The sequence below is a fragment of the Oculina patagonica genome, chromosome 7 (assembly GCF_052425735.1).
Source record: "Oculina patagonica isolate OP01 chromosome 7, crgOcupat, whole genome shotgun sequence".
NCBI classification, from domain to species: Eukaryota; Metazoa; Cnidaria; class Anthozoa; order Scleractinia; family Oculinidae; genus Oculina; species Oculina patagonica.
This window is the reverse complement of record NC_135764.1, coordinates 32,054,350-32,314,509: the sequence shown is the minus strand read 5'-3', so window position 1 is coordinate 32,314,509 and position 260,160 is coordinate 32,054,350. Positions and strand designations below refer to the sequence as shown.

The window sequence follows — 260,160 nt, the reverse complement described above, 5'->3', positions numbered from 1 at the left end:
AGGAACAGTTGATGGGAAGGAGTTTAAAGCGCCGATTGATATCATGGCGATAAGCTGATCTGACAGAGCTGATTATTTCCTGAGTTTGTTTTGATTTGGGCCATTCTACCCGGATCGGATTGTAGGTCAAATGTCTCTTTTTCCGAAAATGCGCACCGCCAAATCCCGCTATCGAGGAAAAGGAAATCTGTTCCAATGTAAAGATCTCGTGGTTCCGGTTTCAACGCCCCACCTGGAAGTTAAGAGTCCTTGAGGAAATCCCGTGCGTGGAATATGAAAGGCGAAGGCGCGCACGCTACAACATTGACAACATCAACATTGCGCAAAATTTGCTCAGTAGAAGTGGGCCACATTGCGTCCCCATAGCAAGTAAATTCTGATGATTTGACAATCTACGTTCTTGCTACCAAAATAAACGACGACGGGAGCCGGGTCAAGCAGCTTTGCGGAAGTTTTGCTTTTGAACGAAAAATAAAACTTGAAAAAATAAACAGATCGTGGTGTTTGGGTTTGTAGAGATTGGATAACTAGAGGACAGGAAATAGCTATTGAATTCTTTTTTCAAAAAAGCGTAAACTAATCATAATAAATTTAAAAAAAGTTTAAGAATGGGTACCTGTATATAGCCTCTCTGGTCGAAAATGGGGCCAAGGGAAAGCGAGAAGAAAAAGGAGGGGGAGGGGTGGGAGGCCACGCTCGTCTTTCCGCTCTATGTCCCACAAGGGAGCTTTTTCACAGGCTAGAATGGGACTGACTGGGGATGATCATCGAGGATTTGGGAATAACAAAGTTGAAATTATAGGCTGAACTTTTCCAGATACGCTATCAGTGACCCGGCTCTGATCAAAGTTGCCATTTTGTGGAAAATCTGAGCGGATTGTTTGGAAAAATGACGACGGTGTTATCCGGGTCAAGCAGCTTTTTATAACTTTTGCTCTTGAAGGGAAAAAAAAACTTGAAAAAATAAACAGATGGTTGTGTTTGGGTTTATTATAGAGATTGGATAACTAGAAGGCAGGAAATAACTTTAGGGTTAAAAAAAAGCAAACATTTTATAAGAAATCTAATAAGTATTAGTAGAAACTCAGCTGTGTTCTATTGGAAATCCGCGAATCTGATTGGTTCTCCCAATGTTTTCTATTCGCCGATAGAAAACAGTCGCGCGGGCGTAGCTCTAGGTTGGTTCTCATATGATCGCCCCGATCGTCTCTGTCGCTTCTAAAGGCTTGCGTCGGGGCGTCTGGCTCGGCGTCTGCGACGATCGGGGCGATCGCGATCGCTTCGTCGCCCTGTCTTCCGGCGATCGGTCGCGCTGCGGCGATCGCGAACGATTATTGGCTACTGCCACAGAGGAAGACGATCGAAGCGATCCAAACTGTCCCATGGTGCATCAGTATTACCCAGAACTCGTCTCCGTTTGGCCTCCCTTTTCTTCTTCCCGTAAAACAGCAATAACGAGAGATGGAGGCACGATTTTGCTTTTGCATCAAGGCTGCCATAAGCGATATCGGAGTTTTGAAAAAACACACGTGCGTCGATCGGAATAAAATCGAACATTCTATGCGGGAATAAGAAAGATCATGAATTAATCTTGATTGATTAACCCTATTTTGCATATACCAGACGATCGGGGCGATCATAACCCCGATCGCTCCATCGCTTCGATCGCCTCAGAATTTGCAAACGACAGAAGCGAAGAGACGATCGGGGCGATCATATGAGAACCAGCCTTTAAGCGGTAAATTTTCTTGATTTTTGTCTTCAAAGTGCACAATATTGTAGGTTTTGGACTGCAATTCTTTAGAGTTTCTACTAAAACAATTAGACTACTCGCCCTCGTTTTCTATGAGCGATAGTCAACTCGGCTACGCCTCGTTGACTATTTGCTCATAGAAAACTCGGGCTCGTAGACTAATTGTTAATTAGAATGGGTTTGGCCGGGGAAGATTGAGATGGTTTAGGAACAACGTAATTGAAAAATTTAGGCTCAATTTTTCAAGATGCGCTTATCGTATAGTTGTAGTCGCGGCGAGGTAAATATTACCCACTAGCCACCGACTCCGAGATAAATAGTTGTTTAAGTATATACTAAAACAGTGAGATAATATGGCCCAAAAGGATGAGTTTTGACTAGTTTAAACCTGTCAACGATTACAATTTTCTCGCGCGCGTTGCTCGGAAGTGAATAACAAACGATATTGGAGTTTGAGTAGCCAATCAGCGCGCACCAAAAACGCTATCCACTGTTTTAGTATATATTAATAGTAGTATAAACATCAAAAAGAAGTAAAACGAATATGTATTTAAAGTGGTATATTTCACTGAACTGTTTAGACAGTTGGAGATACCAATATAAATACCTAATCAGGCCTTAAAAAAGACTTCGATTCTACAGCATTACTTGGACTATAACAATTTAAGAAATTTGGATTGATTCGCAGTTGAAAATTCTTCGCAGAAATTTGATTGACTGTCTCCTTATATGGAGTGCTGTCGTCACTCATGGAGTGACACGTTTAGGGTCACGTGGGAACATGGAGCTCTTCCTGACATTATGAAGATCCAGATACAGCATGACCACTCGCTCAAGACCTGGGAGGGGAGAGAGAGGATTAGGGTTAATGGAAGATCGAATCAAAATATACGCTGGTATTTGTGCGACGTAAAATAGAACTTTAAAAGTTAGTGAAGTACAAAGTGCGCTACTACAGAGCGACTTTAACCAGTCATAGTGAGCGTAAGAGCGTTTCTAGCAGAATGAACTTATCATAGAGGGCATAAGATCGTTTGTATCACAATGGACCAAGCATAGAAAGTGTGATATCTTTTGAAGCCCGTTGGACCGATCGTACAGTTACCTTATAGTTACTTATGTTCGCGGTACTTAATTTTCGCGATTTTTGTAAATTAAATCGCGAAATTAAAGACCCGTGAAAATTTTTATTTAACGGTTTTTATCGTATTTTTTGTATGTTTTTCTTGACGTATTTTTGGCAAAATCGCGAAAATTAAGTCCCGCGAAATATGCCCTTTCCATTTTCGCGAAATTAAAGTAACAATAAGGTGGTTCAGATCATATGGGGCTAATTGGGCCAATCAAAACGAGTAAAAGATCGTTTGCAGTCCAATGGATCAAATTAGCTTAGAATCAAAGGGGAATTTGTTTGTTTCAGCAGCTTTACCTATTCCTCCGCCACCATGGGGAGGTGCACCGTAGCGAAATGAGTCAATGTACGCCTTGATCTTGTCCAGTTCTAAACGAAGAAAGGAAAATATGATTTTAAATACACACACTTGAAGGTACTGCCCAAATACTTTCACTTGACTTTCACGACCTAGGGTTCAATCTTATTGACACTTTCCATTTGTCAGAACTGGCTTCGGGCAGACCTGTATATTCGAAAACTGAACTCCATTGTTAGTCAGAAATGTCCTGTCAATATTCAGTCAACATACATAATATTATACATTGTTAAGGTGATTTCGTGTGGAAAATCTCCTGGAAAAGGCCCATTTCATCATTCAAAACCACTGGACCGGCCGGCCAGTTCTGACAAATGGAAAGCGCCCTTAGAACCACATTGACTACAGGTTCGACTTTAGAAATAAAAGAATCAAACCTTACCTATTTCATGGAGCTTGGCCCTCTCAGTGAGCAGGTCAGGGTCGTGTACTCGCTGAGCTCCACTGAGCACTTCCTCTCCTCGCATGAACATGTCATAAGAATTGCTCCATTCCTAATAAGCATAGAATAAATAAACAAATTATCAGTATTATTTTTTTATACTTCTTTGCCACAGAATATTTATGCCACTGTCAAAAGCTGCTTCATTTCACTTAAGGACGTTCGCGCGAAAATTTTCTAGTCGATAGATTTTTTTAAAATTTTTACAGCAGTCAGAATAATAAGTTACTTAGTGCTCGGAAATGCAAAAATAACGTGAGGTGGCTCACCGACTTCGTAATATCAGAGATAAATGCGTGCTGGAAATCTACCCTGATTCTTGTAAATATTGGCGAACGCAATTCAACATGGTAATTACAGGTCATTTATAGTCAAAATATTGAAGATGATGATCAAAAAGAGGCCTGAAATGCATCTTAGTCATATTTTATAGAAGTGGGTCTGTTGCGTAAAAAAATTCTAGTGTTGCCAACTTTTTGTAAGACTTAACCCTGAAAGCGCGTATTTGAAACCGTCGTACAGCAAAACGAAATATGCTCCAAAAGAGAGCATTCGAACGTACGTGGGACTAAAACAATCGAACTTTCATAATCGATAGATTTTTTTCATTTTTGCGCAAAATGTAGATAATCGTCAACAAAAGTGATCCGTTCAAAAAAATCGTGAGGGTCACGGACCATCTAAGACAGTTAATTGCAAGCAAAGTTCACGCGACGACTACCAGCCCTATATGTGCTTAGAAAATTTCTTCAGCGCGCGCTCTCGTGCATGACGTGGCGACATGAATTACGTGCGCAGTAAGGATGCGCATAAACAATTAGCGCGAACGTCCTTAAATACTACCATGTGTACAACGCCGTTTATGTCACCCTTAGTTTTCTCTTAAAACTGTGCACTGCAAACCTGTAGCAACACAACAAGCATCCACGAGCCACCTTGCTCCTCCCCTGAAGCCCCTTACCCCACCAGTTATTCCTGCCCTCTTGCTCCTCAAGTAACTCAAGTCATTCATAGTGCCTTACTTAATCCAGGCGCATTTTAAATGACCATCATAGGTCCGTAATACGTACAGAGAGATAGATGACTAACATCCATTCAAGGAGAGCAGTAACCAAGAAAAATTTCTTAAAGTTTTAATTTCTTGAAGATAAAATGTACTCACTGGATTGTGTGGGTCAGGCATGGTGTAGAATGGTCTGACACAAAGTGGATATTTGTCCAGAATGAAGAAGTCAGTGTCGTATTTTTGCTTGACAAGTTTTCCTAACAACTTTTCATTTGGAGTGCTAAGAACAAAAAAAGGCCAGAAAAAATTACCACAAGCTTAGTGTACAACAGGTAAAAGAAAAACAACAGAAAGAGGCTGTCATAAACAACCGAGGTATGTTTTGCCTTCTACAAAAAGCTGAAATTCAGAGTTATTTTACCTGAGATCTTCGTCGTAATTCATGTCAATACCAGCCTCCCTCAACATGTCAACTCCTTCACGATACTGTAGTACCAAGCTAAGCACAAAAGAATTTTTAACAAAATAAGATTATAAACTTAATTTTGAGGCCCTGCCTCTAACAACTGATTGGACATACACTTAAATCGGTTCCCACCTGCATTTGGTGTTGGTAGAAGTTAAAGAATATCAATGATGTTAGTAAAACAGGCTCAAATGGAGACTTAAATCTTGATTTGTTTAAGTCATACAATTCAGGGGGAAATGCCAGCTGATTTTAAATTTTATTGCCTGACTTCTCCTTGAATTGTACTCCATTTATTTAGTCTTTAGACAGACTGCAGCCATCTACTTTACTTCCCAGATAAATATCATGCAATTTGTAACTATAATATAGATTTTCCTGACTCCCTAACTAGCAAAAAATCATTCAGCAAAAAGTTTCATGTCAAACCTTGGCTCCAGGAACTTGAAGGGTTCACTTGGGTACTGCTTTTGGACTTTTGCAATATCTTCAGCATATCTGCCAGGGCAAAAGTACAGTTTTCAAAAAATCAAAATTATGTCACATTAAATAAATAAATAAATAAATGATATAAAGTTTTTAGGTTTCCGTTCCAGCATTAATTAGTGCCTACATAGTTGGCCTCCTCTTGGTGCCTAAGCGTAAAAACTTTTTGTAACTGACTGTTGTTAAGTCAACAGGAATTTTTCATGTATGAAACAAAACCCTAACCAGGGATAACCTGCGATCAGGCTTTATTTTTCCCGCGGCGGAGGAGTCAACAGAAAAATGAACGCCTGATACAATTACTTGTCGAGTCATCTGTAAGATAGATAAGCCCGTAGATAATATTTTTCTGACGGGTGTTGAGTGGAATGAAGTAGAGAGCGAGTTTTTCTAGCTTTAAGGGCCTGATTACATGAGCCGGGCTGGCTCGGTTGCCGAGACCCCGGGTACCCCGTGCCGGGCCCCGCCGCTCCCGGTTCAGCAGATGACGTGATCTTATCACCTACGGATGTGGTTATTTTTTCCTGCAGCTGGATGGGTACGTTACCTCCTCCTATTTAGGGAGTAGCTTGATTTCCTCTCGGGATTGCTGGCCCGCTGCCGGGCTGGCCCGGTGCGCGTACATGGAAAATTCCCCGGCTAGCCGAGATTCCGGCATCCGCCGGATCTCGGCAGCCGGCGGCCCGTTTCATGTTCGCAGTTATTTTCTTTTGCAGACGTGCCGAGTCTCGGCCCGAGCTGGCCCGGTTAGTAATTAGGCCCTAAGAAAATCTCTCAGGAGTTAAGTTCACAAAACACTTAAAGATGAACAAAGGGAGTGTATTTGACGAATAGTTTGTGAAAGAAAAGATGTTTTGGTGCTGCCTCCGACAGGATTTGGCAAAAGCGTGATCTATCACCAACGGTGTTGAAGATTATTACAACATCCCACCACCAAAGACGCCAGATGATCGTGCCAGTGACAAAACTACGGCCTTGAAAACAAAATCAGCCTTTACTGAAAACAAAATTTTACAACCCTCCGATCAGCTCGATCAAAAAGGGTAAATCATTTAAACACATTGTATGTTTGTGAGAGTAAAACTATAATTATGAAGGCGCTAATGCGACGTGACCACAAAATACCACATGGGGAGTAAGTGCAGGCTTGTCTTAACTTTTTTTTCACAAAAGTGTAACAGTACCTTCACCACTCAAAACAGCTGCTCTCACAGAGATAGCAATTTTTGTTCAACTTTTTCACACAACTCATCTACGATTGCCAAGAGAAACCTTTGACTACCAAATTTGAATTTGACCACCTTTGCTGCAAGCTCACGCTTGTCCGATGGTATCGCCGACATTCCCATTGACAGATACTTTAATTATGGGGCAGCAGACGACTCGATAAGTAATTGTATCAGGCTTTCCTTTTTTCTCTTTCCCTTCGCCGCAAAAAAAGAAAGCCTGATCGCAGGTTAAACCAGGGAAAGAACCAGGATTTTTTGAAGGGGTGGCCTACACCTAGAGGTTTCTGGTTACTTAATTATGTGTAAAGTTTGAATTTTCCTTCCACCAAAAGGGAAAAGGGCAAATTGGATTTAGGCTGCAGCTAGTCACCCAATCCACCCCCTCCTCTAAATATGTCCCTGCTAACATTACATGTATGATGCTCATCACCATAACTTCTTCATTACCTGTCACGCAATCCTTTGAAGATGTGAACAAATGTTTGACCGATCATGTCAATCACCTAAGACAAAGGAAATTTAACGATAAATTTTCTTGGACAAAATGATGAAATACGAAGACCAATGATATATAAAAGAAAACATGCCGTGTAGGACTGTTTACATCCCTGGTGCAAAAAGGTTTTGTTGGGGTTTACGAAGGAAGGCAGACACCTCTCTTCATTCCATGGAAAACGCAGAAAAGCACACCTGGCTTCTGGCTGATGGTTCTATAATGGAGGCTAACTTCACGCGCACAAGAAAACACTGCATTCACACTGACCTCGTGGTAGTGTTCGTTGAAAGTCATCTCGATATCAAGGCCAATAAATTCTGTCAAGTGCCTATGTGTGTTACTGTCCTCGGCACGGAATACTATTAATAAATAAGAAACACAAGGATAAACAAAACAGCAATCAAGGCAATTTTGGGAAGAATAACCGACACTAACTATAATTTTTTAAGAGTTTTGCCATTTTTTACCTGAGCCAATGGTGAAGACTCTGTCGAAGTCAGCACAAAGCACCATCTGCTTGTAGAGCTGAGGAGACTGCGCAAGATATGCTTTTCCTGCACATTATTAGATAAAAATTATTTAGACAAGACATTACACAGAAATTTGGACACTGTCAGTGCTAGAACATACTTTTCCAAGGCCACAAAGAGACTGAGCACTTAAAATCATTGAATAAACTAGACATTTACCTTATTAGAACTCTTCTTCAAATTTTAAGTTGATGGCTTACCTTTAAAGTACGTAACTTCAAAAACATTTGCACCTCCTTCGCTGGCAGCTAATAAAAAAGGAAAAAGGAAATCAGCACAAAAGTCCTCCCTCCTCGTAAACTGAATCAGTGGTGCCAGGAAACAGTATTATTTTGTAAACATATGATAAACAAATAAACAGGAATCATGTTTATTTTCCATCAAAGGGCTTTGAAACATTGATATAAAATATCCGATTCTCCAACTTGTTACATAACAACACTATTTCTGCCTTAAAAATATTACTGAGTAGCCTGCGTAGCAGGCGCTGTATAGTTTCTAGCGCGCGTAGCCTTCTCGCGATCGCGCACTCTTTTACGCGCGCTAAAAACTACACAGACGCCTGCTACGCAGGCTAATTACTGAGCAGCTATCCAACCTGAAATGATCTTAGGAGTATGAACTTCGTGGAACCCCTGAGATGTGAGGAACTCTCGGAATAGATGGCAGACACCTGCTTGAACGCTGAAAATGGCTTGGTTAGGAATGGTCTGTCAAATGGAATATATTTTTACTGATTATTACAGGACATAACAGATAATATGAAGATTTAGTGTATTGGATGTGGATATTATAAGGTAAAAAGAAAAAGTCTGCATCAAGTCAAGTGGCTCATACTGCCGGAGCTTATCTTGGTTTCTGAAGCATTAAGTGACTAGTAATCCTGACCATTGCCTTTGTGCAGCATTCTTTGGCAAGACCCTCTTACATAGCCATTCTCCACTACAAATTTTGTCCAGACCTTCAAGAAATTTTGCTAATTTTGCACCAACTTAGACAAAAGATGATGTCTGTTTTTTTGGCAAAATATCATTATGTTCAAAATTTTGTTAATTTTTGGCTAAAGACCATGCAGTTGTTGAATTATCTGTTCACAGATCACTTTTGCACAATACTTTATGTGGGCCCTGGCAAATTTCTAGACAATATGACAATAGTCTTTATTCAAGCACTGTCTTTTTCAGGTGCTGAAAATTAAACATCAAGCATTTTAACTTTTAGATAAGATGAATAAGATACTGACCCTAAGGTCGATAATTCTGTTATCCAGCCTTGTGTCCTGGTTTACGTGAGCTTGATCCTAAAAAAAATAGAAAGTCATAGTAATAAAGAAGATAGATAGATAACTTTATTTTACATGGTTAGAACACTGTTAATAAATATTAATAAATCAGTCGACTACATGACATCTGATTTCAATGAATAACATATTAAATTTACCCATACCCTGAGAAGGAAAATCTGAAAGTTTATTTTTAACGTACGATCAAGAAATATCAAATGAGATGGCAAGATAAACCCAACTAAACACCACCTTGTCAGCATACAGCTCATTAAATATTGAGCTAGCTGAAAACAACAGAAGTACTAACCTCGTCAGTTTCAGGGCGTGAGGCATCCTCGATCTGGAGAGGCAGCCTTGGCTCAGCCAGACTCACAACGAAAATCTAAAGCGTCAAACAACAACTACAATGAACTCCCAACGTAATCAGAATTTAAAACCATTGATAAGTAGATTTAGATTTTGAGTACATAATTGCTGATCAGAGGATATAACTGTAGGGTGACAGATGATAGGAATGCGGAGAGTGGAAACCTAGTTTGGTAGCTGGTGATGTTGTAGGTCAAATCGGCTTTCAGGTCAAATCTGTTTCAACCTGACTTAAAAGAAGATGAATTTATTTATTGAGATTCTTTTTAATTTGAAATTGTTTTATTTCATAAGAGTGCTATCTTGAAACAGATCAATCTAGGTTGGAAACAAATTTACCTAACCAGGAAACCAATTTGACCTGCAAAAGTGATAATTGCAGGGTTCTCATGAGAAGGTGGGACCCAGGTACCAGTACCAGGATAGACAAGAGTCAGTACCTGCTTACTCAGTTTTGAACAAAAAGACTTTTGCTTCACAGTGTTCTTTTCTGCCTGTCTTCTCCCCTTTTGGAGCCTTCCTACTTCAAAATTCAATTCAATTCTTTTATTTGCCACTCATCCAGTACAACAGTGTAATATATAATAAATAACATTTAGAGTAGATTTGAACACTCGAAGATAAATTTCATATCTCCGTGCAACCATGTATTATCCTCTATATTAATAAATGGTGACCATATAAATCTGTGTCCACAAAACAGCAATAGTAAAGATAATGAGTTTAAATTTATCTAATAATCAATATTTTGATTAAGCACAAAAGTTTTTAATTTCTTTCTAAAAATCTGCAAAGACCTTATATTCTTTAAAACATCTGGCAAGCTATTCCAAATCATAGGACCTAACTTAAATGAAACTCCTGAACTTGGTTGCTTACAGAAAGAGGAAAGCTACCTAGAGCTCGATTTAACTGTGATACAATTCCTATTTAACTGTGATTAACAATTTCATTACTAGACTCAAGTAATTTTTTCTCATTAAACAAAAATACTGGATATGCACAAACAACGAAAACGAGTGTACAAAGGTCTATGGAAAAGGGCAAGTGTCAACAGATTACACAAGTCTAAGTTATGAGTATAAATCACCTTATCAACAAAGATCTCCACGTCTTCTTGAGAACAACTCTGGACCTTCTGAGCTGCAGATTTCACTTCGCCTTCAACATCGACAATAGATTCCTTATTTATCCTGTGAAAATACATAGAAAACAGGAATCAGCACTATGCAACTAGGCAAAATGAGTAGTGGTTTGTCAGAAGTTACTTGTCATAGGCAATTTTTACTAGAGGCTGACTGGCGATCAGGCCTCCACATCTTATTGTTTTTGTTATCGGTCTATGGACAACTCACTCTTAACGGTCACACTGAAAAAACGGACACCTCTTTAAGATGCACACCTGGTGTTGGTCCCATCTCTGCTGTTTTTCAGTCATTTTACTGTAACTAAACTCCTTATAAGACGGATACTTCTCTAAAACGGACAGTTTGAGCCAGTCCCGAATGTGTCAGTTTTAGAGAGAGTTGACTGTAGTCTGAACCTGAGTTCTGTGTTCTGTGGGAGTTCTGTTGTCCATTTGCAATCATGTCACAGGAATATAGTATGTTGAAATCTTGTACATGTATGTACATGTTACTATGTATTTGACCACAACCAAGTATGGAAAGACGATTTCTGTACAGGATTATGTCAGCAATCTACACCATTGCTACTAAGAAGCTGTTTCATAAATATCTTATTATAGGAAATTAACGATACATGTGTATTAACGCGAATTTCAAAAATTCAGCATTTATTTCATGTACCTTAATTTACGTCATTGTTAATTAAAATCACACTTTTATCCAGCATTGATATTTTAAGACACCTTTATTTCCGTAAAAGTTATGTTTTTACTGACAACTTCTTCTCCGTCAAAGCTACAGGAATAAAGCACGCAGGCAGTGAAAAGCACAAGGATGGGATGTATTCCATCCCTGGACCCTTTCACTGAATATTATTCACCATATGGTCTGTTTAAATATCTTTGTTGTGTATAGTTTATCAGAATTAAACATTGAGTTCTGTTGTTGGACGTTGTTGTTTTGTCTTTTAAATAGCGCAGGTTGCTATAAAAATTACTACGTATCAAATTCGCGTTAATTAACTGCATGCAAGCACATACGACACGAGAATTCGCGTTAATTGAATGCATGTTAACATAAATTTTCGACAATTGGTTTTAATTTTCCTACTGCGTACATGTTTTCATCGACTGTTAAAAAGCTTCGTTATATACCAAACAATAAGGTTAATAAAAGTTTATAATGTGCCTTTGCAATAAAGAGAGCATTTACGACTGTACAAGGTATATAAGATATACCCTGATGGCAAACTTGACCATTCCTTTACTAATGACATCATTGACAGCATAGAAATTCCGTGAACAGTATACTGACGATCGCGCAAAATCATAAAGCACTGCTGGCCTAAAAAAGACAAGAAAATTAAGTCTGCGAAATTATTATTAACAACTTAGGTATTCAAAAAATATAATAATGTTATTTAACTTATTTTACCACACATGTAAGATACCTGTTCCTCTTGTAGTATGAAGTCTTGCCCTAACTAAGACTCTTTTTCCAACTGCTTCAGCTGTTAGGTCTTTCACTTTGGTCCATACCCTTGCTGTGAAGACAGGAAAAAAATGACTTTAGGATGTCTTGTCAAAGTGAGGTTACTTTTAATAAATTTGTAGTACAAGTCATGTTAATTAGTTGGAGGCAGACAAATCTTTATGCATAACCACCTTCAACAGGCAACTATTTCATCTTTTGTGGGAGGCGCGGTGGCCTAATGGTTAGTCCGAGATCAAGCCCCAGCTGGGGTCACTTGTGTTGTGTTCTTGGGCAAGACACTTTACTCTCACAGTGCCTCTCTCCACCCAGGTGTATAAATGGGTACCAGCGACATAATGCTGGGGGGGGACCCTGCGATGGACTAGCATCCCATTCAGGAGGGAGTAGAAATATTTCTAGCCGCTTAATGCTACGGAAACCGGGATAAGCTCCGGCAGTGTGGGCCGCATGGCTCGTGGCTTCCCTTTTATTTCATCTTTCTTTTCTGAAGTTATTCTAAAAAAATATACTCACATGTTTTCTCCTGTGATTGAGCCATAGGAAGGACAGCATAGCGATCTTTTGCATAGTCCTGTTTAGCAACACAAAAACACAAATAAAAAAAAAATTGCTATATTTAGAGAGGAAGCCACATCAGCGCTAGCTGGTTTTCATGCGGGTCCTCTGTCCAGGTCGAATTGGAATTTGGAAATGTTGGTTTTTAAGGAGGGAGGAAAACCGGAGAACCCGGAGAAAAAACCCTCGGAGCAAGGCGAGAACCAACAACAAACTCAACCCACATATGGCACCGGGCCAGAATCGAACCCGGGCCACATTGGTGGGAGGCGAGCGCTCTCACCACTGCACCATCCCTGCTCCCCTAAATGGAGTGACAAATGAAACAAGTTCAAACCTAATCACAAAATATCTCTCAACAACAAAGACTCATAGACTAACATGTGATTATAGTTTTTTTTAACTATATTGTAATGCGCAATTGAAAATTTTTAAATTGATAATTGCGCAATATAAGTAAATTATTTATTATTTATTATAACATTTCCTACCTCAGCATCTTTGGCATCAGCCTCAGCAGCCTGAGAGTAAAGAACAGGGTAGAAATCTATCACAATATAGCCAAGAATATTATATAGAAACAGTAGAACTTTGAATCATACATCCAACTTTCTCTTCAGTTACTGAGCTTCAAAATTCCACACAGATAACATGATGGCATGATATGATTTTGAGGGTGCTATGGTGTTGCACCACACAAGACGCAGGCAGGATCTTGCATGGGTGGGTACGAGTGCCAGATGCATGAGGTTGTCCAACCCTCCAAGTTAAGACCATTTTAGTCGCCATGGCGACTAAAATTTTGGAGCTGGCGACTAAATTTGAACCAAGGTCGCCAGCCTGGCGACTAAAATTGAGAGGAATGATTGAAAGCATCAGCTTAATTTGGTGACTAAAATTTTTTTTACTGGCGACCAAAACTTGAGTAGTTGGTGGCCAAATGGCCACTAAGGAAAAAAGTAAACTTGGAGGGTTGTTGTCAGGGGGTCTGGGGGTATTTTCCCCCAGGGAAATTTTGAAAAATCAAGTTGTTTAAGTCCACATTTCCTGCATTCTGAGAGTCATTTTAACCCTCACTCCCCAATTAGATGGGCCTTTGTGGCCTGTGGGTGGGTGGGTGAGGACGCACCCATCGCACCCCCTGCCTACGGCCTGCCACATACTAACAGTAGAAATATCTTATCTCTTTTTTTTAAGTTTTCACTTGAGCAGCCCCTAAATACTACGATGAATCAGTCACAAGGTGCATCAGCTCCAGATAATTTGAAAGGCCTTTTCATTTACTACCTAAAGAGAGTTTGCCTACCCTTTCCTATACTTTAACTTATGAAATCCCTATCCTTCTATTTACCTCCAGTCTGAAAAAGTATACCTTTTAAGTGGAGCTTCCCGGTATAGGAAGCACCCATCCCCCACCCCACCTTCCCCGGATCTGAAGTACACATCATCAGTAATAATATTTATAAATAGTGAAGAAATTATTCAACATGACACAAGCGTGGGATCTGGGAGGCCATGGGTTCGATTCCCGTCAGGGACTCAGTTTTTTCTTTGTCCCACGCTCGTGTCATGTTAAATAATTTCTTCACTTTTTATCACCGAGCTTGAAATTTTCTATCTTTATTATTTATAATATTTAAAAACTAAAACCAATGAGAGATCGAGAGAGATGTCAGTAAGTTTTCCACATAGCTCCATAGTTTTTTCTTCATTATGTATTGTACAAGTTTGCGAGTCTTGTTCTATTCATGGCTGCTAGTCATGAATAGCAAAAGATTAGTAAGAAAGAAAATGTATGCATGATTAAGTTTGGGGTTATACGGAAATCTTACAGATGTCTGTTTACTCAGGCGATATTCCAATTATCAGAATTATAAGAAGCTATTTAAAAAGTAAATGAACAACGGGTATAGATTTTAATGTGAGTTTCCTCCAGAACAATTCTTCTTCATTTAATATAGTCAATATAGGGAGTCGTACCCAAATGTACATTTAGGTTCCTATAACGGGTCACTAGCAGCAAATTCCTTGATTTTGTTCACTAGCAGCAAATTCCTTGATTTTGATTCCTTGATTTTTGTTACTGTATTTCTAACCTGTTTTGCTTCTCGTTCGGCTTTTTTCTTCTCTTTTTCCTTTTCCTTCTCCATCTTCTTTAGAGCCTTCTTTGACAAAGGCTGGCCATCGGGACTGAAACCAAAACAATGTATATAGTTTAATGTCGGTGTTCATTTAAAAAATACATCTGATGCAACAATTAAACTCACCCTAAAGCGGCCTTTTCGTCGGCGGGCGGCCCTCCGGTTCCATTTTCTGTCGACATCATTAACGGTATTCTTGTGATAAAACGCTTAGAAACCAAACGAGGCCTGCTGCTTCTTATAAGAGTGAATGTTCGTGATGATCTCGCAAGAAAGTGGGTCACCCGCCACGATAGCATGCAAAGAAAGGGCTTTACTTTTCACACGAGGGAAATTTTTAGTCAGGCGTAACTGGCCGGGTCTCGTTCCAGTACTCTTCCAATAGACACGTCGTATAAAATGTACTGAAATGTGCACGCTGTGTGGGCGTGGTTGCATGCGGTTGTCATTTTCGCTGAATCCTGTTTTGCTGAAGCTGTTAAAGAGAAGGTTAACTTGAATAAGATTAAGAAATAAACCTTTTGTGAAAATGGTCCGTCCTTAAAGAAACCAAAGCCGCTTCATGTAACAGCACCTAAAATACCTGTTATGTAAATAGGTATAAGGGTCGTACAATCAAAGCATGCGCCAATGTTGGCATTTTGCAATAATGTATAATAAATGCTATGCTGCACGTGAAAAATTTGCACGTTTGATTATAATTCAAAATTAATGACGCGATTTTATTCATCAATGCGCATCAAGTTAGTTTAAATTTCGCAACCGTCTTTTATACTGATCAGTTTGCTTCCAAAGTTACTGATCGTCCGTCAACTCCAAGAAAATGAATCCGCTTTATAGAATACAGCGAGTTTTGCTTGTAAATTGAGAAAGAACTCCGCTTTCACGAACAAGCTCCTTAAAAGTCATTTACTTTGCCATGAAGCTGACACTTTGCTTGGCAGGTAAGCGAACGTTTCTTTAACGGCGTTATTAATTTACTCATATGGTTCTCAGAATTGTCAGCATATCAGCTACTGAACTGCATCACTCCTAAGTAGTAGCCGACAAACTTTGGTAGATAATTGTCTTTTGTGTTTTTTTTTCTTCACAAGATCTTTGACCAAGTTCAAGTAGTGGAAAAGGACAAGACAAAAAAGGCAATGAAACCTTAATGCCCGCCTTATGGAGGTAAGCTAAGAGGCAAATTTAGACTGACTCTTGTCTTATATAATCACTAAATAGATTAAATTTTACTTTTGACTTTAGCTCAGGACTATCTCTCACCATTTTTACGTGTCTAAACAATAACTCTGTAAAGCTAGTCTCAGAATACATAGTAACTAGTGCTCTTGAGTATTCAAAACGCCAGCCGCAAAATCCGCTCTTTCTAATTACTCGTGCGGTTCTCAGAAACTGAATTGCACCATTCCTAATTGGTAACCGTCATTTTTTGGTAGAAAATAGACATTTCTCATATCTTTCAGAAGATTCTTGGATACAGTGACCAAGTTCAAGAATGTGGCCACAGATGACAGGAAAGGCAATGGAAAATACCCGCCTTATGGAGGTAACTTACGAGTTTCTTGTCTTATGTAATCACGAAATAGATTTCATTTTATTTTAAGACTTAACTGAGGTCTTTATAGTAATTCAAAACGTCAGCAAAAACCCGATCTTCTCTCAGTCAGAGATCAACACTCAAACTGCAATTATTTCATATTTTAAAAAAACTTTTAATTCGATGGAAGACTATCGCTTTACGCCTATAAGTATAGATGAGTTTCGCGCACTTTGTCTTGTATTTTTTCTAGTGGTATTCTACTTATAATGAGAGAATAATTGTGACAAGCCACGGAAAGACCTCGGTTGCGAAATTTAAACTAACTTGACAAAAAGCGTTAATACCACACGTTTTCCTTTGTGATTTACTAATTTAAATGCCGTTTATTTTCTTTACTTCAGAACTTTAAAAAACTAGTTACAGTTTAATAAATGTATCCTGGTACTGCACCACACTTGTAAGATTTACAATCGTAAAGAAACTGAATACTGCAGCTGATGGAACAGAAAACTTGAAAAAGAAACTCCTTGGAGTGGCGTGGCATTCTAAAAAAATCAAGTCTTTCCTGCATCAGATGCAAAAATGATTTATCCTGATACCCATCCCACTGCGTGGATAATTTCTGCTGCTCAGGTAACAACTCGTTTCCCGTAAAAATCCTAGATCAATACCAAAACAACCTGGCAAATCTTTCAGCTTGAAATCGAAGCCGGCTACATGAACGTAATCCCAAGCTGGGTGGTAGGGTTTCGTGCGTTCCACTTAGTGCTTGTCTACTTGCAAGATCTCGAGTACCGGTTGCAGTTAGAGGGGGCGAGCTGAAGTGTTTTTATTAAAATAGTTCATGATTGTATATCCATAAAAAGCCAAAAAAAAAAATCAACACATTTACCCCTCACATGCATAAACTTTACAAAGAAACATTAACTAGACAGGTGTTTGCTTTCAGTAAAAGTTGTAAATCGAGGATGTGTCTTTAAGAATATGTTATTTTAGCAAAACAGCTAGCTTGGATCCACTTATGAATGATCAATCCTCATTGTGTTTTCTTTGATCTTCCAGGTTGGGATATCGGGATAACGGATGGTAACTTACATTTATGTGGGGCAAGAAAGATGTATGTGGAGTGTTCTTCTGGTGAGTCATAAAAAATAAAATTATAGCTAGTTAGTTAGTATTGACCTTTGGATTAAGATCGTTTTTATTTGCGATTCACTCCGTATATGCCTGAGGATGGCTTTAAACTAAAATTTCGGGAAATCCTGACCACTGAAAAAAATAAATAAAATAAAATAAAACAGTTGCTGGGGTGGAATTCGTCCCCACTACCATTTGGGTTGCTGGTCCACTGCTCTACCATCTGAGCTACAGAGCCATGATGGGAACAGAGCGCGAGTGATTCTCAGCTGGTTCACTCATTTATGTGCCTGAAGATTATTCTAAACTAAGATACACTAAATATTCTGTCCACTTAAACAAAACAGGGGCTTAGGTGGGATTCAATCTCACAACTAACTGTGACAGTGCAAACTAGAGAAATTGAATAACTTTGATACTATATAACAAGTACATTTAAGTACAGCGATTATTCAACTCACGCTTGTTGTTGGCTATGAAGCGACCATAGCCGGCCATCTCATATTCAACAGTTTACAGGGTTGTGGAATAATTGTTAAGTATACTAACTTCTTAGTTATATAAATCACATTTGACAGGAAGAAGACCGTGGCTGCCCGCCAGACTATTATGTAGGGTAAAGTATGAATATAAACGGATAAATAGTTTGGCTGAGTTTGCTGTTGGTTGTCTCCTTGCTCTCTAGGGTTTTTTCCTCCAGGCACTCTGGTTTTCCTCCCTTCTGAAAAAACAACATTTTCAAATTCCAATTCGATCTTGATAGAGGAACCGCATGAAAACCAGCTACGGCTGATGTGGCTTCCTCTGAAAATATGCGGCCTTTGTTTCTTCCGTCTGACCTTATGGCACAGAGCCGGTGCCAGAATGTCTGCCATATGCCAGAGACGCTTCCATGCCAGTGCTAACGATTGCAATACACTGAGCGTGTGCCTGTGTCCATTTGGTCAGAGAACGAACTGGCTTTATGTCAGTTGGACTGAAGTACAACATACATACATACACATTTATTCGAAGCATTAAATTATTAATCGAAGTATCAACATTAGAATATGCAATACTAGATAAGGCTAAATGAGATCAGATCGATTTGTTTTCAATTTTGGGATCATTTCGAGAACGAGTTGTACTTTCCAGTGCGAGAGCAAGGTTGGGATTCGAACCCACAACCATCAGTTCACAGGTCCACTGCTCTACCATCTGAGCTACAAAGCCATGATGGGAACAGAGCGCGAGTGATTCCTAGTTGTTTCACTCATTGATGTGCCTGAGGATAATTCTAAACTAAAATACACTGTAGATCCTAACCACTGAAAAAAATCAGTGATTTATGTGGGATTCTAACCCACGACCGTTCGGGTTACAGGTCCACTGCTCTACCATCTGAGCTTTTAATAGAGCCATGATGGGAATAGGGCGTGGGTGAATCCCATTTGATTCACTCATTCATATGCCTGAGGATGATTCTTAACTACACTGTAAATCCTTACCACTGAAAACAGATAAGTGGCTTAGCTGGGATTCAAACCCACGACCTTCGGGTTACATCTAAGCTACAGAGCTACGATGGGATTGAATGTTTTAGTAAAACAATTATTCCTCTCCCGCTTGTTGGGTATGAGATGATTTTAGCCGGCCATCTTATATCCAACATGCGGGCTTGTGGAATAATTGTTAAGTGTACTAACTTGTCATTTATGATTCACATTAGACAGGGAGAAGACCGTGGCCAGTAAAGTATGACTACGTATGGCTATGTACGGAGGACAATGTATGGCTTTGTCAGACCATGGGGGGGGGGGGGGGGTATAGGGCAAAATAAAGATCTAGAAATATATCTAAATAATGGTCATGTATCACTCTGTAAGGTTATGTAGGTCAGTCCATGTATGACAAAGTATGGCTCTGTAGAACCATGTAGGGATATAGGGCAATATGTAATACAACATGTATGGTCATGTATGACTCTGTCAGGTTATGTAGGGCTATGACAATTTATGGCCATGTAACTAGCGTATTAATAATGTTCATGTATAACTCTGTAAGGTCATGTATCACTATGTATGATTATGTAGGTCTATCTATGGCATGAATTATAACTATTCTCGCTTTCTCGTTTGACAATTCGGTAGCGCAAACGCGGGTGTGTACATGCTTTTTTTCTTCTTTTTTTCTTTCTTGTTTTTTTTTATCTTTTTCAGATCTGGTTCAGGAAACTGGTATCCTTTATTTTATTTTATAATTTCGTTTTCTCAGTTTTATTGTTATTCATTATTTTAATAAAGTTTGCTTCCGCTTTTGTTGTTGTTATTGCTGTTTGCTATGAATTGTAATAACTCATATTGACTTTGCGAAGGGATGAAGGCAGGGTATACAAATCTTACATGCATATTACGTGTAGTCAGTCATAGTCAGTCACACGTGTACATCTGCTTATAAAAACGTCCTTTACACTTGCACAAGCCAACTTCCGACGTCTGTCTTACCTACTAGCTCCTAAACCGAGCAGAATGTTTGTTTATTCGATTAAATTTCGACAAAAATGTGAATGATCTGAGAATCCTGCAAACCGAGTCCAGACACATTGTCGTCATTGTCGGCCATTGTCGGACTGGCAATCTTGCAAAGTAATCTTCGGTAAGCTTCGGACATTCGGCAGTGTCTGTACATCGTATACCGAACATCTTCGAACATCCGAATATATCACATCGTCTGTACATTGAATACCGAACATCTTCGAACATCCGAATATATCACATCGTCTGTACATCGTATTCCGAACATATTCGAACATTCAATTACTGTATATCAGAAAAACGTCGGAAACATCTTCGGAATTCCGGTTATCAAAAAATCTCACTCATTGGGCACGACGCCACGACCTCACTCAGGGGATCTTGCTTCGAAAACTTTCAGAAATCGTCATGACATCTTTGGACATTTTCGACAGTTTTTATAAGTCAGAATTGTGGGCTTTTATAATTGATATATAAAGCGCACACCAGTTGTCATTGCGGACCTATTTCAACTAACAAAGCCCGAGTAAAGGCAGACCGACTGTACCCTTCAGGATGATAAACTATTAATTTAAATATTTCGTCAGACATGGCCTGACTTCTTCAGGAAATGAACTACACAGTTCATTATCTGAAGAAGTCAAGCCGTGTCTGGCCGTGTCGTGACTTCTTCAGGGAATGAACTGTGTAGTTCATTCCCGGAAGAATGAAGAATTCACGGCACGGCCTGACATGGCCTGAAAAGGCCTGACTTCTTCGGGGAACGAACTAAAGAGTTCAATTCCCGAAGAATTCAGGTCTTTTCAGGCTGTGCTGTGACTTCTTCGGGGAATGAATTACACAGTTCATCCCTGAAGAAGTCAGGCCAGGCTGAAGAAATATTGGAATTTACAGTTTATCATCCCAACCGTACGGTCAACATTCCTTTATTAGTTGTTGAAAAGCGATGGTCACAGTAAGGGAAAGATCGAAAAAGAGATTGAGACAAAATGATATTTTCTTTAAAAAAACGAATATATTTTCCCTGTATCGGTCTGTATTCAACTGCTCGATCTCTTCTTTTTTGCGGATCAGTTTGCATTTTGTTCTTATTATTTTTTTTCAGGTTTCTCCATGGTTTTTCCTGGATGACTGTCGATATCCACCTGTGGCGCTATTTCTGGATCTAGATGTGTAAGGTATGTTAAAAAAGGCTTCGAAGGGCTACGTTGGATTATGAATGCCTAGTTAATTAATTTGTGATTTTGTGTGCGTTTGCAGCTTGCAGCTTGCAGCCTCAAAAGAAGAGAAGACCCTGGGACCGGAGAAGAGTCTCTTGAGACGACAGTACAAATGGGAGATGTCCAGCAGTTTTACTTTCATATTCAAGATGGCTGACGGAGCGGACGGTGAGTTTATAGACCTTTATAATGTGACTGCTTTTTGAAGATGCTTAGTTTTTAAACCCGCTTTTCTTGAAAATCACCAGGTTGAATTAGTTATCCTTCCATGTAAGCTCCGTTAGGGCTAGACTACAGAATACAGAGCCACTTTTGACATTAGTTTTCTAAACACAATCTAAGTTTTCTCTTCGGGAATTCCGGCAGCTGGTGCCCAACTTAACCTGCCCAGCTATTTGCGCTTTTTTTTTTAAAAAAAAAAAAAAAAAAAACTTTAATCAAGTAAACAAGGCTTACTTGTTGTGCTTTCACGCTACTCCATTGTATAAAGCAAACCCACAGAAGAATAGTATACTTAGGCTTGTTTTATTTTGTAACGTAATGTTAAAATGGTAGAAAATCTGGGAATTTACAGTGGGTTTCCTTCCCTGTGGAACTGGACATCGTGTATTGTTAGACCAAGGGATCCTAGTGGAGTCTCCCCAAAGCCCTTAAACATTTCCTGCAAGTTTGCCCACACGTATGCATTCCACAAAGAAACTTTTAAGCCAGTTGTCGTTGAAAATAGAGATACAGTACTTACTCTAAGTCAAAGTTGAAAATTGAGGTCAGTTGTCTTCAAGAATGTGTTGTCACAGCAAGACAACTTGGATATGCTATAAATGGTTAATAATCTGCTTTGTGTTTTCTTTGATCTTCCAGACCAGACTAGGATACTGGATGTTGACTAACATGGGCCAAGTATTCGAAGAAAGATGAATGTGAAGGGAAATGATATATTAAAGCAGTCTTCTTTTGGGTGAGTCATAATAAAATAAAATAATATTATAGTTACTGCCAGAGTGCCAGTAAAGGCAGCACACATATTCTTGTGGGAATTTGAGAATTTTGGTATGTGTGATTGGATGTCCAGCATAGTCAAGAACCAGTCAATCAGTGACCATTTTCTACAAGTAGCTAGATGTTATCCAATCGGCAGCTTGCTTATGGCGTCTCACATGGTGCTCTTCTGAGTTTTCAAAACAATATTTCTCTCCTCTCGCAAATAAGAAACACCTTTTTACTGAGTTTAAGATGGAGAGAAAAGCACTAAAGAACACTTGACTGCTGAAAAAAGAACAAATAATATTTGCATTTGGAAGCAGATAAAAATTAAACCATGTACCGGCAAATGCAGCCCTGCAAATCAACTCTTAAACTGAATTGTTTTTGTAGACTAAGAAAATTACTGCAGTATGTTAAATATTACCTTTTTTTCTTAGTTGTCCTCCAGTCTACGCAGACAAGGATCAAATGACCTGCTGTTCTTTCAATAGTTCCCTTTCTAAATAGCAGAGGTGATGCCGTGGTGCAAAGATAGAGGACCTTAGAAAAAATGGTATTTATTCATTTCTGTGTTGCTTTTAAATTTATGGAACTTGTTTTCAAGGAGAAGGACCTAGGAGCTTGTTATTGGAAATTTTACCAAACTGTAGTAGAGAAGTGATCACATGATGTGTGATCTAAAAAAAACATTTGGTTACATCAGAGGGTTTCCTTCCTGTATATATTGACCTGTGTTGTTCTAGAGGAGTCTATTGCCAGCTGCTACCTTTCCCTTCCCAAGTGCTTGTTATAAAATACAAATGTAATGCTAAAAAGCCAAAAAACATTTAAAAATAAGGTCAAATTAATTTTGAATTTTATTATTTCCTATTTATTTATTCATTTACTCACTTATTTTATTTTTTCTTCATTTATTTTATTTTATTTTATTTTTGTAAATTTTCACTGGCCCTGTGGGGACGTGGAATAAAATGTATGTATGTGTCTTCAAGAATGTGTTGTTAACTTAGATATGCTATAAATGGTTAATCTTCCTTGTCTTTTCTTTGATCTTTCAGGTTGGGATACTCGTGTAGACTTACATGGGCCAAGTATTCCAAGAAAGATGATTGTGGAGGAAAACGGCACAATAAACTCAGTGTTCTCCTGGGTGAGTCATAATAAAATAAAATTAAATAAAATTAAGTACAGTTATGACCTTTGGATGTTTGTGACTTAACAATTTATTACAAGTGGTATAAATGTGTTGATATCAGAACTTGCCTTTATTGACAGGGTTGCATTTTCTACAATTTAATTGATTATTTATAACCTTTTTTCCTACTTAGGGTCCAGTCTACACAGGCAAGGATCAAACGACTTGCTGTTATGTCAGTAGTCTCCTTGCTAAATAGCAGAGATGATGCTGTGGCGTGAAGATAGAGGACCTAAGAAAAATGGTATTTATTTTAATCTGCCTGCCTTTGTTATTAAAATTGCAAGTGTCACATTTTAGCCAAGTTTAGATTAAGAAAATGGCCAGCAAATTGACCAAAATATAAAGATAACCACTTAAATCAGTGAAGAAACCTTTCAATACACAAGCAAGCAGAGTATTGACCGGTCTATATAAACTCCCATTTCTTGGAAACAAGTTATGATAATTTAGCTTGAAAACTCATTTTGTGATTGCCCAATTTTTTTAGAACTATTGTTTGTATGCTTCAATGTAACTAGTTCACAAACAAAAATGGTGGCCGCCTTTCTCAATTACTGTTTTTCCTAGTGACCCCATTCAAGCAGTTGCACTCAACTGTAAGTCAGTTCATTTACACAGGAAAGGTTCTTCTAGCAGATATCTCCCGGGGGGGGGGGGTACTCAAGATTTCAAGTGACGGGGATGATCGAAAGATTTTTTTTTAGGTTTGAAATTTTTGACTCTTTTATTTTTTTGGGTAGGAAAATTTGGCAAGTATTTTATTAATTTAAGTAGGGATTTTTCTGGGTATTACAAACAATCCAAAGATTCGTGGTAGTACAAACAAGCATGTTTTGTGTCTGATTTTGGGGGGATTAATTTTTTGGTCTAGGGATTTTTTGGGGGCTTTGTTGAAAGCCCTAGGGATTTTTTGTGTCTTGATTTTTGCCCCCATTCGATTATTCCGTCACTTGAAATCCTTAGTACCCCCCCCCCCTCCCTGGGGATATCTCTTGCCTGCTTGCAAATCTTAGTTATTTTTTCGTCTTTCTTTGCAGGCTCTAGAGCTATCTCACGGAATCCCAGTCTAGCACAATCCTTAGAAGAAAGTGAAGCATTTGTTGACTTCTTTGCTGACTCACTAGTACTAAGTGAAACAAAGTGAAACAAATACCGCCACATCCCAACTGTTACACATCAAAAGCAGGGGAGATCAATGACTGAAAGAACATGCATGTAGTCAGTTGGATATGCTGTGTCTACAGTCCAGCCAAGATTCCTGTCTCTACACACAAACATGACTGAGAAGATCAAGTGATCAACAACTGGTTTCTCCTTACATTGTTAATCCAGTGCCCATCAGTCAAGTGACGAGAACAAAGACAATCATCAACTAGAAGATATTGTCTTGATGAACTCCCAAACTCTCATAACTAATACTTAAAAAATGTATGGGAAATAGTAATGAGAATTGATATGATAAGAAAGCATGGCGAAACAGCATCTTGATTAGGAGAGATCTTATTTGCATTTACTTTCAACACACATTTGCACGATATATGTGACTACAAAACCAGTTCCGTCTGTGACCTCTTTAGTTGGTTGCCATAATAGATTTGAATTTGGGATTACCTCATGTAACCTTGCATGAAAGGTAAACCTGATACCAGGTTCCAAATGACAATATTTTAAAATAATAACCAATATAAACATTTTTAACTGTAATAAAATAATATGTAAATACTTTAAGAGAAAGGTGAGCAATAAAACCACATAACAATTCGATGATCGCATGCCATACATTTACATTTGAAAATTTTACAAATGTAAATGTGCACGGTGTGACGCTCATTGAAATCTATGTGGTTTTGTCGCTCTTCTTTATCTTAATGTATTTATTAAATTCTTTAGTTGTTAGAATTAATAAATAATTAGCTATCAATGAATAATTTAAAATTGTAATAAATAATAAATAAAAACAGTTTGGAACTTAATATCTGGTAATTTTTCATATGTGGTTACTAAAAGGTCACCCCAGATGCAACCCTTAAATGGCAACCAACTGGAGAGGTCACAGACTAAATTAGCTCTGCAGTTGCATTTATCATGTGAATGTGTGGTGAAATTAAATGTAAGTACAGCCTTTTTTGATTGAGGTATTTATAAAGCATATTTTTACTACAATGTTTTTATGGCCAATAAATCTGGGATCCTTTATTCAGGAAATGCAGAAATTGTAACAAATGAAGGAAATTCATTAATAAAATGAAATAAAAGAAAATCGTACTTTTTAATCTTTCTAAGTCTTGTATTTGTCTGAATTGTATTTTGTGATTAGTAGCATTGTGTATCAAACCCCCCCCCCCCCCCCGGCCCCGCCCCTCCGTTGGGGGGGGGCGGGGACGGCTGTCGCTTGCATTGTGTAAATACCGGTTTTTTGGCAGAGATGTGGAGTGCAAATGTAGGGGACTGGGGAGGGGCTAAAAATAAGCATGCGTCACTTTAACATGTTAATATTTTTAATAGTTTTTTAAACTTAAAATAAAATAAATCAAATTGCCCCTTGGGTTAACTTGCAACCGTGATAATATTTTTTTAAAATTTCCTTTTAATTTTATAAAACGTAAAAAAATTTGAAGTTTGAAATAAACCCTTGATATTTGCGACGCGATTTGCGTTACAATCCAGGAGGAGGTGGGGAGGGGGGGGGGTACTCCCCCAAAATACCTAAACGGGTATGTTCCGCCTAATAGGGTCTAGAACAGGGTATGATATTTCAAACGCACGAAAGTTTCAATTTATGAACTGCCAAAACGGGGTGCTAAAAAATTGAAATAATCAATGTAAAGAAAATAAATTTCCTTGTGCTGCGTGGCCTTGTAAGTACAAATACGTTCTCCTATGAGTTGTGCCTAATTAGTCAGCGTCGGCCCTCCGGGTCAGGATTTCGGTTACGCTCGCTTGCCCATGACAAATTTGAGTGCGCGCGCCTGGCGCCCCCCAAGATAACCTTTTTCTAGAACGGGGTATCATTTTCAATGAAATTCTTTCTAGGACGGGGTGCTACTTGAAGACACGGACGGCACACAACCATCTTATACATACCTGAGTAGCCACTCCCCCCCCCCCCCCCCCCCCCAATTGCAATAAAATAGGTGAATTATGTGCGAATTTTCCTGTGTGGAATAAAAAAAAACACTTAAAATGATCTGTTTAAAAGATAAACGCGAAGAGAAAATGACATTTTTACTTGCTTTTTTGGTACTTCTGTACATTAGCCCTGTTGTGTTTACTGAATGCCATATCAGCCTTCTTATAACATAATTTTTGTTCTATTCCTGCAAGCCTCAATATAGTGTGATAAGCCGATTTTTATGAGTAAAATCCAAAAACGCCCATCCACCTCGGGCATTTGCAATCTCGTTCCCAGCGTCTCTCATCTTCCCGCCCCCCTGGGAACGAGGTTGGGGCATTTGACTTTTCTTGGAAAAACTGTGGTAAAATTCCCGCTAAGTTGGCAGTTTACGCGGTCAAATAACCCACTGCAACTGGTTAGGACTTCACAGAGCTTCAAATTCTCCACACTTCGGTTTTGCAGGGGGAAGGGGTAGCCTACAACAAAACGTGCACTTTTGTAAAATATTGTTGAAATGAGACAGACTATCGTTTATTTCCTTATTAAAATTCAGTCCTCTTGATGAGCTCTTAACTTTAGTGCCTCATTTTCGATGTTGTTCTTGCAAACAGCTCTATTTATGGGAGGATTGTATTGAACAAGCAACGCTGTGTGGAATTACTAATGATGTAGTGCCGATTTTATGCGTATCGAAATCGTAACGGGCTTATTTGAATGCGTGACGTGGCCGAGTGATTTACCACACCTCGGTTTAACCACTGAAAATGAAGATGTTTTCACAAAGTTTTCAGACTCATTCGTTTGAAGATTATACATGTTCAGCCTTGGCCACAAGATACAATAAATAGGCGTCGGCTCCGAAAAACAGAATGTGTCGTGTGTATCCGTGATATACCTTAGGGTTACTATGTTAGGGCTCGCCGGTTGGGCCTCCTTGTGTCGTGCCGCTGTCCCCCCTCAGTGGCCCTGTTCACTTCACGAGGGCAAGAAGGGGGGAGAGAGGGTCGCCGGCCGTGGGGCTATTCCGCGGGACCCACTTTCTCATTTTATTCACTTTTCTTTCGTGTGATTGTTTGTTCATTTTGTGCTTTGTTCTTCACTGAACATTTTTCCTCTTAGCTAATTGTTTTTTTTTTTTATTTTCCGTCGCTAAATTTATTCGCTATCTTCTCAATCGCTAAAAATAGTAACTGAAGGTATGCAATTCCCATTGCCATATACTTGCAACATTCTGACTATTTGCAGAGTCAAGAACCTCTTCATTATTACTGGGAGGTACAGATTCTTAATGATTTTTATCAAAAGATCTCCAAGTGGTCAACAGATTTTTGAGCCTGAATAGTTCGCCTCGTGTTGTGCTCTTAGTTAGGAGAGACACTTACAAGAAGGAATTTTTAAGCCAAATATATACTAATGACTTCTGTAAACCATGCAAGGACCACTTGAACAAACAGGAGCAAATTGTAGCCGGATATTGGTGTTGATCAGGATCAGCAATGGACTTAATAAACAAACTTTGAAATGCAGGGCCGATCAAACATCGAAAACTGATGTGTTATATATTATATTTAATTTGGCCCAATATTAATGCCCCTGTTGTAGGTTGGTTTTGTCCATCCGCAATATTGGGCCGATTAAATACAAAATATAACCCATCAGGTTTCAGCTGTTTGATCAGCCCTGCAAGTGACTATCTTAAGGCGGGGGTAAATATAAATTTGAGTGGAATTTTAAGAGGTTTAAAGAAGGGGTAGCTAAGGGGTAGAAGAAAGAAAATTATTTTTGGAACACCACCAGTTAATTGGGAGGCGCGGTGGCCTAATGGTTAGAGCGCCGGACTCCGGATCGAGCGGTCCGAGTTCGAGCCCCGGCCGGGGTCACTTGAGTTGTGTTCTTGGGCAAGACACTTTACTCTCATAGTGCCTCTCTCCACCCAGGTGTATAAATGGGTACCGGCGACATAATGCTGGGGGGGGGGGGGGGAACCCTGCAATGGACTAGCATCCCATTCAGGGGGGAGTAGAAATATTCCTAGCCGCTTAATGCTACGGAAACCGGGATAAGCTCCGGCAGTGTGGGCCGCTTAGCCTGCGCCGCAGACGTAACTTAACCCCGGTCAGTAGAATCAGGATTTAGTTTCGTCGGCGGCGCAGGCTAGGGCCGCTTGGCTCCTGGCTTCTCCTTTACCAGTTAATTGACCCCCACGCAAGAGCACCCTCCCCCCCCGGGTTGTCAGGAGACTGTCTGGTGTCCATCAACTATAAATTTTTAACTTCAAATTCTAATTTTAAAATCATATTAAATCTTCAAAATTCCTCATTTCTCTAAATTTTTTCTATCTCCTCCCAAACATCCCCAAAAAACAATAAAAAAATTACAAAACATAGATTCGTGTAATGAGCGGACAGTTTTTTAAATTGCTTAAAAAGCGAACGAGATGAGTTAAACACTGGAAAAACAACCTTCAGGTGCATCCCTAACTAAGTTCGCGTTTTTTATTTACAATTCTGAAATGAAAATGGCCAGAATGTGAAATGCGCGCGTGTTTTTATTCCGCATTCTTATACCGGAATGAACAGAACGCCATTCCATCCATTCTGCTCCTAGGGGCAGAATGAACAGAATTTTGGGAATGAAAATCCAACATAGCCCGCGATTCGAGGGATATGTCTCTTCTCCTTTACGAATAACACTGCCAGAACATTCGGCAAATCCATTACAGTCTCAATACTCTCTTTCTACCCTTTTAAAAGCTACAATGGCAGCCTTTTCGTCGGCCACCATACTTTTACTCGTGCCAGGACCGCGCATATCAACTCGACTACAAACCGAATTACAGTCAACTCTCTCTTAACGGACACCTCTATAAGACGGACACCTCCATAAGACGGACACCTGGTGATGGTCCCTGCCGTTTCTCAGTCATTTTACTGTAACAAAACTCCCTATAAGACGGACACCTCTCTAAGACGGACAACGGACACTTTAAACCCAAAAAAACACACACCTCCAATTATTAACAGACACTTGAGAAGTGTTTTTTATTAGTGAAAATACTTCCAAACATCGTATGGACCTAAAGCAAAGTTACATGTACATATAGACGTGATGCAATTTGCAACAATTATGTACTTTTCATGTTTTAGAAGCAGTGAACTATCGATTGTAGTGAACAAACGAGTCAATTTTCTGATATCATTGTTGTCCCAGTTTGTAGGTTTTGTTAAAGAAAGCGACTTTAAACAGACTCAAAACAGACATGTATTGACTGTGCATAGGATCAGCTTTATTATCTCAGAATAACTGGTGTCATGTTACCTCGACTCTCTACAAGCCGGACACCTCTCTAAGACGGACAGTTGTAGCCGGTCCCGAAGGTGTCCCTCTAAGAGAAAGTTGACTGTATTCCTAACTTTCTGTACCGACTATTCTCATTCCAGAATTGTGGATAAAAAACGCGCCCTAAGTGTAAGCCCGATGGCTTATATTCGGGGGGGGGGGGGGGGGGGGGGTGGGGGGAGGGGTGGATGTTTTTGGAAGGAATTTTGTCTCTGGGATTTTGGATAATGCATGGGGCTTATTTTCAGAATGTTAACAATTTAAAGGTAATGCTTCAAATATGCTAGGATAACCTACGGCGGACCAACATTGCTTCCAGGAGACGTACCACAGCATCTTTTTTCTCCGTCCTTCAGAACCCAGCGTTTTGTGCCCCTGATCGACTTAGATTTGGTCAATACCGGCGAACAGTCCTAAATACTAAGATCAATAGTGATCATTGCTTTCCGTTTTGGAAACTAACTGAAGTACTATTTAGCTGACCTCAAAGCAGATTTGTGTCTACAGACAATGATCGCATGCGACTTTGTGCAGCAAGGGCTTTTTCGGGGATTTAGCTTTATTGCTGAGCGGGAGGTGCCCTGCCACCTTCCGGGATCTTTTATATCAAGTGGACCAAAACATCATCAAGGAACATGGTGTTTAATGGAAACCTTGACTCTCCCGCTTACAGGCAGAACTCAAAGTTATACAAAAAGGACAATTGTCATAAACGAGTTGTAGCCAATAGCGTTTCGACAACTCAGTTTGACTTACGTAAGCTATACAAATATAGAAAATTCTGAGGATATTACTTTTCACGCCCTTAAAACCTGGAGCTCATTACTTATTCGAAGGCTTTGTTCTAAGAGCAGGTGCAAAACACCTATACACTAGCTTTACGATAACAGAATATTGTGTTGTTTCAAAATCTACCTTTTTTACCGAAAAACGTTCCGTAACATTTGTTTTGATATGGACTTTTCAGTGATTTTGTTATCAGCAGGAAATTAATGAGACTGGATTCTTTACTGAAACGAATAAAGTGATCATGATTTAGAAGGGAGTTTCATTTTTTCAATATTTATGAGTGACTCAGTTCATGTGTTAAGTTTACTTGCCCGGCTGACAAAAACGGAGCGCGTTTAATGTTGATTTGGTGTGCTTATCGTTTAACTATTAAACGTTGAATTTTATGCAGTACAATCAATTTTTACACAAGACCTTTTAACCCTGACCAATTGGCTGAATTCCTCAATACACGCGAACGTGCTTGATATAATGTCAACACAAAACAAGGGACAACTTTTTTCCAATGATCACAATGAAACAGTTTGTACAGCCTTGATTACTAGTGTATTCAGTGGTACTACATTAGGAAGTACTTACCAAATTTCTTGTCAATTAACGTCTAAACTGCTCCATACGAGTAAGGCGTTCGTCGCGTTTGGCTTTGAGAGAACGCACGCTACAAAGCTCTCTGAATCTATACTGTATCTATGAAACGTGACTCAATGAAGGCCGTGCATGTTTTTTCTCAGTGTTTAATAAGGCGCAAGATTGAGGTCCTTGTATGCAGACAACGAGGCTACTCATCTTGGCCTATAAACAACAAAATGACAACACGTAGGCTTTTAAGTGCGGAATAATGAAATGGCAGGTCAACTGTCGGATAAAGATGTTTGAAAAATGATTAAATCATTGGAAGCTTTTTAGTTATCGGAAGTTTTACAGGAAAATCGGCGCGTGGAGAAATGATTAAGACAAGCTTGACTTTACAGATTAAATTCGGCTTTTATAAAATGCACGTTAGCTTGCCGGCTTTTATAAAATGCACGTTAGCTTGCCTAGTTTGCTTAAAGTTTGCTAAGTTAAAAAAAAAAACTGAAAAAGATGTCATGTCGCTATGTCAGTTAAGTTATGAAGTTATGTCTGACGTTATGTTGAGTCTTGATCTGTGCATTTCTTCGCCTAGGGCAGTTTTGCCCAAGTGGTTCGTCGTGCGAGAACCAGAAAAGCTCAGCTCAACATCGACTTGATGTAAATACGTTACACAAATTTGAAACGGGACAAGCATAATTTAACATTATATGTCTTTAGAATCATTGGCATTGTCTAGCTTTCCTGATTTCTTTAGCTCGCTATTGTGGCTGGCACCGTCAGTAATGCATTAACACACAATCAGATCTGCTGTTAAGGAATCTTCCATTGTGTTCACTGAATAACCTAATTACCCTTTACAGAAGAAGACTTGATCGCTGGGAGGGATTTATCTGTAGTTTAAGTAATCATCTCTAAAAGCCGTTTGCGTTTGGAACGAAAAGCATTTGAAAACAAAACAAAAACGGTTGTTTCGAAATGTCTTGGCCTGTCTCTGGAGTCCAAATAATTGCGTTACTTCATAAAGACGCAATATTGACGAAAGGATTTAACAAGCAAACTCCAACATGCAAAACTGGTCGAGCTTGCGTCTTTCGTGGGAGTCAATTACGCAAGTCCGACAACACAGAATTGTTAGAGCGTAACATTTTCATTAGTTACTAAAACAAAGTACTGCTTACTCGTTTCTCAAAACTTTTTATTTCGAGAAAAAAAATATATTTGGCTTACTTACTTAACGCTTTATGTCCATTAAACTCAAATACCTTGGTTTTGACACCTAAAAGCCATTGTACTGATTAACAAAAGTTTCAACAATGTTTACCCTGGCTTTGCATATTGATGGTTGTTCCACGCTACAAAAATATATCTTTATTCCTTCGCTTTAGCGTCCTTTCCGAGTCCAACTTACGGATATTTAACCTTGTAATCAGGAAGGGATGATAATTTATACTGTCATTTAAATCTACTATACATCACTTGGAGTGTGAAATATGTTATATACATAATTATATTTATCTAACACTTCAATAGTTTGGGTCTATATTGGAGTGGGAATGCATTTAGTGTGCTCTTCTTTCGCACAGTCGTTCGCTCCCAATTCTGTGACGCGAAATTCGATCGCCAACATTTCGCGGTTACCGATTGTCCAGGTTTAAACCTTCCGTTGGCTAAAGCTTTTGGCAAGTTCTCTTTTTTCTGTCGAGCCGAGAAACAAATCTGCAAATAAACAACAGACATAAACGAAATAAGTATTGAATCATTACACAATTCACACGAGTTAAGTAACTTTTGCGGTTAGTAACGGAAAATCAAGGAAGGAAACTAGATTAGGGCAAAACACCACAAGGCACAAAAGGGAAAGACAAAAGAATAATGATTGTGGAGGCGTATTATTTTTCCTTGTACAGAATTGCTACGTAGAATTTTAACTGCAGTGTCTGGGAGAGTAGCGAACGTATATGGCAACCGTCCGGGATCCGGCGACCGGTGCAAATAGCTGTGGTATCACGCGTTCTTACCTCTTTCTATGCCGGTGTTTAATTTTCTTGCAAATCAATCCTGCCGCGCAAGGGCACTTTTGGTTTAAAGAGTAATCGAGACCACCTTCCGGTACGGTACAGTCTTCACCCTCTTCAAGCAATCGTCTGCAGATTGGCTCCCCGTGAACTTTTACACAGCACAATCCCGAATCACATTTACGGTCCTTCTTGCACCTCGCTCCCTGTGTTCCACGCGGTAGGGCCCTCCTACAAGCTCCGAACACGCACTCCATCCCATCACAGCACATGTTGTTACGTCGGCACTGTGAGTCTATTGGCTTGCAAGCATGACACTGGCCGTTGTGTTTGTGACAGTAGTTCCCTTGACGGCAATGCCTGTCTTTCCTGCAGGGCTGTAGATGGAAATGGCATTGGGAGTTAGAACAAGTTGCATTCCCATTGCGTTATTTTCGAATGCAGCTTGTGACATGCACAGATACCCAGATCAGGGCAGACACCGACTTTAAAACCGCGACACTAATCGTACTTACGTTTTGCAAAGTCGAATTTTCCTTAGTGTTGTTGTCAGAGGTGGTCTGTTTCCCTTCGTCCGTATCGACTGGATTCACGCTGAGAATCCAGCTGTATACCACACTATCCACGACTTCAACAGAAGCCAGGAGAAAAATCACAAGCAAAATATATCTTTTCATGACGATCTATTGGCAATTTACGCACAGCTTTGACAGAACAGAGGCTAAGTAGATCGTAAACGACTAATTAAGCATCTGCCAGTTCATATAAATGACATTTAACACGTGTCATTTACACGGACGACAGTAAAACTTGTCAAGACGCGGCCAATAGTAGGCGGGCAAATTTCAATGGCTGTGTGTTCAATGGGTTCGTGGGCGTGGATAAGTAATTAACGAGGAGGAGAAGAAACGCCTGCTGTGTTTAGTCTTTTATTGACTCGTCTAATTAATCTTCTGTCATGACTCAACAGGCGGGTTAACTCCAAGCAAACTGGCCATGCTTCATCACATACAAGCTTTGTTTCGAATTTGGACGCCAACATTAGAAATGGGAGTAGATCTTTGTCAAAGATTCTCAGGTGTAAATATGTAAATTAAAGTGTCCCCAAATCATGATTTCAAATATTGCATTTTCATGTCTTGTAAGGTATAGCTATTGATAATAACATAAAGTAATGCAGAATGCCACTCAGAAATCTTAACACGTTTTCAATAATGGCAACAGCTCATGTTAAGCTGTACTTATTAACTATTTCTGTTTCGTAAACAGGAACATTTTAAGAGCAAGGCACGTACAGTGTCAATCGAAATTAAAATGTAATACGTTTACCATTCAATTAACGCTTGGTAGATAAATCAATTAGTGCACAGTATGAGGTGTAATTATTGGAACACTTCATGCAGATCCAACATTCACGGTCTTCTATTCGCCAGGAATTCAAGAGATTAATAACATCGATAAATTATGATTTTCGTGCCAGGAGAAATGTGAAGGAACGCTCTGCGTGTGACTTTTGAATTGATTGTTTTCCTAAGTACTTGATAGACATGACATAATATAAAATAAAACAATTTTAATACCCCGTAATGTTACGTCCGTCTGTAACGACTGGCCGTGTCTAGGGTCGTCTGACCGACGCTTTAACGCTACCACAGCCAGCCGAGCTGCAGTTTGGCCTGGAAAACAGATATTACCGATTATCATGGATAAACATGAACCGCAGAATTTCCATCGTGCGTATATATGTTGGTTGGCTGGAGATCAAGGGATTTAGGTGAAGTCGCTTAGCCGTGCAGTTTTAAGAGCCTTAAAATGGACGTCAATCGCTAAGATGGCGTGATATTACGTCCATTATACTGTCATCACTGTTATAAAGCTTACCACGGTGTCAGTAAAGCTCAGAATATACTCTTAGATATTGAAATCTCGACGAAACTGCTTAAAGTTTTAAATTCCTCAGGATTCATATCTTGTAATAATTTTCTCATACTAATTAGATGCTAGTGGAATGACTCGTGAAAGGACCCTCTTGGTCTGATAAAATACGTGCAAGAGAACATGTAAAGTGAGACCAGCGCATTAAGAAATGGCAAAATTAATCCAAACGAAAGCCAAGTACTCAAAACATGCTTAATTTATCACGTACCAACATGAGATGCGATAACAGCAGAGCGTCCCTTCCAAGTATTTTCACGTCATCAATAACAGGATATTGTTTACATTGATTTGTACTTGTCCAGCCACTTAACCCTTGGTGTCAGGCGACGTCACGCCCACTCAATCACTATTCATCATGTTGGTTGTTTTTCTCTGCTGCAGTAGAACCCTGGTAACTCGAACTCGGATAACTCGAGCACCCTGCTAACTCGAACTAACTTCCATTTCCCTTGGATTTCACCCCACTTTTCAGTCATTTTTACACAAACTCGGATAACTCGAAAACTCCGCTAACTCGAAATAAGTTTCGTTTCCCTTGATCAAAATTTGGGTCAAATTTACCTCGATAACTCGAATTCCGGTTCTTGCAACTCACCACGGTTGCCCATTGATTAGAGCAACGAATAGATCACGTATTTGACAGCCATTTTCCACTCCTATCATAAGAATTTATGGTCGTGTTAGAGTTTCTGACGAGACAAGTTTATTTTGCACTGTACTGTATACTGAAGTGCTGAAAAATTAGTAAACTAAATTCAATATTCAATCAACCCCGATAACTCGAAACCCCGCTTACTCGAACGTTTTTTCGTTTCCCTTCAGAGTTCGAGTTACCGGGGTTCTACTGTATTTCAAACGGGCACCGAACCTGTTTGGAATTCTTAACATCAAGGGTGCTTCTGCTGAACTCTTTCGCCGCCCTACCTTCCACGAACCTCGATATTATGCCAGTGCCAAATTTTGCGTTGTTAGAAGTCCTTCTAGAATCCAGTAAGCCGTGACAAGAACGTAAAAAATAATGTGAACGGATATTGCACGTCAATTGCTTCTAAATGATAAAAACAGTTAAGTATCATTTTGTTTATTACTTTGGCAGTTAAAGAAACGGTTAGAATAGAATAGACAGATTTTTCAGTAAGTTACACTCTGACTGAGAGCAAAGATCTACGAAACTGACCGACTAAATATATAACTGAAGTACGGGCGGATCCGATACTCTTGGGAAACTACATTGTTTGGCTTGCAGTGCTTGTACTCTCGTTGAGGTACGCACTTGTTTCGAGTGCACCCACAAGGGGGTCCGTGGGTGTAACACTTTCGATAGGCGTACCTTCGTTATGGCCAAATGCTATATCCTCCACTTGCGGTATACTATCTGCGGCGTTGCTGTGGAGCAACTGAAATCACACAGGTTCAACTCCTAGCAAGGTCAAAGTGTTTTTCTTCGAATGTTGTTATTTCATTGCTGTGATGGTGCGATATAACACCCTAAACGATTTTTGTGCTTCCGTCATGGTCCACGAATTACTGCCGTTTGCTAAAATTAGCAGAACTGTTGTGGTTGCCATTAAGAGCAATTCAGTGTGAACTGTTTTAACCTCGAACAGTACAGCTAAGGGGCGAGGTGATTTGAGTTTATTAGAGATCGTACCAAAGGGGTGTTTGATTTACTGCGCTCTGAACAATTGTCAATGTGAAAGGTTTTGAAGTCTTGAAGCCAGGCACCCACCGTTAGCTAATGACTGTAATGCTGAAGTAAACAAACACATAAATTTGCGAGACACTATTTCATCCACTATAGGAAACGCGTATTAATGATATTTGATAAACAGCAGTAAAAGCTGCCCGTATAGTTCGTTGTTATCAACCAAGGGTGAGGTCCACAAATAGAAATATTGACTGAGTTCTTAAAGTTTGTCCATGTGGACCAAGACGATGTCAAGGACACCTACGACCAAAATAAAACTAGTTCAATATTTCTACCTTTAGACCAAATATACTTGGTCAATAAGATCTTTTTTTTCCTAACACAGCCGTCAAAGCTCTAGAGGTGATTCGAAAAGTGGAGCTCTTCGTTTACGAGAATGAACTCTCATATTAAAGCGACCACACGCTGAAAGAAAAGAGTCTGTTCGCTTACCAGAACTTTTAGCATACAACTTTCTACCTAGCCTGTGTACAGCCGTCCCGCTCCGCTGTACACAGGCTTCTTTCTACCTCAGTCTCAGATTAACACTTTTTTACCATCTTGGACTTGAACTTTTAATTCTGGATCTTTATCGACGAGCATGTAAGGGAATCAATGTTGAAGTAGAGTTTACTTTTATTAAGTGCGGACAAATAGGTCCTAATACGAATCAGTATAATTGAGTGTTCGCTTACAAGAACTTTACAACAAAGGACAAGACCTGCTGAGAAATTTCCAGAAGTGCTCGCGGTCGTTAAGCGAGTCGTTTACAGTGTTTTATAAGCGGGGTTTTGCAATGGCGGTCGTAAGTAGAGCTGGTATCTTACGCGAGTGGTCTCAAGGAGAGCTTTGACTGTATAGAAAAAGGCTGCTTAAATTGGCCAGCGCGGGAGCGAGCCTGACGAAAAAATCTGGACCGCTCGTTAACCAATAAGAATACGCGATTCGTTTCAATGGCGCACGTAGCAGAAAAATATCAAATTTGACTACTGATTGCACCAGAAAATCATATAAAAAGTGTATAATCTACGGTCTTATATTAGTACAAGAAATCACGCTGGATATTGGAATACAAGGGAGGCTTGTAAATCTTACTGTGCTTTTCTGAAATCCCGCGTGGTTTCATAATTGCTAGGCCATGATATATTACCGTTGCTAAATTTGGAAATAGTTGTAACAAAGTCAATTCAGGGTGTTTTATGTATTATGACCTCAAACAGTACAAATAACGGGCAAGGTCAGCTGAGTTTATAGCTCATACCAACTGGGTGTTTGATTTACCGCTTCCGACAATTGTTAAGTGTAAAAAGTTTTGTAGTAGATATACAGCATTAGTATATTCTGGATAGCGTTGTTGGCGCGCTCTGATTGGCTACTCAAACTCCGGAAATCCTTTGCTATTCACCTCCGAGCATCTCGCGCGTGAAAATGTAATCGTTGCTCTTTTCAGAGTTTAATTTATTTGAAAATAGACCGCTTTCCACGTCTATTTATTGCTTGTAAAGATATCGAAAATTAAAAAGCGTGCATCTAACATAAAGAAACATTTAGACTCCTCACCCCTAAAATTTGAACTAAAAACTAAAGCTACTTTTGTCGCTCGATAAAAGTTGTGACATTCACAACACGATATACGAAACTCTTGATTCACTTGTCAATTCAGAAACCTTTGTCGTGAATGCTTGCGCTGAACTTCACGATTTCACAGTTAAAGATAAAAACAAAGGTTTATTCCAACTACAAAAGGTTCTCACGCGAAAGGCTCAAAATCCAGCTAAAAATATATATGTCTGATTTTTTGAAAAAGGGGTCAACGTTATTTTCAGCGCTTGGTGCGAAATCCGTCGAAAACGTTTTTTTCTGGCCAGAAACTATCTCCAAAGTAGACGATATAGAAACTAAAAGAAATGTCATTTTTTTTTCTCGTCTCCTTTGACTTATTAACCCTTTAAGTCCTAGCAACGCATATGTGCGTGGAAAATACCAGCAGTGATTGAAAAAACTCTAGCTTTTACATATCTGGGCACATGATAGTAATGACTGCTTTTTATGGCAAAGTGATAATTTTCATAGCTTTAAAAGCCAACTAACTGACTAAAACTCTTGATTTCTGTTGCATATGGTTGTTTGTTCAGCAGCAAATCTGAAAATGCCCGTTTTCTACGTAACAGGACAACAACAAAAAACACACATCTTTGCCTCCATTTTTTTTAATGAAAAAATAATTCTGACTTCAAAAATATACATTTGCAGCAAACTTCAACCCTATTCCCTTCCGTTCACCAAGGAAATTTCCCATCAATCATTCAGCAGACTCAGCAATTACTATTCGATTAGAGCTATGCTTGCAAACCTGTAATTTCCTCGTTGCTGACCGAAAGGGATGCTTGGGAAAAACAGTCATGGCGATATATTTTTTATAAGTGTCGAGCCACCCAATCCTGCAGGCAAAATGTTGCACCGATTGCATTCTTTGGAAGTCAGAACTCGTCCCAAATGCTTTGGCAGGTCTTGGAATCCACCCACAGAACGGCCAGAGAGACAACTTTACCAATGAACCGCCATCTTTCGATTCGAATATTTCTGGCGTTCCAATCAAGACAAAATCATCTCTCACCTCTGGTTTCTTTCAGATGCTGGCCTCTACCCACCATTCTAGCTTAATGATGCCAGCCTGGGGGCTTCTGCAGTGGAAAATGACTCGAAAAAAACACTTATAAACGAAATATTCGCCAGATTCGAGCCCGTATGCTCGCTCAACAAGAAAGAAACGGTTGAATGCTGACGTCACAATGAAACTTTGAGCCCTCAGTGTTTTGAAACAGCACACATTTTTACTTGAGCTTCTTATATGCAATCACGAAATTCGACAGATTAGTTTAAGCCCACAAAACTGCTTAAAAAATACCAGAACCTTAGGATTCTAAGGGTTAACCCTTTCGCGCTGTTTATCATTTTTTTTTTCTGTTTCAAGGCCTTCTTTTAAGCCTACTTAAGCCCCAAAGCTACATGACCAAAGAGACCGAGGAGACTTTTCTTTGACCTGGTTTTCATAAATTCATGTATATGCAGGGGCGTAGCCAGGATTTTTGTATAGGGGGGTTCCAAAGTGGTGTGAAGGTAAACTGAGCGTCGGAGGCGCTCCTCCTCTAGGGGGGTCCTGGGGCTGCTTCCCCGGGAATTTTGTTTGCGGTCCCCAGAATGGCATCTCCTTGATTCAAGATAAATTTTAGCATTTTTCGCTAGTATTTCTTAGGGGAAGCTCCGTCCAGGTTTCCGGCGTCCTTCCTCCCCGTCCTCACTCCTTCACCGGTAGGCGCCGTGGATGCTTCCGTGCAAATGTCACTGTTGCACTAATGTCAATTTCTGTGTTGTTTCATGAGCAGTCCCTCTCCTCGCTGGTCTGCCCGAGTTGTCTTGTCTGCGCTGTGCTGACGATCGCTCATTCTGCAGGTTTGGCAACCTACACAAGATGCGCAGCAACTTGTGACTTTGGATAAATCGCTGTCACATTCTCCAAGGCCTGAACTGCACTGTTTGCCTGTTGTGTGCAGATTTGAACGGGCAACCAAACGCTGGATCCCACGTACAACGCAGGCTTGTATAACGAATTAATTGTAAAAAAGGTGATACTTTATAGATTTATTTTATTTTCTCAGAATTTCATTTTTCTAATCTGGCGGAATTAAAGGGGGTTTTAATAATATTTTTTCTCTTGAATTAGCTATTGCGATATCCCGAAGGGGGGTTCCAGAACCCCTGGAACCCTCCCTGGCTACGCCACTGTAATATGATAGCGTAGTATGTTACATACTCTAACAGAAAGCCTAGTTTTCAACCCAGAAGCTTTGAAAGTGATTGACAGTAACACGAGAGGCACAATTTAAGCTTTTCCGGTCATATTCGCCGTGATCTATGCCATTATATGTCGGCTTAGTGTCTCGTGTCACTTTTTAGAGTTTATTTAAAAAAGAGATCGCTTTTCATGTCTATTTATTGCTTGCAAAGATATCGAAAATTGAAAAGCGTGTATGTAACATCATGTAATAAACGGCATGCAGTGCATGCAGAGGCGATGACGTTTTCCAAGGGGTCTTAGCTAATTTTCAGGAAAATTAACGTATACTAAATAAAAGTAGCTGACAATTTCTGTGTTGAATGATTGTTCAACAAAAAGTTGCGTTATTTTGTAGTGTGACATTTGATATACGATATTCATACTTCTCGCGAGCGACACGCAAGGTCAAGCGTTTCCATTATTAGTATGTAGAGATGTGATCATGTCTGTTCACTGAATTCAATAAAACTCGCAAATAATATTTCTTCTTTATACTTTGTATCGTCCTTTCTAATTTTCCAGGAGTATTTTGCTTCGTGTTTTGCAGCGATTTCTGAATCTTCGGTTCTTTGATCGGTCGATTGCAAAAATCGAAAATGGACATCCGCCCACTCCTCTGGCATAGGCTTGACTGACGTCATCGCCTAAAAAACAAAATTCAAAGTACACTTCAGCATCTGGCCGTTGAACAGTTATAGGACTCCAATACTTAGCTGTGGAAAAACGCTGTATTGCAGGCTTTGGTTCACTAAGCATACATTCTACTGTATACTTATACTATGACTTCCATGTGCTTTCTTCACGCTATATGAGACATCGCTTTGGGTGTTTATTCGTGAACGCTTAGCCTGTTGTGTGATAATGACATGCGAGTGGTGATGATTTTGTTAATTCTCATAACCTTTTCTCCTGATTTAGTATTGATATTGTAAGGAAAAATTTGATTTTGGTCACTCTTGAGCAGGTCTTAATGTTTTTGTAACGCCAAAGCTACAACGCAGCGGCTGAAGAACGTGTAAATTACAGTCATTTCGGCCGGCCCGCCCTTAGACTCTGGCCTGCTTCCCGTACGAACGACGCAACGCTGCAGCGCTGCGTTAGTTCACTTTTTTGGTTGCACAGCGCTTAAGCGTCGTTAAAGCAATACTTGTGAGTCGCTCAAGCTGCCAACCCAGAATATCATGCACTGCAGAAGCGCTGCAAAATTGTACAAACTAAAAACAGCGGTAAAGCAGTGCTGCAAGACGCTGCGTAAAACCTGCAATGAGTATCAGATGTAAACATTGTCTTCCGGCGATAAAACATTCATAAAGCAACGTTGCACAGCTATGCTTAAAAGCTGCAGCAGCAACACATTGCAAGAAATCATTAAAACTGCTAAAAATATCATTTTAAACACTTATAATCAGTCTTGCGTACTTGGAGGTTGGAAGGTCACGCGTGCAGGTAAAACAGTGTTTATAAAAAAAAGCAAACGGCCCATCGATTGAAATATAAGTTTATTAAGAATAAAATTAATACTCTGAGTCTACATCTCACGATATCGTTATTTTAGAGTGCTCTGTGGAACAAAACTAAAACATTTTCAGCTGCATGTAAACGGTGACCGGCGAGTTCGTGAACAAAACTATGTACTACAATATTGATACTCGAGAATGTACTTACGTTACAGCTTGATCTACCATTCTTGTTGTTTCAATATGCGCTCTAGATAGGTACGCACACCAGTATGTGGCTAAAGAGACTGACTTTAATAAAACAAACATCCGACTATTAACATGTTAATCAAAATTTATAGTTTTCAGCTACATCTTGTAACATCCTTCCCTTTATGAAAGAAAGAGAAACAAAGAGTAGTCTATCTTGTGCTGCGGATCAATACAATGATTCTAAATCACAAGCCGATAAGTAGCTCGCATATAGTCTCATCCATCTCATTGTTCTTGATCAATGGATTTTAAAGCACTAAAAAAATCAAACAACTATCGTGATCATCGCAAATTGTCAGTCCGGTCTATGATGTATCCGATTTATTATTGCAGACATAGTCCTTGAGGTAACTGGGAGGTCTCCTTTCTCGCTGAGGTCTTACAGGCGCTGGTGGTCGCCTCGGGGAAATGCTTGTTGCAGCCGCTGCTGGTACCAATGGGGTAGTACTTTCCTCAACTGTTAGAGGTGGGCTGCTTGTATTGGCTGGTGTCGCTTGTTCTGCTGCTGACCTCTCAGCCTTGGCTATGTCTCTATCGCTTCAGCTGTCCATCTCTCTTTCTCCTGTGTCTTCTGGTGTCCTCTTTTCTCCGGTAACACCTCCTTCAGGTGTCTCCACGTTATCTCTCTGGGCTGTGACACTCCTTCTTCCATCTTTCGCCCACTGCTTCATTCGACAACATCGCCTTTAGCTAGCTCTTGAAGGTCTTTGGCACCACGGTTATATACTTGCCTGCTGTTCTTGTTTCTTTCCATTCCTTTTCCTTTTCTGTCTCCTCTAGGCTGGAGTAACGCTCTTCCGTTGGTAATAGGGTCTTTGTTCCCGATTCATCTCTTTCGCTGGGCTAGATCCATTCCTTCGTCGGCGTATTTCGGTAGTCGCCATGTTGGGTCTCTCCACTCTGGGCTTTGCGTAGTCTCCCTCTTACTCGTTCTACTTACCTCCTCTGTTCGGCTCTGGGGGTATGTTCATCCCTTGTTGGCGACCGGAATACTTCGTCAACTGTCCCATTTCGCTGACTCTCAGGCTCCGTCTTCAGTGGCTCTTCATTTTAACCGGTGCTCCCAGGTGTTGTGCTTGTCGTTCCCAGTATTCTGAAGTATCACTGTGATGGAGTCCTTGTTCATTTCTCCTCCCTCTCTCTCCTTCCTGTTGCTTCCTTTCTCTCCTCTCTTCTCTCTTCTTCATCTTTCTCTCTTCTACCTCCACCATTTACGAGTTCCCTCTTTTTCTGGGTCTTCGTCACTCTCTCGTCTTCTCTCCTCGGTCTCTCCTCGTCCTGTGCGCCTCCTCCCGGCCAACCTTCGATTACGGACGGATGCAGTTCCTCCTTCTCCGTCTCTTTCCTCTCTTCCGTTGATCTGAGGGGAACTGCCTATTCTCTCACTTGCTCCCTCGGGTGTTCTGTATTGGCAGTGCTCGGTGAGTCTGCTTTCTCCCTTTCTCTTTCATCTGGTCGTATTTTTGGGCCTCTTCCCTGGACGTTTGGTGCCCGGGGTTTCTTAGGATTCCTCGGGTTGTGGTCACTGTAGCCGTCACTGTCTTCCATGGTGAACTGGTTGACTTTTCCACGCGTAGCGTGGCTAGCATCTCTTTCTCTTCTGGGCGTATCTTGTCTCTTTCTGTGGGCTCGACTTGCGTACGCCACTGGCTTTTGATTCTGGGCGGGCTGCACCTACCCCTTTTGACTTGCGTCCACTGGATGGCTAGGTCGCTGGACGGGTCATAGTAGCTTAGTACGGGTGCTTCAGTGACCAGCCGCTTTACTTCTTGAAGCGCATCTTCTTGCTCTTCTGTCCAGTTCCACTTTCGTCTTTGCGAGTCAGCCGGCGGATTGGTTCCTCTCCGTTTTGGCGAACTTTCAGGTACAAACCGTTTACCTTACTCCTTCCACTCATAGTCTTGGCATTTCCATTATACCTTGCCTTTTCAGATCATCTTGTCCTTCATTAGGGAACTGCCTGGTACCTCTGTCGACGTACTTCACTTCGGTTGGCTTCCTCGTGACTGGCATCTCTCTCGCCTTGGTCTGTCTCTTCTCCCCTATTGTTCATCATTTCTCCCTTCTCCTGTTTCTTTTCTTCTCCGCCGGTCCAAATGGAACCTGCACCACCGTCGTGTTGCGAGGTAGTTTGTCAATCCAGTCCCAACGTAGTCCACGGTCGATTCCTTTCCAGCTCAGCAGATTCGTCATTGGAAGCTGGTAACGCTCTCTCTTGGGGCTGCATTTACGGTCTGGGGTCTCACACTCTTGTCTCCTGTTTTCTTCGTTCCCTCCACCCATGGAGTGGGCTTTCCACTGGACGACCACTCCTAACTTGGCCTCTCTACTCTTTTTTCTTTACTGTGTCCGTCGGGGTCACCGTTCCGTCACTTCTCTTCCTTCCGGAAACTCTCTCTTCTGTTCGCTCTGTCCTCACCACTCTTTTCCGCTTGGCGCGTACCGACTTGATCCCCATGTCGGTTCCTTCTTTCTCTTTGAGTCTTTTTTCTCGGTTCGTCCCGTGACCCTCGTGTTCCGGGCCGCCCTTCCTTGTTCTCCTCTCTCGGTCGGTCCGGGGGGCGGTTTTTTTTTGTTCTCTCTAGCGTACCCTTTTCTTCCTTTTTTTTCTTACTACTCATTTTCTCTTCCTACTTTTTTCTTTTTCCTTTCTACTCGCGACTATCCCTCTTTTCTTCATTACTGCCTTTTTCTCTTTTTCTTTCTCTGCTAGGTTCAAGAGTTGTGTGATGTGTCATCATCTTTTTTCTTCTTGTTCGTCGTTTTTTCTGTTCCCCCTCCTCCCATCTTGGGCGCTCTAACAACTGAGCTACGGAGCTCTTGTGCTGGCCTCCGCGTCCTCTCTGCTAGGATCAGCTCCGTCTCTCTCGCCTTCCTCCCTTTTTTTTTTTCTTTTTTATTTTTTCCCTCCCCTCCCTCCTTTACCCTCACCCTCACATTCCCTCACCTCCCTCCTCTTCTGTCCCTCATTTTTCTTTGCGTGGGGCGATCTCGGTCGCGCGCTTGGAGGTTTCTTGCATTTGTTTGCGTTTTCTTCCACTCGGCTTTTTCCCCAGGCAGGACATTTTCCTTTTTGGTGAACTCACCCAGGAGAAAGATTTCTGGGTGTGCTTCTCTTTCTTTCCGTTTCCTCGCTTGTAACGGGGAGGACGCGTCTTTTCTTGTTTTTCTCTTTCGGTGCACATCTTCCGGTGCTTTGTCGCCTGAGATGGCTTTCATTTGCGAAGCGGTCGTTTCGTGCTCCTGCAGATATCGATGCACTTATTTAACGTGAGTTTCCTTCCTGTAGGAGTCGTTTTCTTGTTTGGGGGTTAAAGATTCCCAAAGTCCTGTCACGGATAAGGGAGTCACGCAGACATTCGCAGAAGTTGCACGTCGTGCGGCGTGCGGTGTAGCCACATATGTCGATTGTTTCTTCCGGCGATTGGTTCCTACTGTTGAAGACATAGCGCTCGTATGTTTCATTCGTCTCGCCAATCGTGATTCGTCAAATTTCTTGTGGCCTCTCTCTTTGTTGGGCGTTGTCAAACGACATACCATTAAAGATTTTGAGAGCTTCGGGACCTATGCAGTGGAGAAATAGAGCGACTTTATAGGCTTCTGGCTGTTGATGAATATTTGTAATTACAGCGTAATTGCTCCATTGCTGTTTGAAGCTCTTCCAATTGTCAGCTATGTTCTCTTTAACATCCAGATGGCCTGGGGGTGAATTCCTTGTATAGGGAACATCGCTTGTGCGGGACTTGCCGCGGTAGTGGTCGTCGTCGTTAACTGCACAGGCGCTGTTGACGTTGTTGTCGTTGTTGACAAAGTTGACGTTGTTGCGGTTGTTGTGGACGTGGTTTCTTCTGAATCACCCATGCTTGTACCCACTACGCTGCCAAATTTTCGAGTGTATGTTGCCATTTCAAATAAATACCTTCCCAACGGTATTTTGCCTGGACCATTTTGTACTTATATCCGCTCTCATAAGAGAAAATTTTCAATGTTTTCATGTGCAGAAATTTCTGTATCTAACCATACGATACGTGATGGAATTGCCGGAATGAGATCTCAGAGATATGTACTATAACTTGATTGGTTGGTTTTAACAACATGTTTTGTTTCAGTGTTTCATGCTCGTGTTTTACAATTTCAACCGTTGAAGCGGGAACGAAGCTCTGGAAGCAGGCGGATTGTAGAACTTTCTTATTTATATATGCCAGAAGCTTCTGTATATGCACAATCTGGGAAATTATTCTTTGATTTTCCCAGAAAACTGATTTTCACTACAGCCAATTCTACGTAAGCAGTGATTTTGTGCAACAAACCAGTATCGCTCAAAGAAGAAACATGTGTGATTGCAGTTTTGTCGGCTCGGATATTTCAGGATTTTCTCCAATCTGTTGTGAAAATGAAAGGGTTGCAAGACCGTTGGGTTAATATGAAAGGCAATTTCCCAAAGAAAAGAACAAGAAAATGAGGTGAGCCTGCATACTTACAAAAACAGAAACGAATTTGCCTGTTTATTTGGGTATATTTTTTAAAAATTCCGTAGCTTAAAATTTTCTTGCTCAATTTTAATTATCTTCAACTCCACTGACTGCAATAATAAGCAAGTTAAATTTCGAAGTTTCGCCAAATCACATGGATGTTATAGTTTATACTTAACCTTGTATGTCTGATTTCATAATTAAAACTCATGAGCATATAAAAACTTAATTAGCTCATATTTTTGTTTGCGATGACTCTAGATCATAGACTGTGCGATTGCTGGACTTCAAGATAATGAAAATAAAGTTTTGATTTGTTGATTTACTAAGATAGATTGTTGTGTACGTTTCTTTTAGTTAGAAAACTTTGTAGTCTTTCTAGCGCTAGCAAATTTTGCATAGTCATATTAGCGTGATGTATTTTGTATCTCACTGAGTGTATCAGGGAAGCGCCGTGCGCTTCGGTCGTATTTGCAGCCTAAAGTAACGCTGCAAAGCGCTGCTTTACAGCTGCTTTATCGACCCCATGGCTTCGTGTGGGTTATGATCAGCAGCTCTCCTGCAGCTCTCGAGCAGCGCTCACCGTCGCTCCTGCAGCACTCACGCAGTCATTTTTCGAAACTTCTGCAGCGCTACGAAAACAGCGTTCGCGCAACCTACACGCAGCGCTGGTTGCAGCGCTCATGAGTGGCTAAAACAGCGCTGCATAAACGGCTTATGTTTCGTACGGGTTATTGGATGAAATCTACTGCTTAATAGGAAACATTCGATCTTGCTTGACACGTGATTCCGCGCGAACGTACGCAATAAACTATGTAGTAGTGTTTAACTCGCACAAAATCGTTATCAAATCTCACTTTTAAAGAGAGACTTTAACTTCTACACAGAGCTACGCTGTACCATAACTGGTCATAACTTTAAAAATGGTTGGGTATTCAATCGACTAACGATTCCAACGATTCAAACCTTTTGTTCAAACGATATGTGCTATGTGTGCAAGATTAACTTTGACATTCAATCCCGAACCGCCAACCAACCCCACGGCTAATTTAAAAAAAGTTGTCTACACAAAGATAAGAACAATGCTTACAGATCGAACAACTGATATTTACATCGTATACTAGTTACGTTGATATGAAAGCTATATCTGCTATATTCCACGACTGTAATCTCTATAAATACAGTTGTAACAGTAAATATCCTGTTGAAACCTGCACCATTTTCCTACGCGTTGTAAACAGAAATGATTTTCAACTACTTTCCAAAACTCTCAAGATAAAATAATAGATATCAAATGAAAGCACGCTATTCTTTAAATTGGCAAAGTAAAGCTGTTATTCTGATACATCTTACAATTGCACAAATCAAAACTTTACAAGCGACCACAAGACAAGACACTCCAAAGAGATTTAGAGCTTCATGTTAAAAACTGCTTTTCTCGCTCAATTTAAGTTGCGGTATACTAGCGTTATATGCACAACAACGACAACGAAAACTTTACAGGCAGGTCCATCTACTGACATCTTGTTGATTATTAGACACTTCTGCTTTTCAGATCCGTTCTAAAACTCATCAATATAATTTCTCTCTTTCGGTTAGTACATTGTATTATGCGTTTGTAATAACCTGGCGTATTTCATTCTTCTTTTACGCGTTTTCTGCTTGAGTTACAATTAATTTCATTGATTTTCAGTACAATCTTGTCGCAAAGGTTAGAATGTTATTTTAAGAACGTAAAACATGTCTGTATTTTTCTTGATAACTGCTGACTGCAGCTCAAATATATCCAAAATTGAAAAGCGTACAGCTAATTTAAAGAAAAAAAAAATGCGTCACATCTAGAGTTTCATTCATCCACTGAAAAGGCTGTTGTTGTCGTCTATAAAAGTTGTGTTCATTGTAGCGTGGAATTCACAGCAGGATATATAAACCTACATGTAGTGCCTCTTGACTCAGGTCAATCTTCGGGTCAAAAAAATACAAAACAATGTATGTTTTGCGCTTTAGATTGACATTTCTGCTCTTCAATCCTAAGAAAACTCCTCAAATATAATTTCCCTCTTTCGGTCATACATTGAGTTCTACCTTTACCTCAGAGCCGAGTGTAAACGAGGCTTTGCAAATCGAAAGTGTAAATGTTTCTCTCGATGTATCAGAACCGCCTGAAAAAAGAAAGGCAAGAAAGTACGACTCCAGACTGGCAGAGTTCTTTTTTTGAAATGTGGGAAAAAGTATGGAACAGCACAACGCAAGATTTGAACGATCGGCTGAAATGTTCCGTGACGCCCAGAGCGGCAAATGGAACAAACAAACGCCACAGTTGACATTTTTAAAGATTTGGCATCAAAATAATTGTCTTTATCGAATCGTTTATCTTCTGTTATTAAATTGTTGTTATTCATGCCACAAAGGTCACCCCTTTCAATACAAATGTTTTGCAAAAGTCACGTAGCAATCATAGTCTTTTTTAGGAAGCTCGTTTTTTGTTCAACCTTTTTCAACACAATTCTCCAACGAACTTTCAACATGCCAAATGCTCGTTCCACTACAGATCGTAGCGCACCGAACTTTAGGTTTTAAACTTTCTCTGCTCCTGAGTCAGGCGTCCTCTGTCCGGGTAGGGTTTCACTAGCCAGTTCGTTAGCGGATAGGCACTGTTGCCAGCTAAAAGGGGCCTTATTTCTGTTCCATTTTTATTGCCTGTTGGACCACTTAAAATTTGCTCGTTTGCTGCAAGTTCAGAAAAAACGTCATCTCTTTTTAGCGTGCCTGTATTTTTACATAATAAGCCCTTTACAATAAATACTCCTAACCTACTGTTTGATAAACCAGCGCGTTAGTTGCGACCTTTGTAAAGAAACATTATCTGTTCTTTGATATGAAATTCCGGCGGCCTCAGATCACAAAACAAATGGCGGGAAAATTCCGCGGCCTCACAAAGCAAATGTTGACATGGCGGGAAAAATATTGACATGGCGGGAAAATTCGGCGGCCTCAGAAAGCAAACACGCATGGAATGCACCTTTCCCCCTGTAGAATTATCTCGTGTCGTCACGAGACAATAAATGAGTTAAAATCACACTTTTGGGGTTATTTTATCTCACTGTATCAGTATAAACTAAAGGCTGGTTTCCATATGATCGCAGACGTCGCAGATCGCGACGATCGCAGATTGTGGTTTTGCGTCTGCGATCATTGGACCGCTCCCGTTTGCGATCGATCGCCCGTCCGCGTCGCGAGATGGTTCTTCTCCGATCGCGCCGCGTCGGCGATCATTGGCACAATTGGATCGCTTCCCATATTCGCACGTTCCCATCATTCCCTTCTCGTCGTCTCCATTTTTCTCTGACAGGTCTCGCGATCGTTACGATCCCGTTCGTAATCTGCGATTTGCGTCGTCTCGTCCGATGCGATCGTCTGCGATCATTGACCAGCTTAAAAAACTATTCCCCTCAGTGTCGTGGCAAGTGGTAGATATTTAACTCAGTTAATATCCACCCCCACTACGGTGAATAGTTGTTAATTAGCGAACGAGGTGAGAAACAAAACCTTAATTTTGAGACAGTTGCTATTTTTGTTCTGCCTAATTACCCAGCCTAGTAAATTTAAATTCGAGTCACTTTGGTCTTGAGAAAAAGATTAACGCTTTTCTTGCGAGCTTAATAATTGCTTCTCGGTATTCCCTTTAAGACAAATGTGAAGATTTGCGATTCAGAGGGGAAGTATTTAACACTGATTTCTTCCAACTTACCTTATCATAGGAAATTAACGCTTCATGAAATTAACGCGAATTTAATTTAAGTCGCGTTAAATTCTGTTAACGTTAATTTCTGCCTGTTAATAAGTGGAGCCTTAATTTCCATTATTTTAGCCCCAATTTCTTGATACGGTCAAGACGTTCTTGACTCGTAGGAAAAGGCATTATTTCATCAGGGTGGAAATCTGCCGGTATCACTGAAACTGTGAAGAAACGCTCGAGGCGGTCAGATTCCTTCGCTTAACCCCTACGTTTAGGATTATACGCCAAGTGTTGAAATAAATTTGTTCCCGTTGTCTCAACAAGTTTTTTCTTTGTGTTCGTCCCGTTAGTTTCCTTCATTTTGAAATGTTACCTCCTCTTCCGCGTTAATTTCCTTTATTGGGAAGTAATTTTTCCTTCAATTTGCGTTAATTTAAGTCGCGTTAATTTCAAATCGACCAATTAAAACAAGCGTTAATTTCCTATAATAAGGTATTGCGTACGAAACTGTTTAGTTTGGCAAGGGTAAAGTCAGGGCCAGATACTTGTGTAGGGTGGATTGGTTTGCATGCAAACTTGGCTTTACGCGTACTTCTAAAATATATTAAAATGCCTTATCTTTCTATTGAGCATTTAATAATTAATTTATAATGAAATTCCTCTACCAGTGAGTACAAAGTTTCGTTCATACAAATATAAAAAGATCAAAGCTGAAATCTAGAAGATAATCAAGCGGCTACGTTGTGTCCTCTAAGCTGATACCTGAACTTGTTCGCAACATCTACATACATGGATATTTCAGTGAGACAATAAACCTTATCGCTACTTTGGGCAGCCCTTTTATTTCTGTGTTAAAACTGCCCAGTTTTGTGAAAACGGGGATTTATAAAACACATGGAAAATACACTACGAATTTTTAACAATCTAAATCTTGGATACTTCTTATCTACGCATTACAAATCGCTTGCGATTCCAAAAATAATTCTTTATTTGCTAATGAGTTGACCCTTAGGGAGTTGGAATAACATTGCAACACGCACATCGTTTAGACACATGGTCATTCTACAATATTTAATAATAAAGAGTACTTCTTTCGAAAAACGAAACTAAATTTGCAAAAAAGTAAATCGGCGTCCACAACATCTACCAAGCCTTTCTTTGTTTAATAAAATACAGCGGGGAAAAGTCCCTAGTTATTTATACACAGTTCACCAGAAACACACTTCGCCAATTTCAACTTCTAGTTCACCGGCTAAATCATAAGCGGCAAAGTCTACAATAGGAAGGCGGGAGGCCTGGGTGCTAGTTATCACAAATTGGGTGTCGCGTTGTGAACCGTCCTTCACCTGAGGGAGGAAAACAGAAACACCTTATTAGGAGGGAAACGCCTTATTAGGAGAGAGACACCTTATTAGGAGAGAAACACCTTATTAGGAGGGAAACACCTTATTAGGAGGAAAACACGTTATTAGAAGAGAAACACCTTATTAGGAGAGGCGACAAGATAATGTTCAAGACGGATAGAAGGGGAGTCATCTGAGTAATCAGTTCGTCTATAATAAATAAAATCAGAACCACAGCAATTGAGTGTGTGGATGAAACCCTAGTTTGTGACAATTCAAATGAAAGCTGTATTATACTGTACAAGGTGGTTCTTACTTTCAAGTCCGTTGATGAAACCCTGGTATGTGACCATTTAAATGAAAGCCTTTGAGCAGTACTTTCAGGAGTATGTGGTACTGTTTATTACCGTATTTATTCGATTAAGCGCCCAACCTCGAATAAGCGCCCACCTCGAATAAGCGCCCACCCTTAAGGTAGGAAAAGTTAATAAGCGCCCAGCCTCGAATAAGCGCCCACCCCCACCCAAGAAAAAAACTGAAGTCCATAAAAGGAGTATTGATTATTGAAATTGACTATGTACTACTAAGAAGACTTCCCCCATGACCGAGTTTTCTTAGTATTGTACAGACACTTTCAATGAACAATTAAATTTCTGCTTTGGTACATCTTCACGTTTTGTTATTATTTATTGTTTTGTTACAATCTAAACTTAACATTTGCTGAAAATCGTAAAAATTTAATTAGCGCCCAGCCTCGAATAAGCGCCCACTCTCAAGGTCCAAAAATTTAATAAGCGCCCTGGGCGCTTAATCGAATAAATACGGTATGCTGCACAAGGTCCCTTGTGTATGACCAATCAAATAAAAGCTATTGAACAATACTTTCATGTCATGCTGTCTATGTTTAGCAACGGGAGGTTCTAGCAATTCTTTCATGTGGATTTTCAAACCCCCAAATCTTCTACGAATCATTACCTTGCATCCGTCATATGGAACCTTGATCATGGCTTTCTTTGATTTGGATTTGGAGCTAAACTCGTGACCGCTGGCTCCTTCAAATTTCACCGCCTTCTTGAAGCTGTGCGCGCCTTCGTCGTACCAGGCCACCGAGTTTTTACATCTGAAGGTGAACGTTTGTTGGGCGTTGTTACTCAGCAGTTGAAGATAGTTCAGTTGGATCTCGTCAATCTCGTATTCAATCTAAAAACGTGGAAAAATATAACAGAGCAGCCAATAAGTCGAATCTTGATACGAGAACGTTGTATAATTGATTTTATAGCACAACTAAAGTAAAGCGCGCGTTCTGATTGGTTAATTCATGGATAGTAAAAGGACTTTTTACTATCCATGGTTAATTTAGCGTCTACTATTTGCCCATGGGTGCACGCTGACGTATGCTTCAACCTGAGCGCGCGCGCTGATCTGTTGCGACATGACAAAAGAAATTGCCACTACTTCACGAGTTTTCTCGATTTTCCTGTGAATTTAAAAAGCTAAACAAAAGAAAAACCATTTCTCCATAATGCTGAAAGACTTTCAGGTATAATGCAAGTTTGAAATAATTCAAAACTTTGTTTTGTTTGTTTTTTTCTTTTAGGTTTCGTCAGCTTTTACGCGAGCACTACACGCAATTTTTCAATAAGCGCGCGCACTTTTACCTCAAAGAAACTTTAATAAATATCCTAAAAGTTGTGCTATAAAACAAATGGTAAACGTCACAGCGTGCACTATTGAGTTACAGATGCACTTGGGAGGTTTGCTAAGCACTCAAGAAGCTAGAGTCGCCCGAGGCGATACGCATCTTTCGTGCTTAGCAACCTCCCGCGTGCATCTGAAACTCAATAGTGCACGCTGTGACGTTTACCATTTGTTAAATTTTAACTTAGCTACAACCCCAGACAAAAGTGTGGGAGGCGCAGTGGCCTAATGGTTAGCGTGTTGGACCCCAGATCGAGCGGCCTGGGTTCGAGCCCTGGCCGAGGTCATGGTGTTGTATTCTTGGGCAAGAAACTTTACTCTGACAGTGCCTCTCTCCACCCAGGGGTGTAAATGAGTACCGGCACATTGAATGCTGGGGGTTAACCCTGCGATAGACTAGCATCCCACCCTGGGGGAGTAGAAATACCCCTAGTCTGTTCATGCTATAGAAACCGCGATAACCTTCGACCTGATGGGCCACTAGGGTCCAAAGCAGACTTAACCCATTTAACCCCAGACAATAGTGTTGGGGAAGTTAGCAGTTGCGTTCTTCTCCTACCATTTTCAATGTTTAGATGCTAGTAAATTCTAGTAACCAGTTAGAGCAGTTTTCATTTGAGTGTCGTAAAACCAAAACCAAAGTGTCACTCTGGCCAATCACAAAGGACACAGACAATCCAGTGAACCAATCAAAACTCGAAGCAAATACGTGTAGCCGGCGTAAAACGCGGGAAAACGTGTATAAGCGAGTCACGATTGGTTTGGTTTTATTTCTGATTGGATGAGAAAGTGGCGCGAAATTTTTAAACCAATCACTAAGCGTAGTAATGCAAAACCAAAGCAAATGCGAGTTGCTTTCGACATTCAAATGAAAACTGCTCTAAGTGAGGTTTCACATTGATATGGGGAGTGGGGGTCTAAAACAGTTCGAAAATGCTGTTCACCGAGGAAATCGGGTAAATTTTTTACCACCTTCCCAGCTACCTTTTGTCTGGAGTTACATCAAGTGTTTGAATGGAAATAACGTCGTTCACCAAAAAGGTCACATACCTTCAGCTTTCACTCGTAATTATCGTTATTTTTCTTGTAAAAGGTCTTTACTTTCAGTGAAGGGGTGGCTACCATTTGGGGGTCGTTGTTTTTGGAGAATTGCGTTGATTATTTTCGAAAGGAGAGCAACATTCAGTGGTCGATAGATTCGGAGGGGAAAAACTAAAGGTGCACCAAAACTATCGTTTCTTTCGGATATGATAATAATAGGAATTCTACTGTTATGTAAACAGGAGTTTAACGTTAAACTAACCTTGTTTTCATTGTTCAAGTCCTCAGCAAACCAGGCGACCTTCACTCGGGGATCTACCTGTGTTTTGAATGTGTCCTTGGAAACCTAAAACCCAAACAAATTCATCTTCCATTAAAATAAGCAGTTTTTGCAATGTCCTAGGTCTTCTTTTTTTTTAGCTGGTCTTATCTCTCTACAACAGCGGATCTAAGGGAGAGGACAGGAGGCCTTGACCCCACCCCAGCACGCCTACAAAATTCCGCTTGTCTGAAAGCGCTGCGTCTCTGCGTTTTTCTTTAAAGAACTGGTCATAACAAGTGTACTCGACGAGGACCCACCTTGTGTGGGGGGTTATGCAGGACACCACCTGTCTGATTAGCCAAATGGACAAAATTTATTGGCCTTAAAATTCAAGTTAAGACTTTCATATTAAGTGTGTATGAAGCTTGCATTGCTGCAGAAATGGCACAAGGAGGTTTGAATCTTTTCTTAGTTTCTATACAAACAAGACACAATCTCTTAAGGTGGGGAAGGATAGGGGTGGGCACATGAAGAGACCACCTGTCTCTTTGCAGAGTGGTGGGTCCTGTCTGAGTACAATGGTTTTGACCATTTTCCTTACGTGCATTTCCTTCAAGCTGCCCGAGAAAACTTCGCTGTTTTAACACAAAAACTCCAACAAACCTTTGTCAGTTTGGGCCTGATGCAAGTGGCTTTGTTGGTGAAATTGCAGCGTACTCTGACCTGATCATTAGCAGATCCAGCATTAGGATCGATGTTATATTCACCTGTTAAACAAGAAAAACAAATAAGAGGCAATATTATGATCTTGCACGCCAAACGAACGTTGCTTGATCACTAAGTTGGATTTTCCACTTGCTAATAGAATCGAAAGAATGTGCAAAATGTTATTCTCGCAAACCACTGAAGTCTAGGACTGTAGAAAAAAGATCATGTGACATTTACACACTTCCCAACCACCCTCCCACCCTTTGATCAGCTGTCATCGGTCAAGCTTTCTCAGGCTTCACTCGATCTTAATACGCCCCCCATTGTTACTCTCGGCCATATTTTGCTCGAACCTTGGCAAACAGTGTGACGTCACACCTTGAGGTCATGTGGTATTTTGGCGCTCGATTCGAGTGCCATTTTTGAAGGCAAAAAAAAGTACAAGTACATACCACAGGAAAATGTAAATATGTATAACCTCAGAAGTCAACGTCATTTTCAAGCATGTAAGGCTCGAACAAATCGTTTTAAACATAGTTTTTTTTCTTCTATGTCAAATTTTTAATTGCGTTCGACGAAGGAGAACGCTGTCCTAATCCGTTTGTAGTCGAGTTTTTTGGGCTATCTTTGTATGGTCATCAATTTGGCCGCCCCAGAAATTTTTTCAGGGGCGAATGACGTCATCTCCATGCCATGTGCCATGTGCTTTCAATATGGCGTCCCTTTTGGATTCGCACAAACCTGTTTTGCTCGAAACGTGTATCCGAAGTTAAAATAATACCGAAAATGACATGGAAAGCATAACAGAGTTTTATCCAGACAAGTATAGTTTTATTCCGCCACCGAACGTCGTTAAAATAGTGGCCGTTCGTGAAAAATTATATGAGTTTCTTCGCAGATCTTCGCAGCGACGCGACGGGAAATGGTAAGTTTATTTTTGTTTCTCGCAAAAACGCAACAACAGCGATGAAAGGATAACAGGCTCAGAGCTGGCAATCCTTGTACTTTCGAATGTGCTTTCGTGCGTGCTTTCTTCGTTCTTTCCTTCGCATATTTCGAATATTTTTCGCAGTTTTCTCCAACGTAGGCGTGAAGTTGTACCCGCGGGAGTTGTATCAATATTATTCAGAGCATCAGTGGCAAATCTTTCTTGGAAACAGACGCTGCGATTCGCCCCCGGTGATAACACCGAGTTGTGATGTGTCAACTCAGCTGCTTACCTCAACCGATTCAACTTCTCCTTGTGTACAGACTTGTGAGACTCTATAATATACCAATATATTCCCTTCGGCCACTATTAAAGCATTGACAAGCTGAATGCAGACTGTTCGAAGTTGTTGAGCCATTTTATATTTAAACTCTATTGTATTTTATGATTGTAAGGAAACAAAAAGTTGTTACTAATGGACTGGTATCCGAAAATGTTTGGAATGTCTACATTTCAGTTCAGTAGCCTTTTGTTACTGTTAGTATATATTACAAATATTAAACTATACGAACATTTTCCAGGGTAATATACATTGTACTCAGTTTATTTGGATTCATTAAAGACCTTTAGCGACTTCGCTTGGCACAAATATCAGAAGGCTTTAAATTCTTCTCTTATGGTTTAGAAAGATGGGTTGGTACAAGCAGATCAGTTTTCATCAGCTTGGCAATGTCACCTTTTCTGCATGGACTTTTTATTGTAGTTTGCACATGACAAAGAGACCTCAAATATTAAGAAAATATGAAAATATAATATTCTACTTCCCACCCCTTGCCTCCAGCTTTCCCTGCCCCCCTCCCCTATCACCCCACGCTACCGAACGCACTCCCCTAATTGCCAATTACTACTAGTATAGTTATAATAGATTTTAATAGTTGTATTTTTAATATAGTTATAATAGATTTTAATAGTTGTATTTCTAATAATTTATCTCTGTAAATTTTTACGCAATTCAGTTTTTAGACTGTCATGTAAGAATATCAATAAACTATCTATCTATCTATCTATCTATCTATCTACAACTTTCAACGCTTGTAAAATCATCAATTTTTATCGTAGAATTATCAAACTTTGGAATTGTCCATTTCAAATAGTAAACTTTTTAATTATTAAGGAAAAATTTCGCTTCATAGGCACTTTTAGGGGTACGGTAATCTGACGGTCCGACATCACGTGATAACAACATCACAGGGAGTTATTGATATGAGATCAATTCTTACCGTCTTCTAGTCGGTAAGCGGAGTGACACAGCTGTAGATCGCGGCATGTTTTAGCGGGGAAGATTCCTGTGTTGTCACGGCGTTCCAGTCTGTACATCTTCTTACCGAGTTCGGCAAGACGATCAAGAACTTGCATTTCCGGATCCTGAGAAACAAATTACAGATAAGACTCTTTAAAAATCGCAAGGCAGTTTACCCTTTATCGGCAAATTTGCACAAGGTTTTCAACTTTCAAAAACGTTTTATAATACTGTGCCACTTGGATAAGTTGTTTACTCAGTACTGATGCTGATTGTAGTATCACTTATTTTTTGGCCTCTTTTTGCTTTGTCACAACACATAATCTAGTCATTACTTGCGAGGTACAAAATTACATTCAAAACGAGGAAACATCCAGTTGACAGTATACATACCGCGTTTGGAGCTGATCGCCGTTTCTGTGAAGCAGAAGACAAAAGTAAGCAATTTTAACACCGGCACGAATTAAAGTAGACGCTATTGGGTACTTATATACGATAATTATTGGTATCAACCTGCGGGTGTTTTATTCTACCACAGATGCCAATAAGATACGGTCCAATCTTAAATATCATAAGGTTCACACATGGCGCCCGCATAAAGAGCCTGTCCGTGGTAAGCCAATTATTTAAATAGAATGAATAGACCAGTCAGTCAGTCAGTCAGTCAGTCAGTCAGTCAGTCAGTCAGTCGTCAGTCAGGGTTAGTCATTCAAGCCATTTGGTTAGTAAGTCGGTCGGTCCGTCTTTCAGTGGGTCATGCAGGCTGTCAGTCGTTCAGTCAGTCAGAGACGGTTGGTTGGTTGGACGGCTGATTGGTTGGTCAGTCACTTCTTTCAAATTAAAAAAAAAAAGAAAAAAAAAAAAAGAAACATCTCACGGACTTACTCTGTTAAATCCACCTTCAGATTCTTCTATAGGGCCTGGTTCAACTTCGCCCCCTCCTCCACCACCGCCTCCTCCTCCTCCTCCTGGTCCTTTAGGCGCTCCAGGACGATTGACACGCACCATTGATGGAGCTGGGTAGCCATTCAAACCCTGTCAATCATAATACAGCAGCTTAAATTCTGCTTCAATAAAATCTACGTTAAGTAGGCTTTACAAAAGAAAAACAGATCATGAGTTGCGCAAGTGTTTCGCCATTTATCGCCCGTTATATATTTTCCCGTGGTCGCCACTGGTTACATGCTTTTCCCGGCCTTGCACGCTGCCGGGTACATGTTTTCCCGCGTTAGCTATTGGTTGTATGTTCTTCCCGCCCTTGCACGCTGCCGGGTACATGTTTTCCCGCGTTAGCTATTGGTTGTATGTTCTTCCCGCCCTTGCACGCTGCCGGGTACATGTTTTCCCGCGTTAGTTACTGGTTACATGTTTTTCCCGCCATTGCACGCCACTGGGCACATGTTTTCGCGCGTTTACTACTGGTTGCATATTTCCCCGCCCTTGCACGCCACCTGGCACATGTTTTCCGCGCTAGCTCCTTGTTGCACGCTTTTCCCACCCTTGCACGCCGCCAGGTACACGTTTTCCCGCGCTTAACGCCCTTTACACGTTATTCTTCGAGTTTTGGTTGGCGGTCGGGTTGTTACCTCTTGGCGATTCCTATTATAATAAAGCACCTCCCTCTACATGGCTCTTCAATTCAAGCCCACAACAAATGTTGTTATTACTCGTTCTCTGTACTTACCCGTTCGCCAGGAGGTCCGGGTGGTCCCTGTAAAGAGAGAGCAACTTATTGTCAAAAGAGCTTGCGTTATATGGTTACACAAAAGACGACTTAGCTGAGTTTGCATTTGGTGTCATCCAATCAAACTATTCTTTAAATTAATAGGAATGCAAAGTATTATTACATTGTTCCAAGTAACCTAAGCCACAAATTTAGTTAAGTTTTAGCTTTTACCGCGTTTTGTTAAAATTGGCTTGTTCTTTAGCTTGCATTGTTTTATTTACGCTATGTAGTGGATGTATTACTGTTCTACTCAACACGACACTTCTGCAAAACTTCAAAAAAAGTATGCCTAGAATTGACAACATGGTGCTGAAAAGTACTTACTGGTCTGCCTGCTTGTCCCTGAGGAAAGAAAAAGAGACAAGATTAATGAATGAAATCAAATAAAATCTCATTTTACGAGGGGGTAGAATGTAAAAGTTAAAAACCTAATGGCTTAATATAATAACAGTTACAATAACTAAAATCTACAATATCTAATTTAAAAACCCAGAAGATTAATGAAAATTAAAATTTCGAAGAAAAGCTAAATTAAAACTTTAGCGAAATCTAAACTAAGGTACTTATTCGATTTTAAATGATAATTTCGGAAGGCAGTAAAAGCCTACCCCTGATTTGACTTGTTTAAAAACAAATGTTTATGCATACATGTCAGTATTATCAAGAGCTTAACATGAAACACTGTGTGGAAAAAACTGGAGGCCGGAAAGACAATTTGAAGCCTTTTCTCATAAAATTTGTTTTTGTTTAAAGGGACCATGTCACGGATTTCACCAGATTTTTGAACCGCCAAAATTTATATTTGTGTCGCATGAAACCTAAAAATTATGGTGCAATTTTATTAAAAATGGCTATATTAGAGCACTGAATCTGTTAACTAGCATCTTTGGCTGCGGATGCCTCAGATGGAAACGGATTGCAATTTGTAAACGTTAGGCAAACGTTTTCAAATTGCTTCCGCGCGTCTTCAAAAAGCGATATTTTTAGCCATAGCTTGATTTCTATCCGCAAATTAAGGTTATATCTTCCTTTAGATGTTCAAAGATAATGTTTTTATGGATTAGTTGCCTACCACTCATTTCAGAACAGTTTTGACCAAAAAACTGTGAAATCCCCGTGACATAGTCCCTTTAAGTGATGTCCAAATAAAAATCTGAGCTCTAGCGTCACAGCATTCACGTGCAGCAAATTATTAAATATATATTGAAATATCACGAGAAAAACATCGTTTTTCACTATATTTATTTGTACAGAAGAGAGACCTGAGGTTGCTTTATGGAAAAGAAATTCAGTTGTACCCAAGGTCGTTTGAAAAGCCACTGGAACTTCTCTAAGCCTCGTTCCAGAAGAACGACAATGATTTTAATTTAAAACCGTGTTTAAGTTCAAGAAAAAAAAACTTACCGCAAATCCCCGAGGACCCTGTCGAAAAAAACAGTGAAGTTAGAAGACGAAAAGAAAAATTGACATGAAAAATTGAGAAATCATGGGATTTGTCAGTAAAGAATAAATATGTAGAAGAGAAACACAGTGGAATTAACTGAGTAAATACGGTTCTATAGTAGCTCATGTTCGCAGTATTTTTCTCGCATTGCTATGCAAAAACGTTATTATTTCTTTTGGTGTTACGCGGAGCCGGCCTTGTATTTTCTTGGTACTTTGCAAGTGTTCTTTCGTTATTTTCTTCAGCGCACTTGTCACAGTCGAACATGGTTTTGTATTATAGTTCCCACGAGTCTTCTCTAGCCCAGTGGTAGAATGTTCGAGCGATGTGCGGAAAGCCTTGAAGTGATTTGAACATCTTTCTCGACTTTACAATGTCATCTAAAAAGAGCTAATGGAGGGAAAATATCCTTAATCGCCAAAAATCATTCAAAATATCACCTACCGGTCGACCTTTGAGACCTTTTGGGCCTGAAGGACCCTACAAAAAACACAAGCGCTTTCAGTCAACAAACAATGATCAACAAACAACATCCCCTTGCAGTATTAACACATTCTACAGCAGACAGGCATATTTCCTTGAATGGCCAGATTCTCAGATAAACTTATTTATAGACAGAAAATGTTTGTTTTGTCTGGACCATTGTAAACTTTCAGGTGCAAGGTGACACTGAAAATCAGGCGCTCTTGTTTTATTCTTTATAGCTTTTCATTTCACTTGAGTGTCGAAAGTTATTTGCGTTTGCTTTGGTTTTGCATTACTACCCTAGGTGATTGGTTTAAAAAAACTCGCGCCACTTTTTCAACCAATCAGAAGTTAAAGAAAACTAATCACGGGTGTTTCCTGTGCTTCGCGCTAATAAGCTTATTACTGGGGGGATTTGCATCTCAAAAAATGTCAACATTGGATTAATTGATTGAATGATTTGTCTTGCTGTTGTGTTTGCTTTTGAAAGGAAGGTCCAGGAGATTTTTGAATGCAAGTTAAATCATTCAAATATCTTTGAAAAACAGATTTATAGAAAGAAATCTACGCTAAACAACAACAACAACAACAACGACTCACCGGCAAACCTCTGAAACCGTCCGGTCCGACTTCTCCCAGGGGACCTGCGTCACCCTAAATGGAAAAAAAATAATAATAAAGTCAAAACAAAAATCATTGCGTGTGGTATGCACATGCAACATGCAGCTACATGGGCGCGCAAGGCAGGAAGGGAAGGCGAAAGGAAGAAAGGCGTTGTTTCGCTCCTCGTCTTTCTCCTTCCCGTGGTGCCTCGCGCTTCGCTCGCCACCAGTCGCTCGCGCTTCGCATTCGCCTTTGTTCGCCTTTGATTGCAGCGCGAAAAATACGAAGCGCCTGAGGAGGAGGAGGAGGAGGAGGAGGAGGAGGAGGAGGAGGAGGAGGGAGGAGGGGCAGGTTTTGGCATCTTTCTGTTGGTTTTACTATCTTATAAAAGCTCGGGACTCAAAAGGCCGAGTGAACGAGAAAGGCGAACGCTGTCGTTGTCAGACGTTCATGAAAATTTGAGCAGGGTAAAAGTTGACGAAAGCGCACGAGAATCGATCGTAAGCGCATTAGAGTCAAAAGTCAAACGACATCGCGTGTTTTCTCTTGTCGACTTTTGCTCTTGTTTGATCCTTGCTAAACGGTCAGCTATCTCGTTGCGAGAGCTGGCGCGTTTTTGGTCAGCGGTGACCGAACGCTCAACGCCTCTGGGTGATTTTAAAAACCGGAACCAGAAATTCCTGGTTCCGGTTTGATTGTGCGCTTGCGCCGGAGATTGTGGATAAAATGAACAAGCTTTCAACAGCCAATCAGATTTGGCCGTGTTTTTGGCGGGCTTTCAATCTAACCCAGAGGTCTCGATTCTCGGTGCCGACCTAAAGGATCGCGGCCTCTGGGGACGAGATTGTTTTGTCGGCTAAACGTTACTACATGCCAATGGTAGGTCGCGTACAAACGTGTAAGATATATAATACAAACCGCTTCGCCCTGAGGTCCGGCTTCTCCATTGTGGCCTGGTTCACCTGCAGGTCCCTAGAAAGGAAGAACAAAAAGATCATTCTATAAAAAAAGTAAACGAGGTAGCTTGTACGGTCCATTAGAATGATTAAAAGTTGTGCAAAACCAACATAACTTTCGTGATTCGTATGAAAACAGAGTTGCGTTTAACCGAGATGACTAAAAAAGATAGAGTTGCACAGTTCGATCCTAGGTAAAAATACATAAAATAAGAACAAAAAATGAAAAAAAAAAAACGTTCTCTGACTAAATTTGTTCAAAAATACAAACTTTTGAAAGTTTGACCTACAGTCTCCGACGGGTAAAACCATGGAGGACGAAAATCGAAGCTGGCAGTCCTGAAACATTTTTTATCCAGAGCACGTATTTTAAATCTTCATTATGGTTCAACCTGGCTACGGCCCTTCCATATTTTTACGTAAAATAATGCTCACCATTCTGCCCTGGAGACCTTGACGACCAGGCGAGCCGTTGACACCTCGTTGACCCTGAAAAAGAAAGATTAAACGTCGATTAGACGTGACATGGTTGTTGCAACTAACTGACAAAATAAAGCATTAAACCACCGAGTTTTTTTTTTTTTTTTTTTTTTTTTTTTTTTTGGGGGGGGGGGTGGGGAGGGGGTAAAAAGTCTCAACAACTCTTCCTTTAGTTCAAACCATCAATTTATTCTCTAAAAGTGTAAAAAAAAAATTCAGAAAGCTCGTAATCAACTCTTATTGTAAGATTATATTAGAGTAAAATGTGTGGATGAACAAAAGGTATTGAGTAGTACTATTATATTTACTGCCGTTTATTATGCTTTACAAGGTGATTCTAAGTTTTAAGTCTGCGGATAAAACCCTAGTGTGTGACCATTCAAAAGAAAGCTAATGAGCAGTACTTTCATGCGGTATTGTTTAAAATGCTGCACAAGGTGGTTTTAATGTTCACTCCGTGTATAAAACCTAGTGTGTGATTTTTCAAGGGAAGCAATTGAGCAGCACGTTCATGTATGACTGTATGCTGTATAAATTTTTTACTGTGGATGAAATTCTGCTGTTTTTCCTTCTTTTTCTTTTTGAACTTGGGCGCTGTTTTGAGTAATGTGTTTAATGTACCTTCTCTCCCTTCACTCCTTGGGCTCCCCGTACTCCTTTCGAACCTTCAGGTCCCTAAGATAGAAAGCAACAAGTTGTTTAACACCAAACACGGCTGGCAATGGCTTGGAGTTTCTTAGAAGATACCTTATTACAGAAAATTAACGCTTCATGAAATTAACGCGAATTTCAAAAATTCGCGTTAATTTTTGTGAACGTTAATTTCCGCGACTCTAATTTCCATCATTTTGGCCTCAATTTCTCGATACAGTCCAGACATTCTAATCTACTAGGAAAAAGCATTATTTCATCAGGGTGGAAATCTACCGGTATCACTGAAACTGTGAAGAACGCTCTAAGCGGTCAGATTCTTTCGGTTAACCTATACGTTTGGCTAAAGTATTACAATTGTTTCGTCTCGGATTATACGCCAAGTGTTGAAGTAAACTAGTTCCTGTTATCTCTATAAGTGTTTTTCTTTGTGTATGTCGGGTTAATTTCCTTCATTTTGAAATGTTACCTCTCTTTTGCGTTTATTTCCTTTATTGCGAAGTAATTTTTCCTTCGATTCGCGTTAATTTAAGTCGCGTTTAATTCAAATACCTTAATTAACAGAAGCGATAATTTCCTATAATAAGATAAACTGCACAATCAGATCACTTACAGTATTTCCGGGCAATCCACGGTCGCCGTCCGCACCATTTTCTCCTGGAGAGCCCTACAAACAGGAAAAACGCAGTTTAAACAAGGCTGGAATCGATAAAAAAAAATCCACATCCGGCGGAAACAAGTTTATACCTCATTTCCTATTGGTCCGCGGTCTCCCTGTGAGCCTCTCGGCCCAGGTCCTCCTCGCGCTCCCGCTGCACCATCGTTTCCAGGCAAACCAGGAAATCCCTTGGTGCCCTGTGAACGACATAAAAAAGGTATAGTTTAAAATTATTAATGAAAGATATAATTATTCTTCACGGTTCTTACAGACTGTACACATCTTGGTAGATTATTTTCTTCGTCGTCCTCCACAGAACAACAAGATATGACCAATTGTATTTTTTGGAGAACATGAAGCCTTAAGGCTGATAGCCTTACCTTTGATCCTCGATCACCGGGAGTTCCGGGTGTTCCGGGTGTGCCGGGTGTTCCCTACAAAAACAACATAGCAAAATAGTCTAAGGGACCAAATGGCAGTCTCGCAGTCTACATGTCTGTAAAGCATTATAATTTTGACAAGTGAAAAATTTAATTTCTAATTTCGATTGCGAATTAGTCTCACAATTTCTTTCTTCAGATTTTGTTTACACAAATATTAGAACAAAACAACGCCAAAACTTGTTATCTTTCCCACCTTGTTATTACACAATTTTTTTTTGGTTTCCGCCGCTTTACCTTAGGGTTTCGTCCGTAATGTTCCGGCTAACCTTTCACTACTCGTCGTATTCTGTTTTTTGGTAAAGTCGCGACAATTTCTCAAGTTTTACGAAATTTACCTTGCGTTGCGATACGAATAACGTCATTTTCATGGTCTATACTCTCATCGTCAATTACAATACCTCTCGATCAATGAGCGCGCTAGAATTATATAAACTGAACTATACGTGTATTATTTTACAACTTACATCTCGGCCAGGGAATCCAGGTTTGCCGGGCGGTCCGGGTGGTCCTTCGGGTCCCTAAAACAAAACGAGAATAAATTTTCAGCATTTTCAAATGGCTATCACTGAGTTCTGGAATGCGTCGTGGTCTAAAGGTTAGTGCGAGAGGTCCGGGTTCAAAGGCTCGCCGGGGCAATGCGTTGTGTTCTTGGGCAATATACTTTAACCGCGGACCGGTTAGCTCAGTTGGTAGAGCGACGGACTACAGTGCGGGAGGTCTCGGGTTCGAGTCCCAGACCGGACCAACACTCAGGGTCTTAAAATAACTGAAAAGAATATGCTGCCTTTGCAATAACATCTGCAAATGGTTAGATATTCTAGTCTTCTCGGATAAGGACGATAAACCGTAGGCCCCATCTCCTGCATCTTCAGTGTTATGGTCAGAAGGGACGTAAAAGAACCCACACGCTTATCGTAAAGAGTAGGGCATGGAGTTCCCGGTGTTGTGGTCTGGTATTTGCCCGTTGTATTGTGCTTACTGTGAAATGCTCGGAGATATTAGCTGTATAAGCTACTCTTCAAATCCGAGGGTAAACAAAGTGATGATGATGATGACTTTACTCTCGGTGCCTTTCTTCGCCCAGTGTAAATGAGTACCAGTAAATTGTTAGGCGCATCCTGACAAAACGTCGGGGAGTAACCCGCAATGGACTTATTCCATCTAGGGGGGTAGACCTAAAGCGTTTGAAATTGAATTGCAAGCATCTAAGGTGTCCAAAAACAAAACACAATTCGCGTGCCATGTTCTTGATCAGGTTCCTTATTGTGAGATGAACATTCCATCACAGGGGGGTATTCCCAAGAAATCTTCACAAAAAGCTTTGTTCGTCGAAACTTGTCACAAGATTATCAATTGCACTTAACTCCTTGATTTAGAAAAAAATCACATTACAGGTAACAGAACTTCGTGTCGTCCAATTCTGTTTGTAGTCATACTTGTGATTAAACAAATCGGCCTTCAGTTCGTATGATAATAAACAGAATACAACTGTACTCAGTCCTATTTCCATTCTTCTTACCTCTTCTCCAGGGGAACCTCCAACTCCAGCTTCACCGGGCGAACCGTGTTCTCCCTAACAAACACACAGAGTTATGTGAGTAAAGGCCTGGAAAAACAGATGGGATGTAACTTCACTGCGGTCAAACTTCTCAGACACCTTTCTTTCTATTTCGGGGAATTTCATTCATATATAGGGTGTTGGTGAGCAAGGGAAGATAAAATAGTTGTTGAGTGTAAACATATTCTGTTTTTTTCCTATTTCCTCAGGTAAAGGAGTGTTTTTTACTTTTTAAATTTTCCGCATACGAATCAAATTGCTCATGACAAATTGCGCCGACGAGTTCGCATATCACTTTTTTTAAACACCTAGGACTTTTTTAGTAAAGCTCCATACAACTTAGTACCGGTAAAAATTCTCTAGACACCGGTCATGTATTGAACTTTGAGCTATGATGATTAAACCCTTATCTTTGAAGTACTTTTCTTGTTTTTTTTTTTTTTTGCATATTTCTGTCGTTTGACCACAGTCGAGAATGTAACAAACATTTTGCTTACCCTGGGTCCTTTACGGCCGGGTGGGCCTTGGGGACCTGGTCCGCCTGCAAGTCCCTGCAAAAGACATTTCAGCGTTAAGTAAGCCATAAAACAGGAAAACCAGAAAAAATATCCAAGTTAGTAAATTGTACAAAGCATACTGATTGGTTTTAACGTGTGCTGATAGAGCGGTTTTCACTTGAGTGTCGAAAGTAAATTGCGTTTGCTTTGGTTTTGCATTGCTACGCTTAGTGATTGGCTTAAAAATCTCGCGCCACTTTCTCAGCCAATCAGAACTAAAACCAAAACCAATCGTGACTCGCTCGCGCGCGTTATTCCCGCGCAATTCGTGTCGGCTACATGTATTTGCTTCGAGTTTTGATTGGTTCACTGGATTGTCTGTGTCCTTTGTGATTGGCCAGAGTAATTACTATGGTTTTGGTTTTACGACACTCAATTGAAAACTGCTCTATCAACCAATCAGATATTACATAGACTTCTGCGGTGGCCGTGCGCTGGACTCTTGAAAAGTTCGAGTGGCCTAGGTTCAAGCCTTACAGGTGACATCATTGTGTGACCACTCTTACAGGGCCTCTGTCCACGCCAAGTATAAATAGCTACCAGTCAGCTGTTACGACAACCTGAGAGAACGCTGGGGAGTAACCTGCGATGGACTAGCATCCCATCCAGGAGGGAGTAGCATTACTCCTCGTCGCTTCATGCTACAGAGACCGAAATGTAGGTACTGGGGCAAAGGCATTACTGTATGAGAAACGATAATAGGAGAATGTAATTTTTTTTTATTTTTGATGCTGACCTAGGACAATGGGGATTTAAGTTCATTTTACAAGTAAACAGTTGTAATTACATACAGTTTGATTTTTTAAGAGTTCAGTTAAAAGTTTGTTTTGCTCAGCAGTCTCGCACCCCAAGCTTTCATGCGCCTCTAGAAATTACATAATTGTAATGTCTCTCGCTTGTTTCAATCGTGTTTTGAAATGTGGTTAGAGTTGATCAACTTTTTACACAATCAGTGATTCCTGTCCACAATACTTACAGCTTCGCCTAGATCTCCTCTCGGTCCGGGTGGACCCGGGGGGCCTGGGGGACCCTATCAAAAGATAACAACAAAATCATGAACAAATAGTCCCTGAATGAGAGTGAGGCGTAATGTGTTGAGTTGGCCAGTAAGAACTGTATTTATAATTTTATATTTTTGTGTTTGTACTCTTCTCATTTCTGGTTGAGCCTTCTGCTAAAACCTCGCGAAAATTTATGTAGATGCCGTTCTAACTTTTAGTTTTGTGGATGAAAACCTAGTGTGTGACCATTCACAAAAGCTATTGGCAGGACTTTCATGTGGTACTGTTTATTGCGTTGTACAAGGTGGTTCTAACTTTTAAGTCTGTGGATGAAACCCTAGTGTGTGACCATTCAAATGGCTATTGAGCAGTACTTTCATGTGGTACTGTTTATTGCGTTGTACAAGGTGGTTCTAACTTTTAAGTATGTGGATGAAACAGAGTGCGCAACCATTCAAATGAAAGCTTTTGAGCAGTACTTTCATGTGGTACTGTTCAATATGCTGTACAAGGTGGTTCTCACTTAACATCTGTTGATAAAACCCGAGTGTGCGACCACTGAAATGAAACCCATTAAGCAGTTCTTTCATACGGTTTTTCAATTCGCCTGCAGTGGATATTTTGGAATAGTTCTCAATTTCGTAGCGTGTTACATAAACACACTTCATTACAAGGTAGGTTCTCACCCGTTTGCCTGCCTCTCCTGGTTTTCCCCTTTGTCCAGGTCTTCCGTCTTGACCCTGTAAAAATTGGGCATAAAGTTACATTGATATGCCGTACATATACAGAAAATACTCTTCAGGCAAGTTAAACAAGGTAATTTCTCTTCAGTCGTTGCATTTTTGGTGTCATGTAATAATACCAGTCTGTCTTTCGTTATAATCATCTCAAAAAAAAAAAACTGATGAGCGAAAGGCAAAGCATTAGAAACGATAGAAATCTGTGACAAAACTTACAGGCTGACCAGTGAGACCTCGCTTGCCATCACTTCCAGGTTCTCCAGGGTCACCCTACGAAATAAAAACAATTAATAAATAAAAAAATAGATATTCAAATCTTTGAGTCAAAAGGTTCCATTCTTTCGAGTGACATTACCTTTGCTCCGTCCAGTCCTCTCTCTCCGTCTGCCCCGGGAGGTCCAACTGGTCCCTGTAGTGAACATAAAGTAACAAAACATTAAGGGTGCAATACATGCCTAGCAACAACAGAATTGTTACTAAGGATACCAATTTGAACACTTTTTCATCGTATCAATTTGGAACATAACATTCAAAATAGCTAATCTCCAGCAACGCAATATTGCCCTTCACTACGCTCTCCATTCTTAATGTCGGCCATATTTGCTTGAACTTTTGCAAACAAGCTGACTTCATACCTTGATGTCACGTGGTATTTTGGCCACGCGATTGCGCGATTGGGGGGAGGGGGGTACCCTGCAATGAACTAGCAGAATCCAGGGGGAATAGAAATACGACTAGCCCCTTGCTATATCGAAACCGGATAAGCTCCGGCAGTATGGGCCCTTTGCTTCGAGGCTTCCCTTTATATTAAGAATACAGTAAAAACCCGCGTGTAAGAACCTACTTTTTTCAGAGTTTGGCAAAACAGGTTCTTGTATTATGGGGTACTTATTGACAGTTTAGGCTAAGTAGGTTCTTAATTAGGTTCTTAATTTCTACATAGTAGACATTGTTGTTGATTATTAGAAAAAAGTATAAAATCTGGTCTGTTCTTCATTATAAATATTTATTACCGTAATGTACCCATGTTGCCAAAAGTCCAACAACATTAATTGATCAATGATACAGTACTGTACTGATATAAAATGTGTCTTGGTTTTTGATAAAAATAAATTAAATAGTTAAACCCCACATATAAGAACCTGTTGGAATTTGTTTGGCTTAACAGGTTCTTATATTTTGGGGTATTTAAAAAGCAAATTTCTGCCAGAAGGTTCTTAAATCCCTAGGTTCTTACACGCGGGTTTTTACTGTATATAAGAAAAACACTTACAAGAAGACCAATGGGGCCTGGAGCTCCATTTTCACCTGGTGGTCCTGCTGAGCCCTGTTGGAAAACAAATAACAAGAGAACTTTTCAAAAAGCTCCTAGTATCAAAACACTGGTGAACCGTTAGGACGACTTGGCAAAATGCTGAACTTTTATGAGCGATTCTCACCTGATTGTCAAAGTAATTTGCCACTGCTTTGGTTTTGAACTACTACACTTCGTGATTGGTTCAAAAAAAAAACTAGCGCCACTCTCCCAACCAATCAGAAGCAAAAGCAAAAGCAATCGTGATTTGCTGACATATTTTTTTCCCGCGCTTATCATGCTTTGCGTCAGCTACATGTATTTGTTTCAAATTTTGATTGGTTCACTGGATTTTGTGTGTCTTTTGTGATCAGCCACAGTGACTGCTTTAGTTTTGGTTTGATGACACTCAACTGAAAATCGCTTTAGAGCAGTTTTCACTTGAGTGTCGAAAGTAATTCGCATTTGCTTTGGTTTTGCATTACTACGCTTTGTGATTAGTTTAAATAACTCGCGCCACTTTTGCGCCACAATCAATCAGAAAAAACCCAAAACTAATCGAGACTCGATTTCTTTTCTCTAATGTAGGTAAGTTATTACCTTTTTGTAAATTTATTTATTTATTTATTTTCTCTTTTTCATTTTCTTCTTCACCTCCCGCCTCGAATAGCTAGGCTAATTGCGGGAGGTGAAAAATATTGTAAATAATTTGACTGCCTAAATAAAGTTTTGTTGTTTTTTTGTTTGTTTGTTTTACTGGAGCTCGCTCACGTTTTCCTGCCCTTCGTGCCCGCTACATGTATGTGTTCCGAGTTTTGATTAGTTCACTGGATTGTTTGACACTCAATTGAAAATCACTTTAATATAAAAGTCGGGACTAAAGTCATGTTGTACTTACGATAGTTCCAATAACACCAGGGGCTCCCACTGTACCGGGGGGTCCGGGTGGTCCCTGGATAAAAAGAAACAATGAGTGTTAACAACAGTCTGGACAAAACATTTGAGATGCATATAGGGAGCGGGGGCATGCATGAACAGGGCCTATTCGTTTGTCTCAACTCGTTTTGTCCAGTGTTGTAGTTCCATGGACTTTAAAGGCGTCTGAAAAAAGCCTGGTTCTCATATGATCGTCTGACCCTCAAAAATGGCCCAATCCCTAGACTAAACAAGAACGAAAGACACGGGGCGATCATATGAGAACCAGCCTTAAGTACGCACTGCGACAGTACGTCTGGACGTCATGTTTTTAACAACACTAACTCTCGTTAATTTACCTTTACATGAAGTCTTATACAAAATTGCATGTGCGTACCTGGTAAAATTTCACCCAGAATAACTACAGAGGCTAAGTGAAGTGGTCATAACAAGTGTACTCAACGAGGACCCACCTTGTGTAGGGGTAGGGGGTTCTATGCAAGATACCACCTGTCTGATTAGCCAAATGAACAAAATTTATTGGCCTCCCATCTGCCTTTTGGCAGAGTTGTGGGTCCTGTCTGAGTACAATAGTTTTGACCATTTCCCTAATTTAGGTAGCTTTCAACATCTCAAAGTTACAAACAAAATGACTTTCAAGAAAAAAAAAACACAAAAAAAAATGGAAAAACAAAAAATGAACTAAACATGCGACTTACAAGAGGTCCAACGTCTCCCTCCGGTCCAGGGTCACCAATATCTCCAGGAGCTCCCTAAAAACATGTTAAAAATACTACTTGAGAACTTAATAATGGGGCATAAACTGAACACCATACCTGCATCATTAAAAATGGAGACAAAAAAAAAGAAGTACAATTGATTTTTTTTTCTTGCAGCTAATAACAGACCTGTTCGCCTTGGTCTCCCATTGATCCTGGTGGTCCAGGGGGTCCTGTTGCACCCTGGGTAAAAAAGAAGCACATTTGTTATGTAGCCAGAGTTATGTAGCTAAGAAAAATGTACAGTAGGCTAACAGTAAATTGGAAGTAAGGTGGAAAAAATGGCAAAGGGAACATTCTCGTGCATGCTTATTCAAGAAAGCACTTAATTGTGGTGGCAACTATGTGCAATCCAGATTTCTCGAACCAAAAATCGTTTCGCTTCCTTCACTTAAACACTACAACTTTGCCCCGACATTTTCCCGATTTTTCAATTTTCCCGATTTCTTGCACCAATTTTCGCGTTCCTTGAAGAGCAATCGGGATTCAACTGTATTAGAAAAAAAGTTAAAATAAAACGCAATTGGATGACACTTTCACTGTTAACTTACATCTGCTCCATTGTCACCGGCAGGTCCAGGTAATCCAGGGGCGCCGCGTGGGCCCTGAGAAAAACAATTAATTAATTAATTAATTGATTAATCAAAGATCAATGTCACATACATTATCAAGGTTTTAAACTTACCTTCCCAATCATCAACATACCATTCAGTAAAATTAAACAGCCAAAACATCGAATTTATTTTGGACTGGTTAATCTCGGGAAATGTTATTACATATATTCATCTCATATAGCTTTGACACGATAGACAAACTGATGGCGTCTAGCTTTCCGTAAGATTCTTAAGTAAAATACAAATTATTTCTATGTTAATTCAGTTCTCAAATGAAACCGTGCCATTGATAAAGAAAGACAAATGCTGGTAGATACTCACAGCAAGTCCAGAATCGCCGGGGATGCCTGGTGTACCAAAACTACCAGGGGCACCCTACGAGAAAAAAAAACACACACCTCAACACATACACACTTGTAAAGCAAAGTAACAAAGGGTGATTGGTTTGTACAAGGGGAAATTTTTTTAACTTAAAAAAGTTGGATTTTGAAATGTGGTTTGAATATTAAATGCAAAACTTCGCCAAAATCTGAGGAACAAAATTCCATTTTCATTTTCATTGCACTGCATACAATCAAATTAAATTCCAGTAGTAATAATAGGCTTACATATTTGTTTGGTACCTTCTATTTCTGCTTCTTTGACCGCAGAAACGCATACGCAATACGCAGTGCTGTAGCAATATTTGCTACATTTTTATGTGACGAGACGTCTACACCAGCAATTTTTCGTATGTGACAACTTTTTTGTCACAAAAAAACTAACATGCCAGCTTTTCAGCAAAGATAATTTGTCACATAAAAATTGGCCAAATTTCCTCGTCTACATGGGCAAATAAAATTTTTTAAAAATTGTCACATTAAAATTGCTCATCACAGTGTAAACTGGCCTTTATCGTTTGATAACTGTTATTGTACATACCCTTGGTCCGCGTTCACCGGGAGCTCCAGGGGACCCAGGTGTTCCAGCAAATCCCTGTGAAGATCACGTGGTTAAAACACATTACTTTGAACTTTAAGCCATCTCCACAGTAAGTGTTTCCTAGATCGTACAAAGAAACCTTCACAAATGAAAACGTTTCCTGCTCAGCTTCAAAACCTTAGTTTCTATTCCTTGTCACTGCAGTTAGCAGAGGCTGGCATACATGTCTGATTTTCACTTTAGCTACAACTTTTGAGTAGAACAATGTTCGTACCTGAAGAAACTTTACAAAAAGAGCTGAGCAGGAATATTTTTCAACAAATTGCTTATTAATTGTAACGCCAGAAGGTAACTTTGGACACTTAACATAGTTTTCCACTTTTCATTCTTTTTTTTTTTGTTTAAGTTGAAAAACATGCAATGTTTTGAGAAGGGGTAAATTAATATGATCAAATTGTACGCCTCTCAACAAGCTCTCTTGGTATTTTATTTTCATCACTAGCAGTAGAAGAGTCAAGCCATTCAACAATTAAACAGTTATATCTGCACGCAATGTAGGCCTATGGAGCTAAGCAAAATAATGTACCCTACCCTTTTTCCGTCCCTTCCAGGGTCTCCTCTGGGTCCCGTTGGGCCGATATCGCCCTAAAGTGAAGTAAAGAACAAAAAAATGTAAATAACACACATGAAATGAGATTACAAATAGTTATTCAACATATTTCCACTATGCCCAAATAAGGTCAGAGAGTCCTTGCTATTTGTCATCTGTACATAACAGATATCCTGCGATATACGTAGCTTGCCAAGATTCGTCCCACTTCTCGCAAAGCGCTGCACACCACAACTTGTTGAGTAATAAAATAATTATTGTGCTCAATCTTGCGTAAAATCGTCTGATTTTAGCCTACTCAGCCTACAGCCTCGTCAGCTAAGTATCAGGCGATATTATGTACGATTTTGCAGTAGTATTATTATTAAAAATCTGTAAGTAACGTGTCACATTTTGATGCGGTGTGAATAAGATTGCTAGTGAGAGTAGAAATAGTGAGAAAAATGTATGCTTTCAATAACACAGACTTACTCTCTCTCCCTTGGCCCCAGGGTTACCTGGTGGACCCGGCCGTCCGGGGGGACCCTGTAAAACAAAACATGCGACAAGTTAGTTGCACACAAACCCAGAAAATCGAACTCTTAGGCGTGGCTTACTAGGGTCCTTTAACCCTCTTGCTCCAAAGAGTTCCCTATGGCACACAATGCCATTACATGCTTAATGTTTGGTCAATCTGTATGACGTTCTTAATGACTTGTGTTTACTTGTGAGCCACCCGATACACAAGTAGCAACTCTGTTAGGCCATACAATACTTAACATACATTTATTTGAAAAAGGTCCCTAGGCTAATGTGGACCTTTATCACTAAGGCCTGCAAAGGGAAGGAACTCACCGATGCTCCTGCGTTACCCTGTGAGCCTTGAGGTCCTTTCTCGCCACGCTCCCCCTATAACAACAAACACACTGTTAATATTGTAAATAAGATAAGATGCTTGATACTGATAGAAAAAAAACAAACAAATGACTTGTGTTGAACTGCATAACCTTTCAATGACTGTTCTCAAACTCATTAATAATTCAACAAGTTAAAACAAAGAAAATCATAACCGTGAAGGAAGTTTTGATACCCGGTCTTATTTAGCACAGATTTTTACGATTTTATTTCTCCGTTTACTCTGTAGTTCTTGTTATGATTGAGAAGATATATCAAACACTCCAGACAGTGTTTCATCGGCTATCCTTGAAACACCTTGAATTTCGTCAAAAATACTCCGCTGCACGTCGTATATTCAACTCGGTTGTTTCACTAGCCGCATTACCAAGGATTCAAATGTTACACTGTAAGGTTTATTGCCACGTTTCATACAGTAGGTTAATCGAAAGCTGTCAATAGATTACAATTCGTTAGGGGAATAGGGGAATATATAAGAAACGAATAAAAAGTTACAGCTTACCCATTGGTGTCTGTGGAACGGATCCGCGACTAGTGAAAATGATTAAGTTCGTTCTCCCTAATTATCGTTTATTACGTCGCATAATACGTATTTAAGAAAATGTCAGAAATTGCTTTCGTAGGCCGAAACATCGGTGTTTGGATATCCCAATGAAACACTGTCGCTCGTGTTTGTTAAATTACTTCAAAACTTGTGAATATTTAACTCTTTAATTCATAGCTATCCAGGTATCAAATTTGCTTGAATGGAATTTTAAACATACTCATCGAAAACTCTAGGCTACACTTTGCTAAATTTGATTAAGACGTAATCCGCCAGGCTTCTGCGTTACTGTTTCAAAGGTCTTCAAAAGAAATCATTTCTAACAACACTGACCAAATACCGTAGAATTCCGGTTATAAGCCCTGGGTTTATACAACTTCGTAAGAGGTTTTGGGTGGGCTTAAAAGCGGAGGGGCTTATATCCGGGAGGGCTTATAAGCGGAATGAAAAAAACGTTTCAAAACGAGCCACGGGAGTGTTGATGACAATACGTTTTTAAGTTAAAAACACATAATAAAGCAACATTTAGCCCTATTCAGTACTGTCATCTGGTAGAGGGGGGCTTATATCCGGGGGGGCTTATAACCGGATGTATTTTTTTGTTTCCAGGATGATGGGCCTATAACCGGGGGAGCTTATAAGCGGGGGGGCTTATAACCGGAATTCTACGGTATTTCACTGAAGCGCTGAAATGACAATCTTCCAAAACAGCTACACGTGAGATTGTTGTTGGTGTTAACAAGGAAAATTACTTACATCTTTAGCTTTTAAAAAGGGTAGAAAATAATGCAATAGGATTTAAATTATTCTGTTACTCGATTTTGGTCCATCTAAAATTAATATTACTCGATTTCCCGATGCATTCTGGCTTACAAATGTTGTGCTAAGCCCTAAACACACACTATCCTGAATCATAAGCTCACGCTACAGGTTTTAGTCACTTACTGGTGTCCCGTCTACTCCATTTTCTCCAGGTTTTCCTTTTTCGCCTTTTACGCCCTATAAATAACATTGTAAAATTCATTAATAATTCATGAGGGTGCAAACCAATCCCAGCACACTATTCAGATCACACGTACACAACTGTAAACCCCAATACAAATCAAACAATAGAATTAACTTTTGATACAGACTCCTGCTCAGCTAATTCGTATTCATTAACTTTTGATACAGATCTCTACTGATTCACATAACAATACATTGCATTCAATTTATTGTTTTCATTTCACAAGTAGAATAAAATATTCGCGTCCGATCTGTATGGGCAGTTACAATGGCTCGCCTGTTGGCTCGCCATTGTAACCGCTCATACAGATCGGACGCGAATATTTTATCTACTACATGTCATAATAACAGCAGATCTAAGATAATATTTATTGTCTAGGACTGCAATGACAAAATTGAAATAAATAAAGACGAAGAGGTATAATCTTCCATGCTTTTCGGACCCTTGATCAATCCAACATGTCCCTACGGAGTGGGAGACATGGTGGGCTAATGGGAAGTGCATTGAACTCCAGATTGAGCGACCTGGGTTCGAACACTGGCCGGGGTCATTGCATTTTGTTTTTGGCAAGATAACTTTCACAGTTCATCCTCTACCCAGGAGTATAAAGGGTTACAAGCAATCTGTTAGGGAGACCTAAAAAATGCTGGGGGTTAACCTGTGATGGACTAGCATCCCATCCTGGGGGGGATAAGGCCTGCTTACTTGAGCATGACAAAACATTGTCATTTTAACTTACCGCTTCTCCAGAAGGGCCTCGTTCTCCTTGAGGTCCAACAGCACCCTGACCAAAAAAAAAGAGTTAAAATTCTTTTATGGAATGTCAATGTCAACATCCTTAACTATTCAATGAGAGGCACCCAAATTTCCGTGACACCAATTTTGTTGACCCGGAGGGAAACGCTAACCCAGGAATAACCCCTTCCTACCAGAGCCAAACACACAAGCAACCGGCGGCCATAATGAATATTTAATGAGATTCTACATTTGGCTAAATACTGACTCTCAGTCCAAGTGTAAATGAAACCAATTCAAAACATTTAATAAATAATTCTCTGACATTTTTTTTTTTCATTTGTTCTACGGTACTCATACAGCTCAATGGCTCCTTTACAACGATTTCAAGTTCCTCACTCCTTCTCGACGAGGTATCTTTGCACTGTTTCGTTCTATTTTCTGACAGTAATCAACCCCAAGTTAAGAACATTTTAGTCGCCATGGTGACTGAAATTTTGGAGAGAAAAAGCGATTAAATTGGGTCAACTGAAAGTGTGCCAACCTTCAACCCGGAATGATTCAGCATGCGAACAGCTTAGCGATTTGGGCGATATCGTCCCGGTCGTGGTGACTGGGGACGTATTATACGTCTTGGTAGGCAAGGGTTAAAAGATGAGCGAGGTTTTAATTTCGCGTATTAAGAAGGGTTTTCCATACTAATTTTTGTGAACTTTGAGATTGGTCCACGTCAAAACTGGGGGAGAGAAAATATAAACAGAAAGCCTCAAAGAAATGTTAAAAAATTGAAACAAATTTCACGCTAATCCTGGATTAGCTTAATCGTGCTTTGAACAACCGGGCCCCGAAATCCAAGTGTAAAAGAAATTTTTTCCAAAAATTTAATTAAAATTCTCTGAAATTTTTTTTTATTTGTTCTATATCAAATCAATCTTTCACGAGATTTCAAGTTCCTCCACCTTCTTGGGGGTATCTTTCACTTTCAAATTTTCTCTACTCAGTTTTTTATGTTAATTACGTTTTCTGACAGTACGAAAATTATGTCCCGCATATATACCCGTTCCAATTTGCGAAATTAAGATATTTTTTAACAAAAGTAATCAATAAGGTAGAACAAAACTGATTACTAACAGGGTCTCCAGGAATTCCATCTTGTCCTCTCTCTCCAGGTGGACCCTATGGGAAAAAGTGAAAACATTATCATATCTCATTCAATGATTACACTACATTGCAACTGTAAAGTTGAGTAGCTCAAAGTAGTATGAGAGGTACAAATTAAATAAAAAATATTGTTGTCAAGGGTCAAACAAAATCAAGGACGGTTCACTATTTGTAATAAACACATCAACTACGTACTACAGGGCCAACTTGTTCAAAGGTGGATAACACTATCCCTGGAACTAAGTGTTGACAAAACTTTATACTACAGCTATCCATACTGGATACCCGATTTATCTTGATGGAGAGTCTTATCCGCCCTTTTAATCATTTAAGGCCCATCTTTGTAGAGTAGGTAAATATGAGAGGCACTACAGGTCCCATCACAAAAAGTCTCAAAATAACATTTTACGTAAACTTTTAAAAAGTAGAGAAAAACACTAAAAACATGCATCACATTACAATTTAATTCTAAGTGTTTCAAGTCCAAGCTGACAAATCATCTTTTCTACAAGATTAAGGCACTGAGTCCCCCCCCCAAAAAATTTTTATATTCATATTAATTATGTGCATAAATTACCTTCTTTCCGTCTGGGCCTGGGGCCCCAGCAGGACCAGGTTCACCTTGGGCTCCCTGTGCAAAGAAACCAGCTTGTTAGTTTTATCACCATTTGTATTACACCCACAATTCCAAGCTCATGTCCACTAATATAATGTGCTTCTCAATTAAGCATGTGAAGGAATTTGTGAATGACTATTCAAATAAAAGCACTTATTGTACTTTCACATAGTACTGTCTGTATTTTAGTGTTTTGCAAAGAGAAATTTGGCATTTTTTGAACTTCAACTAGAACAGGAAAAGCATCTTACTTACCGATAGACCTGACTGGCCAACTGGGCCAGGGAAACCTCTAAGGCCAGCAGCTCCCTAAGATAACAAAATAAATTGAAACTGAATATCAAAATAAATATATTCCAGCACAATTTATACAAACTGTACTGCTACAGATTTTAGCAAAATTTGGACATGAGAAAATGGCCATCAAATTAGGTGAAATATAAATAACCACTTCAAACAGTGAAGGAACATTTCAGTAACACAGCAAATACAAAAAAAGGTGCAGATGGCCAAAAGTGAAGATTGAAACGGATTGCGATATGCGTTTTTGAAAAACTTTTAGGCTGAATAGTTTTGAACTTATTCTTGTTTGTATGTACTGGTAACTTATTTATAATGCCCGAAAGACACGTTTGTAAATTAAATGAAACTATTGTTTGTCATTTAGATCCATAACATAACAAAACAGACTAAACTTAGCCATCACAAAGACCCTTAAAAAGGCTATATTCACCATTTTCAGAAATGTCAGGAACATAATTTAACAGTTAATTGTTTGCTTTAATTAATGACTTAAAAGCTGCACTGCTTTCTGTCAGCAATGTACTCACATCAGCTCCAGGCTGCCCAGTTTCTCCACGTTCTCCAAAATCACCATGGGCTCCCTGTGGTGCAAATACAAAGAGTTATGCTACGAAAACTCGCAAGAGAAGTTTTATTTGCAGGCAACACAATAACATGTAGCCTGCGAATAGAGCCGCCTCTCGTCACTCCCAGCCGGTTTGACGTTTCCTGAACGCGGAAAGCCAGAGTGCGGAGAGGCAGCTGTATTTGCAGGCTAACTAACAGATGAGTGATGTAGTCCATAATTTAACCCTTTACCCCCTTAAGCAAGTGGCCTTTTTTCGTAAATTAAAAAGTATAAACCAGATGTCTATGTATAAGACACCATTTGAAAGGTGTTGATCAGTTAATTGCATAAAATACTTAAGCAAATAAAAAGAATGTTACAGTTTTAAAAGAAACGAGTTAAAACGTTGAAAAGAAAAATATTCAAAAAGTTGTTTATCTCCGTAAATTTTAGGCATACCCCTAAACTATATCTTATTGTGCAGCTTACAGTGTAGTGGTTAATTTCAGTTATGTTGCATACCACAAATGTATCAGGCAAAAAAGTTATAAAAGTTATAGGGGTGGTCAGTCAAGTCACAAATAGGGCCAGGTACAATTTTATGCTTTCAAATGGCAGATCTTGCCAAGACAATTTTTGTGCCAAAATTTCAAATCAATTGAACAAATATTGACCAAGTGATGACATTATGTGCCATTTGGCACTCTTAGGGGTTAAAGGGTTAAGGGGGAGGGGGGGGGTGCATACGAATTTTGGGTTTGAGCCTTGACCAGGATCACTGTGTTTTGTTCTTGTGCAAGACACTTATCCCCCCTCCACCTTGGTGTTCAACTTTATTGAATGCAAGAGCTGAACATAATTTTTTAAAATAACAGAAACACATCTTGGTGCATAAATGAGTTACCAGCAAAAATTGTTAGGAAATGCTGGCAATGGGCTTCAGTGTAGCATTCTACCCAGGCAGAGTAGCAATTCTCTTCAATTCTCCAAGTCACTTCATGTTACAGAACACAGAGTGAAGTAGTGCCAGCCTGGTAACCCACTGGGGCTTGTAGACAGATTATGTGTACTAACATGATGAACAGTTCATACCTGAGGTCCTTTTGGTCCCATGGCACCAGGCTCCCCTGGCTTACCGGGTGTACCCTACAAAAATAGAGAGGTAAAAAGACATTTTTTTTTTTTTTTTTTTTTAACTTTATTAATAATACACAACAAAACTTACAGAACAGTACTTACGTAGATTTATGGGATAATGCTTACAGTATATATATTATTTACATTACATTCAATAGACTACAATATGTTATTACATCACTTACAAACATTTAATTACAGCAGTTTGACAGAACATTGTCTTTTCCCTAAAAAGACATGAAGACTGGAGTTTAAAACTGGGCATTGGGTCATGTACTTTTTTTGTCTGTGTTATTTAAACCTCCAAATGTACAAATTGGAAACATAGGAAGTAGTGAGTTGCCCAAAGACTTGTCACTCGATACTTATCTCTTTTGTGACTAGTTAATTCAACAGCTTTGTTATACTCAGTAATGCACGTTAATTATCACAAGTCACACCTACAGAAAAACTATAAAGCTGTTGACTTCACGACATGCAGTCATGTTAAAAGGAAAAAAACAAAGGATGCAGAATGTTACATACCGGTATAATAATTTTTTTATTTTCATTGGTGAAAAATGGACCTTTCCTGCATTGCAGCAAACAATGGTCAGGTATTCCCAGCCCTCCCCTCCCATACATACCTGCTCTCCTTTCTTTCCAGATAATCCCATGCCACCGTTGGGTCCTGGAGGTCCCTGTTGACCAAAATGTTACTCATAAGTATTATTCTATCAATGAGCCAAACACTTGGTACACAGAAATTATAATTGTAGCTTGTAAAAGATACGGTAAGGATGCGCTTGCCAGGCTGTGCCAGAAACGCTTCCGCACATGCTCTTCCTGTGTAATGTAGTCTCCGCCTTCTGGAATGCTTTCAAAATTTGGTGGTGTGAAAAAACTAATCAGACTTTCGAACTCAATGAACGTAATATACTATACGGTTGGCAAAACAACACTAAGTACAAAGATCTCCTAAATTACGCTACACTTGTCGCTAAATACTTTATATTCTGCTGCTTTCAAGACGAATCTAATATAAATTTTGACAGCTTTCCCCCTTTCTTCGGCATCAGGATTGATACCCTTAGGCAAATTGCCATAAAAAATAAACAACTTGAAGAATTTAATAAGCAGTGGAAGAATTTCCTTTAACTTTTAAGTATTTACGTTTAGATACCCTTGAATCTCGTTTTCTTTTTTTGTTGTTTTTTCCTTGTTTTTTTTTTCTTTTCCTTTTAGCCGATACATTAATGTATATTTAAAATTACCGCCTTTCAATCGTTTCTTATGTTGTATCTTTTTTTCCTTGTTCTATGTGTATTTAAGTTTATTTTTGCTAACATTGATGTCATTTAAAACCGTTATATACTCTGTTTGTATTATTTTGAGTGTCAATAAAGTATTAATTAAAAAAAAAAATACAGAGATCTCAAACAAAAACCATTTATAGCAATTGCTCCCAATTACATGTTTTTCTTCAGTGGAGTAAGAAGATTGCGTACAATCTACTGTAGGTTTTTTCAGTGTCTTTGGGAATTGGGAGAACCTAATAGAATCAGGAATGGGGAGATACCATGTGTAATGCATCAAATCAGACAAAGTCTCATTGTTAAAAAGAACATTGGTCACTCTGAAAATGGTTAAACGATTTTGGTTTTCATTCCAAAGAATTGAGACTGTCCGTTTTTTGGAAGCTGTTATTGTGGTTTTCAGTAAAATGCTAACTCTGAAATTCAAAATCCAACTAACGATTGCATTTTTCGCTGCCGTCAATCTTAATTTATGGCTAAAGCTAGCGAACCATGAAAAACAGAAATAAACAAAATGGATCATAATCTACCAATCACAATTGAGAGAAGTGACCTTTTGACCCAGGTGAAGTGAGCGTCTGTTTCCCGAGAGGTCCGCCAAAATGATTGACGACAGCAAAAAACGTAAACCGTTGGTTGAGCATTGAATTTCAGAGTTCGCATGTCACTGAAAAGCGCAATAATTCACAACATTGCATGAGCAAAAAACATAATACAAACCGGTGGTCCAACTTTGCCTGGTTCACCATCTTTTCCAGGAGCACCCTTGACAATAAGAATAGGAAAAGAAGAGATGAGTGAGACAACTGGCAACCAAATAACATATAAAGAAACAACAACAAACAAAAAAGAACATGCTTTATGACTCTTGCCTGCTGCTAGTTAACAAAGACACAGCAAAATGTATATTTATATAAGGAATCACCAGCGAATGATGTTTAAAAATGCCATAACAATGCAAAAGAACTGCCATCTAAATCTTCGTAAGCAATTTGAATTTTGTGAAGTTCTCATGGACGATACACCTCATATTACTTTGTATTTAAAGATACTCTTGGTTAACTCATCATTTCTCACTCATTCAGAAATAACGTTTTTCCCTGTAGCAAGTTTATAACTTTTTCATTTTACATCTACAAGTTCTTGAAAAGCTGTACTCTGGAAACTGGTCTGTTTAGAGACGTGACCTCAACCCCTCAGGGCAAGTGAGTAAGCGTCAGTGTTAGCTGTCCTGGTGAAATGGAAATGGATACAAGTAGAAAATTTTTACAAACCTTCTCGCCGTCTCTTCCATCACTTCCTGGATCACCCGGAGCACCTGGGGCTCCCTGTTTACAAATAACAAATGCAAGTTTGAGATCAACAAGTCAAAAGTATCCTAACTTAGGTTTAAGATGTAAAAAGAATCAACAAAACTTTCAGGAGCATTAATGAGCAAATGAAAATTAACCATAGCTCTTTTGCATGCACTGCGGAGTTTTGTTGCAGTATCATAGGCCTGCAATGTGTGCGAAGGGATTGTTTTACATCACAGGCATGCAATCATGCAGAGAGCAGGAAACCTAATTTTGCACACATTGCTGGCTGCAATGGCAGCCATGTGCACTTTCCTTGTAGGCTTGCAATGTGTGCAGAGAGTACTAAGCTGAAGCCCTTTGCACATGTTGCTGGCTTATAATGGTAGCCATTGTAGGCCTGCCATGTGCACAGGGTGTTAGCTTTTCCTTAAAGGTCTGCAATGAGTGCAGAGAGCTACATGTATGGTAGCTTAAGGTCTTTGCACGTATTGCAAGCCTATGACGCTAGCCATTAAGCTGACACAGGACACTCACCCTTGGACCAGACAATCCGTCTTCACCAGCCACACCATCAGGACCCTGTCGAAAATAAAATAAAATTAGAGTTGACTCTAAGGATCGACTTAACAAATCAACCACATTTTCCCATGGTCTATACTCTTATAGAAATGAAGTCATAAAATGATCAAAACTCAAGTGGAACCAAAAACCATTAGGTGAGTGGTTTCACTGCAAAGTATTGGACATTTTGTGGCATCATATCTAAAGAATATTTCTACAGTCTATAAGACTGTAGACCATGGAAAAATGTGGTGGATTTGTGCTATACAATAACATGGAAAGTTTAACAGTGAATTAGATGGGAAATCAGTACAAAATTACATGCAGAAAATTCTTGGCAACTTCTCAAGTTTTCTGAAATCTGTCTAACGTTGTGTTACAGGTGACGCCATTTTCGTGGTCTATACTCTTAGCTTGTCAACCATAACTATCGACCAATGAGCGCGCAAGAATTTTCTCAGTTATTGCGAAAAGGGGTTTCATAGGAGTACAAAGTCGTTCAAAATCCTACCCTTTCTCCCTTTTGTCCATTGGTTCCAGGGTTCCCTGGTTCTCCTACAGCACCCTGCCAAAAACAAGATTTGTGACACAATCGGTTAGAACACAAAACACAACTTTCTTTTATTTTTATCACACAGGATATCTGAAAACATATACTTAAAAACGAAAAAACAAAAACTAAAGAATGAAAGAATATTTCAACAGAGGAGTCAATATTCATTGGAGATCATAAAAACCCACTCATATTTCCAGCAAATTCTATATAATGTTAAATTTCAGAAATTTGAGAGTGGTAGAAATGTTTTACAATTTTTGTATGCGATGCAACAGTATAACGGCATCAAATACAGCACAACTCAAACACAGAGTAAAACATTATGGTATTGAATTTGGAAGGAGGGGTGTTTAATTAATTTCTAAGCATATCATAATGAGGACCAGATTCCATTCCCCTGGAATGTCTGCATATAAGGACTTGCAATTGTGTGTTGTTGAACTAATTAGATTATTTTCATGTTAACATACATCTTGGCCAGGAAGTCCAGCAGACCCAATGGATCCTTGAGGACCACGCTGACCCTAAAGAAATACAAAAACACACAGCATTAAGTAGTAATCAAAGGTAAAAACTTAATGTGGCCCATGTGGCACTTGGATATATAAATAATTATGAAATAAATAGTAGCATCTTCATTAGTGGATAAATGCCATTGTAAAATGCACCACTAGATTTGAATTTCAAATTTTGAAAGGTTCTGTCTCTTGCACACACATGTAAAACTCAATAAAAGTGAAAAATCAGAATTGAAGCAGCATGGCTGACTGGTCCCAAGCTAGACAATGAGACGCATTTCCCGCCTCTTTCTTTGTTTGTTTCTGCCCACAGAAATTGACGCTATGAACCTGTGACTGTCTGTAACAGTGTGAGTACTGCTGCTGAAGCCAAACAAACTGACAGCCATGTTTTGCTCTCTACAGTGAGATAAACATTTAACTGATTTCTTCTACAAAGACATCGTGCTATGACCAGACACTATGTTGCCTACAACGTCTGTATACATTTTATTGTTAGTACTACTAGACAGGCAAACTTTGATCTGAACCATGGCATAGATCTTACATGATTGTAGCCTTTATGACTGTATTAAGTATTATTATTGCATTGCAAACCATGATTCAGCATGTTACATGAATTCCGTTTAATTTTAACAAAACTATACCTGCCAACTTTTTCTGGGTCAAAGGCGTGAGATTTTTATCCTGAGAGTGCCAGGATTTCCGAAAACGATACGACAATGTCGGAAGTTTTCCGAAGACGTCCGAAGTATTCCGAAGACGTTCCGATCATATTCCGACCCAGTGCGTGTACGTGTTTTGCAAACACGACCTCCTTCCCAATGAGATTTCGGTGAAAGTATCGTCATTTACCAGATTTACTCATTTTACATGGAGTTTTCGTTTCTCACATTGGTTGAGTTTACATTTTTGGGGAAGTGTGTCGTTTGTGGTTTTAAAAACTCACATTTTTCGACTAGGCGTGAGAAATTGGTTCGTAAGCGTGAGTTGGCGTGAGATCGAAGTTTTTAACTCGCAGGCGTGAGACTCACGCCCAAGGCGTGAGAGTTGGCAGGTATACAAAACAGCAACATAGTCAAACTTCTTAAAAGCAAAATCATTGATCAGCTTCTCCTCACCGGAGGTCCTTGTTCACCAGGAGCTCCCATCTGGCCTGGTTTGCCTCGCCTTCCCTACAAAAATAAATTTTTTGTTCAAGTTTTTACTTGTAACTAGAGCAGCACTTCAGAAAGTGGAACATCATGTTCATCATACATCAGGTAGTAACGGGATGAATGATTAAAAATTCACCTAATCAGTGGATAGCTAGGGGAGCGGCAAGGATGGCACAGTGGTCAGTGAGTGCATGCTCGCCTCCCACCAATGTGGCCCAGGTTCGATTCTGGCCCCTACTGTATTGTGGGTTGACTATTGTTGTTGGAACTTGTCCTTGCCCTGAGGATTTTTCTCCGGGTTCTCCAGTTTTCCTCCCTTCTTAAGAACCAACATTTCCAAATTCCAATTCGACCTGGATAGAGGACCCACATGAAAACCAGCTAGAGCTGATGTGGCTTCCTCTCTAAATAAAAATATAGTAAATGACACGACTTACTTGTCGTCCCTGCGGGCCTCGTGGGCCTGGTTCACCTATCGGGCCTGGATCTCCCTAAAAAAAATGAACAACCATGATTAGCATCAAGACAACACGACAACACCAAAAAAAAATGTATTTAAAGTGGTCATGCACTTAGCTTCATATCTCAACGAGATAGCTAGTTTACAGGCATGCCACTGAAACAGAGGCAACAAATAATTTATAAATGAACATAACAAGGTTAAAAATCCCAACTGGCAGGAGGCAGACCAGTTGGCTATATACAAAGCATGGTCGAGGATTTGAACTCAGGACAACCGAGAAACAAATCCAGCTAGTGGCAAGGGCAGGCCTCGAACCGGTGACCTCCGGATTACAACACCAGCGCCCTAAACCACTCGGCCACGCTTGCCTTTTTGCCAATTTTGCATGTGTAGAATTTTATTGAATTTTGCATGTTTCTGACCATTTTAGTTCTTTCTGATCTGACCAGTGTTTTTGATTAATTGAATGTTTAAAATAAACATCATCGTGTTTTGGCAAGTCTTTGGGTTTTGCTATCTTTTTGTTCTGACAGGATTTTTTTAATTCTTTGTAAAACTCCTAAATCTGGGCAGTTCCTTCAGGATAACTGCTCTAAACTTACAATACTGAACATAAATGTTTAAACCTAAGGGTCTGATTTCAGTTCTTTGTGAACAATTTGCGACAAGCTCCCAGGCTATACGTACCCTTGAGCCACTCTGACCAGAAAGGCCTGGTGGTCCTGGCGATCCACCTTCTCCCTAGTAAATAAAACACATTTTTATTAGTTTGACAGATTTTATGTAACAATGAAACTACTGACCGAGTAAACCTCTAAGGGAAACAAAGCTTGTTTTGAGAAATTGGGAGTCCGAAAAATTTGGGGTAAAATTGCAGTGTTGAACTTAGTGATTAGAAGCAAATCCTCGGGAAACATCTTTTGGTTTGATTTACGGGGAAGTTCAACAAGTCAAGAGTTCAAGAATGTGGGATTATATTGTAATTTGAAGGAGCAATCTTTTGAATGACTGGTTGCGAGATTAAAAAAAATATTTTCACCCAATTCATTCATCAATCAAATCGATGACTCACTTAAATTGATGACTCACTTAAATCTAAGAGTTGTGCTTGTTTCAAAAATCTCTTAAAAGAATTGGTGACTGTATTTTCTCTCCGAAGATGACTATTACCAAGGGTTACAGTGCTGCATACGGCACGTTGCAATCAAGCTTTGTGACAAACAGAGCCGAAACAATATATGAACAACATGGGAACAAGTAAATGTTACGGATATAAAGTTTTAAGTTCATAAACTGCAACGCCTGAACTCGAATAAACGCTGGTACCTCGATCAAACGCCCCCGGCATTTATTTAAAAATTAGCAGTTTTGACCCGCCATTTAAACGAGGCCGGCGTTTAATCGGGGTCCGGCGTTTAATTGAGAAAACAGGGTATCTCCAACTGCTGACTGGTATATTGATGTACTTTATTTTTCATTTTTTGTGTGCATATCCGTTGTTTTTTTTGTCTCTCTTTTTCATTCCTTGTGTGTGTGTGTGTGAATGGAAATCGTGTCTCATTTTTTATACTTGTAACTTTATTGCAACTTCTTTTCTGCATGGCCCAGCCACTTAGCTCGATTATATTAGCCTTAGCCTTTCTAAGTGGCTGTGCTCCTTTTTTTCACTGTAATTTTTTTCACATTGTATGTATTAATCTTCATTCTAATTTCTAGGCACGAAATAAAGATTGTTGTTGTCATTTCTTTTGACCATTGATTCAAAATGTCTTTGTAAATAGAATGTTGATGTTTGAAGAGATGTCGCAAAACCCAATGCTTTGACGCACCTGTGCACCCGGAGGTCCATGGCCTCCGTCCTCACCAGGCTTGCCCTGAAGTAAAACAAGAACAGTAATTGGATTAAATTTTGCAGTGCAAGAATTAGAAACAAATTAAAAGACATCTTTTTTTTGCTTAAAACAAAAACAGTAATTGGATTAAATTTTGCAGTGCAAGAAACAAATTAAAAGACATCTTTTTTTGCACACTAAGTCTTTCCCCAGTTTAAGGGAAGTCTTGTTATTCACTTCAAAAACTTCTGTACTGATGACATACATGTAAAGTAGCTCTACGGGGTGAATTATGATTTTGCCTACAATTATTACATGCGACACATTATTACATGCGACCCTACCACATCCTTACAACAGATGTATATATTCCTCCAGTACGACCTACAGGCTTGGTTTATAAGATACATATTTAATGACATTGTTTATTATCATACCGGTCGCCCTGGTGGGCCAGGTAATCCTTGAGGTCCCATTGGTCCAGAATCACCCTAAAACAGAGTTAAATATGCAAACTTAAATAACTGAAGAAAACCTTAAATAATTGTCTGCAAGATGGAAAAACACCAAAGTAGTACAAGTAAATCATTAATGACTAACAAAGACTACGTCAAACTAAAGACAGATTACAATTGACAAATTTGAAACTAGTGGCCACTTTTTCAAAATGTGTCATTCATGTTGTTGCTTCTTTAAACCCTCCTTGTAAGTGTTAGGTGAAGTGTGAGTCTGCATTAAGAGCTGGAAGCAAGACTTTCAGGTTGAAGTCCTGGCAAGGATTGATTGCAACCCTCCAAGTTAACTTTTTTCCTTAGTGGCCATTTGGCGACTATCTGTTTACTAGGTGAAGTTGCCAAAAGAAAATCTTGGTCGCCTAAATATAACCATCTGTAAATCTACGCACCAAAAACCATTATGAACAAAATTTTACCGTGAAAATTTTCCCTGGAAAAACTCAATGAAAGTAACAAAAAGAATGAAAAAAAAAAAAACAGTTTATAACAACCCAGAAATTCTTCAAAGTGAATCTTTAATGTACAGGACAGTTTTTCATTTGAATTTTCAGTAATCAGAGTCTGCTCATCAAGCTCTGAAGCAGTCCTCTTGTTGTTGCCAGGATGGCGACTTGTTTTACAAGTTAGTCGCCAGTTCCAAAATTCTAGTCGCCATGACGACTAAACCGGTCGCAACTTGGAGGGCTGGATTGTGTTATGTTCTTGGGCAACACACTTGACTCTGAAAGTGCCTCATAGATGACCCAGATGTTTGTCACATTGTTGCCTCTAGAGCACATACTGATGATATGCTAGATAAGTGGCTTATGGTGTCAACCCTCCAAGCTGCAACCATTTCAGTTACCATGACGACTAGAATTTTGAAACTGGCAACTAAATTGTGAACAAGTCGCCATCCTGGCGAGTACAAGAGGCCTGCTCCGGAGCTTGAGCAGACTATCATCAGTGAAAATCCAAATTTAAAACTGCTCTGTATGTTATTGTTTCACTTTAAAAAACTTCTGGGTTTTATAAACAGATCTTTCTATCTTTTCATTTGTTCATTCGTTCATTTGTTTCATTCATTGAGTTCTTCCAGGGAAATTTTGTTTCATTCACGCTTTTTGGTGGGTAGATTTACAGATAGTAATATTTTGAGATCAAAATTTCCTATTGGCATCTTAACCTAAATAGATAGTCACATAAAAAAAAAATAGATTAAGTCACCAAATGGCCACTAAAGGAAAAAGTTGACTTGGAGGGTTGGGTGGACTAGCATCACAGTCAAATATTTTAGAGCCAGATGATAGCCCATAGCTAGTGAATTTGCCTTGCGGGGTAATAGGTTTAAGGTGGCTTACTGAAGCTTTTCCACAACAAACAACAGCTGTAAGACTGTATCTCAATTTCCTTTTTATTATTATTTCTTATTAAGTTGTTATTAATTTTTACCTGAGCTCCTTTCTGCCCTTCATCGCCATCTTTACCAGGGGCACCCTACAAGAGTTTGACAATTAGTAACAGCTTACAAGATAATATTCCATACATAGCCAGACGTCTTCCATACATAGCCAGACGTCTGCCAGACATTTTCAAAGTTCTAGATGGGTCTACTGTCATATCCGTCCATAGCCAAACCACCTTAAGTTTGAACAATTTTCATGATTAGTACATTCCATTTTTAGCAATGTCAGGCTATTATTAGTGGCTTCTTATTAACACCAACACCTTCATTACATTTTATTTTGCACTGCACTAGCCGACCGGTTAGCTCAGTTGGTAGAGCATCAGACTACCGTGCGAGAGGTCTTGGGTTCGAGTCCCAGACCGGACCAACACTCAGGGTCTTAAAATAACTGAGGAGAATATGCTGCCTTTGCAATGACATGCCATCTGCAAATGGTTAGATATTCATGTCTTCTCAGATAAGGACAATAAACCGAAGGCCCAATCTCTTGCATCTTCAGTGTTATGGTCAGCAGGGGAAATAAAAGAACGCACACGCTTATCGTAAAGAGTAGGGCATGGAGTTCCCGGTGTTGTGGTCTGGTCTTTGCCTATCATGCTGTGTACTGTTCAAATGCTTGGAGATATCCAAGGATAAAAAAACTCTGATGATGATGATGACACTGATCCTTTAAAAGCGCATGGCATTACTTACATCAGCTCCTCTGTCTCCTTGGGGTCCTTGTGCACCTCTCCGTCCTGGCAAGCCCTAGATGAAGAAAAAAGTCAGTCTCTGTTTTTTTAACACCTTGCTTTTAAAACCTATTTTGCTGACCTGTTTTCCACGTTCCCCTTCCAAGCCTGGGTCACCTGTAGCTCCTTTTTCTCCGGCAACACCTGGTGCACCCGCCGTTCCTTGGACACCTTGGGGTCCCTGTGAATGAAGAGTGATTAGTATCAAGCACAATAGAGTCCTATTTTGGAGAGAAATGCAGTTTATGGCAATGAAAACGTGGCGATCAAATTTTCCCGTGCCGGTTGGAGCTATTGTTCTTGCTCTATTGTTTCTAGGTTCTTGTTGACTTGGTCGTTCTTTGTTTTACATCATTATTGAGCCCCACGTGCGTTGAAAATCGTGGTACAATCATTTGAATTTCAGCACTAAAAAAGTTACGCAACATCATAAAATTCTACGTTTTTATAGCTACGCGACGACAGCGACATTTTGGGATAAAAACAGTGCATTTACATTTTTTGTGGAAATAGTTCTGACCCCTATAATCGGTGAATTCAAGGCATTGTTGTCATGATTCCTATATTTTCCATTTCACTGGAAAATATTGCCTGCTCCCACGCTGTCCAAAAACATCGCTACTTGGTCCCAGACCTCGTTTCTATCCCCCCTTAAATGATCCTTAAGAAAGATTAAGGTGTAAAAACTAGTACTTACAGGTGTGCCTGCGGCACCTTCTGGTCCGGAAGGTCCAAGAGGTCCCTGAGGATAAAAACATGTTAATTATAATTGCCACGCGAGCCTGTCTCGGCGGCAGGATATAGAGCCGTGCGTAGTTCAAAGGCTATGCAGAAAAAATCTCAGATCTTTCAGCTCGATTTTCGCGTAATCCGGTTCCGTGAAGTGATATTTTTTTGACCATTTTAGGATGTAGGCGGAAGTTGTCGAAAACACAATTTCTGATGTTTTTAGCCAATCCATTCAGCAGAATCTGTGCAGCATGTGCACACTTTGTTGTAGTTTGGCCAATCAGCGCACTACTAATTTGTTTAGCACGAATTCCCAGACAAGATGCGTGTCGGATAACAAAGAGGTTTCAAATCTGTTCGCTTCAAAATCCAAAATTCCCGAACTAGAGATTGAAATACGAAAGAAACTTGAATTAAACTTTGTTTAGAATTTAATTTCATTTAAGATGAAGGCAAGAAATGCATTACAAAGCTTCAAAATTTCCAAAGCTTCGAAAATTTCGAAGTCATACAAATTTGCATGCGTAATTAAGTTAGGTCTGGCTATGAAAACAACACGGAAACGGATTTGGTGTCGTGGATTTTATCGATCAGAAGGGAGCTATTTAGACTTTTTTTCCTTTCTTGAATTTATAAAATAAATGTCCTAAACTTCATTTTTTTACTGGATTGTCTACCTTTTTTTCTCTCCGACATCCGGGCCTTGAATTTTCCTAAAAGCTGTCTTAACAACAACAGTTTAACGTGACATTTGAGACGTCACGCATTGCGCGTGATGAATTATTCTCGGAACGGTGACCAGTAGTAAAATAAAATAAACTTGTTCCATCTTTGGTCCAAAAACATTCAAGATTTTCAAAGAAAACGCCCAATGTTTATTGATCGGACCAAAATCATAAAGCATACTTTCAGCCAAACATTTACAATTGTCCTCCCTTCTTCTCTCGATCTCCTGTTGTACTCGTTCGCATTTCTACCGATAGGTACCACTAGTTGGATAGGACTGAGTAAGAAACTGACTTACTTGTAAGCCTGTGGCTACCATACAGTTAGACAAACTTACTGGCCTTCCTGTGGCTACAGTAAGACAAACTTACTGGCCTTCCTGTGGCTACAGCAAGAAACAGACTTACTGGTAAACCTAAGGCTCTAGTTACATAGACTTACTGGTCTTCCTGTGGCTACAGTAAAAAAACACAGACTTACTGGTAAGCCTATGGCTACAGTAACCCAGACTTACTGGTCTTCCTGTGGTTACAGTAAGAAACAGACTTACTGGTAAGCCTGTGGCTACAGTAAGAAACAGACTTACAGGTAAGCCTGTGGCTACAGTAAGAAACAGACTTACTGGCAAGCCTGTGGCTACAGTAGCCCAGACGTACTGGTCTGTCTGTGGCTTCAGTAAGAAACAGACTTACTGGTAAGCCTGTGGCTACAGTTCGACAAACTTACTGGTGCCCCTGCAGGCCCATCAGGTCCAGTCTCTCCCTGCTCGCCTGGCGCTCCCTGCAAATAACAAGCCGATACATGTTATGGATTATGGGAGGGGAAGCTTAAGGAGCATGGAGGCTGGGATATTTATAATGGGTTGTAGGTTAAGTGAAATTTTGAGTGATAATTAAGAGCCCTGGGTTCAGTCTTCTAATTACAGATCCAGAGCAATTGATAAAGGAATTGCTGAAGATGGCATTCTTGAAGCAAGTGTTTTTAGTTTGGGGCCTTTGAAAAAATACCACTGCACATGCGCAACTAGTGCCAGCCCAAAACCACGCATTAGAAATTAAAATCCCTAAAACTTGGCAGAAAGAAGGTGGAATGAATTCTGATTTTTTTAACAAGTGAATCAAGATAACTTATTAACCTTCTTTACAATCTGGTACATGCAATTACTGTTAACATGAAAAAAAAAAGAAACACGTCTACTACTAAAAAAGTCTGTAAACATGGGTATTTCTTTATAGAGTGGTTTTCACTTGAGTGTCGAAAGTAAATTGCGTTTGCTTTGGTTTTGAATTACTACGGTTAGTGATTGGCTTAAAAATCTCGCGCCACTTTCTTAGCCAATCAGAAGTAAAACCAAAACCAATCGTGACTAGCTCGCGAACGTTTTCCCGTGCTTCGTGCCAGCTACATGTATTTGCTTCGAGTTTTGATTGGTTCACTGGATTGTCTGTGTCCTTTGTGATTGGCCAGAGTAATTACTTTGGTTTTGGTTTTATGACACTCAATTGAAAACTGCTCTATATCATAACTATTACAATAATGGGAATTTTATAAATTAGAATGCATCACATTAAGCATGTGGACATTCTTGATCTGTTGGCACTGATTTTAATTTTCAAATATGTTATATGTGCCATTTGAGGTTTAGGTCTTTTTTCTGTTCTGGTGATGTGACTTGTCAAATATGTCTGTAATTTGAAACTATTTTTGTGCATGGTCTGGTTTATGAACAAATTGGTAGTTAAGATGGACCACCCTTAACCTAGCACCTATAAATTGTGATATCATACAGTTATGTAATACATACATCAGTGCCGTTTCTTCCTGGGGTTCCCGGAAAACCATCAGAGCCCTGCAAAAAATAAATAAATTGATTAATTAATTAGTTATTAATTCAATTACAATGACCATGAAAATGGTACTCAAACGATGATATTGAAATTGCTCTGTAAATTAAAAGCAACACTAAAATTATTGCAATTCCAGTTTTACACATTTCTAAATATTATACACAATGACATTTTCTGTCAAGCTTGAAACTTGTTATTCTCCTCCTCTCAGATCGTCAGACCTGACCCCTCTTCATCAGAGGCAGTCGAGCATTTTAAAATGTTGGGGGAAGGGGGGGCTCATTGTACTCCAAGCCAAAAGCATACCTTCCCCCACTGGGGGTGGGGTGCATAACTAAGCAGTTAAAACGACCCTGTGTCTTGGTGCTTTTTAGGGAAATCTTGAGTCAATGCCACAAGCAAAGTCAAATACAATTTCTCATATTGCAGACCCCTCCTATAGTAGTGTTTTCGGAAAGGCAGTTTTGTTGAAAGTCATACACCACTGATCCTGATAAAACAATTTATGCAAAGGTCACAAGACTGAATATCTATTTAAGTTATGTTTGCGATAATTTCGGCACTGAAATAGGAGAGGGGTGGGCTAAGCACCCCCAGATTTTTGTCTAGGGCCCGTGGGCTATAGCACCCTGTTCCAACCCCCACCCTACTTCACCACCTAATTATGTCATAATTATCAAATCTGTGAATTTGGAACCAAATCAGCCAGACAACGTTCCCTTTTGCTTATATGATGCTTTTCTGCAAAGTTTTCACCTGTCTGCTGTTAAAACAATGTATCAAATTATGTCATCATAAGATGTTGATTGATTCACAGTTTATGTAACGCACCTTTCTTCCAATATCACCTCTAACACCCTTTGGACCTTTTCTTCCAGTAAATCCACGATCACCTTTGAATCCTTCAGCACCCTTTGAGCCTGGAGGTCCTTGTTCACCCTAAAATACATTTTATAAATCAAAATTCAGTTAATTTCTGAGCAGCTTAAACACTTGTGAGTAATTAACACTAAAACCTCAGCTTTTCAAATTTTCATACGGTGGCTATTATTTTCAGTGAACCCCCTTATAAACCATATTTTTTGCCCTCCCCCACTTTTGAAGCCATATTTTTTTGGCATGGCCCGGTCAAATCACCACCTCATAAAAATGAACCATCCTGCTTTTGTTTTACTTTCCTGCTTTCAATTTTTTATTCACAAAAAAACAATGCAAAAATCAAACAGCTTCCGAAAAGCATTTCAAACCACAATGTCCGGTAAACTTCAAAATCACTTTTAAAATTAATATCAGATGTTACTTACCGGAGATCCTGGCTTTCCTGGGGGACCTTGCAATCCAGGGGGGCCTCGTGTTCCCTGAAAAATTAATGTTTAAGGTGGGTGGAATAGTGCCTAATGCTTCCTACACTAGACTCTGGATCAAGCAGCCTCGGTTCAAGCCCAAGCTGGGGTCTTTGACAGTGGAAAACTTAACTCCCAAACTGCCTCCTTACACCCATGTATATAACTAGTAGGTATTGGTAAATCGAGTGCTTAGGAGGGGGGTGGGGGTGGGGAGGAGTAACCTTGTAGTGGATCAGGGCATTCAATTAAGACATAGCATCCAATGGCAGCTTGTAAAGTGCACAACTCCCTATGAAGGTCAAATGATTGTTTTCAGCTTCTTGTATTGCTCTCGCACGGGTGCCATGATGTACATCAAATCTTACTGAGAGCCCTGTGGACTGTCAAGCATCTCATCCAGTGGGGAGTAAAAATGCTTGTGGTCATTTCATTAGAGATGCGCCAACGGGCTTGCCTAATGGGCTACTTATGGCTCAAACAGAGACCCCCAGCCCCACCCTCCTCTTTATGGCTCAAACAGCTCGACTGGTACTGTAAACAGAGACTTTAACTACCAACCCACCATATTGAAAACTTACGTTTAGTCCATCACGTCCTGGTTGTCCTGTTTCACCCGGTGATCCAGGGCTTCCCTACAACACACATAAAAAACAACATTAACCTTATACAGCGGAACCTCGATTTAACAAAGTGCCAAGGGACTGGGAAAATTGTTATATCGAGGGTTTGTTATGTCGAAAACCTCGATATAACAAAATCGCCGAAAAACAACCAAAATGTTCGTTATATCGAGGTACAGTTAATCAATTTTTAACAATGTTACGTTGCACTATGAACCCAGCATTTCCGGATATTAATGATTTCTGAAAATAACATTTATAGTGTCTAATATATGCACAAAGATATAAACATATGTACTTGAACTTGTTCTCTTGTTACAAGATGAAAGGATTTTCATCTTTGTTGGTCTGTTCCGCATTAATCTTTTGTCACGTGTTGACATTTCTCGTTTTATCGAGGTACATTTTACATTTGGGTCTCGACTGGATTGTGTTCGTTATAACGAGGATTTCTTTACGTCGAGTTTCGTTATATCAAGGTCCTGTTCCATACACTTTACTGTAACTTTGGACGGCTGAAGAATATCGTTCATTAAACCGAGGACTTCGTTATATAGAGGTTCGTTAAATAAAAATAATAATAATAATAATAATAATAATAATGACTTTATTGCAGCATATCCACAGTCAAGTGGCTCTTCATCTACAATAGATGAGGTTCCACTGATAGTAAAAATTGTTTCCATAATAAATAACAAATGACATACGGGTATCATCTCTTTTTGTCATGATTCATTCATTGGTTCCGTTCGTCAGTTGGTCGGTCAGTTGCTGGTTGGTTGATTGGTCTGTTTGTTCATTTGTTTAATTCATTTGTTCATTATAACTCATGGCAAAAATATGATACCCAGCAAAAACTTTATGATCTAAAAAATTAATTATTATAATTTGCCTTGCTGGCCTCTGGACTCTTGGGAATGAGAGAGAACTTCAAACATTATACTAACCTCTAATCCGCGAATTCCCTGGGGTCCAGGTGCTCCGGGTTCTCCAGGGAGACCCTGGGATAAAAAACAGATGTTGTGGTTTAGTTTTATATTTGGTTCAAAAGTTTTCAAACTACAGATCCATTTCTAAGGCAGAAAAAATAAATTATCACTGGAAACGTGTACTTTGCCAGTAATCGCAATTTAAGAATTATTAAGGAATTATGCTCCTTAACGAATACGGTGAGCCCCCTTTTTTACGGGACTCAGTAAGCCCTCCCACTGAGGTGAATAGTTGTTTATTATAATTAAACAACCAATTTATTAAAGCTCTGGTCTTAGAAAACAGTTCACTTTGAAGAACAGATAAATTCTGCAGACAAATACACCCATACATCCTTTCACATACAATAGAGATGATTTTTTAAATATATTAATACATACAGGAGGGCCGTCTCTTCCTGGGGGTCCTTTCTCACCCCTCCGTCCCTGCATGAAATAAACACAAGTGTTAATGAACATTGTAATATAATTCAGTTTATTTTGGTTTGAGAAAATGACAAGCCTTTTTAACTCTTTCTCTCTCTCCATGAGTCAAAACATACAGGTTTCTCATGCATTCCAAATGTTACCCTTAACTTTTATAATCTTTAGGGAAAAAATTTAAAGAAGAACGTAACATGAAAATAAAGTGTAGGAAATTTCAAATAAAAGGTTTACACCAATAAATAGACTTGTGGTACTGTTTATCATACAGTCTATATTAATTTGAACAACAGGGTAGTTGGTATTAAGGTTTAGGGAAAAAACCCTAGCAGGTGACTAGCATGTGACTCAAATGAAACTTTCATGCTGTACTGTTAATAGCGGAGCTCCACAGCGGCCCGAAGGGCCGCAGAGCGGAGCCCCATACCCATAGAAAATTCACAGAAATAGGAAAACCATGAACTTGAGTTTTCATGGTCATCATGGCTAGCGGCATGGCTCGCGGGCGCGTACGTCGTACGACGTACGGTGTTGCGCACTTCAGAAATAGATAAACCCTCATCTATTTGTTACTGGGCATCCAAGTTATGGTCAATTGACAGCTGTCAATACAAGGTATCCGCTGACCAGTATCACGTGATCATATCGCGGGCTCAGGTGTATAACTCATCGAGGTAACGCGTTTTTATAAAGTTGACCGCTGACCGAAAAATGGTTTTTTCTATTGGATTGCGGGCTCATTAACTATTTTTTTTTGCCTACGGTCAGTGAATTCAGATATTTTAATAAAGGGCAAAGTAAATTACCGGGGAGCTCCGCTTTTAGGCTTGGCTAAATCTATTTAATTATGCTGTACAAGGTAGTTCTAACTTTCAAGTTTGTGAATGAAACCCTAGTGTGTGACCATTCAAATGAAAGCTATTGAGCAGTACTTTTCATGTGGTGTACAAGGTGGTTCTAACTTAAAGTCTGCGAATGAAACCCTATTGTATGACCATTTAACAAAAGCTACTGAGCAAGACTATCATCTGGTACTGTTTGCTGTGCTGTGCAAGGTGGTTCAAATTTTCAAGTCTACAGAGGAAATCCTAGTGCGTAACCATGCAACTGAAAGCCACAGTACAGTGTATTTAGCGAAACTCACCGGTACTCCAGGCACTCCAACACTTCTGATAACAGGGGAGCCAGGCGGTCCAGGGGGACCGATGGGCCCCCGTGTGCCTGGGGGGCCGGGTGGACCTGGGGGACCCTGAAGAAAAGCAAACAACGTTTTAAGAACATACAATCCATTTAAAAACTCAAAACTGTCAGTGATCAGTATACTGCCAAAAACGTAACAGCTATGATAAAGATTTGATATGTAATTTACTCACCAGCTAGGGTCATTTTATAAATCAGCCAAATTTGAGGTACCATAATGATTCGATTTAGCGCCCTCCTTCCAATAAGCGCCCCCTTCCAAATAAGCGCCCCCTTCGAATGTATTTTTGTAAATAAGCACCCCTATTCTAATAAGTACCCCTATTGTGGATAACTGCCCCTACTGAAGTCATTGACATCAACTAGATAAACTCCTGACCGTTCACCGTACAGTTCATGTATATATTTATTGTTAGATACATTTGGTTGTTTCTCAAAATATTAAATAAGCGCCCTGTCCCGAATAAGCGCCCTGTCTCGAATAAACGCCCTCCCTTGAGGTGCAAAAAGTAAATAAGCGCCCCGGGCGCTAAATCAAATCATTACGGTACTTTTACTGAAAGTGACGTTCAGTGAGGTGTGAAGACTTCCCATGTCGTTCTCTGGAAATATATTTTGAGGTGAATAATTGTTTTAGTATATACCACACAAGTTGAATAACTAGCAGACCAAAACATCACTTTTGGTAAACAAAGTGACGCGCGAAGGCAATTTGTTTCTCTTTAGCGGCTTGGAGGTGAATATTACTTTTCTAATCACCCCCGAGTTAACCAATCAGTGCACACGAAAAGCACTATTGACTTGTGTGGTATATACTAATAGTATTTGTACTCACGTCGTCACCAGGGGTTCCCTGTTCACCAGTCTCACCCCTGTCTCCTGCCAGACCTGCATCTCCCTAAAAACAGTCACAAGAAATATCTTTTTATCAGCATGTCAAGATACACTCATCCAGCTTTATTCAGAACCAATGCATTTTAGCTATCATGGCAAAGGTCAGTATCGGAAACTACAGTAGAACCCCGGTAACTCGAACTCGGAAAATTTGAACAACCCCGCTAACTCGAACTAACTTCTATTTCCCTTGGATTTGACCCCACTTTTTAATCATTTTTACTCGGTTAACTCGAACTCAGATAACTCAAAAATCCCGCTAATTCATACTAAATTTTGTTTCCCCTAATCAAAATTTGGGTCACATTTACCCCGACAACTCGAATTTCGGTTTTTGCAACTCACCACAGATGCCCATTGATTAGAGCAACGAACAGATCACCTATTTGACAGCCATTTCCCAATCTTATCATAAGAATGTATGATCGTGTTAGAGTTTCTGACAAGATATGTTTAATTTGGACTGTACTGTTTACTGAAGTGCTGAAAAATCAGTAAGCTATCAAATATTAACATGGCAAATTGAATATTAGATCGACCCAGATTACTCGAAACCCCGCTAACTCGAACTGTTTTTCATTTCCCTTCAGAGTTGGAGTTAATAAATTTTTGATGACCCACAAAAAATTAATAAAATTTTGCCTTAAAAAATGAAACAGTAGGGAAATAAATGCCAGTTACACCGGTAAGGATAAATCTCAACACCTCCCTAAGTGGCTATTTTTCTGGTTTCAAGAGTACACTCAGCTTTAATTGCCTTAAAGGAGAGTCAATTGTATTAATTAATAATCAGATAATAATTAATAAGAATCAGAAACCCTTTGAGTACTTCAGTAACTAGGGGCCCCTTCCATTAGTCTGAACTGGCCGGTCAGGCCTGTTGAGCAGATTTAGCTCATTTCTGACCAGAAGTCGTCACAACTGTCCAAACAATTGGCTTTTTTTAAAAAATCTCCAGATGTCAATGGGTCAATTAGATCCTAATAATAAATGGCACGCGACGCATGCAGAAGCGATGGCGTTTCACAAGGGGTCTTACATAATTTTGAGGAAAAACTTATAGTAAATAAAAGTAGCTGACACCTTGACTGTTATCCAACTGCAGCTAACATTTTTTAAACATAAGAAGCTTGTTAGTGATTATATAGCTGTTATGAATTCACAGACCAAGGATGCAAATAATACATTTTCTTCGTATAATTTTTCAATTGAACAGTAATATTTTGTTTATATTTTTATACTTTTTTTAGATTTCCCTATGTTGTCTCAACAAATATTGCGTTATACTGTAGCGTGATATCACGGATAAACGACTACGATATGCGCGAGCAAGCTTTTAAGCTGCGAGAAAGGTCAAACGGTCTCTTGCTCACAGTGTCCCTTTGTATTATAAGAATTAAAAATTTCTGTCAACTAAATCTTATAGACCCCATCATGTATAATTAGTCTCTTTCGTTTATACATTGTAGTGTTCCATTCTAACTGCACGGAAGTATTTTGCTTTTGTGTTTACGCGGCGATTTCTTGTTAAGTTAAACTTGATTTTCTGTTCGATCGGGCCAAACAGACAAACCGAACCGTTCGTTCGATGGCATAAAGCGATGTCACGCCATCACTTAAAAATGAATGTTTATAACAATATCTGATGCAGGTGCAAATCCAGACCGGTTTGACTGTTTTATGGAAATCGGTCAGATTTTTAAATGATTATATATTTTTGGAGTTAAAGAAAATTTCTAAGTTTCAAGATCAAAAACGCGACTTTTAAGCTTCCAGAGAAATGGTACTGGTCAATAACGAGCATGCTCCCAAGCTTGCTCCTTCGGCCCTCATGTACGTTCGTGTTATTGGAAAACGGTCAGCATTTTTTCTGGATCTGCACCTGTGATGGTATATCTTATGGTACATGAGATGGGGATCAGAGAAAAGTTGCGACACAGATTTTTTGCTTACAGTTCTCCCTTTGTTTCCTTGTTCACCTGCATCACCTTTTAACGCCTGCAGAGCAAACAAGATATGTTAATTTGTCATTTCACATGCAGAGACAGTACTCAACAACTGGTTATTTTATGAAAAATGGATTTTTGTTGAACAGGTTTTAAAAGCTTAAAGCTGATTTCCAGTCCGTACTGCGCAGACTCGGGGTTTGTTTTCGTTTTTGTTTTGAATTCGTTGAAACGTTACACTTTGATGACAGCATACATGAAGTTTTTTAGTCTGCCATTACAGTTCCTTTCGTTCAAGAATTCCCGATGAGCTGAAACGTCGGTATGAAATAGCGTCAAGGTTCTTCTACCCGTTATTATTTGTTCTGCAAGGATATATCTGGCGTTAATAATGAAGAAAAAGGTAAGTTTGTCACGGAATTTTTTAGTTTTGCTTGTAAACATTCCTTCGTGTGAGGCTCACATAAACATTGCCGCCGAGATTGCGCAATACCAACTGGAATTCATCTTTAAGCTAAATTTCGAATGGCTTGTTTTTGAGGCCAAAAATTTAAGAATTTGTAAATCATTTGTTTGTCGCATTATTACAAGTTTAACAAGATGAACTGTTAAAGCCTGGATTTTAACTGTACGTGACAGCAACACAAGCACAAACTGAACACAATGATAACAGCTCTTACATGTATTTCACCATGAAAACGGCTTCGACGCAAGCAAAAGCACAAGCGCATTGCATTTTGATAAATGTGCTTGCAGTAGGCACAAGCACAAGGCGAGGGTCATTTCTTTTCCTTTTCGCGTGCTTGCGCTTGTGCTTGCGTCGCTATAGTGAAAACCTGGCTTAAGTCTACGCTTAAATAAGAGACGTCTAGAGAGTAGCACAACCGAGTTCTAGAGAGTCGATCAGTGCTCATTATTTAAGCTTATATGTACAACAAATGGCATTAAAAATAAAATTACTAAGTTATATTTTGAGGGAAAGCCACATCAGCTCCAGTTTTCATGTAGGTCTTCTTCTGGAATTCAGATTCAGTTACTCGACTTCCCCAAGCCCCTGAAGCAAACTTTTCACTAAAAAAACTCATAGTTAAATCAAACTTGCCAAAAGGAAGATCGCTTTTCGATCTGGAGGACAGAGCCCTCATTCAGCCGCCATGTTGGATTTTGGGCCCGGAAAAACTGGGCACGAAAAGCGTGCGTGACAATAATTGTCACGCAAAATTTTGTCACGCACATAGAACTCATGCGATGAGGAACAGTTGTTTAAAATACAGGGATTCCCGCATAAGACGGGACATTTTCTAACAAATTAGTCTGATCGATAGCGAAAAAATTCAAAAAGTAAATTACTTACCGGGTCAATAATTGTAGGAACTAAAACAGAAAAATCAAGGTTAGTAATCAATCAAACAACTCTTCAGTATTACATTTACACTAAAGCGCAATTACCCTAACAAAGCTATTTACATTTGAAACTGAGGGCTCATCGTACATTTAGTTTGAGTTTTGAACGATTCTAACACTTGTGAAAACTGCCTAGTTCATCTTATTTCATTTACTTACTATTTCCCAGGGCCCCAACCTCGGCTTGATGCGAGACAAAAATGCATGACGTAATCTCGTGACGATTTCTTCAAAAAGCCTTTCAAAAGAAAGTCCTGCTGCAAACTTATGAGTCTGTAAATCTTGTATCAATTCAAAAGCTTACTGGCAGTTTGCATCTATTGCAGAAATTGAGCTATACATCAATTTTTATCAAATCAAAAAGAGCGTATATTTTTTTACTATATTTCTAATCATTGCCGTCATTCCAGGGAGCTTCTCCCTTTGCAGAACCAGCAGATTTTCGTCAAATTTTCCTATAAAAACTGGCTCTATGTTACCATCGATTTCTAAATTCTATATCAATTCTATATATATTTTGGTACGTATCGCGCCACGCGTGGTCTGGGGAACTTGCTTGCGTGGCGAACAGCGTAGAGAATTTTCCATTTCGTGTTATCCGGCGTTGGGTATGAAAACGCGAGCATTTGTTACGCAAATGATTATGCTTTCAAATCAGTTTTCTTCCAGCAATTGGCCTGTAAGTTGCGCATTTTGTATAAGGAAGAATAAAGAAAGCCATGCGAGTTTTACTGAATGGATGATTGTCCATTGGGCCTGGAATGTGAAATCGTAACATGATACGAGATAAACTCGCAGCCGAAAATCCTCCAAACTTACCCAAGCAAGTTCGTGTATATGCCCAACTCTCAAAATATTGTGTCAATAAATATTGTTTTCTTTTCCAGGTACGAGAACTATTGGCATCGAGTAACCAGCTCTCAATAACAAACTAAGAATGAGCTGGAATTTTGCGCCATGCGTCTCAGAGATATCACACCGAACACTTCAATGATCCCCAGTGATCAGAATGCTCCGAGCTTCAAAATTTTACTTTACACGACAAATTGGACAGTACGAACGCTCAACATAGAACCATTTTTTGTTTTACCAGCATGCAAGAAAGCGATTCGTTAAGCATTGGGAGCCTATAACTTCTTTTAACGTGAAGAAAAGTTAATTTCTGTAAGCCAAGATGCAGCTTACGAATACAATAACGCTTTCATCGTGGTCGGTCAAACGAACGGCGAGCACAAATTATCAGAGAAATTGAACCCAGTTGAATGCAATGAAATGAACACTTCAACTAAGAGCTTTCCACATAAATCGACAAGGCAACAGTCCTGAAATGCACATGCAAACGTGTGTCATGTGTTGCGGGAGGAATCGCTTAGCAGAGTCGTCCGTGACCGCAACAAAGCTAAGATCGGAACGCAGATCGCAGAAAGTTAAAGAATTCTACTTACTTTCGCTCCCCATACCACCATGTTGCGCGTGTGTTCTGCAGATCCATAACGTAAGGAGGAGAGTAACCGCTATTCTAGAGGCAAAGAACCCCATCTTTTCAACCCAAGTAGTTTAACAGGGTTGAAGCATGAAGGTTCAATGAACACAGCCCCTGGTCTTGTGCGTGCTAGACAGTAAGATAATGCCGCGTTTGCCCATCTAGGGTATCACACCCCAGCTAGAGCAATCAATAAAGGTTTGTATTGTGTTTCTGTGAAATAGCATGCTTGTCGTCTGGGATGTGACAGACATGTTGCGTATCAAATGACCAGCACGATGGCTGTGTAACACAACGACTGTGTGGGGACGTCTTTCTCGATGTCTTTTGCAAACAGCAAGACAAGCAGAAAATCCTGCCTTGTTCAAAGCTAGATTGGACGTTTCTTGCCATGAGTGGCGAGTTTAAGGGTTCGATAAAGCCAGAATTAGCTAGAATACACGAGCGGTTGAATTTGATACATTGCCAGCAGGGATTTTGACAAGACAACAGAAGTGTAATGTGATAAAGGTCAGGCCTTCTCCAATCAGGTTTCTCTGTCCATGCACAATAAAGAATAGAGAAAAAACTCATTCACACAAAAAAGCTTAGAGTGCTGCGGTGCGCCAGATCGTCGCAATTCCAACTATTTGCTTTTTGAGGACCAATGTGATCGAAAACCATGGACCTGGAAAAAAGATGTATCACACAAAAAGGCTGAAAGATAGAAATTTTCTTGCGGATTTTATTTTTATCCACAAAATGCATCGAATTCCTCACATTTCCAAATAACGTGTTCACAATCGAAAGCTTGGCGTGACATAAAGGAACTGAATGAAAGCTCGTTTGAGAGAATATCGTTTCAAAGGAGGATTGTACTGGCGTGACCTGAACAGGTTCGCGTGCTTGAAATTTACCACAAGAAACAAACATTGATGTTCTGAACTTCGCAATCAATTTTTTTCTTCTTTTTTTCCTGCTTACTTTTTATTTGTTTATTTATTTTTTGTAAAGACAATCAAGTAATTGCTATTATCAATATTGCTTTTTTTTTAGTTTTCTGATACTAAGGAAAGTTCTTTCGGAATTTTTAAAAAGTGTTTTCCTTAGAATGTTTCAATTTAAATTTGTATCACATCTTTTAACTCTTTTCAATTTTTTTTATTTTTTATTTTTACCTTTTGTTACTTTCTTTTTCACATTTTATATATTTATAATGTGAGACCATAGAGACAAAACTATAATGCTCCAAATATTTATTATTTTTCGTTATTATTAATTTCGGCAGAATCGCATCTCTCCTAGCCCTTGGAGGTTCGAATAATTGGGAACCACTGCATATCAGTAATCATTGCACTTTTAGTTAAAATTCCAATTATTTTTTTCATGGTTGAAAAGGCCTTTTTAATATTTAATTTTTTTTATGGACTCTAAGACTTAAAGGAGCATCCTTTTCCCACATTTCAAGTTTAATAGAAGAGCTTTTTTGAGGGCCAATGTAATTTCATAAACTATGGACCTAGACAAAAACCCAGGTGGGGGCTGCTCAAAAAAGTTTTGTGCGGGGAGGCTCCGCCCCGAGGTCCAACCCTCTACCCTTCAATACACCATATTTTGACAGAAAAAGCACCCCTTTGGTATATATACCTTTTACTGAAAGAAGGTACCCCTTTCATATACAGGGCCGTAACCAGACCTTTATCTGAAACAGCATTTCGTGCGTTTTGAAGACAGTTGATAAGGAAGGCAGGTAAAAATTAACGCTGCAACGACAATAATTCTTGGTACATTTTTAAATTCAAAACGTATGTTTAGGAACAGAACAGCTCCCAGCAAAATCACTTTCTTCCGTGCATGGCATTTTCCGGACAAAATTGTCTATGGATTGACATGATCTGGCTGCCGCCTTTCCCTTTTACTCGTTTTGTTCTCTTCGGTCCATTTTATTACGGATTCATCAAGGAACACATTTCAATACTGAGTACCGTGTACGTCCCGAGCAGAACAAGTACCATTCTCCTCTCTTTTTGGAAGCGCTTAGGAATGTTAATTGAACTTTAAACGGTTCAACTATGAAGGACTTTAGGTAGAGTGTATTGTTTTAATTAACCTAGAATCACAGAATTTGGTCCAAAATATACCATGCAAATTTACAAATGGTGGACCTTCAACCCAAAGGACCATATTGAATGTAAATATTTGAAGTAGAGAGATATCATCTACCTTTGTTTATTTAATTTGATTGTTTTTTTCACAATGAGTGGACTTCCAATGCTCGTTGGGGGAGGGGGGGGGTGCGGACGCACCCGTCGCACCCCCCTCCCTACGGGCCTGTAATAATCCCTACCCGTTCATAGACCTATGCGAAATCCCTTACCCCTTTCGGGCGAAGCCTCAGCGCAAAGGCCATTATAGGGAGTACCCCCCGTGACAAAAACTAAGATGTACTGTTCTTCCTATAAAGGAGTGAAAGTGACCACCAATAAAGATAGCAGAAACATGTGAAACATACTTTAACCAGTAGTCATACAGTCCCGGGGGGGGACACCCTGTATATTTTTGGGTGGGGGGGGGTGCCGCTGGGACTCTGAAACCCTCGCCCTATACCACACCATCTTCAGCTGGTTTTGCAACCCTATACTAGAATAGATACCGAAAATCCCTACCCTATCCCAGACTTGCTTCTTTTTAAAACTGCATCACTATAAGTCTTCTTAATGGAAAACCATCTGTCAACAAACGTTTTCACAATGATTTTATTCACGTCTACGGAAGCCTCTTTCTCTTCCGAGTTCCTATACCCTATTCTAGACCAAAACTCTCTGATTTCTATACCCTATCCCAGACTAAACTGCTTGAAAACCATACCCTTCACAACGGCACATACCTATATAGCTCATATACAGTACAATCAGAAATTTGGTTTTGATTTATGTATTCGTTCACAGTGAATTTGGAAAATGTTCACTGGAAAGATGGGATTTGGGGCACTGGGACTGGGAATCACAAACAAAACACAATGGAACTGGGACTTGGGAAAATTTGGCTAAACAATAGGCTGAAAAATGGGGTTTATACCCCCTTCAGGAACTGCTGTCATGTGTTTGATTTTGGTATAAGCAAAGTTGTATGGAAAATACTTAAGAATTTATTATAGCCCAGTGATTCATCCTGTGGGATAATCTGGGTGAGGGTATGACTGTTAATGGTGACTGAAATTTTAAGTTCAAACAACTTCCTTAGCCTGTGAATACAACCGCCTCTCACGCTCCTGACCGGTTTTGTGTTTCATGAGTCTCTTGCAAAACACCAAATCGGTTGGGAGCAATGAGAGGTGGCTGTATTCACAGGCTAAGAATTTAATAGCCCACTGGCTAACTATTGCAAACTTGCAATCTGAATGGCTATGTTGTACTTTAAAATGAATTCCAGGTCAAAATGATTTCAAACTAGTTTGATTTGTATTTACACGCTACAATTTGTTGGCCCAATTTGTTTCAATTTATAAATTTACATGCTGCCACTAGGTGGCCCAATTTTCTTTGCCTTATTTGAATTGCGAAGATGAAAATCACCCCAATTTCTAAAATCTGTGGCAGTGCAACAGATTTTTTAAAATTGGGCTGATTTTAACTACGTAATTATTTTCCTATCAAATCTGGGCCAAATCGTACCATGAAAACCAGACTTTACGATTATTTTAACAAATCTGGAAAAAAATTCATTTCAAACTACAACAGCTACACAGATAACAAAGACACTATGATTGTATGTACCGGTAATCCATGGATAGAAGTGACCATAAAATTCTACAGAAGCACATTTTATTGTACATGGTGTGCTCAATTAGCAAATACATATTTTCCACTGCATAGAACAAACAGCATAACTTTCACAGTACTGACTTTACTGGAAAACACGACAAACAGCAGACCTACATGTATACAAGAATTGGAATCACAAAATAAAAATCTGGACAACTCCAGCTGTGTAATTTATGTAAGTTGACATTGTATTTTTTTCTGGCAGATATAAATTGTCTTGACTTGGATTTCTGAAAAATAAGGAAAATAAAGCATGTCACACAACGACTTACAAAATTACAACTGCAAATGGTTAAGGATCATTTACAACATTTTTCCAGGAAGCACAAACCACACCATTCAAGCCCTGTAAAGGCCTGTTTACACAGGCAATTTTTGACGCACAACTCAATGCCATTTTGTCGTACAAAAGTTGCATGAAGTCTCCTACGATATTGCAGCAATAAAATCGCCATGAAATCATCGCGAGTTTGCACGCGTGTGGACTAGCAGTATAAAATCATCAGGATATCGCAGGAGTTTCGAACCTGTTCAAAACTTGATGCAACTTCGGTGCGACAAAAATTGCCTTGAGTTGCGCAACAAAAATCACCTGTGTAAATGGGCCTTAACAATAATTATATTTTTCACAACACAACAACTGCTACTTACCATACACATGTACTATTGCACTATGATGTTATTGATTGGAATGTGAATGAGTTTGACGAAAAAGCCAATGAATCCCATGATAGCAAAACCAATGGCAGTTGCAAGGGCAATTTTCTGGAATTCTGCAAGCAAAAAGAGAGAAAAATTTGAGTCTTCTCCCTGGAATGCTGAGATGATCTAATGACCTGTTTACTTGAAATTGCTACAGTGTACATAAATGGGGAAGGGATGCAAGGACTTTATTGCTGCTATTGGTGATGAAGAATAAAATTTTTGCAATGACTTATTTTTGCTTAAGGTGGCCCGCAGGTATTTACCGTATTTACCCGTGTATTAGTCGATCCCGTGTATAAGTCGACCCCCTATTTTTGAGGCCAGAAACTAAGTTTTTTTAATTTCTGCTAAATTTTCTTGAAAATTTACCTTGTGTTTCTTAGATTTTCGTTTCAGGTAGAGATACTTAACGAAAAAATCACAGCAAGTTTCAATGTGATGTTTATTATCCAGATTATCGTACTTACTCGAGCGTTTTAACAACACGTGTTTATGCAGGCATTTTGTCCACAATTTTTGAAACAGGCTTCTAAAATCAAACACACTTAATACAAACGAACCTTTCTAATTGTGGAGAGATAGTAGCAGCTTAAGAAGACAAGCAAAACACCAAGAAACACCAGAAATCTTTGAAAACCACTCGATAAACAAAGTGCCAAGCTTGCTTGGGGAGCTTGGTAACCAAGCTACAAAACGGTGAGGTACTGGTAACTGATAACTACACGTGCTTGCATCATGCCAGGTTACTAAGTAGCGAAGTTCGAAGCGAGAAAGATCATGCACAAAGATGTTTTTCTCGAGTGGATTTACCAACTTTATTAGTGGAAAATGACAGCTCTTTATTCAAATCTTATGCCAGTGAGTCTCTACAACATTCAGGTTTATATTAAGCGGATAAATCGTAATGAATTTTAACTTGAAATGCCAATTTAACGACACAAATAGCAGTGAAAGGACATCGTAACCTGTACTGTTGTTTATTTAGATGTTTGTTAACATATTAAAACAAATATTGTTATGTTAATTATGCAGGATTTATTAAATTGGTACTTGGGTCGAAAATTTTGACCCGTGTATAAGTCGAGGGTGATTTTTTGGACCGATTTTTAGGTAAAAAAAGGTCGACTTATACACGGGTAAATACGGTATGAGGCTGACAGTTCCCTTTTTTAAGCATGTTTTAAGACGAAAAAAGGGAAGCGATTGCTTAGATTTTTGAGAATCTGAAAGAAAAATCCTTAAATTATATAAAATGATAAGTTTTATAGCGACCAAACGCGATTTGTTTAAGTTATGGGCTATTTTCGGAGCAGGCCGTACAGATCATATGATAAGACCCTTTTAGGTTCTTTGCTGGCAATTTTCTACCTCAAAATGAAATATTTGAATCAGAAAATTAGGTAAATGAGTAAGAGAAAGCGTTTCAACTGAGAGTGCAAGATTGCGTTTGTTTGCATGAGTCTTGCACTGGATGTATGAAGTTCGAGAGCTCTGCAGAGGTATGATAACAAGAGTAGATGTTTGGGAGAACAAGGAAAGCTGATAATTAGGTTCACAGTTGTTTTATGTTCTCCCAAACTTCTACAAATGGCTCCCTTATCCTTTAGAAATCAGAAAAGCAATAAACACACAAAAAATAGTTTTGTGTTCAAAGTTATAATCAATGGTATTAAATAAATCACAGCATACATAGTATTTTGTTCACTTCATAAAATGGAAATTGGCAAGTAAACTTTCCCAAGAGGAAACATGTTACAACCTTTTACAGCTGAAAGGCTCTTTGTTTAAGATATGTGGATGGCAATCCACTGTATGTTTATAGAGGTAAAAACAGTTTGAACAGAAGTAATAGGAAATACATGAAGAAAAATAACGAACTGAGAAATGCTACAACAGTTCTCCAACTATACATTTATTTCTTTATGTGAATTCTGATTCATTTGGTTAATTTGTACCGGTCCAAAGTGGAAGTGAATACATAAATACTCGCAAACCAAACGTTGCAAAGTATGCTACATAATAACGGCAAGGCTTAACATGAAGAAAATGTATATAAAAAATTTCTGAGTTGAAGCACAGAAACTTACTGAGCGGTTTTGGGCCGTAAAATAACGATCAGAAAGTAAATAAGCTTACGTTGGTGAATAAACAATATAAAACTCTAGTCAAAAGGCACGATAAAGCTTATAAAAAAAGCTTTAAAACTTCGTGATAAATCAACAAGAACTCCTTCATGACCACAAAGGACATGATGAATATGCTTTCGCATATGAAGAGTAAATACAGTAAAGAAGAATGAGTAGAAACAACAATATTAACCTTTTCTGTCGGGCTTCGTGCATCTTTTCACAAGTCTCATGGAGTCCTTGGCGAACTGCTTGCATGGCTCAAGAGCGTTCGTAATCTGGTCCATTTCTCTGTGTTAATTTCTGTCGGATAAAAAGAGAAGGGTTATCAACACATTCGTTGGGATTTAAGGGTACTGTTCTAAGAAAACGGAGAAGAAATCAGTGTTTTTCTTACCGGAATTTTTTTCTCACAATAGATCAAGAGATGTCGTGTCACTAAAAGAGAAAGAAGAAAAGCTTCTTGTTGCATTATGGGAAGGAAATTATATTCCGCTGACCAGTGAGCAGGCTCAACTGTATATGAAAGGATCCTTGTTCCCAGGCTTTATGAGGCTTTTTGCTCGCAATCCTCCATAAGAGGGAACATTTTCAAATCAAAACTTTGTAAAGGATTTACCAGGCTAAAAAACAGGTGGAAATCGATCATCGGGAATCGAATTTACTTTCAATCTTTTTGAAAAATATTTCTTGTTCAGGCATTTAATGCCTATAGAAATGTTAAAATGTAAATGTTAAATGCGCCGATGATTGAAAGTTTTTCCCAGACGTTTCGGGGCTACTGCCCCTTCTAGTTCTTCGGTGGAAAATGTAACGACAGTTCATTTAATGCCTAGCCTAGTTCTATTCATGACTGCTGGCGTTCCTGCACCCCAGTGTATGCATGAACTTTTTTAAGAAAAGAAAAAAACATTTTTATAGTACTTAACTGAAATAACATAATACGGGGAAACATGATCGAATTTATAATAAACTGAAAAACACACAAAAAAATTAAAAAACAAACAAACAACCGGTCATGATAATGAGTCAAAGGATAGCCACAACAAATGATCACGTGTTGTAAGAAAGGAGGAAACAGAAACAACTAAATAAAAGCACTTATAATTTACCCTCTATTGCCCGGGGGGGGGGGGGGACTCGCATATGAAAGTGACGGGGATGCTCGTCGTCTCGCTTAGGGGTGTAAATTTCGCACTTTTGGTCTCGCTTAGGGTGTTCCGGGAAAAAACGCCCAAAACGCCAATATTTTTAGCCATAATGGTCTCGTTTAGGGTTACACACGAAGAAATATACAAATATAAACTCCATTCTTAGTTTTTTGGTATCTTTTAGGGGTCAAGAAAGGCTTGAGCCACACCCAGATTGGTCTCTTTTAGGGGTTCTTTTAAAAATTTCCGACGAGCATCCCCGTCCGTTTCATATGGGAGTCCCCCCCCCCCGGGCTCTATTGTGTTTATAATGCATAACTGACTTACCCTGATTGGTCAGGTCATCCATTCTGGCCTCTTTGCTTCCTTCTTTCTGCTTCTTTTTTATTTTTGTTTCTTTATTTTCATAATTTCATACAAATGTTCACTTAGACATATACAGTCGCAATTGAGTCTAGGAATAATTTACAAATTGCTTCACTTTCGGCCTGCATCATTTTGCTCTGATTTTGAATTGATTGCGGGCATTGATTTGGCCAATTAAAAGCTATCAGTTAATCCATCTAGGCCCTCTTTATAGAATAACTGGGCCGAGACGAAAACTGCCGGAAACGTTTGACCCTTTCTGTGGTCTCATACAGTACATATATTTCATTTTCCATCGATCGGCCGAACTCAGTTTCCAAAGCTAATAGAAAACGGAATCATTGCCTGTCTTTCTCTTTCTCATGTGCTTCTTCGTGATCACCCTAGCCTCGTATTAATCATCTTTTAACACCTTTTTGAAATCACCCACAAGATCTTTCTACTAAATTTCAGTGCTGGATTGCTTTTTCACCCGACAGACCGCCCCACTTTCACAAGAGAGAGAAGGCAGAGGGCATTTGGAAAAAAGCATATTGGAAACGGGCCTTTGGGAAAAAACAAATTTCACTGATCAAAATTACGGAACGTATCTATGAACTATGCTAGAACGATCCAGAGATCGACAGAGAAAAGGCATGCATTTGAGTTTGGTTTAAGTATTTTTTTTTCCTGCCGACTCTGAAAGATTTCTGAGACTACAGATTATTGAATCTCGTATTACAGCTATTCTTTTATTTTATTGTTGTTTAATGATAATTTTTTTTTCAGTATTTGTGGGCACTTGTGTTATTCTGAATTTAATAGAATGTTATTCAAAGAATATGACACGCCTTTGGTCAAAGGCCATGCATCGCAAAAATGCATTTTTAAATTTAAGTATTTTTCCTAAGCCGATCCGTGACCATATAATCGGTGTTAAAATACTGAAGTTTGTTAAATACGTTTTGGTTTTGACCATTTAGGGGCACTACCATACAGACATAAACTTCAAATATCTGTCCAATATCAGAAATAAATATTGAACCAGCGGACCATTTATTACGAGTGACATATGTCAAGTTAGTTGATGAAATGTACAATAAATTCAATCATAATATGCAGTTAAATATTTGCTTTTACGGACGAAAAATAAAGGTATTAGATTCCAAACTTACCAACCTGTGACGTCGTGATGTGTTCTACTTTGGCATTCTCTTGTAGCCTGAAGCGGAAAGGTTAGGTTTTGATATCTGACCGGAAAGAGAGGTATATTATAATTTGAAGACTTGATCACCTTTGTTGCTGTTTTGAATTTCTCCCGCCCACTTTGCCGGGTCACTGGGCGCAATATATCAGCGTCTGTGATTGGTGCGATGGCCAGCTTGGCCAATCAGAATGCTCAATACAAACGGCGAGAAAAATATGTTGCACTGAAAACTAAGGATGGGCCGATACAGGTTTTTCACGATCGAATCGATACGATATTTGCCTTTTTTCTCGATATCGATCTCGATATCGATATAGCGTCATTTCCGTCCCGTGTCATGTTTCCGTGCTACAAGAACAGACCTGGCATTATAAATTTTAGCCAGATGTTGATTTGGTCTTTTTGTTTCACTGTTGCTCAGCTGTGTGGACATCGTCGGCGATCATGACAGACATCATCCGCTCTTTCGGTTTTCCGTGCGCGGCGCAGGTCGGTCACGTGTGCAGTATCGAAAACGTATCGAAAGTGCGAATTTTCGAAAGTATGATCTTTTCAAAATTCAAAATATCGGTGTATCGATATTTGGTTCGGTATCGGCCCACTGAAAACTTTGCATCGGGCTTAGCCCGAGAGTTGTTTTCTTAGAACACCAAGAATGGCCGAGCAGGAGAGCTTGGAGTACGGAAAAGGTGATTTTGTCCTTATGGACGAAATCACCAAAGATGCCTTCATGAAAAACCTAAAACTACGTTTTCAAAAGGAGCGAATTTACACGTACATAGGCGAAGTGCTCGTCTCGGTGAATCCGTACAAGTCTTTAAACATTTTTGGGACCGACAAAATTCAAGAGTACAAAATGCGAGAAATGTACGAAAGGCCGCCTCATCTTTTTGCTCTATCGGATGCGGCGTACAGAACGATGAAACGACGATCAGAAGACACCTGTATAGTTATTTCAGGTAAGCTTGTTTTTTAACAATTTCTCCTTCAGTTTGACGTATTCTGTAGTTTTAATACAATCATACAAACTTTAATAGCTTCCTAGGATACCTATTTGCATGCATTGAACTAAAGCCCTCATTTACGGTGAATCGTTTTGCGAAACAAGGATTTTAGCGTTTGTTTCAAGAAGTTAAAATAACGGTGAACGGAATGTAAGCCTTGTTTGGTGCGTTATTTGTCTTGTAGCTGGAGTTTAATCTAAAATATTTTGTTTGTAAGTTATAATTCTTCAATTATGACGTCTGAATTCCTTGTGGCATAAATTACAGCTTAGTAATTTTAAAAGCTTTTCTTATGAAAGAATTGCAGTTTGTTATTATGTTTCCAGGAGCTGTGGAAACTCAATTAGTTGTTTAAGCCCGTACAGGAACTTCTGTAATATTTAAAGGGCCAGTTTTCAAATTGAGAAAAGGTCTTGTTATTGGAGAAAACGAAAATTATAAAATTTTCTTCAGTTTCTAAATTTTTTTTAGATCTGACTGTAAGGTCAGTGACGTCATATGAATACTTTGCAATTATTATTTTGACTTCCTGAAATGAACATAAAAGATGATTTATTAACTTTTATTGTTTTCTCTAGTTTTATTGTGTTAATAATAATTGTAAGAAACAACAATAATAATAACCCATTCTTTAATATAGCGCCTTATGCAAAAGTGCTAAGTTGCTAAAATTGTATGCTAAGACATTAATAAATAAAAACAGGGTGCCGATGATATCAAATTAAGATAAAAAATACTGTTTAAAAAGATTAGCACATGAAGAAGAGGCATGCATGTCAACCTTCAATAATTGCCTTGACACATTACTGCTGTTAACATCTTTTGTGGAATTAAAAATTTAGTGCTGTAAAAAATATATAGCCAGATTTGCATGACTTTATAGAAAATGTTTTAAAACATCTGTTCTGTTGAATTGTATTCATGTTAAAAATAGTTATGACTTTTTCCAAGTTTCAATTTAGACAAAATAATTAATATTGGTTTGGTGCAGCTAAAAAATAAATATTTTTTTGTTACGAGACTATGAGATTGAGTTTCTTTGAGAAAATATATAAGAAACTAAGAGCAAGTGATGCAGTTATTTTGATAGAAAGTGTCTTTGCTTTGTCAAAAAATAATATTGATTGTTTTAGTTGTAATTATTTTTTTTTCTTTCAACCATCAACCCAACTTTACATTCATATAATTTCAACTCTTCTGTTAATTCAGACCATAGTGCAGCAGGGGTATTTGGCAGAATACAGAATGCAGAATGATAGTAAGCGGGTTGCTTGCAGTTTGCTTCCACTCCAGTTTGCTTCATTGTGGTTAGCTTTTATTTGTTGGCTAGGGCATTATACTATTGCTGTTCCGTCATTCCATTATTCTGCATAATTTCTGTGTTCTGTAAGATACCCCTGCCGACCACAGTGCATTGGCAATTGTAAAGTAGAAGTTATTGTATTTTAATTGTTCTTGTATTGAAACTTAGTACAGTGGAAACCCGATATAACGATCTTCGATATAACGATATTCCCGATATAACAATGAATATGTTATGTCCCGGCAATAGTAAAATGTATGGGACGGAACCCTGATATAACGATTCCTCGATATAACGATGTAATTTTACTGCCCCCTTGGCATATCATTATATCGGGGTTCCACTGTAGAACTTTGAGCAGGAAAATTGTTATTTTTTTTTTACTCCATGCTTATCGGTAATACAGATCTTACCAGTTTAGATTAAAAAATGTTGACATGTCTGTAGTTATGTTTTGACTGTTGTCCTTCAAGCTTAAGTTATTCTGTCTCATTCTTATATTTATATTCTTATTAAGGTGAAAGTGGTGCAGGGAAAACAGAAGCATCAAAAATTATAATGAAATACATTGCTGCTGTCACCAATGTTTCAAAACAGTCGGAAGTGGAACGGTGAGTTAAACAACTTATAGGAATTTAGGTCTGCACATGGGCCAAGTGACCAACAACACTGGATCAAGTAAACTCTAGCTTCTGTAGTGTAAAGTGACAAGGAGTTTTGTTAGTCAACCTGTGGATACAGGATAGTAGATTTAGTGAATAGCCTATTGCAGATACACCCCATCATTTTGTCTAGATCCTAGGCCGGCTAGCACCCAGGGGAAGGGGGGAGGGAGGGGTTACTCCTTATAAAGAGAGGCTCCAGCTGAAAGGGGTACCTATTCCAGGCTGGAGGGAAACAAATGGGTAGGTATTTCGTGAGTTAGGCCCGGGCCAAATGTCGAACTTCAAATGAGTCGAACCTAATGCAAATGACCAAAAACAATAAATTTTGCTCATTTGCATAAGGTTCAACTCATGTAAAGTTCGACGTTTGGCACAGGCCTTAGAGTATGGAAACCTCTTTTCTTATAGTTCTTGAGTTACAGTATCAGTTGTTGTTCTAATGTTTATGTTGAAAAAAGAAATAAATGTCATCCCTTAAAAATACCCCCTCTACAATAAGTGCACTCTCTTATAAAGGCACTAAAAGTAAATAAGTGCCATGAGCTAGCAATAATTCGAACCATTAAAACAGTTTTTCTAATGAGACGTACACACAAATGAGATAAGATGGTATTTCAAGGTGAGATTAAACATTGCATTTGACAGAAAAAAAATTAAAGGTTTAGTTTATATTTTAAACCATGATTATGCAATTATGATATCATTGTTTTGCATGATTCTGATCTCAACAGGACCAAAGACATTCTTCTGAAATCCAATGCAATTTTGGAGAGTTTTGGCAATGCACGAACGAACAGGAATGACAACTCCAGTCGATTTGGAAAGTACATGGATATTGACTTTGATTTCAAAGGCGATCCAGTTGGTGGACATATATTCAATTACCTTTTGGAAAAGGTTTGGACAAGTTCCTGATTGAAATTTGTTATGTTCTAGATTATTTTTTTTTAAATATCTTTATTAGTATTTGATGTTCAGTTCAAAATTATTCTGCCTTTAAGGATATGACTCTGAGCTTGCCATGGAAAATTTGTTATGTCTGTCTTAATAATTGTACAGGTTTTCAGCCCAGCAAATATACCTTTAATAAATTTATCGTGAAAATATTAATTTCATGGTTGAAAGAGTAGGTCAACTTATACACTGGAAAATATAACTTTTTTAAAAATTCTTTTTCAGTCAAGAGTTGTTAAGCAACAAGAAGGAGAAAGGAATTTTCATTCCTTTTACCAGGTTTGTTGTCAGCATTGATTAGAAGTGAATATAATTATTATATAGGAGTGAGTGAAGACATTGGCAGTAGCTGTTTCTATAATTATAGATTATTTGAAAATTAGATTGTGAGATGATCACATGCAAACTAATCATCCCCCTGGCTACTCTTTTTCCTCTCTTTGTATGCACAATGCACAAGTCTGAGCAGTACAGTATGGGGCCCAGTTCTCGGCCGGGTCCAGTTCTCGGCCACTTTGTGTTCAACGCGTTTTTTCACGCCACAGTTGAATTAAAAAGTTATTTACTTCAAACGATAGACTTATTCTTGTGCTCTTAGTATCTTGAGTTTGATCTTTCAACTTGCTATAAAAAGCTCACATGATCGAGTTTATGCGAAGGTAGGTGAATTTGTTTTTTCGAAAACTTGTTTGTTTACGGCTCCTTAAAATTCATGGATGTAGTTAAATTTGTTTTTTGTCCGTGAGCCTCTACCAAACGAGCTAATTTTTGGCATGTAAAACTTAGAATAATTCAGCTTTCTGCTTAAGTTAACTTTTTGTTGAACCGTTGTATATTTTGGTCTTAATTTACTTCGAAATTTTTTCGTGCGACTTTTGCGTATTTGCCAGTTCTCGGCCACCCTGCTCGCTATCACAGTTTAGTGCTTTTGTTTTTAATATAATTTCATCTGCTGCAGCAATATTAATGAAAGAAAGAAATGTTTTAAAAATAAAGTTCAATTAAATATCTAAGTTTTGAGCTGACTTTTGTCTTTTCTATTATTTCTACAACGCCTAACTCTTTCAAGACCTTTTCACTGCAAAATAAACCATCTAAATGCATTGGTCACACAACGTAGTTCTGCGGGTTTGCCAGACCCTGCACATAGGCAAGCAACTAGGCGGTTTAAAAACCTTCTTTTCCAAAGTAAAACAAAGTCTCATAAAATAATTTGGGATCGACATAACATAAATAAGTTACAGAGTGATTTTATGACTGTGGAAATTAATTGAGCCTTTTTTATACAGAAAATTACGCACAAGCTTTTTGGTGGCCGAAAACTGGGTCCGGGTGGCCGAGAACTGGGCCCACAAATGGAGCTTTTATTTTTATTATTGCTCGGGCAAATAAATTATTGACCGGTCGATAGCTTTACAACAAAAAGCTGAATAATGTAGTTAGCTCTGGGCGAAATTTCAAGTTCCTGTGGTTCTTCTGAGGTAAGAAATACAAGTTTACGTCAAAAGTGGCCGAGAACTGGGCCCCATACTGTACAGTCAACTCTCTCTAAACATACCCCTCTACAAGAAGGAAACTCCTTTAAGACAGACACCTGTTGCTGGTCCTTTTCCTGCCTTTTCAGTCATTTTACTGTAACTAAACTCCCTCTAAGATGGACCCCTCCCTAAAAAGGACAATTGGAGCCTGTTCCAATAGTGTCTGTTTTAGAAGGAGTTGACTGTAGCATATTCTAGAACATGTCCCTGAACCACACCCATGACAGGTCTCTTTTGCACTTGCTCACTTGTAATCTTTTGGGTACAAGCAATGTGGCTCATTATGTATTCCCCCCCAAAACAAGGGATTTTTTCTAAGACCCCCTCCCCCACCCCTCTGGAAATTTCAATTAACCTTCAAGTGTTGGCCTTTGAGACCCCTCCCAACCCTAGGAATTTTCCAATCCCTTCTAAGGGGGGGGGGGAGAGTATGGACATTTTTCTGGAATCACACATTTTGGGAAATGCCAACTCAGTTCAGGTAGAAAGTACTGTAGCTAAAAAAACAGCATGCTCATTGAAATTGTTTGTTTTTGGTTTAATTTCTGTTCCAGTTACTCAATGGAGCCCCTGCTGAGACTTTGAAGGAATTGTATCTTGAAGAAAAAGCAGGAGATTATCACTATGTAAACCAAGGAGGATGCATGCAGGTTGGTATTATAAAAAAGCTTTTAAGTACTTATGCCTAATTCTGACATAGTGTTTTATTAATCCAGTTCCCTTCACTCCTAACAAACCTTCCTAGACATACTTTGGTCCTATCGCTAATAATTACTGGTACTTGACTGGTATTGTTTTTTTTTTCTACTTTGTATCTTAAATTTACTAATAATTATGCACATACTTAATTACTTGTTTGTATCTTATTTGTTTTGGTCAAAGCATATTTAATTTTGTAATTTTTTAGCTTTTTAGTTTTTACTATTTCACTTAGAGTGGTTTTTTTTTTTTGCCTATTTATTTTAATTTTTCGTGCTGTACTATATTTATGTTTTTTTTTCTGGCAAAATCTAATAAAAAAATTATTATGTTGTTCTTGCTTACAACTTGCATATCATATATATCCATAGGCGTACGGGCATCTTCGGACCTGGGAGGGCGGAGACCTTATTGCCTGAAAAAATGCATCGGTTGGAAGCCGAATAATGAGGCATAAAATTGACAACAAAACGTGCATTGAAATAGTTGTGTACAAACCTTGCCTGCTTGCTAAAAGAAAATGATAGTTCTTAAATAATTGCGTGGCGTTGCCGAAGGTTTCAATGTACTGAACCCTTTTTCTTTGGAAATATTTTATTTATTCACTCCAGTTCACCAAAAATTAAAGTATTTTGGGGGAGCCAATTAACATTTGTTTTCCTCCCACTTGAAAGTTATACAAAAGCGTGTAAAACATTCAGGGATGAATGGTATAAAAGATTTTGTTGAAAGTTTTGAGCTAGCCCTGAGAACATAACACTTGAGTCAAGAGTATTAGCTTCATCGCATTTGTAACAGCTTTGTTTCAAGGTCTTACACTGGGTCCACCGCGCGCAAACGCTAAAGCTATGGGAAAGCTGATTGCAACTAAATCAAACTGAGGGGTCATGCAGAATTTGCGAGAGGAAACGAAAGCAGATAAATGAGAAATTTGGACTTTTGAATCACAAAGAATGCGTTATATTTCCAATACTTTTTCTGTTGATGTAATTTGTTTTAAACATAATGTTGAGATTTGTCGTCTTATTTCTATTTTTTTCTTTTGGCTTCTTGCCCAAATTCTAAGCATTTTGCCCGAGAAATTTCGGCACTGGGAGGGCTGCAGCCCCCCTCGCCCCCCCCCCCCCCCCCGCCTCGTACGCCTATGTATATATCAGACATTTCCATGAACCGAAGTGTTATAGTTTCTGTTTATGTATATGACTGTTTATGTATCTGTTTCAACATTATGATTGTGACTCACTTTTTAATAAATAAAAATTATTGAAGATGAAGTATTCAACATGACACGAGCATGGGACAAAGAAAAATTCTGAGTCCCCGACGTCGGGGACTCAGAATTTTTCGTTGTCCCATGCTTGTGTCATGTTGAATACTTCATCTTCATTATTTATTACCGAGCTTAAAATTTACCATCTTTATTATTTACTAAAAATTATTGTACCTTAACAGCTGAAGGCAATCAATGATAAACTGGATTACAAAGTCAACAATGAATCGATGAGATCTGTGGGCTTCACTGATGAAGAACGAAGTACAATATGGAAGATTGTCTCAGCAATCCTGCATTTGGTAAGAACTAATAAATTTTATTACAACTCAATGTTTCACTCAACTTGAATTAAGGTATTTCTATTAAGTTATAGGCAAAGTCATATGTAAATTAATATAAACTAGTTTGGTATTCCCCTTTTTTCAGCTTATGATAATAATTATGAGACAATGGAAAAAAATTGAACTACTGGTAGTTTGAAAGATTTTAAACCAAATTGAAGATAGATTTTAACTACAACATCTAGAATGATAGGAATTGTTTAACTCAATGAAAATTTACTTGAATTACTGTGTTCTTTTTATGGCAGGGAAATTTAGAGTTTGTTGATGATGATCAGGACCAAGCGTCGGTTGTAAACAGTGATGAAAATCTCAACGTCATTGCTTATCTCCTTGGAAGTGAGCCAAGGCATGTAGAGAAGGCACTATGTTACCGTGTGGTCGCTGCTGCACAGTCTGAGGTCGTGGACAAGGGACATCATGCTAAAGATGCGTCACACGGCCGAGATGCCTTGGCTAAGGTAATATTGTCTTACTGGCTATGATGAGCATTCCTGATCATTTTAAAAGTGTTGTTGTTCTGGTCTGTCGTATAGTAAGTGACATTGTTAATAAATTACCCTTGGGGATAAGCATAGTGGCTTTAGCTACCTCCTCAGGATCAAATGACAGTCCATTTCAATTTACTTCTGTCTTGCCCTCATACTGTCTTAGAATTTCGTTTACATGGTCAAAAACCATGAGAATGGTGTCTCAGAGTAATAATATCATTGAAGAAGATGTTCACAAGGAAATGACTAAAGGCTCAAATTCTCAAGAGCCACTGCTATTATGGAGCCACTATAATGCCTCACAGACATTTTAGTGGTTTGATATGTAAAAAACTCTGCATATTTGAAATTGGATCCATTAGTAAGGCTTCTTGCAGCAAACACCAGCAGGGCCTGTGAGTTGATTATAATTAACTGTTTGCTTGTATATTGAATAAATCCAACCCAGACATGTTTAGGTTTGAACATCTCAATTCCATATTTGTTCAGGCCATGTATGATCGCCTGTTTACCTGGATTGTGGGACGGATCAATGATACAATTGAGCTGCGTGACGAAGTTACTCATGGAAAGTGTACAGTGATTGGAGTGCTCGACATCTATGGTTTTGAGATTTTTGACAACAACAGCTTTGAACAGCTGTGCATTAATTACTGTAATGAGAAGCTTCAACAGCTTTTTATTGAGTTGGTGCTGAAGCAAGAACAAGAGGAATATCAGCGAGAAGGAATCCAATGGGAAGAGGTAATCATGATGAAATCTCTCTGCACGCATTGCAGGCCTATCACGCGGGGTTATTATTAAAACTACCGTTTTATTTTGCCTAGTGGGTGGGAAGCATGGTGGCCTAATGGTTAGTGCACCTGGCACCAGATCAAGTTGTCAGGGTTTGAGCCTGGGTCACTGGGTTCAGTGTGGTCTTAGGCAAGACACCTTACTCTCACAGTGCCTCTCTTCACCCAGGTGTATAAAATAATGGTACTTGACAGCAAATTTTACGCTGGAAGTAACCCCTATCTGGCAGGAGGGGGGGGGGGGGGTTAGAAATACTCAGTGTTGCTTCATGTGTTGCTTCAGTGTTGCTTACAACCACATTTAGTGCATGTTTTGCCACAAGCAGGGTTGCCATGGAAACCTTCATTAAAAGTCAAAATCCAACCTTAACAAGGTTGGTGGCAAAAAAATTGACAATGCTGCACCTCCCTGGTGAATTTTTTAAGGATCCTTGATCGAGGATCATTTGAGTAATAATCAAGATCCTCACAAATCTTTACTGAGATCTCAAATTATTCTTGCCAGAATCTCAATCTTACAAGTCACGTAAAAATAATTTAGCTGGTTCAATTTTACTCCTTTAATGTGGATTTCTTTGTAATTCCAGATCAAGTACTTTAACAATGAAATCATCTGTCAGCTGATTGAGCAGAACCACAAAGGAATCTTGTCAATAGTGGACGAGGGATGCAGGAATATTGGTAAAGTGTCTGATGAGGTATGTAATCTACACCTTATGCAGGGAGTCTTAAATTTGCCTTTACTTAGTCCAGAAAAGAAATATGTGGAATATTGTAAATTTCCCAAACTTGAAGAGCTTTTGAAGAGCTCAAAGTATGTTGTTCAACCCTCCAAGTTTATTTTTTTCTTTAGTGGCCATTTGGCCACCAACTACTCAAGTTTTGGTCGCCAGTGAAAAATTTTAGTCACCAAATTAAGCTGATGCTTTCAATCCTTCCTCTCAATTTTAGTCGCCAGGCTGGCGACCTTGGTTCAAATTTAGGCGCCAGCTCCAAAATTTCAGTCGCCATGGCGACTAAAATGGTCTTAACTTGGAGGGTTGTTGTTTCTCATCATAATTTATTTCAGGCCTTTGATGATTTAAGATGAATTTCATCTTCTACAGCCTTGTATATGTTGGGACATTTCTCACAATTGAATTTTCCTAACATAATTTAATTTTTGTTCCTGTTGTTTTACAGATGTTGTTGCAGGTCATGGACCAGAAATTGAGACACCATGACCACTACAGGAGCAGACTGGTGAGACTTACCATCTAACCTTTGATTAGTAATATTTGAAGTTAACATAATTAATCATCTAATAGAATACTTAATATTCAATGTCTTGATATCAGGCAACATAACAGGTATTCTAGAAGCATGCATTTATCCTGTTATGTTTGTTTAACAAGTGATTTTCTAGTTATAAATGTAAGTAGTGTCATCACCTAATGGACAACTTACACTCATCTGCTCCTGTGTTGCTGGTGACTTTTTTGTCTTTAGGGCCAGGGCTTAGCCTTGGGTAATTGTATCTTTGTCTTAGACCACATGCCTGTGGGCCCTTTCTCATTGGGCAAGTGAGCATTAAAAGTTACTTGCCTGTCAGGAGAAATAGTTGTCCCAGATGAACAGATGGCATTTTTTTTAGCCCAGTAGAACTGCTTGTCACACAAAAACCAGTTGAGTTTCTTATGATATGAACTTTTTTCTGTCCTAGACTGATCCTTCAGACAAATCAATGGAATTTCACAGAGATTTCTGCATCAAACATTATGCAGGAGATGTGATGTAAGTATTATTAACAATTTAGCAATTTCTCTGCACGTATTGCGTGCCTTTGTTACTAGAAAATGTACGACCTGTTATTTTGATGTTTTATTTTATGACCCATTTGAGACCAGTTTGTAGAGCTCCGTTTGAGCTTTTGGGTTTTTAATTAGCTGGTTTTATGCTATTGATTTGCAGATATTCTGTTGTGGATTTTCTTGACAAAAACAAGGACAATTTGTATCAAGATTTCAAACGACTTCTTTACAACAGGTAATTATATTCACTAGTTGATGATTTTCTATATTCTCACCAACTGTCTGCTACCAATGTATTGATATTGTAAGGAGAAAACAGATGTTGATGATCGAGTTGTTTTATTATTATTATTATTATTATTCAGCTCACATAAGATTCTGCAGGAAATGTGGCCAGAAGGAAAAGAAGATATTACGAAGGTAATTCATTTTTTACTGAGCATATTTACGCGGCTCTTCTATTGAAAAAAAAAAACTAAATAGGTAACATGGTACGACGTGGCAAATTTTAGACGTCTTCTCTCGAGAGGTAGCGACCAGAAAGACATCTGAAATTTAGGCAAGTGCGCAGCACGTTTGTATTAGTTGTTTAGGAACATGAGTGTTGATTGTTTTTGCTGTTCTGTAATAACTTTGTAACAACGTTGTATTTGTAATGAGCAAGGGAATTACAAAGAGTTTTCTGTGTCAAATTGTTATTCTGAACGAAAACATGTCCTTTCTGATGTATAAGTAAATACTATGTTTTAAGTGGTGAAAACAAACCGTCTTTTCAGGAGAAGAGTTACTTGTACCACAAACACGGACCGAGTTCTGACTCATGGGCAAGTCTCAGGGACAGTGTTAGTACCGACAAAACAGAAGCACCTTCACTGTTTTGCTTGCCACCTAAGCACATGATAGTTGACATCATAAAAGCTGTTTATAGCACTTAGAGCCGTTTTCACTTGAGTGCAAAAGTAAATCGCATTTGCTTTGGGAAATTGTATTACGACGCTTAGTGATTGGCTTAAAAATTTCGTGCCACTTTCTCGACCAATCAGAAGTAAAACCAAAACCAATCGTGATTCGCTCGCACACATTTTCCCGCGCTACACGCTGACTACAGGTGAGCTTTGATTGGTTCACTGGTTTGTCTGCATCCTTTGTAATTGGCGAGAGAGAGTTCTTCGGTTTTGGGTTTACTACACTCAATCGACAATCGCTCTAAGGGCCTGTTTACATGATTCCGGAATGACTTTCATTCCGGAATGAAACTCGTTCCGGAATGAAGTTCGTTCTGCATTTACATGACAGAGTCGACCGGTTCAACCAAAGGCATTTTCACGTGCGTGGTTTTCGCGCGAAATCAAAACAAGGTGGCGCATGTTTCGCGCAAATATATTTTTGTGCCCATTAATGGCCGTATCTGCAATTTTAACGAGTAATTTGACCACAGAGCTGCTGCTTTGGGCTAAACAGTAAATGCTTTTACGTTTTTCGCTCTGAATTCAAACTGTGGAGTCCGTATGCGGTTTCGCGAGTTCTCGGAACGAAATTGGTTCTGTGTTTACATGATACCAGAATGAAATGTCATTCCAGAACGAAACTTTCATTCCGGAATGAAAACCGGAATGAACTCATTCCGGAATGACTTGACTTCCGTCTCGGTATCATGTAAACAGATACAGAGAAATGTATGGGGATGGAATGAACTCGTTCCGGAATGAAAGTCATTCCGGAATCATGTAAACAGGCCCTAAGGCTTACAAAGGAACTATGTCACAAGCTATTAGGTCATTGTTTCGTATTGCACAAAATTGCTATAATCAATTGAACTTGATATAATAGTTTACTCAGATGGAAAAACACCAAAAGGTAATATTAAACAAACCCAAAAGGAACAAGGATGATTTAAGACTGGGAAAGATTGACGAGGATTACGAATAGCGAACTTCGGCGGTCGGCTGCAAGCTGCAGTCAGTGGAGTCAAACTTATTCGTTCGCATTTCCTTCCCAGGTTACTCAGCGTCCTGCCACAGCCGGTGCTCTGTTCAAAGCCTCGATGATTGCTCTTGTTGAAAAATTAGCTGCAAAGGTAAACTGATTTCCGCGTGTCGACATTTTATCACAATTCCATATTTTTCATTTTTTGTACAGGAGAACTTACTCTCACTCAATCCTCTTCGTGCCCTTGGGCACATAAGGCCATATTTTTGTAAACGAGCAGAAGTAATTATTTTCTTTTTTCCTTCTGTAGAAACCGTTTTATGTGCGATGTATTAAGCCAAATGATGTGAAGTCGCCTTCTCTTTTCGACGAGAAACGAGTCGGTCATCAGGTAAGTTAACATTTTTCTTTATAAAAAAATACAGCTTGCACCGCAAGAAAGCTTGTTTCTCATAAGAAGGTACTTGTGTCGAACTCTGACACCCGTCAAGTTTTTTTTTTTCGGAGGAAAATGCTCTTCTGTAGAAAATATTTTTATTTCACAGGTGGACTATCTCGGGCTGATGGAGAATTTGCGTGTGAGACGAGCTGGATTCGCGTTCAGGATGCATTACAAACGTTTTCTTCAAAGGTGAGGCAAAGAGAGCGGAATGTAGACATGTTTTAGCGTAGTTTCTGCAAAGTTTCGAAAGAGTCCGAGTCAAGCTTGTGAACGTGAGTGAGCCTGATGTTATCAGCTCTTAACCGCCCTCTGCAGCGACCTTAAATGACGGTCAACGACTGAGTTTTAAGAAACGGAAATCACGATCATAGTGAATTTTTGTTCTTTAAGACTAGGTTAATATTTGGATTTAGTTACGAAGCAAAACCACATAGAATGTGCAACACAACAAAAAACGGAAGAAGCCTGTACCACTTGCCGTTACTCTGGGTTGGAGTATTTTATAGTCGGGTTAAGTATTTTTGGAAGGCGAATTGGTCAAGTAGTGAGCGCTGCCTGATGTCAAACTTGAGATCTGGCAGTCATTGTTTTAATACGGACCAACAAGCTGTTGAGGAACTTAAAAAAATTCTCGGAGCTAATAACTTGCGACGGACTAGCACCCCATCCAGGGGGGAGTAGCAATACTCGGATCAATTTAGGTTTCTGGGAAACTGCTCACCTACCCCTCCCCAAACCTAACATTTTGCCCAAAGCGATAAGTAAGGGTTAATGTTAGGTTTGGGGAGGGGTAGGTGAGCAGTTTCCCAGAAACCTAAATTGATCCCAATACTCTTTAGTCACTTCTTGGTAAAGAAACTTTTGGCAGTTTTGGGCCACTGGACTCTTAAAGTAGAAAACGCTTGACCTATTCTCTGCTTAACAGGTATAAAATGCTTGTGGAGAAAACATGGCCAAACTACAAGGGCATCGACAAAGATGGAGTCGGTGTAGTTATCAATGAGACAGGGTACTCGGCAGATGTTAAATATGGCCGTACTAAGCTGTTCATCAGAACTCCTAGGACCGTGTTCGAGTTGGAGAAACAGCGAGCGGAGATTGTGCCGAAATTAGTGTTGTTTCTTCAGAGGGTAAGACCAGGTTTACATGTCTTTTACAGTCGGGGAAAGGTAGGGCGAATTTTGAGTCTTCGTAGAACACTCGAAGGGTTTACGACTGTCATTAACGAATCAGAAAATTGCTCGAATACTGGCGAGTATACTCCGAAGATGATACAAGTAGGATACGTCACCAATGTTGCTTAGAAAGCTTTTGTTCAAAACCGGTCAACTTCTGGAGATGGGGTAAACAGGACTTGTTCCAAGACTGTTTAAGGAAATTAAAAATTTTTAACCAAAGGGATATTTTTGCGATAAGATAACACAACCTTGGCTACAAGATAATTCTTCAAAGTTGTCCCGTCTTTTGTTTGTTATTTATTGGGTTTTGAACAATTTATTTCACACAGCATTGGCGAGGCGGACTTGCTCGAATGCGCGCAAGGAAACTTCGTGCTATCTACTTCATCATGGACAGTTTCAAGAGATACCAAAGAAGGACGTTCGTGTTCAAACTTGGTGACGCATACAGGTGAGAAGTCCCCCTACCCACCCTCTCTGAAACACGATTTTGTTAGTTGATAAATTCCCCTACCCACCATCCTTGAAACACGATCCACTGAATGTGAGAAGTCCCCCTACCCACCCTCTTTGGAACACAATTTTAATAAGAAGTCACTAAATTTGAGAAATTTCCCTTCCCACCCTCTCTGAAACGAAAATTGACTGAGTGACATTGTGTTGATGTATTGCCAAATTTTCAGAGCAAATGTGTTCATTTAGAGCAACTGTGTCGCATTTTTACAGTAGCTGTTTTGCGCTATTTGCTATTATGAATAATCTGTGTATAAAGCATGCCTTTTTAAGCTCTAATGGAGGTTTTTCTTCCAGTTAGTACGAGGAAAAAACGAATCACAAAGTTACGATATTCACTAAGGATTGGCTTTCTGTCTTTCCAGGAACTGTAAGCATCTCGGCGACTTTGGCAAGTCCATCACCCCACCCACTCCTCCCCTTGCATGCAAGGAATTTTCCGCTTACGCCAAGACAATCTTTGACAGGTGAGACCAAATAGTTTTCTAAATCAATTTCGCGGAACATTTATGAGAATAAAGGGAGAAAGGCTTTTGTTTTCCACTGGATTTTACACGAGTGTCTTTAGTAACCGCCTTTTGCCACTTGTGCAGGATTCCTGTAGAGAAAGTACACCGCGAGAAGTCTCTCTAACAATAAACAAGCGAAAAACGAGGAGAAAGATAAATGACCGTGCGTAAACCCAGCGAGGGATAAATGAATGCGTGAAAGTCCGCAAATGAATGCGCGAAACAAAATGACAAACTCGTTAAAGTTATTCTTAGTTTCAGATTTCATCTCTGCAGAAGTTATCATATTTGCTGCCATACTTATAGTGGTACACAAGCTGTACGTGTGGTTACAAGTATCAGTGAAAGTGATTTTTTCTTGTGTTTAATGTGCCTATGCCTGTGTCGTAGGTGGTGGGGCTTCAAGGTGTTGCAGCGCATTCCAAATGAAGACCATGACGAGGTTATGTTGAAAGCTGCAGCGTTTGATTGCCTGGGAGGAAAGCGAAAGAACTGGGCACTACAGACACGCTGGCATGGAAACTACCTTGCCAAGGTAACAAAAGAACTTTGACGTACAGCATGAATATCAACGTTTTTCCTTTTTTTTAGTTTTACGTCTTTTCTTTCGTGCAGGCCAATGTAGACAGTGTGACTCTTTTCATCTCCCTTTGTTTTGTTTTCTCGGCCTGTTTTTGACGTTATGCAATGCACTCTTCCAAACATGTATGTCTTCAACCCTCCAAGTTAAGACCATTTTAGTCGCCATGGCGACTGAAATTTTGGAGCTGGCGCCTAAATTTGAACCAAGGTCGCCAGCCTGGCGACTAAAATTGAGAGGAAGGATTGAAAGCATCAGCTTAATTTGGTGACTAAAATTTTTCACTGGCGACCAAAACTTGAGTAGTTGGTGGCCAAATGGCCACTAAAGAAAAAAATAAACTTGGAGGGTTGGTCTTGTAAATCTTTCTCAGTTGTAATGGTTGTTTGTTGCCTTGCTTTCTCTCTCAGCCCGAGGAGAACTCTCAAGCGGATCTCTTTAACAAAAATGTTGTCAACAAATTCTCAACCAAAGGCGAGGAAGTTCTGTTCTCTTCATACGCCAAGAAGGTAAGCTCGTCACCTTTGTTTTTACTCTTACACAGTATTACAGTCGTTTTTAGTGCAGAATGCACTATTGTGATGGTTTGGTGGGTTGGCGTTTGCTAAACCCCTAAACCACTAAACCACTAAACCACTAAACCACTAAGCCACTAAACCGCTAACGCGGTGTAAACTTTTAATCACCAATTAATTAATTAATATCAATTAATTAATTATTTCTGTAAAGGGGGGAGGGGATGGAGAGCACCTGACCGTGTGCCCTTGGTAAATCGGGGAGTCCATTACGATACTTACAATTGAAGAACTCAAGGTATATATTTGTTTCAGAAAGCACTATGCTCTCCTTGTGGTACAATTCTTTCTGGAAAAAATACTTTGTGCTAAACGCATGCGCAGATCAGTCTTCATCACGAACATTGCGTTTTTCTTCTGCAGAAGGATTCGTGTAGACTCCGTGGCCCCAAGTTAAAACCACAAATTAATTGAATTAGACAGTAAGGCGTCATAGCAGATCATGTGAAATATTTCTTGATATGGCAATGCTGTTTTCTTAGAAAAGGTGATCTAGCATCTCATAATTAATTGATAACCTGATAACATCTGTGTTATAATCAATGTCGCCTTCTTTGCAGAAAATAAATCACGTTACCATAAACATCATGTTACATCCGTTTTTGACAAAAACAAAAGTATGTTACATGTTTTTGACAAAAACAAAAGTATCTCGTTTGCTGTTTCAATAACAAACTGAAATTCAAGCTATCGAAAATTAAAATAACAGTGACGTGTTTAGAAATTTTGTATTAAAGCCTAACGTGGTGTGCTTTTCAATGCGGTTGAATTCCTGTAGAATCCGTGGCGTTAATTTAATTAGACTTAAAAGGCATCACAGCGATCTGCGAGAAAAAAACAACAATATCATGTTACATCCGTCACTTCCTTTCCTTTTATTTGTTCTCCATCGGTTGAACTAACCTCCGTTTTATTTTGTAAAACCTCTGCCGCTTTAGTGTTTGAACATGCTTTCGTGACGGTTCCGACATTTCTTGAAAGAAATCTTCACACTACGTGCTTCTCGGCTTCATGCTTGAGTGAGCGTGTGACGTGTTCACAGCGCTTTCGTAAATCGTAATTAGGTATGCAAAAACTTGCACCGGGATTTTCGGCGTGAACACCTGATAACCAGGAAACAAATATCCTAGCTGTACTGCGTTTTAAAAACCCTTTCGAAAAAGATGTTTTTTGATTAGATTTGTTCTTTAGTTTTGAGAATCGTCTTTCGTGCAGTTTAAACCGTAACTTAATTAAATTAAACAAATGTCATCGATGTCGCCGTAAAACAAACAAAAAACAAGAGTTTCATGTTACGGCATTTTCAAGGAAAACAAAAGTATTTTGTTACAAACGAACGAAAGTGTCGTGTTACGTTTGCAAAGATTAACGTAAGGAACACCTAGGAAAGAATACAAGTAGCCTGTGAACAGTTTTTCCGAAAGTAAAGTAAAGCAAATAAACACGAACATATATAAAACATCATACTTTCAATTGTTCCATATTGCATTCTGCACTTACCAAATCATCGAGATTTTTTCATTGAACGCGACAAAAATTACACCAAAAATCGCTTGTATAAATGTCCTTAAAGGGACTGTGTCACGGCTGAGTTAAGTTTATTTTATCAAGTTTTGTCAAATACTCGCTATGAAACTTAATGTTTGCAAAGAAATTACTTCTGTGGATCTAGATAACAAATTACAACCAAGCGAACGAGATAACTTTGAACTTTGAAAACTGTTCAGTCGAACAGTATTTCAACCTATATCGCAGTCCATTTCAATCTTATTCACTTTTGGCCATCCGCACTTTCTTTTGTAATTGTTGTGTTATTGAAATGTTCCATTCTTTAAGCGATTATTTTTATATTTCACCGAATTCCTATGCCTTAATTTGGCTAAAATCCGTGCTACAGTAATTTCAACACTGGATTCTTTGTATTTTCAGGTTAACATGAAGAGCAAGGTGGCTGACCGTATTCTGGTGCTAACGACGTCATCGATCATCAAGCTGGACAACAAGTATAAAGTGATGAAGACGATCCCGCTTGACAAGGTGAGTTAATGACGAGATCCACATGAAAATTCTCCTGACCAGTTTACGTACATTTTCCATCATCTAACTTATGAGAATTGCATTAGTGGGGCCTGGTATTTGCTCGATCATGACGCTAGCAGCTCTCACAAGGTCTCCACCGCGGTCAAACGACAGAAATATGCAAAAAATAAGAAAAGTACTGCAAAGATAAGGTTTTAATTTTCACAGTTCAAAGTTCGATACATAACCGGTATCCTAAGGGTTTACTAAGTTTTTTGGAGCTTTACTAAACAAGTTCTACGTGTTTGAAAATAGCGATATGCGGACTTGTCAGCGCAATTTGTCAAAGCACCTTTGGTTCGGATGCGAAACATTTCAAAAAGTGAAAACACTGGTTTACCTGAGAGAATGGGATTATGCTTTCACTCGGCAACTATTTTTATCTATCCTTGCTCGTAATCACTTCAATTTGAACAAAAAACGGCGAAATGGAAAGAAAACCTGCCTGAGACGTTTGACCGCGGTGAACACAAGGTCTCACATGAACGGCTCGCTTCTATTCTCGTTCCCAGATCTCTTGTGGACGAGATTAGCTCGCTAACCTTCGGAAGAACAATGGAAAAAATAAAATAAAAATCGACTTTGTTTAACGAGGATTGCCCGTACCAGTCTTGCGACTGACAAACCTGTGGTCCTCGGATTCCCGATCGAATTGGAATTTTGAGTGTTGGTTTTTGTGGAGGGAGAAAAATCGGGAGAGAAACCCTCGGAGCAAGGACGAGAACCGACTACAAACTCAACCCACATATGACGCCGAGTCCGGGTATCGAACCCAAACCACATTGGTGGGACCGGAGGTGAGAGCTCTCACCACTGCGCTATCCCTGCTCCCCCAAACAACAGGAACTATCCCCTAGCCCCCAAAACAATTGCTACTGCTACACTGGAGGACCAATAGAATTACAAGCTTACAAGAGCTGCTACACTTCTGGTTTTGTCTTGCAGGTGACGGGCGTTAGTCTGACTCCGGGTGATGATCAGCTGGTTGTGGTCCATGTTCAACACAATGACTTGGTCATTTGTCTGTTCAGCGAGACAAAAGCCAACCGGGTCTCAGAATTCATGGCCTATATTTACCTACAAGTCTTTCAGTAAGTTCTCAGTACTGTGTTGTAAAACTGTAGATAGACTAGACGCTCTCAAGTCAAACTGCCCCATACTGCCAGTTTCCATAACATGAAGCAACGAGAAGTGTTTCTACTTTGAACAGGACTTGACAAAAAAAACCTTGATTTCCAGCTTGCGTTCCGGACTTGCCCGGGGCAGTACCGTACTTTTGCTTAAGTTTGCTTTTTAGTCAGCCTTTGCCCATCTTGAAAATGATCACAAAAAGATAGTAGCCCAACAGGAAAATCTGCTTGTCCCGGACGACCAGACGGGACGTTTTTTCGAGCCCTGAACGCCAGGATTGCCCCCAGCATTTTTCAGGTTGCGCAAACAGTTAACCGTTATCCAGCTGTGTTCCTGTGTAAAACGTTTTTATTATAACATATTATTATATTATAATAAATAATTTATTATAATTAATTAGGGTCGTCGGAATGAGTTCGCACATGCAGTAACGACAAACCGATAGCCAAAATTTACAAATTTTCAATTATTTATTATTGTGTGCAAAATTAACTTGAAAGTAGGGAAATTGTCAAAATGACAATTACTAAGATAGAAGGGTCTTATAGAGGTAACAATAAACCGAAAATAACAAAGTTGGTTGAGACAGGGGAGGATAAACAGGGATTACGAACAACGAAGTTGAGAAAAATTAATTTGGCGATGGACCAATTCCAAACGGGCAACGCGTTACGTTAGATTCGCGGATTAGAGGATGCTACATGCATTTGTTTAACTGGCTTTAAATTCAACAGAGTGCACAGTAGATATACAACTGCCCTCGAAGTCGTCCAAAAACCAATCTACTTACCTTTGTTGATAAAAACTAACTTGGATCTCATTCCTTTGCTGTTTACAGGAAGTCTGGAAGAATGATGGACATTCGCGTGGATTCGCGCGTGAAATGCGAACTGGGTAAAAAGCCATTCAACTTGACGGTGAAAAACGGGCCTGCAAACACCGCAATCACATTCAAGAAAGTTGGAAACAGCGACCTGACACTAATGTGGCCGGAAAAAGCTTGAGGTATTGCGGCAAAAACTTTGATTTGATGCCGAGTTTGTACTCCTGGGGACAAGATACAAAACTAACATATTGGGGAGATCTTAAAATATCTTTTGAACGCTTATACGAGTTGTAACTTCAATCAATTTGTACCGGTGTAGGTAGTTTAAGATTAAACTGTGAAATTAGTTCCAGTTACTGTAGCAGTATATAAATTAAAATGTTTTGAAGCTATCTTAGTTGCTGTACCGAGCACGACAGACCACGTGATATGCATGTAAACGTTCAGTGACTATAGAAGCTTCAACGGCAGAAAGAGGATTTTTGCGGAATTTTGGAAAAAATCGTTTTTGATACAGCTGCAGTACAACCCCGTATAGCTAACTTAGAAATGATAAAAGAGAAAAACCTTTGGAAAACGGCTATTAAGTGATTAGAAGTATTTCTGCTTCCCCCTCCCTCCTGGAGATGGGATGCTAGTCCATTAATTCGCTGGTACCCATGCCCAGGATGCGAACTCTGCATTCGGTAAATTTCGTCCATCGGATACAAGGTACATAATTTGTGAAATAGAATGAGTTTGTTATGTTGGGGTTGTACTGCTTAATATCGTGAAATATACCTCGTGTAGTTATAGTTTTGATACAATTGGAGGATATTTAGATTTTTGAAACATTTATAAGGGATTGTAGTTTGTAAGTAAATTTGAGTAAATAAAACCTTTCGCTTGTTTTGAAAAAGCGAGAGGATCTGTAAATGAAGAATAATAAAACATCAAAGAAGTTCACTCACCATTCATATCTCAAGTGTACAAAAACAAAAATTAAAAAGTGAAATTCTGACCATTTTTCTTCCCACGAGGAAAACGTTTCACTGAAAAATCGAGTTTTAAAAAAGCATAATTAGTGCATGAACTGAACTGCTGGATAAACAAAACATTTTATCTGACTGGTGAATGATGGAATTTCATATTTATTCTTTTTCCTTCGAGGAAATGTTCCGAAATTCTTTTGCAGGTTTTAGAAATCGCATTTTTAATACGATAGTGTAATTTTGTACTTTATTCTCTTAGAGATATATAGTTTAATGATAGCGAAAATCCATGCAGGGCCATTTACTATATTGCTAGCAACACCAATTTACTCAGTGATAGCCTATTTGAAAAATTACATATTTGGAATAATCTGTTTCACTGAATTCATTTGACTGCACTGAAAGAAGTCCTTAAACTTCTTTTCTTTGTGCAAAGTTTCCATTCATTTCTCGTGGTATCATTTTGGAGAAAAAGAATGTACCGGTAAATGTTTTTTTAATATTAAAAGGGTATTGTTAAACACTTGTATATCTCAACTTTTTGCAAATTAAATATTACGATAAGCTGGACTTATTAAAAAACTGGCCCTTGTGAAATTTTTAATAAAACGATAACTTCTTTTATGAGGTGTGCATTATTTTCTCGCATTTATTGTTGACGTTGGTTCGTACAAACTGTGCAAAACTTGACAGTTATGAAAACGTAACCGATGCGGAAGGATCCTAGCCTGAATTTCAGACATCCCTCTGTGCTCGCCTCCTCGCCAGAAGAGACGTCTGAACACATTTGGCTCTAATGCCGTCCGGTGACGTCACTACACTTTGGTTTTAATTCATGCGGAAAAGTTTCTGTCGAGGCCATGAAATTGTGAAAGAAAAATCGCTTCAATAAAGGATTACAGGGTAACAAATTGTTTGAATAGTAAACTATTGAAGACTTGAGACAAATGAATGAGATTTTAATCGACTACAGGCTATATTCTTTTACGGAACCGATTTAATCTGAACTGATTTGCTTTATCTAGCGATCAAAATATAATATGCAGCGGACAAATACAACACACTTGTGAGTACTTAAATGAATCAATTTAGACGGTTACATAGGCATCAAGAAACGGAATTCAATACAAAAATATCCTTCTTGACCGTGGGCACTGAGTTCAGAAATCACTGGCTCATCGAGGCTGCAGGACATAAGCGTCGAGCGGCTTTGTTGACAACAAAAGAATAAGCTTACGTATAAATTTGGCAAAACACTGCATGTCGGAGCGACGAATGCCGCCAACTTAAAACCTACCGGTTTCCATTACTATTCTTCATCCGTAGGTAAACTAATAAAGTAATAAACTCAAGGTAAATGACGAATAAATTCATTTCTGGGAAGGTGAACTCTTTCGAAACTCTTTGCAAACGTTTTCAAATTACAATCCTCGCGCGGTAAAATTCAGTCATAATTTCACATAATTATGCAAAATATTTTTAAATCAACCAATCAGAATCACTACCCGGTTTTCGGGTAGTGACGTCACCGGACGGCATTAGAGCCAAATGTGTTCAGACGTCTCTTCTGGCGAGGAGGCGAGCACAGAGGGATGGCTGAAATTCAGGCTAGAAGGATCCGTGGTAAACGCGAGAAAACAGTTCACTGGTGCGCCGTGGTCTAAGCGCGGGAAAACAGGTAGCCAGTGGTGTGACGACGACGGTGCCCTGGCAAGCGCGGGAAAACGGAACCGGTAACCGTATGCGCGGGAAAAAAATTCGCCTTATGATTTGTTGGTTTCGGTTTTGCACGTGATTGACTGCAAAAACACTTCTGTGCTCTCATTGGCTAAGAGCACTGACCGAGTTTTTTAAACTAATCATGAATTAAAATCAAGAAACAATTCTTTTTCCCTACTGTATTTTCACAATTAAACACCGGACCCTACGTGAAATATCAAAGAAACGCCGTGCCACACGGTCGAGGGTTTCAAAAAACACAAAAAACGTTGTTCAAATCACCAGCATTAATTTGAACCCGGCCTTATGGAACTGATTGGTATAGATTTATAGTGCTAGGTTTAAGAACCATCAGTATCAAATAAGTGTATCTTATTCAAACTACACAGTAAGAGAACAAATATAAATTAAGAAAGTTGGCGAACCGCCAGAACCGTACCTATACAGTCGACTGAGAACCAACTCTTCCAGTGACTTGCTTGTAAAGTTTTTTTATTGGCTGCAGAAGCTTATTGGTGCAGAGGCATGTTATTCTGATTTTAATAATGATGATGATGATGATGTGTTTGTTGTTGATGATGATGATGATGATGATGATGATGATGATGATGATGATGAGGAGGAGGAGGAGGAGGAGGAGGATTATATACAATTTATACAGCGCCTTTTCTGAAGGCATCCAAAAACTATCAAACTATCTAAAAAACTAACAATTATCTGTTACAAACTACAAATTCACAGTCACTCAAAATAAATTTTCAATTTTGTCAATGTTTTTGTTTAATTTTGTTAATTCATATTATTATCAATGACAGCAAAAGCTGTCAAATCTGATTTTAAAAAAGCTACCATGTCGAGTTTTCGACTAAACGCCTCCAGCGTTTAATCGAGAAAGTCTTTATTATTTCGGCTCGATGTGGAGTATTCATTTCTTGAAATAAACATTGAAAACGTTTACAATTTTCTTCAGCAAAACCAGCTGACATTTCCCACTTCTCAGTCCAGGTGTAATTGAGGACACTTGACAGTCTCCTCGAGAATTTTCTCGCAGTTCTTCTACAGTCACGAAAATCAGTCAGGCCTTCTAGAGAAAACCAATTATGCGTTATCAGTCGGCATGACAACGGCCACGAAAGCTTCTCTTGACCAATCAGATGAACGTAATTGATTGGTCTCGTGCTGTAGTTTTAAAACTATTAATTAGCGATTTTGTTTAATTTTATTTCCTTAAGTGTACGTACGAGAAAAGTTTTTGTACGTGCAAAACGTCAGTGTTGATTGTCGTGTCGCTAAATTCACTGCATGGTTCGTCCCGGAAAACATGAAAATAAACAGTATGAGTCTTTTTACGAAAATGCCAGCGATGCCCATAAGCATGTTAATATTTCATACGTTTTGGCTTCGTTTTGACAATTAACACCGTTTTTTCACGCAAGTCCACGCGAATCGTTGATGGGGGCGAAGAATATTTGTCACAACTTTTATTGCATTTCATCTCAATTAAAATTTTGTCCGGTGTGACGACCAACGCGTTTCTCAAACAAAATTTTTGATAAATGAAAGACTTGCGTCGTTATATCGAAGCCTGGAGTTTGTATGTTTTTAAAATGGTTATATAAGATTGTTCTAGGTCGCAGCTCTCAGCGGCGAAACCGCACTTTCGCCAAAAAGTTTGTTTTATAATTTTTGGTGCGGTAATTGTCAGTCTTGTTCTAGAGACAATTGTTTGTTTTCAATACAATTTAAGGTGAAAATAATTAGATAACGTAGATTGGTCTAGAGCGAGATGTGTGTGATTTTCAGCGCGTGTTTTGGCAAAGCTATTACGGGATCTTGCACCCACCGCAAATTGATTTACGCAAGTCCGTTCTCATCATTACTCAAACTCAGTCACTTTTTTGTCAGGATTTTCGTCATGCTGAGAAAAACGTGGTGTATTTTCCACCGCTAAGCACGGAAGTTTTGCAATCCACGAATCGCAACTTGTAGGCATTAATTCCCTTTTTTGTCTTTTCGCTAATGCATTAAACTTCCTTTGAAGTTTTAATGAGTTCTTCAGTGATTTATTCACGTTTTACCACATAAAACCAGGTTACTTCTACGATATTGCTTAAATTTTGATGACCTTTGAAACATTTTAAAAAGTCAGAAATTTCCATTTAATGAGAGGAGATGGAATCTTACTCCGTCTGTCTGAATTGCAAGCAGACGATCAAACGAGATTCAACCTCTTGACAACTTTGAATATAGAGGGAGAATTCCTTTTCAAAGTGCACTTTAGTGATAGCTTTGACGGTGACCTTCAACCGTGAATGATATTTGCCTCAGGGTTTTGACGTTGATCTGAATGAGGCCGGCAAATAAATTCTTACATTTCACCGGCAACTTGCGTTTTGTGCCTTTTTGATAATTAAATCACTTGATGACTAAATTGACATGATATGCTTTTAATTGGGTTGCTGAAATGTCACTGGGTTTGCACAAATTGTTATTTGAAAGACGTGACCGAGTGTCTATAAAGCACAAAATAAAATAAAATTATCTGAAACTGATTTTGATTTGCAGTAAAGGAAACTACCAAATTTCATGTTCGCTTTTATACAAAGGACTTATAGGTCTTATAGACCTTGAAACACTGATGTAAAATAAAAGGGATACTCTTTATCTTCGGCGGAACTTGATAAAAACTTTTGTATAGAGTACATCCAAGCCTAAACTTCCTTGGAGGCTCAATGGTATTATAGATTACAAAGTTACTACTTTTTGAATATATCTCAAAATCTATAATTACTGATAAATTTCCTCGCCATGGGGGTCATTCAAATTTCCCTGACTCAAAAGTCAGCCATTAAAAATTTTGTCAATTTTATAAATTTAATTTAAAAATTAAGCGTTCAATCTGCATTACTTTGTCTCGTTTAAAAACTGATTTGTCTTTTCGAGCTAGCTTGATTAATAATACACGTACTTGCTTCGTTTGCAAGGTTTTTTTTACATGTTTTACAAACTCATGAACATAGCCTTTAAAAGGTGTTCTCGGGGAGTCTGCCTAAATAGTCCAATCATGATCTTTTTTATGTAATTTCCAATGACTCCAATCAGATTGTGTTCGTGGTATAATCCAGTATTTTCCTTGATCCTATGGCTTTTGCAGTTCTTTTAATAAACGACATCCTGAAATATTCTCACATTAAATCTATTTGTCAACAAAATAATACTTTTAACTCAATGGGCGTTTCATGTTTTCCATTGCATGCTGATTCGATGCTGATGGAAAAATTCGACGGTTTATTGCATACTCGCTGAGTAAGGACAAGCCGTATGATAAGGGAATTATCAACTTCGTGTTTTTAAAGATGAATTCATCTATATTTTTGTTTTCAAGTTTGTAATTCAAAACTGAATCTTTGGGGTTTTTCTTTTTCCAACCTCAGCTAATTCCCTTGAAGCGGAAAACTGAAATGTTTAAACTTCCTTCTAATTTGCAACTACCAAATATAGTTTGTTCTGTCGAATGCCGCAATGAGTTTTTGTCAGTCAATCAAAAAAAGTCACGTTCGAAAAAAATTTTCTGTCGAGTTTCCTGGAAAAAAGAAAGTTTATTTTTGGTGAACAACGAGGAGAGCTCCGTTTTGTCCCATCAAACTTATCTGGAGTCGTATTTGTTCTATTTCCTTCAGCTCTGGGCGCCGGCGAACACTCGATCAAGCTTCCATTTCAGTATTAAATGGCCTTTTTAAAATTGTTTTCTTTTCCTCCGACTAATGACTCTATTTTGCAAAAAGGTAGCTTGTTTGTGACTGGTTGAGTGACAAGTGTTTGTCAATTTCTGAGCATTTCTGTGGTTTAGAAATGTCTCTGCTATTAGCTGTGGCGTAATTTGGTTAATCAAGCTGAGAACTTCATCTTTATATGTACATTAAGGAAAAGCTCATATTCCACTGAATGAGCTAGAGCTAAATGGAAAATGCCAAATCGCCTGTCATGTTTTTTGATTGTCACAGAAAAATTAATACATTGACTCATATTTATGTCAAAATAGAAATCGATATAAAATTCCATTCTATGGCGCAGAAAGTGATCGAAACGTCCCTGCGTACATTTTTGAAGAAAAAAAACTATTACACGAATAGATCATTTTGGATGAAATAATAGAAAATGTCAAAATGTTTTGCAATAATGCTCAGCGCAATTTTCTCGCGGGGGTCTGTTTTTTTCCTAAGTCAGCTTTATTGTTGTCATTTTGAAGTGCAATTAGTCCCACTAATCCGAAATGGTTTTAAAATTGTTATGATCAAAAATGATAATTTATGCTCAAGTGTGATGCTATTTTACAAACAAACGCTTCGACCATTTCATAAACATATCTAAAAATCGCAGATCTACTTTTTTCATATTCACAAAAGAAACAGCGTTGCCACCTCCAAGTTACAAGCCTTCAAACACCGGACCTTCCGAGAAATATCAAAGAAACGTTGGGTCCACACGATCGAGGGTTTTAAAAAACGTTGTTCAAATTATCGATTTATAGTGCTAGGTTTAAGAACCATCAGTAGGAAATAAGTTAAATTTATTCAAACTATTCTGTGAGAGAACTAAATAAATTAAAAAAGTTGGCGAACCGCTGGAACCGTACCTATACAGTCGACTGAGAACCAACTCTTCCAATGACTTGCTTGTAAAGTTTTTATTGGCTGCAGGAGCTAGTAGATGGGGAGGCATTTTATTCTGATTTTAGTAATGATGATGATGATGATGATGTGTTTGTTGATAATGGTGATGATGTTTATGTTGTTGTTGATGATGATGATGATGATGATGACGAGGAGGAGGAGGAGGAGGAGGAGGAGGAGGATTATATACAATTTATACAGCGCCTTTTCTGAAGGCATCCAAAAAACTATCAAACTATCTAAAAAAACTAAAAATTATCTGTTACAAACTACAAATTCACAGTCATTAAAAATAAATGTTCAATTTTTTCAATGTTTTTGTTAAGTTTTGCTTTTAATTCACATTGTTATCAATGAGAGAAAAAAGCTGTCAAATCTGATTTTAAAAAAACTACCATGTCGAGTTTTCGACTAAACGCCTCCCGCGTTTAATTGAGAAAGTCTTTATTATTTCGGCTTCATGTGAAGTATTCCTTTTCTTGAATTAAACATTTTAAGCGTTTACAATTTCCTTCAGCAAAACCAGCTGACATTTCCCACTTCGCAGTCCAGGTGTAATTGAGGACACTTGACAGTCTCCTCGAGAATTTTCTCGCAGTTCTTCTACAGTCACGTAAATCAGTCAGGCCCTCTAGAGGAAACCAATTATGGGTTGCCAGTCGGCATAACAACGGCCACGGGAGCTTCTCTTGACCAATCAGATGAACGTAATTGATTGGTCTCGTGCTGTAGTTTTAAAACTATCAATTAGCGATTTTGTTTAATTTTATTTCCTTAAGTGTACGTACGAGAAAAGATTTTCGTACGTGCATAACGTCAGTGTTGATTGTCGTGTCCTTAAATTCCCTGCATGGTTCGTCCCGGAAAACATTAAAATAAAACAGTATGAGTCTTTTTACGAAAATGCCAGCGATACCAACAAGCTTGTTAATATTTCATACGTTTTGGCTTCGGTTAAGACAATTAACACCGTTTTCACGCAAGTCCACGCGAAGCGTTGATGGGGGCGAAGAGTATTTATCACAACTTTTATTGCGTTTCATCTCAATTAAAATTTTGTCCGGTGTGACGACCAACGCGTTTCTCAAACAAAAAATTTTGATAAATGAAAGTCTTGCGTCGTTATGTCGAAGCCTCGAGTTTGTATATTTTTAAAATGGTAATAAAAGATTGTTCTAGGTCGCAGCTCTCAGCGGTAAAACCGCACTATTGCCAAAGATTTGTTTTATAATTTTTGGTGCGGTAATTGTCAGTCTTGTTCTAGAGACAATTGTTTGTTTTCAATACAATTTAAGGTGAAAATAATTAGATAACGTAGATTAGTCTAGAGCGAGATGTGTGTGATTTTCAGCGCGTGTTTTGGCAAAGTTATTACGGAATCTTGCACCCACCGCAAATTGAATTACGCAAGTCCGTTCTCGTCATTACTCAAACTTAATCATTTTTTTGTCAGGATCTTTATTATGCTGAGAAAAACGTGTTGTTCTTTCCACCACTAAGCACGGAAGTTTCGTAATCCACAAAAAGCAACTTGTAGGCATTAATTTTCTTTTTGTTTTTTCGCTAATGCATTATACTTCCTTTGAAGTTTTAATGAGTTCTTCAGTGATTTATTCACGATCTACCACATAAAACCAGTTTACTTCTACGATATTGCTTAAATTTTGATGACCTTTGAAACATTTTACAAAGTCAGAAATTTCCATTTAATGAGATGAGATGGAATCTTTCTCCGTCTGTCTGAATTGCAAGCAGACGACCAAACGGAATTCAACCTCTTGACAATTTTGAATAGAGGGCAAATTCCTACTCAAAGTGCACTTTTAGTGAAAGCTTTGACGGTGACCTTCAACCGTGAATGATAGTTGCCTCAGGGATTTAACGTAGATTTGAATGAGGCCAAAAAAAAATTATTACATTTCACCGGCAACTTGCGTTTTGTGCCTTTTTGATAATCACTCGATGACTGAATTGACATGATATGCTTTTAATTGGGTTGCTGAAATGCCATTGAGCGTGCACAAATTGTTATTTGAAAAACGTGGTCAAGTGTCTATAAAACACAAAATAACATCAAATTATCTGAAACTGATTCTGATTTACAGTAAAAGAAACTATCAAATTTCATGTTTGCTTTTATATAAAGGACTAACAGAGCTTGAAAAAAGTAATGTGTAAAATAAAACTGAGCCTGGATACTTTTAATCTTCGCCGGAACCTGATAAGAATTACTGTATAGAGTGAATCCAAGCCTAAACTTCCTTGGAGGCTCAATGGTATTATAGATTACAAAGTTGCTACTTTTTGAATATATCTCAAAATCTATAATTACTGATAAATTTCCTCGCCACGGGGGTCATCCAAATTTCCTTGACTCAAAAGTCAGCCATTAAAAATTTTGTCAATTTTATAAATTTAATTTAAAAATTAAGCGTTCAATCTGCATTACTTTGTCTCGTTTAAAAACTGATTTGTCTTTTCGAGCTAGCTTGATTAATAATACACGTACTTGCTTCGTTTGCAAGTTTTTTTTTACATGTTTTACAAACTCATGAACATCGACTTTAAAAGGTGTTCTCGGGGAGTCTGCCTAAATAGTTCAAACATGATCTTTTTTATGTAATTTCCAATGACTCCAACTCAGATTGTGTACGTGGTATAATCCAGTATTTTCCTTGATCCTATGGCTTTTGCAGTTCTTTTAATAAACAACGTCCTGAAAGATTCTCACATTAAATTTATTTGTCAACAAAATAATACTTTTAACTCAATGGGGGTCTAATGTTTTCTCTTAGCTTCCCTTCTGATGCTGATTCGATGCTGATGGAAAATTAAAATGTTTATTGCATACTCTGAGTAAGGACAAGCCGGTTGATAAGGGAACTATGGACTTCGCATTTTTAAAAGACAAATTCAGCTATATTTAAAGTTTGTGGTTTGCAATTCAAAACTGAATCTTTTGGGGTTTTTCTTTTTCCAACCTCAGCTACTTCCCTTGAAACGGAAAACTGAAATGTTTAAACTTCCTTCTAATTTGCAACTACCAAATATAGTATTTGTTTTGTCGAATGCCACAATTAGTTTTTTTCTCACTTTATCCCCGAATAAGTCACGTTCGAAGAATTTTCCTGTCGAGTTTCCTGGAAAAAAGAACGTTTATTTTCGGTGAACAACGAGGAGAGCTCCGTTTTGTCCAATCAAACTTATCTGGGAGTCGTATTTGTTCTATTTCCTTCAGCTCTGGGGGCCGGCGAACACTCGATCAAGCTTCCATTTCAGTAATGGCCTTTTTAAAATTGTTTTCTTTTTCTCCGACTAATGATTCCATTTTGCAAAGCAGTAGCTTGCTTGTGAGTTTTTGATTGACAAGTGTTTGCCAATTTTTGAGCATTTCTGTGGCTTAGAAATGTCTCTGCTATTAGCTGTGGCGTAATTTAGTTAATCAAGCTGAGAACTTCATCTTTATATGTACATTAAGGAAAAGCTCATATTCCACTGAATGAGCTAGAGCTAAATGGAAAATGCCAAATCGCCTGTCATATTCAGTTTTGATTGTCACAGAAAAATTAATACATTGACTCATATTTATGTCAAAATTGAAATCGACATCTAAAATTCCATTCTATGGCGCAGAAAGTGATCGAAAAGTCCCTACATACATTTTTGAAGCAAAAAATTGTTACACAGGCACGAATAGATCATTTTGGATGGAAGAATAAAACTAAGTCAAAATGTTTTGCAATAATGCTCAACGCAATATTTCGTGGGGGTCTGTTTTTTCCTAAGTCAGCTTTATTGTTGTCATTTTGAAGTGCAATTAGTCCCACAAATCCGGAATGGTTTTAAAATTGTTATGATCAAAAATGATAATTTATGCTCAAGTGTGATGCCATTTTACAAACAAACGCTTCGACCAATTCATAAACATATCTAAAATTTGACCCTTTTTTTGCGCGTAGCTCGCAAATTCATTCGTGTTGCAACCTCGTTTTGGTCGAAAGCCAAATCACTTTTAGTAGTAAACGACTGGATGACTTATCCTTTTGTCAGACATTTTTTAAAGCAACATAAGGAAATAATGATTTCTTTTCCCATATTAAATTCTCTTATTAAATTGTCGGGACTCTTTAAAAACGGCCTTAAAAATTAAAAACCGTGGCACAGGGAAATTTGAATGTAAACAGAAAAGAAAAACACACATTTCGATGAACTCTTGTTGGACGCCCCGCAAAATTTCGTGTTTGATTTGGCTTTTATGCAACTAGGGTGGCTTAGTTATGGTGAAAACCACTGAAAACTGAACGAAATAAAGCATAACATAAAATTCGCAGATCTACTTTTTTCATATTCATAAAAGAAAAACAGCCTTGCCACCTCCAAGTAAGCTTTCAACTTGGGAATACAGTAAATGCTCGCCCTTCGCTGCATTGGCATTTTAAAACCTGAATTTTAACACCGCGAAAGCCGCAATGGTCTCGGACAATCTGCGCAATAATAAAATTAGCATTCGGTTTTGTGAGGAAGCGCTGGAAGCGTTAAATCGATGAACGTTTTTAATAATAGAAATGACGATTTCGGGGAAATGTGAAAACACTTTGAATGTGTATTCATGAATGCAGCGTTATGTCAGAATCCAAATATATGACTTTAAGACGAGAATAATAGATAAATGCACGCGTTGCTTCTTAGCATAATCCACGTGAAACAACAGAATAATATTGCAACAAAGGAAGCTATTCTTTACGGATTAACCTGCAAATGAATTTTCTACTTTGTGTTCCCCGTGTCGCAGATTTTCGATTAAAAATTTGACGGTGGGTGGGTCGAAACTGAATACAACCAAGCAAATAGTGAAGAAAAGAACGGCTTTTTCCTAGGAAAAATGTAACACAAGTTTAGTTTATGATGCAAACGAGAGAGGGGGGAATTTTTTGTGAATATACGCAGATTAAATTAAACGTGCACGCATGCAGTCTTCCATGTTTTTATTATTTATCCGTGAGAAATTGAAATTGTTCGCATGTTCCGAGAACCGAATGTAAATTAAATGAAAGCAAACCATTTCAAGCTACGCGCACGAGAAAAAGTTGAATTCCGAGATCATACGCAACTTAATCAAAACGTAGATCGCTTGTCGCGGCAAATCCGTTCTTCTTCCTCGAAGAAACACTGAATAGAAGAAAATAGAAAAACAAAACTTCCTGTGTTTTTCGTGAATGACGATGAAACGGAGACTTATTGGGAGTTCGACACTATTTATATTATGAAATTCAAGCAGGTTTCAATTCTTCACAAAACCCATTTCAGTTCAACTTCTGAAAGCATAACCCCATGAAAACAGATGTTTTGTTATAAATAAACATTTTAATCATCATTTTCTTTTGTATTGAATAAAATCTGAATTTTACATATAGATAGGAGATCTCTGTTTTTGCTATCTACTTCGTTTTCTACTTAAAACAACTTACTTTTTTAAAAAAGAACTATCTCGAGCAATGTACCAGCAAGCGTGTTTCATCTTGGTAAATTTGACTTTCATTTTATATTTATAAACGACGGAAACCGCACATGTTTTCCCATTCAGTTCTTTATCCTTAGCATGATAATAATTCACTCCAAGCTAAGGTGTATTTGACCGGAAAAATTAACCGGCAAAAATCCAAATCTATTGAAGACCCAAGCGCCAGTTTTGAAGCGTCTTGTTTACTGTGCTATTGTATTTTTTCAATGCCAAGATACGCTGAATTAGTTATGAACTATATAAAATCAGCTGCAATAGTCTTGATGAAAAGCGACGCGAATCGTTAATAAGCATAAAACCTCGCAATCTTGTTTAGAATATATTTTTACATTTAATTCTAGCCCGAATTTTTTGTTCTTGTCTGTATCGGTCGCGAACTTTTTCCCTTAATTGTAACCAGAAGTTCATTTAATTTCCAGAAAGCAAAGGGCACTGCTTGTTGTTTTTTTATCCGTCTCTCGACTCTCTCCTGTCGATCACAGTTCCGCTGTAATTTTTTAGTTCAACCAACAGTTCGCCAAAGAATTTCGGCTCTCTGTTCATCTGGAGCATTTTCTCGCTCAAGTTGTTTGTTATATGCATACATCGGTCCCAGAAAGCTCGCCTGTCTCCATCTACGAGAAATGGTTTTAAAGGATAGCTTATTTCCGGGCCGTTGTACGTATAGGCCATGTAGAGGCATGTCAAAATTTCCGCGCGCAATTGCGCCGGGTTTGGGATTTTGTCCGACAGAGTTTCTTTTAGCAGCATAAATAAGAAAACCAGATTGGGTGGTGTCAGAAATGCCTGATCTTGCCATCCTTGAAGCAGTAACGCCCTGTCGACTCCTCGCAGCCATAAAATCACTTCAGATGCTCGGAATCGCGTTAGATTCTTGCAGTGACAGCGGACGAAATTTCCAAGGCATCGTAGTGCATCGCTGCTGATCATAAACGAAGAAATCGGCCGTTTGACTTTCGCTGGAGGAATCGCAACGGCCTCGCTGACAGCAGACTTGGACTCTGTCGAAGTGATTGGCAGCTTAACTTCTTGGGTTTGTGCGAGAACCGCCGGTGCTACATCGGTTTTCTGCGTTTCAGTTTCTTTGTGCTTGTTTTTCCCAGGTGCTGGTTCGATTTTCGATTTCATCTTTTTCTTGCCGACATTGGCGCATTTGTGGAGGTATGCCGCGACCGCGTCACACGTCGTTTGAGGCGCCTTGTTCTCTTTGCTGTGAACGTCGCTGTTCACATGATAACAACACTTACAGTGGAACGTCTTGGCGTTTTCGCGAGCCTTGACATTCCATATGGAATATTCGTGAAGCAGATCTTTCCGATTAATGGAAAGTGTGGCACCCATCCTTGAAGAAAACGGATGAAGCCTGTCCTCTGTTCACACAGATACTCAGTATCTCGCTCCTCGCTGGTTTGCCGTGCGCGCTAGCGACTCAAAACAGACTGCGGGCAGGTGGCAACGCATTGGAGACTTCACAAAAATTGAAATCGATTGTGTGACTCTCCTTATTTGTTTTTATGTTACGCGGGTTTATAACCACATGACCAAGCAGTCGCCAATGGCAACGAGACTTATTTAGGCATGACACATCCTCTTGGGGACAAATCATCCACGGATCGACCAATCACAAGCGACTTTGCCAGACTGCATATGTATCGTTCGATATATTTCCGCCCCAAAAGTGAGGCATAATGGTGAAACTAGACTCGAAACAAATTAAGTCAGAGTCACTTAAAAAGCATGTTAACGATCGGTCATGGATGGAAATAGATCGCGCAAAAAATCTGCATTAGAAACGTTCTTGCGCGTTCAATTCCAAAGTAGAAAAATTTGTACAGTGTACAAGCAAGCAGCTACTGGCGATATTACTAATAAATGAAAATTTATTCATCGCAATATTTCCAGACACTTTTGTGTCGGGTTTTCCAATAAATACTGTCTGATCCTATATCTTTTTGTCGCCTTCTTTTCATCGAGATTCTACGCGAAGATCATAATGTTCTTAATTTTTTTTCGGCTTAAGGAAACAAAAAAGTTAGTTAACAGCTTTCTGAAAGGTTTGAAATCCATGGCTTTGAAAATGCATCATCTTTTCAATAAATATTGAACGTGAAACTTTATACAATCGCTGAAAATGTGCCGACATTCGTTTTGAGATAACAATTCTTCGATGGAGTATTTAGTTTCAAAATCTAAGAGGGACAGAAGGAGGGGAAAAAATTCAATTTTGAAACATTAAACGAGGAAGAAACCACTTGTGCGTATGTTTTGCGAGGGCGAACTAAATTTCATTAGCGTAAAATGTTGATTGAACGCTTTGCTTATCTATCGAGCGATGAATTCAAAAGTCTGATAAATTATTGGCGTGGAAGAATTACCCGATGACGTGCTTGTGTCATGTACAGGTGGATCTTGGCGGGTGATTAAAAATACCGTCAGGTAGTTTGCAATTTGGATTCACTTAACCGCCAAAGAGCCATACACAGTTCTCCGGCCGAATTTGTACGCGTTGCTAGTTTTTGTTTCCTGCTAGTTTTAATTTCCTGCTCCGATAACAACCTCTTCGTTACTTTGATTTCTTTCTAAAGTACAGTGAAACCTCGATTTAACGAAGTGCCAAGGGACTGGAGAAATTTGTTCGTTATATCGAGGGTTCGTTATATCGAAAACCTCGATATAACAAAATCGCGGAAAAACGACCAAAATGTTCATTATATCGAGATATAATTAATAATTTTTTTTTCACGCTGTTACGTTGCACTACCCAGCACTTAATGATCTGAACGACTGTCAAAAATAACATTTGTGTTTTAATGTCTGATATCTACATAGGTATGGACATACGTCTTTGAAGTTGTTTTACTGTTAGAATTAAAGTATTTTCATTATTGTTGGTCTATTCTAAATTCATCTTTTGCCGCGTTTTAACTGAAATTCGTTATATCGGGGTACTTTTTACGTTTGGGCTTCCGGATTGTGTTCGTTATAACGAGGACTTCGTTATATCGAGGTTCGTTATATCGAGGTTCTGTTCCATACATTTTACTGTAACTTTGGCCAGGCTGAAGAATATCGTTCGTTATACCGAGGACTTCGTTATATAGAGGTTCGTTAAATCGAGGTTCCACTGTATATTTATTTCGAGAAAGCGAACTTTAAGAGAAAAGTTAGCGGCTTATTAAGAGCGAAGTTAAAGTGGTTGTCAGTAAAATCCAACCATAGAAAATTGTCACGTTTCAATCCATTTGGTTATCATTTGCTGCCTTTGAAATATATGACTAATTGACAGGATGTTTGGTTGAAGTTTTATTTTAAATCTGTGTTGCGTCTTCAAAATTAAAAGGCTGTAATAAATTAGATCAAATAGAAAACTGGAAGTCTACGCTCGTTTGGCTTTACCTAAAGCGTTCAAGTACCCGACCTGGACCAGTTGTTCAAATGAGGGTTCATTCTAATTAAAACCCCGTCTCCTCGACCTAACCTCGGGTTAATTCTCTTAACGGGAGGTTAAAACTTAGCTCTTACACGAGGTTATGTAAACACTTCTTTGAACAACTGGTCCCTGGGATGCATATAGAAACACGAAAGAGAGTGTGAATCGAAAAGACCCGCAGTTCCAGGAAAAATAGTGACTGTTTTCCGATAACACAAGTCCGGGGTAAAGTTCCCCGGGAAAATTTTTAGATATTGACTTCCAAAACTGTCATTTTCGGGTATTTTGAGACACTCGGACAAGAGGTTGACCGATTTCCGTGAAACGGTGGAAACCGGCCTGGATCCGCGCCCGGTTCTTGTCAGTATTCAAAATGTAATTTGCAAAGTCCATTAAAATTACTCACTCGCTCACTCATCCTCTTCGCTCCTCTGATTGGAGCATAAGGCTACCCAGAAACGTCCTCTATCCTTCACGGTCTTTTGCTCGCTGTTCCACCTCATTCCAGCTAGTCCAGCCCAGGTCTTTACGCTCACCTTCCCCAGTTCACATCTTACCTCCGTTTATACAGAAGTAAACTTAGAAACAAAATTATTTGTTGATATAGTTAAGTATCTAAAATACCGTTGAAATGACAAGAAAACAAAACAACCTCAAAATATAGGTCTTCACAATTGAAATAAATCATGGTCATGGGCTCCTGATCTTATTACATAAATTTCAGAGGGGGCTGTTTAGAGAGAGAGGGAGTGAGGGGGGGGGGGGGGGGCTTAAAAGAGCGAAGGGGGGCGCATCGTGTGAGATATTACACCAACTCTCCTTAAAAAGAGATTACATAATATATAGCACGATAAAAGAAAAATAAAAACGTGAAAAATTTAAGAAGAATGACATTGAGTCCTTCTTACTAGCTTGACATAACTTATTGAAAATAATTTGCTAAATTGACAATCTCTGAAGGCAAAGAATGCCATTTGCATATTGATCAAGGGAAAAAAGAAAAATTAAAAACGTCCCTGCTAATTTTGGGTATTCTATATTTAATGGAGCTTTCACGGTTCTGCTACGTGTAGGAGCAATTAATAGGTGGAAGTAGTTTACTAGGATAAACACATCAGTATAGAGCGGTTTATTGTTCTCCATGTGAGGGTCTACGCAGTTAAAATCAGGAGCCGGCATCAGTCAGAATTAAAAAAAAAAAATTAAAAAAATTACAACTCTTCAAAAGTAGCAAAAATCTTTTTCCAATATAATGTTTGTATGAGGCCAAAAGCCTAGGCAAGCTAGAAGCTTGGTTAGCTGATGTCTCAAGGAATATGGTATTACGCTCGGAGATGGTACAAAGAAGAGAACCAGAAAGACGGCTAATCTCGCAAAAGACCAAAAAACGTTTGGGAGTTTTTTAGTCATACCTCAAGTGCGGAAGAAAGTTTTCCGCCAGTTTGGTTTCGACCAATCAGTGCGCTCCGATTTTTATGGCCGCGGAAGCCCGGATTCGAGGGGTGGAATATTCATGGGGTCATACATGGAATACTAACTCGATAATGCAATATGGCGGCGGTGACGCTTTCGAGACGTTTGTAGTTGAACCGTGAATGTTTTTAGGTTTTTCTTGGTAAAATCATCCAGTTTCCTTAGCAAAAGCAGCACTAGCACAATGCACCATCCTACAAGAGGTGGAAATCGTGGAGGACAGGACCAGTTCGACTGGGAAGATGTGAAAGCTGATAAACACAGAGAGAGTTATCTAGCTAGGTGAGTCGAAATTCTTTGTGAAGTCAAATAACTCGAACTCTAAATACTTCGAACCTCCCGCTAACTCGAACCTTTTTCAAATCCCCTTCAGGTAATTTTCTTACAGTTTTTCCCCGATAACTCGAACTCCCGATAATTCGAACCTTTTTCGATTTCCCTTGATGGCGGTTCGAGTTATCGGGATTCAACTACAGTTAGTTTCAAATTCGTTTCTGTTTTGTAACTCCGACGTTTATATGAAAATCTAACTAAGGAATCTTTTTTATTTCTTCACACAACTCCATGGTACTTTATATTAAATGCGATGGGGTTGTTGAAAAGCTCCATTGATCTTTTATTAATCTTCTATTGATCTTTTAATAAAAAAACATATAATTTTTCGTAACATCAGAAAATCTTTTTATCTTACAACAGGTCATTCAGTGAAGGCTCCTGTGGGGAGATGGCAAAAAGGAAAGGATCTTCACTGGTAATTAAAACCAACACTACATATATGTAGCAAACGCACCAGCAATGAAACTCATATAAAACTTAGTCATTGAGTGAAACTAAATTTATTCTTGGCGACGTGATACTTGACATAATCAGTACCAGTGATTTCTAGGACATAAAAAGATAGAAATATATTACACTGAGAACAGAAATAACGGCATGCAACAAAGGAAATACAAGATAAACGAAAGAGAAGACATATACCTGATGATTAGAATACGAAAAAAGGTAAAGCATAAATGAACTTCGTTAAACGTGAACTACTTCTCTTCCTAGTTAAACAATATACATAAAGCGCGCAAAAGTCTTGACTATATAAACATAACCGCGGTGAGCTGGGCCAAGAGTACACGGCCGATAAGGGATTGGTTCTTACAAAAGTTTGTATTAGCAGAAACATAACGTATATGTTGCAGTTAATTTTTGATCTTAGTTAATTTTTTATTTTAACTAGTAATTTTTTTTTTAACTGTTTTTTTTTATTCTAGGTTAATAAGTAGAAAAAGTAGAACACCTCCCCTACCTTGATATTTTCCCCCCCGATCCTTACTAACCCTCCCCTACTATCTGCTATTATCCCCCTCCCCTAAGTACTATCTTTTTTTTTTCTTTTTTACTAACCTGCACTGGATTTGAACTCTCAACCTCTGGATTTGCTATCCAACCCCTTATCCACTTTGCCACGTAGGAAACGTTGGGTGAACCACTATTTTTCAAAAAATTATATGATACCCTAACCCTAACCCCATTATTAATAATTAAACTAGTTTAAAAAATCAACTAGTTAGAAAAAACTAACTAGTTAAAATAAAAAATTAATTGAGATCAAAAATTAACTGCAACATATACACTACTATTGTCATGCTGAACTTGGTCAAATGATCAAACAAAAGTTTGTAGGGCTGTCATTAAGTATTTAAACAGCTGTTTATACATTGAAGTTATCACCTGTAGCATTTCCCTCTGTATGCAAGTGCAACATAACACCAATCAACATTTTCACCCATAACACTGAGTGAAATCAGTCATAACAGGTGTTATGGATAAAGTTATATTATTTATGCTTAATTTCTCCAGGTACACAAAAAGTGGCAAAGTAAACTCAGCAGTGTCAAAGCAACAGGTAATTTGCATACTGCTGTCAGTGAAGTGCTCTCCTAACCTGTGAACACAGACATATTTTCGGCTGACATTTCTCTCCGCTGAAAAGTAGAGAAATGACAGCAGGAAATATGTCTGTGTTTGCAAGCTAGGTCCCTCCTAGAAGACCGCATTTTGAAATTTGAGGCTTTAGAAATATAATTTTAGGTGAAATGGAAAACACGTTTTATTGTCAGTTGTATGAAGGATAAAATTCCACTGGCTAAACTGAATTTTCTTATTCATATTTTATGATTGAAGGTGGTTGAAAGTGTAAGGACCAAAAGTAAATAGAAGTTATTCTTAGTAGTTATTGTGTGACTTGAAAATGTTGTTATTAATTGGAAATCCACTAATAGTGGCCTGGCCTTGCTAAAACACACTGTACTAGTTATGAAAAGTGTTAAAAGCAGCAGAGTGGCTATGGATGGGTAGGAAAAAAGTGGGCTAAAACTTAAAAAAGTCAGACTGATGTTTTCAAGTTGACAGTGCTACTTGGAAGAAAATAACATAAAAACCATTGATTAGGGTTTATTCACATCTTGGAAAATAGATTTATGCCTTTCTTTCATTTGTTTTAAAGGTTATTTTGTTGATCAGTGAGTGCACCCTCATAGTTCTAGCATAGTTTACACAAAAACATAGAATACGTCTCATTACACTGTCCCTTCAAAACTTATATACAAACACTGAGAAATGCAAACCAAATCACAAAATGTTTTTTGATCCTTGCATTTCTCATCATTTGTGTGGACTCATTGTGCTTATGCTTGTTCTTGGTACGGTGACCACCAGGCTTTCTGTTGATTGCTGCTTAATTTTATTGGGTAATTTGATCCATAGGAAAAAGATGCCATTAAGAGAATGGAAGCTGAAGCCTTGGCAATAGCACTGTAAGATAAAAATTAATAGTTATCAGTTACACTATTGTAAACAAACAAACAAACAAAACAAAGCAATCAGCATGGTCATGATAAATCAAAATTATCTTATGCCTGGTCTTTTTTAACTCATCCCCAATCCTCCTTCTCCATGTATCCGGAGACCATTTATTTTATAAGTACAACATGTATGTGCCTTGTTGTATCAATTTTACTTATATGTAATGTGACCAGGATCAAGACAAGGCAATTCCTGTCTTCCTTTCTTTACATGTACCTCAGCGACAGTAATGTTGATGTTAGTAACTTAGGCCCTGTCCACACCAATCCCACTAGAATTTGAAAACCCATCTTTTATTTCTCCAGTTTGGCCAACCGTCCACACTAAAATGGCATTTTCGGCCACCAAATATGGAGCTTTTTGAAAACGGTCTCCAAAGGCTGACTAGGTGGTGGAAGGTGAAAACGGATCTTTCACCATTCATTTAGGGCAGATACTGCATTTCATTTTCAAATTTGTCTGGATTAATGTGGATGGTGAAAATATTTAGAATGATTAAAAAAAAGAAAAATGTATGGATGGAAAACATTTTTATCTGTTTTTGGGGCAAAAACGCCATTTTCAAATTTATTTCCTTAAGATACCCTTAGAACACCTTATTAAAAATCCCTAATAAGGTATCGATCTGGTTAGTTCTTGGAATACAAATCACTCTATTTTGTAAATAAACTGTTGTCGTTATTGTTGTTGATAATGATGATGATACGTCCTCGTTCATGTCTGACATGTTTTTTGCAGAGGGAAAGGAACTGGCAAGAAAGTGGCAACTGGAGTTACAAAACAGGTACTGATCTACCCCAGTTTACAGGGCTCGAGACTAACGGTAGCCAACTAGCCAAAGGCTAGTAAAAATGCAGTTTTGGCTAGTAGGTTTTGGCCTTTCACTAGCCAAAATGGCTAGTGAAAAAATCAGGCATTAGTGGCAAGAAACCGCATTTATTAAAATCGTCTTTCAGAGAATATAACTAACAATTGCAGTAAACTGTTGACATTATAGAATGTGAAGCTTAAAACAAAATTCTAGTTGACAAAAACGCATTTACATGTACAATTTTTAGTGAAGAACAAACTCATCAAAGCCCAATTTTTTAAGGGAAAAAAACGTGAAGATTTAAGGAACATTTAACGGTTAAAGGTTTCAACATTATCGCCCATTTTTTCACCCTCTTCCCCTCCCCCCTTAAAAGGAGAACTATGCTTAAAAATTGTGGCTAGTAGAAAATCAGTTTTGGCTAGTGAAATTAAAGCTCTCACTAGCCACTTGGCTAGTTAGCAAACAAGTTAGTCTCGAGCCCTGGTTTATTAATGAACATGTTAGCAGGGCTGAAATAATGTTTTTCACTAAAAGGACATATTTTGGTGGGGCAAAACAAAATTGTGGTCAAACAGATTTTTATTCATTGTTGCAGTAAAATGATTTATGATCAAAAAAAATGTCCGAACATCGCGTTTGACCACACCTGGGATTTTGTCAGACATGAGCAAATTTTGGTCGGCCAATGTTGGATGACCGACTGTTATTTGTGTGTTAGTGTCAGCTGGCATGACCAAGACTCTTCAGCTTAAGTAACATGAATCAGTTACCTTTTTACCATGATGCTGTGCAGTGACGGTAACAGTACACAAACCTCCAAAAATATCTCCCCCTTCTAATTCTCAGCTCGTTTTGTGGTTCAGTCATTATGCTTACTGTGTTTTACTATCAATGTGGTTTATTTTACATGCATCCAAAAAAGCACATTAGGGATGTTTGTGAAATCTTTAGACTTATCAATGGATGACACTGTTTTTGGTTGTGCATAGAAACTACGCGTGTCACTTATCAACTTATCGCGTGTCACTTATCAACTTATCGCGTGTCACTTATCAACTACGCGCGTCACTTATCAACCTAGTAAAATGGCCTAGCTAACAGCGAGTCTCACGTAGCTCAGTTGGTTAGAGCGCCCAACCGGTATCTGGGAGGCCATGGGTTCGATTCCCGTCGGGGAATCAGATTTTTTTCTTTGTCCCACGCTCGTGTCATGTAGAATAATTTCTTCACTATTTATCACCGAGCTTAAAATCTACCATCTATATTATTTACTACAAATTTGATGATTTTGACATTGCTGATCCTAGCAGTATGCAGGACGCGTGTCACTTATCAACCTAGTAAAATGGCCTAGCTCACAGCGAGTCTCACGTAGCTCAGTTGGTTAGAGCGCCCAACCGGTATCTGGGAGGCCATGGGTTCGATTCCCGTCGGGGACTCAGATTTTTTTCTTTGTCCCACGCTCGTGTCATGTAGAATAATTTCTTCACTATTTATCACCGAGCTTAAAATCTACCATCTTTATTATTTACTACAAATTTGATGATTTTGACATTGCTGATCCTAGCAGTATGCAGGACGCGTGTCACTTATCAACCTAGTAAAATGGCCTAGCTCACAGCGAGTCTCACATAGCTCAGTTGGTTAGAGTGCCCAACCGGTATCTGGGAGGCCATGGGTTCGATTCCCGTCGGGACTCAGATTTTTTTCTTTGTCCCACGCTTGTGTCATGTAGAATAATTTCTTCACTACTACCTTACTATTAGACCATTATTTTAAATGCTCTTTCTTTTAGAATTTTCCTCTTCCCTGCTATGAAATGTTGCTGGAAACCATGCTCCTCCAGGGTACTCTGACCTTAACTTTTTCTTCAACAGGGAATTCAATATAAATTCTGTATTTTATCATTAATTTTTAGGAATTGGCTGAAGTTTGCCGTAAGGGCCAAATGGAGCGTGACTCCATGGATATTGAGAGGGTGGAAGGCATGGGTTTTGGAAGGTACATTGTACAATGTGATACCCACGATCACAAAATAAATTTTCTAAAATAGCTGAAGCTGCTTCATGTTTTTACTGTATTTTATATTGTATACTGCAATGCTGATCTGTTGATTAATTTATTGCATAATCTTTGAGGTTGGAATCACTTTAGTCAAAACCTTTCATAACACCACCTCTCATAGATTGCTGCAACCTCTGCTAGGGATACTGTATTTACTTGAATAAACACTGCGGCGCTTATTAAGTTTCATCGCGCCTCAAGTGCGGCGCTTATTCGAAGGTGGCGCTTATTTGAGGGCGGCACTTATTAAAAATTTGGACGCCACAAAGAATCTAATCTTTTAGATTACCGTATTTATTCGATTAAGCGCCCAACCTCGAATAACCGCCCACCTCGAATAAGCGCCCACCCTGTAGGTAGAAAAAGTTAATAACCGCCCAGCCTCGAATAAGCGCCCACCCCCACCCCCCTAAAATGAGGGCACAAGAGAAATTTTTATTATTGTTGAAGTTGAGATTAAAATTGACTAAGTACTACTACGAGACTACCCCGAAGACCGAGTTTTTTAGGGGTTTTTTACTGAAACTTTGAATGAACATTTAAAATTTAGCTTTCGTACACCTTCACGTTTAGTTGTTATACGTTGTTTTCTTGCAAAATCAACGTACTACTTTCTAAAAATTATGAAAATTTAATAAGCGCCCAACCTCGAATAGGCGCCCACCTCGAATGAGCGCCCACCCTCAAGGTCCAAAAATTTAATAAGCGCCCAGGGCGCTTAATCGAATAAATACGGTAATGTCAGTATTCGTCTCTTGCTAAAGAGAAGTGTCGCTAGCAGTCCTGGCGCAGACAGGGCCTTTATAACATTTATAGAACTTTGCATTGTAGGAATGTTGGATAGAAGAACTAATGGGCGAGTGGTAAAACAATCTCTTTGAACTTCAAAACATTCAAAAAAACTTCAAAAAAAATGTTCAAGTTGTGTTAGAGTTGCTTTGTAGTGCTGTTTCAAGTTAAATGGAATTCCTTGAATAAGCACTGCATCGGGACTGGGGCGCTTATTCGGGGACGGTGCTTATTAACTTTTTTGTCCCAAATGCGGCGCTTTTTAGTGGGCGGCACTTATTCGAGTAAATTTATACAGTAAGGGCTTTTCAAATTCTAAAGTGTTTTTAACCTCTGGTGGGAATGCTTATTGAGTAATGAGATGCCTTATGATCCTGATATGAAGATAAATGTCTGTTCTTACAGTAGAACACTTAATTTCTCATATCTTAATTCTTATGTTCACAAATAACTACTGATTCATTGTGTCGCTGCAACTTGAAATTGCACTAAATGCACTGAAACCTCTTCAAATTACAGTTCTCAAACAAGGCATTATATTTGGGTTTACAGTAGCCTGCAAGCAGGCTCTCTCTTCAGGGGCCAAAGGAGCGAGTTTCAGCTCCCTCTTCAGTGCTCGCATTACCCCCCAAAAGAGAGAGTTGTTTCCCCTGAAAATAGAGCCTGCTCGCAGGCTAGGTTTACAGATCTGCATTTGTCTCTGAAATGACTACAGGCCACGACTCAGAATTTAGACCCCCTGTGGTCTTACCTTAAGCAATCACACAGGCTTGAAATATTGAGTAATCATTTAATTAAGGGAAGTTAAACTGTATCCTTATTTTTAACAGCTCAAGAGCTCGCCTCATGGATGGGCTGTCTGTGCCGGTAAAGGAGACACTTGGAGCCACAGGATCACCACAGGTCTGACAGTTTTTGCAACTTTTAATTACATCCCTAGATACTGTACCATACATGATTGCATACATATTACCATAGGAATGAAAGTGTAGGGCTATGTTGTCAGATACGTTTGGAGTGTTTTGGTTAAAATCTCAGTCTTGAGTGTGGAAATAATTTAGAAATATTATGGAGTTCATGAACAGCAATATTAATTTTGCTTAGCAGCCAGTCTCTTTTCATACACGTAGACAATCATAATTTTGTATCAAAGAGAAAGGAATTTTTTTTGCTTTTGTTTGCTATGTGTGATAGTCAACTGTGCGTTTGCCGAGTGGTAAAAGACTTGAACTCATGCTTAATTTTAGGCTTGATTTCCAACCCTTTGGGATTGGTGAATGTGTCATCTTCAAATAGGGCTGAAAATTTAGTGTAGGTCAAATCATACGTGTAGTCTAATTCTTACACAAAAATTCCATTCTTAGGAAAGAGATGCAGATCCTGAAGCTAAAAGCTATCAGAAGACTCAAGAACCTGGAAGTAGTTTAAAAGACGATGGTCAATCCAGGGATAAAATAAAGAGAAAGAAAAGTAAAAAAGAAAAGAAATCCAAAAAAGAAAAGAAACGCAAGAAGAAAAGCCACGCTGATGACAGCGATTCATCAAAGGAGAGCAGAAAAAGAAAAAGAAAACATGATCATGATGAAGTTGATAAGAATGAGTATGGTAAGACTTCTAAACACGAGAGAAAAAGAAGAAGTGATCATGGTAAACAGGAGACGAAAATTAAACATAAGAGGCATGACTCTTCTTCTGAAAGCGAATCATCTGATGAAAGTGAAAAACGTTCTAGAAGGCGTCATGATTCCTCTGATCTAGACACTTCAAGGACATCTAACACAAAGCACAGAGGCAGGGTGGACGATGAAAGACCAAGGCAAAGAAGACAACGACATGACACCGAGTAAAGCTTACTCATGAGTCTATTTATTATAAATATTCCTAATGCAAAAAGCTATTAAATACAACTTTTTTTTTACTCATGGGAGACTACTTTTTCGCCTTTTCACCAATGTTTATTACACAAATCCAGACTTGCATACACCTGGACAAGGTGCAGCCCTCAAGTAAAAATGTGCAAGCTGCTATGAATATTACTAAAATGCGACATTCCGTTAAAATCAAATTGTTTTACTTACGTGAGACTACTTTTTCTGCAATGTTTAGTACACAAATCCAGACTTTAATGCACCTGTACAAGGTGCAGCCCTGGAGTAAAAAGGTGTGGGAGGCTATAAATGTTACTAAAATGCAACAATCCATCGAATACAACTTTTTTACTCATGAGTGAGACTGCTTTTTCACCAACATAGAGTATACAATTCACACACACCTGTACAAGTTGTGGCCCTGGAGTACCAATAAAATGGGGTTAGGGGCAGATTGAAAAGGTTTGTGTCCATTTTTTTCTTGGACTTTTAGGCTTGTTTTTTTTTTTTTCACTTAAAAGGTGGGGCCTTATGCCCTAGATCTGCCAATATACAGTCAACTGGCATATACAGTCAACTCTATCTGAAACAGACACCTTCAGGACCGGCTCCAACTGTCCGTCTTGAAGAGGTATCCGTCTTTTGGGGAGTTTAGTTTCAGTAAAATGTGGAAACACAAAACAACTAATGATGACTCCTGTAGATAGTTCAGTTCACTTGTTTGGTTTCCACACAATTGGAAAAGCTTCACTTTTGTGAAAGGGATCACCAGGTTTTAATCCTCCTGTGTAGTTAGGTGAGGGTACCCAAGGTCTCTCTGCAAATGTCGCATCTTCGCCCAGCCAGCGTGTAGCAACCACTTTCCGTCCAGCAGCATCTGTGCTCTGCTTCGCACCATGGAGCGTTCGCATGTGAAAGGCTATGCAATCTCCAGGCTGTTGTTTAAAATAAAGGAAGATCAAAAGTTGTTAACAGTGAGGTCATGTGAGGTTCAAGGGGGGGGACCTCAGCTATGTTCTGGGTGGAAGGCTTTAATACGCTTCAATACCCAACAATTAATACGCTTTAATACCCAACGATACCACCAGCTACGCAGGCTACTTCATTTTAGAAAGAATTTGCATCCACCTCGTTATGGCTGCTTATAATTTGGAACTTTCGTGAGTTCAAAATATCATACCCTGTTCTAGAAACTGTTTCTAGAATGGATACCCCATTCTAGATCAGAAGCCAAAAGTCACGACCCCATTGGGCGGCACATACCTGTATAGGTATTTGGGGGGAGAACACCCCCCCCCCCCCTCACCCCTCAGATGAAGTCATACTTTTTTATTAGTTTAATCTTTAGAGCACTAGACAACATAATGTAACCGATAGTGGGAGTTTGTTTAAATAAATTTAAACAAAGTTAATTTAGAGTGGCCAGCCTGAAATCCTATGATCCACTATCCAGACATATCCACACAAACTTTTCAGACTTTTCAAGTTTGGTCCTTTTTGTCACGTAAACATTATTTTGATTACTTTTTATTATTCACCCTGTGGGCTGAGCCTTATTGCTCCGCCCTCAGTCGGTGTGTGCTGTGTTCAAATCCTCCTCTCTGTCATTGGACGGAGTTGTATTTGGAGGTCCCAAATTCAACTCCTCCATAATTTTTAACAGGTTTCTGTTTATTTATAATAGTATTTTGTCTGTTTATTTAAAGATCACAATGTAAACTACTGGGAATTAACCTAATATAAAGTTATTTTTGTAATCTTTTGTTTCATTATATTCTTATATTTATTTGAGGCTTGCTTAAGCTCCCTATTGTTAAGTAGGCGTTACCTCCAAATCCCAAGCAAACAGGTCATACTTTTCTGGATGTGCATCAATATCTGGGATATCTTCAAAAGCCTTTTCAGTGCTCCTGACAGTTGGATCTTTGTACTTGTAATTCTTTAATGATTCAAACTTCCTTGGAATGAACCACTTCCCCCACTTGTGTGACCCACCAACATACCTCAGACAAGACTCCTTTGAAACAGGAGTAACTGGTATCCACAAAGTACAGTTCTGTCAGAAGATTTAAAAATTATTTATGTAAATGTTGGGGGGGGGGGGGGGGGGGGGGGGGGGGGGGGGGGGGGGGGGCGCCCCCCCCTTCTCTATTTTTTAAATAAAAATTATATCAACCCGGGGGGGCCCCAAAAGGGGGGCACCCCCCCCCCCCGGGAGAGTGTTATAAACTGAATGAGAATTACTTTGTTGCAAATTAATATCTAAAATGCTTTAAATGCTGTTGTCATTGACTTTAAAACAATTATATTTCTTTTATTGTGCCTAACGTCCTTTCAATGCACTGAACCCAACTAATGATTGCCTTTTACACCGTCACCCATAGCAATTATGGATTTCAAAAATATGGCAGATTGAGGATTAGCTGAGAATTTTAGATTCCAGAAGCTGCTTGTCTTAAAATTTGGATTGTGGATCGCAAATAAAAATTGCACTGGATGCACTGATTGTCCCCAACAGCTGCAGTCAGGCACTGTAGTGAAAATTTACCACAGAAATTTTTTACACCTGCTTTCAGTGTTATGCGCATAGTGGCTTTCTATCAACATCCATCTTTCGACTTGCTAAACAACGAGACAGATCAAAATCCACCTATTACAGCCCACTAGCATGACCTTCTGAACTTGTGGGCACATTTGCATGAAACTAAAATGCATTGGTTTTGATTAGCTCAATTCAAACTGCATGTCGAAAGATGGATGTAGAAAGATAGCTATGCACGTAACACTGAAAGTGGGTGTCAGGAATGCACATCCTGATTAAAACAAATATAGTGGTGGGCTGGGATCCAGATTTTAAAGTTGTGGCAACTGGTTGGTTTGGTCTAAAAAGAAGAATAGGTTGGTGGATTTGCAAACCCTAATTCATCCCCCTCCTGAAGTAAAAAGAAAAAGAAAAAAATGGATGGAAATTACACCAATCACACTCTATGGCAGTGACCTCTCCAATCTGTGGAAGTAAACTTCTTTGTTTACTGAGATGTCTCCTCAGGTGATTGATGTAAAATGTAGCCATCAGTTTAATAAAAGGAATGTGCAAATTTTGGCAAACTTAAGAATTTGTCAGTCACAACAACACCTGTGAAGGCGACTTAAACTCCTGTAAGAATATTCAGTAAAAGAAGCTAGAGAAAACAGTGAAGTGGACCTTCTCTTGTCCAAGTGTTTATCGCCGTTCGCGAACAGAAGGTCCACGAGTATGAACCGTTTACATTAATAAAGCTAATTACAGTTTCAATTTCTTGTTGAGCCCTATAATAAACATCTTATTAACCGAGCTTTGTTGGTCTGTATGGGAGAATCTTAAATTCCGTCATGAGTACAGACCTCACTGCGTTCGGTTTGTACTTACGACCTTGGTCAAGATTCTCCCATAAAGACCTTATGTATTTTATGTCTTTGATGCTACCTTCCATCCATCCATTGGGTAATAAGCCTGGTCATGATGCCATGGTGTTGCGTGATTTGTGCCAGGATCTTTAGTGAAGACATGTTCATGATAAAATACTGCATACTGCAAGTTTAAGAAAGTAGTTAAAAGTAAAAGATTTTTTTAAATATGAATTTTTCTTGAAGAAAAAGAGGTAAGGGGGCGTTTACATGATACTGGTGTGACTTTCATTCTTGGAGGGGGGGGGCCCGGAAGAAAAGGGCAGGAGCGGGAGAAGGGTAGCAGGATTCCAAAGGTGGTGGGAATGAACATTTTGTTTTTTTCGCAGTAGACATGGGGCAAAGAGGAGAGAATGGCTACGGTAAGGGGCGGGGGAGTAAAAGATATACGGAAAGCGGGAGTAAAAGGCAGGGGAGGTGGAGGTTCAGATTCCCCTATCCCCCTCCAGTCATTCCGGTGGGAGATGAAAAAGTCATACTGTGTTTACATCAGCTACTATACCTGGGGTGTTAGCTTTATTCTGCGTAAATAAAAATATTAAATGAACAATCATCAGCTGAGTCATACCGGATTTAAAAACACTGGAATGAATTTTCACACCAGAATCAAAATCTCATTCCAGTACAGTGGTAGGGTGAAGTTGCATTGGTACAACTCGCTCCAGTATGTCATTTTGTGGTGGGATCATGTAAACAAACCCAGCGACAAGAGGGAACTGGGATGAACTTTCACCGGTATGAGAGTCGCCCCAGTATCATGTAATCACCCCCTGAGCTGAGAGTAGCAGGAAAAGAGGGTGGGAAAAACAAATTATATGAGAAATCATCACATTTACTGTACCCTCCTCCTCAAAGGGGATGACATCCACAACCCCTGCCCCCCCCCCCCCCCCCATGAGTGTCAAAGGAAATTAAGTAAAGAAGCCCAAAACCATAAATAGCATTGTGTTTCATTCAACACAACTAAAGAGGAAAGGAGAAGAAAGTATTGATCGGGTGGTTTTACTGAAACATAAGTTAAAACGATTCGCCAAAATGCTCTTCCCAGGCTAAGCCTATTAAAGGTTAATTGCTTCAATCGTTCCAAAATTCCCTCATCTAAAAGTCTCTTTGGATCAAAATATACCTCGGCCTCCATCAATTTTCCAGCTACTTCCCCAGCCGGTGATTCGTACACAAATTCTTCAAACTCTGGAATCTGACGCCAGTTGAGATAATCGTTAAAGTAGAACGACTTCGATGACTCCTTGGTAGCGAGCCATTCGCCGATTTTGCTCGGATTTGCATGATTTTTGGCGATGCCTTTAGTCAACCTCTCGATCCATTCTCCGAAAACACCTCGCAAACAAACGACTCCTTGTTGCTGAAATGTTCTCACTTCTTGTGCTGTGACAATATGTCTTGAAAACCCGCCCGAATATTGAAAACAAATGGACGGAAAACGACAAATTCGCCACATACTCAGTATTGGATTTACACTCTGCTCACCAGCTGAGCTGATAATCTACTTGTCACGCAATCTTACCCCCCACGTGCCAGTGAAGAGCGCGTGACGAGCGGAGGACGCGGAGGTCTGCACCCCGGGGGGGGGGGACTCCCATATAAAGGGACGGGGATGCTCGTCGGAAATTTTGAAAAGAACCCCTAAAAGAGACCAATCTGGGTGTGGCTCAAGCCTTTCTTGACCCCTAAAGATACCAAAAAACTAAGAATGGAGTTTATATTTGTATATTTCTTCGTGTGTAACCCTAAACGAGACCATTATGGCTAAAAAATTGCGTTTTGGGCGTTTTCCCCGGAACACCCTAAGCGAGACCAAAAGTCCGAAATCACCCCTAAGCGAGACGACGAGCATCCCCGTCACTTTCATATGCGAGTCCCCCCCCCCCCCGGGGTCTGCACTCGCCAAAGGTTTTGAAGACATGGTTGCTACCCTTTTGAAAGAAGCCTGATTTCATCGTGCATGCATTAAAGAATATCTAAAATACTCTGACGAGAAGTGGAGTGATGAAGGTAGTCAACGCTAGTCATAAGTGGATCAAAAGCACCCCGCCAACCCCCCCCCCTACACCCAAGCCCCGCGAGGGGGTACTCAGGTATATTTTGGATGTGTATAATATCATAGACATTGCCACCCCGGGTCTCCAAAGAAGCACCTCGTTCTGGAGAGAAGTTGCATTCAAAATGATACCTCCGTTCTAAAAACAGCTCAGTTTTTAACACCCCGTTTTAGCAGGGCTTTGGCTGGCTGATAATTTGAAACTTTCTTGCGTTCACAATATCATACCCCGTTCTAGAAATTGTCTCTAAAATGGATACACCGTTCTAGCTAGATCAAGAGATCAAAAACACGATCCCGTTGTGCGGCACATACCCGTATTGGTATTTTGGGGGAGTACCCCCTTCCGGGCACCCAAGTCCCGTCATCAAAAATTCTATCGTAAAAAATTCAAACATTCTCTGTTAGCGGGTTTTATTCAACTGTGGGTTTTAGTAATAACCGGGATTTTTCTCTATCTGTACATGGTTTTATCTGGTTTGGCGTTCAAAAATCTGGGGCCTACATCTCTCAAAACAACGATGAATCTATTGACCCCCCATCCTAGACAATGACGTGGCACATGTGACGCGCCCAATAGTAACGAGTTTCCTTCTTCAACTAATTTGAACGACGTGGTCGAACTTTTGCTGGGCAATTTTGTCGTCAGTTTGCCCTGAAATACTCTACTTAAACCTCTTTACATCCGCAACATTTTTAGGGTAAATAATTGTTGTTAAGAAATATTCTTAAGTCACTTTTATCGACTGTTTCGGCTCACTATTGGCCAATATTTTTTCGCGTTTTCAGCTTTGGTTTCGACAAGTGGCGATAAACTCTGAAACATGGGAAGTGTATTTGCTAAACTGTTCTCTGGACTCTTTGGCAAGAAGGAGATGAGAATTCTCATGGTTGGTCTTGATGCTGCTGGAAAAACGACGATTCTGTACAAGCTGAAGCTCGGAGAAATCGTTACAACGATCCCAACAATTGGTATGTGCTAAGCGCCTCTTCGGGACGCCATGACAGTTTGTTCCATCGCGTGTATTTCCTTTATTGCTCGACTTCAGTTTTCTGACACAATTTCATACTTATACTCCTAGGTTTTAACGTAGAAACAGTGGAATACAAGAACATAAGCTTTACAGTTTGGGATGTCGGCGGTCAAGACAAAATCAGGCCACTTTGGCGGCACTACTTTCAAAATACACAAGGTATAGTTGCCGGAAATGTTGTTGTGCAATATCGTCGGTGATCATGGCTGTGCGTTTTACTTTGTTTAACGGTTCTAACATTTGGAATTATTCTTTTGGTTTGTTTGTTGTTAGGTCTTATCTTCGTAGTGGATAGTAATGATCGCGAGCGGGTCAGCGAAGCTAGAGACGAATTGAACCGGATGTTGGGTGAAGATGAACTTAGGGATGCAATTCTTCTTGTCTTCGCGAACAAACAGGTTAGCTTTTGATATAGAAATTATTTTAACGGAGAACTACATTACTACCCCCAAAGATCATCTGCCTAAACATTGCCTATAATAATTAGTTAAGTAGTGTTACCAGTTATTATAATAAATAAAGCAAGTGCAGACGAATAAAATATGTCGTGATTTGAATTGTGTTTGCAGCTACAACACAACTACTTTCGGTGGTAATTCGTTTTGGTAAGGCCTTTTGCGAATCGCTGTTAATTCTAGTGTGTAGTTTACCACGTTTTGTTATTACAGTTGTCTTGTTGTGGACTGACATGTAGGTCGGATCATTTGCGATTCATGATTGCAATAATATCACTGTTCTTTTGCTTCCAATTTAATTTTGCAAGCGTTATGACCCCATTTCTCGTACTTTGATTGTCCCTAGTACCTTTGGGACGACCTGTTATATGGATTTTTCGTTTATAGTCGTGACCTACGCCGATTCAGTGGCTAGTAAATTAATTATTTTTCTTTTAAACAATTTGGATCATGGTAAAAGTATGCATACAATTTTGCTATAATTGATGAATAATGTTGATTCTATGGGATGTGCCTCTTGGCTACAGGAGACTTATAATTTTCTCTTCCGAGAGCACCTTCTAATCTTCTGGCATAACCCAGTGATTGATCTATTAAACACAGAATATCCCTAGAATTGATAAATTGAAAGTTTTGATTCACAAAATTCAGCAGAAAAAAACTGAGCACGCCCTACGATTGCCATTCATCGATCATTAGCATGACTGAGCTGCCATCTATTGGCAAAACACAATTTGATTGGCTACACAGGTGCCATCTATTGATTAATGGAAGGCTCTCGGGCATGTGCTCAGTTTTTTTGCTAAAATTCTACAAATAAAAACCTTCAATAACTCAATTCTAGCAAAATTTTGTGTTTAATACATCAGCCGCCGGGTTATGCTAAAACAATTTGATGGCGTCGCTCTTGGTTTCTATTGACTTTGATAGTTGGCGAGGGGCAAAGCCCCAAGCCAACTATCAGCCATTAGCATAACCCAGCTGCTGTCTATTGGCAAAAAACCCCAATCTGATTGGCTACACAGGTGCTGTCTATCGATCGTTAGACGGCTCTTGGTGCGGGCGCTCATTTTTTTGCGGAATTTTAATCAACAAAACATTCAAATAATCAACTATCTATATTTTGTGTTTAATAGATCGGCAGCTGGGTTATGCTAAAACAATTAGACGGCTCGCACGGTTTCTACCCGCTTTTGATAGTTGGCGAGGGGCTAACTATCAGCCGATAGAAACCTCGAGCTTGCTGTTTAATTGTTAAATAGAAGCCACCTGTGAAGCCAGTCATATTGCATTTTTTGCCAATAGACTACTGCTGGGTTATGCTAAATACTGATACAGTATGTACTTTAACCATCTCACAATCATGCACTCTTGTTTCTTTATTGAACGTTTTTTATTTTCTTCCAGGATTTACCCAATGCAATGAATGCTGCTGAAATTACAGACAAGCTAGGCCTTCACGGCTTAAGAAATCGCAAATGGTACATACAAGCTACGTGTGCAACAAGTGGAGATGGTTTATATGAAGGACTTGACTGGCTTTCACAAGAGCTGAAAAATCAGAAATAATGTGGTGAAACTATTGACTACTCCAACACTAATCACACAGGACAAAGACAGTTAAGCAGGGAAAACAAAGAACAATCCAGTGGCATTGAATCCCTCTAATCACACATTTCTAGTTTACTGTTTTCCTGCTTTATTTTCCTAAAGAATATTACTTTGTGTTGGTGTCTTGTGTTGTCAATAATTCAATAATTGACAGCACAAGACAATTCAACCTGTAAGCAACTTTCCTAACACCATTTTCTGGTTTTCATTGTTGTACAATAACATTACAAATAGTCAAGTTAATAGGCAAATGTTTGTCATTGTTTTACGTCTATGAAATCATCACCAGATCTTCAGTACAAGTTCCATAGACAACAAGCAAGTTGCACGTTTAAGCCCAACTATTTTTTTTTTCATGTAAAGCAAATACTAAAAAAAATATAGCTAAAATATGGATATTTTGCATGTAGTTATTTTGAAAGGTAGAAATTGAATTTTTAACTGCAGCTTGTATTTTCTTGTCCTGATTTAACCATAGGATCAATCAGGCTTAGTCGCAATAATAAATAATATTGTTTCTAAACCAGATTATAACAATATTTGAATGAACAAAGCTGTTGTCTTGGTAACCGCTAGTGTCTTGTCGTCTTGCAGCATCCATTTCAGGATTACATTAACATCAAGGATTCGGATAGTTGTCAGTCCACTTCTGTACATACTTTGTTGGTGTTTTCTCTTTTTTAAGTAGAGTTTTTCCGATGACTTGTAACAAGAATGCAGTTTATATCCTGATGTAAATCTCTGATGTATCTTACAGCAGTGAAAAGTGGATTAAAGCAATTTGAACTAGAAACTTAGAAAACATAGCTTGATGCTTGAGCCAAATCTTATTTAGCATGTTTTACAAGTCTTGTTGAACCAGTGAGTGATCTTGACAAATGCCTGGCAAAATTTACAATGCTATTGTCAAATTGCTCTGTGAAGGCTTTTCTAACTTGGTCTTTGTGGTCGTTTTGTAAAACATTATGTGGTTTTCATGATATCAAATCTGACTTGGCCTGTGCTCTCCTGCTAAAGACTGCGAGCAGTCTCTTGTTTGGTCTCTTTTGCTTTAAATTTCCTGGGGACGAATGCAGATGCATGAGTGCGATCTGCGATTAGTGCAGGTGCCCGCACTACTTGCAGCTTTGTGACTAGTATATTCTGCTCACTCGCTTTCGTGTTCGTCCCATGGAATTTAAAGCAAAATTGAGACTGCTCACAATCCACTCCAGCTGTAAAGACTAGATACACTGTAAGTGAATTGTAATAAAACTTGTGGTCACTGTTGTTAATATATACTTCTGTTTTCACAGTGATTGTTTAGTGTGAAACTAAGCCTGGTTTTGAAGATGTTGTTTAGTTAGCCTGCAAATACAACTGCCTCAAATGAGAGGCGGCTGTATTCGCGAATAAGGGGCGGCTGTCTTCGCAGGCTATTGTTTAGTGTATGTGGATGTTTCATTTATGCAGTGGGCCAATGCCAAGTTTCCAAACTTTAGGGTCCGTTCATTTTTTACGAGGAAGGGGGCGCTGGTGGGATTTGAGGGGGGGGGGCCATGCGAAAAAATATGGCTTCAAAGGGGGGGCCAGGCAAAAAAATATGGTCAGTAAGGGGGGGTCACTGGAAATAATTAGACTTTTAAGTGCTGTAATAGGGGCTTCTGTATTAGTTAAAAGTCTTGCCAGAATGCCCAAAATAACATTCCTGTGGTTCTGAAAATTCAAATTTTCCCGGTCAAGGCAGTGTCAGCTTTATGGAGGAATGTACATGTAGTTTACCTGTTATTATGACTGAACAACTAATACATTCTTTAGTGATAACGATTGATAAATTTTAATTTCACTTGAGTATTGTTTTTTTTTTGGGGGGGGGGTCATCGAAAAGAAAATTGGATTTCGAGGGGGGTCAGGAAAAAATGTCCGATGAAGAAGGGGGGTCATTATATATAACAGTGACTGTCTGTCAAATCCCACCAGCCCCCCTACCCCATAAAAAATGAGCGGTCCCTTAGGCCAGTTTTAAAAGTGCTTGTTGAGTCATTAAACGCAAATGCTAGTACAATAGCTTTCATTTGGAGATGATTTTTAATGCAAAGTTGAATATGTTGGTTAGGCTACTGTGATAGACTAGTTGCAAAAAGGTTGGGTAAGAGCCCTAAGTAAACCATTATCCAGTGGATGTTAGCACTATCCACCCTTTTTGAACAACCTGAGCAATGGCATAAGATGCCTACACAAAAAGGTAAAGCGTCCCATGTAAACCAATCTTTAGCTCTATATTAGCTGGTTCAAAGTTGTGCTCACATGCAAAATTGGGCCCTATTTAAAAGGAAAGAGGTTGATCCTAGCACAAGGATTGTCCTCTTTCCATGTAAACATGGTGAGCCTAGTGCTAGGATCATCCTCTTTCCATGTAAATATGGTAAGGCCAGGCCATTAGCCATGGTTTTGTGACCTGTGTCACTGTTTCATTTAATTTTTACAGGCCCCAGTTGTTCAAAGGGTAAATAACTCCATCCATTCGATACTTAGTTGTCCTTATCCAGTGGGTATGGGATAAGGAAAACAAAAAAAAATATGTTACTCTCTCCTCCACAGAGGCCTCTTTCGTGTTTTTATGGGCTGGGATATGGGGATAGGTGAAAAGTAAGCGCGCAAAGTCGTCGTTCTCCGCGCTCCCCCAATTTTTTATTTTTTGTGTTTTTCACCTTCCTCCCCCTGTATTTTACGCCCCACTAAAGGAGCCTCTGCGGGTAGAGAGTAAAATGTTATCTACTAGATAGTGATTTATTGGGCCCTAAAAATTTTAAGTAGGGCCCTGTTTTAATACCATTGATCATTATCATCAGTCCTTGTTAGCTCAGTTGAACGAATAAGGCCTCCTCCTCGAATACTATTGATGGTTGTAAGAAAACATTTCAGGTCAATGTAAGCTCAGCGATGTTTCAGTTTTTTGGAAGAGGGGCAGCTAATGGCTTTTGTATTTATTATTTGGTCAGGCCATCCAAATAAAATGTTTCGTTTCCCATCCGCCCGACCGACCCATTTTTTTCAAAAAGTAAAAAAAAAAATTGCAGATTCACTAGTCAAAGAAGCAAGTACTTAAATTTACAAGCACACGATCTTGTTTTATTAACAACAATTGACATTATGTGATGTCCTTTCCTTTAATTTTGATTAAGAAAGAATAACGGAAGTAACGAACGAAATAGCCACCTTTTCACATTCGTAACCCGAGGCTTTCTTCCTTCAAGCGTTCCATCTTTTTTCTTTCTCTTTTTTTTTGCCCGACCGACCGACCCACCATCACAAGAGACGAGGCGATGGGAAACGAAACATTTTATTGGGATGGCCTCAGGGAAAAGTTATTTTTATCAGGAAGAAGTCATTTTGAAAAGTAATGTCTGTGGCAACCATGATTTGATTCTGTTGTTGTTGTTGTTGTTATTTACTGTAACCCTGCCACTAAAGCTGTTGATAAAAAAAAAATAACGCTTTTGATAGTCCTACACAACCCACCCATCCCCTGTCGGAGCACCTTTGGCGACCACCGAGACCCCATTAGCACTAGCTTGTGCTAAGTCAGTTACTGAAGGTAAACAATTTTTTTTTTAATCGTCACTTTATTGAATAATAGTCTAGCCAGGGGCTATAATTTACATGTATTTTTTTATTTTTGCACAAAAAAGAAGCGATTATGCCAAGGTGGGGGTGGGGGGTACGGGGAATTGTAATCGAATCTTTTTGCGCCGAGGCTCCAACGTCTAGGAGAACCGCCTAGTCCTGGGAACGAGATTTTTGGTGGATTCAACGACGTGTCGAGTTTTCGCCGGGCAGATTTGTCGTGTAGTTGGCCATTTATCTCTTTATTTTTAAGGTACGAAACCATTATATAAGCATATCTCTCACATCATATTAATAGACTGTTTCGGCTCACTATATCGTAACATCTTCTCACGTTTTCAGCTTTGATTTCGAAAAGGGATTATAAAGTTCTGAAACATGGGAGGTGTATTCGCCAAACTGTTCTCTGGACTCTTTGGCAAGAAGGACATGAGGATCCTTATGGTTGGTCTTGATGCTGCTGGAAAAACTACCATTCTTTACAAACTGAAGCTCGGAGAAATCGTTACAACGATCCCAACAATTGGTATGTATGAAGCGAATCAAAGTGACTCTTTGTTGGCCGGCGGGCGCCATGACAGTTTGTTCGATCGCGTGTATTTCATTCATTGCTAACATTGTTTTTTGACATAATTTCAAACTTGTGCTCCTAGGTTTTAACGTAGAAACAGTGGAATACAAGAACATAAGCTTTACAGTTTGGGATGTCGGCGGTCAAGACAAAATCAGGCCACTTTGGCGGCACTACTTTCAAAATACACAAGGTATAAAGAAACCGGTATAAAAAATGCCGGCCGGTTTTTCAACTCGAATTGTTGTGCAATATCGTCCGTAACCCATCACTCGCTTTCTTTGTGTGGTGATTCTTCTAGCATTTACGTTTATTCTTTTGGTTTGTTTGTTGTTAGGTCTTATCTTCGTAGTGGACAGTAATGATCGCGAGCGAGTCGGCGAAGCAAGGGAAGAATTGAACCGGATGTTAAATGAAGATGAACTTAGGGACGCTACTCTTTTAGTCTTCGCGAACAAACAGGTATGCAATAATGAAAGATGGCTAAAATTCTGCCTCGATCGTACAATCATCATCTAGATCTTTACTTATTAAGTTTACAAAACGTGGTAATGTGTTAAGGTTTAGATGGAATCGGGCTATTGCATTTAATATCCGCACTCCCTGTTGAGGACTGGGTCTTTCATCTTTATCTCTAAGAAATCTGTTAAAAATGTATAACCCCTAAACAAATCCATTTTAATAAAATATGTCAACCCCTTAAGAAGTCTTTAAAAATGTGTTTACCCCCCAAAAGAATGTCATTATTTGTTCACACATTCTTGTGCCACACATCCTTAATTTTTGTCCTCATCCATATGAGTTCCAATGTTCCTCAGGGTCCAAAATTATGACCAGCAGGTTTCCATTAATAATGCAACTGAAAACTTAGTGACAATAACCAGAATTTCAAGGCTACTCACCAGCAGTCGACTAAGGGGCCTTTTACATGGAAAGAGGATGATCCTAGCACTAGGATCATCCTCCTTTCATGTAAAATAAATTGATCCTAGTGAAAGGATCATCCTAGTACTAGGATCATCCAAGCACTATATGTTTTTAGCTTTCAGTTTATATGTGAATGGTTGCATCTAGCCCTAGTGCTAGGATGATCCTAGTGCTAGGATCATCCCTCATCTCAGATAGGATGATCCTAGCACTAGGATGCTCCTAGCATTAGGGCCAAATGCAACCATTCAAATGTAAACTGAAAGCTGAAAACATATGGCGCTCGGATGATCCTAGTACTAGGATGATCCTATCACTAGGATCATTTTATTTTACATGAAAGGAGGATGATCCTAGTGCTAGGATCATCCTCTTTCCATGTAATTGGGCGCCTAACTTACCGAGTCTCTTTTAATATGTCATTGTAATGTCAACTCTTGCCTTGTGGACACCTCGCTATTACGGACACCCCGTTATAACTGACATAAGTTGAAGTTCTAGGCGAATTACAGACTTTCTCTATAACGGACACCAAATGGTGCGTTATAGAGGGAGTGTTCCAAAAATACTCATTTTTATTATTTGGAGCAACTTTTTGTTTTCTTAGTAGTTTCTCGAACAAAGATTTCCGAAGACTCTCTGATTGTTGTTCAAAGGCCATACAGACGTTTCCAATCATTTTTCAAACTTTTTCAAAGACTTCCAAGAAAGTTTCAAAGATGTTTGAACTCAATTAACAAATAAAAAAGCCTTGGCCGTGCACAAAAGAAGTGTAGGGTAGGGAGAAACACTCCGCCTGCGGCTCGTGTTTCACCCTACTTCTCAAGTGCCATCGTCACTTCTTTGAGTGCTTTATAACAGAACAAAGCACGGCCATGGCTTTTTTATTTGTTTTATGAAAAAGTTTTACTTAAAACTTTAGAGAAATTGGATTTAAACAAGATTTAATCTCAGGATGCGCGGGCGGAATGGCGTGGTGGATCGTACGCAGCGGCGTCAAAAGTCTTTTGATCTACAAATTCTTTTTTTCTTCAAAAACGCATCTGAATTTTTTAAAATAAAGCTGGTTAAGCACTACTTGAGGTCTTATTATTAATGTTTGATAGAGCTGAACCACTCAAACCTTGAAAATTCTCCTCGGTTTGCTAAAACAGCAAGATTTGAAATGATCCACAAGCTGCATGCGTACGCAAACAGTAAAACAGGCACTTTATACTTCATAAAGCACGCTGTTTAAAAACATTGCGCTCGCAATATTTTTGGCACCAAAATATGGGGGGCTCAGGCCCCCTGGAGACTGTGTCCCTGTTTAAAAACAGTTTTTGTTGTCTTCCAGGATTTACCCAATGCAATGAATGCTGCTGAAATTACAGACAAGCTAGGGTTGCACAGTTTAAGAAGTCGCAAATGGTACATTCAAGCTACATGCGCAACAAGTGGAGATGGTTTATATGAAGGACTTGACTGGCTCTCACAAGAGCTGAAAAATATGAAGTAATGTGGTGGAAATACATTGAAAACACTTGACGTACAATAATTGTATGAAATTTTATTGCAGTTTACAGTGATGTGCGAACTCTGACATTCAAAATCCAACTAATGCTTGTGTTTTTTGCTGCCGTCAATCGTAATTATGGTGATAGTCAACAAACCATGAAAAAATTAAAACAAACAAAATCTACCAATCACAACTGACATGACGTGACCTTTTGACCCGGTTGAAGTGAACTTCTGTTTCCTGAGAATACTGAATGACGGCAGTAAAAACCAGAAACCGTTGGTTGAGGATTGAATTTCAGAGTTTACATACACTGAAAACTGCAAATATAACAGGGAAAAAATCCAATGATACTGGGTTATTCTCGGTTTTATTTTCCTAGACATAAGATTATTTTCTGTTGGTTTCTTGTGTAATTGTTAGTTTGTTTCCTTGCAAGGCAACATAAACTTGTTAATTTTTCATCGTTGTTATTTTAAGTAATTACGGGTTAAAGTAGAAGCAGATCCAGCAGAAAGGTCCAGGTCCCCAAAGGTCTTCCTTTCGATCCAGGCCCTAGCTTTGTGTATCTTTGGTTTAAAATTTTTCAAACCAGTTTGATTTTAATTTTCTCATTTCCAAAATCAAAATCTGAATAAAATGGAATTAAAAATTTCCCTGTTTTGAAATTTATATTTAAACCTAGCCTGCGTAGCAGGCGTCTGTGTAGTTTTTAGCGCGTTTAAAAGAGTGCACGATTGCGAGAAGGCATCGCGAGAAAAATCAATTTTCTCCTCGTGTGTCCCTCTCGCGCCTTTCGCGTTTCTCCCATACGCGCGCTAGAAACTAACTAACGGCGCCTGCCACGCAGGCTAATTTAAACCACAACGTAACAAATAATACAAGTATGGATCTGCCGTTTATGAAGAGTAAAGTTCATAAATTATATACCATTTTTATAATGTTTCTTCTATTATATTCTTGACGTATCTGCAGTGTAAGTTTCACAGACTTTGCAAGTCACATGTTAATGCATAGACAAGTTATGATAGTTGTCCTGAACATGGAAATTGCTAGCCTGCGAACACAGACGTATTTCACAGGCTAGGAAATTGCAATCCTTAACTTACTTTATTGTACTTTCTAGTCTTGATTTAATAATCGCAATCAATCTCAAAAGAACTGCTTTTAAATTTTCTAATTTCCATACATCTTGAGTAGCTTAGGAGGGAGTAGGGCCAGAGGATTGCTTGCTCTTCACCAAACTGTTTTTCTTGAGTTGAGTTTCCTTTTAGGGGAGTCTAGTTTTAAAATAACTTACTGCTACTTGCTTTATCTCCATTTTGCATGGTTAGCAATACTCAAGTAGGAAATTACAACAACATCTACTTGTTTCCTCTCCAGTTTTATTAGATGACATGCACAAGTCTGTGAACATCACATAATAATTTGTTGATACATATTAGTGCTTTTTTTAGTATAAATACATTGTGTAGTAGTGCTTTTCAGATGACTTGTATAACTAGATTCAGTGATCTTGTAAGGCTGATGATGATGATGATGATGATGATGATAAGGCTGATCACTATAGTTTCAGAGTGTAATAAAACAATCAAAACTCGAAGCAGTGACACTGCACTGTCTTTCTTGACATGCTTTTTTATTCCCCTTTTCTTCACACATCTGACATTCAACCCAAAGTATTCCTTACTTATGACATCGCATTGCGAAGATAAGTACATTGTCTCTGATTGGCTGTTGCTAAGTTTGGAATTTTTCAATTTGATTGACAACTGATCAGAGACACAACACAGATCCCTGTGACATCTCCATCATTATGAGTGTAATGAGCAGGGTTAAAAATCAAAAGATCTCTTCGAGATATCGTCTTTTTTTGCATGAAGTTAGTATGAGTAGAAGGTTTATCTTGGGCATTGTTGTTCGAACATATCATGGAAGAAATCCGAAGAATTCAAACGTCTTTCAGTTCAAGCATTTTTTTTTATTTTCGCGGAGTAAATGCTGTATTTGTCAGTCGCGACGGCTGGGTGCTTTGCGACTCATATACTTTGGCTTAAACTAAGATAAACATGCAACTGCCCCTGGCAAGGTGAGTTTGAGAACTACTTGTCTGAAGGGCAAGCTGGAATTCAACGTTTTTTCAAGCCATAAATGGGTTGAATCACCCATTGAGGAATTTAGGAATTCCGGCCTAATATAAAGAATCCTCATGGTCCTCATGATAAGGATTAGTAGTAAATGACTGGAATCATTGATTTTAGTTCACTCCAACTCAGTGAAACAGCTAACCCGATTGGTATCTAGAGCATGTTTTGTTGGCCTTGTGAGCTGATAGAAATTTGCAGGGGTTTTCAATAAAAGCTGGTAAGCAACAGTCTACCACTGCATGTTAGGCCTCTTGCTGCCATCTATTAAGATTTCATTTAGAAGACTTGCATCTAAAAAATAGAGTTTTTTCAAAAATCTTGTTTTGTGATCAATAAGAATAATCATCAACAGCACTCTTTTTGCCCAGAATGCTGGAAATTGCATTTCTGAGCTTTTACATTTAAAATTTTTCTGGGGAAGCATGCCCCGATCTTGACAAACTGCTTATGGCAAAAATACACACACACATATTAGATATTGTACTATGTTATTTTTTAAAGTGCCACTACTCAAATTAGTGCCGCTCTTTAATTGGGTATTTACAAACAGACTGAGGCACTGTGTTCATGTTACCTCTTGTATTTCATTCTAAAAAATTTATATAAAATTGTGCATATAATTTATCTAGTACGCACCTCACTTAATTTTTTCTAATTAAATGTGTTTAGTGTTTTTTCTAATTAAATGTGTTTAGTGTTTTTCTAATTAAATGTGTTTAGTGTTTTACCGGTAGTTGAAAAAAACAACGCACCTTTTGGTTTTACTTTATTGGTATCAAAGTGTCTTAAAAAAAAATAACGTACCAGTCATCGTCATTCATTAGATACTATTTAATTACACGCCACCTCATTACATAGTAAAGTAAATAAAATAAATAATTTGAATGTTCAATAAATAATTAGTAAAGTGCATTTTCCGAAGGCATGAGAGATGTTTTAACACTAAATAGCTAGAGCTATTTTTACTCATATCTTATGGCCTTTGCCAGCCTTTTAGCCATAATTCGAGAAGTGTACATTCATAAATTTCTGACTCAACCCTTCTAAGAGGGTCTGACAACAAAATTGTAAGCATGTAAGGTGTATTTGCAGTTTTGAGTGCAAATGATTTGCACTCAAAATATAAATTATTAATAAAATCACTGGTAATTATTATTTTATGATCTGCTAAAAAAAGTCTCAGCAATTCATATTAATTTTCTCTAAAAAGTGGGTATCCAAAGGACCCCTGGACCGGCGCCCATCTGGCTAAAAGCTTTGCAACAGCACACAAAAATTGGTCCTATCGAGACCATGAACTGACTTCCTGAAGCCTAGCTTTAGTTACAGTGGGGCTTAATTTTCTTTGGAACAATCTTCCAGAGGAATAACACACAGCTAATTTCTTGGGATTCTGCATTGTACTCCCACGCACTAAATAATTATATAATTTTCTGTACTATAGTGATAGTTTTAACTGTGTTTAAATAAAGTTTTCATTCATTCTGATCCTATTAAATAGTCTTAGTTTGTTTAATAATACAAGTTCATCAAACACAATATCTGTATGCCTGCGGAAAAATATTCTAAAATGTCTAATATTTACATGTGACTTTAATTCACAGCTGATGGGCCGGTCATTAAATTACAAAACTGATGTATTAACATCACCCTTTTTAGCAAATCACATATTAAGAATTGGCTATGAACAACAACCAAATCTTCGACGATTTGTCTTCATACTTGTAGATGATGTCCACCGTTCCTTCTGAGGATGAAAAACCTCCACACTGTTTAAATATTCCATACCATTGTAACCACCAACAACATACAACAGTCCATCAATAACTGCTATGCCAACCCCACTGCGAGGCTGCTTCATTGGTGCAACTATTGACCAGACGTCAGTTTCAGGATTGTACATTTCAACGCTTTCTAAACTTTGCCCATTGCATCCACCAACAGCAAACAGACGACTGTTTAATACTGTCACGCCGACCATTGATCGAGGAGTTTTCATTGCTGAGACTAACTGCCACTGATTTGTCTGACTGTTGTAACGCTCTACTGAAGACAGGTCTGACACACCGTCATAACCGCCTATAAAAGCAAAAAAAAATACAGCCTCCAATTTAAAAGCTACGATCTTTTTAAACAAACAATGAAGACATACTTGTTCAAAAAAGCATTTGCGTGTTACAGCTAGAGCCTCTTTTTAGCACGACTTCCACGAATTTTAGTTTTAGATTTAGTTTTACTTTTAATCTTGAGTTTTCGATTTTTATACTAGGACAGTTTTTAATTGTATTCTTATATATCTTCATATAATATTTATAAATTTGTTTGTTTGTTTGTTTTTTTTCTTCTTTTTAAGTTTTAAATTAACTTGATGTAGGCGCATTTGATCATATTCATATGCTAATTTGCACCAAATAAGTATTAAATTATTATTATTATTATTATTATTATTATTATTATTATTATTATCAAATTTAAAGTTCTATACGGTAAAATATGAAACAAGCCATTATCCCCTGATTCATGGCCCAAGCGCAAAGCGCCCAGTGCCACCAATTGACTAAGAAGAACTATTTTAGTCTATTTTTATTGTATTCTTGAAGATATCAGCTACTAATATTAATTATGCTAGTAAGGTATAAGCTAAATTCTAAAATTTGAGAGAAAATAAAGTTTACGTTATGTTTATGTTGTGTAAAACAAGGATCTGTATCTGAATATCTTTCAGCATGACTAGAGAAAACAATTATGGTAGTCTTGCACAAAGATGCTTACTACATGTATCTCTTGCTCTAGAAAAATGAAAATATGTTAAATTACACAGGTGGCAGAGTGTTTTGGAATGTTGGGGGGGGGGGGGGGGTGAGACTGTCCCAAAAATACTCGTCAGGTTTTCATCTTTGGAGCATTTTTTTCATTTTTGCAACCTTTTGTTTTTCTGAGCAGTTTCTAGACCGAAGATTTGCGAAGATTCTCCTATTGCCATACGCACCAGGACTGAGATCTAGTTGCAGATGGTTTGACCCATTCAACAAAATTGGGTGCAATTTAATTTTCAAAACAGCCATCCTTTCTAAAGAGTGACTTCCCCTCCCTTTATTACTTACCAACTGCATAAAGTTGACCGTTCAAGGATGCCACACCAAGCATGCTTCTTGCTGTGTTCATTTCAGTGATCATGCTCCATTCTTCAGTACGTGGATTATACTTTTCAGCTGTGTTGACAGTTATCTGTCCATTGTACCCACCCACAGCAAACAGAAAGCCGTCAAGGACACCCACACCTACGCTACTCCTGTGTTCAATCATACTTGTGGTAGTAGTCCATGTGTCTGAACTAGGGTCATACTGTTCTACCTGTATGCGAGAGATTGAAAACATTGCAAACTTGAGGATAGAAAATAGGGAGTCAAGTGTGCCCTGGGGGGGGGGGGGGAAGGTACTGAGGATTTCAAGTGACTGGGGTGATCGAAGGATTTTTTTGGGTTTGAATGTTTGGGGGTTTTTTGGTCGGGGGATTTTGGGGGTTTGTTGGGCCCTAGGGATTTTTTGGTCTTGATTTTTGCCCCCATTTGATCATCACCGTCACTAGAAATCCTGAGTACCCCCCCCCCCCCCCTGTTTGGGAAAGTGTGTAGGAATGCAGAGAAGGCTTCAAGATTTAAATTGCTGTTTAGGGGCAATCATCAAGATAGTACAGGTAATGAGTGAGTAGGTAAGTCAAGTAGGTAGATCGGTAGGAAGGATGGTCGGCAAGAAGGTCGGTCGGTATATTGGTAGAGATAGGTAGGGTGGTAGGTAGGTAGAGGGACCTACATGCACACGTAGTTACGTGGATGGGTGTGTGGGTAGAAAGGCAGGTAGGTGAGTGGGGGAGGGAGTGATCATGAACCAGGGTGGTAACTAGTAAAAGACCAGAACTTATACTAATAACTAGTAAACCTACCCGATTTAAAGCAGCAATGCCATCTGATCCACCAATGACGTAAAGGATGCCTTCTAGAATAGCTGCACCCAGTCCTCGACATGGCGTCAACATGGGTGATACCTCACACCATGTGTCTGATGCAGGGTTATATTTTTCCACAGTATTAACTGTACATCGACCTAGGATAAGATAAAACATGCACGTAAGTAACATCTCTTACAGGTGCGATTAAGTCTGCATCTGAGCCAAGTAGCCTGTCAGGCCAGGGCTTATCCCGGTTTCAGTAGCATAAAGCAACTAAATGTACAGATCAATCTCGATCAAACAAACCTTCAAGGGAGATATAAAAAGGTTCAAATTATCCGGGGTTAATGTTATTGGGGGTAAAATTGGTAAGAAAATGGCCTGGAGGGAAATTGAAAATGGTTCGAGTTTGCGGGAGGTTCAAGTTACTGAGGGTTCGAGTTATCGGGATTCAACTGTAGTTCTACTTCCCCCCTAGATGGGATGCTAGTCCATTGGCACAGGGTTAACCCCAGCATTTAATTCACTGGTACCCATTTATACATGTGGGTAGCGAAAGGCACTGTGAGAGTTACAAATTGTCTTGCCCAAGAAAATGACACAATGACCCTGGCCAGGGCTCGAACCCAGACTGCTTGATCTGGAGTCCTGCGCACTAACCATAAGGTCACTGTGCCTACAAGTCTGACAAGTGAACACAGCAAAATAACTTATTTTCTCACCGGGACTGGTCTCTCCACCCAACACAAAGATCCACTCTGCTTGGCCATACAGCTTCCGTGGCTTCAATCGACTGCGCTGGTTCATGTTGGTGCGCAGCTGAGGGGACAGGTGGTACATCCGGGCCTCCTCGAAAAGATGACAGCCTTCGGCATTACTTGTAATGAACCCATCATCCAGAACTTTTGTGACCAGGAATTCCCAGGCCATCAGGGGGAATCTAATTATTTCAGCTAATTTCGGAATTGTTTTAATTCTGTCATGCTTGTTGTATTTCACCCATCGCACTGCCGCTTCATATACCTCTTCCTCGTGGCGAACATATAATGCATCTTCATTCAGTAGTTTAAGAACTTCTTCTAAAGGGTATTGAAAAAACTCTTCTAATTGTGTCGTTTGATTAAAATTCCGCATTGCATACTCATAAGCTTTTTTGCCAAGCGCAAAGCAACCATGACTATCAGCAAAACGCTTGATCCCAAGACAATTAGAGGGATGCAGCTCATTTTCTAAAAAGTAGCAACATTTTTCTACCAAAGTCTCAAATTGTAACAAACTGGCGACCGTCAAGAGCGACTGTACATTGTCAACCGTAATGTTGACCTTCGCAACGTAAGCAAACTCAACAGCCATGTGAACTGCCAAAGGATCCAAATTATTTAAATGCACGACTTTTTGTTTGCTCTCGACAAGATCACTCGTAAACATGGCATTGAAATAAGGACTAACGGCAGCTAAAACGACCCGGTGAGCTTTGATCTCTCTTTCTGCAACTTTCAAGACTACATCACATAGTTCTTCACGTCTTCGAAGGGTTTCCAAGGCTGCAAGCACCGATTGAGCGTGTTGAACACGTAACATAACGCTTCCAGTCTCGCTACAGTCTGTGATACTGCTTGAGCCGTGGACATCTTGAGCAGCGAAGAAGGAGCGTTTGATTTTACGCTTTAGGTCCATGTTTTCAGATAGAAATCGGTCACTAAAACGGAAAACATTCAGCTGCTACCTGCCATGCAATCAGACGTGACAAGAAGTCAAGAACAGTAAATGTTACCCATGAATCTTTGCGGGACTGTGACGACAATGCATGCCACAGGCAGCCCAAGCTCAACTAACAGGATCCACAATTTTGAAGTAAGGTTGGAATAAAAATTGCTCTACTTTCCACTGTGATTTCCCTATTCTGACAATAATTGTTTTTTCCCTACTTTCAATGATTCCAGCCAATATATTTTTGCGATGTGTTCTTTTACGGCACTATGAAGAGCCTTTATTTCACTTGTTTCTCGAAGAAACTGGCTTGTCTTACCTATAAGAATCCGAGGATAAATAAAGTTTTATGTTATGTTATGTTAGGGTTTCACTGCGGACGGTGGCTTTTACGGTTAACGGGTGTAAAGAGGACCGTGTAGGGGTGTCTGTACACTGAAACTGGTTATTCTACACTCCAGTTTACGAAGTTAACAATAGTGAGAAGCTAATGGTCATTTATTTCACAACACTTAAAGTTAATTTCAATACTGAATAGCACTAATTAAAGGTACTTAGTACCACTCTGGTGAGCCACATGAATAGAAGCTAGTTTGGTTTAGTTTATAATTAGCGCACCGACTTAGTTGCTTACGGTTAACAAATTTATAATAGGATAACTGGTTAAAAATTTCACAATTCCTACAGCCGGTCAACGGTGGCCTAGTGGATATATTGGCCGCTTGGTAAGGAGTTGATCCGGGCTTGAATTTCAACATGCATTTTTTATTAACAACCGTTGGATACTAATACTCTCCACCTTGATAGCATATGTGATGTCTGCTTCTTTACTGGTAGACCTTGCAGACGCCAGTTTTGTTTTTTCTTATTCCCATCTCCTTATGTGTGTGGGGTTGCCATGGGGCGACAGCCTGACAGGGGTTCTCGTACCTCCCGCTTCCCGCACCTCATTACTCCCGGTTCCTCGCCACTTCCTTACTTCCCCCCCCCCCCGTCCCCCACCACTAATAGTACCTTTTAGGTAGAGACAGGATTGGTGCTATGAATTAGTCGCAGCTTAGAATCTGTGTAGTAAAGATTTTGTCATTCCTATCTCAAATCGAAAAAGTTAAGCCCGTGCCATTGAAGTTAGTAAAGTACAACCTCACCATTGTAATGCCTAACAAGTAACCCATCTGTGGACACGAGTCAATATTTATCTTTCAATTTTCTAAGTTTTAGAACGTTTTATTTGAAAAAATATAATTATGTAGATTTCATTTTAAATATAAGTAAAATATAAATAACATGCACAAAGATTTACAACGTCATCGTTATTGTTATTGTCATCGTCATCATCATCAATATCGACATCATTGTATCCCTGAATGCAGCTGACTTGACTGTCACTTAAAAGTTTCTTGATATTGGAATACTAACTCGAGCAAGGTTTAATTAAGAAGTAAATAATAAATCGCTTCCACGATCGAAATTTTAACAAATATTGACTAGTCCCGAGGGAAACAGTTAATTTTGTTTTCCGAGAATCTAAATGTTTAATTAATTCCCAAGGCAGAGCCGAGGTAAGCATTGAGATTCGAGGAAAACAAAATTAGCTCATTTCCCGAAGAACGAGTCATTAAGTGATTTGTTAAATGGTACAACTGATAATATAAGACATTTATAGAGGATTCGCGTGCAACGGCGGTCGTAGATTTTTGTTGCCCGCACAGTTTTATTGTTAGACTTCATGCGTCCGTCGCAGTGGCCAATGTGAGTGCGCGCTATTGGGGACAAAACGGCTCCAGCTATATGCTTTATAACTGAAGTATCTTTTATAATTTAACAACGTTTCATCTTTTATATACGAAGTTCGCAATCAAGTTTATTCCAAAAAATCGTCGTTATTTACAGCTGGCTTTCACTGCAGTACACTAGCTGAAAGTTATAAAATATTGTATTCTTTTCGAAACATTAAAAACCTGTCCTCTTTTTTTAAGTTTCATGTCAAAACGCTATTCAGCGCCCGCGATTGCCATTTTTACAGCTGTGCTTCCCATTGGCTATAAATGGGAATCCGTTTCCTTACTTTCCCGTATGAAGTTATCTGTTTCACTATTCGCGTCCGAATCCTCGCTGTTAGTACTTTTCATGTCACTCAATTCTCGTGCAAGCGGACTTGGCGAGGATGTAGTTGCCTTATCCTGTTCAATGGCTACTTGTGTTTCTAGTTCCTTTCGAAGAAACATGGGAACTGAGTTGCATCTCGATCGCAGGTCTAACTGATTTGGCGGCGCGTGCCCTGGTAACCGAATCTGAATATCCGAATTTGAAACAGCCATCCTTTGGTTCATGGTCGCTGGCCAACTTAGAGTAGAAGCTCTAGGTTTCTCCCCTTTTAATCTTGCCACGCTGCTGTGCACGGGATAGGGTTGTTTCATTTGTACGGTGGAAAGTTCTACCTTGTGATCAGCGCAAAGCTCCGATTCTCTTCGATCACAAAGAACGGTGAGTGTCGAAGAACATCTCGAGTCTCTGCCTTCCAATTCCGTTTGGGCGCGAAGTGTTCTTGGATGCGGCTTGCACAAACGAAGAAACTTTTTGCACTTGGCGAAACATCCAGTCCATATCTGACGACAATCTTTGTTCATCAATAAAAGGAAGAAGAACACAAGGCAGAGGAAGCCTGGGGCGACTATGTTGATCAGTGGCAGCACAGTGTTGTACCTGGGAGGCTCGCAATTCGTCGACGTCTAAAAGGACGAAATTAAATAACATGAATGCATCAGTGATAATAAGAGAGGAAATTTTTTTAGATAAAAAAAAAAAAAAAAAAAAAAAAAACAAAAAAAAAATTTAAATTTTTTCTTTATATATTTTTTGCAAATTTTTTTTTATAAACATTTTACATTTGGGCCGATTGTTCTTAAAATCAGTACGGCCCAACATTACACTAACGCAAAATACTTAAAACAAACTTCGTTATATAGAGGTTCGTTAAACGAGGTTCCACTGTAATCAGTAAAGCCAAAACCTCGACGAGTAATTTCATCAGCTCATAAGAGATATGGCCTTTTTTAAAAAAAGAAAAAAATAATAAGGGAGTGTTTCATGGGCAGTGGGCTTAATTTAGGTCGCCCTTTCGAGACCGATCTTTGTTTGGGAGTAGCGTGGGCTCATTTCCTGAATAGCGGCTAATAATCGAGCGTAGAGGGATGTCATGCTACTTCAAGGTCGATCAGTGGAGATTGTAATGAAACAAACAACTTTACCCTGACGATTTCCAAGGACTCCCTACCTAGTTGAACAAAGGCTACCAAAGATGTCAAAGATTTATTGGTAGCACTGTGTACCGGTGGTGTGTAGTAGCATACCAGCGGGCAACAAGGAGGATGTCCGCCATTGTTCAAGTAAAGGACGCATCTAATCTAGCCACATTTATTCTTACTCGATTTGCTTTCAGTGGGGGTGGGTTGTTTTTAGCAAGTTTATATTCAGTAACAAGGTATTCTATCCATTGAGTCTATCGCGAGAGCGAAGCGCAAGGAGAGAGCGTGAATCGGCCCTTTATGAACCAATTCACGCAGTCTACCCCTTACCAACTATTTTTGTCATAAGCAGAATTTCTCCGTTGATCGGTTCCATAGCTGTCTTACCTTTAAACAATAAAAGTAAACTTCAGCCTCGTGTACAAACTCCCTGACACGGTATATAATCATAGTGTTGATTGCCATGACCACGCCCACCAACATCAACATGACAACCGCCATGCTCAGGAACTGTCGCTCGATTCGCTTCAAGGAAACTCGCTCTTCTCTGGCGCGGATAACACGTTTAGTCGAGTCCAGGCGTGCCTAGGGAAAGTAAGTAAACGATTAACAGGTGTCCTGCGAAATCGTACCCCACTTTGTTTACACCAAAGCTCGGATAACACATATGACGCGAACATAAGCACACGAAAAGTACACGTAAGTCGGGCGACGGAAGCAGAAGCCTAAGACTGAAGAGAATCTTTCCTTTTTCGTGTGCTTGCGCACGATAATTAAGTTCAATGTAGTATACTTAACTGGCCACTCCCCTAATACAGTCGGGGGAACAAGTGCCAGTTGTTGGCGACATCACTTCTCCGATGATGTATTTGCTCGCGCGCTCACGAGGTCTCAAATTTTAGCGAAAAATTTGGGAACTCCGACTCTATTGTTTCAGTATGAATGTTTTAGTACTCGTCGGCAAACATCGCGCGATTGGTGAGCGCGCTCAAGTTTAGTTTTGGCGGGAAAGTTTTTACTTCTTGTACGACCGCTAAACACTAGCTAATCTTAAATTACGAGGTTCTGCTTCATTGGTAAAACCTCTTTTCAATTCGTCGTACGGTAACACTACTTTACTTAAATGTGTCCATGATATCGTGGCATATCAGGTCAGCGACTTGATATCGTAGGATATCAGGACAGTAGATCGCGCTTCTGATTGGCTACTTGCGAATTTGGGTACGGTAATTAGATAAACTGTTTTTTTACCTTTCTGATATGCCACACGATGGACCACAGCAAGCAGAGTGACACCAGTAGCGTGACCTGCATGGGTAGCGTGACAGCAAAGTAAGCCATTCGAATGCTTACGGCGCCCGCCGACAAATGATCCACAAAGAGAAACATGTATCCGGGTGGAGCGATAAAGCGGCAGCCAGCCACAATGACTGCGGGCGCCAGCCAGCACAGCACAGACTGTATGAGGTGAAATTTGATTGGATGCTTAAAGACGGCTCGGTTGTTGTGAATGATTACTGCATAGGTGTTCGCTATGAAACACATTACCCAGAATGAATTCGCCAGGTCAAAATAGTGAGAAGTTGCACCTGTAAACAAATGAATAAACAAAGCAAAATTTTGAATCCGGAGGTGCTCAAAAGAGGGGTGGAGTGGGGGGGGGGGGGGTAACTAGGAAGATGGTTCCATTCTTGCTGGAATGGGACATAGGATTTCCTGCAATTTCTTACTCCAATAGGGAGGTGAAAAGGGGAGGAAAAAGGCATACAGGGCTCTCCGTCCGAAGAAAGATGTCCGAAGGGTCAGTATACCTTTATGAATCATATGAATCACAGACTTCTTTTTTTGGGAAGCACGAAAAGTACGCATCGCTTTTAGTCAGTCTTTATTCTAGTCTGAAACTGGTAATGAATGGTGTAATTACCTTGAAGTAAAGCAGCGAACGAAGAGTGACCAGTCGGTTGCCAAAACAAATGTTTGCGACAGAAGACCTTGTCAAGTCCTATGCGTACAGGAATCATCTTGCAGCAAGCTAAATGGAGGACAAAAATTTGTATTAACTCTTTGCATTTTGTTTTACATTGCGAGTGTTGTTGTAACTTATCAGTAGTGTACGACAGACGTTTTAAACGCCTGGGTGGCAGGCGTTCAAAGGGGTAGAAGAAGCGTTTCCTCCTCTCCCTCCCTCGCGCATTTCCACGAAGGCTGGTAGAGGAATAGTCACTCTCTCACTCTCTCGCCCGCGCGCGCTCACTCCCTCTCTCGCTCGCTCGCTCGCTCGCACACTCGCTCGCGCGTGTGCACATTCACACACTCACCACGTAACAACAAGAGACATTATTTTTAGCTTTATACTGATGGGTATAACATCTACAACCCAGTTGATATTTGTCAAAAGGGTCGATTTCTATCCTTGAGAGTACATAAGACAATTACCTGCCTTAAGGATGCTTTAGTCAAACCGAAAAACAGTCAAATTTAAATGAGCTGCTTAGCGTCCTACCCAGAAGTGTAATAATTTGGACTGTATTCAGAGCGGGTAACAGAAACCAACGCAAACTTATATATCCTCGGTATTGTGTCCCTTATAGTGTTATACATTTCCCTTCATTATGAAGATGATTTTCACCTCAAGCTACTCCAACAGTGTGGACTGGTTATAACTCACCTAAGAGAATACAGCAGACCATTATGTGAAAACGTAGAACGTGAGGAAACTTGCGGCTGTAAAGTAAAGGACTGTGTTAACAAACATTCGTGACACGTAAAAGGAGCTAGGAGGTTCTTCGGAAATATCAAATCTCTCGGCGATCTTGGATAGTCTTCTTAGTCTTCAAAAGTTATCAAAACTGAGAAATTAAAGGGACAGTCCCACGAGAATCTTCTAAGTTTTCATGTAAAATATTCTAGAGTTACGAGGATGTACTCACTGTTAAGCAAAGAAACCTTTGAACAACAAAAGAAGGCATGAAATGAATGAAATCAATGGTTTTTAAGGAGGCAGATTACAGATTTTTCTGAAATTTTGTCTACAGATAGTCAATCCACTGTACTTTAACATATCAAAACATATATACCAATTGTCAATCTAGATTTCGAGAAAATCAAGCTTGTTTGAAAACAAAAGAAAACGACAATCGTTGCTATGGTAGCCTTTGTGGTTAAGTGATCCGTAAAATTTTAAACTTTGGGCATATTTGATTATTATGGTGTATTTTGGCAAAAATCGAACATTGGCTTCCTAGATAGTTTTCAATTTCAAAACGACCACCCTGGGGCTAAAAAACTACATCGAGCCTCCTTAAGAAATTTTCTTCCAAGTAAAACTGTCAAACTTGAAAACGTATGCGTCAAGTTTTAGGGCACTTCTTTCCTACCAGTCTTTACCCAAACCACGTTTTAAGACTTGTAAAGCACGATTTAGCAAGGCCAGACCACTATGAGTGGATTTTACAATTCATACCAACACCTTCATGGGATTTTCAAATTGCACTAAATCTTGGTGATACTGCTGCACGACTGACGAGGATCGTAAATCGATTTATACCATGCCATAGAAAATACAGCCAATCAGAATACAGGAAAGCCGTTGTATATTCGACGGTATTCAACCCAACCTTCCCATAGTGCACTGCGACTGTATTCTCGACGAAATTTAGTAAGCGTATTTTCTATGGCATGGTATAAAATAGTTACACAACACTTTCTCGTGGTATACTATGGAATATCCCACTTGTCACTTGTATTTTCTCGGTATACACACGAGTTTAGGCGAGTGTGTATGCCAAGAAAATACAAGTGACAAGTGGGATATTCCATAGTATACCACTCGAAAGCGTTGCATAACTAGTATATACATATCCCGCGATTTTACAACTTTATTGATATATTTTCATACAACAGCAATCTTAAAACTTTATTTAGTTTTACTCAGTGCGTCGAACGTCCCAAAGAGACGTGATGTCTAGTTCTTGATCTCGTCATCAAAACTATACTAGTTTTTATTATTTAGAGACACTTACAGTTTTTTAATGTTAGCCCAAGTGATAAACGTGATAACTGTTGCAATAAGAGCCAACCACAAACCAACAGCTACAATACCATAGTAGATCTTCTGGGTTGAGGCCGACTGTGTAGTCCAGGAACACGGCGGTAAACATTGGCCGGTTTCGTTATCGGGGACTAAGGGCGAGTTACACACGAGTACTCCTGTTGGTGAAAAGACAAATTTTTAAAACAATTGATCATTCAATTTAGCTTTCCTTATTTCACGTTTTATTTTACGCTTTTGGCATATTAAAGCGTTAATTTGTTTTGTCCAGTGTGAAACTATAAGTACATGTTTTATTTTTGAAACACCTAGCGAACAAATTTCTCACTCTTCAACTTTCAAGTTGCGTTTGTAATATCGGCAGCACCAGTGCCACGACGATCGGAGATAAATCCAGCCCAATCACGTGACCAATTGCGCAGTCTTAACTCCTGGGCCGGGTTGTTCGAAAGCCGATTAACACTAACCCAGGATTAAAAGTTAATCGAGGGTTCCTTTTGTCTTATATAAAAGTGTTTTTGATGCTTACGTTTTGTGGATTTTGGGATAATTAGACGGCAAAACTAAATGGCGGATAATATAAACAAAAAATCTCACTGAAAAGTTGAAAAGCTGAAATCAAAATTCGTGCTAATCCTGGATTAGCTTATAATTAGCTTATTAATCGTGCTTTGAACAACCCGGCCCAGATTTCCTGTGTTGGCATATCGTAACTTAAGTATAAAAAAACGTTTAAAAGAACTGATCCAAACTACCTTTACTGTTAGATGTCAGATTTGTTTTGGCTGAAGAGGTTCTGCAGAAAAAAAAAATACAAATTAGCTTTTTAAAAGTTTACTCGAAAAGAGGATTCGCCCACTCTACCCCTTAGTCATTCGTCCGGCACTAATCTGCGTAACAGACGTATCCGCGGATGAAGAACCGAGGAGGGGACGTGTATGTAACACGCCCTCCTTACCCCTCCCTGATTACGCCTGCGCTTGTTTATCGCCTTTCCCTTCCCGTCTGATTGCGCGTCTCGTAGGATGCACAGATAACCTTGATAACAGTTCCGTCACGCAATCTCCCTTCATGACAGGGGGAGATTAGTAACGTGACCAGCCAAAGGATTTTCCGCGCAGAAGGTTTATGATGGCGCAATTTTCAACGCTGCTGCCTTGAAAATGAAATATAACAGCTTTTAACGCGCATTAGACTGTTGTCAGCGGTATGATGATCTCACAGTCTAACATTTCTAACCACTGACTGTAACACCGGATTGGTTCGTCCGATCATGATGCAGGGCCAGGGATGCACGTTTTAGTGAAGCCTCTTACGTTGGCGAATTAAATCGACCGCAGTGACTATTTTTGGCAGGTTTTTCGTCTTATCATTTCCTTAGACTAGTTTAGACTATCGAGTTCACCATAAAAGTTATCTGACAGGAAAGAAAACCCAGGTCTTTTATCAAAGTTGAAGTCAATCTCTTGTTCGATGCTTTTCGAGATACGTTAAATTACTTTATTAATATGCGTAGTGTAAATAAAATTTAAAAAAATCTAATATTGCTATCGGTTCTCCTAGCTTAATTCTAGAGACCCTATTGTGTCAGAAACAAGGACTAGGTGACAGAGTGTCTTTTCCTTTCTCCTTTTTCTTCTCGTTTTCACCCTTTTTACCCTTTCCGGCTCCTAAGGACTCGTTCAACAGTAAAAACAAAATGTTTTTGAGAGGTATTACTGATCAGGAAAACTCCTCGTAGATTTGTTTGTGTAGCTTTTCGAAAAGATACAAAATGTCGCGATGTCACGTCCACTTCAAGCGATAAACAAAACTAAACGAAAAATTAATATTGGATTAACATTTCTAAAGATTGTATACGTTTCTACCTGAAAAACGTGGAGGGGCTAAACACCGGCTATTTTAAGAGCTCTGTTTTCGCAATACCATGTGGGGCATATGAAGCACTCCCCTGATTTTTTTTTCTGAAATTAGGTGCGTTGTAACCGATTTTTTTAGCAGCAAAAACTACTGTTATGATATTTCTGTTTGTTAGATTGCTCAACCCTCTCCCCTCCTCTACCCCACCAACCCGCCCGTAGAACTCGTAGAACGTTTGGTCGCAGTCTTAATACACTTACAAACAGTAAAGAAAATGAACCAAAAAGTGTTTTCTTGCCAACATGATCTGAAGCGTCATTGCCGAAAAGCTGAGACAAAAATTTCAGTTTCAGTATAGTTTTGTGTCGATTGTGTCGATTTCGTCAGTTGCCTACAAAAAATACGTCGAAAAGTAGCTTTAAAAACGTAAAAAAATTGCATTCCATTTCGGCTATACACTTTGGTTTCAACCAAACGTTTGGTTTAATTCCTTCGTGAAGAAATCAGTATTTTTAGCCGGGTAGGAGCAGCGGAACGAATCGTCTTCCGACACTTTGAGTAAGGCGTACGTCGTCCGGTTAAAAAAGCAAAAAAGACCAAAAACCCTTGAAAACTGTTCCTAATCTAGACTCCCTAGCAATTGTGCAACAGAAATAGTATAAACTAGACACGCGAGAGTTTTCAAAAGCTTCAATTTTAAAAATTAAAATTTTCTGAGAGAAAGCACGTATTGTAAATGAGAGGGATTACCATTTTCGAGAATGACAAAACCCAGTGGGTGTCTCAATCCAATAGACGACTCCGATATCCTTAATCTATTCCAGACTCTCCGATTGCGGCGAAAAACGGGCTTAAACATGTAGACGGACCACAGAAAAAACGTGCCATGATGATCGAAGGGAAAATAAAAAAAAGTAATATGGTCTTTTGGCAAACACTGACCACCCTCACTGCATGTGGTGTCGCTATTGAACAAACCGGTGTCTATAAAGGCTTGTAAAATGGTTTCGCTACGCTGTACTTTTTCTATCGATTCACACGCTGTGATCCTGAACTAATAGGCTATGGAATTCCCATCCTTGGTTTTATAGCCAAACTTACATCTTAGTAGACGGTACTAGCAAGTACTAAACAACTTCGCTGCGAACATAAAGCCATATAAATTCCAGAATTGTAGAAAGCCATTTCAAATATAATAGACAGACAGCAAAGTTTGCCGTCTACAAAGGATCGCCAACTATGCTAGCTATACAGACCGAAGGATTGTGTTCGTTTACTTACTCGTTAAAGTCGGTGTGTGGAGGATGATCGGGCTGAAGAACGTAAAAAATTGTTGGCAAAGATACGATGATTACAGCAACCAAGTATCCAGCGTAATAAAGCAGATTGCGCCGAAAAACCTTCATCGATTTACAACACATTCGCCTCTCCGTCGAGTCCATGTTAATCACCAGATTAGAAACCGTCAAAATCTGTTTCTAAACACACCAGTGTATACCAAGAGCAATGTTTCAGGCAAAGGTCAAGTACGAAATACACGTAACTGAAGACGTTGTCGACCCTATTATGACTGCAATGTAATATTATCCCATTTTTATGTGACACATTTACACAAAGGTGATTTATTTAGACAGGGATGTCTCTTCTTGACAAGTCATGACAAAAAGACATCCCTTGTGCCAAATCAAATAGGAAATGCTGAAACTTGTACGTCATTCTTTATATTTTCAAGTTGTAAAACTGCCAATATAAGGTAAAACGTAAAATGTGAAAAGGAAAAAAGAGTAAAATGTATGTAAAAATAAAGGACGTTTGATTGGTTTTGAGGGCCGTCTATTTTCGGTAAACTATTTGACTGTTCGCATGTACAAGCGCACACATTCTAGGTGCGTTTACACGGTAGGAATTGGGTCGGACCCGTCACTCGACTTCCCTTTTGTTGGGTGATCCGGGACCATGGCGCCTATGGTCCCGTTTATCACGTCTCACGTGGTGAGGTCGGACCATTTTGCGGGTCGGTACAATTTCTCTGCGCGCCTTTCAGTGACACTCCTTCCCGCCAAGTGATTTACGGTGGGCAGCTGTATTCATTCTCTACAGAAACCGAGAAAAACTTCTTCTTTAGCTTAATGATTTTGACTTTAAGCGGGTAAACATTCTCTTATCCTGTCATTTGCATATTTAATTCGGTCCCGACCCAATGTACATAGTTGTCTTGGCAAAATACTCTTGAACCAGGAGGCTACTGATAAGCCTTGTACGCCAGCAGTTTGACACTCGGGACAATTAGTACCGACATTTTGAAAAAAACTTTTATTTATATAATACTGATCAAAACTTAATGAATTCTCAGTGGTTTTGCTCATTATAGAACTTTTTAATTGATTTCTCTCGCTGCCAAAAGCTGAGCAAACAAAAAGATTATCATTATCACACGCAAAATGAAAATTAAGGGAGCTCGCAGTATTAAAGAGAAGAATAACTCAAAGATATCGAAGTAAATTGTAGGAAAAACACAAAATCCCCCGCAAAAAGTGCATTTTTGTTTTACTCACAAATTGTGCGACGGATTTTTGTAAACTGTTTGTCTATAAGTGGCCGCCGGGCCAAACCACGATTATTTAAAATGTGTAAAAGGGATTCTCTTGGAAATATGAATTCTGAGTAGATTTAAGAAAATCAGCGCCAAACTTGTTCTTTATGATATAACACGGCAAAAATCGAAGGCTGCCTTCCGATCAAATTTTTATTTTCAAAAATTTTACTCCTAGCCTGAAAAACAGCTGCGCCGAGCCTCCTTAAGTTTTATCCTGTGCTTGCAATAAAACCTTTAAAACCACAAGACAATGCACGCATTGCGCTTTTTAAAATAACAAAAAATTGGATGATTTATTCCTAGCTGGTTCGTGATCTGAATAGATTTTCCATGTAGAAATTTTGAAATTGCCTTCGTGAAACTTAATATACCGAATTCATCAAATCAATTTCGAAATTGTGACATTTTGTTCCACGTAGCCATCACTGTGAGCCCTTCAGGAGTTCAGTGAAAAATAATATTCTTCAAAAAGTATTGTTCCTTGCCAGTTCTGTATGGCTTAACCTATAAATTTTCACTTGCCACTTCTTGGCCCGTGTTCGGGTTTGCATTGTCAAGGTTCTCGACTCTGTTTCCAACGTGTTTCTTTATCCGGAAGATCTAGAGGAAAAGCTACTAAGGCCCATTCCTTGTCAAGCTACTCCCATTCTGCTTTCAATGCCTAACTTAGGGGGGGGGGGGGGAGGGGGTACCGTATATAAACGATTTCCTTGTTTTCCTGTAGTGGATGGTTTGGGCGTATTACAGTGGCGGATCAAGGGGAGGGGCTCGGGGGGGGGGGCCCCCACCTAATTTTCAGGCCAGACCAAGGCCTGTAGGGATAAAAAAAAATATATTTAAGAAAGCGGGCCCCCTTCTTATTCTTGGAGTCTGGATGATCGGGGTCCCCACCGAGTACCTAAAGGTTTGGATCCACCACTGCATTACACATTACGCTAGTCTGTTTATTCCTAACTAAATCGCCATAGCATAACAGGTCAATTTTATTTTCCTCTTTATTGTGTCATTGTCCATCATTTTATACAATACCTTATATAAACGTTATTTTTATTACATACGACACCTTCTTAAGGTGCGCGCACGTGGTTTGTGCGTTTGCTAAGCTCTGTAGTTGGTTTAAAAAAAAAAAAATCTCTGCAACGTGCTCTATGAGAGCGAACGTGCTGGGTTTCAACCAATCAGGAACAAGACCAAAACCAATCGTGACATGGCTTATGTGCGTTTTATGCTGTTTTCCCGCGTATGGCGCTGGTTGTTGCATTTTTCCCGCGCTTAGGTGGCGCCAGTTGCAGGATTTTTTCTTCAGGTTCTGATTGGGTCATTGCGATCCTCGAGTTTGTTGTGATTGGTCAGATGTGATTTGTAAGCGGTTGCGTTCACACACATATTGCGCCATAGATACAAAAGTAAGTTTGGTAGATCGGCGATGTTTGAAATTGAAGCTAAATTGAGCTGCAGACCCTCTTGCATTCTCACCAGGAACACTTGGAGTAATCCTACGAGAACGTGCGTTTTATAAATACATAACTTAACTTAATTGGCAAATAAAACACGACGGGCAACGGCGAAGAGGAAAAAAAATTTTAGGAAACACGGCCGTAGGCCCGGCGGCGTTTTCATTTTTCATTTTTCGGTCGTTCGTTCGTTCCTTCTTTCGTTTTGACTTATTTTTAACATTTCACAAGCTGATTTTGATGATAGTACATTAATATACACGGATTTGACTCTCTTGAAAGTGTGCTTTATGATACAGAGAAGCTTATGTCGCGTACTTAAATCAATGATTAAGATATCTTTTTCCGTGTTTGGCAAAACATGCTTTTTTTTTGGCCTATTGGAAAATGCAGTGTACAGCATACATTATAACAATACGTAATTAAAAATCACTAAAATCGTACATAAGCTCGTGGATTTTTCAATGTCTATAGCTACTAGAAAAAGAACTTCAGTTCAATATTGTAAAACTCTCTCAAGCAGTAAACAATAACTCTTTTCACTTTTGTTTTTACCAAGATCGCAATCTAGCGTTATCTATCGTCGTTAATGTTCTGTTTTACACTGGAGCAATAATAATTATACTCAGTTGGTAGAAAACTATGTTTTCTTTTTTCTTTTTTCTTGTCAAACCTTCTTCCGCTATAACGCATTACATATTTCAGCGCCAGCGATCGTCGTTTTCACGTTTCAACTGTTTTCGCCATTGGCTATAACTTGGAAGAATATTCTGAGATTTCCCGGATGTATCCCACCTCGTCCATTGGTGATTCGCTATTCACGTCAGAATCCTCGCTGTGGACGGAACTAAACTCTTCCGGTAGAGTATTCACCCAGGATAAAGTCGCATTGTTTTTATCATTGTTCTGTATTTTTGTTTCGTTCAGAAGAAATATCGGAACAGATTGACATCTTGCTCGTGATTCGAAGTCGTTCGGGGGAGGGGTCACTAGAATTTCAATGTCTAAATTTGAGACACTTATTCGCTGAGTTTTGACTGGCAGAGTGGAAGCTCTCGATCTAGTTGGTGTGAGACTTAGATCCAATCTTGGACTGTCACTCGGAAGAAATAACGAATGTCTAGGGAACAGCTCCGAATCTCTCCGATGATCCGACAGTACTGTGAGCATAGATGAACATCTTGAGCGATCTGTGTCGGCGCGAATTTTCATTGGAGGTGGCTTGCATAACTCAAAAAGCTTGGTGAATTTACGAAAGAATCCTATCCAGATGTTACGGCAGTCTCTGTTCATCAGCAGGAGGAAGAAAAACGCGAGACACGCGAAGCCAGGAGCCACGACGGTTATAAGTGGTAACACCGTGTTGGAGGAAGGAGACTTGCAGTTCGTTGAGGTCTGAAAATACCAAAAGATAACGCACATTAATAAAATACATAGCTTCCACAATAATATAATAAGCCTTTCAATAACAAAAACCTTGAGCTTTAACTGTCATGTTTCTTAACGATATCAACGTATTGTCAAATAGGGGGGGGGGGGGGGCGTTTGTTCCCCCCCCCCACCCCCCCCCCGAAACCGGAGAAGACAGACACCTCGCCTGATGGGAATTTATTCTCGTCCCCAATCTAGAGCAGCCTGTCCTTTTGCACGAGGAACAGGTGGCTTTGGAGACACATGATTTGATTGGCTCTTGGGATCAGAATGGGTTCATGGTTCATGATCATTTGGTTTAATAACACAAGTGTGTACTATCGAGATCAATCCATGAGCACGTTGACAGAATGTGGAACAAAATTAAAGCAGTGAAATTCTGCTGATTCAGCTGTTTACAAGACCTAAAGAGATGCCTTACCTGTAGACAATTGAAGTAAACTTCAGCATCGTGTGCAAAATCCCTGACACCGTACATGGTCACTGTGTTGATTGACATGACCACGCCCACCACAAGCAGCATCACTACCGCCATGCTCAGGAACTGCCGCTCAACTCGTCGCATTGAAACTCTCTCCTCTCTGGCGCGAATAACACGCTTAGTGGAATCCAAGCGGGCCTGTGTAAAAAAAACGTGAAAAATATCAATTACGACCTTATCCTGTCATATCCTGAGAATCAAGACTTCATTCAAACGTACAATAATCGCAGTTCTCCAGACTTATTAATAATTGGACATCAAGTTAAAACAAAGAAAATCATATTTTACCGTAAAGGAGGTTTGGATACCTGGTCTTTATTAGCATAGATTTTTAAACCCGATTTTAACAAATTTCTCCGTTTACTCAGCAGTTTTTGTTTCGATTGAAAAAATATATCAAACACTCGAGACAGTGTTTCATCGGCTTTCCAAACACCTCGAATTTCGTCAAACATACTGCGCTGCGCGTCTAAGCTCTTAAAATAATTTGTACCTTTCTGAGATGCCACACAATGGACCACAGCAAGCACAGTGACACTAGTAGCGTGACCTGTATGGGAAGCGTGACAGCAAAGTAAGCCATTTGAATGCTTCCAGCGCCTGCAGCCATAAGATCAATAAAGAGAAACTTGTATCCAGGAGGAGCGATGTAAAGACAGCATCCCACAATGACTGCGGGCGCCAGCCAGCACAGCACAGACTGTATGAGGTGAAATTTGATTGGATGTTTGAAGACAGATCGGTTGTCTTGAATGATTACTGTATAGGTGTTTGCTATAAAACACATTGCCCAGAAAGAATGCGCCAGACCAAAATAGTGAGAAAACGCTCCTGAAAGTATTAAAAACAATATAAATTAGTCAAATCAGCCTTTTAATCCGGAGTGTTCTATTTCTAAATTAGTTCTGACAGGTGATCCTACTAGGAAAAGGTGGAATATGAACATCCGTGATTGAACCGCCGGCCGGTTAGCTCAGTTGGTAGAGCGCCGGACTGTGGTGCGGGAGGTCTCGGGTTCGACTCCCAGACCGGATCAACACTCAGGGTCTTAAAATAATTGAAAAGCCGTGATTCCTTTTGTAATGACATCTAAAAATGGTTATATGTTCTTATCTTCTCGGATAAGGACGATAAACATTAGGCCCCGTCTCCTGCATTTTCAGTCTTATTTGGTCAACAGGGGAACTTTAAGAAACCACACACTTATCGCAAAATGTAGGGCATGGAGTTAGTTTTAACCTCCTTGCGCCCTTTCCCCTTGGCCCTTTCCCTATGACTATGACTATGACTATGAAAATAGTATTACCTTGAAGAACAGTGACTAATGAAGAGTGACCGGTCGGCTGCCAAAACTTTTGTCCACGACAGAAAGTCCTTTCTGGTGGCACATGTACGGGAAGCATCTTGCAGTTGGCTAGATGAGAAGAAAACAATTTCTCTCTGTTTATTTTATTACTCGACTCTTACTCTGTGTGCAATGTTTCGTTGTTCTAAGTGTCTGCAGCCTGTAGAAACTTGAAGTGGAGGGCAAGGGGTAATAGCCAACCAGTTTAACTGATAGGATAGGACATGGGGTGGGGGTCAAAACCGCGAACGAAAGCAATAACAATGGCCAGTCACAAAAATGAAAGCAATTACTTGTCTAATTAGTTGAAAACTGGACTTCAGCCGGCACAGATAAAAAAATTATTACCAAAACATTTATTAAAATAATTAGACAAATTAAATGGAATAAAGGCAAGATCATTTTACTCGATGAATGAGTAAACTTCTTCAAGGGCTACTTAAAAATAGACTCACCAAGGACAATACAGCAGACCATGATATGAAAACGCAGAACGTGTGGAAACTTGCGGCTGAAAATAAAACAATACGAAGTCAAGCAACGTACATACAGGGAGATAGGTGTTCGGAGAGCTTCGGGAATCTCTCAAAGCTTTCAAAAGTCTTCGGAAAATCTCCGGAAAGACTCGATGTGTTACATAGTTAGATGGGCAATGCCTGGCGACACTTACAGGTTTTTAATGCTGGCCCAAGTGATAAATGTGATAACTGTAGCGATTAGAGCCATCCACAGACCAACCACTATAATACTGTAGTACACCCTCTGGGTTACAGGAGACTGTGTGGTCCAGGCGCACGGCGGTCGACATTGGCTGGTTTCATTATCAGGGATTAGTGGCGAGTTACATCTGAGCGGAAGACCTGTTGAAAGAAAAAAGGCCATTGAGCTATAAATGTAACAGTAGCAATGATTACGAAAATGAGAGAGAACTCAACCAGATAAGATAGTGGTGTTAACCTTGATTAAATGTCAGATTTCTTGTCCTCCAGGGATAAGACGAGTTGACCTTCTCACTATTGTTTGGTGAAGTAGTTCTGTAAAAGAATTTAATACAAACAAAATTGTTTAATGCTGTGCAGAAACACGGTTCAACAACTCAATACATCCTACCCCTCCCCTATTCTTCCAAAAGTACCCCTCAATCCCTTAACTGCTAAACAGCATCACATGAAATTACTGCTCAATAGCTTTCTGCATCAGACTGATAAGAGCACTAGCTTGGGTTCGTCCTAAATAGGGAAAGCAAGCTAAGGTCTAATCGATTGCATATCCCAGTACAGATTACATCAATACCTTAATTTTCATTAGTTTTAGAAGGAAATATTCGCTTTTTGTTTTACTGTCATATATAAAATGACTTGTCTCTTTCGCTTTTCCGGGTGCCATGACTTGTTTAATAACTCCTAAGTTATTGCAGCCTGTAGAAAGCATAAACAATCGTGTCCTTTTTTAAAACGCATTGTTCTCACCATGATAAAATAACACCCTTTTAGCTTTAATTTCTATTGTATGTAAATTTCTTCTTTTTTATGTATATTCAATAATGTTTTGTTATGACAACGCTTTTTTTCGCATTGCATACATGACGCACATCCTGGTCCAAAATGACATCGTGAACATCTGTCGGTTTGATGTTTTTGGCAAATTTTTCTTCCTATTGGTTTTTCAAGTCGACTTTGCCGATAAGCACGAACCGGAGATTGTTAAAGGATTACACACATTAATCCCCGTTTTAGTAGACATAATTCTGTTTTTCTTTTTACGTTAATTGATACAGTCGCATACCTAAATATTTGTCCTGAAAAAAGTTTGAAATACTACGTGCATAGGAGAATCGGCACTGAAAAAGTCTTGTGACTTAATGCTGAAGACAGCGCAAGAATGCTTAATTTAATTCAAGCGAAAGAAAAATAAATGGAAACATAACGAGTACCTTTTGATTGGTGAAAAGCTAGTCCCCTTGGAAATGCACACGTCATGCGTATTTACAGCAACAGAGTAATAAAAAGGACATCAGCACTTGAAAAGAAGGAAAGCCGAATTTCTGATCCTTGTTTGATTCTGTGGTCGGTCGCTTGATCTAAAACAGTCCTTTCCATTTTGTTACGTTCTGCAGTGAAATAGCCCCACGCAAGAAGCCTCGCACGAGAAGCCCCACGCGAGATGTAAGCGCGCGCTCACCTCGTAACATTTCAGGTCGAGGATAAAGATGTTTGAATCCATTGATAAAAGGGAGAAACGTGGCATTCAGCTAGTCATCGGTAGTCGGTGTCACAGTGATTTTGGTCGGCATTGCAGCCTAAATCTGTAAAATTGTAATAGACGTAGCAAGATTCGTTACTAGCGATATTTTGACCTACGTGACTCATTTGGACCTTGGAATGGCCTGGAAAAATTGGAAAAATCGTGCAGACAAGAGGCGTTTAGTTTCGCCCCTTGTAATTGTATTATATATTTCAAGCTGTGCATCGTGTGCGCGGTTTTGTTTACTAAAGTCACGTTCATAAAATTACGCAACGGATTGAGAATAGGAATTTAAGGTGGCATATAAATTTGTAGGGATTAAGAAAATAGCAATAAAAATCAAAACGTTCATTCACAAGTGACATAAAATTGAAACTATCCAAGATAAGCTTTACGACTAGAAAGGTTGTCATTGTTTGTTTTGCCTTTCATTTTATTTGTTTATGTTCCCAAATGCTTTAGAAAAAGCAACACGTTTAGAAAGTTAAGCCTTGTATTAGGTAGCATCGTTGTAACAATTCTGCGTTCTGTTTTGAAGTTTTTGAAGTAAGTTCAAACAAATGAGTTTTCATGTCGCGGCAAGGTTGCCTTAAAGTCACGGTTGCGGTTTGATTTGAGGTTTAGAGACAGGCTATGCATCATCGCCTGCTAAAAATACCCTGAAAGCTATCCCTGAAAAGATAACATAAACATATTTAGACAACTTAACTTCAAGCTAAGGCTTATAACACATCGCAGAAATATCTATGTCATGTAAATATGTATCAGTGCACTGCGTTTTCCTGAGCGGTCGTGAGCCGCGCAACGTACTCCTTCAAGCTACGCCTCCTACTTGTTCGGTTTAGAAATGAAGTAGACAAAACGAACCTCTTCAAAGTTTTTCACTAACTGATCCTTAATCTCCCAAACTAACGGAAAGTTTTCGTAAACTGATGCAAGTTAAGAAGATGACATGTTTTTCAGTTGAACCGCCAAATTTTTCCGTGCTCATGTCTTCAGTGTCTCTTTTGTTGGATGAGTTTTGCCTGCCATGTTCGCACAAAAAGTGAGTCGAAAAAATAGAAAAGCCAAAAGGGAAAAAATATAGAATGCTCTGCTTTTAGTTCCTATTTGCATTACTTTCCTACGGAATAGGAAGGTGAAAAAGTCTTTGTTCACAAATCCCTTACGTTCGAAGTTTTGAAAGGAGGCCACTGCTGAAGCCAGCATTTTTAAGGCAACCACTGCGGCAATTTATAACTGAACTATTTGTCAGGCCGAGTACATTTACTACATAGTTACGTCGCACAGGGAACCCTCGATAACTACCCATGCAAAATCCAAAAATATACTTCTAATATGTGTTCCAAGCCTAAACCAGTGAGGGCCCTAAATAGTGGAGAAAGGGGATCAAGCCCTCAGATTGTGCGGAAATCAAACGAATGGCAGTAGAAAAATAGAGACTGCCGAGTGTTTCTCTCAGATTATTTAAGTTTCCTGTCATATTTCATCCGTCCGTAGTTTTCGCTACAATTTGAGGGCCTGGAAGACGATAAAAATGTGTAACAAGTAAACAATATAGTGCGAAGGATTGTATTCGTTTACTTACTCGTTAAAGTCGGTGTGTGGAGGATGATCCGGCTGGAGAACGTAAAAAATTGTTGGCAGAGTCACGATGATTACAACAACCAAGTGTCCAAAGTAATAGAATAATTTGCTCCGGGAAATCTTCAGTGATTTACAGTACGATCGCTTCTGCGATGAGTTGGGTTCCATGATTGTTGCTAAGCAGGGTCGAAATCTGTAGTATTCGGTAGCTGTTTTTGTCTTGGTAAGATATACTGTTCAGAGTGTCGCGCAGAGAGATTATATAACAAAGGTCAAGTATAAATACACGTAATGAAAAATAATGAATTGAAAAGAGTCTCCACTGTGGTTATGACTGAATGTAATTCTACGCCGTATTTATTTGACATATTGACATAGGGTGTCCTATTAGATATGGTGGATTGTCGACAAGTCATGACATAAAACATCGAGTTTGCCAACTATTGCCGAAATAAGAAAACGTATAAAAAATAGGAAATGTCGATGAGGCAATTTCGATCGCAGACTAAAGATAACTTTATTTTCCAGATCTTGAGCCGTAAATTAAGAGTACAAGAGAGAATATAGGAAAAGAATTATACTCAATGATACGCCACTTCCGGTAAGCTATTATAGTGCTATTTTGAAAAGTAATTAATTTTAATTGGATGAAATCGTAACTCACGCAAGCTCTTGCTCTCAAAACCAATTTACCCTTCTTTCCAAAGTATTTGCCTTGCCGTCTAATTGCCTCAAAAGAAGCAAACTACGAGCTTGATTGAAAGATTTTCGGCATTTTATGTTGAAAACAGTAATCTGCTTAGCGAGTAAACATCCTTCGGTTCCGAAATAGATTGTTGGTATTTCGCTTTGTCACGGACGCCCGCGCCGCGTTTACACAATCTGTTTGATCAAGACACGATGACGTAAGAATTATCTAAAACTCGGATGTTGGGATAAGCACTCAGATCACGTACCACACCAAAACTCACGTAAAAATAAATTAAGTTGTAAAGTCTGAATTCCAGTCACTTTAACATCTTAACTTATAACGAGATCTAATGCACGCACCCTGAAAGATTTCGCCTAGAAAAAGTGCGATAAACCATTTCAAAAGTGTTTTGAAGTGAAGTCATTTCCTGTAAGCGCGGGCAGGTTATTTCCTTCGATACAATCACATTGTAGCAGTTCTTTGACAATAAATTGTTAGCATTTTTGCAGAACAAAAGAAGTATTTCCTTAAAGTAAACAGTGTTGTGCTGCAAGTCACAAAGATGGCCCAAAAGTAAATAAACAAGTCAACTTGCGCTTTTTTTTGTGCTAATGAGTACGGATATTGCGCGCAATTTTACAATTTCCGAAAACGCTCCTAACCACCGGAATAAGTTGAACCCGAAAAACGAAAACAACTTCAGAAACCTTTTCAATCTTCCCGTGTTCAAAATATCGATTCTCCTTACAAATTTCCAAACATTTCTTATAGATTGGATGGAATTTGTTAGCTGAGCGGCAGGCAGCTCAGCTTCGCGCTCTTTCCGCGCGCGTGGCGCTCGCGCCTGAATATTCCCTTCCTTCTATTTCGAATGTCTGCCACGTGGGGCAAGTATTCGGTGGTACATCGAGGCAATATCCCAAGTTGATGATTTTCTTAATTCTCAGCACCTTGTTGCATGACAGGGTATCGATATTGCAAGGAGAATATACACTTTGCAGTTACAACAACAACAACGACACGTTTATTTACCTGAGTCAGTACACGAAATCTCATACAAAATAACAAAACCGTTACTGGTAAAACCCCACTCAGAATAACTATAGAAGCTTATCTAAGTGACTGTGAGTGGTCACTCTCAGTTGTTGTATGACTGGGGAAAACTGACAGAATTACGGGACCGGGGCAGGAGCGACCGGAGTTTATAAGGCCAAATAAAACAATTCAAATGTTTCTCTTCCCCTTCCGCTTCATTTTGGGGACCGCCTCTCTCTTTTGTTGTCATTGAAAAAGTTGAAACGAACAAAAACCAACTTGCGTTACTTTCATAGTTGAAATTCTGTAAGACATGGCTTTTGTCTGCGTTTTAATACGAACTCAAGCCAAAATGTTTAAGCCTTTGTACGCTAGGTCTGTACTGGATAGGTCAATTACCTTGCCGGATTTATTTTGCAAGTCGAACAACACTGGTAAGGAATGCAACTAAATAATAAATAAAAGATAACAAAAAAGCGTCCGCCCGCTCGCTATTTTTATTTAAATCCGTACGAGAAACATTTTTTTTTTTTAAATTGGCCTAGAGTACTAAGGTAGAAAGGGATAATAACGGACGGAATTTCTATAAGGCTTAGTAGCTATGCTTGGTTTATCTTTATAATGATTATCAAAGGAGCCTTGGCAGGGCCAGTGCAGAGCACATGATCTTCCCACACCGTCACAAATTAAAATAGTCTTTTGTTTACATAAATGTATGGAATGCGGGAAATTAATGACAAAGCTTACGTTGTATAAAGCATTGATCTTGGAATCGTTCATGAAGTTCACGCCTGACATATAAAGTGACAAGCCGGATTATCAAAGCTTGCTGACGTAGACAACAAATTTGCTCGGGAAATATAAGAATTTCACAAAAAAATTGGCCTGTGAACAGGTTCGGGAGGGGGGGGGGGGGGGGGGGGGGGCTTTTCGATTTTTTCTGAAAATCAACCAGTATGTCAACCAGTGTCAAAAGTGGCGGTCACTTCGGTAAAATAGATATGAAGTGAATTCAGGGACAAAACGAGGTATATATTTCAACCAAAATTTTGTTTCCTGATCCCAAAAGCGATGGTAATTTTAATCCCTGATCCTGCAAATAACTTGTCGATCCCACGAGATTCCCTCGGTTTTACGATGCACGAAAAATGGGCTGTAACGTAATTCTCTTCTATTCTCATTTTCTATCGCCCTAGTTGTTATGGTTTTAGGCTGTGCGAATGAGTTGTGTGTTTTCTGGCGTGCTATTGCAAGACTCTTACGGTTTGTATCAGCCTCGGGTTTATTCCTAAAATATATCTTACAGTTTAGCAAATCAGTTTCAGCCTTATCATCAGTTCACGGCTTTATTTGAGCTATTGGTAAGGTTGACCGCAGTAGTTTAAGTTATTTTATCGTGAAGTCGTTACCATAACATTTTTGGTTTGTTTCTAGCTGTTGCTAGTGGTTAGAAGATAAAACCTTTTTCTTTTGATTTCCGGGAATTATCGTTGATCTTCGTCGAAATTTATCCACTACATCAGCCGAGTTTAGTTTATTGCCACAAAGAAAACGACCTCAAACAGTACTGTACACTCATTTGTTTCTATAAGAATATCGAGGCTAAAATTGCAAAACTTTAAGAATATTTTAAGAATAAACCCGAGGCTGAGATTTTGAAAAGAATATAATTTTTGGTGTTAAAAATTTGTAAATACAATACAATTATATGTTTTCAACTCAAACGTTTAAAATTATGTTTTCTCTAAACGGAAAAGCTGCCCCCCAAAAAAACAACAAAAGCAGCACTAGTTGTATGTTTGATGCTAATAACACATCTCTACAAGACGTTATACACCAAACACTTGTGATTGCTACCCCAATAAATTTTAAAATGGAAATGTCATAGGCAATAATATGTCTAAAAATATTCACAAGAATATTTTCAGCCTAAAATCAACAGAAATATAAAAATATTCAGCCTGGGTCGGAAAAACAATATTCTTATAGGAAAAAAGGAGTGTAGCTGCTTTCCAGTCGAGTTGTTTTTTTAATAACTAGTGTTTTTTGATGAGATATTTATGTTAACCCTATCGTTAACACTGTTAAAATGTCCAGTTGAACAAATATTCTTTTGTGAGAATCTTGTAAACGGTATTCTAGGCCAAGCTAACGTCATCTTAACACCTAGTCAGTTGGCGTTATAAATAACTTTATTGACTAAATTTATGGGGAAAGGTTTTTGCTGCCTTTTACTGAATACTTGTAGTTCATTGACTGCAAATAATCCGTGATCTTGTATTTTCGTTCTTGTATCTTAAAGCGTTTTTTATTTGCTTCCTATTTAACTTTTGGTTAGCATGTTAGTGTGATGTTGTATTATGGTTTTTGAAACGTAATCGAATTCTATTTTCTTGATGGTACACTTTTTTTTATACTGAACGTTTGAAATTTAGCTGAGCCCGAGGATGTTCTTATTTTAGCCTATACATTTTCTTTAATTTTGGGGCAAATCCCAGCCTCAACGTTCTTATAAAAATTGTTCTTATAAAAAAAGGGTGTATTTTAAAGTTTTTTTAGCACGAAAAAATAGGAAATACATAACATTAATATGCACTTACATCCTAACTCCAGAACATTATTTTTTAACTACTGACGACAAAAAGTGGAAAAGTAATCCATTGATTTGCCAGTTAAGGAAAATATTTGGTATATAACAACGAAATTTGTGTATGGTAAAGCTGAATAAGTGTAGAATATTTTGTTTAGGGAGACAAATATTTGATATCTTTTCTCAGTTATTAGAAAAGTTTCGTGGGTTAACTGGACGACACCTGACCTAAGTCACGTGACAGTGCGGAAGCATTTCTACGTCAACAGGAGGCTGAAGCCAGCCCACATACTCGATTATAAAACGGTGGTCATAAAAGACCAGCATTTGCCGTTTTACTGCATAAGAAAAGTTAAAAACAATCCTGGATTAATAAGATTTTGTTGTCCAGCGTGTATGACGACTGAACCAATTATGATTAAAATGTTCTGTTATCGGAAGATAATAATCTTTACTTTAAATAAATGTAGTTGAAATAATAAACAAAAACACTGTGAAAAAAAAAAACAGGGAAAAATTATCAGCTTTTTAAGATGAAAGCAAAGCATTTGGGAGATTACTTAATGCATACTTTTTACAAAAATATTTATATATTTTTTATTGAAGGATATTTATACATTATGCGTGCAGCAAACGCAAACACGAGGCCTTATGCGTCCAATGGCGCGAAAAGGATCGATGACGCAAACACACAATAAGGACACCAGCCGTACATTATGATAATAAAATAATCGTTGTAGGTAAAAATGAAGAAGAGTATGTGCGTTTGGTATTAAAATTCACTAACTGCAATTTTTTTCGAAATAACAGAGCCGTGTATGATAAGTAGAAATTCTGATGAAAAGGTAACACTGTACGCCACGCAACTTATTTTTTACTTACTTCATACTGTTTAAAACAAAAAACTATTTAAACAAAAACCCTTTTAATCGAGGTATAATTGTCTTAACAGCGGTTATCCGGCACTTCCTAAGTACTAGTCCGGCCTTTTTTAATCAGAATAAAAAACATGTCGGTAAAGAGCCATTTAATAAGTTCAATTCTTCTTCCTACACTAAGATCACAGAATGCAATTAGGACCATTTATTTTCAAAGAGAAAGCAAGCTCGGGGCATTTGGCATTTATAAACGACTTCGCCTGCACTGGTCTTGCCAACCTGTACCGCGAAGAAACAAGTCCAGTCCTGCTACGCAGGTAAGTTGCCATTCTAGAAAAACGTTCTTGCCCAGATAAGCTGTAACAAATAAAAAAAAGTGCTCCGTCGGGTAACTCGAATAGCTCATTGTGTGGAATAAGTTATCGTACCAGTGCTTATATAACTGGTTGATTAAAAAGTATTGGCAAGTTCCTGTTATGTACCACCGAAAATTAGTTGCTAGAGTTTTGGTTTATACTTTCAACTTCCAAGGTAATTATTAAATATTTTGACTAACAAGACGATCTCAAGTTAAAATTTCCAAATTACAGTTTTCTATCATTGAACGGGCCGAGTCGACAAAAAATGATTTTTTTCATTTTCCACCATTAAGTGCCAAGTATCAAGTGTAAAATATACGACAATCGATTCAGATAAGTGTAGCTGTGAGCGGTTCACTGGGTGAAAATTTCTCCGTTACCTGACAAATTGCTGATTTTTAATCCCCAAATGTACGCCACTCGATTGCTTTGTTTCTTGTTTTTTTTTCCGGTGGTTCACTCCACCGTCATTGTAAATAAAAAGCGAGTGATCGTAGGAATAATCTGCGTAACAATCTATTAAAACCAACTGCTCTCGCAGTATTAGTGTTTATTGTCTGTTTTCGCCCTGTTACCACAGGTAGCCCAAGCTCGAAATCGCTCCATATTCATAGGTTACAGAAACAATCGTTATTCCCCTATACAAATCCTTATATTTCGAAGGTTACGCGCTCACATTTTGAGCTTGGGGTACCTGTGCTGTAATTTTATTGTAATGTAATTTTAATGTAATGTTGCGTTCACAGATGTCGACCTTCCTTCTTTTCTGCCTCGCACTACTGTTATGCCCAGTCTCCCGCGGCTCTCCTGCCGGTTCCCAACAAAAAATGATCAACGAAGTGATAATTCATGAGGCAGACATGAAGGACTTAGGTGAGTTTCACCTTCCTATCTGTAAGACCGTAATTTCAAGTAGCCTTTGTTTTGCTTTAAGGAAGCGCAGTGGCTTAATGGTTAGTGCGCCGGACTCCGGATCGAGCAGTCCGGGTTCGAGCCCTGGCCGGGGTCGCTGTGCTGTGTTCTTGGGCAAGACACTTAACTATCATAGTGCCTCTCTCCATCCAGGTGTATAAATGGGTACCGGCGATATAATGCTGGGGGTACCCTGCGATGGACAAGCATCCCATCCAGGGGGAATAGAAATATTCCTAGCTGCTTAATGCTACAGAAACTGGGATAAGCTCTAGGTAGTATGGGCCGCATGGCTTGAGGCTTCCTCTTTGTTGCCATTTCACGCCTCCACTATCTTGAACTGTTCGTCAAGGTTACATGGTCTTACATTATTGTTACTATTTCTTTCAATTTTAACCTTAAATAAAGCAAAAACAGGTTTTGAAATAGCTTTTCTTTTTAATACTAGACCTTCGCGGAAAAAGCCTCCCCACTGAAGAACAGACAAAGCGCTTGTTTCCAGACCACGTTCGACTGTGCGCGGCCAAGGAGTCTCGATTCCAGTCCAAGGACGCGTTCAAGGGGCGCTTTTCAGAAAATGCCATTATCCTTCCCAGAACATTTCGGACGGTATCCTGTCAAAAAAGTAATAAGACATCCCAGGCTTCACGCGGCCAGCATTGTCTGGGTATAATGGACTGTCAAGAGACTAAGACGAGCAGATATTTTATCGTATACGATCCCGCGAAAAGAAAAAGTGGTCGGTGTATCGTGCATCAGATAGCCAAACTCAATAGCGTGCCAGTGGATTGTAGCTGTTTATGGCCCCGCCTGCTCGGTGATGATCCTAGTGTACTGCTCGGCAGACATCGCAATTAAACTGTAAATGATCCAGAATACAACTCCACTCGGTGATCTCAATCAAATAAAACTATATTGATATATATTTCCTTAGTTGTCAGTTAAATAAAGCTCCATTGATATTGGCGGATTATTTGGAGAGGTCCCCCACCCTTAAGCCTGAAAATATATAAGGATACATCCCCTCTCCCTACTGCCCCTTATTGGTGCAAGAAAGGGCCACTTTCACACCGGGCACTTTGCTTTATCGAACAAAGAAGGACCCTTCAGTATATCCGTCACCCCTTTCCACCCCACCCCCCGAATCTTTGAAAACCTCGATCAAGATCCACGGCTACTTGTTTTCAGACATTCTAAGCACTACATTAAACAACTGCATTACAAAACTACACTGTTCCCTGATGATTACCTGAAAAATTACATATGTTCAGTTAACTAATAAAAAGGTTCTGTCAGTTATTTCAAACTCCAGTTTGCACCAACATCGCAATGTTATGGGTTTAACGAATCCTGTTGAAGACTGATTCTTGCTAAGGTTAACTAAAACATGGAACAAACTGCTGGAATATCAGGTTTAGGCGTTTCTTGACATTTTGTTGACCAACGCCGCTCCTCTCAAGCAGTTCGAAAAAGATTATCTTCTATGTCATAGAAGGGCTAAAGTAAATAATTTTGTTTTCCACGTGCACGAAATTGCAAAAAAAACATCGAATGCGTTAAAAAACTACATCTTACGCCCGAAATAGCGCTCAAAAATCTCGGCCTCTTCAGTAACCTGCGAAAAAAACAAAAGAACGCCTGATCGCAGGTTACCGTGACTGACTCCAGTGTTCCTTAAAACAAATTTGACGAAACCAATTAAAATCGGTATTGAGAAAAGTTCATTGTTGTCCTCTCGTCAGCTTTTTCAAGTCATTTTGTTTTTTACCTAGCTTGTTGACCAGAGAACGTCTGAAAAACAGGCTGTTTTTGACCAGTGTGAGTGGAAATTGGCGCGGCGTGTGTCGAGCTTCAAGCTGCTTGATACAATTACTCATTGTTCGGTTTTCTGCCAAATTAAAGGCTGTTCTCAGTGGCTCTGATCGTGAAAAGGGCGATTCTTTACAAGCACTATTGTATGTTATCCATGGATACTTTTGTAATTTTTTACTTCTTATTATATTCTACTTGAGAAAAACCTCGGAGAAAAACCACCAGGCTCGAGCGCAAATAATTCTTCTATTCTTCAGCTGCAAACTAGCTTATCAAAGGAAACTCCAAAACAACTTTAACCTTTGTTAAATTTTTCATTGTGAACAAAATTTGTGTATCATAGAGGATTGGATTATTTTGTTCGCCTGTACAAACGCAGTCGGTCCGTTCAACTTAATTATTAAGAAGAAATCTTGCTGACTTTGCGTAGGTTATTCATTGGCACGAAACCAAACTTTGACCATTATTAACTAACAGATTCCTCCTGAATTGAAAACGATAATTTGTCAAACCTTTTTTTAATCAAATATTGTGATTGTTTGTCTACTGATCTGCTAATCTTATCATTTGGTAAACTTCAATCACTTTTATTTGCCTTGTAAGTGAATTTCCGGGATTGACGTGTATTGTAGCAAAGAAATACTGCGTGGCGCGAAGCGTCAGATTTATTGTTTTGCATTTGGAGTACTTAAAGAACTTGTTAAAATATGGTTCCCTTCCAACTGTAGAGGGTCCCAGCAGGGCTGATTTAATTAAATCACAACTTTGAAGTTTTAATTTAAACATGAAAACAATATGTCAGGGTATTGTGAGTGGCCAGTGTTTCGAATCTTCACCGAGTTTGTTTTGAATTTGGGCGTTCAGACAATTCGTTGGGCGAACTAAACTGGACCAGCATATGACGAAATGAGAATTGGATCACAAAACGTTAACTCCAGCGAACAAATATCTTAAAAAGGTGATGGCCTACTAATTTCTTCGTTTGCAATTGCTTACTGTATCCTTCACAATTCCCGGATTTCACCGAGTCCAATTTGCGTGTGTTCCCTTGCATTCGAAATTTTATACTGAATACTGATTCTACATCCTGCTATATGCTGCTGCAAACAACAACATGCAAAACTTGAATATTTTATTCAAGTTCGATTTTCACACTTTTTATTATTTGCTTATCATGTTGCACCTGTTTTTACGACCTCAACAAGTTGCAAGCTCGAGTCAAGGAAAGGTTTTTAAATCTGCGGATATTATGTTAGGCGGGCTATTTCCAGTTCACAAGTCAGCCATGGACGATGATTCTTGTACACCGTTATTCAAGGAAGGAGTCGTTTTAACCGAAGCCATGGTTTACGCTGTGAAGTATGTCAACGAAAATAACCTACTTCCGTATGACATTTCACTGGGCTACGATATTCGTGACACTTGCAGCAAAGTGTTAACTGCCTTGAAAGCATCTCTGGATTTTGTAAACGGAAGGAGAGTGTTAAATGAACGAAACTCCAACTCTACAACCGCCAATAAAAATCCAGTTGCAGTTTTGGGCGCTGGAAATAGTGTCATCTCGTCGGCAGTAAATAACATTCTAAGTATGTTCAGAGTGCCGCAAATCGGCTATGCATCGACTTCACGACTTCTCAGCAACAAAAATCGTTATCCAACATTCTTGAGGACTGTCCCCCCGGATTCGCATCAAGGAAGAGCCATCGCGAAAATCGTGTCGCACTTTGGATGGAATTATGTGGCACTGCTAGCCTCTGATGACATTTACGGTCGACCTTTAGCAGAAACATTCAAAAACGAAGCTAAAAAGTGTGGAGTTTGTTTAGCGATTGATATTTTGATACCGTATAACCCTACCGCGGAGACCATAAGAAAAACAGTATGTAAACTTCACCAGAACAAAAACATTGAAGTTATTTTACTCTTTACTTCCGAAAGTGAAGCTGCTGATATACTTCATGAAGCTGCACGGCAAAAACTAACTCAAAAGATTTGGATTGGTAGCGATTCTTGGGCGGACTCGCCGAAAATTGCCGAAGATAACGCGAAGATTGTCGACGGCATGTTCCGAATAATCAATCAACCGACAGTTGTGCCTGACTTTATGAAATACTTTTACAAGTTAAACCCGTTCAACAATAATCACAATTCCTGGTTTAATGAGTTCTGGGAAAGCATATTTCAATGTAGCATTTCCGAGAAGAATTTGACATCTTCAACAGACGAAGATCGCTCTACGCTCACGATGAAAAACTGCACCGGAAAAGAACTACTTGGCGATAAGCTCCTGAAAACAGATGCGATTTTTTCTCGTGTGTCCTACGTGGTGGATGCAGTACTCTCCGTTGTTTATTCCGTTCGAAAAATCTGTCAATCTGACAGTGTTACAAAAACGAGCGGAGAAACGTCACGCAAGAAAGCTTGCATCAACAGAGTCACGCCTTCCTCAGTTTTGTCACTCATCTTTAATATAACGTTCACCAGCGTGACCAATCGAACTGTTTCATTTGACAAGAATGGTAACAGTTTGGGACGCTATGATATTATCAACCTTCAAAATCACGGAAAAGATGGACTTAACACATCGTTTCTAAAGATTGGCGAATACGACGGCAAAACAGAGTCGTTAACAATAGACAGTCACGCAATCCACTGGCCAGGAGGAGTCACGTCACCTCCTAATGGCCGCTGCAGCTTGAAGTGTCCTCCAGGTACTTTTAAAGTAGTCATGAATCCCATATGTTGCTGGGAATGCAAACCCTGCCCTACTGGTAGCATCAGCGATGCGTCCGGCGTCTCCACTTGTACTCAGTGCCACTCGGACGAAATCCCAAACGACAACAAAACCAAGTGTATTGTTATTCCAACAAGGTTTCTTCGCTGGGACAGCTCGTGGGCCTGGGTTCTAACTGGTACAGTGATTCTTTGTGAGTTGGCGTGTTTTACTACTGTTGGTATATTTTTACGCCACAAAGAAACTCCCATCGTTAAGGCTGCAAACAGAGAGATAAGCTTTCTGCTATTGTTCGGATTAATGATGGGATTTTTGATTCCTTTGGCGTACATCGGAAAACCTACGGACAGCGGTTGCAAAATGCAGGTTATTCTCTTTGGAACAAGTTTTGCATTTTCGTTGTCGATAGTTTTAGCTAGAATTAACCGCACTATCGTCATTTTCAGATATAGCAAGGTGTCACCAAAAAATCAGTCCAAATTTTTAAAGAAATACTTACGCATGTTTCTATATAACAGAACCCAAATAATGCTTGCATTGTTTTTCACTGTTATTGAGCTTCTACTATGTTTCGCATGGCTACTGTCAAGTCCACCGCTGGTCACTGCTCACCGGCTCACTATAAAGGAGAGTTTATTGATGTGTGATACAAGAACAAGTGTGGGACAAATCATTTCAAATGCGTTCATCATATTCCTGAGCTTGCTTTGTACGTTTGTGGCTTTCAAGTCAAGAAAACTGCCTCAGAATTACAACGAAGCGAAGTTCATTAGTTTTGCCATGTTCGTATTTAACTTTGTTTGGTTGACATTTGTTGGTGCATTTTATGGCACTCCTGACGGGCAGCACAATGTTATCATCAACTGCTTCGCAATTCTAGCATCAAACTTTGCCATCTTGTCCCTGATATTTGGCCCAAAGTTGTACATTATACTTTTTCGTCCAGGGTTGAACCAAATGGCCGTATTTAGGGCTCTGACTGCTCGGTATACCTTCAAGGCAAGCCGACGAAGCTCCGCCATTACATCCGACATGATGGGAAGCTCTTGCATTTTGAAAGAAAATAAGTGTGTGCAGACTTGCGGGACAATAACAGAAGAACACGTTGATGAAAGAACCGTCAATGGCCTTGCAACTGTTGTTAATGACGTTCAAGCATGCAAAGAAAACACTCTTGATAGAGACATAAGACTGGAAGCTACGGAAAAGAGAGCGGAGAAATTAATGCGCTCTAAATGGGGACGCGTTAGAAGACTTAACACGAAGGCTGTGTCAGACTCTGCTCTGAATAAACTTGTTGACAACGTGAAAGCACCAGGCTTCAGCGACACCGAAAGAATCCGAGGATTTTCAACCAATGAGGAGGCGAGAAAATCGTTAATTACCAAGGAAAGTGTTGAGCAAGAAAAGTCTGAATCGTTATATCGAAACTCAAGTTTCAATCGGTTAAAATGTCCATTGATAGCCATTGAGGAATCAAAGGACACTCCAATATGCATTCTCTCTTTAAAAAGGAAACGCCCACCCTCTCAGGGGACAGAACAGAATAATTCAGTGTCGACTACAGGAAAATTGGAAAGTGAAGTTTAAGCGTGGGATAAAATAAACAGTATATTCAGTCCTCTTGCCTGCGAAACATGTAACCGGAGCCAAGCGCTTTTTACATTGTAATTAGTTATAGTTTTGCGCGCTTCCGATAAGTTAATTAAACAGCACATTTGCTCTGATTGGCAGGAACTAGTTGCAAATTTTTATGAACCAAACATGATATACAGACCTCAACAAAAGCAACGGCAAAGTTTATTTTCAAACGCTATCTCATGCCTCCTCGCTTTACTCACGGGCGGGCAGAAATGGAACTCACTAGCCCAGTCGCTCTAAACCAAAAAAACCTCGAGGAATTTGTGATCTTTATAAGTGCTACGAGTTGAATTGTACGTGGCATTATACTTGGGCCTCATGCTTTCGTGTTACATGAAGATCGAAATTCCTCGCTTTTTTCATCTACACAGTCTGGGATGCTGTGAGCTCAGGCTGAGTCAGATGGGACTTTCACCAAATTGCCAAATTGGACGACACGATCCTGTTACCAGTTATTATACTATAACAATATTTAAAAAACCAAAGCTTAGGTTATTGAAAATAAAATCAGTGTTTCAAAATCCAGGAGAAAAGGAACTATAACGAAGCGCAGCTGTCAAGGCGCGCGTAAATGGCTTTTTCTGTTCATAACGCATGACACGTCAACTGTGCGTTTTAAAAAGGATATAGACACTTCGCGCGCTAACGCTGAAAAGCGCCTAAAATAGGACCTGTTTGTTTAAAAATAAGGCAATAGGGTTTAAAAATAAGGTTATCAGATTCGAGAAAGTTCAGTTTAGTTTAATACTGAGTTGTAAAAGATAAGATTAAAAGCGTAATATGCACACTAATGTAGAAATGGATTTCCTCTTAAAGTTTACTACTTCAAGAATCCAAAATGTTTTAAGGAAAATAAGGAAAAAAGGTTTTTTTTTTTGGAAAAATTATTTCTATGCTTTCCTATTTTATTTACCCGTAGCTATTTTTGGTTTAACATAGAGCATCTTTAACTGATGTTGGCAGTGTGGCATTTTTGTCTTTAAAGGAATACGCAATATTGCAAAGTCATCTCAACATGGTATATGGAAAACAAAAGGACTCAGCATGCTATAAAGAACGATTTTCTTGTTTTACAGAGAGTGGACATTAGACTCTTTTTGCTTTTTTCAGTCAGGTAAATCCGATAACTGAAATATTTCTTAGGGTGTTTTTTTATGTTTGGTGTTTAGCTAGAAATCCGAGACTTTGGGTGCAGGTTTATTTTTAATTTATCGGACGGCTCGATCTGTGCACTTTATTTTGTTTATTTCCCCTCGCATCGATTATTGTGTTGCCGAGCTCTCTAGAAACGCATTAGATCGACAACAACAACCACACTTTATTTGCACCCTAAATTAAATTAAATTTACAATACAAAGAAGAAGAAAAATAAAATGAAGTGCATGGCTGCCCAAAATAACCATCATTGGCTAACGAGATTGGGCAGCCATCCTATAGCTAGATCGCGCTGATAACACCGACTAACTTGCTACAATTTTGGACTTACCTTTACCCTAAAAGAGTTCAATCATCTCATCATATTTTGCGTCTTTATAATAGAGACAGACTTGGGAAGTTTCAGTATTGCATTAACTTTATCGCCTAGTAGTAATTTTTTTCTTTTTTTTTCTTTCTCTCCACACATCAATCATTATTATTATTTATTCCCTATAATCAGAGATTAGGGGAGTGTGTTCGACCCAAGATAGATACCACGAGAAATTCGAAAAAGAAAGCCAGGCAGTTGCAAAAGAGCCTCTCTAATTTGTCCCTCAGCTCCACAAAACTTCTAAAAATGCTTTGACTTCCATTAAAGATTCCACATTGACAAGTTGCTCGGCAGTGAACTCCTTCTTTCTACTCCTGTCTGTGAATCTTTTATTTGAGTTGGCCATTCCAATAAAATGTTTCGTTTCCCATCGCCCCATCTCTTGTGATGGTGGGTCGGTCGGTCGGGCCAAAAAAAAAAAAAAAAAAGAATGAACACTTGAAGGGTTCTGGGTTCCAGAAAAGGCCGGGCTGCTAAGTAAAAAAGCCTGATTACAAAGTCAACTCGAAAACGTGGTATTTTCGTTCGTTATTCCTTAACAGTCTTTAAATAACGTAGTATCGATGTTAAGACAAAGACATCACATCATACCAATTGTTGTTGTTAAAACAAGATCGTGTGCTTGTAAAATGAAGTACTTGCTTCTTTGATTAGTGAATCTGGAATTTTTTTTTTTACTTTTCGAAAAAAATGGGTCGGCCGAGCGATGAGAAACGAAACATTTTATTGGGAAGGCCTTATGCAAATAAAAAGGCGATGAATATTGAATTGCGGTTGACGTTATCTACACCCTTTGTCCGTGTGGTACCATTTTGACCCATAATCAATACAGATACGTATGTCTTTATTTCTTTTTCTTGGCGTAGCCATATTTATAAATAAACATTTCATAATTAGTACAGTAAGGTACACCTTCGGTAATTTAAAAACACAAATAGTGTCAATAGTGAATTCTGCCACTCAAGAAGCTAAACTTCGCGGCGACCTATTTCGTAGACCAGTGAGTTCTCAAAGCTCGCTATCGCGACTTCGTCTCCCATAAGATCGGCTGACTAGTGGCAAGTCTACCAATTTCGATAAAACTGAATTTATTATATATACAATTAGCATGCAGTTGGCTCGCGGCAGAAGGCGACATTTTGAACAAAAGGTAGTGACGTTATTAGCAGAAATTCTTCATATTTGTTCTCACCGCCTCTCTTGCAACACTGACCGAAAAATAACTTGAATGTACAGCTTTAAACGCATAAACCTGGGAAAAATTACTTTTCTTTCAGTATAAATACAAATAAAAATATAAGATAGACGGTAGTAAGTAAACTTGATTTTAAGTAGTTAAAAAAAACTGTATTTGAATAAACGTGGGTTACGATATTTTCGTCAACAATATTTGACCGATAGGCAATCATTCTTCAAAAACTGGAAAATTTTTCCAAAAAATCTACCTTTCAAGGGGATTGTTAACATAAAAGGATTTTAAAAATGTTATTTTGTAATAAAATTGCTATTTAAAGGTCCTCCAAGAACTAGAATATGGGCTAGATGAAGAAACGGAGAAACTATAATTTGACTTTAATCGGAAGGTATACATTCACATACGTAAACAAACGGCCACGTGGGATTTTTCTAATGACCAATTAGCTCTTCTTGGTGTTTTGATGAAAATATCACTCATTTGAATATCTCGGTCATTGGTCAAGCTGGTACATTCAACAGACTCTTTAAGGCTAATTTTAGTGCTTTTCTTGTAGCCGCGAGCGCTGTCACTATAATTGGCGCCAAAAAAGACAATTTTCCCGCCTAAATCACACGCGTATGTCAATTGAGGCAGCACGCAGGCGACACCGGCGCCTTTTATTGAAGCGATTAAAAGAATGAATGAAACTCGTCAAAAAGATGGCTTTTTTCTCTCTTTGAACGTGTTCATTCAAATGTGTTCTTAAGAGATTCTCTTTTTAAAATGTTGAATATTCCTTTGAAAAACAAACTAAAGCTTTATCTCTCTGCCCACGCGACTCGTAACGAAGCTAACCGAAATTGCTGGTTTTACGGCAACTTTAATATGTTTTAATATACATGAAGACCTGTCGACTTTCTCCGAAATTTCAGCCGCCGTTTCATCAGCTATTTAACTTCCTCGACGGAATGACTTCACAGAAAATTAAATTATTTTCGAAAGGAAGTAATATAATTTTCAACCACCTCTAGGCCGTCGCCGCTTGACGTTTTACGAGCAATTCAGTCCGTATCTGTGTTAAAGTTTTAATATTTACCGTTTTTTTTCTGAAAGAAATATTAATTATTTTGCTTCCATTAAATGTCTCTTTGCAAAGGGCGCCGGACGGACTGACTGAAACAAAGCATATGTCGTCAGCCTTAAGACTTTGCTGGAGCTCAGGCCAAATTGTCACGTGAGTCGCCATACAAACCATAACAACCTTGCTACGTACAGAAGCTGCAGACAGTTCAGGTTTTGCGGTATATCTTTGGTCGCGCGGTTTCAGCCACGTTTCTCACGTTAAGAGCGTTCTGTTCTTTTCAAGCTTGCTTCGTTCCTCTTCCGAAAAAAAAAAAAAAAATTGCTCACGGACAAACACAGCAACAATCCTGGCGAATCAGCGAGGAGCTCTCTAGACGCTAGCGCGCCAACACGGCGTAATTGAAAACGATGATCACGTTTCACACTTTCTAGAGTTTTCGCCGCGCAGAGAAAAAGAAGGAACTATTGTTTGCGGTTGTATTATTGTTGGAGCTGAAGAATGCGGGCACGAGAGATGTACAGCAAAATCTTTTGGGGAACATTGGCTGTAATCATACTCCCCACTGTGTCAGGTTAGTGAACAATCATCTGCAAATATTCTAAGCCAGCTCAAAAAACGAGGAAATATTCAAATAAGTTTTGTAAGTAATATCGCTCTCAGTGCAATTTAGCTATCTCTTAACTGGCTTTGCGGCGATTTAATAGTCATCCTAGGTCTTGGTAGCTCCGTGACTAAACTTAATATGTACATTTTTTTATCGAGCGTGTTGTTTAGAATTTCTGTTTGTTTAGCCCCAGTTAACTGAGCAAAGTTATAAGGAAGTATAATCAAAACAAGATTATGAGTTTTCGAAGTGAAGATTGTTCCTCTTGAAATATAAAGACCCAGAACAGACACCGTTTATATTTTGAACGATATTTTCAAACTGAACTCAGTACAGCCAGTTTGAAGCCTTTTATTAAATGCTTTTTTTGAAAAACTGTGTAGAGCGCCTTCTGTTACATGCTTTAAAGATGCAATTTTAAAAATAGCTTACTAACCGTTGTTATTTTATCAGAAACGTTTTGAGTAAAATAAAAGAATTCACTATAGTTCGTCAGCTCTTCAGTCATAACCAGTAGCTTAGTAAAATAGCCTGTAATTCAGTTCATAGCACTTGGTATAGAATGTTTTTAATTTTATGAAATTAATACGCTGACTCTTTTTAATGGGTACCAGTCAAAATAAATTGCAGATATTTTTTTCAAAGCCATTGTAATCACTTTTTTCGTGACTGCAAGAGTCAACATTTACTCATTTTCGCGCCAAAAGTCTGTAGTTACAAACTAAGAAAGATTCACAATATGTGCGTATTGGAAGAGTCATGGCCTTAAATCATTTCGACTCACCATTTCATTTACCAAACGGATAGAAAAAAAATATTAAATTATCGCTTAGCGTAGTTAAAATTCTATTTTGTCTGTTTAAATGAAAAATATTCAGATAAGAGCCACATAGAACAATTCAAAGGGACAGCTGTGCTCATAAATTCCGCTCTCATAAAAAAACAACTTGACATGAAAGGGATTTGTTTTCCATTTAATAATTGCAATGTAAATTTATACCCCCGCACACAGGTTGATCGTGTTTTTATTAGTGTTTTTTAAGCCCAGAAAGTCAGAAATCCTCTTAGGCGTATTATCTAAAGTAATTTACGGTACTTTTTTTACATTGTTTTTATGATATTTCACCAAAGAGTGCACGTGTGTTTTTATTAGTATATATGAAAACTTAACCCAGGCGTCTTTATGGCCGGCATAATTACCACTTTGGAGTCCTCCATTTGATAATGTTAGTTAAAGTTGCCATTTCGATTTTAAGTAGACGGTTGGTCAACTTTTCACTTGTATGAATTTAATCAGACAAAAACTATTTGTTTTAAAGCCTTGCAAATCTCGTTCAAAAGGCAAAACGCGTTTCGATTTATTTGTTCAGTCCCCATATAACATGAATAATAGAAAAATAAGTCAAATCTTCCGGTTTGGGAGTCTAAAAAATTGATTGACACTTTTTGCATGATCAAGGCGAACTTGCAGTTTTTTAAAATCGTCGCAAAATAACGTTAGTATAAGCTTTGCTAATCTTGGAAAGGAACTTTAGGTGTTTTCTCGCAATAATATGTAAAAAAAGTCAGCTGTGTAAAAAATATGTAAAAATATGTAATATGTAAAAAAAGTCAGCTTGCCGTAAGGCAAGGAGAAGAGATAGAGACAAAAGAAAATTAAACAGAATATATTTGCACGATACTTCGGTTTGAAAAACAAACCTTCCGGCTACGGGGGCTAAAAGGAAAGGAAATCGTATTTCAGGGTTTTTAAGTCCAATATCAGCTCTCGCAGTTTCATATAAATGGCTCCGTACCCTTCGAGATAACAATACAACAAACAACATGAACAATAAATATGAATTATTTAACAATGACACGAGCATGGGACAAAGAAAAATTCTTAGTCCCCGACGGGAATCGAAGCCATGGCCTCCCAGAGGTTGAGCGCTCTAACCAACTAAGCTACGAGAGACTCGTGGTGAGCTGGGCCATTTACTAGGTTGATATGTGACACGTGTCCTGCATACTGCTAGGATCAGCAATGTCGAAATCATCAATTGTGTAGTAAATAATAAAGATGGTAAATTTTAAGCTCGGTGATAAATAATGAAGATGAATTGTTCAACAGTGACACGAGCATGGGACAAAGACAAAATTCTGAGTCTCCGACGGGAATCGAACCCATGGCCTCCCAGATACCGGTTGGGCGCTCTAACCAACTGAGCAACGAGTGACTCGTGGTGAGATGGGCAATTTACCTTCATTATTTATCTCCGAGCTTAAAATTTACCATCTTTATTATTTACTACACAATTGATGATTTCGACATTGCTGAATCTTAGCAGTATGCAGGACGCGTGTCACATATCAACCTAGTAAATGGCCCAGCTCACCACGGGTCTCCCGTAACTCAGTTGGTTAGAGCGCCCAACTGGTATCTGGGAGGCCATGGGTTCGATTCCCGTTGGGGAGTCAGAATTTTTCTTTGTCCCTTGCTCGTGTCATTGTTGAATAATTCATCTTCATTATTTATCACCGAGCTTAAAATTTACCATCTTTTTTTATTTACAACATGAACAATGCCCCTAGCCTCCAAAACAATAGCAACTGCTACACTAGAGGACCAGTAGAATTACGAGCTTACAAGAGCTGCTATACTACTGAAAAAAATTATGTTTTTGGTATATTCAAGACTGCGGTGCTTCTGCATTTAAGATGTTTTTCATCTGCCTCGTCCCCAGGCATGCTCCTCCTCGGTTGTGCACGGTTCGCTTGGCGTTGTGGGGCTGATGCGGACGGGAAATCTCGCTCCCTATCCATCAACCTCGGCCGGCCGACCGGCGCCTGGGGATGAGGCAGGTTTTTCATGTCTTTCTGGGGAATTTTGGGAGACATAAACTAAAGTAAATTTTGACGTTTTTTGTTCTTTCTCTTCGCTAGCTCACATATTATGCTTCTGCAATTCCCCGTCGTGCCCACAGGCTGTATGTAAATCAAATCAGCGGTGTTTCACCAAACTACTAAGAGAAGCAGGTGCTGATGGGAACGTTTCGACAAGTGTTATGTACGGCTGCAGTGAGGCGCTGAATTCCAGTGATGTTTGTTTGGATTCTTCACAAATGATATGCTGTGATAAAGAGCTGTGTAATATGCCTAACATGTTAAGAAGTACGTATAACTACAATTGGGATGATGTAACGAAATTAATCGTGTATTTGCTTTGGTTTTACTTTTTGTAAACGCTAGAACTGCTTGGTTATGGTTTCCCGCGTCTGGCACCGGTTGCATGTTTTTGTTACGAGGTTTGATTGAATTGATCTACAGCGCTTATTCCGTTTGTTTGTGGTTGGCCAGAGGTTTTTTTACTGTACTCTGGCTGTAGTTTTATTGTAACTTTATTATATCTTCCCCGGAATTCTCCATTATTTTTCCGTTATCTTTAAATTAAGCTCATTGCCCATTTTCCAAAACCTATCTTCCAATTCATTCCGAATAAGGAGAGATTCGTTATTTTTTTCCTGCATTAGAAGTGCACTATTTCATGCCCTTATTCGGTCTTATTCCAAAGCTAAGAAAATGTTAAAATCTTGCATGTTGTTAAAATTTTGTTGTCATTGTTTCAGAAGTCACCAAAATCCATCAAAGAAGAGCTCAAGTACACGCCACGGAGCATGCGCCAAAAGTTGACGAAAACGACACAAAGTGTACATCATCGATGCCTGCGATGCGAGTGGCCAGCGTAGTCGCACCTAGCGTGTTAATTCTCACTGTCATCTGCCTGTCATTAGGAATGTGCTACAAAATGTCACGCTACGAGAAGTTGAGAAACATGGAGTGCAAAAGCGTTATTAACAAAAGCTCGTCAAGCGGCAAATTATTTCAAAAAGTGCGAGAGTTAAAGAGATGTAGTTTACTAGCAGGAAGCTCAGTGGAATGGAATACCCCAGAAGTCTGTAGTACAGAAGTTGGTATCAGTAGCGATTCCCGCGAGTTACTTTCCAGTCCCCATAGCGTGTGAAATGAACACGGAGACCTGGGCATGAAGCCAAAAAGGGATGCACTGTTGCAATTCTAAAGAATATATTAACTTGGCTCAAATGAAATATTAAAACAAATGGAATAGTAAAAAGGTATGGACGGTTCTCCCAATCATATATCGGAATATAATAGTCAGAGTGAACTTATTGGAGGGGCGCTTAGCTTTACTCCGAAGTATTACTGCCCGGATGGAATACAAGCTGATAGACACAAGATTTCAGTTAGAAAAAAGTTTTAATTGAAGATATAATATTTATATTATACGACAAAATAAGAAATAAGAATTACGAAATATAGAACGCTATATACCTATTTGTATACCAAATAATATATTTATAAACATTCACATGTATGTTGTAGAATTGTAATTTATATAAATCAAAATGGGACTGAAGTGTGATGAAAATAAAAGTTTCTTTATATATGAACAAAGTTCGAACGACGTTTTGCTAGCATGCATGCTTTAGACAACGTTCACTTAAACTTTCTGCCTGCAAAGATTCCCTGTGTTTAGAAAAGAGCCATGCAAGCATTTCACGATTAGACATGCGAAACGAAGCAAACCTCGAATAAAAGTTTAAAAATGAAGAATAATATTTCAGAAGTAAACATAAACCCAAAAGAGCAAATGGTTGAGATTTTGCAAGATTGAAGCGAAATTTGTAAGGCGAACCTTAAAAATATAAAGAAAATTATGGGTCATTCATATCTAGTCATACGTAAGAATTTGTCGCCGGTTTTCACATAGCTAAAAAAACATAAAAATGAAAAAGTTTCAATGTGTACACTAGCACAACCCCATTACCACCATTGTACTCAATTTTTGGGATGCAAACTTTTCACGCGCGGATTTCTTCTTTTCCATGTTTGAATGTAGTTCAGCTTATTGGAGCTGTTCACAAACGGCACTCTCCAGATCTTTATTTTGAAATCCAGTTCGGTTTAATTGCATCTCTTATGATAATTTCGGTTCATAAAAAGAACCATATAAAGACACTGTAAAGAATTATCGGAAATGTTACTTGAAAGCGCAGCGTGAACTGACCATTCAAGAATTCGAAATTTCAAGAAATCAATATTAGGATGTACATAAATGGAATGGATGTGGAAAAATGATGTAATTTCAGTATCGATTGAGGTGAAACTTAAAAGCGAGAAACGCTGAAATGCGGATGTTTAAACCCTTAAGCTTCCTGTTTATCACTAAGTTGACCTTGGTCAGATTTTTTCTATTGAATTTTTGATCATAAAAGTCTTGGGCAATTACAAAGAACCCCAAACGCGAGATTTCAAAACAGACTAATAACAATACCTGAGAAAAACAAAACGAGCGTTGCAAAGAAATGTAATTTAATTCCACAGGGTTCTTGCCATATATGACACTTGCACCATTTTTTCAGTTTATTTTTGCTATATAAAACTTAAACTTTGTTATAATTAGATATTGACCAACACTGAACACGCGAAAACGAAAACAATTGTTAATATTATGGTGAAAACGGATCACAAATCACGAATGATTTTGTTTTCTTCCTAATCGTAGCTGATTGGCTGTGGAGAAAGACGTTATTCGTTAATTGGCGTGCAAGGCAATTTTGTTGATATGAACGGAAGCCAGCAAAAATAAAAACCGGCAAGTGTCGAAGGTCAACGACAGAAAGCCATCTTCAGAGCACGTCAAACGTGTATTATCTGGTCAAGTGGAACGCTTCACTCTGCTTCTAAGTTTCAAACAGGTGATATAGATTTTCTTAACTTACAATTTTACAGTTTTAAAAGAATTTAGATGAATATCAACCCTACACTTAATTTTAAAGGTAAACAAATTAAATCGGGCGACGAATTGCTCTATTACTACGAAAAACTGTATCCTTTAGTTTAACCAAAACGATAAAATGTATATTTTTAATTGAAGAATTTTTAAATTTATACTTCACTTTTTAATGGAGGATCGCAAGCAAACAAATCCCCCATTAATCTATATCCACAAAATTTGTAAAGACGATTTTATTCGTCCATTATTTTACAGTCAGGTTCTGTATTACATAACTATTTTATCGTAGGGAAGAGTAACTTTAGCTTCACCTGGTTAGAATAAGTTTCCCTGTGGGATTATAAAGTCCATTTTATTTACGAGAAAACACGCCAAAAAAGTCCTTAATTCATATTAACTCGCTCTTGGTGGTCTTTGACGAACCCACTGAATTTCTAACTTAATATCTACTCAATTTTTTATATATTCTTTCGACTACGCGTAGGAAAAAGAAATCTTTGAAGTTTAATTAGTGTGTGGGAAGTAAATCTAATTGTAAAATATACCGGCTTGCTTAAAATAAAATATATAAATTATGTATTCCCAGCCCCTCAAAATCAAAATCTTCTGAATAAAAAATGCACGTCAAGGCCTCTTTATTTCTGATTCACAGCAAATTGTGTAAACAAAAACAGTTCCGTTTACACGTAAAATTTTAAGTCGCGAGTGTTGCTCCTCAACAACATAGAAACATCTGTTACGAAGGTGAAAAAAGAATAGAATGTAGAATAGAATATCGAATTGCCTTCACTTCCTTCCCCATAGGGAAGATTTAAAATATTTTTTCATGAGATGAATATATAACACTGATCTTTTACGTAGAATGACCAAAATTTTCCGGCGAATATGTCAAGTGTTTGCATGTTGTATTCAAGTTCTAATCTTGCATCAAAGCTAGAAATTAAACAAGCTTTAAAGCTGAAGTTGTGGAAATATTTAGCATTTACAAGCACTTTACTTTTAAAGCTACACTAAAGTACATGTAAGGGTTATAAATATTTCGTTCTTTCATGTGTTTATACAAGAAAAAGTTAAAATCTCCGTATTAGTATATTCCTACTAAATAATACATAAATACTATTTCCATCAAATGATGTAAATAACACTACCAAATCTTATTACTATTTGTCTCAAAGATGATTTGAGAATTTCCATTCACAGCTCACCTTTAAGTGAATATAAAGCATGCAATTAAAAATTAGTTTCTATTTTCAAATTGTCTTTTGAAGTGGGAGGGCTTTGCATCGATAATTATTTAAGGTTCTAATTTCGCGTTAAAAATGTTGACGAATAAACAAATTGAAATACTTGAACGATTTTTTTAAATATACAGCAGAAAGTGTTTCTTGATTTTTCTTGATTGTGTTTCTTGATAATGGTCCAAAAATGTTAATTCATGTGTGTGCGGCGTGAGGCATTGAAGCCAGAATCTCGCTGTCTGTTTTCATTGTTCACCAGTGCGATCTGTGGTTACCTAGTTATTGAAGGGTGACATTGGAAATATTCACCCCCTGACGTCACAAAACGTCACCAATGGTAAAATTTAATTGGTATAGACTCGTGTTTCCAAGTTGTTCACAATGAGGACACCCGCACAGAACCCAGCACTCATGCAAATCACACGCTTTTGTATAACTCTCCTTCTGTGTAAAAGATATTGAATCAGGATTTTTATTCCACTTCGAAGAACGTAAAATTTGGTATCGTCGATGCGAGAGACAAGAGCGGTTAGTATAAATTGTACTTGTCAATTTGTGTAACAATTGTTGCAATACAGAAACGAAACGAGACGGATTTTGTGAAAATCGTATTCAACGAAGGAAGTCATAAGTGTTAAGTATTCCAAATTTTATTCAGTAGTGCACAATGATAGAAGTTCTGTCGAATCACATCAAAAGCTTTGTCTTAGACGCGCTGAAATTTTTGTTTAAACACGAATATTTGAGAATCATTGAAATTGTCCAATCTTTAAGATGTTCGAACGTTCTTATCTATAATGGTTGAGTAAGCACCAATTTTCGTAACGAAATTTCTACCGAGGAAGAAGAAAAAATTAAACCTGAAACACGAAGCAAGCTACGTAAAAGGGTGAGGAATATTTAAATGTATATTGCATTTTTAATAACTGTATGTCTATGAAACTGAGAAAATGAGTCGAGGTAAAAAGAAATTTTGGCGTAAAACAATATTACATGTATTTCATTAAGCAATACGCCATGAACTAATACACCTCAGTCAAATGTTAACGGAGAAATATATCTCATCGGAGCGAGTTTAGACAATAATGAAAACTCATTTCATTTTCATGTTTACTTTATGTTCATAAATACAAAGAAAACATGATATTATTATTGTCTGAAGCGGCAATTCTGCGTTTCTGATATGTAAGAAAATCAAACTTCGAACTTAGCTAGGGTTTTTTAATAAACGCCTTAAGAGATCCGAGAGTGTTGTTTTGAATGTTAGTCTTTTTTGCATGAATTCAGATCGTAAGCTGCATGTTTCAGTTTTGAAATCATTTTGTTTGGGGCAGATGTCGGCACCTGTTATTGCAACTTTTTGTGGTAAAGCAAATTTATACAACTTGAACAATTGAAAACTCGCGTTGTTATCGTAAATGATTTATAATGTTTCTAGTGTTACAACAAAGGGAACGGTCTGTTTGTATTTTAATGCCATCTTTATCCTCTAAATTTGTTGATTTTGGTTTCATTTTATTAACGTTTGTAGATTTAAAATCCATTTAAAGATCCCAGAAGAACTTCCAGAAGAGCTTCATATTTAGACGCATTCTTCGCGATTTTCGCGGTCACACAAGGAATACTGGAGCCTGGGGCGACGGTCAAGTTTCTGTCGTTAGTTGTGTCGTGCGGCGTGATTTCTGTTGTCATGGTGATTGCAATGGCGGTCCACCTGCTGTGCTATGAAGAAAGGAGACCGAAAGTGAGAGCTGTCTTACACAGGCAAAAGAAAGCTGCAAACATCGACTACAGTTTAGTTTGAAAGCTGGGAGTATTGACGCAAATAGCTAGTCACGACTAATAACATGCTCCAGTATCAGATTCTCGAAGAAAGCTGGCCTTACAACGTGTATAGTGCAGTGTGATAGCTAATCCACATTTTAGATAAGAAAAGAAGGAAAACGATCAAAACTGATTTCTCCTTGCAATACCAGAACCTTGTCAAGCAGACAGGGGATATTGAATCGATGTACCGCCAAATCCTAAGAAGTAAGATGAAAAGAAATGTGTAGAAATGTGTGGGATATTTTCTATTTGAATGTTGGGACTATAACCTTTTAAAACTTGGATGCATCAGGAATAATATACACTTAATGACTGTTCCCGAGGGAAGCATTTGATTTTGTTTGGTTGTTTAAGCTTTGTTATATAGCATGATGAAGAATTAGAAAAAATGGCGGTCGTCGATCAACATTTGATCGAGGGTAAAATTGCAATGTTACCCTCTGACGTCATAGATTTTGCAATGTTGCCCGCTTAGAGGCATTTGGCGGGAAACAGTTTTTATTGTTAGATGTCATGTGACCTCGAATGAGCCAATAAGAACGCGCGCTGTAGGGGAAAAAATTCTAGCTTTATAACAATACTTATTAGATACGTTTAACCATATCAATAAGAGAATTCTCGTTTCTGGTTGGTTGGTTTACCTTATTGTGGCATGATCACGTGAGTGTCCGATAATAACTGAGTGTCCCGCTTGATCTTTTTCAAATTGGATCGCTCTAATTCAAACTTATGGTATATGGTATATCACTGAACTTTTTGTACCCTAAGAAGAGTTTTTAACAGACGTCCAAATCTCAAATTTTGCTACCTTTTCGATTTATTAATAACTGTACCTCGTATCATAGAGCTTTGGGAACGGTTAGGGGGCTATCAGGGGTACTCATCAGGGGTACTCATGTCAAGTGCACGCCCAAAATTTTAATCCAATTCATATACAACAGAAATTAAAGTAAACTGTTTATTGTCAGTTTTTGTCTCCTGGAAGAATATCAATATAATTAACTTTACTGATCCAACGTGTTCGTTAGCATACTTTTTGTAGTTGATGAGGTTATAAGAAGCAAGAGCTTTCAAAACGCTGTAAAATAGTACTAATAACAAAAATAAACACAGAAAATTTGTACCAGTATACACTATAAACAAAATTTACATTACATTATTACATTACATTACGTGTACTTTAAGTATTGAATAAAAAACGTTACCACCTCAACTACATGTACAAAGTGATTTCTTACAAAAATGTAAAAGAATTTCATGGAACAACTTTGAAAACATGCAGGGCCGTAACTAGCAAGAGGCTTGACGAGGCACTTGCCTCGTCTAGATTTTAAGTCAAAATGATCTGGGGCTCATTCCCCCAGACCCACTCTACTTGCTTGTGCATTGAGCGTTCGCAGATTTTGCCTCGTCTTTGCCAAAAGCCTGGCTACGGCCCTGACGTGATCGTGATGAGTTTGGGACAATTCAAAAACACTCAAACCAACACCACCCTTAAGAATGCCATTTTTTTTTATCCTCGGAACCAGAGCTCAGTCGAAGAAAAAATAACGAAAAAGGATACGAGTATCTCTTTGTGTAAACTATCGCCTTTAGTTGATTTCAAATCGCGTTTTTGTTCTCTTGAATAGTGGTCAGGGAAGAGCTTGTGCGGTTGAGCTTTCTGCAAAAATACACGCACTGACAAAAACCGTCCAAGTGTCCATCCAATACGAGGAATGCTTAGGCTAGTTACAAAAATATACAAAGTAAGAAATTAGTCCTAGGCAACTCCCCAGTCCTTCGCACAACTGGTGGTGATTGACTCGGTGGAGAGGTCGGAATCATTCTCAGGGCCTCTCAGCTGTCTTTCCACGTGAAACCTCGGGCATGAAACGTACTGAGAGCTTTGAAACAATCGATATTTTTACATGGAAGAAAACAAATCACTACCATGTGAAACTTTGTTATGTGCCAAAGTTAGTCTGCGATCGCCCCTAATGGTGAAGACGTCGGCCAATTTGCAACTCAGTTTTGTTTCTCAGAACGTTCCCTTGGCTTCTCTCTCAGTGAAGAATATCTTTATCGATCCATTAACCATCAGAATTTTGATCTTTTGAAGTTATTTTACTCTTCATTTGATGTTTCTTTACCATAGCCTTCAGGACTAACTCCAGTCAATATCTGCAGGCTTCATAACTCAATAACGTAAATATTAGCACGCTTTGAGAAGTAGCCCTTAATTCTTTTGTGGAGTATCCTGATGGCTGTCAGACTAAACTGTAGTCAAGATTTGTAGCTCTCGTTTTCCTCTTTAATAAAACAGCCCTCACTGTCGATTTTCTTTCTTCAAAATACATTAGATGAACTGCCACTGCAATTACCATGATAACAGAAAATACACCACACGCCAGAACCAATGATAAAATCTTAACAGTCGCCTCAGGCTCCAGTGTTCCAAGGTTTTTCGCGAGAGATTGAGTTTAAATGAATGCAAATGTCCCCTCTGGCTTTTAAACACTCCAGTGGCTTCTACGTATGGGAAATAAAAATTGAGTTATTAGAAGGATGAAAACGAAGGTAAAAATACATACACATGTTTCCTTTTGTTACAATATATTGTGTAAGTTATGAATTATGTACGATAACTTCCCGAATCTTCAATTTGTTGAAATTGTATATCACTTTAAATTAGAATGTTGGATTTGTTTTATACAAAGAACGTCAAAATCTGCGGAAGAAACAATTGTAATTGTAATTATTTAATTCAACATATCATACTTTAACAACCATTAAAAAATTCAAATTTACCGAAAACATGGCTAAATACCGGATAAATTCAGCTCAAAGTGTTATTGGAAAGGGTTTCTTTTAACTCCTAAAATAGAACAATTGTCTTCTAATAACACAATTGCGTGCAGCGTCTTATTATGAACAAAATGTAAACAAAATAAGAAATGGGTTTTATGATTTCTAGAACCTTGTGCGATGCAAATTTACTGATGACACATTCATGTTTGAAAGTTCTTGCACGTCTTCGCCAATATGTTAATAACACTTTCAAGGTTTTTTATTTAAAAATCCCACAAAACATTTAAATATTCCTTTAGGTATTAGTTGCTTCAGTTTCAGCTTTCCGAAGATTCGCCACTTGATGTACAAAAAGACCCCAAAGTTAAAATGAAATGTACAAAATGATCTTAAATATTATGCTGCGTAAAATTGTTCAAAATGTGATTTCTTCTTACAAAATAAATCCATTGTGGGGTAAACAACGGATTAGAAAAATAAAAATAATCAAAACAAGATATTCACGACCTCAGTGTAGCATCCAAAACTGAGTGGAATTAACAAAAAAAGAGGAAAAGTTATAAATTTAAATTAAAATGGAGAATTTTTAAAACAATTTAAAACTTGACATTGAAATTTTAAGTATTGCGTGCATTAGGCGATATTACTGACCAATGTGAAATGTCAGCTTTAATAAATGTATCTGGTCCACAAGTTGTTCGCCTAACAGATAAGGCTTCGATAGTTTGGCTTCCTCGCGCTATTTTCAGCTAGAACCGTCACAAGCCAAAACAAAAATTCTGTTGAGTTTCTTAAACGGTTCAATTTTGTATAATTTCATTACGAAAATGCACGGCAAGGTAATCTTCTGCTTATGATATATACAATTTGAACCAACCTTTTTTTCCTTATATGTGGTGATCGTCGATTTTGAAATGTTTCTTTAGTGCGAAGCCTCTTCCTTCTTCACTTGTTTTAATTATTATTTCTTACCAAAAGGGGTCAAAATATGAAGACTGATGCTTAGTGCCAAATTTCGCACTGTTCTTAGTGTTCCACTCTGTTGCTGGCCTTGAAAAGAATATCTCCGGATGTGATATCGCCAAGTTATCGGTTTTGCAGTAGTTGACTTTTTATGACGTCATTGGTGGGCTTTTGTTACCTTCACCCACGTGATTCACAGAGATACCAAGTAAAGTGCACTGACAAGATGCACAGGGAAACCAGATGCATTCGCCGGCAGATCTGTGACTTAGAGTTTACATGTTTAAGTCAAACTCTCTTTGATGCTTTGTCGGCTTCTATGAACTTCATTTCTCACTGTATTTAAATTTGAATCACTCTAGGCTATATTTCCGATCAACAAAAATTCAACCTGGTGGCGAGGCCCAAATGACACACACAAAGGAAATTGACTGAGCATGTTATTTTAGACCTGAAGGCACCGTTACCAAGCTAAATTTTTGATTGAAAGAAATCTATTGTAAGATAACCATTGCCAAAACTTGAAGAAATAAAGATCCTTTTGAACAGATAGTTTTAAAGGTATTAGTTTAATCTTGTTGAGTGAAAAGTAATTTTATCGAATTTTTTTCATGATCCGAAAAATATTACTTTTTCTATTTTGCACCTTAAAAGGAATCAATTAAAGAGATTTGTATCGGGAAAGCAATCAATTTAAAAGCTTTTCTCCAAAGATTGAAATTATTGCTGAAGGCTCCGCCAGCGCACAAGATTATTGAAAAATAAATTATTTTAATCCGATTCCATGCCCGATCTCTTTTTAATGGCACGATAGAGCTTTATTAATCACCCTAAAATTAAACACGACAAACGAAGACTATACCGTTGCCTTTTGCCGAAATTAAAATCAATCAGTATTAATGCCGAAGAACTTCTCCTGATTTTTGTTTTATATTATGGTTTTAGTAGATATAAATTTTCAAGTGGACTTTTTGAAATTAAAAACGTGCAATTTACTAATTCCTTGATTAGATTTTTGGAGCTCTCCTTACATTATTGTTATTCGCCGGTTTAATTTTTAATCCAAGTCCAAAACGAATTCATTCTAGCGAGAAATCAGGTTGGTTTTATTGCAAGTATATTCCATTCTATGTTTTTATTTTTGTGTGTGAAAAACCGTACAATATGCCAACTGTGTCTTCCAATGTTTGATTTTCCAACACTTGTGCAAAGATTTGTCACAGAGATAAAGAGAAAACGATTGCCCTCAAGACGTGCTTTATCGAACACGTAAGAAGACCAATCATTGTTTCTTATTTGATGACATGCAAAAATTCTGTTTGCCAATGTTTGAAGCGCTTTCTTGCCGAGATTGCTCTCAGAGATATAGAGAAAGAGATCGATTGTCCACAAGATGCCGCACTTTATTAAAAATTTGAAGATGAAAGTAAATTACTTGAGTAGAAGGAGTTCACTCATTTCGACATCTTGGATTAAAACTGTTTCAAAGCTGGAATATCTGAATAGAGTAGAACCTCGATTTAAAGAGCCTCTATTTAACGAAGTCCTTGGTAGAACGAACGATATTCTTCGCCCTAATAATAGTAAAAAATATGGAAAACAGCCCCGACATCGGAAACAGCAAACATATTTTGCCAGTCCCTTGGCCCTTCGTTATATCGTGGTTCCACCGTATACAGTAATTAAACCATGCAATCAAAATTTCACAGTAAAAAATGATGTATTAGTTATGCTTAAAGTGCTAAATCTTATTCTTAAGATCAGTTATTGAAAAAAAATTTACTTGCGGAACCATCTAAACAATTAGTTTTTAAATTTTTTGATAAACATAGAATCCAAAAAGAAATACCCCAAATAGAGAACAATCTCATCAACGAAAGTTTTGAATGGCGTGGCGTAGACATTGTGTTTCAACTTCCGTTAGCATTGTCAGTGTTTTTTTGTAGGAGTGCTTTCCATTTTCTGTGATTTCTCTTTATTCTTTTTCTCCGTTCAATGATATTATCATTTAAAACTGCAAAACTTCGATGCTTTCCCAATCGTTTTGTGTTTTTATCGTTCGAATGTAAAGAAATATTGTCGTGATTTTGAATCCCAAACTCTCTCTCGTTCCGCAGATAAAATATACTGAAAATAGCTGTTTTAGGGTCTTTAAACGATACAACGCGGTGTTTTTAAGAGACTGATTCTTGTTTCATTACAAACACCTAAAATGATTGTAAAATTAACCCTTTAAATCATAATACCGGCCTTTAAAGTATTAAGCTACAAAAGTAAAGTTACCTTAACTTCACCGAGAAGAAATTGAAATAAACAAATGTTTGAAACAAGTGGCGTAAGTCTTGTTTTCAAAATACGCTCAGTTCCTGACGGAGCTAAATTGTTGATTTGTTTTCTGTTTCGTCTCTTTTTAAGTGCCGCCCAAAATAATTTCAAATCGTATTCTTTATTCGTCTTATTAAAGGTGTTTAGGGTCGTTATTAAATCCAACCAATACAAGAATTCGCTGTGTCCCGGTGTTATTGTGGCGGCCACGCTTTTAATATTATCACAACCACTTTCAAATTAAAAAACACCCCAACTTTGAATGTTTTTCGAACAGATATTTATCTTGTAAGAATCACTTTTTCGCCAATGTATGAATTTAAATTTCTATCTGATCCACCTGCTCTACGTAACGGCTTGATTTTCAATAGTGAAGATTTTCCTTTTTCAAGGCGTCAATAAGTGTCACTAAAGTGCCAAGAGAGGGAACAAGATTAAAAAAGTTTTTTATTATTTTTACCATATTAATGAGTATGTGATATTTATTTAACTTATCACCTTTAATTTGTCTCAAGCATAAATTCAAGTTCAGTTTAGTTCATAAAATTTTGTTCTTAATGAAAATCAGTGGAGGTCAAGAAACCCTGGCGAGTCCATTTTGTTTGAATTTGTTGTTTGCTTTATACCACTTGTCGCAAATAAACGATTCTTCTTTTTTTGGATAAATTTTCTATTGTCGCTATTGTGGTGAATCAACATTGACCTTGGACTCTTCAATTTTAATTTGAGGCCATCTTTTACACTGCAGGCTATTAATGAACTGAAAGAAATCAAGAGAGACGGTCTCCAACACAAATCCATTGATTTCTTTCTTGTGGACAACGGCTAAACATGATAGGCTGCACTATCGTCTCGGGTAACTATATGAGTAGTTTTTAAAGGAATTGAAACAACCGTAACCGTATTTTACTTCGTAAAGCCAAAATGAAAGTTTTCACTGTACAAACACAAAGAAGCCAATGAACTATTCAGAACCATCCAAACCATGTTAAGCGCGGGAAAACCAGGCCCAAACGGCTTTGATGCTGATTGCATTGTTGGACTATGATTTGGAAGATTAAGTTGTGCGACTCTTTTACTGAGGGAAGTTTATCAAAATGTGCAGATTAAAATTGGTGGCTTGAGACTAGAGAGCTAGATAATTTTATGTATATATTTTATGGGTTTCACGGATTTGTCGCCCATAGGAACCCCTTAACCCCTACCCTGCCCCCCTCCCCCTCACACGCACACGCACACAATGACACACCTGTTTATGTGCAACCATAAGTTCAAAGTGGATTTATTTTCAATTCAACTTCAAACAGTCATAATATTAATAATACTTAAAATCGTACACATTGTCACCTTTTATATATATAACATCATGATGTATACAGTTAAATAGTTGTTTCGATCATTTTGTATGATACATCTTTACAACAAATGCAAAAAAGTAAAGGTCTTTAAGCTTTTTCACAGTTTTCTCCTTTTATCGTGGAATTAATAATTGTTTTCAACTAGCAGCTCTAATATTGGTCATCTAGTGTAACAGTTGCGGCTGTTTCGGGGGCTAGTCTCTCTGAGAGAAGCGAGCCATTTCCGGGAGAACTTGCATTGCGAGAACTGCTAACCGACACCCAAGATATACTCCGAATAGGAAAAGAGACTGAAGAAGCCGGCAACTAGTTTTCAAAACCGGTATCAGTGGCAAAAAGGAAAATAATAAAAATAGATAATAATAAAAGCATTTATTTATACACGATGGAGTTAAAGCATAGCTAATGTGGTCGAGTCTTAAATAAGAACGAAAACTATTTACATCATTAAGAATAAAATCTGGAATATCACGCAACCTCCTGGACTAATTTCATTCCCCGTCGTTGTTTGCGTCGTCACGCAGCATTGCGTGACGACCACAAAATGCGCTGCATGCTAGCCCTGTGTAGCATATCCTTTCGTATCAAGTCAGTTTACCCGCAGCCTATCTCCTACGTTGCCCTAAAAATTTGCCAGTACCCATTTAATTTATACATATGGGTGGAGATCGAGTGAAGATCTGAAAGACGAGTGCCTTGCCCTCAGTCGAATTGCGGATTTATATAGAATCCGACATGTCATCTAGACCTTAGAAAGCCGGACAAGTGTAAATGAAGTCATATCAGGCTTATTGTACTCTTTATGTACGAAAAACATTTGAAATGAGGAATTCAAGTCTATAATACATTGGGGCAGCGTGGGGGTAGGGCGTTTTACCCAGTACTCAGGCGGGTCCTGGGCTCTGAGCCCTTTATCCAGCCCCCATTCGTTCTCGGTTGTCCCGGCCGGAGTCAAGCTGGGACGAAAAGCTAACTTGGCTAGATAACTTGGCTAACTTGCACCAGCCAGGATTCTTGACTACTTAAGGTGTTGTAGTTTGAAATATTTCTTTTAAATACACGAGTCGCATAATCTTGCGACAAGCTGAATAAAAAGTTCGAAATCATAGAAAAAATTATTTAGTCTTTGTTTTAAACCACCCATATGAAATTGGTATCTTCTATGTCAAGGGGCGGGTTTTTTGACGGAGAAGGGTGATCGATTTCATCTCCAGCTGTCTTTTCGAACGAGGCTGACAGATCCTCTGAATCATGGGAGCTTTCGTAACCAGCGTTTTCTTCGTCTCCTGAAAGTGCTATTTTATTTTGTAGAGATATGTTGCCAGGGCTCTGTCAGAAAAAATGAACAAAATAAATATATTAGAAACTACATAAATAGCTTCAGCCTTTGTCAATCCTTTAAACCTGATCTACCTCTTAATTCTCCTAAAAGTATCGTTACAAAGTCGAACATGCAGGTCACGGAAATCAATCAAACGATCACATATGGTTAACAATCAAGGAGAATTTGCATAATGATCATGGTGAACATTACGGTACCAACGGTCCTGTTACAATCAACGAGGGCTCATACAGCCCCTGAGTGTTACTTTGGAGATAAAACTTACCAACTCATTCGGAAACACCTCCATTTCCAATTGCTCATGGTCAGCGGTCTCCCCACTGAACGTCCCATCACTGAAGCCGATGAGGTTGCCAACAGTGTCTAAAGTGGAACGGTTTATTAATAATTAGGTAAGTGTTTTATACGCCCCTCGGTGCAGCACAATCGTTTTAGAAATTAATGGTTTTTGTTCAGAATAACCTGCGTAGCTGGCTGTTTCAATGGCGCGCGATCGCAAGATACGTGAGCGGCAAAGTCGAATGACAACTTGTGAAAAAAAGATAAATAAAAAGGTCAGCAGGCTATTGTCAGAATACGTGTTCATATGTACATCTAGCTTGGTTTGACAAAACGTACACTCTAGTCTCGTGCCAGAAAATTGAGCAGCGGATAGGGGTTCTGTTTTGGAACCTTGTGCCGGGTAGCTCAGTCAATGGTCTAATATCCCTAGGGAGCCCTGGGTCAGGCTTTGAATTTCTTACTTGCTAGGGGGGCGGGGAAAGTCAATTTTTTTGTCCCTTTCAACAAAGACTTTGCTTTGACAAAATATTATAATAATGTTGTCATAATTGTCGTTTTTGGCAGCTGGGATGAACTTTCTTGAGCACTCTGAGAGCTTAGCTGTGATCGGAGATGGGAAGGCTTTGCACCAACCCTCCTGGGCTAGCCAGAATCCCACGCGGGAGGGAGGGTAGGGACAAGTGAATCGGTGGTCTTTTTGTCCATTTACTGGGCACGTTTTGTTGAATCAGGACAGACTGTATTTTAGGGCTTCAGTCATACCTCGGCCAGCTGTGGGAGGCAGAGTGAAGTCCTGGGTGGGATCCACATTAACATAAGGTTGTTCTTCCTTCTGCATCTCAAATAACTGTTCCCTCAGGGTCTGGAACGAGGGTCGGTCCTCACACTCACGTGACCAACAGGCGAGCATGATCTGGAAACTAGGGAAGGAACCAATGAAAAATAATCAGGAGATCGCGTGCATGTTTGCGTTTCTACCTAAAAAAAACATCATCATAAACATAATAATAAAAAATCTGAGAAAGTGTAACCTACATTTCATCGGTGCAGTTATTTGGTTTATCCATCCGATTTCCTTCCGTGAGGAAATCTAACAAATCTCTGTCGTTTATTGTAGGGTAGGGAAAACCACCTGAAAAAACGTATACACAAAGAGACATTTTAATTGGAGATTTACCGTTTCCAACTCACTCTATTTGATTTGGACTGATTCCATTTCAGGGATGAAATTATATTATTATTTAAAACAATGGAAAATACCAAAGGACAAGATTGATAAGCGGTTTTCAAAAACTCGTAAATTTTGTCTTCGGGCTTACAGAAACCAAAATGTAAATCAATTGTATGAGAGGGGAAAATGTTTAGACATCCTCTTTGTCGACTGTTTTGTAGCTGCTATTTCATCATTATTTGCAAAAATAGTCGTTTCTTCTTTCAGTAATTACAGAGGATGTAAATGCAAAAACCAACAAGCGAAAAAAAGTAACAGTTTTTAGAACTCACCAAGTGTGCAAATCTCCCACAGAACAATGCCAAATGCCCATCTGCCACAAACAAAAGAATATAAAAAGAATTATTGGATACCCATTGTAAAAGAAAACAACACTCTTTGAAACACAGAGAACGAACTCTAGGGTCTGGAAAAAGGACCCTAGTCACCCAAGCTTTTGTTTTTTGTTTACATACGAGCGTTTCGGTATTTACTATTATATTTTACGTGGACAGTGTCTAAACGTAAGAGATTACTGTTAACCTGTTAAAGGTAAATAAACGGACTTCGAGCAACACAACCTAAAGCAATGTAAAGAAATTTCGTGCACCCAGGAGACATATGATTGGGGGCTACCCGTGCACCATATAATTTTAATAATTTCGATGGCATCGAAAATAGCGGAGGCTGGCTAGGGTCCTTAAACTCATACTACGAACAGACACGCATTATTGGTCTTAATACTTACATATCGCTAGCGGTGGAATAGATACGTTCCCGCATGGCTTCTATAGACAGCCATCGTAGAGGAATTTTACCCGTGCTCCTCTTCACATAAATTCCTTCTCTTGACAGACCAAAGTCAGAAATCTTGAGCACTTTCTCGTCCCCTACGAGAATGTTTCTCGCAGCCAAATCTCGGTGGACTATTCCTTTTCCCGCAAGATACGCCTGAGAACAAAAGTATCAAAAAATTACTCTGAAAAACAAGTTTAAGTTGACTCAGCCCTGAATTGCAAAAGCGCACAAGCAGACACAGTTTTGTTTCTGAGTTTTCGTGTCGCTGTAATCCAAGAGTGTCTTCTTTTGTGTTAGGGACCGGTAAACTTTTAGGTGGGAGGGGGAGGGCTGGTGGAAGTATGGAAGCTATCATGAGCTATGTTAAAGTTACTTTCCCTCCCCTCTATAATCCTCTATGAGCACAATTTTATGCAGACCCTCCCCCAGTCTTACCCACTCACTCCCTTAAACCTCTCAAACATGCGTGCATAAATTCATGTGCATGAAAATCATTTTGCACCAGCCCTAACCACCCTCTAAATAATGACCGGTCCCTTACATGTCTATATTTAAAAGCTATATTTAGTCAGTTATTTTATGGTCTACCTGGTGTTGCATTTTGTCAGCTGACGGTTGAACGTTAATCAATCTGACACTTTTACTATGTTGCAGGTCAGTTTATATTAAGCTTGTCAGTTCATGATCATTTAATTTTAGTTCGGTGTCTAAGCCGATTCAACAAATAAGGATAAAGTAACGAGTTAGATCTGAAATGGAAAATACGAGGAAAAAAATGTGCTGCTCCTTACCATTCCGTTGGCAATCTGGAAAGCAAAGGATTGGAGATCAGTAGAGTCCAGTGCACCATCGAGACTCAATGCTTTCGTGGGAGAGGCAGCCTGGGCCTTAGCGGCCGCTTTGGAGTCCAGCACTGAAAGCAAGTTAAAAAAGTCAGTACTATTTACTTCATTTACACAAACAAGTCAAACAGAATGTCAACTCGACAGTGAAAATGGCAATTCTTTTATATTACGATCATCAATGACGAAAAACCCACGTAATGGCTACAATCTAAGATAGAAGAAGCCTGTCCTATACTTTAGTTAGAAAATCGACTTGGAGTTTGTTACAAAAAACATAGTTCTCATAAACATAGAGCTGGCAATAAAAAGAGGGATGTTCAACAAATACGACTACCAGATGAGAATATAATAGAAATAGCGACTATTTCGCTGACATTTCACGAGTTGAACTGGCAAATTCTGAGAGTTCTTTTGTTGCATACACAGTGTCATAACTAAATCGCGCAAAAACGACCCAAAGTTTCCTATCCTTTATCCTAAGTTTTAAAGTCGTGCAAACATTTGTCATTTGTTTAAGGGGAGCAGGGGTGGCGCAGTGGTGAGAGCGCTCGCCTCCCACCAATGTGGCCCGGGTTCGATTCCGGCCCGGTGCCATATGTGGGTTGAGTTTGTTGTTGGTTCTCGTCCTTGCTCCGAGGGTTTTTCTCCGGGTTCTCCGGTTTTCCTCCCTCAACAAAAACCAACACTCCAAATTCCATTTCGATCTTCGATGCACGTACACGTCTCAACGAGCTCTAAGCTCTTCGGTGTTACGTGGGTAAATAAATTACATTTACATTTACAATAAGTAGTTTCTCACCCAGTGTTGTCTCGGTATTATTTGATACATCCGTGGGGATCCTTGGTCTCGGTGTATAATGCACCTGAGGGTCCTCAGAGTACCTCCTGGCGGTACTTAAGGCTCTAAGGCCCTTTAGGCTTGCTGATGAGTGACACCTGTTAATCTTGGTCTTTTCGCCGCTTGGTTCAAGAAATTTCTCGTATTTTTTCTGAAAGCAGATGTTACAACATGTAAGACAATTACGTTTTTACTAAAAGATAAGCTTCATGTCAACAAAATTGACGATTTTATGAAACAAACTCTAATTCCCAAACCATGACGACGATTTTTTGTTTAACTAAAAACCAATGAATTCTCATACGCGATTCTGTGATAAATTTATTGTTTATATTCAATTTTATATGTATCTTTACGATCGCTTGGTTTTAATTACATTTTTTTTAAGTTTTAGGGTATAAAGGACTTCTTTTGAAGAAATCAATCGACTAAGAATAAATTAAATATATAGATTTCGCAAATGGTCAAAAGAGAATACTGAAAAAAACGAACAAAGAGTTTTAATTATACAAAAAAGTTAAAGGTAAAAGGGGACGAAAAATAAGAAACATAAGAATTCAGGGGATCATCTGCTAAAATACTCGACATGTTTAGATTTGCAAATTTTATGAATAAGGTCTTATATAATTATTAACTGAGACTGTTTTATATTTATGAAAAATGTTTTGGCTTGATAATATAGTTAATACGAAGTTTATTTAGGAAGTTAAAACAAGTTTATTCTTACGAGCCAATTGCTGATGGTGAGTTGTTTACCCTCCGATTTACATTGTCTTAAAAGTCGACGTTGATTGTTAGACTTGGTCGGGCTGGGCGTTGTTATCTCTTGTTCTGGTGATTTCTGGAGCTGGTTAGCAGCTGAGGCGGCCTGGAAACGATATTAATAAATACTAAACTTTGGCTTTTTGCTAATTAGAAACTGTTCATTGTTTTCCAAAAAATGAAGCGAAATCGAGCCTCGATGGTCAATTAAACCATTTAACTAGGATAGTATTTCGTAAAATTAGGAAAAACATTTAACACTTTTGTGGAGTTAGTCAAAAAATAAAAATAAAAAATACTTTGGCTTATGTGCATGCGCCAAAGTAAAATATTCATCAAAATCTTCCTGCATTGTCAGAAAATGCATTTTTAGCAAAATTAGAGAACTTTTGGACCGTCGAGCCAAGAAAATCGATTAACGGTTAAAAAAACCACGCGTTTTTAGGAATAATTTCAGCATATTAAGGGTTAAGTGTTAAGGTGGGAAACAGAAAGTTTATTGGCTGGTGAAAAAATGATTGCAAATTGAGTTAGCAAGAAGTTGTCAATATTAGTTAACAATAACTGTCGCTATGACTTTATGTTCAATAAGGCGGTTCTTCAAGTGACATGCGTTTTTGTTACTGTGCTTTTTTCTGCTTTTATGTTTTTTTTTTCAGAGTCCTCCTCGACGTACGTACGTATACGGACCTCCCCCTCCAGAATTTAAGGTAACGAGTAATTTATTATGAACTTGTACTAGTTACATGGCAGTTAGACACGGTCATACATTAACTTGCTGACAAAAATGTTTGACATTGAGTAAAGATATAAAATTGTGTTACACCGATTGTTGTAAATTGCTTCGCCAGATAGGTTTCTGTATCTCCCGAGAAACAAGCACCTTATCTTCTATAAATCTTCTATATAGTTAACTTCTGGTACCAGTCACCTTTTGAAGGCGTTCTTGCGACTTTAGAATATAAGTGTACCAGGCATCAAAATTAATCTTTTTTTCCACGAAATTCCAGACAATCATACAAAAGATGTTCTACTTTTGTATACGATTTTTTCATGTAAGTGTCGTTTTTCAGAGTCTAGTCTGTTAGTGCTTAAGTTTAATGAAGGTGGGTTAATCTAAAAGCAAGAATGCTGTTTTCTTATCAACCTCGTGTAGTTAACGTTGGTGTATCTAGTTTAGTCTTTTCGCCAGAGCTTCCATAACACAGTCATAACCCTAACCCCCACCCCCCCCCCTAGTTTTTAACTGTGTGAGACCGTGTTAGCCCTTAAAAGTAAAACAATGGTGCCCAGTACTTACCGAGTCACCAGTCGGGGACACCAGTGGACGATGGGAGTAGCCTCCAAGACCAGTCGATTCCGAGCCTTCTGTCGGTGTTTGTGAGAAACTTGATTTCTCGTCGTTTTTCAAACTTTTTAAATCTTCTCCTTGCAACTTACGATATTGTTGTTCGAACTAAAAAAAGGAAAAAACACAAATTTTAACCTGCTGTTATGAGCAGCCTGGTTTCAAGTCCCAACCGAAATAATTGAGTTGTGTTCTTGGACAAGTCACTTCAACCTTATAGTGGTCTTATAGTGTCTCTATCCACCCAGGTGTATAAATGTGAATTAAATGCTGAGGATAACCTTGTGATGGATTAGCATCCCATTCAGGAGTAGGCCTTTCTCGATTATGCCAGTAGAACTGGCATTTAATGCTACTAGAAATTCTCGCATAAAGCCAAAAAAATGCTAAAATAATGCCTGATTTCTTTAAAAAATGCCACTTCAAGAATGCTTTGTTTTATTTCAAACAAAATGTACAAACTCTTACATTATATGCTCGTATCAACAACAGGTGATACTTAATAATTGTTTGTTTATAAAAATAAAAAATAGAAAAAAAATTCAAAATTTTTTAGACACACACGCAAGTAACACAACACAAGTACACAAGTAACACAACGCACAAACAGTCGAAACAGACAGAAAACAATCAAATTAAGTAATCAAAATTGTGAAACTTTAGGATTATTTATCCTTCTAAGTTCTGAGTGCTGAAATTTGGATCACAGTCATAAAAATTACAGAAAATGCTAGCAATTCTTTTTCAAGAAAAAAACGAAAAAAAATGCCGAAAAAAATGCTGGCATAATCGAGAAAGGCCTATTCAGGAGGCGTAGAATTACTCCTGGCTACTTAATGCCACAGAAATCGTGGATAAGCGCTAGCTCGAACATAAAGTTGACTTTTTTTCATATACGTGGTAAATGCTTTGTATGAGGCTTTTGTGCTGAGGGAGTCAAACATTTTTTGAATGACTTGCCCATCGAAACGAAGTGCGTATTCAGATTTCTCTCTTCGCAAGCTCAATTCAATTTCTGTTAAGCTGTAGAGGCGTTTGAGATTCGCGTTAAAAGAATTCAAACTGACATCGTAGCTCTACAGGCATCCGTATAGTGTCTCCGATTGGTTGTTATTTAATTTGCGCGCGAAAACTCAAAATAAAACCTATTTACTCAAGCTTTTCATGTTTTATTTACATTTCTTTTCTAGCTATTACCGTTTTTCTCAGGTCCCTTAGGTAGTGCAACAGGTCCCCGTGCGGAACGTATTCAATCACTAGACACAGGGGAGGGTAGAGCGTACAGCATCCCAACATGGTCAACACGTTCTCATGCCGTCCAATAGTCTTCATGAAATTGATTTCCATCTTAAAATCCTCCATCTCATCTTCATTTGCTTTTTCTGTAAAAGAAAAATGTTTTAAAGTTTTGTTGTCGCTTTCATGTTTTAACATATTCCTAAAATACTTTCATATGTTCACTTTAATTAACAGGAAACGCAAGCAGCACCGTTTACCGTTTACTGTAATCTTCTGTAATTAAAATGAGCTAAGTGCTCGGTTTATATACCCTCCTTACCTTTTGAGCATAAAAACCTCGCGATTACAAGCTTATCTTTCTACTACAGTAAACAAATTTCGGTTTTAAGACCCTCGGTTCTTTTAAGTTCGTTTCTTAACTTTTTTTTATTATTCCGATTATAAAGGAAAGGAAAATACCACTTATAAGTTCTTTTAACATAACTGTAGTGTTAGTGAAGTATGTTTCAGTGTACCGTACACGAAGTATTTAGACGCGCAAAGCATGTATGGGAGGTGATATAATTAAATCATGGCGGATTTGATTTGAGTGTATTATATTACTTGCGTGCAACAATCCAGTTCCATCGGTTTAAATACGGTGTTGTAATACGTCAATAACTAACCGTTGAGTACTTTGACGGCCACTAGAGTCGTATCTTCAGTTCCTCCCATACCATAAGCTTCTGCTAAGAAGACTTTACCAAAGGCTCCTTTTCCCAACACTCGTTTGAGCTCCAACCTGTGGAAGCCAAACTCGAACTCATCCGCCTCACCAGTCTCCAACGCTTCTTGGATGCGCTGCTCGACATAAGCTGGGTTCAGCTCCAGGCCTCCCTCAGACTTGGAGGGTAGATTCACCACAAGGTTAAACCTGAAAATAAATTTCTTAGGTACAGAACAATTTTTCCAATCACCAACAAACAAATGATGCCAATAATAATAATAACAATTTGTTAATTTATAGTGCACTTTTTAACATAAAAAAATGATCAAAAGCGCATTGCGATATTAAAACCTTAAAATATTAAAATATACTAAAAATCTTAAAATTTACTAAATATCTACATATTATTGACTAGATCTAAAGGTTTAGACGAAATTTAAAAATTAAAATATAGATAAAAAAAATAAAAACACTTCTAAACCGCATTTGTCATGTTCATAGTGTAGTTTCTGTAGTGTCTCTTAGCAGTTGCAAATGTTTTTGGCAAGGAGTATTGTACCTGTTGTTTGTTCTATCTTTCTCTCGAAGGCAAGCGAGCCTTTGCGAGACCTCACGAGAGTTGATACCCGACTCAGTTATGTTGTGAGCTATGGCAAATCCGGTTTTCATGCCATTCCAACGCTGGTTACCTCAAGATTTATGTCAGATTGCCTCAAAAGTTTGCTTGAATCTTTTTATAGTTTGGGTTTTTCATCTTCCTGCAATTATCTGTGGCATTAAAACTCCACGAAACGATTGCAATGTCTATGGATAGGATCACTTTTTGTTCTTTTCGGCAAATAAAAAAATATTTTCTTCTTCATGTTTGTACTTCCCTGCTCCTTAGTGAACGGTTTTAAGTCGGCTTCAATGACCTTAACTTCTCTATCATTCGCCATCTTTAAACCGGCGTTGGGCAAAGTTTGGCAGCGAAATGACGTCATCAATATCCTCACTGGTGAGGATATGGAAAATATGCCACTGCAGTCCCAGATGGTCAATTTATCAGTGGTCAATTTTCCAGCAAAACACTCGCGTCTATATAATAAATATAATTTTAATTTCCAAGAAGCAGAGATTATGAGAAAAAGTAACATGCTGTCTTACCTATCATAATCATTAGCGTAAGAGCTGGACGGATCATCAGTAAGATTCCTTCTGTAATTATTCCTATCGTCTAAATGATCCGCAAGGCGCTGCAGCCCCGTGGGAGCCCTGTGCAGCCGAGATGGCTTCTTGACTTTACGATAGTAACAGAAGAACCCTATCAGCAGCAACCCAATCACCAACAGCAGGACAATGGGCACAGTAATGGCCGCCACAGTCGCTGACGACAATCCTTGTTGCGCTTCTGTTATGGCAACTGTTAAAAAAATAAGAAGAGGGATAAAGAAGCGCCTCCCGGGGAGGGGGGGGGGTGGAGAGAGAGTCCATGTTCCCTTGCTCCCCCAAAAAATTCTCTTGTGTTCCTCTGTTTCCCAACTCTATTTTATCGATTTTACGATCCCTATTTCCTAAAATATCAGAAACACAGCTTTTGTTACCATATTCCCAGCCTTATTTTCTTTTTTTTCCTTGTTCCCAATTATTTTATGGCCCTGTTCCCTGCCTAGGAGGGGGTCATACGGATTGACGATATGTCAACTCAGAACAAACCGACTCACGTTCAGTTTCCCAGCCATTTTGAGCACAGTACCGCTTACTTTTTCTGCTTTTCACACATTTTTCCTGCACATTAACGCGTGGAATATAATAATTTCTTTCAGACTAAGGTATGCGAATAGGCCTTATTCGTATTCTCGGTATTGGACTGGAACTAGCTTGCAATGGAGGCTAATGCGGGTAATCTTTTCAAGTGCAAATGACATGAAGCTGTTTTTAATGATATTCCACAGCATGAGCCTCCATTGCAAGCTAGTTCCAGTCCAATACCGAGAATACGAATATGGTCTATTTGTGAAATCGTAACAGCAACGATATAAAGGCAAGAGAGTGCGGTCATCTGGGTACCAGGCTGTCGGCTGTGACAGCTTCATAGTGGCGACAAAAACCTTTAAAGGGGAGTAAAGCCGCACATGCGGATTTCACGACACTTCCATTTTAAAACTTCGGTCGGTCAGTCAAATGACAAACAGGATTTTTGAAAACCTGAAGCGCATAATACACGTACCTCCTCCCGCTGTGGTACTTGTAGTCGTGACAGTGCTCGGGACGGTGGTCGGGACAGTACTAGGGACAGTACTCGGGACGGTGGTCGGGACGGTAGTCGGGACGGTAGTCGGGATAACAGCTATTTTGATATTAAGAAAAGAAAACTGTTAAGGATGATTTTCAGTTATAAGGCCATCCCAATAAAATGTTTCGTTTCCCATCGCCCCGTCTCTTGTGATGGTGGGTCGGTCGGTCGGGCAAAAAAAAAAAGAATGAGCACTTGAAGGGTTCTGGGTTCCAGAAAAGGCCGGGCTGCTAAGTAAGAAAGCTTGATTACAAAGTCAACTCGAAAACGTGGTCTTTTCGTTTGTTATTCCTTAATAGTCTTTAAATAACGTAGTATCGATGTTTATTAAAGACAAAGACATCACATCATACCAATTGTTGTTAATAAAACAAGATCGTGTGCTTGTAAAATGAAGTACTTGCTTCTTTGATTAGTGAATCTGGATTTTTTTTTTTACTTTTCGAAAAAAATGGGTCGGTTGGGCGACGGGAAACGAAACATTTTATTGGGATGGCCCAAGCAACCTATGTGATTTCTAAATCCTATAACGACAATAGCAGGATAATTTATTTCAGTCCAAGTAAAATGTCAAAGGATTCTACTGACGTCGACTATCAAATAATGTCGTCATAGCGGATACATAAGAAGGTCTTGCTACCGTCCTTTGCATTAAACCATTTTGAGATTCGTTAATATACACTTCTTCAAGAGAGTGTTTTTTGTTATTTTGAGACTGGTACGAAACGTTTAGTGCTACTTAGCGAAGTAAAGCCAGCAGCGATTTTTTTGTATAAGTGATTTTACCATTGAATTCTTCTCCTTCTGTAGGCGATAACTGGCAGCCACTGCGATCAAATGCAGCAACCTAGTAGAGAAAAAACGAAACGTTACTAACGAGTCCATTTAAGAAAACAAGAAGCTCAGAGAGCTTTAAACCGCGCGTGATCACGTTACCCCGCCAGTGTATATTTACTTCCAACTGCTAGCCCGCTAAAATATATTTTTCTTTCACAGTATGAAAATTAAGTGTTTTCTTTGAGTCAAACGGTGTAAAATCGAAAATTTCACACAAAACATGCTAAGTATAACATAACCCAACTATTCGTAAAATTTCCATTCGTTACTGATTAATAGCTTCGGTAAACAATGCGTAACTCGAAGTCTAGTCGAACGAGACTATGGTCTGGTCACTGAAATAAAGCCGGCAAGGGTAGAACATCAACCGCTGCTGCGCGCGGTTAATAAATGAAAAAGGGAAAAAAAAGAAAATATATCTAAATTTGGCACGGTTGATTAACTAACAAGGCGTTTATTACCAACTTAGAGCTGACAAAGTAGATTAACCGACATTCATACATAGAACATGTGACGTATCGATCGTCAGCTAGCACTCGAAACGTTTGTGACACGTTAGTTTTTTCCTTTCGTGTGGTTTTGACTCTTAAGCGGAATAGAAAAGTTTTTTGTTGCTTACCAGAACATGATGTTTCTCATTTTTAGTCAAGTTATGGAAAAGAAAACTGTAGTTAGTCTTCTGAAAGTAAAAATAAAAAAGAAAACTGATCATCACCCTGCCGCCCAAGTGAGTCTTTATGTAGAAATATAGCATAATAAATTGTGCATTAACTGAAAAACTCGGAAAAAAATTCCGAGTTCCTGATGGGATTTGAACCCACGACCCTCCGTGATCTAGTCGGATGCTCTACCACTGAGCTATAGCTACTGGAGACTCTATGCTGTGCATCGATAGTGTATCGAGTGAAATACAACAAAGATTATTCAGTGATGGAATTTTATGATGACGAATCAGTAAAATATTTGCCAAAGCTAATTACTGAATCTTACCACTCCATGTAAATCTGCACGAACAATCTCTCTACTGTGTTCGTCGCCTAATACTGGACAAATACCATGAGCACATTCCAGCATGACAAGCCTAAAGAAAAGCAAACAAAAACCTTTTTAAAACTCTTGCCCTATTTGGTACTTGAGCCAAAAACTCGGATACGCTAAAGTTCAGTTCCTTCTCAAGAACTGCTTCGGTTTGTGAAAACGTTTTAGAAGGGGTTCAAATTCGCAATGCTTTTAATTTAAATCATACTTATCAGGAGATGAATAAAAACAATGATAAAAAAAGTTCAATTCCTTCTAAGAACTATACCTAACTGCTCACCAGAGTATACAATCCGTACCCTGTCTTTTTCAAAACAAAATGATCAAAATCAAGAGAGGATCCTGTTTCGTCAAAATCTATAGCCTATCAGTCAAACCTCAACGACTCGAAAACCATAGCCTTCGGTGCCACAAATACTTATATAGCTAAGAAAAGGGAGTACTCTCTCCCCCCCCCCCCCCAACCGGGAATTTTTCATGTAGGCACTACTCTCCGCATAATAATGAAAACTCAACTCACTTAAAGAATGCAGGTTTCTTGTTCCATGCCTCGGTGCTCCAAGTCACATTAGCCATTGTTTTGTTAATGGAGTTTTGGTAGCCACGAATATCAATGTGAATAAAATCCGATTTTTCCACTGATGAAATAGAGCGACCTGACGAAAACACCAATTAATGTTCAATGATTTATACTGCTATCAAGTAAGAAAAAATTCCATTTGCTTTAGATGCGTTCATTCCCTAAAGGCTAAATCAAGCAGAAGTGTTTCATACGAGCTTATCCATGTTTCCATCGCGTGAAGTGACCAAAGTATTGCTCCCCATGGATAAAAAGCTAGCTCAACGCAAATTATCCACCCAAAGCCCCACTCCGCAAATCCCTCACCCAAAAGTTTGGCAGGCCCCAAACGAGCCGGGTTTTTCAAGTATTTTATAACGTGTTAACGTGCTATCCTCGACCTCTGTTGATACTTACTATCACAGCCACAAAATCCATGGATGCATTCTGGAAAAGAAATTTTAATTTCTTTGAAAGTTGCAAGGCTTGATTAAGGATTTAATTATGACTCATAAATTACTAAAATACCTACAAATAAATTTATAAATTTGGGAAATGACAACTGAGGGACAGTAAGTATCTTTAATAAGATATCAAGACATAACATATTGCTGGGTAATGCAGATTAAAGAAAAATCCTGAAGCTTATTACACGATATTGAAAGTCGTTGATTGCTTTTCAACATCCCCTTCAGTTTAGTTTTCCGTTGTATGAACAATCAACAGTGGAAGATGGGGGAAATCAGTGAGTTTCATGCGGCAACGGTAATACGATCCTTTTAACCCGGGTTTTAGCGTTATTGTGTGACAACGATCTCGTACCCAGAGCCCGCGTTACACTTGTCCAGCGGAACGTGGGCTCAGGGATCGAGATTGATCATACGATTGAAATGATTAATGTCAGGAGCCCATTGTTAATGTACAATTCCTGGCGTATCTTGATTGACAAAAAAAGGATAATTTCTAAAATAAGATAACCTTGCTTAATATCAGTTACACTATTCTAAACTTTTGCCAACTGCAGACATGCTCGCTTTTAGAGGCATTTCAGCCTGATCAGTTTAGCTTTTCATCAATACACCAAAAAAGGACACTTACGTGGAATGTAGAAAGTTGCCAATGCTGTGAACTTTCCGGAATCAGCCAAATCGGAATGTAACTGCAAAATCGATGCAAATCGAGAGAGACTAGAGACCTTTTGCTTCAGGTTTTTTATGGGAAACCTCAAACCGCAAAGTGCAGTTTGCGTTAGACGTTTGCAGTCTCAGGTTGCCAGAGTTTCGAATTTTAGCAAGGCGTTCGACTTCGAAGTACGTACGTGTGTTTTTCGTCAAGTCGAAGAACTTCACTTTTATTGCCTATAAAACCGAATAATTCTTTGATTCAAGTTAAACAATTTAATTACAGCACATCGCAGGCAGGTATAGAAAGACGGCCCGTAAAAAAAAATAAAAAAAAAAAAAAAAAAAAAAAAAAAAAAAAAAAAAAAAAAAAAAAAAAAAAAAAATAAATATTATAACGGCAACCCACCACAAAAAAGAAAGAAGATAGGCGAGCCAAAATAAAAAAAGAAAAAAAACCAATCTAAGATGTACGGCTCTGCTTCTTCAATTTCGGTATAGAAACTATTTTTTGCCTTAAAACGTGAGGCTGTACAATTTTTAATGGCAAAAAACCTTGCCATAAATCACTTAACGTGGGAAGCCCTTACTGCCGTTTAAATGTGAACTGCAAACTGCAAACGCGACCGCAAGACCGTGGTCACGTGACATCCTCAGGTTTGCGGTTTGCGGTTTTCTCATAAAAAAACCTGATGCTAAATGTCTCTAACAATAAATGTTTGCTCATACACGATACATATACAATGAATGAATGAATAAATAAATAAATGAATGAATGAATGAATGAATGACGTGTCATGACCTAACGTGGTGGTGAGGTGTGTTATGATGTGACGTAACTCAACGCAACGAAATACAACGAAAAAAGTCAGTATCTGGTTCAATAAAACTTTTACTTTTCTTATGGCTGTTTAGTATATATTTTATCCTACTTTTTATTGCTTTTTCACATTTTGTAAAGCGCCTTAGAACTTTTGGGAAGGAACAGTTCGGCGGATAACCAGAACTGGATATATGATTTCCTGTGTTCTGATTGGCTCTTCACCACCCCCCCTCCAGTGACGCTGAGCACCGTCCCTCTCCCCTCCCCCCCCCCCCCTCTCCCTCCCCACTCGCTCTCACCTCGCACACATCCAACCCCCCCATTCCTCATCACCCCCCGCACTCCAATCTCCCATCTCCTCCCCTTCCTCCCCCCAAACTCTCTCCACCCTTTCTCCTACCCCCCCTCTCCCCCCCACTCCTCCTCCGCTCCTCGCCTCTCTTCCCCCCCACCTCCACCAGCACAATCCCCCCCATCTCCACCTTCTCCCTTCTCAACCTCGACACCTTAGATGAAGCCAAGCCTACCTCTCCCAACTCTCACCCTCATCTTCCACACAAATTTCATCTCCATCTACAAAAGCGCACTCACAACCCCCAATCTCCCCCACACTCCCACACACCCACACACACCCATTTAACATATGGTGGGGACCCTCCCAAACAACATCGACCCCCCTGCACCTCCCACAAAAAAGCGCGGGCGGCTCCCCCGGGTCCCCCGCCCCCGCGCCTGGGCTCGGTGCCGGGGCTGTGCGGGACGCGGCACGGCGGCGGCGCGCGCCTGGGGCTCCCTCGGCCCTTTCTCCCGCCTCTCTTTTCTTGTTGTGTGCGCCTTGTGGGGGCCGGCCGCTCGGGTGTGTGCGCGGCGGCTTCCCTGGTGCGTCCCAGTTCCGTTCCGGTTCCGCGCACTGAGGAATAAATTTATTTTATTATTATTATTATTATTATTATTATTATTATTATTATTATTATTATTATTATTATTAATATTGATTCTGCAGCTGTAGCACGGTGAAATTCAAGTATATTTTGTAAAAGATAACAAAGGTATATTTTGTTTCAAACCAGCTCACTTGGCACGTGGCAAAATAGCTGATTGTCAGTTCTCGCCCGAGACAGTTTCATTCGCAGACAAAATGGAGTAATAACAAGAGTTTAGATTGGCCAGTTAACATGAAAACTTACCTTTACATCATAATGACATCCAAAATAAAACCCCTTGTCCGGGATACTATGAGCGTCACTATTAGCCTTTAGAATGCGTGTGGGAGGACGAAACAAAGTATTAAGTTAATGTATATAGATGCAAATGATTGAAAGTTCTACTCTTAATGTAATACATTTAACGCAGTGATGGTGAAAGTGGTGGCCTAATGGTTAGCGCGCTCGACCCCGAGTAGAACGGCCCGGGTTCGAGGCCTGGCCGGGGCGCTGCGTTGTGTTCTTGGGTAAGACACCTTACCCTCACAGTGCCTCTCTCCACCCAGGTGTATAAATGGATACCGGCGAATTTACTACTGGGGGGGGGGGGGGGGGAGGGGGTAACTCTGCGATGGACTAGAATTCCATCCAGGGGGGAGTAACAATACTCCTAGTCGCTTAATGCTACGGAAACCGAGATAGGCTCCGGCTGTATGGGCCACTTGGCTCGGACACAGACTTTACCTTTTTACCTTTTACTCTGATGTGGGAGTTAACTAGTAAGGTTTATATATACTTTTTAGAACATGTTTATTTTTATTTTGTCCATACCGGGGGTTCAGGATATATGTATTCCGTGTTATGACGTTGACCAAATTCGTAACAAGCTTGATTCGGCTTATCGCCAGACAACACGACATCGAGGATTAAAAGACCGTACTCCAGGTTGTCGTGCAGGTCTACGGGGAAATATGAAAAATATATCATGACATGACGTGAAATGACGTGAAACATGGCTTTGTCATGAGGTGACATGACATGACATAGTGTAGTGCGATCGTGTTCTATCAGCGGATGGAAAACAATGAGAGAACCAATCAGATTCGCGGATTTTCAGTAGAACACGACGGAGTCTCTACTTATATCGGTTAGAACACGTTCAAACGCTAAATAACGTAACGTAACGTAAAGTAACGCTGAACCAACATCTCGCAACATGACCTTTGAAAAAGTCGTAATACATACCGTGGGGAAAATCCCAGGACAGCGTTGTCGAAAGGCTGGGTCTTTCATACTCGACCGGGGTCACGGTGAAGTTCAGGCGAACATTGAACACTGGACACGGGAAAAATAAGCTGTAGTTGGAAGAGTGTGTTGATCTGTCACAAGAACCTGTTGAGAATTACAAAGACAACAATAAATGATGTATGGCGAAATTAAATTTTATATTGTAGGATAGGATGGAAGAGTTATGACACAAGTTGGGGGGGGGGGGCAGACTTGTTCTGTTGAATGAACTCACAGTCATAGTTAACTGCTATCTTGATTATCAAGATTGCATTATTATCTTCGAGCTCATGGAAGACAAAAAAATGGTAACTTGATAATTAACAACTGTTCACCGAAGTGGAGGTGGTTATCGCGGCTCGGTAAATATCCACCACTAGCCACCTCCACTTCGGTGAATAGACTTGAATAGTTAGGCTATTTAATTCCCCTGAAAGAGGTAGAAATGATAAACGGTGGTATTTAATCCGGTAAAATTGAGCGAAAAAAATGTATAATTGTGTTAAAAAAAGAAATAGAGCGTCATTGCTTGTGATCGATCATCACTCAGATCGATCATAGAACTACAGCCAAATGCATCCCGTAGAATTTTGTATTTATGCTTTGTAATGTTGCGTTATGTTATGTTATCTTCCTCGGCAGTTGTTCTAGAGGGCAGAAGCAAAATCTATTTCCGGGAGAGTGGGTACTTTTCATTAAGAATTTAGTTAAATTCAACCAAGCGATCGCAAGTCAAAGGTTCGTTGAAAGAAATGGCTATGCACATGCACGTGTATCACTAGGCTCGCGGGCTCATTTCCCAAACAGCGGCTGGTAAGCGAGCCTTGTAAACCACTAGATTACATGATGTATTTTAAGCTGGTTTAGCAACTCACTGTTTGTTGTATACAGAGGACTTGATGATGAGAAGTTTGAAGTGCCCTGCAGTGTGACCACTGCTAGCCGGAACGAGAAGTTCGTCTTGGTGACAAACTCTTCAGGGATGGTGAAAGTGGTATTTGTCGTCTGCAAGATGAAAGTTGACAATATGTGACCAAATTTTTAATCAACGTGCTCTAAATTAAAATATGTGCCGCGCGCGGTGAAAACAAGTACAATGGACTAACCCTACATTAGCTTCAAAAGGTATTAAGAGTAAAAAACTAGTCGTAGACAAGCTCGGGGTATATTACTGTACAGGTATCTTTTCTGCAATGAACTACGTACCATTCAAACCAGTAGCAGCAAAAACAATAATTCTGGTTCTTCTTTTACGGGACGCAATTTCTTTTACGAGACACACTGGTTTTTCAAACTTTAGCTAAATTTGGTTCTAGGAGTGACACAAAGGCATTCTATATAAGTTTCCTCGTAGTGAAGAAATACCGCTGTTTTTTCTCGTTCCTATCCAAAAATCCTCTCTAACAATCCTTTTTCTTGTTCTCTGATAAACAACCCATGATCATGATGACTTCAAAAGTTGAATTACAGTGCGACGCACCTTGCCGTGGCCTCCCAAGCAACCTTTTTTTTACAAGTGTGCTCTCGTAGTATTATTAGTTGGTTGATAAACACGCATCCTTGCAAAGTTGATAACGATAAAATAAATACTTGTTACATCGTATTCATCAACAAAACGCAGTGAAAACTTAAAATATTACAAGATGACACTTGTAATTAAAAAAGTTTGTTGGGTGGCCACGGAAAAGGCGCATCGCACTGTAACTTTAACTTTTCCTTAGACTTTCATTGGGATAGGACGGATAGCGATAAAGTTTTAATTTCAGTGAATGAAAACAGATAAGCCATACAGATAACCAGCTTACCGCGTGATATTTCTGTATATGTGGCAGCATAATGAATGGGTCACTGATGTTCTCATGGCGGGTGACTTCCAGAACGTAGAAAAAAGATGGGGCATTGTAGTTGGTTTCATTGCAGTTAGAAGCATTGTAGTTGGTTTCATTGTAGTTAGAAGCATTGTACTTGGTTTCATTGCAGTTAGACGCATTGAAATTGGTTTCACTGCAGTTAGAAGCATTGAAGTTGGTTTCATTGAAGCTAGAAGAATTGTAGTTGGTTTCATTGTAGCTACTCCAGCCCAGGGTGAAGGTGAAGTATGAAGACGACAGCAAGATGGGTGCATCTGGCGTTGGCGGCAATGTAGTGATGTTGTTTGCTATAAAAAGGTAAAAAACGTAGCTCTAAACTTTTACTGCAGTTATCAATCACATGCAACCTTCGAAGCAATAAGTTCACTGACACGAAAACGTTGAGTTCTGGTGGATGCTATATAGGTATGTGCGGCCGGCTGTGAAGGGTTTGGTTTTCAAGCAGTTTAGTCTGGGATAGGATATAGAAATCAGAGAGTTTTGGTCTAGAAAAGGGTAGCATTTGCCAGGAAACTGATCGGTGGTATGACGATTTATGTCCAGAATAGGAATAGAAACTCAGAAGAGAAAGAGGCTTTCCTAAACGTAAATAAAATCATTGCGGTATCGTTGTTGACAGATGGTTTTCCATTAAAACACTAATAGTGATACAGTTCTAAAAAAATTCAAGTCTGGGATAGCGTAGGGATTTTCGGTGTCTGACTTGTCTAGTATAGAGTTGCAAAATCAGCTGAACATGGTTTGTTATCTCTAGAGTAAGGGTTTCAAATTCCAAGCGGCACACCCCACCCAAAAATATACAAGGTGCCCCCGGGGGTGGATGTCAATCATCTCTGCCTCTTTGCCGAAAACGCAAAAATTTACTCAGTCGTCCCCAAACTCAGTCAAGAATATACTGAATATATATTGAACATTCTGTGTTAACATTCGTCCTAGCTGTCCGGATGGAGAAGTTCGATGAGTCGGCCTTGAAGAATTCTCAGAAATCTTGTTCTATTTGTAACGGCATTTTTTCTGATGAGTAGACATTCGCATGCATGAATCACCACGCACAAAGTTTTGTTACTTATTTTATTTTTGGAAAGCAAAAGTTAAACTTAGATTGCGAGAGATGACTAAAATTCAGTAAAAAGTCAAATTTCCGTTTACATTTTTTTGCGCTGAAGGCCGCGTGTGATTGATAACCGCAGTAAAATATATTGAGACTGCATGGCAAACAATATTTAAACTTGCAAAATTTTGTAATTATTTTATTTCTGGAAAACAAAAGTTAAACTTAGATTGTGAGAGATGCTTACTGAACATCCAATAAAACCCAAATTTCCGTCTAGTGATTGATAACCACAGAAAAATATATTGAGATTGACAAACAATATCAAAACTAAAAAAAACAAAAAAAAAAAAAATAATACAAAATTTTGTACTTATTTTATTTCTGGAAAACCAAAGTTAAACTTAGATTGTGAGGGATGATTAACAACCATTTAAAACTCAAATTTCCGTTTAGTGATTAATAACCGCAGTAAAAAATATTCAGACTGACAAATAATATCTAATTAAGATCTCCGCAAACAATGAACTTGAACTGTTGCGGAAGCATCATTTTGTTCCTAAAATGTTTCCTTGTCTGCGAAAAACACGCAACTTTTGCTGCGGAAGCAAAATGTTTCCCAAAAAGTTCAGAAACAAATTCTGCTCATTTTCACTAATACTAGAGAAAGTTGGGAGAACTGGAAGTACTTATTTGATTCGAACTCGGCTCGAAATGCGTCGTGTTTGCTTCAAGCGGCCTTTTCAAACACGCGTTATTTTTTTCTTATATAAGTTAACAGAGCTTCCTTGCCTTAGCGATTAAATTGTACTCGCCGGCCAACGGGCAAATGGGTACATAGTTTTTGAAGTCAAAGCGCAGCAGATCATGTTTTTTTACTCTAACATCTCCGCTTACTGATCATACAATTTTTTTTCTTTCAAATAAAGTTG

General features: G+C 38.9%; 17 protein-coding genes and 2 long non-coding RNA genes across 30 annotated transcripts in view; 8 read left to right on the top strand and 11 right to left on the bottom strand.

Moving 5' to 3' along the window:
• Nucleotides 1-2,296: 2,296 nt before the first annotated feature.
• Nucleotides 2,297-15,210, bottom strand: LOC144659536 (aspartate--tRNA ligase, cytoplasmic-like). Its single transcript, XM_078519991.1, is given in 21 exon segments — nucleotides 2,297-2,592; nucleotides 3,183-3,254; nucleotides 3,626-3,737; nucleotides 4,848-4,971; nucleotides 5,113-5,190; nucleotides 5,587-5,655; nucleotides 7,320-7,375; nucleotides 7,636-7,727; nucleotides 7,836-7,922; nucleotides 8,099-8,146; nucleotides 8,497-8,608; nucleotides 9,142-9,198; nucleotides 9,491-9,565; nucleotides 10,640-10,742; nucleotides 11,889-11,962; nucleotides 11,965-12,020; nucleotides 12,127-12,219; nucleotides 12,684-12,741; nucleotides 13,217-13,246; nucleotides 14,822-14,915; nucleotides 14,993-15,210. Coding segments are annotated over 21 exon segments (1,755 nt in total). The 5' UTR covers nucleotides 15,166-15,210; the 3' UTR covers nucleotides 2,297-2,500.
• Nucleotides 15,211-21,141: 5,931 nt separating this feature from the next.
• LOC144660658 (uncharacterized) lies at nucleotides 21,142-25,703 on the top strand. 3 transcript variants are annotated; one of them, XR_013572130.1, is made up of 7 exons: nucleotides 21,147-21,237; nucleotides 21,327-21,447; nucleotides 22,146-22,237; nucleotides 22,701-22,816; nucleotides 23,322-23,413; nucleotides 23,592-23,702; nucleotides 24,499-25,703. It is a non-coding gene; the product is annotated as an uncharacterized LOC144660658 (long non-coding RNA). The 3 variants fall into 3 exon arrangements; XR_013572131.1 differs by having other exon boundaries at nucleotides 21,142-21,447; nucleotides 23,322-23,417; nucleotides 24,499-25,702; XR_013572129.1 differs by having other exon boundaries at nucleotides 21,143-21,447; nucleotides 24,499-25,702.
• Nucleotides 25,704-32,461: 6,758 nt separating this feature from the next.
• On the bottom strand, nucleotides 32,462-36,298 carry LOC144660785 (dickkopf-related protein 3-like). Its single transcript, XM_078521512.1, has 3 exons — nucleotides 33,808-36,298; nucleotides 33,296-33,669; nucleotides 32,462-32,993 (listed from the first exon to the last, which is right to left on the bottom strand). The coding sequence occupies exons 1-3, from the start codon at nucleotides 33,967-33,969 to the stop codon at nucleotides 32,945-32,947; spliced, it is 585 nt and encodes a 194-aa protein (XP_078377638.1). The 5' UTR covers nucleotides 33,970-36,298; the 3' UTR covers nucleotides 32,462-32,944.
• Nucleotides 36,299-51,645: 15,347 nt separating this feature from the next.
• Nucleotides 51,646-105,469, bottom strand: LOC144659542 (uncharacterized). 3 transcript variants are annotated; one of them, XM_078519999.1, is made up of 69 exons: nucleotides 105,256-105,461; nucleotides 103,761-103,780; nucleotides 102,414-102,458; nucleotides 100,402-100,464; nucleotides 99,511-99,615; nucleotides 98,325-98,369; nucleotides 97,902-97,955; nucleotides 96,913-96,966; nucleotides 96,293-96,346; nucleotides 95,820-95,927; nucleotides 94,946-94,990; nucleotides 93,868-93,921; nucleotides 92,384-92,428; nucleotides 91,769-91,867; nucleotides 91,649-91,702; nucleotides 90,940-90,984; nucleotides 89,431-89,484; nucleotides 88,991-89,035; nucleotides 87,849-87,902; nucleotides 87,136-87,189; nucleotides 86,663-86,716; nucleotides 85,494-85,547; nucleotides 84,979-85,032; nucleotides 84,441-84,485; nucleotides 83,883-83,936; nucleotides 83,329-83,373; nucleotides 81,940-81,993; nucleotides 81,269-81,322; nucleotides 80,157-80,210; nucleotides 79,582-79,635; nucleotides 79,288-79,341; nucleotides 78,681-78,725; nucleotides 77,554-77,598; nucleotides 76,754-76,807; nucleotides 75,205-75,258; nucleotides 74,842-74,895; nucleotides 74,352-74,405; nucleotides 73,761-73,814; nucleotides 73,161-73,214; nucleotides 72,777-72,830; nucleotides 72,355-72,408; nucleotides 72,166-72,219; nucleotides 71,430-71,483; nucleotides 70,511-70,564; nucleotides 69,593-69,646; nucleotides 69,454-69,507; nucleotides 69,184-69,237; nucleotides 68,473-68,526; nucleotides 67,437-67,490; nucleotides 66,901-66,954; nucleotides 65,846-65,899; nucleotides 65,319-65,372; nucleotides 65,028-65,135; nucleotides 64,894-64,947; nucleotides 64,251-64,304; nucleotides 63,585-63,638; nucleotides 63,112-63,165; nucleotides 62,191-62,244; nucleotides 61,570-61,605; nucleotides 61,086-61,103; nucleotides 60,006-60,023; nucleotides 59,640-59,666; nucleotides 58,841-58,990; nucleotides 58,349-58,372; nucleotides 57,936-58,080; nucleotides 55,683-55,786; nucleotides 55,020-55,103; nucleotides 52,994-53,218; nucleotides 51,646-52,021 (listed from the first exon to the last, which is right to left on the bottom strand). In XM_078519999.1, exons 1-69 carry the CDS (start codon nucleotides 105,347-105,349, stop codon nucleotides 51,884-51,886), a joined length of 4,230 nt encoding a protein of 1,409 aa, XP_078376125.1. In that variant the 5' UTR covers nucleotides 105,350-105,461; the 3' UTR covers nucleotides 51,646-51,883. The 3 variants fall into 3 exon arrangements, with proteins under 3 accessions (XP_078376125.1, XP_078376126.1, XP_078376127.1); XM_078520001.1 differs by lacking the exons at nucleotides 51,646-52,021; nucleotides 52,994-53,218; nucleotides 55,020-55,103; nucleotides 55,683-55,786; nucleotides 58,349-58,372 and having other exon boundaries at nucleotides 57,937-58,104; nucleotides 105,256-105,469; XM_078520000.1 differs by lacking the exons at nucleotides 69,184-69,237; nucleotides 69,454-69,507; nucleotides 69,593-69,646; ... (7 more) ...; nucleotides 74,352-74,405; nucleotides 74,842-74,895 and having other exon boundaries at nucleotides 68,473-68,510; nucleotides 75,207-75,258; nucleotides 105,256-105,460.
• Nucleotides 105,470-109,079: 3,610 nt separating this feature from the next.
• On the bottom strand, nucleotides 109,080-112,231 carry LOC144659565 (protein transport protein Sec61 subunit gamma). The gene is made up of 3 exons (XM_078520032.1): nucleotides 112,121-112,231; nucleotides 109,748-109,869; nucleotides 109,080-109,326 (listed from the first exon to the last, which is right to left on the bottom strand). The coding sequence occupies exons 1-2, from the start codon at nucleotides 112,212-112,214 to the stop codon at nucleotides 109,760-109,762; spliced, it is 204 nt and encodes a 67-aa protein (XP_078376158.1). The 5' UTR covers nucleotides 112,215-112,231; the 3' UTR covers nucleotides 109,080-109,326; nucleotides 109,748-109,759.
• A 3,005-nt stretch (nucleotides 112,232-115,236) lies between these two features.
• LOC144661358 (unconventional myosin-Id-like) lies at nucleotides 115,237-136,839 on the top strand. Of its 2 annotated transcripts, XM_078522083.1 has the most exons (25): nucleotides 115,237-115,589; nucleotides 117,455-117,548; nucleotides 118,334-118,499; nucleotides 118,782-118,835; nucleotides 120,649-120,744; nucleotides 122,246-122,365; nucleotides 122,656-122,868; nucleotides 123,388-123,642; nucleotides 124,280-124,390; nucleotides 124,875-124,934; nucleotides 125,395-125,465; nucleotides 125,643-125,717; nucleotides 125,848-125,902; nucleotides 126,259-126,324; nucleotides 127,482-127,559; nucleotides 127,722-127,802; nucleotides 127,957-128,042; nucleotides 128,779-128,983; nucleotides 129,361-129,482; nucleotides 129,910-130,011; nucleotides 130,444-130,588; nucleotides 131,044-131,142; nucleotides 133,138-133,245; nucleotides 134,233-134,378; nucleotides 135,257-136,839. In XM_078522083.1, the coding sequence occupies exons 1-25, from the start codon at nucleotides 115,286-115,288 to the stop codon at nucleotides 135,420-135,422; spliced, it is 3,078 nt and encodes a 1,025-aa protein (XP_078378209.1). In that variant the 5' UTR covers nucleotides 115,237-115,285; the 3' UTR covers nucleotides 135,423-136,839. The 2 variants fall into 2 exon arrangements, with proteins under 2 accessions (XP_078378209.1, XP_078378210.1); XM_078522084.1 differs by lacking the exon at nucleotides 126,259-126,324.
• An 11,112-nt stretch (nucleotides 136,840-147,951) lies between these two features.
• LOC144659998 (cyclin-dependent kinase 5 activator 1-like) lies at nucleotides 147,952-149,619 on the bottom strand. The gene has a single exon (XM_078520540.1). The coding sequence runs from the start codon at nucleotides 149,467-149,469 to the stop codon at nucleotides 148,576-148,578; it is 894 nt and encodes a 297-aa protein (XP_078376666.1). The 5' UTR covers nucleotides 149,470-149,619; the 3' UTR covers nucleotides 147,952-148,575.
• Nucleotides 149,620-153,105: 3,486 nt separating this feature from the next.
• On the top strand, nucleotides 153,106-161,476 carry LOC144659552 (uncharacterized). Its single transcript, XM_078520020.1, has 8 exons — nucleotides 153,106-153,309; nucleotides 153,728-153,782; nucleotides 154,883-154,928; nucleotides 155,789-155,838; nucleotides 156,626-156,671; nucleotides 158,620-158,702; nucleotides 160,385-160,457; nucleotides 160,919-161,476. The coding sequence occupies exons 1-8, from the start codon at nucleotides 153,216-153,218 to the stop codon at nucleotides 161,399-161,401; spliced, it is 930 nt and encodes a 309-aa protein (XP_078376146.1). The 5' UTR covers nucleotides 153,106-153,215; the 3' UTR covers nucleotides 161,402-161,476.
• Nucleotides 161,477-161,865: 389 nt separating this feature from the next.
• Nucleotides 161,866-166,442, bottom strand: LOC144659553 (uncharacterized). Its single transcript, XM_078520021.1, has 4 exons — nucleotides 165,996-166,442; nucleotides 164,889-164,993; nucleotides 163,251-163,478; nucleotides 161,866-162,357 (listed from the first exon to the last, which is right to left on the bottom strand). The coding sequence occupies exons 1-4, from the start codon at nucleotides 166,326-166,328 to the stop codon at nucleotides 162,136-162,138; spliced, it is 888 nt and encodes a 295-aa protein (XP_078376147.1). The 5' UTR covers nucleotides 166,329-166,442; the 3' UTR covers nucleotides 161,866-162,135.
• A 1,030-nt stretch (nucleotides 166,443-167,472) lies between these two features.
• On the top strand, nucleotides 167,473-171,308 carry LOC144659561 (ADP-ribosylation factor 1). The gene is made up of 5 exons (XM_078520029.1): nucleotides 167,473-167,629; nucleotides 167,718-167,900; nucleotides 168,011-168,121; nucleotides 168,236-168,360; nucleotides 169,825-171,308. The coding sequence occupies exons 2-5, from the start codon at nucleotides 167,753-167,755 to the stop codon at nucleotides 169,984-169,986; spliced, it is 546 nt and encodes a 181-aa protein (XP_078376155.1). The 5' UTR covers nucleotides 167,473-167,629; nucleotides 167,718-167,752; the 3' UTR covers nucleotides 169,987-171,308.
• Nucleotides 171,309-173,731: 2,423 nt separating this feature from the next.
• LOC144659563 (ADP-ribosylation factor 1-like) lies at nucleotides 173,732-178,233 on the top strand. The gene is made up of 5 exons (XM_078520030.1): nucleotides 173,732-173,887; nucleotides 173,977-174,160; nucleotides 174,288-174,398; nucleotides 174,543-174,667; nucleotides 176,469-178,233. The coding sequence occupies exons 2-5, from the start codon at nucleotides 174,013-174,015 to the stop codon at nucleotides 176,628-176,630; spliced, it is 546 nt and encodes a 181-aa protein (XP_078376156.1). The 5' UTR covers nucleotides 173,732-173,887; nucleotides 173,977-174,012; the 3' UTR covers nucleotides 176,631-178,233.
• Nucleotides 178,234-179,538: 1,305 nt separating this feature from the next.
• On the bottom strand, nucleotides 179,539-184,482 carry LOC144660341 (kelch-like protein 18). The gene is made up of 4 exons (XM_078520948.1): nucleotides 183,449-184,482; nucleotides 182,721-182,881; nucleotides 181,882-182,131; nucleotides 179,539-180,856 (listed from the first exon to the last, which is right to left on the bottom strand). Exons 1-4 carry the CDS (start codon nucleotides 184,401-184,403, stop codon nucleotides 180,459-180,461), a joined length of 1,764 nt encoding a protein of 587 aa, XP_078377074.1. The 5' UTR covers nucleotides 184,404-184,482; the 3' UTR covers nucleotides 179,539-180,458.
• A 1,171-nt stretch (nucleotides 184,483-185,653) lies between these two features.
• LOC144659547 (uncharacterized) lies at nucleotides 185,654-195,140 on the bottom strand. The gene is made up of 8 exons (XM_078520016.1): nucleotides 194,877-195,140; nucleotides 192,491-192,531; nucleotides 191,707-191,893; nucleotides 190,353-190,408; nucleotides 189,609-189,716; nucleotides 188,936-189,273; nucleotides 188,072-188,269; nucleotides 185,654-187,168 (listed from the first exon to the last, which is right to left on the bottom strand). Exons 1-8 carry the CDS (start codon nucleotides 195,035-195,037, stop codon nucleotides 186,479-186,481), a joined length of 1,779 nt encoding a protein of 592 aa, XP_078376142.1. The 5' UTR covers nucleotides 195,038-195,140; the 3' UTR covers nucleotides 185,654-186,478.
• Nucleotides 195,141-197,864: 2,724 nt separating this feature from the next.
• LOC144660257 (uncharacterized) lies at nucleotides 197,865-204,996 on the bottom strand. The gene is made up of 8 exons (XM_078520861.1): nucleotides 204,735-204,996; nucleotides 201,860-201,936; nucleotides 201,573-201,762; nucleotides 201,358-201,413; nucleotides 200,864-200,971; nucleotides 200,051-200,388; nucleotides 199,498-199,695; nucleotides 197,865-199,040 (listed from the first exon to the last, which is right to left on the bottom strand). The coding sequence occupies exons 1-8, from the start codon at nucleotides 204,899-204,901 to the stop codon at nucleotides 198,396-198,398; spliced, it is 1,779 nt and encodes a 592-aa protein (XP_078376987.1). The 5' UTR covers nucleotides 204,902-204,996; the 3' UTR covers nucleotides 197,865-198,395.
• A 6,070-nt stretch (nucleotides 204,997-211,066) lies between these two features.
• Nucleotides 211,067-212,074, top strand: LOC144660049 (uncharacterized). Its single transcript, XM_078520608.1, has 2 exons — nucleotides 211,067-211,159; nucleotides 211,647-212,074. Exons 1-2 carry the CDS (start codon nucleotides 211,114-211,116, stop codon nucleotides 212,054-212,056), a joined length of 456 nt encoding a protein of 151 aa, XP_078376734.1. The 5' UTR covers nucleotides 211,067-211,113; the 3' UTR covers nucleotides 212,057-212,074.
• Nucleotides 212,075-214,124: 2,050 nt separating this feature from the next.
• Nucleotides 214,125-217,518, top strand: LOC144660360 (metabotropic glutamate receptor 3-like). The gene has a single exon (XM_078520965.1). It carries the CDS (start codon nucleotides 214,125-214,127, stop codon nucleotides 217,332-217,334), a length of 3,210 nt encoding a protein of 1,069 aa, XP_078377091.1. The 3' UTR covers nucleotides 217,335-217,518.
• Nucleotides 217,519-221,342: 3,824 nt separating this feature from the next.
• LOC144659556 (uncharacterized) lies at nucleotides 221,343-226,302 on the top strand. Its single transcript, XM_078520025.1, has 3 exons — nucleotides 221,343-221,745; nucleotides 224,701-224,928; nucleotides 225,384-226,302. Exons 1-3 carry the CDS (start codon nucleotides 221,673-221,675, stop codon nucleotides 225,776-225,778), a joined length of 696 nt encoding a protein of 231 aa, XP_078376151.1. The 5' UTR covers nucleotides 221,343-221,672; the 3' UTR covers nucleotides 225,779-226,302.
• Nucleotides 226,303-231,581: 5,279 nt separating this feature from the next.
• Nucleotides 231,582-234,842, bottom strand: LOC144659987 (uncharacterized). Its single transcript, XR_013572007.1, has 2 exons — nucleotides 234,305-234,842; nucleotides 231,582-233,148 (listed from the first exon to the last, which is right to left on the bottom strand). It is a non-coding gene; the product is annotated as an uncharacterized LOC144659987 (long non-coding RNA).
• Nucleotides 234,843-238,037: 3,195 nt separating this feature from the next.
• Nucleotides 238,038-260,160, bottom strand: part of LOC144659543 (uncharacterized) — a 43,168-nt gene continuing 21,045 nt past the window's right edge. For 6 of the 7 annotated variants that reach the window (XM_078520006.1, XM_078520007.1, XM_078520002.1 and 3 more), the window contains exons 4-28: nucleotides 258,112-258,464; nucleotides 257,182-257,311; nucleotides 256,265-256,411; nucleotides 255,851-255,978; nucleotides 255,284-255,349; nucleotides 253,251-253,311; nucleotides 252,570-252,599; nucleotides 252,114-252,249; nucleotides 251,546-251,636; nucleotides 251,175-251,234; nucleotides 250,505-250,565; nucleotides 249,653-249,772; nucleotides 248,590-248,845; nucleotides 247,403-247,650; nucleotides 246,696-246,880; nucleotides 245,451-245,606; nucleotides 244,116-244,256; nucleotides 243,350-243,539; nucleotides 242,497-242,618; nucleotides 241,656-241,858; nucleotides 241,201-241,241; nucleotides 240,733-240,829; nucleotides 240,460-240,617; nucleotides 239,681-239,778; nucleotides 238,038-239,402 (exon numbers count right to left, since the gene is read on the bottom strand). In XM_078520006.1, the coding sequence (XP_078376132.1) occupies nucleotides 239,205-239,402; nucleotides 239,681-239,778; nucleotides 240,460-240,617; nucleotides 240,733-240,829; nucleotides 241,201-241,241; nucleotides 241,656-241,858; nucleotides 242,497-242,618; nucleotides 243,350-243,539; nucleotides 244,116-244,256; nucleotides 245,451-245,606; nucleotides 246,696-246,880; nucleotides 247,403-247,650; nucleotides 248,590-248,845; nucleotides 249,653-249,772; nucleotides 250,505-250,565; nucleotides 251,175-251,234; nucleotides 251,546-251,636; nucleotides 252,114-252,249; nucleotides 252,570-252,599; nucleotides 253,251-253,311; nucleotides 255,284-255,349; nucleotides 255,851-255,978; nucleotides 256,265-256,411; nucleotides 257,182-257,311; nucleotides 258,112-258,464 (3,476 nt within the window). In that variant the 3' untranslated portion in view covers nucleotides 238,038-239,204. The remainder of the gene's footprint in view (nucleotides 239,403-239,680; nucleotides 239,779-240,459; nucleotides 240,618-240,732; nucleotides 240,830-241,200; nucleotides 241,242-241,655; nucleotides 241,859-242,496; nucleotides 242,619-243,349; nucleotides 243,540-244,115; nucleotides 244,257-245,450; nucleotides 245,607-246,695; nucleotides 246,881-247,402; nucleotides 247,651-248,589; nucleotides 248,846-249,652; nucleotides 249,773-250,504; nucleotides 250,566-251,174; nucleotides 251,235-251,545; nucleotides 251,637-252,113; nucleotides 252,250-252,569; nucleotides 252,600-253,250; nucleotides 253,312-255,283; nucleotides 255,350-255,850; nucleotides 255,979-256,264; nucleotides 256,412-257,181; nucleotides 257,312-258,111; nucleotides 258,465-260,160) is intronic. The other variant, XM_078520003.1, reaches the window with a different exon arrangement.

Bases quoted from the DNA above. Each gene is read 5' to 3' on its own strand.
- LOC144659561 (XM_078520029.1), top strand. From the start codon at position 167,753: ATGGGAAGTGTATTTGCTAAACTGTTCTCTGGACTCTTTGGCAAGAAG. The intron at 168,122-168,235 runs GTATAGTTGCCG...GTTTGTTGTTAG, and splicing joins CTACTTTCAAAATACACAAG to GTCTTATCTTCGTAGTGGAT. The intron at 168,361-169,824 runs GTTAGCTTTTGA...ATTTTCTTCCAG, and splicing joins TTGTCTTCGCGAACAAACAG to GATTTACCCAATGCAATGAA.
- LOC144660049 (XM_078520608.1), top strand. From the start codon at position 211,114: ATGATCAACGAAGTGATAATTCATGAGGCAGACATGAAGGACTTAG. The intron at 211,160-211,646 runs GTGAGTTTCACC...TTTTAATACTAG, and splicing joins GGCAGACATGAAGGACTTAG to ACCTTCGCGGAAAAAGCCTC.
- LOC144659542 (XM_078519999.1), bottom strand. From the start codon at position 105,349: ATGGGGTTCTTTGCCTCTAGAATAGCGGTTACTCTCCTCCTTACGTTA. The intron at 89,485-90,939 runs GTAAAAATTAAT...ACTCTGTTTTAG, and splicing joins AAGGGCAGAAAGGAGCTCAG to GGTGATTCTGGACCAATGGG. The intron at 69,508-69,592 runs GTAATGTCACTC...TTTATTTCGTAG, and splicing joins GAGGACTGGACGGAGCAAAG to GGTGACCCTGGAGAACCTGG.
- LOC144659553 (XM_078520021.1), bottom strand. From the start codon at position 166,328: ATGTGGCGAATTTGTCGTTTTCCGTCCATTTGTTTTCAATATTCGGGC. The intron at 163,479-164,888 runs GTAGCATCAAAG...ATCTTCTGACAG, and splicing joins ACCCAATGGATGGATGGAAG to AACTGTACTTTGTGGATACC. The intron at 162,358-163,250 runs GTAACGCCTACT...TTTAAACAACAG, and splicing joins TGTTTGCTTGGGATTTGGAG to CCTGGAGATTGCATAGCCTT.
- LOC144660785 (XM_078521512.1), bottom strand. From the start codon at position 33,969: ATGAAAAGATATATTTTGCTTGTGATTTTTCTCCTGGCTTCTGTTGAA. The intron at 33,670-33,807 runs GTAAGTACGATT...TTCCATCTACAG, and splicing joins AAAATTCGACTTTGCAAAAC to CCCTGCAGGAAAGACAGGCA. The intron at 32,994-33,295 runs GTAAGAACGCGT...GTTTATTTGCAG, and splicing joins AAACACCGGCATAGAAAGAG to ATTTGTTTCTCGGCTCGACA.
- LOC144659547 (XM_078520016.1), bottom strand. From the start codon at position 195,037: ATGGACTCGACGGAGAGGCGAATGTGTTGTAAATCGATGAAGGTTTTT. The intron at 190,409-191,706 runs GTAAGTGTCTCT...TTTACTTTACAG, and splicing joins TGGGCTAACATTAAAAAACT to CCGCAAGTTTCCTCACGTTC. The intron at 189,717-190,352 runs GTGAGTTATAAC...TCCTCCATTTAG, and splicing joins GGTCTGCTGTATTCTCTTAG to CTTGCTGCAAGATGATTCCT.
- LOC144659563 (XM_078520030.1), top strand. From the start codon at position 174,013: ATGGGAGGTGTATTCGCCAAACTGTTCTCTGGACTCTTTGGCAAGAAG. The intron at 174,161-174,287 runs GTATGTATGAAG...TTGTGCTCCTAG, and splicing joins TACAACGATCCCAACAATTG to GTTTTAACGTAGAAACAGTG. The intron at 174,668-176,468 runs GTATGCAATAAT...GTTGTCTTCCAG, and splicing joins TAGTCTTCGCGAACAAACAG to GATTTACCCAATGCAATGAA.
- LOC144660257 (XM_078520861.1), bottom strand. From the start codon at position 204,901: ATGGAACCCAACTCATCGCAGAAGCGATCGTACTGTAAATCACTGAAG. The intron at 201,414-201,572 runs GTAAGTGTCGCC...TTTTATTTTCAG, and splicing joins TGGGCCAGCATTAAAAACCT to CCGCAAGTTTCCACACGTTC. The intron at 199,696-200,050 runs GTACAAATTATT...TTTTTTACACAG, and splicing joins TTGTGTGGCATCTCAGAAAG to GCCCGCTTGGATTCCACTAA.
- LOC144661358 (XM_078522083.1), top strand. From the start codon at position 115,286: ATGGCCGAGCAGGAGAGCTTGGAGTACGGAAAAGGTGATTTTGTCCTT. The intron at 122,869-123,387 runs GTAATATTGTCT...ATATTTGTTCAG, and splicing joins GCCGAGATGCCTTGGCTAAG to GCCATGTATGATCGCCTGTT. The intron at 131,143-133,137 runs GTAAGCTCGTCA...TTGTATTTTCAG, and splicing joins TCTCTTCATACGCCAAGAAG to GTTAACATGAAGAGCAAGGT.
- LOC144659552 (XM_078520020.1), top strand. From the start codon at position 153,216: ATGCACCATCCTACAAGAGGTGGAAATCGTGGAGGACAGGACCAGTTC. The intron at 154,929-155,788 runs GTAATTTGCATA...TTTGATCCATAG, and splicing joins CAGCAGTGTCAAAGCAACAG to GAAAAAGATGCCATTAAGAG. The intron at 160,458-160,918 runs GTCTGACAGTTT...TTCCATTCTTAG, and splicing joins GAGCCACAGGATCACCACAG to GAAAGAGATGCAGATCCTGA.
- LOC144659556 (XM_078520025.1), top strand. From the start codon at position 221,673: ATGCGGGCACGAGAGATGTACAGCAAAATCTTTTGGGGAACATTGGCT. The intron at 221,746-224,700 runs GTTAGTGAACAA...TCTCTTCGCTAG, and splicing joins CATACTCCCCACTGTGTCAG to CTCACATATTATGCTTCTGC. The intron at 224,929-225,383 runs GTACGTATAACT...TCATTGTTTCAG, and splicing joins TATGCCTAACATGTTAAGAA to AAGTCACCAAAATCCATCAA.
- LOC144659998 (XM_078520540.1), bottom strand. From the start codon at position 149,469: ATGGGTGCCACACTTTCCATTAATCGGAAAGATCTGCTTCACGAATAT.
- LOC144660360 (XM_078520965.1), top strand. From the start codon at position 214,125: ATGCAAAACTTGAATATTTTATTCAAGTTCGATTTTCACACTTTTTAT.
- LOC144659565 (XM_078520032.1), bottom strand. From the start codon at position 112,214: ATGGACCAGATTACGAACGCTCTTGAGCCATGCAAGCAGTTCGCCAAG. The intron at 109,870-112,120 runs GTTAATATTGTT...TTTTGCTTGCAG, and splicing joins CACGAAGCCCGACAGAAAAG to AATTCCAGAAAATTGCCCTT.
- LOC144660341 (XM_078520948.1), bottom strand. From the start codon at position 184,403: ATGGACCTAAAGCGTAAAATCAAACGCTCCTTCTTCGCTGCTCAAGAT. The intron at 182,882-183,448 runs GTGAGAAAATAA...ATCTTATCCTAG, and splicing joins GGGTGGAGAGACCAGTCCCG to GTCGATGTACAGTTAATACT. The intron at 180,857-181,881 runs GTAAGTAATAAA...TTGCTTTTATAG, and splicing joins CGGTCAACTTTATGCAGTTG to GCGGTTATGACGGTGTGTCA.